General features: G+C 40.1%; 1 protein-coding gene across 6 annotated transcripts; it reads left to right on the top strand.

Moving 5' to 3' along the window:
* The first annotated feature begins 45040 nt into the window (after positions 1-45040).
* Positions 45041-285745, top strand: lingo2 (leucine rich repeat and Ig domain containing 2). 6 transcript variants are annotated; one of them, XM_034207319.1, is made up of 5 exons: positions 45041-45548; positions 78789-78861; positions 115444-115545; positions 186438-186524; positions 282818-285745. In XM_034207319.1, the coding sequence occupies exon 5, from the start codon at positions 282830-282832 to the stop codon at positions 284669-284671; it is 1842 nt and encodes a 613-aa protein (XP_034063210.1). In that variant the 5' UTR covers positions 45041-45548; positions 78789-78861; positions 115444-115545; positions 186438-186524; positions 282818-282829; the 3' UTR covers positions 284672-285745. The 6 variants fall into 6 exon arrangements, with proteins under 6 accessions (XP_034063210.1, XP_034063209.1, XP_034063212.1 ...); XM_034207318.1 differs by having other exon boundaries at positions 45041-45694; XM_034207320.1 differs by lacking the exon at positions 45041-45548 and adding an exon at positions 46064-46153.
* The last annotated feature ends 2613 nt before the right edge of the window (positions 285746-288358 follow it).

Below are 288358 nucleotides of genomic sequence, written 5' to 3'. Positions count from 1 at the left end.
CCTTTCAGCTATGTTCCAAAATGCATTAGCAAGTTGTTAACTAGATGATAGTGTCAAAGATCATGATTGGTTATTTCCTGATTAATTTGCAATTGATGTAGCAAAAACCCATGTTCCATTATAGATTGGGATATTGATTGCTTTCATCTGGCATCATTTTTAAGCATATACAAGAGGAGGAACTGATCGCAATTCTTCAGACAGATTCATTACATTCATTAGACACAAGTATTATAAATCACTGGGGAGGAAAATTAGGCATTTGTCAGCACCATAAGAAGCTTTGTATAACACAATAAAGGAACAAGCAGTGACAAAATGAAAAATAAACTGCAATATTTATATTATAGAGTACCGACAAATAATGATGTCATTTAGGAATGTGTATGTAATAGCTTGCCTCAAAAGCCTTTGAGTGTAAAAAAGAGTGAAACAATACTTTAAAGTGACTAAAATATCTGATATGGTAACAGGTGATCTTTAGATGATCTATTGTTTTATACTGTTTTAAATTTGCCTAAAGGGACTTCAGGTTAGCATTTTCATTAATACTATATTTGACAGCAGCTGGCTTTTCATGCTTCACCTCCTCTGCGGTAAATCAGTCTGCCATTAGGGACGGGGCGACCGCTGACAAGGCATCAAATCACTCGGGCCACAGCAACCAGCAGGTGACCGCGCCACCCAGCGGGTGCAAATGGCTTTAAATAATCTTTGCAAAATGTCAGTTTCCACACGTCACTGAGCAATCTCAACACCCCTAACCCTGACTAACACGCCCCCACCCTGAGAGGTCTGGCACAGGAGGAACTACACGGGTCAAGCTCAAAGAGACTTCCAGATGCACTGGACTAGCTGCTGACAGTCAATTATGCCCATGAGGTCCATCTGAAGAATCATCAAGAAGGTGACATTAAACTGGGAAGGGAAAATAAAGTGTGTTTGTGTCATACAAAAACATTACATTACATTGCATTTAGCTGACGCTTTTATCCAAAGCGACTTACAATAAGTACATTCGACCAGGAAGACACAACCTTGAAGAAAACAGAATCATATAAGTACATCAGGTTTCATAGAGCCAAACATTTCAAGTGCTACTCAACTGGTTTTAGGTAAGCCAGTCTTTTATTAGTATAAAAGTGCTTCGTACAAACAAAACAAAATGCTTTACATTGAATTTCAGCCTTGAACTACTTTTACTACTAAGTTTTTAAAGGCAAATTATAGTAAGATTTGTTTCAAATCAAGTTTTATTTATATAGCACATTTATAAACGATTTTTGGTCGAGCTAAAGTGCTGTACATACAGTTGCAAGAAAACCCTTTGGATTCTCCACACATAGCGTTGTGTGTTCCTTCCAAACAACTCAACTTTGGTTTCATCTGTCCACAGAATATTTTGCCAGTAGCTAGTGCTGTGGAACATCCAGGTGCTCTTTTGCAAACTTCAAACGTGCAGCAATGTTTTTTCTGGACAGCAGTGGCTTCCTCCGTGGTGTCCTCCCATGAACTCTATTCTTGTTCAGTGTTTTACGTATCGTAGATTCGTCAACAGAGATGTTAGCATGTGCCAGAGATTTCGTTAAGTCTCTAGCTGACACTCTAGGATTCTTCTTCACCTCATTGAGCATTCTGCGCTGTGCTCTTGCAGTCATCTTTACAGGACGGCCACTCCTAGGGAGAGTAGCAACCATGGGCGCGGGAAGGGGGGTGCTGAGGACGCTGCAGCACCCCCTAGCGGCGGGCAGGGGGTGCGGCGCTCCCCTGTCTGAATTATTATTTGACGGTTATTGCTGCTCCCGCTGTGCATAATCTGTGTAATATGTAGCCAATAAATTCCACATTGTTGGCTACAATTCTGTAGTCCCGGACAATTCTACCTCAATAATATAATACATTAACCGTGCTCTACGTGAACCTCATCGAGAGAGAGAGAGAGAGAGAGAGAGAGAGAGAGAGAGACAGAGAGAGAGAGAGAGAGACGAGAAGAGAGAGAGAGAGGAGGAGAAGAGAGAGAGAGAGAGAGAGAGAGAGAGAGAGAGAGAGAGGATAGAGAGAGAGAGAGAGAGAGGCGAGAGAGCTGTAGAGATAGGAGGAGATGAGATGAGAGAGGAAGACGAGAGAGAGAGAGAGAGAGAGAGAGAGAGAGAGAGAGAGAGAGAGACGAGCTAAGGACTCTCTGAGTGTTTAGATAGTTAACTTTAGTCTAAGTTATCTCAGTGAGTCTCAAACGGTTTGGTCACAAATTATTCAAAAGATTATTTCCGCGGCACACCTTCATATGATCATTATAGTTATAAAAAAAATAAGAGAATAAAGGAAAAACAGGTATGAAATACTATATGGCAGTAAAACAAGAATACAGTTTGAAAGAGGAGTGATTTGTAAAATATCCATAAAGAAAAAGTAAATCTGTTTACAGTTCTGTTTCATGTGTGTGTGTGTGTGTGTGTGTGTGTGTTAATTGTTCTAAAAGGTAGGGGTAGGTCATTTTGGAGAAACCAGCTCGAGTGAGCTAGAATTTGAAAAATACACAACCGGGGGAAAATCTGCCACTTCCTCACAGAGCCCCTCCTCCAACACACATGAACGCGCACATGTCCAAAAGAGGGCACGAGATAAGTTTGTGCACAGATCTTTGGCTGTATGCGTCTGAATCCCGCACTGCCTCTGCATTCGTTTCTTGACTGGCTCTCCGGACAGATGGCGGTAAGTTGGCACAGGCTGATTAAAAACCCCATTCGAGGCATCTCTTGCCATTTTTCTTTTTTAAAAAGGTGACTTGGTAAGTGGAAATGACTGTCTTTTTATTTAGTTTGAGCATATTTCTATCTTCACCTAATTCCACCCCCCACTATCTGCTGGCGTCATAGCCACAGGAAGGGGTGGAGAAAAGGGGGGAGAGGCCTGGGCTGGGAGGGGGCGGGTAGACAGTCTCACGCATAACTTCAAAGAGACACCTAGATTAACATCAAAGGCTTATAACACACCAGTGTGAAGTCACACCTGCCTGTTATAACACCTCACATCAAACGGCAAACACCAAAGGCTAATTAGATTAGACAACAAAGGGCTCTGATGGGCAGGGGACAGACATCATAACTTCAAAGAGTCTGCCTTAATCAACACCTAGATTAACATCAAAGGCTTATATCACACCTACCTGATATAACACCTCACATCAAAGGACTAGACTACAAAGGGGTGTGAGGGGACAGGGGCAAGACAGCACAACTTCAAAGAGACTACCTTAATCAACACATCAAATAATTAGACAACAAAGGCGCTACCCAGGGGGCTTTTCACACCTACCTGTTATAACACACATCAAAGGATCTCGAACAAAAGGAGGCGGGACTTAGCTCATTAACATAATTGTACCCCCCTCACATCAAAGGATCTCGAACAATGGGAGGCGGGACTTAGCTCATTTGCATAATTCGGGGCGTGTCCACATGTCACTTTTCATGCATACTAATGTGATTGAAAGGGGATTGGTACTACTACTGAGAAGCCTAAAAGGCCAGAGAGAAAAAGTGAGTTTTAAGTGTTGATTTAAAAAACCCCAGGGTCTGGGCTGACCTCACATGGAGGGGCAAAATGTTCCAGAGCCTGGGGCCCGCTGCTGAGAATGCTCGGTACCCTCTGGTTTTGAGCCTGGTCTTAGGCACTATAAGCAGCAGCTGATCAGCCTTTAAGGGTCCTTTAAGGCTCTGCCTGGGGTGTAGCGATGGAGGAGTTCGGCTACATAGGCCGGAGCCAGCCCATTTAGGGCTTTGAAAACAAATAAAAGGACTTTAAAATCTATTCTGAACCGAACTGGAAGCCAGTGCAATAAGGCCAGAATTGGGGTGATGTGGTCACGCTTTTTATGGCCAGTTAGAAGACATGCAGCTGCGTTCTGCACTAGCTCCAGGCGTCTAATTGAGGCCTGGTCCATACCCACATACAGAGCATTGCAGTAATCCAGTATCGAGGTAACAAAGGCGTTAATAACCCTTTCTAGGTCTTTAAAAGATAAAAACGACTTGGTCTTAGCCAATAGTCGTATTTAAAAAAAGCAGGTCTTGACTACGGTGCTGACCTGCTTATCAAATTTAAAAGCGCTATTGAAGGTCACTCCAAGGTTCATGACAGAGGGGAGGATGTTTTTACTAAGGGAGCCCAGAATATCAACCGGAGAGGCTAGAGGTCGGGGTCCAGAAAAGATGACCTCGGTCTTGCTCTCGTTGAGGGTGAGAAAGTTTTGGCTCAACCATGATTTAATCTCTGTTAAGCAGTCCATCAACTGCTGTAGTGAGTTGGCATTTTGATTGAGAGGCAGATAGATCAATCAATCAATCAATCAATGTTTATTTATATAGCCCAATATCACAAATGTTACATTTGTCTCAGTGGACTTCACAGTTTGTACAGAATATCAGTAGGACAATATGACACCCTCTGTCCTTAGACCCTCACATCGTACAAGGAAAAACTTCCGGAGAAAACCCACAGTTTAAAGGGAAAAATGGGAGAAACCTCAGGGAGAGCAACAGAGGAGGGATCCCTCTCCCAGGACGGACAGACGTGCAATAGATGCTGTGTGTAAATTGAAAAGATAATACATTTGCAACATAGGTAGTCCAAATGTTTGGAAATGCATGTGTGTATAATAGGAAGATGAATCCACGAGGATATCCATCCAGGACATATGATCCAGGACCACAGCCACGACTCAAGATCCAGGGCTCGCGATGCAGGACACAGGACCGCAGGATCATCCATGACTCCGGATCCCGGCGTATATAGACACCAAAAAGAAAGACATTTTGGGAAGCTGGGTTAATCGGAACATGAGAGTACACAGGTATAGACAGAGAGAAGGAAGAAGTAAGATGTCCCCCGACAAACTAAGCCTATATCAGCAAAACTAGGGGCTGAATCTCACAGCCCTAACTATAAGCTTTATCAAAAAGGAAGGTCTTAAGCGCACTCTTAAAAATGGATAGGGTGTCTGCCGCCCGAACACAAACTGGAAGCTGATTCCACAAATGTGGAGCTTGATAAGAAAAGGCTCTGGCTCCCATTGTACTTTTAGAGACTCTAGGAACAACCAACAACCCTGCATTCTTGGAACGCAATGCCCTAGTAGGACAGTAGGGTATAATGAGTTATTTAAGGTAAGATGGCGCCTGCCCATTAAGGGCTTTGTAGGCGAGAAGAAGAATTTTAAATTATATCATGTGTTCTATAGGGAGCCAGTGTAAGGCAGCCAGAACAGGAGTAATGTGGTCCCTTTTCCTAACTCTGGTTAGTACACGAGCTGCAGCATTTTGAATCAGCTGAAGCGACTTGACTGACTTCTTGGTACACCCTGATAATAAGGAGTTACAATAATCCAGCCTTGAAGTAACAAATGCATCGACTAGTTTCTCTGCATCGTTTTGAGGCAAGATATGCCTGATTTTTGCAATGTTACGTAGATGGAAGTAGGCGGTCCTTGAAATTGATTTGATGTGGGCGTTAAAGGATAAATCCTGATCAAATATAACACCAAGATTCCTTACAGTCTCACTGGAGGCCAAATTAATGCCATCCATAGTTAGTATATCTTTAGATAATTTGTTTCATAGATTCTTCGGGCCAAGTACAATAACTTCAGTTTTGGTCATGTTTAACATCAAAAAGTTTAAGGTCATCCACGTTTTTAAGTCCTTGAGGCAGTCTTGAATTTTATTTAGATGATTAATTTCATCAGGCTTGATTGATAAATATAGTTGAGTATCATCCGCATAACAATGGGAATTTACAGAATGATTCCTTATAATATTGCCTAACGGAAGCATATATAATGTGAACAAAATAGGTCCGAGCACTGAGCCCTGTGGCACTCCATGGCTAACTTTGGTTTGCGTGGAAGATTCATCATTGACACGTACAAACTGAGAGCGTTCAGATAGATAGGACCTAAACCAGCCTAAAGCAGTTCCCTGTATGCCAACTAAGTGCTCTAGTCTTTGCAATAATATATCATGATCGAATAGTATCAAATGCAGCACTGAGATCGAGTAAAACAAGAATAGAGACAAGTCCCTTGTCAGAGGCTATTAGAATGTAATTTGTGACTTTAACCAGAGCTGTCTCTGTGCTATGATGTGTTCTAAAGCCAGACTGAAAATCTTCAAATAAATCATTGTTTATTAAGTAATCACACAACTGTTTTGCGACTGCTTTCTCAAGAATTTTTGAGAGGAACGGAAGATTAGAAATAGGTCTATAGTTGGCTAAAACCTCTGGATCGAGGTTGTGCTTTTTAAGAAGCGGTTTTATCACTGCTACTTTGAATGATTGTGGAACATAGCCTGATAATAAAGACATATTCATAATATTTAATAAAGAAGTGCTAATTAATGGAAAAACTTCCTTCAACAGCTTAGTTGGAATTGGGTCTAACATACACGTTGATGGTTTAGAAGAGAGAATCATTGAATTTAATTGTTCAAGGTTTATGGCTGAAAAGCATTCTAGTTTACTATCTAGTGTAATATTAGAACTTAAGTTTTCTGTTGATAACACTATACTGGTCAAAGGCAAGAGGTCATTAATTTTGTTTCTAAGAGTAACAGTTTTATCGTTAAAAAAGCACATCAAATAATTACTACTGAGTGCTATGGGAATAGAAGGCTCAATCGAGCTGTGGCTCTCTGTCAGCCTTGCTACAGTGCTGAAAAGAAATCTTGCATTATTCTTATTCTCATCTATTAAGGAAGAGTAGTAGGCTGCTCTCGCTTTACGCAGTGCTTTCTTATATTCATTGAGAGTAATATGCCAAATTAAACGAGATTCTTCAAGTTTAGTGGGACGCCATATCCTTTCAAGTTGTCTCGACTTTTGCTTTATTTTGCGTGTTTCGGCATTATGCCATGGAGCGAAACAACTATGTTGTTTTATTTTTCTTCATTTTCAAAGGAGCAACAGAGTATAATTTTATTCCCAGCACATCTGTAGCACTATCAACAACATGATCAATTTGGCGTGGTGTACATTTTGTATAAGTTTCCTCCCCTACATGCAGACATGCTATTGAGTTAAGTATTGGTGGAATCTCTTCCTTAAATGTGGCTATAGCACTAACAGATAGGTTTCTGCTGCAGGAGCTTTTGATTAATGCTTTGTAGTCTCGTAACAGTACTTCAAAAGTTACTAAGAAATGGTCAGATAAAGCAGGATTATGCGGTTCGACTAATAGTTGCTCAATTTCAATACCATAAGTCAGAACAAGGTCGAGAGTGTGATTATAGCAGTGGGTTGGTTTATTTATTACACTGACAGAAACCAACAGAATCTAATATAGAGTTAAATGCAACAGTAAGGCTATTTTTATCATCGTCAACATGAATATTAAAGTCACCTACGATAATTACTTTACCAAAGTTTTCCAGGTCGGATGCGTAAGACTAAAAACAGACTTAGATCTGTACATCGTCAGCATAACAATGGTCTGTCAGGTAGGACCTGAACCATGCAAGGGCAGAGCCTGTGATGCCTGCGGACTGTTCAAGTTTACGTAAGTTTACCCTAAGTGTAGTCTTTTTCAGGTTTGGAATGCAGCATTACATTAAATAAACTATACATATATATATTAGTGAGGTCCTTCGGGCCATGTACATTTTCAAATTCATTTGTTTTAAGCTCCAACCACCGGAATTTGTTATGATAGTCAAGAAAACTCTCCTGGTGAATTGTATTCAAATTCCAACAACATTTACCCCTCTCTCATCAACCTTGAAGTTTAGCCTCAGTAGGGTGGTCCTTCAAATTGAAAGTCGGAAAGTCTAAGCTCCAACCCCCAGAATTCATTATATTAGTCAAGAAAACTTTCCTGGTGAATTTTTTCCTCAATCTGACAACATTTACCCCTCCCTCATCGACCTGGGCTGCCACCAGTAGCCACGGTGCTGCAACTGAGGCTACACTTCAAGGTTGATGAGGGAGGGGTAAATGTTGTCAGATTGAGAAACAAATTCACCAGGAGAGTTTTCTTGACTAATATAATGAATTCTGGGGGTTGGAGCTTAGACTTTCCGACTTTCAATTTGAAGGACCACCCTAATATATATATATTTAATATTTTGAATTTACTAGACAGTTTAAGCTCTCTGTTTATTGTTTGCCTTTACCCTCTTTGTCATTAAATCCATGTTACTGATGATTGATTATTCAAAATATCTTTGTGTAAATATATTGTGAAAGCATTAATACTTAAGCCTATACTATCCTCACAATGTCAATATTGAGGTATTTGGTCAACAGTATGAGCATATAGAGTGCGCATATAGAGTGCAGGATTTTGACAGCAGAGATCTGACTTTATGATCCCCATTCTACAAGTTGTTCAGCTTAGCTTACTATAACACAAATGTAAAGGAAGGAACCATGATGGTTTTGGTCATTACATCTTTCTTAAGTTTCAGTCAGTACAATATTTATCCAAGACTGTGGCCCCAAGCAAGAGTTGTCTAAACAAACTATCAAATCATTAATGGTGCTGTAATTGCAAGAATATGTGTGAATATAATATACATATTTGCTAATGTTAATGAGTGTTTATGAATGTCATTTTCAAGAGGCAAGGATAATTCAGTGGGCATACAAATAAGTTGAAATAAATTCACATAAACTCAGCAGACATTTTTCACACGTTTCAAATTTCACACCAGACCCAAAGATAATTCTTAGCTCTGCTGGCTGCTTGCTTGATAGACTATCAGCTGTTATTTTTAGAAAGATGTTCAAGAATAGCAGAAAGTACATCAGAAAAAATGAAGTATACTCCCTTCAGAGTTTCTTTCTGGGCAAAAATGCAGCATGTTTCAAGTTGTGCCAATTTCCTTTTAAAGTGATGCTCTCACTTTAGCAAAACATGAGGATGCTTTACACAATTGGTTTATAAAGAGGAAGCAGTGTGTTTAAATTATTGATATTTACCAAGATATTTGTGCAGCTACTGTATACTCAAATGTTTGCCTTCCTCAGAATTCCAACAACAACAATAGTAATACTAACACTCTTGCTTGAATCATTGTGTCATCATAAGGATGCAATTACACCTGCAAAGCAAAGCAACAGCGAGTGCAGTGGTGTTGGCGCTAATTTGCAATGCTCCTGGTGAAATATCACATAGGGAATGTCTTTTATTTAGCAGCTTCTCTTTGCTGTGGGGTTGCTGTGTCTCACAGCTGGGTTTCATTGATTTGTAAAGTGAGAGATAGAGAATGAAGCGTCCTAATTCTCCTGTTATCAGCATTTCTCGGTCACTCAATCAAGGCTTATCGTAGTGCGCTGCTGGTCGTGTAATGACAGTAATACATTTAAAAACAAACACCTGCCTCAAAGTTAATTCAAGTTCCAATGGTTTCAAGAGGGAATGCTTGAACACAATGAACAAGAATATACCTGTGAGTGAAATTCAATGTAGACGCATGTCTGACGGGCTGGGGGGGTATATACGAAGGTCGAGCTGTGAGGGGTCTCTGGAGCAGAGACCTCCAACGGTCACACATCAATTATCTGGAGCTTTTAGCAGTGTTCCTCACCCTGAAACGCTTTCTGCCTTTTCTCAGAGGACATCATGTCCTCGTGAGGATAGACAACACGACCACAATATCGTATATAAACCGCCAAGGGGTTTTGCGTTCTCTCCAGTTACACATGCTGGCACGCAAACTGATCTTATGGAGCTGCGGACGTCTCCTCTCTCTGAGCAACCCAGTCTCATGGCATTTCGTGTTCACCAACACGACTTTTAATCTATTGATTCGTGTTCACCAACACGATTTTCCCCTTTTTCTCGTGTTGCACAGCACGATTTTAAAAGCAATGTATTTCTACTGGTAATGACGCTCATGGAAGCACGGCATTCGTTTGTGTCAGCTGCCCTTAAAGGCAATGTGAGCGTCCATTCTCATTGGATAACGGAGAATTGTACACCCGGAAGTAAGTATTCCCCTTACTGTCGATTGATTTTACAGTGATATCTGCACTACTCATCGACTAAAAAACACCAGATTATCCTTGTTAATTACACAACATTGATTGGTTGTGCAATGTTTTTGTATTTTTCCCCTTCGATTCGGAGAAACAAATATTTTTTCGGAGTAAAGGATGGCACTACACTACACTACCCAGAATCCCCAGCTATCATTTGGACTACACCATGTGCTCTGTTTGACGTCACGTGATCTTCAAATTTCTCCCTGCAGAAAAAAAAAACATGGCCGAACTTTGTTTTATTCTCGGTGGAAAATGCCTATTTTAAAGTTAGTTTGGCCATTAAAATGCGTTTTGATGTCATTTGATGCGAGAAATATGAGTTGTTATTTCAGATTATGTGTGCAGTGGATATACATGATCTTTAGTTTGCTAGTTATTACCAGTGTTGTGCTAGTTACTGAAAACCAGTAACTAGTTACCATTACTAGTTACTTCATGTCAAAAGTAACTCAGTTACTTAACTAGTTACTTACACCCAAAAGTAATGCGTTACTGTGAAAATAAACGTTTTTGTTACTTGCAAAAAGGGGTCCCATTAATGCCCTTATAGCCTTCATTTCAGTACTGTTATTGCATTGGAGAATAATACAATCTGTTGATCAACTTGACATGCATTATATGCAATCTGGATTGCATCGATATTAGCTGACTTTCCATTTTTGTATATTCTTTCTCCAGGTAGTTGGAAAACGTTTTCCGTCCCATATGCCGTGTGCCGCCCGGACATGGTATCATGCTAACTAGCTCCCTGAAAGCGGGTGACTCCACTGTAGCAATAGCCTGCATGTGTTCTACAACATACCGTGCAATGGCTTTATCGACTTTTCCCTGGCTAGCAGTCCCTCGGTTAAAATCCAGCCGCTGTTGCTTAGGTGGAGGTGGAGTGGCGTCGGCTGAGTCTCTGTGGTCTTAGCTACTAGCTTCGTCCCAGCATGTTGTTTTTGCAGATGTTTTAAGAGATTTGAATTACTGGTTTGGGCAGTAGATAGGATCTTTGACCCGCCAGGACACAACTTACATTTAACAGAAACTCTCTTTTCTTTGTGCTCGACAAAAGTGAAATAGTGAGAATATCTCCAGGTGGAGAAACTAGACTTGAGCTCCGCCGCCGCCATGATAGTCTTGTTAGTAAACAACACAAACACGCCCACAGCGCGTCTCCGCATGTGACACAGGAAGTATCTAAGTACATTTACTCAAGTACTGTACTTAAGTACAGTTCTCATCTCTGTTCGCCTGGCTGTTGACTATATAAAAAAACTAACGCAGTAACGGAGTAACGCACCATGTAGTAACGGTAACTGAGTTACTGAATTTAAAAAGTAATGCGTTAGAGTACTAGTTACTGCCAAAAATAACGGCGTTACTCCCAACACTGGTTAATACGAAGATTACTTCAGGAACTTTTCATTGTTACCAAAGTGGTTGCTAGGGACACTGTTATCGATATTATTTCTGTTATGTTGTGTAACTGTTTAATGGTGTTATCTTTATTGCTACCCCCTTCCCCGTCAATGTATAGTGTTGGCCCACAGCGCAAACGTATTAGTTTAACAAAATCCGCATCTAAAGATAGCCTACGTCTCACATCTCACAGCACATCGTCATTAACAAATACCGGAAACAGACCGAAAACATTTAAAATGTTAAAAATAAAATAATACTTTATTCCGAGTGTGCTTGCTTTTCTCTTTGAAAGTCATCACATAACGGCATTGTAATACACGGTTCGGCTGCATTAAATATTACATATCTGCCGTAGTTCCGTATTTCTAGAGCCCTGATGAGAAGACTTCTAGACAAACATGAGGAACTGAAAACGTGACGTGGATCATAAATATATCAGCCATTAAACAACATCTTACATTTATTTTCACACAATACGTCTCCTTGCAGTATCAACACTAATTCGGCTGACTTTTATATTTGATCCAATTGATAGATAGGCTGTATTTACACCATAAAGGTGCACAGCTGATATAAAGGGACACCTAGTGGTTAAAGCATGTTATTGAATTTCATTATTTGTATTATTAGATATGAATAGGATCCCTATAAAGTATAATCATTACTCGTTATGCTCTACTAATAGTTAATTAAAGACTGTGTATAATGACTATTTTGCACATCCCTTTCAAGATTTCAAGATTTTCTAAGGTTTATTGACATATCATATAGGCCTACACAACTATGGTGTAGTTCTGCATTGAATTAAAAACTTGGGTCGCAGGTTCCTCAATAGTGCATTACAAGACATCTATCAATATTTGTGCATACCTCCAGCAATGTTAACTATGTTGAAGCACTTATTTTAACTGATATTATACTTAATGTATTATACTCTTATAAGATGTATGTAGATATTTCATCTCCGGCCTTGTCAAGTATTGAACAATCAATAAATAAAGAACACAGAATTGTTAAATATAAAACACAGAAATTGTGTGATTATACTAAATGATTTACAAATAAACACCACTGCATATTTACAACTGTTACACATGCTGATGTAACGCAAATGTTCCAACTTGGGATCAATAAAGTATATCTTATCTTAAGCTGATCGATGGCTACTGCCATATTTGCTAAATGTGCCTCTGAACCTTGACAAGTGCATGTTTCAGGCTTATCAAGTAATAATGTAATGTAATGTAATGTTATCAATTAACAACAGGGGTCACAAACATAAGACCAGCTGTTAAATAAAGCTCTTCTGACCTTAGCTGGCATGTGTGTATATATATATTAATGCTGGGGCACAAGCAATTTTCACCCATTTATTAATTATATATTTTAAATTTGAGTGTTTCCTACCCCCTAAACCTCCAGGGATGTACACAGTTTAATACTGGCAACTTCTTATTATGGGAAATACGAAAATGTCTTTTAAAAACTACAACTCCCAGTAGAGACGTGCCATAGATAGAGAACATGTTGCGAAACAGAATAGCCAGCATGTGTAGTTCTGGGGACGGGGTGGGGGTGGGGGAGGGGGGGATGCGGTGGACCCGTTCAAATCCAGTTTTGGACAGTCTGCCGTGGTTCCATCCCATTTCAAGTGATGTTCGAGGCTCGGCGTAACCCTCGGAGCACACTCTCCAATCACAGATCTTGAGGACTATCACGGGGTTTGTCAAACAGAGCACATGGTGTAGTCCTAAACGATAGCTGGGGATTCTGGGTAGTGTAGTGTCTTCTGCTATCCTTTACTCCGAAAAAATATTTGTTTCTCCGAATCGAAGGGGAAAAATACAAAAGCATTGCACACAATTTAAACCAATCAATGTTGTGTAATTAACAAGGATAATCTGGTGTTTTTTAGTCAGATATCACTGTAAAATCAATCGACAGTAAGGGGAATACTTACTTCCGGGTGTACAATTCTCCATTATCCAATGAGAATGGACCAGGCAACGGCTCTCCCACTGGATTGTGGAAGCGATTGCTCTGGCTTATACGAGTCAGGGTTTGCAGGCACCAACGGGCCTGCATGCTCATTCTACTCGTAGACTGGCTACATCCTGAGCTTTGGGTGTTTCCATCCAAGACATTTGTGCAGCAGCGAGCTGGTCCTCGCCGCTCACTTTTGTCCTGCTTTTACAGGCTAGATGTCTCTGCTCCAAGTGTGGCCCGTGCAGTGCTGGGCCCCGTGTTGAGACAGGGTTCTACCTGTTAAATTCTGGTTGTTTTGGTGATTTTCGAGATAAGCATATCTAGCAATACGGGAGTTTCAATATCCCATAGTGAGACATCGAACGGAGTGTTATGAATGAGAACTATAGGTTACTTATGTAACCCCAGTTCTCAGAGTAACATGAAGTGAGATGTCTCACCAGACGGCCCTTCTTGCTAAGGTGAAGCAAGAAGAGGTGCTTATTTTTGAATGACGCTGCGTCGTAGCGCAAGCTACTTAAAGGGTGGGTGGATTCCAATCAGGATTGGCGTAATGAGATTGATGCTTCTGTTTGCATACGCGTTGAGGCGCATCCCATAGTGAGACATCTCACTTCATGTTACTCTGAGAACTGGGGTTACATAAGTAACCTATAGTTTTGCTCTTATGTTATTCTGTTTTCCTCAGTCCTGCTGCTATCATTAGCATTGTGTGAGCCATTTCCCCAAAAATAACATAACCTTCCCTATTGATACTCAACCAGAATATATAACTAGCTGTGGAACTTTTTGCAGTATTTAGCAGCTAAAGAAGCAGATACAGTATTTTGCCCATGAGCTGGTGCAGACCAAAACAAAGCTTGTAGAGTGAATAAAGGATAACATACAGAATCATAGGAAGCTATATAGGAAGATATTTTGTTAATTTCATGGACGTTAATGTTAACATTTGAAACGTTAGTTTAGTGAAATACACCTCAAAGGTGTACTTGTTTGGGTTCTCAATCAGACCCCCATGTCATCACATGACTTATAATCACTCAGAAATATAAACATAATGAGGTTTCTGTGGATGTAGTATTTTACTTGTGGTTGAATAAAAGAAAATAAACATTTATGAGCTTTGAAGGAAACATTACCAGGAAACGTTTTTTTTAATGGTTGCAGACACAGCCATATTTATTCTGCTCAAAATAAATCATAGGATAGGTCTACACTTTCATCTTTGGGGGAAAAAAATTATCACAAACATGTGCAGTGGTGGAGGTTAAACATCATTAATCTATAACTGCATACATTTAGTTCTATCAAAACTTTAGAGACGAAGCTTGAAGATGGATCGAAAGGAGGAAAACTCCACTGAATATGAGGGGAAGCATGTGTAATGGCTCAGAGTTCAGTACGACTGATGGATGCAGATATGAGAATATTATCAAGGTTGATTTTTTTAGGATTTCAGTCCCGGTCGATTTGGTGACATATCATTTGTTATTGTTCAAAACAAATCAACAAGTCCTCCAACTCATACGACCAAATAGGCCGATTGTTCAGGCCCTTATTACGACCAAATATGTCGTTTGTTCAAGCGCTTAATACGTCCTATAATTACGTTTTAACGTTTTCGCCCTCTAGTGCTCCCGTTGAATGCAAACGTTACAGATGGTCGTTTATTCACAAATAACCCTCTCTGTAAAATCCTAAATTGTAGGATAGTTTGACCATTAAAACACTTGTTGATTAGATTTCTAGCGAGAAGTGTATATTGTACTTTTAGAATCCACGTCCAGTCGATATGTAGGATCTATAGTTTGATAGATATTACAAAGATGATTTGAGGTATGCGGCAGCCTCCATGTAAAGTTACGGGTTGAAAACAGTATTTCCGGTCTCGACGTTTTCATAATAAAACCAATGATCGAATGATTTAGTGATATCTGCAGTACTCATCAACTAAAAAACATCAGTTTATCCTTGTTAATTATACGACATTTATTGGTTTAAGGCGAGATACGGCAGGCAAAAACATTTTTTTTCATGCACTGGTCAATTTTGAGATTTTGTGCTATTTTGATTCCATAACATGTTTTCTTTCAGGCTTTTGGAAGGACAACGTACAAAATACACATTTAAGTGTTTATTTTACTATAGTTTGTCTATTTGCGTCTGTAGATATCTCCTAAATTCACCAAAAGTTAGCATTCTAACGTAACATAAAGTACCGCGACCGCTGTTTGCACCATGTCATAGATATCGTTGGAAAGCTCCGTCTCTCCTGCACAATCTCATCGGATCCAAATATGGTCATTTCCTTTGTATCAGCAACCAATCGTGAAAGTACAAAGGGATCTTAAAACAAGAAACGAAATCTCATTGGCTGGTGTCAATTTCTGACAACGTGATTCGTTCAGATGCATCACGTGGTGTGCTAAAACACTTCCTGGTTAGCTTTCCGTTGGAAATTTAAATCTCAAAATGGCAAAAGAACGGCGAAAAAAACGTTCACAGAGAAGACGACAACAATTGTCACTTGCACGAAGCAAGGTTATACAAAAAACAAATGACCCCGAACATGAAATACCTTCACGGAGTGCGTCGATGCGCAAGCTATCATCCAAATAACAGGAGGGTTTGAGCTAGCGCCTCACAGGAATCTTTAAAGGTCGTTTTCTCAAAATGAGTTTTTCTCCTACTCTGAGTTCGAAATGTCCACTTCAGTAGCACGTACATACACCAAACCTTCCAGTTATATTCCTATCAATATTATGAAGGCTTTTACAGAAGGGTGTGTTCATATCATTCATTTTATACCTAAAAACATGGCAAAAATGGTTGTTGTTGCTGTGATGGACACAACTGAAAGCTATTTTATTTTATGTATTATGTTTTTGTTCCCTCCTGGCCAGTTTTGATTTGTACTAATTTTACAGGTAATACATAGTTGAATTAGGAAGATGCATTTCTAAACACTTGAAGTGAATAATGCCTGCTGCCTTGGTTAGCCTTAGTTTACTTTTCTTAATTAAGAGATACGAAATTGTTACTACATTTTGACTTCACTTTCTGTCATTGTCTATTGGATGCTGTTGAATAAACCAAATGAAACAGAATTACGATAGAGATTTTTTTTCCCGGGGTGGGGGGGGGGGGGGGGGTGTTTGCTGTTGAGAGGGTGTCCCACATACTCCTTGTCCCACATTTGGTTTGTTGGGACCTGGTCACCCTACGTCCCCCTGTTGGATGGAAGGCTGATGCGGGAATGGCGAGCAACGTCCCCAGCTCTTCTGTGGGGCGCGCACCAAGCCTCAGACCTTCAGCCCAGGTCAGCCCCTGCATTAAGGTGGCCCTGCGCGTCACGTTGACTGAGGACAGGAATGTCCACTAGTGCTTTAGCCAGACAGTTAAACGTTTACTGCCATACAGTGGTGTAGTGGGAATTTTTTTTTACTGGGGGAACCCTATTTTAATTAGGTCATCCCAAACAAGGCCAAAAAAGTGCGCAGTGCACTCACAAAACGGGCAGACAGGTCCACAGAAACTACCGGTATGCTTAGTCCTACTTTAGTTACTGTACTGCAAAAAGCAGACGGCGCTGCACTCAACACACACAGACTCAAAATCATGCCGGTGGCAGCCACGGACGATTCCAAAAAATCCCCGGCATTTCGAGAAAGAAACTTGAGTTCCTTTTGCCGTGTTCGGGTCCGTCCCGGAAACTTCTCGAGACTTGTCAGGGTCACCAGTGTAGTGCAGAGAGATAGGGAGTCAGAGGCGGTGCAAGGAAGGTGCAAAAGGGTACTTTATTTAAGAAGCAGAACAAGACATGTTGTCCGGTTGCAGTCCGGGAAGAAGAGAGTGAAGTCAGGAGGGCACACAACATATATGGAAACCACATAACATGTCCGTGTGGGAACAATACCCCCAACTGTAGTTCCATGTATGAATGATGTACCCAGTGTATAATAGGTGATAACATAATATATTAATTAATTTTATATAAAACAATATATTTTTGAGTGGGCTGTATCTGTCGAAAACTGCTAGCTATAAAATAACTATAGTATTACTATAATATACTATAAGAGTTATAGTAGCTATAGTAAGTTTGTAGTGTTCTGTAGTATTTTTCCCCAGCTATTGTATTACTATAGTTTTTTCTCTAGTGCCATTTTATTAGCTATTGTAGCCCTATAATATTTCAATAGTAATACTATTTATCTAGATCTTTGTAGTATTCCTATATTATTTTAAATAGTATAACTATAGTATACTATATAGTGTTTCTGTTGTTGTTTTTTAAACACACAATAGAACAATCCTAATAGCATGATATTGTCATAGTGAATGCATATTATTACTATAGTGTTTGTAAAAGTATTACTATAGTTTTTTTGTTGGTGTTTCCGTATTAAGACTATATTATTTTTAATAGTACTACTATAGTATAATATATAGTGTTTCTGTAGTTGTTTTTTTTAACACACTATAGAACACTCCCATAGTAATAGTATGATATTGTCATAATGAATGCATATTATTACTATAGTGTTTGTAAAAGTATTGCACTCCTAGAATGAATGTAATTTTTTTTAATCAAATTAATTGATATATATATTAGCTGTACACTTTACGAATATAATAGTTTTTTATGGACAACTTTACCATTCAATCTCATCCAACTGATCTTGCAGCTGTCACTCCTCGGCTCTTGGTAGTTCAGGCATTTATCAAACCTGGCAACTCCGGGCTTCCTGGCAGCTGTCAATCAAAGTCCAGTGGCTCCGCCCCAAAGTGCCAAAAACTTTTCACGCGCGCGTAGACAGACTCCGCGAGCGAGTGAGGCTGACACTCCCGCGAGCGAGCAAGAGGGCTGTCTCTCTCGCAAGTGCATAGCCATTCGCGGGGGTTTAATCTGCGCGCAAGAGTCATTTTATGCTCGTGTAAAAACACATTTTCCGCTCGTGAGTAGCTTGTTTTACGCGCTAGAATATTGACCCAAATCTGACTCCATACAATGCTTTTGTGTTTTTCCCATAGGTTTTTCTCTTTCGATTCTGAGAGACACCTTTCTTTTTTCAGAGGTTTTGATAGGCTGAAACATCGCAGCAATGCATGTCGGGATATGGTGTTTATCCAATATGAAATCGGAAAAACATTTTTTTTAAGTAAAATAATACTTTATTCCGAGTGTTCTTGCTTTTCTCTTTGGAAGTCATCACATAACGGTTCGGTTGCATTAAATATTACATATCTGCCGTAGATATTTATTTATAGAGCCCTGATCAGAAGACCTTTTGACAAACCGTAAGAAATGCAGCCAAAACTGAATACGTGACGTGGATCATAAATATATTAGCAATTAAACAACATCTTCCATTTCTTTTCACACAATACGTCTCCTTGCGGTATCAACACTAATTCGGCTGACTTTTATATTTGATCCAATTGGTTTATAGGTTATATTTACACCGTAACGGTGCACAGCTGATAGAAAGGGATTTTTTTGTAGTTTTTAAAGATTTATTTACTACCTTTCCAACTCCTGCAGTTGACTGTTACAGGTCTATACAGGTTCATGGTACAATGCATAAGCTTCAAATCGAGAGACTGAAACTGTATTTTCCTTTACCGTTCTGTTTTAATTTCACAACAAAGTTAATAGTCATAGTATGTTTGATATTATTATGTTTTATTAACTACACCACTGGTTTTTTAACCTAGTGGTTAAAGCACGTTATTGAATTTTGTTGATGAATACGTTTTATTTGATGAAAACATTTAAATATTAAGAGTAGCCTACATACAAAATTGAAAATATCAAGAAGATACTGTAGTGATCTCTACAATAAAACAGTTTAGTGCAGGACGTCCAAAGATATTAACAGGAGGATATGGAAAACAGACAAACTGTTATTAGCACCACTAGAGGTGCTACACTTTAAAACGTGGCTATGGGTCGTAATCTAAGCTGCTTAAACAATCGATCTATTTGGTCGTTTTTTGTAGGAGGACAGGCTGAAACAAATGCAGTTTAATACTACAGATCCCAAAATACTGAAGGCAGCAAAAATAACTATTGAGGTTTTAATAAAGAATGAAATATTTTGGATTTTTTCAAATCATTCTGTGAACAAGCGTGATCGGATGAGTCTGCGGACAGAGAAAGTGAAAGTATTTGGTTTCCCTGCTGAGATGTTGGAGGTGTGCAGCCTGCAGCTCTTCATCTAACACCTCAGTGTGGCTGCTGCTTCATGTTGCATTTCTCCTGGAATATTTCAAACCCATCCGCTGTCAAAAAATACGGAAAATTACCAAAGCCTTGTTCTGTAAATGAATGTTTTGACGTACAATAGCTGTTACTGTCAATCCAAGAACACATTGTATTTCCTGTTACTGTTGTGATTCCATAGACTACAAGGTTATACTACTTCAAATATATAAATAGTGCAATACTTTTATCAGAGCTCCAAAGGACTAATCTCCATTGTATTACCTTATTCAGTGACTCAAGAGACATTTAATTAATTTAAACGGAAATTCAAAAAATTATTACTCTAATATAATGACCACATTACTTATATGTGTTTAAATGTAAAATCCTCAAGGTACCCATATTCACTGTTTACTAGAATATAAGATTTTGTTTTGTAGATATATCTTTAGATAAACCCATGTCATGTTTGTATGTAAATGTAAGATTAGTTATTACTTTTTTACCAAGATGTTGTAGTTATCAATGTTGTTGTCACGGCTGCTGCTGCTGTCTGCTCGTTAACCTGGCTGGGATTGTTTTCAGCTGTGTATGTTATATGTATATGAGGAACAGGGTTCTTTAAAAAAAAAAAAAGAAGATAGGACTGTGTCATTTTGTGTAAAAGGGTAATACTGGATTAGGAGGAAGTATATTACCTTTTCAAAGTGCAAAATTGGTCTTGTCTGATTACTGGAGATCCGGGAGGTCATTTACATTCTTGATCAAGGGAATGGTTATGATCTCCCCATTATATATACACTGTTTGACCACCTGTTTTAATTTGACTGAAGGTGAACCCTTATGTAATGACACCTGAGCCACTTCCATTCACTGAAAAATACTTTAATTATAGGTGGTTAGAATTATTTTTGCCATAAACTTAAGGTGTTTTATATAGTATATTACTGTACCCTGTATATTATAAAAAATATGTTAGTCTTTTTGTTTGTATACATGCTGATAGAAAATACATTTAAAGTCTTTGTACAGTATGTGCTTTTGTACTTGACCAATGAGTGGCATTCTTATTGTGTGCGCCATAACCTCTGAATTATCCCAACAGGTATACAAGTGTCCTTGGGCAAGACACTTCACTGGAACTTGCTCCTGTGGGTATTGTCCACAGTACATTACATTACATTACATTGCATTTAGCTGACGCTTTTATCCAAAGCGACTTACAATAAGTGCGTTCGTCCAACAAAATACAACTTGAAGAAAACAGAATTATATAAGTACATCAGGTTTCATAGAGCAAAAACATTTCAAGTGCTACTCAACTGGCTTTAGAAAAGCCAGTCCTTTATTAGTATAAAAGTGCTTCGTTAATAGTTCTATCGCTCGAAGTGGAGTCGAAAGAGATGAGTTTTCAGTTTGCGCCGGAAGATGTGCAAGCTATCTGCCGTCCTGATGTCAATGGGGAGCTCATTCCACCATCCTGGAGCCAGGACAGCAAACCCACGTGTTTTCGCCGATGGGAACTTGGGTCCCCCTCGCAGCGAGGGCGCAGCGAGTCGTTTGGCTGATGCAGAGCGTAGTGCACGCGCTGGGGTGTACGGTTTAACCATGTCCTGGATGTACGAAGGGCCAGATCCATTCGCAGCATGGTAAGCAAGTACCAGTGTCTTGAAGTGGATTCTAGCAGTTACCGGAAGTCAGTGAAGGGAACGGAGGAGCGGCGTGGTGTGGGAAAATTTAGGAAGGTTGAAGACCAGACGAGCCGCTGCATTCTGGATGAGCTGCAGAGGTCGGATGGCACATGCAGGTAGACCAGCCAGGAGGGAGTTGCAGTAGTCTAGGCGTGAGATGACGAGAGCCTGGACCAGAACCTGAGTCGCTTTCTGTGTCAGCTGGGGACGTATCTTCCTGATGTTGTAAAGCGTGTATCTGCAGCAACGGGTTGTAGCAGCGATGTTTGCAGTGAAGGACAGGTTGTTATCTAGGGTCACACCCAGATTCCTTGCAGTCTGAGTCGGGGAAACAACTGAGGTGCCGATGTTGATTGTTAGGTCAATAGTGGGACAATCTTTTCCCGGAAGGAAGAGCAGCTCAGTCTTGTCAAGGTTGAGCTTGAGGTGATGAGCAGACATCCACTGAGAGATGTCAGCTAGACAAGCAGAGATGCGTGCGACGACCTGGGTCTCTGAGCGGGGAAAGGACAGAATTAATTGGGTGTCATCAGCATAGCAGTGGTAAGAAAAACCATGCGGGCTAATGACTGATCCGAGCGAGTTTGTGTACAGGGAGAAGAGGAGGGGACCAAGAACAGAGCCCTGAGGGACCCCCGTAGTTAATTGACAAGGGTCGGACTCAGACCCTCTCCAAGTCACCTTGTAGGTACGGTCTTTCAGGTATGAGGTGAGGAGGGAAAGTGCAGAGCCTGAAACTCCAAGTTTTTGGAGAGTGCGAAGGAGGATCTGATGATTCACCGTGTCGAATGCAGCAGACAGGTCCAACAGGATGATGACAGAGGAGAGGGATGCAGTTTTGGCAGTGTGCAGTTCCTCCGTGACAGCAATGAGAGCAGTTTCTGTGGAGTGACCTGCCTTGAAACCAGACTGGTGCGGATCCAGAAGGTTGTTCTGATTGAGATAACAGGGGAGTTGTTTAAAGACAGCGCGTTCAAGTGATTTAGACAGGAACGGGAGGAGAGAGACAGGCCTGTAGTTTATAACATCAGACGGGTTGAGAGTGGGTTTCTTTAGGAGAGGGTTTACTCTTTCCTCCTTGAGACTGTTTGGAAAGTGACCAGAGGTTAGAGAAGTGTTGATGAAATGGGTGATTAACGGTAGAATATCAGGAGCGATAGTCTGAAGGAGGTTTGAAGGGATAGGGTCCAGAGGACAGGTGGTAGGGCGGGCAGAGGTAATGAGGGTAAGAACCTCACTTAGAGAGAGAGGGGAAAAGGAGGTAAGTGTGTTGGTGGAAGGAGGGTCTGGTGACCCAGCGGTGAGTAAAGGTGAGTCAGAAAAAGAAGAGCGAATATCATCAACCTTTTTTTCAAAGTGGGTAACAAAGTTGCTTGACAGAAGTGAAGAGGGGGAGGAGCTTTTGGAGGGTCCAAGAGGGTGGAGAAGATGGGAAATAGTTTTTTAGGATTGGAATAGGAAGATTGGATCTTATCTTGAAAGAAAGTGCTTTTTGCCTGAGAGATCGAAGCAGAGAAAGAGGAGAGGAGAGCTTGATAGGTTAGGAGGTCGTTACGGTGTTTGGATTTCCACCATTTCCGCTCTGCTGCCCTAAGGACGGTTCTATTAGCACACAGTGCATCATTTAGCCAGGGAGCAGGAGGGGACTGACGAGCCTGCCGAGATGTGAGAGGACAGAGCAAGTCCAGAGTGGATGAGAGAGTAGAGAGGAGAGTTTCTGCAGCAGAGTTTGGAGGCAGGAGTTGGAACGAATCAGAGGAAGGGAGGGCTGAGAGCACCGACGAGGCAAAGGTAGAGGGGGAGAGGGAGCGAAGGTTACGGCGGACAAGTGCAGGATGAGAAGAGATTAGTTTGTTATGTTTGGAAAGGGGTAGAGAGAATGAAATGAAGAAGTGATCGGATGTGTGGAGCGGGTTTACAGAGAGGTTAGAAGTAGCGCAGTTCCTTGAGAATATGAGATCAAGGACATTGCCAGCTTTATGAGTCGGTGGGGACGGAGACAGTGAGAAAGCAAAGGCGGTTAACAGAGATGTTAGTTCGTCTATCTTCCCCGTCTGGAGGTTGAAGTCTCCGAGAAGTATAGCGGGAGGGCCAGTTTCAGGGATGTGTGAGAGGAGATTATCTAATTCTTCCAAGAAGTCCCCCAAGGCGCCTGGTGGACGGTAGAGAACAACAATGGTTAGCTGTATAGGATGGGTTACTGTGACGGCATGGAATTCAAAGGTGGAAGGAGTGAAGTTAGGTAGCTTGAAGAGGGAAAAGCTCCATTTGGGAGAGAGCAGGAGACCAGTGCCACCTCCTCTGCCAGTTGGTCTGGGTGTATGGGAGAAGGAATGACCATTACATGTACGTATGTATGATCTGTATATGTAATGTGTATTTGTAAAGCGCTTTGAGAGTCATTGAAAAAGTGCTATAATAAATATAAGGATTATTATTACTATTATACGAATACTCTGTTTAATCCTGTTTTTGTATAGAACATGATTTATTCCCAGCAGCGTTAAACATTGCTCTCTCAGAGCAGTTTGAGAGCTCGGGCTGTGAAGGACTCAACATGTTTTTCTACCACTTCAGCAAATATGTAGGCTATTAAAAATGAGAGCAGAATAGATGCTTTTATCATGTAATATTTAATATAATGAAACTTTATGTTTACCTCTCCAGAGTCACGACTGAACTTGTGTTGACTGAACTTCTATCAGCCTTGCAGGTCTTCACTCTCACGATGGCAGCTCTGATGCAAACAAAAGCAGTCTTTGACTAATCACTACACCCCGGCACTAATATAGATCAAGGAAGGGCTGACGGTGAACCTGATTCAAATGCAATTTTTCTTCCCTTCACATCATGGTGAGGCACACTCTGTATTCAACAAACACTGACACATTTAATATGAGGCGCTTTCACTGCCACTTCTTCTTATTGACCGCTTTTCTGACTTGGCAGGCGTGCAGTTATTAAGCCATAATAAATAACTGCAGGCGTCTCCCTTAGGCCGCTATCCTGAGTGCAGTGGAAACAAGAATGCATGTGGGAAATAATGTAGCATTAAGCATAAAGGAAACCCAGCACGTTGTTGTCTTTATGCTTATGCAAAGGTTCCTGTGCCAAACAGAAGATACACAGAATACACTTAAATGTGCAGGTACATTGGCACACAGGTCAAATGTTTCATCATATTTTCTCACTTTGACAAATGAGCCTCAATGATAGGTGGGAATTTCTGCATAGCATTTGATCCACATTGAGCTGAACCTGCATGAAAACCTTGATCCATTGGCTTAACTGGTAGAGCAGTTAATGTTCAGAGGCACTAATTGATGATGTAAATCTTCATTATTCAGTGGTTCAGCAGACAACAGTTTATGGCACCACTTGATCCTGTTTGTGCAACCAGTGGCGTGGACACCGTTAGCAAGATGGCTGCTCATTCATTTAGCCACAGAATAAAAGAAATGAGTAATAGAGACACCTTTGTGCACCGCACCACTTTAGCTCCTGTAATTGTGGTCATAACTTATTTCAGGCATTTCATCCCACACAGCAACCCACCTGATGGCACATTACGTCAGCGTTGTGCTTTACACACACTCACCCTTGTATACAAATGAATTCATATTTTATTTTAGTGCCCATAGCGGTGGTAGGTGCTTAATGGATGTCCTTATTTAATATTCATCCTGTCACATTGTGCTGTACTCCATGCGTGGATGTTCGGTCCCTGTTCTATGTGTGTGTTCTGTGTTGCATGGTAACATGTTGACCTGTCTCTGCATGCCGAACACATATCAAACAGATTATTCCTGCTGTGGTGACTCTGCTTCAGATCACAATAATGCATTGAATTCACATGATGGCTAAAGCATTTTAATGTGGGAACAGTCTCACCACTGCACTGTACATTTTCCAGGTTTAAATAAATAAAGATGGAAATTCGAATGAATATTCTGCACTGTTATTGTGTAGTTGGAAGTTTAATAACTTGTGTGTTACGTGTGGATCAGGAAGTAGGTTCCTATAAAAATGTTGTTGGAGTCGTGAATAGAAATAGCTGACATACAGAATGCACTCATAGATTACACAGTACAGTTCCTGTCAAAGACATGGATGAAGCCTGCATTATTTATAAGTTAGGGTTAACCATACATATTTAAGCTTGTGTAATTGAAAACCCTTTTCTTATATGTATTTGTCAATACTTGTTCTGGGGTAATACCATAGACTGTATATATAAATAATAATAATAATAATACGTTCAAGTGAAACATTTTCACATTACGCCCCTCTTAAATCTCTCTTTCACAAAGAGCAATTTTGAGTGCCACTTTGATTATTCGGTACACTAGTGCAGATTTAAATTAACTACGTGTCAAATCTGCAGTGACATCTGCAGTCAGGTATGCTCCATAAAGATTCTGCTCACAGTGTTTTGTTGTTATTCCAATGCAAGCCTGTAGGAACATGGGTTAGCACAGTGAGCCTTGGAATGCTGTTATTCTAGTCAATGGTGTTGATGTTTGTTATGATGATTTATATCCATGTCAGCTAGAGCACGATGTAAATAAATCAGGTAAGCATTGGGGGTGAGCACTCATACAAAAAACATACAGTAGGCTATGCTAACCTTTTCTTTCTTCATAAAGAAATGGTATTTGTAAAGCTGCTGGGCGTCTCTACATCACTGCGGGGGGCACCGACCTGCTGCGCGAGCACCGTATTCCCATTGATATTCTTAAAGAAGATATCTGACTGCTTTGAGTTTTAAGGTTAGAATATGACATTTCACCGCCACCAAAGAAAATATATAAGATAATGGGCCAAGCAAATGCACATGCCAAGAAACGAAAGCTAAAAAAAAACCATCTCTTTTAAGTTGTTTTCTCCTTTTACTCTGCTTTTCATTTTAATTGACAACTTTCAGCGGCTATATATTACCATGTTCTTGACCTGCATTACAATCTAAAGAAGGTCCCCAGGGTATCCATTATATAAAGATACGTTAACATATATTTATTTGTAGGTTACTTTTAGGTAAATGATTAAAATATCAGATATACAGTAAAGGCTGACAGGAGTTAAGTGTATTCCATCTTGACTCATACAACTGCATTTTATATTTATGTCACGTGTTGTTTTGTGATTAGTGTCAAGTATACAAATATCACTTATAATATATCGTTATGTCAACTGACTGTCACGATCTGTCTGTGTTGTGTTTTTGCCATGTCTAGGGGCCCTTCTCACTTCTCTTATTTTTAATTTCCTCGCTCCTCGGTCTCGGTATCACCGGAAGTTGATTTGTCTGCGCCATCTTGAGTAGCGTCCCAATGGCCTTATTTCTGCCAGAGCAGCAAGGAACGAGGAGCGAGGAGCTATAATGGAGGAGCTATAATCGAGGAACCACCAGACCATCCTTCGATTAAATCCTCAGACACTCGCCCCGCCCCCTTACTGTGTATCGCTCACTGATTGGACGATGCAGCGCATGCACTGATCTGATGCTTCTTGACATGAGAGCAGTGAGGGACGCAAGGAATCCATTTAACCGAAGTGAGAAGGACCCCAGTTCTGTCTTTGGTTTCCTGTCTCTGTGTTCACCCCCCGTCTTGCCTGTTGCTTCCTGTCTCTGGCTGCGTTTCACTTCGGTTAAATGGATTCCTTGCGTCCCTCACTTGCGTTGTTTCCCTGCGACTAGTCCCTCCCACCAGGGAAGCATGGAGAGACGCAAGGAAACCACGAGAAGCAGGGAAATGAGTTTTAAGAGCAATGGGACGTCCTTTCCTCCGAGCGTCACGTGAAGCGACGTCCGTTTGTGATGACGCCGCACAGCTGATCGGCTGACAGCAGCTCTGTCCCCGTTATTTTCACAAACACCCCCGCCTCACATTTACTGACACAAACATTTGTATCATCTGTTGTAGACCCAAATAAATAAAATCAAATAAGAACTCATTCTCAAAAAAGATAAACGCCATTCTTAAAATGTATAAACGAACATTAGTTGGATTAATTCTTTCACACACAGTGACGTCACGAGCTACCCACAATGCAACGCGCGCCATATATATATATATATATATATATAAATACGCCATTTTCCTGGAGGTGCAAATATCCTGGAGGTGCAAATATAAACAGCTAGCTAACGTAGCCAGGCAGAGCGCACTAGGTTTTTTTTCTGAATTAACGACCGAAGAAATCGCTGCATGTCTTCGGATTACATCTCTGGACTTGAGGGGTGTGCTCTAGGTCGTTACCAGCGTAAACTAGAGCTGTGTGGGTTGTCGGATTGCCCTTACAGACTGCCTGCAGATGTATGGAAAAACGACCCTCAAAAGTGGCCTTCGTCGATTTTGGCTGCATCTACGTCTAATTTCTGGAAACACCAGATGAATACCCCACTTGTCACAATAATATTATCATGCCAATGCATATATGTGGTATTTTAGAGTTGACTATATTGATTAAGGCAATAGACTATGATATTCTGCTTGCACCTCGTGTGAAATGGCGGATACCGGAAGTACGGTGTCGCCCTCGGCCCAATACCCGTATGTGTGTGTGAAAGAATATTGATTAGAGTGCACAATAGAAATAAAATAATTGAGAGAAGAAAAATAGATATGTTTTCTATCAAAACCCAGATAGATTAACATTCATTGGATTGCACACTTTGTTTGTTTGTATATGTAGCAAATTAACATTTTAAATAGCACTTAATGACTGACTGAATGGAAATGACAATAAATGAAAATGTAAAACGAAAAAAGCGATCATGAAAATGTTTCCAAAAAATTAATTAAATGATTTTTGACCACTTTGTTGTTCAGATATATCACATATTTGTAACTAAATGAAACATGAATTGAAACAAAACACGGTATAAACTGAGGAGTGACTCCCGTGAGGTTCATGTATTTTCTTCACTCTGCTGGTAAACTGCTCTCATGTCAAGAAGCATCAGATCAGTGCATGCACTGCATCGTCCAATCAGTGAGCGATACACAGTAAGGGGGCGGGGCGAGTGTCTGAGGATTTCATCGAAGGATGGTCTGGTGGTTCCTCGATTATAGCTCCTCCATTATCACTCCTCGCTCCTCCGGCAAAAATAAGGCCATTGGGACGCTACTCAAGATGGCGCAGACAAATCAACTTTCGGTGAGACCGAGGAGCGAGGAAATGAAAAATAAGAGAAGTGAAATGCAGCCTCTGTGTTCAGCTCCTACCTGATTACCTGATTGTGTTCACCTTGTGCCCCTGTGTTTTCTCCTCCCTCCTCACCTGTGTCTTGTTTGTGTGATTAGTCTTGTGTGCATTTAAGTTCTGGTTTTTCTGTCTGTCTTTGTGAGATTATTGATGTTGTTGGAAGGTTTTTGTTCAGAGGGATTTTTGTGTTTTGCCTTGCCTGATTTTACTTTGTTGCTAGTTCCGCAATAAAGGTATTTTAGATTTGGATATTCTGCATTTGGGTCCTGTGTACCTTGCCCTCCAGCTGTGACACTGACTTTGCGATTCATATAGCACACAGCACAAAACACATACAGATAAGTACTTAAGTGCGTGCAAAAATCAACCTTTTTCAGTTTTCACAGATTTTGTATGATGAGCTGAACAGAATTTCAACTGGATTGTACGTCCCTGTGAGCCTAAAAGTTTTTGTTTCCTTGCTGCAAGAAGAAGCGGATCATAACACTGGAAGCAAGGTCTTCTTGCAATGTTGACAGCTCAGAAAATGCATCTGGCGATAGAAAGTGAGGAGTAGAAAGCACAAATGAGCCTCACCATGTTGGCCACATAGTTACAATAAAGAGAGAGGAACAGTAGGGACGAGAGCATTGTAGAAACCAATTACTGCATTTCAAGTGGCAGTACGTCCAGAAGGGTTTTACAAAAAGGCTATTCCCTGGTTTAGCTTAATTTCTTATGGAAAACGAATCTAATTACTTTTTTAGTTCTTAGGTGCCAGGCCAATACCAATCTCCACTTCCTCCAATTCAACCATTCACTCAAACTGCGGTAGATTTACAATTCAACCACTAAGCCTTTATTAATCCTGTACAAGGAATACCGTAAAATCTCACATTTGAAATGCTGAATGCTAAATCATTTCAATTAAAGGAAAAAGCAAAAGTAGATTAACTACGCAGTCAGATTTATAACGGTACAAGGATGATTCTGAGCAGGGTTTTATATCAATATACAACACATCAAAATTGAATCAACCAATTGTTCAAATAAATGAAATGGAATCGACAATATCATAACAAGAATTATATTAGATTCAGATTACTTCACACTGGAAAATTATCATTATATACAGTCCTCACTGCATTAAAAACCTGTGAATGTTTTTGTTTTTTTCATCTCTTGAGAATAGTGTAGCCTTTGAGATTTTTATGTTTATAATAATTCCTGACTAAAGTTATGAGAGAAAGGGAGTCATTGTCCTTCGTCGCCATTAAACTATGCCTGTATGGTGCCTCCCATGTCTTATTAAAATGTACCTTACAGTTATTTGATGCTAGGGAAGGAAGGCTCCATATAAACCACCTGTCTAATAACTATATTATATAACATATATAGTCAGCAAATATGTAATGTGAAGGTTGAAATGTCCTGACCCTCCTCATATGCTGTTGGTCATGCTTTCTAGACTCTGTCTAGGAAAACAGAAACACAATCATTCAGTGTTAGTATGTTCCATGGCAGTCCACAGTGTCACTGTAGTAAGTAGTGTGCCTTTCATACAGTCTGTACGTGTGTAATGCTTTTTTAACCCGATCGGCTTATCCCTTTTGTAATAATACCTTAGTTTCCACACCTAGATATATAAAAAAATGCCTGTTCGCAAAATATATTGCAAAAGTTCTATGGCACACACACATATACTGTAACACACACACACACATACTGTAACACACACACACACACACACACACACACACACACACACACACACACACACACACACACACACACACACACACACACACACACACACACTGGTTAATATGAAATGTATGCATGAAATGTTATTTGTTATGTTTTTAATGTGTTCCTGTTATATGTTGTAGCCAGTTGTGGTTATTTAAAACAAATAAAACCTTATGAATTCATACAGAGTTGTTTTTTCTATTTCTTCTGAATTGTAGAAATCCTTGGTGTTTCAATACCCTTGTTGCGCAGTGTTGCCCTGAGGCAACAAACCCACCCCTGGTTGGGGGGTTCGGGGGGGTCACATTTTATAATTGATATAATATCAGGGACCCCTAAGCTCCTAAAATACATGGTGAAACATTTTTTTCCTCCCAAAATAAAAAGTCATGCCATAGAGGGTTAAGTTTCGCAAATATGTTTAAATTATATATTCTGGCTAGAGCTAACACAAAAGTAATAAAATAAGTTTGGAAGCATGATATGTCTTTGATAATGTATTTACAAAATTGCAGAATGATGCTTGGCTGGAAGGCTTTCCTTACGGGAACAAAACAAGCTTTAATGTTGGATTTAAAAAAAATTATAAGGGCAAGAATATTTACACTTCTGCCTATACAGCACATGTGAGAAATTAGATGGAAATGTAGTCATTGTGATGAGTATCCCCAGTTTCAGCTTAGCTAGAGTTCAGTATCTATGGGGAACAATTACAAATTAATTAACCCTGCATTCATTTTTTATCTCTCTCCTCAGCATTTCTTACATCCAATCAGGAACATTCATCCTCATTAGCTGTTCCTACTTGAGAGGTTAAGTATGTTATCTCAAATCCCAACTCACAAAACAACGTCAAATGGGTTTGCTGATATTCACTGAAAAACAACCAATGCCACCCAACAGTTCCAGTTTTAGTGTAAAAAATACACGAAAACATCTGAATGATGGATTATAAGCATTTAAGATTATAAAGTATCACTTTCCAACAAAAATGTTCACTGAGTCATGCATTTGCTAAAAAACCCAATACAGAATTGAAAGTAGTGTTAAGTATATCCATAAAGAGACTTTGCTTTCACAATTTTGAGGTGAATTTATGCATACTCCTAATACACTGTGCGTCTTAAATGGCAACAAGTCAAAGAGGATTATTGCTGTATTAATGTGCAGGGAATTGTGAAGGGCAGGACAGTCTTCAGGGCTTTCTTGTCCATTCACTTGCAATTTTAAATGTTTAATCCTTAATGACCACCACATTATATTCCTTTTATTATCTACGAAGCTATTATCTCCTTGGATAAGTCTTGATTAAAGAAATATACTTACGACATCAAAGCACCCTGAGCACCAGCATTCACTTATTCAGCAATTGTTGACAGCGCAACACTGAGCTTCAGGCGGATTCACTTCCACAAGAGAGTAGGACAACCTCTTTCAAGGTTTGAGAGATAATTATAGATTATCATACAGTAAGGCGGGGAGTTGGGCGGGTTCCAGCCAGTTCCAGGTGGTTAATGCGGAGGTCGCAGTGGGGTCATGTTGACTGAGGGCCAAAGCAATACAAGCGGGATGACTTTTAAATACCACACTCTTTGAATATTCAGTGCCAAGTGTTACTGACGGCTGAGGGCTTTGAACTCTATTCAGCTACAGTATATGTTACATCAGAATGACTGTTTTCTTGTACTTCAGCGTCATAATGCTAATTTAATTAATTAAGGCAACATAGTAAATTGTATGGAAATATATGCCCTGCTATACCATGGATCGTGATTGTTATTTATGGATCTATGTATTGTTGATCAAAGTCATATTAGGTAAACTGCTTCTTTGAAAAAGAAGAAACAAACAATATTAAAATACAGAAACAAGGATAACATACTTTAGATATGCCTTGTCGGTCCAGAACGGTATTAAGACATCATATTTTTTTCCTTTCACTTATCTACAGTATGCTAACACATCTATGTTCGCCTCACTTAAAGCTATATACTTATTGTCCATATACGTTTAAGGTCATTATCCCAAAAATCAATATATTATGTCTCAAACCCTGTGGTAAATGCAATACATAGATCATCCTGCCTAGTCAGCGAAGTGAAAACAAAATGTTGTTTGCATAAAACAAGCATCAAAAGAAGACAGAAAATAGGAATATGTTTATCAAAGAGAAAAGTTCTTCATGGCAAGTCATTTCCCTGTGTACTCAGGATGTCTACCTTTCACTCTCTTCTTTTGATAAATGTAATCACACACACAAACACACAAAGACGAAGGTCATTCATCACTCCAAGTTTCTCACTGTTTTGCATTTATTCCACTTCACGTCATTGTTGCAGTCATCAAACCATTCAAAGAAGATAACTGGCACCATATGTTATAGGTTTATACTATATGAATACTATTTGTATGCTCAAACTAAATTTGCTTATATTTCCATGCCCAAGATGAACACATTCAACATGTAATGTTTGATATTATATTAGAGATCATAGAATGTATTGGTTTAGTTACTATGTGCTTAATACAGTTGAAATAGTTGAATACATTGTTTACTTGCTCAAAGGCTGCCAGCAAGCATGAATTAAATCATTCTATTCTGCACAAGAACAGACTGTAAAACGAGATATTTGAATGCGGTTGTTGTTTGGCCAAACATGACTGGCGCCAGGCTGTATTTACACCAAAGCACCATCTCTAAAAGCATTTTCCCATTTAAATTACAAACAATAACCCTCAATTTATTCTGGTAATGCCATCCTAAATGAGTCTAGGGTACATTAAGCAGGATCTCATGGACATCTAATTTGTGTCTAGGTGATAGAGGTTAAACCCACACTGACCTTCAGACCCCTCGAAAACTATCAAATGGTCTAATTATTATCCACACATGCTCTGCCACCGAGTGTACCGCAGGTGTGCTGAAATGCTGTTAAAAACGCTGGGACTCTTCTGGCATAAAGCTCGACTCGATGATTACATAACCTTAGGTCACTTAGGCCACTCTGATGGAGTTGCTACTTGAATTACATCAGTGTCCAAATCCGTGGAGGACGGTACAGCACAGATTCTCTAACTTAATCTTTCATATTATTAAAGATAGAAAGCCACAATATTTGGCTTTATTAACATCACGTCTTTCTTGTTTGAAGTGCTTGTTTGAAATCACACGTTCTGTATACGCCCAATTACACTTAATGGGCATTTTCTTTATTTGAAGCATTGATAAAAGTTTTGATTGTGTTATATTGTCATATTTGTTTTACATTCTAAGATTGTTGTATTATATTGTTATTTTACTTCTTTTTAAATCAATCAAGTCTTTCATTGAGCATTATACAGTTTAACAGTTATAGGTCCTATAAATAAATATCCGAGAGGTTTATGAAACTCCTCTGCCTTTACCAGAGGAGAATATCCTTCCTTGGAGCTATAGTAAACTCAAGTCAAAATAGAGACATCTACCTCATAATCAATTACACAGGGGATTTATTATCATAAATATGGGGCAGACCAAACTTCTGGATGAGAGGAATGTGCTGGGTGTCTTCCCGATCTTCACTTTAATGAGGCTTAATGGGAATGCCCCCCCTAATTAGTCCGCCCTTAACATATCAGAGTTTCAATTCCGCTGTTGATCAATGTGGTGGAGACTAGCCATTTCATTTACCTCAAGGCTAAAGTGTCAGACAACAGTTTGTGGGAATTCAAAGCTTTAATGATTCCAAATACTAGGCTTACTATGCAACTAGCCACATGACCTACAAAAGAAGAAATGGTTGACAAATACCTAGGAAATCAGGAACAGATAAACTCTTGAGCTAATTACTGCCACTGTTAAATATAAAATATTGTATCAAAACAAAAGCCTTTTTACTAATGGTTTTTAATATAAGACTGAAGGTGTTTGGAGGTATAGATGAGAGGTAATGCCACCTACACCCAGATGACCTGCTTACAAAGAGATGTCTGGCCTGGTATTCTTTTAGAAAAAGAGTACTAAACAGAAGAAACATTCCCAGGGGCATCACGGACCAACACGCTGAGATTGGAAAGAATGCGGCTCCCCGGCTCAGCACATGGGTAACGCTGGTTCATCTTTGGACTGCAAAAAAAGTGTGATAATGGCTGGATATTTTCTGAACACTGCTCCACTGAAGGCAGGCAATATTTTGGGAAAGGCACATTCAGTGTTGGAAGGTGAAATACATTTACTCAGTAGCCTACAGCACTGATAATTAATTTACACTTTTTGTAAAGCTCTTTTAGTTTTAAACCTGATTTTTATAAGCTTCTTAGTTTTTGCAACAGTCTGTAAGTATACACAACTTTATAATAAAATGCACACATTTACCTTTTTCTAGACTAAACGGTATGATCCTAAGTTAAAAAAATATGAGGTTATCATGAGGTTGTTAACATCGCAATTCATCAGTGGATGTTTGCTGGAACTACCTGGAACGGACACACACAGCGTTGAGTCAGCATTTTCTCCTCTCCTTTCGTCAAGGGAGGTCCAGTGGTTCCTAAGCTAAAGGAGGTTATAAAGGAAGTTTGAAACCTCCTTTCCTATCATCTAGAATTCGAGCGGCACTTATCATGGCTGCCACTGAGGGACTTCCGGGTAATTTCACTCCGTTAGGAAGGTTCCTAAGCTAAATGGACTATTCTACTTCAGCCTGGGCCTCGCTGTTTGAGGGCTTGATTACCCATTGTAGTCATTTTACAGTATTTAATGTCTTTTGATAAAAAATAAGCAGCCTCAGTTTGGGCCTTAAGATTTACAATGGAAAAGATTGCCTTACACATTGAGGCACATTGGTTTTGAAAGAAAAACAAGTGCTTCAATTTTCCCTTTTCATACTGCCATACATATTTTTAAACATTTCTTTGACATGCCAAGACAATGACAGGTATTATCGGAACTCTAATGAAAGCTTTTGAGTTACATTTTGCGAACTTCAGAAGACAAAATCCATTTAACTTGTCCCATGTGTTCTGGACCCCATGTTAGATATGGATTAGGTAATCACCAAGAAAACAATCCACTCATCCTGTTGAAAGACCAACTAATTATGCCTCTTGCTGCTAGCACATTGAATATACAAGGCTTGATAACCCACTCGGAACAGCACTTAATGTGTGGCGGACCCTCCGCGCGAACGCGCAAACGGCGGGGTAGTGTGTAGGTGTAGGGGGTGGTTTGGGATTGGGTCTATAAAACGCACAGAACGTCCGGAGGAGTTACCTTAAACTGGTTGTCGCAGGATGGACTGGACAGATGATAACTAAAGCACTTGTTTACTTACTAACTTTACTTTTAAAATTTGATTCTGAGCTGTGAAGGAGGCTACGGTAATGGAGCAGTCATCAAAAGTAAGTTACTTAGTTGCTAATTAAGTCTTGTCCAAATTAAATTAAGTGCATCTGTCAGTGATGCTGGCTTTTATTGACATAATTACTGTTGGCGTTACAGCGGAATTGCTGGTTAAACTGGCCTAAACACGGTCAATAATATGTCATGTTATGAGGTTTATTGCGGTTGGTTGTGGCCAGAGATGGGGTCGTTACTAAAAAAAAGTAATATATTACACTACTTCGTTACTCTCTACATAAAGTAACTCGTTACTTTACTCGCAGGGCCGGCCCGCCCCTCCCTACAGGCAGATCACGCAGACTGCTAAAGTTTCAAATGTTCTCTTTAGTTCAGTTTCCATTGTCGCATAAGACTGATCCAGATCCTGAATGTTTTCCTATCTGACCATGGCTGTCCTCTGTCTCCTGCTATCTGTATTTTGCGCAGTATATCTCTGCTCACGCTGTTGCGTCAGCGTGTTCTCCTGCGTCTTGCCATGTGGACGTAGTGTCCGTGACGTCACCCATAGGATTCTGCAGAGTTGCCTTTGAAGCCCTTAGTAGGCGGAGTCGGCCACTAACGGCTCGACTGTGCCGTCAGAGTCTAATCCCTCCTGCTCCAAATAAGGGCAAAGAGGCGGAGCCGAGGCGGGACCTGCTGCCTCCGAACTGGAAGTAAACAGAGCTAGCTCAGGCTAAGAAGCTAAGCTAACATGAAATACATGCATACCAAGTTACTGCTAACAGTGTAGTTCCCCTATATAAACGTTACATTCATAATCAAATGAGACAACCTGCAAGAGAATTAGCTATATTTTGTTATTCTTAATGCTTGTCATTCACACGTTGAGAAAAGACGGACTCCACCGCCCGGACCTAACGGAGCCGCAGTGGGCTAGCTCCGGGACGCCGGCTGGAGCTAGCCCCCTGCGGCTCCGTTAGCTCCGGCGGCCACCACTGGGATAATTGGGTCCCCATTTAACATTTGCTCCCATTTAGCATTATGGGCGTCATAGCCATAGACTATAAAAGTCTTACCCAAGGCTGAATCATAAACTAAAATGTATATGTATGCATAAAGGGAATCTAACTATATCGATAATAATATGTATTGCATCCATGGGTAGAAACATGTTTTTTTCTGCTGTAAAGTTGGGCATTTTAACATGGAGGTCTATGGAAATTGCTCCTTTCTGCAGCCAGTCCCTAGCGGCCCATGTATGAACTGCAGTGTTTGGCACTTCCGTATTGGCGTCCCGGCTGTTACCCAGAGTTTGCCGCTTGACTGGAACACACCGCAAAGACTTCAGCCGAGTACGTACGAACTGCGCATGCGTGAGTGGCAATAACTCTCCTTACCAGCAGGCGGCGGTAGTGTGTATTCGTCATTCAAAACAGGCAACAACCGGAAAACAGAGAAGAAGAACAGACTGCGTGATATAAACAAACAACAAATAGCGTGTGCATTAGTTTCACCTTAGCATGTGTTCTTTGCAGGTGCTTGTTGAGGTTTGACATGGTGTTTACAGCAGAGGATAACAGCTTCTGGCCTGGACACAGTTTGCACCTCACCGTCACATTCCTGTCTATATTCTTCGGACGAACTCAAAATAATGGGCATCCAGTACTCAAGTTGTAAAAAAAAATCAGGGGGGATGGTGGATTTTATCATATGGGGACATCATTTGTGCTGATAACCCGCCGAGGGTGGGAGACCAACCAGCATAAAGATAATTATTATACTCCTAAAACAACATGCATGTTATGGATGTTCAGATACTCCTTTCATTGTTCTTGACCAAGGCACCTCAGAATTAGAGTCGGTCCCCGGGCTGCCATGGCACCACTAACATTTAGGGTCAAATGCAGAGGACAATTAGTGCAAAATCTTTTTTTCACTTTAATTTAAAGGGGGGGAGGGGATACAAAAATGTGGTTATAATGGAAGTCTATGGTACAAATCTTGTAGGTTAACAGTCCCTCATTTATTATTCAGATGGACCAACTGATTATACTAATAATAAAGTCAAAATAGTTTTTAGAATATTGAATTATAGTGTATTTTTTCAAAAAAGCAGTTACTGGTATACGATCAAAACTGGTATCTAAAGGGTTACATTTGTATCGTAATTAATTAAATAATTATGTAAATTAAACACTTCATGAAAAAATGGAGGAAAAAAATTAGAAAAATATTGATCCTTCATCATTTTATTGCAGTTCAAATACAAATATGTTATGTTAACATTCCCAATGTTACTTTTTTTAACAGGGCATTAAGTGCAAATTGAAATTGTTTACAAAATATGAAAATATATTAAAAGATTATACAGATAATACAAAATAGGACCAATTGTGTCAATGGCTGCCTACTCCACTCTCCCCCATCTCATAGAAGTTTCCAAAGATTTTCATATTTGGGTCAATATTCTCGCGCGTAAAACAAGCTACTCACGAGCGGAAAATGTGCTTTTACACGCGCATAAAATGACCCTCGCGCGCAGATTAAACCCCCACGAGCGGCTCTGCGCTCGCTCGCGAGAGAGACACCCCTCTTGCTTGCTCGCGGGAGTGTCAGCCTCGCGGAGTCTGTCTACGCGCGCGTGAAAAGTTTCTGGCACTTTGGGGCGGAGCCACTGGACTTTGATTGACAGCTGCCAGGAAACCCGGGGTTGCCAGGTTTGATAAATGCCTGAACTGCCAAGAGCCGAGCAGTGACGGCAGCAAAATCAGTTGGACGAGATTGAATGGTAAAGTTGTCCATAAAAAACTATTATATTCGTAAAGTGTACAGCTAATATATATATATATATATATATATGATTCTGTTTTCTTCAAGGTTGTGTCTTCCTGGTCGAATGTACTTATTGTAAGTCGCTTTGGATACAAGCGTCAGCTAAATGCAATGTAATGTAATATACATTAATTTGATATAAAACAATATATTTTTCAGTGAGCTGTGTCCGTCGAAAACTGCTAGCTACTGTCTGCTGTACGCACCTAGATTTTGCTGCCGTCACTGCTCGGCTCTTGGTAGTTCAGGCATTTATCAAACCTGGCAACCCCGGGTTTCCTGGCAGCTGTCAATCAAAGTCCAGTGGCTCCGCCCCAAAGTGCCAGAAACTTTTCACGCGCGCGTAGACAGACTCCGCGAGGCTGACACTCCCGCGAGCAAGCAAGAGGGCTGTCTCTCTCGCAGAGCCGCTCGCGGGCGCAGAGCCGCTCGCGGGGGTTTAATCTGCGCGTGAGGGTCATTTTATGTGCGTGTAAAAGCACATTTTCCGCTCGTGAGTAGCTTGTTTTACGCGCGAGAATATTGACCCAAATCTGACTCCATACAAACACTTGATGAAAAGCAAGGCTGACATGCTTTTTACCTCTAGGGAGCTTATAGTTGAAGTTAAAATGTTCATCTGACTAAACCCACGTTCACACTCAGCTGTGGAGATGACCAGAGTGTTCACTGCTTGAAGGAGGGGTTTCAGCTCTTCTGGTGCTGGTGGTATCATTTCATCAACAGTTTTGAGTCTTACCAGCTAGCTAACACGAGAGAAAAACGTAGCTAAACTCCAAACTAAGTTATTATTGCTGCTTATGTCCATAGATTCCACCTTTGGTGACTAAAGTAGTGAGTAATGACTAAGATTACTGACTCTTGACTTACCTGAAATGTTATTTTTAGTATTTTTAAATATGAAGTCCCTCAGATCGCGTTGTCCTCCTGGTTGCTTGGCCATTGTGATGACCGTTACCTGCGCTCTGGCATCAATCAAACAGGCGCATCACGGCGCTCTGGCGCCCTCTAGGGCACTCGCATAGTATAGCGTCAGTGACTTGGTAAAAATGTCATTGCGTGTGTGCGTGCTCCCTCGCCCACAGTATTTTACTCAAAATGCGCTAAATGAATGTTGAAATAGCAGTAATACCAGTGCCATTGATAAAATTACATAAGGGATGGAAAGGGGGAATGGCAGTTTTAGAAGGGGGATGATTTTGACCGTTTTTATTTCAGGGGGGGGATGCCATCTATGGAGGACGGAACATGACTTAAGTATAAATAAATAAATGTATGAAGAAATACAGGAATAAATAAATAAATACGTAAATAAATAAATAAATACAGGAATAAATAAATACAGGAATAAATAAATGACGAAATAAATACAGAAATAAATAAATGTTGAAATGAATACACAAATAAATAAATAAAAGAATAAATGCATAAATAAATGCATAAATAAATATGGAAATAAATACATCAATGTACAAATAAATAAATAAAAGTCGAAAATAAAACAGAACACACGTTATTATATATCTTTCATTTATTTCTACATTTACGCGACATACATTTATTTATTTATGTATTTATGTGTCCGTATGCTAATGAGGTGGGCGGTCCTAACCTCAGTCTGAAGCAGGATTCGCCAATTGTTGGAGCCAGGCAGAAGCAATAGATTTGTGGCAAGTCACATCATGTCGAGCTGAGCCAAGTCCTCTATACATCGTTCCACACGAAACTGGACATAGTCTTTTGGTTCTCCGTTCTCTAAATGGTCCGCTAATGATCGTAAATGATCTCCAATGGCTCTTAAATCAATATCTATAAATAAACCTTACAACTGTGGATAAACCATGGATGTATAAAGATAAGGGCTAAACAGTAAAGCTCCTGCATTCGAATCAGCGCGGTTATCCAGGCGTTAGTAGTAGAGCCCTCTGCCAGAAATGATCACACACTCCTGTAACCAATCCTGCTTCAGACTGAGGTTAGGACTGCCCACCTCATTAGCATACGGACACATAAATACATAAATAAATAAATGTATGTCGCGTAAATGTAGAAATAAATGAAAGATATATAATAACGTGTGTTCTGTTTTATTTTCGACTTTTATTTATTTATTTATACATTGATGTATTTATTTCCATATTTATTTATGCGTTTATTCTTTTATTTATTTATTTGTGTATTCATTTCAACATTTATTTATTTCTGTATTTATTTCGTCATTTATTTATTCCTGTATTTATTTATTCCTGTATTTATTTATTTATTTACGTATTTATTTATTTATTCCTGTATTTCTTCATACAATTATTTATTTATACTTAAGTCATGTTCCGTCCTCCATAGCCATCATCCCCCCTCAACTCGAGTACTGGCCGCATACCTCCAGCCCTCGAGAGTTATCGCTGACTCAGCCATGTTTATGCAGCACTGCACGTGGAGATGTGGACGCGCGCGCAGATTACGTACATATAAACCTGCGGCGGAAACCCCTCTTGTCTGTCAGTGTGATTATGACTGATTTTAGTAAGTAACGAAGTAACGCGTGTCGGGGCAATGTTAGTAACTGTAGTGTGATTACTGAATTATAAAAGTAGCGCGTTACACTACTCCGTTACCGACAACATTAATATTATTACAGTAACGCGTTACACCCAACTCTGGTTGTGGCTGTAAAGTTCACAACACACTATGTTGGATAATGGCGTGGTTCGTATGGATTTTTCACCCAGTTTACTTTGCTGTTTAAGGGTCGGCTTTATAACCATCTAACGTTGATGCAAACAGTTAACGTCAATTTACTGTAGGTTGATTAACGGTGATTCGGTGGCTACCTCAATGAGATGTATCAACATGCCCAATGTGTGGAGAAGGAATTCGGCTTTGTTTATTTTATAATTGAAGGAAGGAGACGATATAAACTGGACGTGATAATTTCTAAAGGCTACGTCAAAATGTCTTAAATTACAACTCAATTTCTGACAACGTTGCAGACAACAGTTTCTGCTGAGATTAGCAATGGTGAGCAAAATAGTTAACATCATTTAAATACTAATTTTAATTAACAATATATTCCAAAAGTACAAATTAAATTCGAGTTAGAGATACAAAGTAGTGGTGTTATCTTGTTATATATGGAGAATGATGTTCAACATATAATTAAACACGTAAATTATTTTCTCTTTTTTGTTTTTAAAAAAAGATGAAGAAACCATGACCTCAACACTCAGGAAACTCAGGACCTTGCTGGCTGCCATCAGGAAACTGCATTCACTGCAAGGTAAAGGGTGTCTCAAAACGTTTACATCATTGTTCCTCCAAAAATGTTTTAATGGGCTGTCATTTAAAATATTGTTGGTTACTTTTTGTTCTGCATTACTCCCAATCCATTGTCCAAAAAACCCAACACACTAAAACTGTTTAGGCTTAACTGAATGTGAGCATTTAGTATTTTCAAGTAGCTGTTATGGCTTTATTTTCTGATGACATTTAGTTTCTCTTATATTTAAGGGTTTTAGTTCCAAAATATGCAAACAATTAGAAAATATGTAAGGTTGTGCTCTTCATCGTCCGTCTTTTATTTTTCTAACATCGGGTGGGAAACGCTAAGCCACACAGAATGGTTCTGCCAAACCCTTAGATTGCATTCAGTGATGATAATATGAATGGTCAAAACAATAAAATTGCATCGCAGCTTTAATATATAGTTCAGGTACTTTTGAGTTTAGGTAACTAAAACCCATTGTTTATGTCAGGTTAAAGAGATATTGTGGTTTTGGATCAAATACCTATCATTTCAATATATAAGTTACAATTGATGTTAAAGGAAACAAACAGAAACAAGTTGATACATCAAACATTTTTTATGATCAACTTAGAAGTTTGCAAACCAGGTTGAAGTGGCAGTGGAACAAGCCAAGTTGTAGTTGCTGGCTGTTGTTGAACATGGGCTTGGACTTTGGACAGTTGGTTGGAAACTGCTCCATCAATAATGAGATTCAAGAAGGTCCGTGTTGGCGCCTCAGCCAGAGGGCTTACCCAGGCTTATCTGCAAGCTGTACCACATAGGGCGAGAAAGTGAGAGTAAGAGATACAGAGAGGGATATTTTAGTATATACACTTGCTTTTCATAGTAAACTGATACACATTGGAGGCAGGTGACATACAAAGAGCAGTAAAAAGATTAGCCGTATTTATTTTGTTCATTGATTTTAGTTTTTTGCATCCATCTGAAAATGCTATCCTATATTTTTCCAATGTGGGAGGACGTGGTTGAGATGTTTTCTGTTGTGTCTTCATGTAACGGAGATAATGCAGACCCATTTTGCTGTTCTTCTGTCTTTACTTTACTTCTTCTGTCACTTCCAGACTTTTTTTGGCAAACTTTTCCATGTCAGTTAAGGATGGAATATTAATTTGGACTTGTCACAAGCAGCTGAATAATCTGTTCCACAGCTCTGATGACTTTTAATGTTGAAGGAAAACAATCAACACAGAAAAGTATTTTATTTTCACATTTATAGGCGTGTGTGGACCTGGCATAAGACAATGGTACTTCACTTCGTCAAAGTTGTCGCTCACCATATCACTCTTCAGTTAGGAAATGTCAGCCAATAACCTATGCCATTTGATTTCGGCCATCCGCTGTCAGTCATGACAGTAAATCAAATGTCTTGTTATGTCATTGGACTCTCATAATAGAAACATGTATGCTTGGAAAGGAAATTAATAGTGACATGAAAGTCCCCTGTGGGTAAGACTTCAATATGTATTTCTAAATCACCTCTGTGCCCTCCTCTCAACAGGCAACATACTTCGGTGTTGACATACAAATTATAGTTTGATATTTTGTTTATCAAATATTTTTGTGCTCTACAAAAGCTGCACATTATTTATGATTTTGTATTGAAATAAATTGCATAATTTAAACTGAATCACTTGAGTTTTTACTTTACTGTAAACACTGCAGTCAAACCAAGATCAAGCGTAATATTTGTTCATGCTTAACTCTCACAAATAAATCCTTTTTACTTAAAGGTTTTTATATTTTTCAATTCTCAATGACTTCAAGAATAACCAGTTCAAGTTATAGACACAAATAAATATGCTGCCTGTTTCATTCAATAGAAGTGATATTTAGGTGAGCTACCTTTTTCAAACTGGCCAATTTCACAAAATAACTGTCAAACTGTCAAATCCCACAATAATTCTTGAAACAAGTTTTTATCGGTCAACCCCTAGTGGCAACCAGTGATGATGCAGGTTGTATGCCATTTCTCTACGTTGTCCTTTAGATGGTTTTCTCAGAGGAAAGGCAAATGGTAAAAGAGACATAATGGACTTCCTGGACAACATCCTAGTGTTGTATGGATAATTCCAAAACTCATCATCTTATTTCTTTCGAATAAACTTGATGACAATGTTGACATGACTCCCTAGAGGAGACGTAAATGATGGATGGAAAACGGGCTGCAAGTGACCCTGCCAAAGGCACTTCGGCATTTGGCTCAGAGCTTTGGTGACAAGGTGTTGATAAGATGAGAGCTTACCTCGATATTATCAAGGTCAGCATCCTTTTATCAAGACCAAGTGAAAATGGAACCTATGTTGTTAACATACTCTGCAAGTCCTCTTATAGTTGTCCATTTTGCATAAATGACTGACAGGTTCAGTTGTCCTTACATATTCTGTATATGTAAGGAGTTACAGATACAAGTAATCAAGCAACCTTTGTTGGACCGTGAAGTCCAGGCTTAGCAATATAATTGGCTTTAGTAATATTAGGTATTCATAGCAGTGTGCAAATGGCGTGTATTGTTGTCATTCAGCGCTGAGGACATGACAAATTGAATATGCCATAAACAGTCCCTCAGTAAATACATGTGAGATACTGAATGTGTGGGAGGCTTTCTCAGAAACATTTCAGGATTTTATTTTGTTCTAATTGTTCTTCACGTTGTTTGTTTTTGTGCTATACCTCTGGGCTAATCACTGTGTATGTACACACAATGATAACAGAAATTCTGGCAATTTGTTTAGGTGGCTACTGGCTAATTGTATAATTATGCGGCTGCTACTGCACATGTAGCGTCCTGGTTTCTGTGCAGTGAACTCCTCTCTTGTTTGCTATTTTCGTCTTCCTCTTCACTCACTCTTGACAGTTGGCAACCATTAACTACTGAACCAACTCCACTTGACACAAAAGTTACGGCAAAACAGAGATGCAAAACAATGTTCACTCCAAATAAATTGTAATGAGGGAACGAGGATAAAGAAAGGAGATTAGATTGCCTCTTGGCCCCATGCTCCTTTCCATGCTGCTGCTCTTTTTCTTCATAACTATTTAGTTTTACATATTTATAATACGATTGTTTGTTTCTCTGAAGAGTATGGGCACTGAACCTTTCTGTCTGAGATGGCTAGCAAAGGCAAGGCAGCAATTGTCAATAGCATGAGCTAGAGATGTTCATATCTGTATGTGTGTGTGTGTGTGTGTGTATCAGAGGGGAGGAGAGGCAAAACGAAAGGGAGGGGAGGTGCAGTGAGAAGCAGGGAGGGGGCATGTACGAGGGAGGGTGAGAGAGGGAGAGAGAGAGGCAGAGCGAGAGAACAAGCGGCTCGCCTCATTCCGCTGCTTTCTCAGCATCCATTCTGTGAGTCCGTATTCTGGAGAGGAGAGATCTACCTAACTGGCAAATTGGAGAAGAAAAAAAGGGGGGAAATCCACTGAAGGGGGATATCGAGGAAAATAACCCATAATCAGGTCTCTGTGGCATCGAGTTTCAACTATCAGAGCTTTGGGAGAGGTGTCTGAAAGTTTCCGTCCGGGGGGGACACCCTCCCCTTGTTGTGGGGATGAACAGCGGATGCTGAATTTCATTCCCGAAGGCAGCAGGAGATCTGTGAATACCGGCTGGATTCACTTGCAGTGGAGCTGGTAGTGCGCACCAGAAGAGATCCTACAGTGCCTCTTTCTCTCTCGCACACGCATTTTCCAGAAGAATACATATCATTATTTCACCGTGACCAGGTGGAATATCAGGGGCAATCAACCCATAAGAATATCTTCTGAACCTGGGAGGTAAAGTGGAACGGATTATTTGCAGAATCAATGAAGGACATCCTGTTCAAAAAAGTAAGTTCTAATAAAGAAAGGCTTTGAATTGGGTTCTGATTCTGAGAGACTTGGAGGATTTTTGCCCTTTTATCTTTGTTGTGGAGCAGCACCGAGCTTCAGACAGCTTATCTTGTGGACTATAAGGTTCTGGATGGTATTTCAAGGTAAGGGCACATCCACGAGCTCTTGTATAATTATAGCACCGTTTTAAGAAACGGGCAGATAGGAGATCTGAAAGACACAGTTGAGTGGGAAAGAGAGAAAGGTACAAAATTGGGATAGATATCTTAATTATACAATAACAAGTTTCAGGGCTTATGGGGAACATGAACATTAATAAGAATTGGTATATATATTTTTTTTAAATGCTACTTTCATATGCAGAAAATAATGTTTCTATGTGTATCTGCATACTCATGCATGTGTGTTTGCTGAGAGGGGAGATGCCTGTCTGCAAAGCAATCCATCTATTTGCTTCCTTGCTACATAGCGGTTATCACCAGGGGAGGCAGCTAGTGGAAGGGGCATAATTGCGGTGGATGTTTGTCCTCGTCTTTGCAACAGCCAGTATCTCTGAGCTCAGGGAATTACTTCCATACAGGAGCCACATTTGATTCATAATGGTGAGTGTCTTTCTGCATTTTAAAGACTGCTCCTTTATCTCTACTCACAGAGAGCCGATTGTGTCCGGCATTACACTATCTCAAACACCCTACATTATACCTTCACCCTCAGTTTCTATGTTCCAGTAAGTGTGTCTGTGTGATTGTGGTACAGCAATGCATCTCTTTCTCTTTATCTCTGTTTTTCTTGCTTATGTTTATTGATCATTTTTTAAGGCTGTTGTTTGCCAAGTTCCCTTTCTGATGGAATGTAAGACAGGAGAAAGTGTTCAGATGACGACAGAATGATCAAGGTATCATTTTTGTGTTCTTTTTTTGTTGTTGGGAAGAGTGAATCTGCTGCCCTCTTGATCAATACCACACGACTGCAAGGCTAGCTCCTTTTGTAAAGCAACGGTTGAAATATTTATGATTGCATGAGCATCCTGTTGGTTCCCTGAAATATTTAAAAGAGCTGAACCGTCAATTGCCTGTCTAAGCTGTCAATGCTCAACTTTGGTCTGGCCTCATGCTTATAATGCCACCTCCTCATGTAACATGCAGTGACCATTGAAAGCCTTTGCTCCTAGATATAACATTTTCAAAAGAAGTGTCTCTACTCTTGCAAAACATCCACTGGGGGGAAGTGGAGCCTGATGGAAAGTTGATGACAGCTCTTGTGTGTCTGCTGTTGACTGTTGGCTCAAATGGCCATTTGTTCTTCTGAATATATAGCTTGATTGCAAGAAGCTTCTCGCACAAACAGTCTATTGATGTCACATTTAGCATGCAAGAGGGCTAGTGTAATTGCTTCCTATTGAAAGAGATGCAAACATGTTACCTGCTGTGCCTGCTGTATTCATTTAGTCTTATGAGCTATATCTACACTACGTACACGTCAAACATGCGTGTGTACGTGTGTAAGAGAGCGTGTTGGAGTTTTTGTGTGTATCTGGTATCTGCGTGGGTGTGTATTTGTCCAGAGCTCTGTGCTTCATCCCTTTTGATGTTTTATTGAGTGTTAACCATGGCAGGGCTGACGCATTGCCTCTGATATGGACTAGTATGGTTAAAGGAGAGCACTAAGACCGACTTGGCTCTTCCTTGTATTTCCTTTAACTCTGAATTAGCAATGCTGTGTCTGGACCTGCCTCTTTCAGCCCTTTGGATTTGGTAAATGATTTGGTCCAGGCACTGTGTATGTGCGTCAGTGTGGCTGTGCCTGTATACGTCTGTGTATGTCTGTGTATAAGCAGATAGGATATGCAATGTGTGCATACATACAGTGTATGCTCAGGTGAGTGTCTCTCTGTGTGCGTAAAATCCCCTTCTCTCTCTGGGTGTAAACGGGTATACAGTATGCGGTCTCTTTTTCAGCCATTTCTGATGTTAGTGAAGGAGTGAAACAAAAGGCCCTCCATTTTCAGTGATACAATGCATCCACTGAATCACAGAATGGACTTCTCTTTACTACCTAATCATTATTCAATGCATTAACACCATGTTCACATGGGGCGAACATCATAGGAAACACCTTCGATGGCAAAGAGGCTGGGCTTTTGATGTATTACTGCATAATCTGGCACATAACTTTTCCAAGTATAAGAATATTTGCAATCATGTGCCTTCTTGATAAGTATCAGCAACATGTCATTAAAATAAAGAACAGGCAAATCTGGCCTTATATTTTAGTAATTGTATTATTACCATAAGACTACACATTGTCAAGTCTTGAATATGAATATTCTATGCACATCAATAATTTATAGAGCTTATTTAAAGATGCCATACATTATCACGAATGAACTACTTTTACAAAATGACAACGTATAGAATAAAACAACGTGTTGGAAAGGTATTGCATTGTCTGTAATTGTAAATGAAAACTGAATTTGCAAATGTTGAATTCCATGACATGTTACCTTTGGCTATCTATTGATAGAAAATAATTGACATATGCACGAAAAATGGCAGATGTTAAAGATATTTTAAGTTTAATATATATTTGAAGCTGTTAATTTCAAACTGAGCTGGACATTAGATTGAATTTGTTCCAGAGTGTCACGGATCGTCTGCATGCAGTGGCTTCTTTGCACAGCCTTACACAAATCGTTTCTGTTCAATCTGTAAAACGCTACGGATTTTTTTTTACTTAGTTTCTTCTCAGAGGATAGATTCATAAAGAGACCTGTCAAAAACAAGAACTGTACCCAGAAGCTGAACAACGTATTTTTAGCCTGTCCATTAAGGACAGAAAAAATCGATGATCCTAGGCTGAAACACTGGGTTTCAAATTTACCATTTTTTTCCTCAATGACCTTTTGGATACAGTTGTGAATATGTACTTTGAAAATATCAGATTCTAACTTGGTCAATAAAAGTGTCTCATAGATGTTATGAAAGAATGTGTTTATCTTGTTTGTTAATATAATACTTTCATTGTTTCATTTAAAATTAATTTATAAGGTAATTATCCCATTAAAACGTTATTTTTCAATAGTATGGATAATATTATTACTAGGAATACATTTCTTACATTTAAATTCACACGTACATTCAGTTTAAGGGATAAGAAATGTTTGATAGTTGCTGTCACAACACTATAACATAGTCATGCTAGCTATCAAGGGACACACATCTAGCCTATACACCAGCTGGCTGAGACAAACGGAAGAACCCGGCTTTAAAAGTGAGTTTTGTCAACTGGAGACCAAGCTGTGAACGGAAGTGGCTGATCAGCCCTTTGAATCCCTGATGAGGAGAAACACAATATGCCTCAACAGCTGGGTCATTTATGAAATATGCTTACTCAACAGCTAAGGAGGGGGAAATAATTATATTTTAGTAAAGTATGCTTCACACTAATTTATTATTTCACAAAAATATCAGACTTTTTAAAAGAAACATTTGGAGCGACACCTATGGAAAACCATGACGACTTCTATGCTCACTATATTCCTATTATTCAGAATCAGAAACAGGTTTATTGCCAGGTACAGTAGGTTCACACATACGAGGAATTTGACTTGATGTCATGGTGCAGAAATAAAATATAAAACAAGAAATATAATACAAAACAAAAAATCTTTAAGACACCGTAATAAAACATAGTTAAATAGCAATAAAATAAAGCAGTAATTTACATGGAAATAGAATGCTATGAATGAATTATAGGATATCAAATATGAAATATGAAACAAGAAATATTTGCAGTAAGCAGTATGAACATTGTATGCATTAATGTAATGCATATAGAGACTACGTTGTGGCTGAGGTAAGTGTCAGTGGGGGGGCCGGGCCTTGTTTAAGAGGCCGGTAGCGGAGGGGAAGAAACTGTTCAGGTGACGTTTTTAGTACAATTTATTGGCCAAGTGTATTAAGAAAACTGTCTTCATTGAATGTTTGATAATAAGGCCATATCTGTGTTTCATTGTGCACATGTGCATTACATAATTTGAGGCAGCAAAAACAATATCACTGAATGTAACCTAAACTGACATTTAAAAAAGTAGCCACAGTTTCCTCTTCACACAAAAGACAAATGTTGGCAAAAGAGATAAGTAAAAGCAACACAAAGGATCTGTGTCTGTTGAAGATGTGATGTGCCAAGTGACTGCTGGTGGCAGTGTAGCCCTTTCGGGATATAGTAACCATGCAGGAAGAGGCTGTCTGGGGCATGAGGACTGATCTACAAACGGCTCCCGTTGACAGTGACCTTGCTGTCTGCGTCACTTTGTAGCTCGACCTTCCTGGGCAAGCTGCCGAGGGCACGTCGTATCACCTTTTGGAAAAGTCCCTTTCTGTTTGTGTCGACAACTTGCATTAGGAAGGGCCAGGGGTGACGTAGCTGGCAAAGAAAATGGGGCAGAGGATGTCTCACTGTATGTCAGTTGTGATAGAAGAGAGGAAAAGGTGAACGTAACTAATTGGGCTTTTGCCCCAGGAAAAAACAAAACAAAGATCAAATGACCTCCAGCAGATTAATTTTAAGAGGCCTTATGTTATCACCTTGATCTTCATCCCTAAGTACATTTCTCCCTATACAGTTGCATTTCTCAGAGTACAAGCATACAACCTGCACACAGAGCACTACTTTGGGAGGGCATCTGTCCTTTACAAATAAAATAAATTACTTGATAACAAAAAGTGGTTTTGAGAATAGCTACAGTATCATAAAACATTGTTTTACATTCTGTATACAAAATAGATCTTCTTTATGAAGTAACATCCTGTATTGTAATAGGAGATCTTGTTGTACCAGTGCTACATTTTGCTGCCATGTGTTACAAGGCCTCTTAGCACTATGAAAAGGGACATCATTTTCTCCCTTTTTGTCTTTGTGATAAGCACGTTTTTTCATACTTTGTAATCCTGCCTGTATCTACCCAATGAGTCTAGCCACAAACAGGCTAACACAGCCAACCCACTTTTGTGCCATTTACTGACCTTTCCAATTCTTTAAAACTAATTATAGATCATTAAATATTCACACAGTAGAATAACCTGCCTACATCCTAATGGCAAGGAAAGATTGATACTGGTTCTTTTTTCAGCAAAGCCAATTTTGGAGCCATCCATTTTGTATTTTGCCTCCATCAGCCACTTTAGGATGTCCTTACAGCGACTTTGCCACCTTCATCCTTTCTCTGCCACCTTCATCCTTTCTCTGCAGCCTCAGTTTCAGCCGTGAAGGAGGGTGTGGAGTATTGACCGGTTTGCTCTTTATGATAACAGAAATGCTGTGTCTTTTTTTATCAAGGTGAGGGGCTGCTTACATATTCACATCTTTGTTGTGTACATGTTTCTTTTAAACTTCATATACATTAGGATGGGTATTAGTAGAGGGTAAGAGCAATGATCAATTAATTGTGTTCTTAAGTGTAACATTCAAGTTTTCCAAGATTGATTATAAAGAATACATGTGTGCATGGATTTGACTAGTACGGAGCCCTGGAGGGTTCATTGAGAGAAAAATAAATAAAACGAGGCCACGTTGTATTCATTTGAGAGATTGTACAAGATGTAATTTGTGGCCTCAATTTAAATAACACGAGGCCATGCTTTATTAATTTGTGCACACGATATACTTTCTCGTGCGCACGAGATACGTTCTTATGGTTAGACACATCGAACTGCCCGATTATTAAGCCATATTATTAGTCTTATGGAGAAGATGTCCGGTTGCCAGGGCGTGTGTGTGTGTGTGTGTGTGTGTGTGTGTGTGTGTGTGTGTGTGTGTGTGTGTGTGTGTGTGTGTGTGTGTGTGTGTGTGTGTGTGTGTGTGTGTGTGTGTGTGTGTGGGCATTTGTTTTCAGAAGATATTATGATAGTAGCGTTCGTTCCGGTGCACTCCGACAGCATTTAGCAAGTATCTAAATTAAACAGGAAGTTAACCTAAATTACATTTAAGACATATACAACTGCAACGTAAATAACAAACAATGTCATATCCTTTTCAGTTTCACAGAACACAAATTGGGTTATTTACACATCATGCGCCCTGGTGACCGGACATCTCCTTCATAAAACGAGTAATAAGGGGAATAATCGGGCAGTTTGATGTGTGTAGAGGTGTGTGTGTGTGGCTCAAATGTAGCAGCCTCGATCTCAGCTGTTCTAATGAAGGTAAACAAAGTGAAAGACACAGCTCTCTGCGTGCAGATAGCAGATACTGTGAGAGTCACAGACTCATAGATCAAGGCACGCTGGTTCACAGACTCTCCTGTTTTGCGAATCCGGTGCTTAAACAAATAGCTCTACACCTCTGGCCGAAATGTCCCTAAAATGAAGTCCGAGTTTGAAATATATCTCAAATAATGTATGCACTGCCATTTCCCCATATAAACATAACAGTCTGCCATGAAACGGTTGTCTCCTGTGCGCTCCACTTCCTACTTGGCGCACCGGTAACTTTCTCGTGCAAACTAAAAAGTATCTTGTGCGCACGAAAAAGTATCTTGTGCGCACGAACAAGTATATCGTGCGCACAAATTAATAAAGCGTGGCCTCGTTTTATTTAAATTGAGGCCACAAATTACATCTTGTGCGCACTAATTAATAAAACGTGGCCTCGTTTTATTATGTGTTCTCTATATGAACCCTCCAGGGATCCGTAGACTAGTGCAAACTTTATGTTCAAGGTTTCTTGATATATATTCTTTAAATATCACAAAGAAGCAGTTTAAAATGATTCATTGCGCTGTGAGCTGGTGGGCTGGTGACCAGAAAGGTTAGGTCATCACATACAACACAGTATCCCCTCTAATGCTTCACAGGTAAATCCGGATATGTCAGTGTCGTCTTTTTGTTGCAACAATAGTGAAAATGTCAGTACACGGATAAGTACTCTGCCTCTGAGGGGACTATAGCCTCTCCAAAAGCACTTGTGTCTCTTACATTGGACAATCTACCATAACCCTATCTGCTACACTATGAAAGGCTCTCTACAGGATACTGGGCCTGCACTGGGCTTGCAGCTGGTGTGGACCAAAGTACAGCTTGGATGTTTGCTAGTTATATCTTTTAAGGAATCTGTGGGGAAGGCTAAAACCTGATCAAAAGACTGTTGTTTTGGGACTTTAGAAATGTCTCAGCTCCCCAGGTGTTAGGTTCACACAGTGTTAAGTCTTTCAGATTAGTTTTCAGCTCCTGGTGAGAGAAAAGTCAATTATATGTTTCAATCTATAAACTCTGTTAAAGTAAAACATTGTAAAATGGAGTGAATCCAGAAACTAAATATTGGGTTTATTAGCATAATTCTTATAATTGGCAGGCTAATATTGAGTTTCAAGCATACATGTCAATTTTAACAATTGTATTGGTATAAAAGAAAGGCAAGATGCCACATGATTAATTCCCGTACAGGCACAAAAAACTCATACCTGCAGCATTCTATTAATATAGTGACACTTGGCTGCTCTCCAGTGAGTAAACAGCATTGCTCCACAACTCGCATATACTGCAGTCACTTCCTTCTCTATAGCAGTCTGTTGCAGGAACTACTATTCAATATGGAGGAGGGCCTTTGATTCAGTATTGCCCATTTAATTTATTGCATGCTTCTTCCTTATATTCATATAATCTCAGATAGCTGTCTGTCGGGCGAGAGTCTCATTAGAGCCGTTGTCATGCCGTTGCTCCTGGGCTGGGGTACGTACTGAATAGATAAGGACTCATTCTCCTCTCCCAGCTTCTTCAACCACTCTCTTTATCTCTGCAGCTCTCTCTCTCTCTTCTTAGTCTTCTCAGTGTGTTACCAGAGGTTTGACTCAAGTGGAAGTCTTTTGGATTCTGTTAGGTAGGCGATGGCGGTTCTGAAAGCAGCGCATAATCTTCTGCCTGCTGCGCTCAAACTCTTGTTATTTTGGTTACGGAGGGATGTTGTCTGATGATTCAGTTGTTTGTCTGGAGCTAGTGTGTGTGTGTGTGTGTGTACAAGACTGTGTGTTTGCTGGTTTATAGATGGCTATTGGGTAGATGGAGAGAAAATACTTTCAGAGCATAACAACTGATACACTATAAAGATAAAGTATGCGTGGATAAACGACAAATGTACATTACTTTTTCAGTTCATTAGTGATTGCATAGCTGGTTTGAGCCGATTAAATATTAATAGTCGCTAGTCCAATAATGTGATTAGTGATTTGCCATACTATCTCATCACTTATAATGTGTCAACCCTTACATTTGAATAATCGCTGGTTCAATATTTGATTATATTTAATAGCTTGTTTTTACAAGGTATTACGCTTTGTGAAAAAATCTGATTGGGACATTAATCAGGTATTAATAATAATTTCATTATGTGGCTGTTAATACAACCTTTGTTCCAGTTAGCCCTACAGTATAGTCGTATAGTGCAGAATGTCATATTGGCATAATGAGTAGACCCTATCCTAAAAATAATATACATACATATTCACTCAAAGCACTGCAAGCAGTCCTGTATAAATGACATCACAGGCCTTGGCGAACACAATTGTGGGTGACACCACCACAGCAACTAGCTCTTTCCTGCCACCCTTTAAAATACGGAAAATGCCTGAGAGAGAGTAAATATACATGTCCTCAGAAATTCTCAGAACACATAGTGCAAATCCAGTGCACTTGCCACATTAGATATTACAGGGGCTGCATAGCCCACTCTTCTTTGATAAGCCGGGAATTAAAACTCCATATTTTAAATTGACCTTTACTTCCAAGTATACAAGCACCACTGCTATTGTCAACATGTGTAAATCCTAGCCTTGGAAGCCGACATGGTCACTGTGAATTATAAATCAATGAACATGTATTAGTGTAAAATCCTCCAGCACTTGGGGCTTTGCTTGCGATGGAAGAATGAATAGGGGGGAAACAGGGGAACCTCAGGGGACGTTAGGCTGTCCAACTCTGGGTCTGCTGGTCACAGCCTGGAGCTCATCCATACAGATACACAGACAGGGGCTTATATATTATTTGCTCAGAAAAAAATCATGTGTTTCTGTGATTGTGTTAGTCTGCTTTGATTAGCTATTCAACAAAGGAAAAGGCACTGAGTGATTCTTCTAGCTAAAAATATTGAAATGGTAAAATTATTGCTTTTCCGCAAGGTCATATGGCTCTTTGTCAGGTCATCACAGGAGGGACTTGCCTGGTTGAACCGACAAGGGAAAGATCTCAAGCTCCTGAAAAACGGACCACAAAAAACGATAAAAGAGACAAAGACATCACAGTACTGGACAGTGGCCTATTACTCAAAGAGCCGATCCGTTTGATTTGCAATGCAAATACTATTCTGAAATGAGTGCTTAGTAACACAGATACCACCTCTGCCAAGAAAAGGGAAAAAGGATGTTTTAACGTTGAGCTTTGCATTTGATGGACTATTTAATCAATGAGCAGGGGAATTGTTTGTGGAAAAGCTCTTTGGTGAGGATGTGACCCACATTTTTGTATCTTAGCAGTTCATGGTCCTTGAACAACCATAATGCGTCTGAACCTGCCAGTCTATAAAACAGAGGAGATAGTGTAGGACAGTGGTTCCCAACCTGGGGGGCACGCCCCCCTTGGTCGGGTGCCAAATATCGCAGGGGGGGGGCGCCAGGCCTCAGATGATTTGAGGCCAAATATCATATTTAGACTTTTTTTTTTTTTTTTAGAAAGGCCTTGTCTCTACATTACAATAAAATATAAAAAATAATTTATTGATTCATTTAAATAAAAATTCAAGTTAGTAGCTATTAAAGGCATACAAAGACAGAAATGTATAATTGTTTCTTTAATAGAAATGTTTCTTCCGCCCGTAAAGTGTCCAAACCAGGCTTTTCTGGATAAGCGCATTTTTAAAACATAGTCATTGTCCATGCCGGTTTCAGTTGGATTATTTGTCACAGTTGCTTCGATCAGATCGGTCTCCTCCATTTTGTATATTATTTACGACTTTTGAATCCACATATCCAACACATTTTTGAATCCACATATCCAACACATTGGCAAAATCCGGCTTACTTTGAGCATGTGTTTTAAACAGTTTAATCCCTTTGTGAATTGTTTCCACTTCCGCGCCTTCCTTTAATTTCTTCATTCAGCGGGAATCCAAATGAATTAATCCTGAGTCCAATAACCATCAAAGTCACTCCAATAGTGCTCCTTAATTATGCTTTCATCCTCTTTAACAAAATACTTCACATTCACCCAGTTTGTGAGAGTAGTTGTAGCATTTTTGAGACTTTTACATTTTAATTACCGCTGTTGCACGCGCCCGCCACCCCCCCCCCCCCCCCCTAGTGTGTGTGGGGGGCAACTTCCAACAGGAGTCATTTGGGGGGGCCCTTGGGAAAAAAGGTTGGGAACCCCTGGTGTAGGAGACAGTAAGTAAGATGCACTGAATGATGGGTAACTCGGTTACCTGTGACCACATAAAGTAATTCAGCTCAAATCTCTCCTGCAAACCTGCTTTGAAATAGAGCACATGTTTGTTTACAGTTAAATAGCGTTAATATGTTATATCATTTAATTTAATCATTTTTCTTTATGCAATATTTTGTTTTATGTTCATTAATAAACATTGTATAAGTATATGCTACCCTCTGTCTTGAAGTGGTAAGGCTTCGGCAATGTTCAACTTATTTAAGATGTATGTGTCGCCTGAAGGTTTCCCACAAACGCACCCACCAACCCAACACACACACACACACACACACACACACACACACACACGCATAAACACTTCATAGAAATATGAATAATGTAGATGCTTTGAACATGTTAAGTTGCATTCTTTCTAAATGCACTCAACATAAAGTAATGGGTTTATTGTACATGACTGCATCAGGAAGCCTGTTCACATGTTTGTATTACTTAAGAAAGGGAAACAGCTTAGCTTCTTTCAGCTAATTAGCAACTTAATGAACTGAGACACGAGACACGCCAAAACAAAATCACCACATTTATTGTTTTATCTTATGTAATTTATGTGGATATGCGGAACAAAAGCACTCGCACATAAACGTTCCACATGAGGTAAACTGAGAGGCAGATTGCAGTTGATGATCACATAGTTACTTATTTGCCCTGCAGGAAGAACACAATTTAATCTAAAAGTGTACTGCAGAGGTAGATTGGCTCATTGAGGAATTATAAGGTTGTTAACATAACTTTATGTGCCCCAAATAATGATGACAGGGCAGCTTGTATACAGTGGGGTTGAGCAGTGCATTATCTTGACAATTACGGTTCTATTAGGAGATGAAAGCCTTTACCACAATGTTTTGTGGCCACTGCCTTTGGTCCTCGGGGCTGCCCATATACTCAGAGACCCTGGTTTCCTCTCTTCCGGTGCAACACCCATCTAATCCCATTACTGTTTGTGACTCACTACCTTCAACTGTCGGGAGAAAAAAGAAAAAGTGCATAAATAATGTATTCCTTGGGTGTATCCACCCCCAGATCAATGGCAATACAAAGACCATCTACAAAGAGGGTTGGCTCAAGGCTATATTTGATAACTTCCACTGCGCACGATCACTGCTCCCTTTTTTGTCAGCCCGCTGAGACTCAATTATTTCCAAGTGTTTGTAAGCTATTGTTGAAAGAACACGATGTGAATATTTAAATTTAATTTATTTAAAGAAAGATCTTTGATGAGACATGAAAACAGCAGATGGGTGGTAATAGTGAACTGTTGTACAGAAATATAGGAGAAGAAAATTATGAGATGCAGCTTCCTATTCCTCTTAAGGATACTGGAGGAAGAGCTGTATGCATGACAGCAGACTAGCTTGTGCTGTGTTCATACAATGTGACGGATACAAAGTATAACATTACAGAGCTCGTGATCATTTGAAAGCAACATATGTCAGTTCAAAGTATTAACTAGAGTACGACTCAGATGGACTCTCCTACCTTCGGAGAGCATAAACAGTATTGGGCAAATGAATCTACTAGGTGAAACGGAGCGTTTAAAAACACTGCTTTAAAGGAATATAAATCTCTAAATGATGCAAAGGGTCATACATGAATCAACCTCAGATCCAATGAGTCTATAGGGGTAACTGGCACTGTTTATAAGTTTCCTTTTTAGCCAGCAGATATTTCGACCAAGACTTCCTCTTCCCTGTGCTGGTGATATCTTGATACTACTTGATATTGATACTACTTGATATAGGACAAGGGAGTTGGAGTTGAAAGACAGAACAGAACAGATTGTTTCACAAGTAGCAAGTTAACATTCTAATTTTAAGCTTAATCGCGGCAGACCACAGCTGATGAATTCTGAGATTGCAGAATAATGCATTTTGCCTCTTTGGATCTCCAAACAGCCTGATGACCTGCATCGATGAATCTTGATTAGAAACTACATGCTTCCAATTGTTTATAGAACTTATGAATGAAGACACTAAAGACGTTGATGTGCATCTTTGTGGTCCAACAACAAGTGACAGAACATTTTAAACCACCAAGGCACATATATTTTTCAGTTCATATTCTTCACTGGTTGTTTCTGCCTTTCCCAGATGTATGGGCTCGATCCCACTATTTTCATTTTTTTTTAAATCTATTTTTTTCATTTCCTACAGTGTAAAATGGTCACTCCTTCAGGAAGAATTGATTGTACATCCGATTGGCACTGTACCACCACTCTGGCTGTGCATGGTGTAATGAGTATTTGTGTGAAGGGCAAGGCACACACTAAAATAGATCAAAGGTCTGCCCTCGATAGGCATCAAACGGTGGACTGAAGTCATACTCCAGCGCGTGTTGTGCCATGCCTATTCAGCTACTCGGATGTCATACCACTGGTAATGACTGGATCTGGTCTTTTTTATGTGCCTTTCCCAAATGAGCATATCTTGGTTTCATCTGTCCAATTTGCATTCCAGACAATATTTGAAGGATTGCAACGGTGTTCCTAATCACCAAACTGTTGCAGTGTGACTCTGCAATCATCGATCAGTGTTCTTTGTATGCTGGAAAGGACAAATATTCCACCTGGTACAAGAGTCCTTAGTCACACTTGAGTTTTTTTTAGCCTCCAGCTGCAGTATGTCACAGCAAGATTGTGCTGGCACTGGGCAGTGCTAGCCTTATATTTTTATATTTAACCTTAAAGGTGCAGTGATCTTTGCACACAGAAGACGAAGGGAACTAAAGCACCTCAACCATGAATATGCTAAGCACTTTCAGAGTTCTGTTTGGTATGTGATGTCCTCACAAAATGTACACCCGTTCAGAGGATGACATTTTACTATCCAAGGCCTTTGTTCACCTTTTGTTTGAGTTCCATACATATTATGCTAATGGTACTATGTCCATGAAGAGAAAGAACAATCACCGTGGACCTTCCACACTTTAATCAGCTCCCAAATTAGTATTTAAAATTCAAAATAGTGCTTTCTGACTAATAAAGCAAATTTCTTCCATTTAGTTTTCTATTGCCCTTCTTACTGGGAGAACATACAACATATTTTATCTCAGTGAGATAAAAACAAGTTTGTAAAGCCTTTTTTTGGAGATAGCCTTACAACAATAAAACATACACTTTTCACAGGTGTTAGTTGATGAAGATGACCAATAAGAAAAACAGTCAAAATGATATATGAAATGCCTGCTCCGTATTTGATAAATATTACAAAAAATAAGTCTAACATTCAATGCCAAACTCCACTCTGTTTAGAATATGATTATTATGAATTCAGTTGATCATCTACTTGATTTACACCTTTCTTTCCCTGACAAAGCAATCTGTATAATCATTGAAAATGTGGCACTGATTGTCAGTTAAAGATCGAGCAGGCGCCTTCTATCATCCAAAATGTTATTAGAAAAGTCTGTTTCATTTGCAGAAAGCGTCTCCTCTTGTCTGATTGAGAGGAGTTAACACCTTAGAAATGGGGTCACCGTTTCTGCATGTTGTATTGCCTGTGTGTCATGTGATCCACACTCACCACCCACATGAGTGGATCACCCTTTTTTACTCCTCCTGTGAACAAAATGTGAATGTTATGTTAATAGGAGGTGTTGAATTACATTGAGTGAAGCAGGTTGAGAAAATGAGCAAATGCCATTCATGAGCAAAAGTGAGCCCTGCTGATAAATGGGGATAAGGCTTTAGTTGTTTTACTCCTGCTTTGTTTTTTGTTTTTAATATCAAGCATGGAGAAAAAAACCACTAATCTTGAGAGTAACAGTAAACTCCTAAATTAAGTTAAATTGTAATGCTTCACAAGTTTTTGGGAAATGTTCAAAAGGTATTCTTGTTGACACTGAGCTCAACCTTGTGTGTACTTCTTCGATGAGAGAGGGGATTGAACTTTCATTAGATTTTAAGTAGGTCAGTGTCTGTGCAGGAGCAGGGTAAAGTAGATTACATGCCTGCTTGTGAGAAGCACACCTGGGAGACAGGGCTTGGCCTTGGATGAAGAACACAAGCTTTGTGAGTTTTCATATTTAACACATTAATGTAGGCCACTGTTATCACCTGAGTTTCATCATTTTTCAGAAAATGCTATGAGATAAACTGATGAGGGAAACACTTGATAGTCTGTATGAGACTGTAACTTGATTTTGAGAAACCGTTTTTAATGGAAGGAGTCCTACCCCAATATGTTCTTATGAGTTTGTTTTGTAATTCCCACGTTCGTGAAGATGGTTGGTAAAATATTTTTGTGACAGTATGCAACGAGCATAGTCACAGCTTTAGGAGCTTATGTTTACTCTCCCACTGTCATTTGTGCTATATACTGCATTTGAATTCCACTTGACTGCATGACTTAAAGTCAAGTCTCTAATATGTTCTCCCTGCGATACAATCTTCCCTTTTTAAGATTTCTGTAACACAGGCATAAGGCAGTGTTGAAGCTTCCGCATAACAAAGACATGCAAAACATTTCCTTACTATGGATTTGCATTTCTGCTCCTATATATATCCTATACACAGCTGCTCATTTACACTTTTACTGTTTCCACTGAGCTCCCCTTTACATAATATGGAATACATTAAACAATGATCTGCTGCAAGTTATTGCTGGGCTTTTAAAATATGTCACGAGTAATTTAGCTTTTTGTAGAGTTGAAACTCTTTTAGGAGGCTAGAAGAGCGTAATTACCAACGTTTTTGAGTGTATTGTCTGGTATAGTCTACGGGCAGAGACTGGTATATTTACACAGACACAGAGATTCATGTATTTATTGACTATTAAAGCACGTGAACATGTTCTACAACAAACACAAAATGCAACATGAAAGTTAGGCAAATGGGTTCCCTTCAAATGACTTATTTTCACACCCTCCATCTCCTTGCATTGACATTGTAAGATAAATGCAGTTTTTCTCCTTTTTAATTTATACAGAAAACGTTAGTTCCATGTTCGGTCATCTATTGTTTCATCAGCATGTGAGATGTTTTTCGGTTTTTGCAGTGAATGATTTCCGTATCGATATTAATATATTTATCACAATCAGAAATCCGTTATTTGTCCCGCAATGGGTAGATTTCCATCATTACAACAGCATATAGTGCAGATAAAGTGAGGGAAATAAATACATGTCTTAGTATGTACACACAAAAATATATGTACAAAAAGTAATACACGATAGGCCGGGATCATATCATGAGTCAGAGTTTTAGTTTTTTGACAAAATAACTTTAAGTAGTCACTTCACGTGTGTCTGTATTTACTCATCATTCCTATAAGATTACAAGAAGCTTGAGCTTTTGATCATCAGTCTGTTGCAGTACAAATACATGATGTGTTCACCTTATTTGAACTGCATATCATTAGACTGTTGGAGGGAAACATCCTATCATAACACGCCTTATAACTCTGAGCACAGGATGTTCTTGCTGTCAGGTTACAGTTGGAGTACGCAGGCTCTGAGGTGGAGCACTGAGTGATTGCCCTTGGGTTTCAGGGGCTTACTCCCAAGATCCTTTGTGGCTTGTATTAGACTGTCTGTCTGACCGTCCAGAGCACAAACTCTGATCTCTCCGCCGCTCTGGGAGGTGCACACATTGGTCCCGCTTTGACATTTTGAAGCAGTTTTCGGTTACGGAAAATAGATTTTGAAAGAAAACACGCTTGTTGATAACTGACTTCACTGTAATGGTATTGTGTAACAAAAAATATTGTTTTATAATTATAATGAAGCATTAAAATAACTTTATTTATTTATAACACTTGTTTGATTATAATCCTACTGGACAGGACTAAATCTAATGTAGAATGTAAGTACATTTTATAATACGTTGATTGATTTTGATTTAGGTTACCTTGCCTTTTCTGCCAAAATATCCTTTCCTTTTTAAGGATGTTACAGCAAACATGTATAATATTTAAAATATCTTAGAATACCATTGAATTTCCTCTACTGAAATGAGTAGGACTGTGTGTTCCTGTGTACATGTATTGTTGCTATATGCGTGACGATTCTTGTGCACAGTATCTATTTTTTAAGCCTTTTTAGAGATAATGTTTTGCTCCACCATACTGGTCTACTAGAGTTGAGAACATAATATACTCTACTTATAATTAGATAAACAACAATTAGTTCACTTCAAAGTAATTTCACCTCATAAAATCAGGATAAGACTTTGTGCTAGCAGTCTGAAGTATTTGCTGCATCCAATTAGGCGTAGAGTATTTCCTTCATTGATTACATAATTGAACAGGAAGATGGTAATTTGATTTGTTGATGAAAGGATAATATTTAAAATGGAATTGGTAGAGTGCATTCTTTTCCTCTGTGTGGTCATCTGAGCTGAGTTCTGAGCTGTGGTTATTTACCAGAAATGAATCAGCTAATGTAACCATTTCCTTTTCTTTGGATGACATTAGGAGGCTGCTGAGTGCCTTTGGAGTTTATCATGATAGGAGAGATAACATAAATACTTAGAACTCTGCAACTCTACTCATATGTTACATAATATTGTATCAGAGGCTGTGAAGGCGAGCCAATTTTGATAGAATGTAATCAATAAAAAACAAGTAAAGCCTTACACAGACATCTGTCAACAGAAAATACTTCCCTGGTTACATTTGATGCATTTAAACAAGTCTGTTTTGTGATCTCATCCAAATGGAGGGAAGCATGAGCATACAAAGTGCTGTGACCAAGCAAACCAAGCAGTGGTGGAGCGGTTCCCGTGAATATATTCACGGTGACAGTTGGATTAAATAAGCGAGGTGAACAGAGCCACTTTCAGTGAAAAACAATGGTTTTGCCTCCATTTCAGCAGGGTTTTCTTTTGCAGGTGTGTGTGTCATGGAGCCAAGGTGCTGCTGAGGTTTGAAAGCAGCATTTCAAACTCAGTTTTTTGTTCATGCATTGCTAGGGATAAAATAAATGTTTTGTCAAAAACAGCTACTCCATGAGATTTGGATTTTAAACAAAACACATTAAAAAAGTAATATAATAAATGATTAGGCTTAATGAGAAATAGGACAAAGCAACTAAAAACCTTTCCATCCATTTAACTGCCTAACCTTTATAGTTGGAAGCCGATCAAGCTGGAATTACCAACATTAACCTTTCCTGCTCTTTTGACTGAGGGGTGAAACCTGACAACCTAAAAACCAACACCAACATTGGAGAATATGCAAACTCTCTACAGAATGACCCAAGCCAGCCTGTGGGAAACCAACTAAACATGTTTCATTACCTTAATAAAGAAGATAATCATCCTATAACTTTTATAATGCTTTCAGGACAATAATGAATGATTTATTAGGCAGGAGCTTCTGAAAGTTCAGTGCTCTAAATACGTTGTACGTTCTGGACTTGATATGATCGCCCACTCAAGATCAAAGCTGTTCAAACCAAGCCTAGCAATCAGCTAACACAGACATGGAGAGCTGGATTATATCTTAATTTATGTTTTAAGAAGTGTTTCCTTACTTTGTATTTTCCTGTTCTTAGTTCTTCAGATTTAGGTCTATAACCCAGACCACAATCCTCATCTCTGTTATTCTTCTGTGGTGAGCACAGCCTGAAGGACTTCAAATGCTGCTTAATCCCTTTGTGTGTTGATTGGATTTCCAGAGATTTCCATTCAATGCCTCATGACTGGAGGCACACTTTCAACTGAGTGTGAAGCTTTCTCATTTCATTTTTCAAACAAAAATGGGTGTTCATTCAGGGCACCCAGATAGCTTATTGTCTTATAACTTAGCGGCCAACGTTGGAGTACGTCCTTTGCTTTACTGTTATCTAATCACTATCCCACACCTTACACCTTTCCTACATCCGTAATAAATGCAAAAATACCCCACCAAGGGAATCAGAAACCTAAATGAAACCAGAAACCTAAATGTTCCATTCTTTACTTTTGATATGCTTTCAAATCATGTTTCCATTATTCATTTGAATTGATTGATGAAGGATGCATGGGAGGTGTGTTAATGTTTAAACAATTAGTTGTTCACATAATGTAGGAACAAAGAGTTTAGAAAAAAGCACAAATGCGAACACTGCAGTAAATACCAAATTGTATCATGTAAAGTACACAGACAATATAAGATCAATAGAATGAAGGGCTTTGTAATATAAGCAAACAATATTAAAAACATGACTGCACCTATCTCTACTGTACATGTTTACAAAAATACAGCACCAAATTTCAGAAAATCCAAAAAAGGCATTCCCATAAATGCTTGTTTGTGAAAAAAACATATATTTAAAGTAGCTGATGGATATCAAACTGATCATATGTTAATCACTGTAATATGACAACAATACACACGTACATGTCTGTGTGCTTACCACAAAACAGACATCTTCATCAGTGTAGCACACCACTTGGACATGAGATAAGCTATTATAGATCCTTTGCGTGGGCACGTGTTTGCTAGCCAAGCCACATTGCTCGAGCCACGTTTATAATTACATGCAGAGCATGTTTCTTTCTGCCACCCCATATTTTATGATTTATTGCTCTACCAAGGCTGTCAGACCTTGGGCTTCACTGATTGGCTCTTAAATGGGAATGTTATTAAAATGCAAGTTCAACGCCACTGAGCACCTCAAACGGTTGAATTGAGGCCCCCGATGGTAAACTGTAACCAGTGGTGAGCCAGACAGCTGTTTCTGCATGGCCAAACACAATGTTAATGACTGGAATAGATTGCAGATGAGGTTCACAACACTGTGACGTGTTGTTTCTTCACCTGAGACTGCCATGCATCATAAGAAATGATTGCTCAATTTACATCCTCTGTTATGGATTGAGCTATAAGGGCATGTCCTCTCCTCTTGGATCAACATCATGGCCGGATATTGCTCACAGCTGCACGGTCGTAGCTTTAAACAGAAGAGTACCTCTTGTTTTACCTTGGTAAATCAGGTGGCTTATCTCAAGCTGAGAACAGATTCAGGTTGCACACGACAAGGTACAGAGAGAATACAGATTACTCTAAATACTTTTTACTTTTCTTTCCTGTTTGTTTTATGTTGAAACGACAATTCCTCATTGGCCATATGCAGAAAGTGCATAGTATATCACTATTTTCGAACAAAACCCTCCGACAAATGTATTGTACAGTATCAGCACGTTAATCCAAAATCAGATGAGAGCACAGTATACAGTTAGCCTGCAATTTTTTAAAAATAAATCTGATTCATCCAATGACATTTTCTCTAATCTCAAAGCTAATATACATTGACGGAACAACCTTTTTTCCTTGTTTGCTTTTCTCACTTCTCTACACACACGGTACATGGCCTCAAACAGATGATGATTATCAAATTATATTATATATTATATTCCGTTATCAGCTACAAGCTATCATCGTGATTTAGTGAACAAACTCTGCGCCTGCTGGATAGATCTGCAGACACTTAAGAACCTCACAGGTTTGTGAGTACTCCTTTTGGTGCATTCAACTCCATATATTATTTGATAACAAATCTAAAAGACAAAACCGGTGGCATCCCTCCTGTTGCGTTTGTTAAACAGGTGGGAGGACTGAATGAACAATTTTCCAAGAATGTCGAGCACCTTTGTCCTTTGGTTGAATTGCAGACCTCTGTATTGAGAGCATTATCCAGTACCTATATCCAATATACGATGCACGGTATCCATATATTTAATACAACAAACTGATTTTCTTATTTTCTATAATGGTCTTACATAGGCAGTGTCTCTATATCTGCTGTCATCTTAATTCTGCTCTAGTTACAGTTATACTATATATAATATATATGCATGTCAAATGTTTGCTTGAATTGCCAATGACTGGAATTAAGCCGCATTTCTACTTTTCGTAGCCAAAGGGGAGGTTTAGCTTGCTGATTAGCATCGTTGTGATCCTGTCTATAGTCTAAGGTTATACATGAGTGGGTGATTGTACTGACCATGTAAAAAGGTGCCTGGCGTGCACTCAGTCATACAAACAAGCTAATACATGTAGTACAAAAACAACAGAGCCTATCTAATTGGCTGTGTAACAGAGCAGCAGCTCAATAAACGCCTTCTGTTAAACTGGACAGCAGATCCAGCCAGAAACCTAATGGTTCATTGAGAATGAGTGATTATTGGACCTTGAGTCTTTGGCAGTTGGGACTCATTGAACCTTTATTTTAGAGGCATCTTAGAAACACAATGCAAAGAGCAGAACACGAGTTAACCTACCATTACTGACCACTTTAAAGATCCCTTCCGGCCTCTACAGATAACAGATATAGTTTCCAGTTGTTACGTCTGACTGTGCATGGCGTGGCTAAAAAGGAAAAAAAGTACTCTAAGTAGAAGCTGCGTTAACAGTAATTTGATAATGTTATGGCTTCCATCTTTGCTTATCTAGACATTTCAAAAGCTTCAGAGTGAACAGGGCATTAGAGTCGCTTGAGATGTTGAATAAAATCGCATATTTCGTTTTCTTTGTGTTGCTTTCTCAGCTTTCATTCTAGAAGACCTCACTTGCATCCAAGATAATTTTCCCTCCGTTCATCTTCTGCTCAGATCTTCATCTTAGGGCTAACGTGCACTGAAGACACATGAGGGACCAGGGTCAGTGATTTACAATGGCTCCTTAGTCATCGAGCTCCAGCCTTTAGTGCTTTTGTATGCAGCAGCGTGTGCTTACCATCCTCTATGTAAAACCCATGATGTGTTTTTTATGGTAATTGGGTTTATGGTTAACAGGGCTTTGCACGAGAGCTTTCCGGGTCGTATGGTTGAAACCAGACATGACATCCTGGTTTAGCTCTTCTCCTGACCTTGACAGAAGGGCATTTTTCTCTTCCAAATCAACACAATGCAGTAAAACAACATTTCAAAGTCAACTTCAATTACCTTTCCTACAAAGTAAATACCTTTTCTTATGAACATAACGTATAAACAATAAATAAGATGACGAGCTAGGGCATTGCTACATTTTAAAAGTGATGACAAATAAAAGTCACATTTGTTTATATGTCATTTGATCACTGTGAGGGTTAAGTTAACATCATCAACATATTACATTTCAACAGCTCAATCAGTCATTCTACAAATATAGACATAGAGATAAAGATGCATCTCACTCACACATCATCAGACTTCCTACGCATGTGAGGAAGAACTGATTGGCTTCCTCGAGGGAAGTAAGAACACACATGGGCTATATGAGCCACACTAAGCCATCACTTCATCCTCAAATAAAAGTGTTAATCAGGCTGGAAGAATAGGCAGGATACTGTGCAGGGGAGATGGCGTGGCAGAGGTGACAGAAGGCTTCCTGTCTTCGACAAGGCCTTTCCATAATCTCTTGGCAGTCATTGGGCAGCTTGGCTATGGGCATATTATAGCTCCAGGCTACTTGTCTGTACTCCTGCAGTTCTGCATCCCATAAATAACAAGGGGCAGACGGAGGCAAAGACAATGAGCAAGTGAGACAATGTGGCAAGGAGGCAGAGAGTCTGAATAAGAAACAGACAGTTGGTTGTCCTGAAGACAAAAAGAGCCAAATGGTTATTTGTTGTTCTGAACAGAGACAGATTGTGGATGAATAGTAGCATGACATCGAGAGAACAAAAAAGGAAAACACTGCAGTAGAGAGGATAAGGCTCCCTGTATAAGGTATGGGACATTTCGACAAAATGCTCTTGCTTCACCCTGAAAAAGGGTTTAAGCAAATGTACCGCATCACTCTCGCCTATTTGGGTGTGGGTACTATGCAGGGGGTGACTACAATACTGAAAAGTAACATTATTTGTAAGCATTAACAATACACCTTAATCAATTATTTAAAAAAATTGATAAGAAAATACAACATTGAACGAATTTAGAGTCAAAATGTGTTTATGAATACTGTGAACACAGCTTGTATCTAATATTCCATGCAGTGTGGACTACTCTGTTTTTTATGTATGTAAATGGTTACTGTCCCACCAGGGTAAAGTGTGTTTAACTAAGTTGCACTCAGTGCTGTAGGACATTCTGTGCTAATGTGTTTTTATATATTCTGTTGACATTTGAATTATAAATGAGAATGTTAGCAAAGTAAAACTGAAAACAAACAGTAATGTAGCAGTTAGATGAGAAAAACGTATTTGTTCTGTATAAATTAGCAATAAGACAACCACTTCTGGTGTACTGTATACCCAAATACATAACAAGTGTCTTATCCCTCATTTCTATCTAAGAGCATGTTATTTTCATATCTTTGCAGTTTGTGTTGAGAGGTTTAAGCTTTAATATAGTATTTAATTTGTACAATACTACAAAATAGTACGGGGTCCTCATCTTTTGAGCTCTTATACTTTACATACTAGTTTCTCTACGTTCGGAAACAAATCTCTTAACCATCCATCTTAATTATTTGTTCATTTTCTAGATAATGGTCACTCGTATTTACAATAGTACCATAGGGAACCATGGGAGGAGGTCAAGCTGCAGAGTTTGCATGTTGCAATGGAACCTTTTGGATGCCATGTTTTATTCATTCAAATATGTACACAGAGAGCATTAAGAGCTTGCTTGCATAGCAGTGCTACCTCTACTCAGCCAACATAAGGACATTGCCAGTTTTCTTTGGGTCAGTGAACAAACTGGGACTGAGTATGATAGCTAAAGTTGGTGCACGTGTAACACTGTTCGCTGTGGAAAATGACATTCAACCATGGTGCTAGATAGCACTTTTCCTTCATAGATTAGGTTTTGTACCATGTCATATACAGATGATTACACTTTATAAATAAGGGGTAATATGAAATATAATTGTGCTCTCGTTGTTGCAGGAGATTCGATTTAGATGGCTGTTTTGTCATTTCAAGAACCTTGCATGTTAGTAATTGGATGAAGTGTTCAGACTTCAGTGTTATGCAGTGACATTTAAAATGTCTCCGTTTAGGTTTGAAAGGAATATCACTGCACATACAAGGTGTGTGATAATACTAAACAAAGCAAGTCTTGCACACTAGCACCAGTAATTAGATGAAAGCAGACAATACAGTTATCAGAGTTTAAGTTATAAACTGTTATAGTCCTGCATAACAAACGACTTGCATCTACATTGACAGGTGACAATACAAAATAAACAATTAATCACTGAGTGGTATTTCTTATGAATTCTCAATTAAGTCATTATGCAGTGTGGGACAGTCAGTGTGGTAAAAACGTTTACTTCGGTAGCGGACACAGTCTCTGCTGTATCCGGCATCCAACAATTTATGGCATCAAACTATATATTTCGAACATTTGTGAGGGTCCATAGTCTTTTCATTGGAATGAGTTTCTGTGACATTTCTTTGCTTAGTAAAAGCAATAAACAGAAGTCGTCCATATGGAGTAAACAAGTTAACTCACTTCGAGATTTGTCTTGGCAGATGAGAAGCGCTATATAAATTAAATGTATTTATTTATTTATTTTATTTTACTCACACAATCTAGTAGCAAAATGAATGTTGGAACAGCTTAACCGTTATTTTGAGATTGTATTAAGGTTTTTGGAAGTTGAGATGATAAAAATGACTTTTTCTACTTTTTTCTCTAGTAAGGATAGGAAACATTGACTTGAACTTGATGGTATCTAAAACAGTTTGGGGTGGCTGTGGTTCAGGAGGTAGAGTTGTTGTCCACTACAGTCTACATGTAGAAATGTTCTTGGGCAAGATGCTTAAGATCAAAATAGCTCCAGATGAAATATGTCATTGTGATGTGAGTACCGGGACTGCAGTCACAGACTTTTCATTTTGCTGATGAGTGATCTTTGCTTTTCAATTTCTTGTTTCTGCTAGCTGCAGTACTTTGAACAAGGTCTTTAGTGCACTGTAGCATTATCCATTTGAGCCCCTCTGATCAAATGGGCATCTACTGGCTTATTCAAATGTCTTGTCCTTGAGAAATTATTTCCATCAGATGTGATATCATTTGGTGATCTTCAATCCGTGTCACTTTACACTGACTGATGATTCCCTCATGGAGTGGAGGGTGAAGTCCACTTTATATATCTCTGGATTTCTTCTAGAAGTCTTTTCTGAGTTCACACTTTTGTTATCCTGCAGGATGGAAGGAGGTTGAGCGACTGAGGTCTAATTGTGCCTGCTCAGTTCCCTAGCCCTGTACATTCAGCGCACTCAGGATTTAAAGGCAAACTGATTCAGTTGTTTAAAATCCTGTCATTTGACAGGACCTTGTCAAACAAGGCTATCCATTTCATGGGCTTTATAAGAACCTTTCTCACTGACATCTTGTGTCTTGGACTTGAATCACAGTCCCCCTTCTTAAATTAGTTAGTGCTGGTGTTGACATGTGCCTTCTGAGTCAATGGTGTATTTCTTTAACATTTCATTGTCTCCTGCAACTGTCACCTGTGCTCAGTGTTAACAATATTTCATACACTTTTCCAATTATGGTTGGCTTGTAATGCACCAAGAACTGCAGCAATATGCTAACAAGGCATGGAGAGAAAAGACCGCTTCCTAGTTAACAGTAAAGACATGACAGGCTTTTAAAATGTATGAGGAACGAAAATACCTTACACACGTTTGTTAGACCCTGGGAATACATGTCTTTTTGCCTCAGCGTCTTGGGACCCATCCCTTTTTCATTGTTCATTTGCAGGTAGTTGATTGACACTGACCATTCCACGATTACATTTGATCATTCATTGTATAACAGAACATAAAATAACCCTCTGCATTTCTTTACTGTGGCATTCAGAACATTCATTATCCAATCAGCAGCATACAACCTTCTCCAAGGCAGTGAAAAACATCCTTTGCAGTTGCGAGGGATACAAAATAAAATGAGGCTAATGTTATGAATCCTGGCACTTTGCAGCTGATATTCTGTCAGAAATGCAGAATAGTCGCTGATGATTTAGAAGAAACATTTGCAAAGGGCAAACCAGCCGTCCACTTACTGCCACACACAGAGAATCTTCACCATGTTTTCGGGGAAATAAATAGTTGCACAGAAGTGCTCACGAACAGTACTTCAACTACATTACCAGTAACAACAGCTATAGTGACAGCTTTTGCATCATTCTCTGTTTGCAACTTCAAAATAAGTGCAGGAAAATTCAATGTATGATATCTTATTTACATTTTTTAACTGCTGTGTAGCACGCAACCCAGTCATATAAGTACTCACAATAATGCCACTCATGTCAAGAATATATGAGAACTGCTGAAAGTGCAATTGCCTTCTGTAATTATGTCCAATTTATCTAACTAAATCTAATGAACAGGTGGGGAGCCGAAAACATTTATGTTTGTTATTTGCGTGAGCCTTCACTATGAAAAGAAAACAAAGGTATAATTTTCCATCATAATTTATTTTTTTATGGGAAATACAGTTCAGTTCATTGTTCAGAGAAATGTAATGCCCAATCTAAAACCCATCTAATGCTAATCAAGGCAAAACACCTCCTTGGGAAATAGTGTTCAGAACCGAGGCAAATCACTGTTCAAACTAGATGGTGAACTACAGGTACTAAAGAAAAGTAAATATGACTTTAATGTTAATGCGATGAATGTCTGCTTCATCTTGTGGTTTTGTACATGTGTAGTGAAGATATTTGATACATTGGAATGAGCTACGACGCGTTACGGCTGCGCCGCGGTTTTGGTCCGGCCTCCTCCGGCGTCATACCCTATGGGCGCGTTTCACAAGCGTTTCAGAAGCATTATGGAAGCGGAGCGTCGTGCCTGCCGGCTCGTAGTTCTTGTTGATTTGGGCATATTTCCTGGACATTTGTACTTCTACAAGAAAGTAAGTAGGCTACGTAGTTAAATGGTTTATTTTTGTGTCTGTTTAAATCGTGTTTATTGTTGTTATTTCCTATTTTGTTGTGTTGTAGACTGCAGACATAATTAATAATAATTGTAATAGTCCAGTTAAAAACAACATGAATCAAAGATGGGTTGCTGTATTTTAGTGGTAAAAAAAATGCATTCATCATAATCATTCTATATAATTGACACACAGTGCCTGTAAAAACTGAAGGAGAACACTGGCCTTTATTCTCCTACTGGAAAGACTACAGAGGAGGGATTGGGGGAGGAGAAGGAACCGGTTTTGGGGGGTGGGCCGGATGCTGTCACCGTTCCGACATTACCTTACGGCTGCGTCGCGTCGAAAAATAGACTTCAATCCTATTTCGAGCGGAGCCCAGCGGCGAGACGCTTCTGGGACGCTTCTGAGCCGTAACGCGGCGCGTCTGGTGGAATAGCACCCATTGACTAGAGTGGCCGCGATCCTTGCGGACGCCGCGGTGCAGCCGCAACGTGCCCGTAACGCGCCCGCAGACGGACCCAGTGGAGACTAGGGGTTAGTCTCATAAGGCACAGACAATAATTGGAGTATACAGTAAGGGTGGTTACTAGAAAATACAGTCTTCAATCTCCAGAAAGTATTGCAATAAGCTGTCTATCAACATATTTTACCCAAAAAGATTCTCCCACAATATGTATAGTATGTTTATCAATATAGCGGTTATTGTAGTTACAGAGAAATGTATACATGGATGGATAAACAGTTCATATTCGCAGTGCATGTAGTCAGAATGAATTCAAATGAGTATAATCAAAACACTTTTAGTTAATTAATAAGATCTGTTTTGAAGTGTCAACTGTCGCACACACATCAAAGATGATGAATATGATGCATTATTTGGGATATTATAGTGTCTATTTCATTTATATAAGTCTAACAAATCCCATTAACATGATAGATCTTCACAAAAGCAAATAGGAAATATTATCATTTACAGTGTTTTTCATAGTGTATGATGATTCTGATTAGCCTTACGCTCTGATGGCTACGCAGATTTATTGTGTATTAAAATTCCAATGGCAGTATTGCCTCTCCTCAGACATTAACTTTGATAATACAGAAACAGAATGATCATCTTCTCAAGGACTATAAGATATTGTTTTGAAATGGACACATTACGATTTTCCCATTTTCTTGCTTCAGTTGTTTTAACATTACTATGTACAAAGTATCTTTCTGTGGACATAAAAGGACGTTGAAGGCTGCCAGCTGTCTTCATAGCCTTCTCCAGACTTCACTTTTATGTGAGAACAGCCAAAGGGGGGTCTTCATTTACATTTTCACTTTTTCTTGTAACGTTTATAATTTAGGAATGATTTTGTGTGTGCCTTGGTACATGTATGTCATTAAAAAAAGAAAAGAAACAGAATAGACGTGGGTGGGTCTTTATAGATGGCTAATAGTTGAACAATATATATTTTCAGAGTGCATTTAGTAAAAATTATCAGTTTAAATGTGCAGCACATGATCTGAACGCACTTTATTGTCAGTAATACACAGTTATCAAACGAATGCAAGATGGACAGCTTGTTTTGGAGACACAACATATCTTTGCAATCTTCTTGCAGAGCAACAGAAGACTAACGCATAGTCCATATCAGCAGGTAAGGTCTAACCAATTTGCTGCTGTAGTCCCCACTTCTTTGTTTATCTCTGGCTGCACTATAATATAGGCAAAAAAGCCAGGAAAAAGTCATCTTTAAAAGACGTGTGTATATAATTAAATCGGCAGGTAAACATGACTCATTGAAAACATTGAGAGTGCTTATCAGAGGAAAGCGAGATCTCCGCTGTGAAATCAACTAAATGTGTTAGCTTTGCATAGAGTGAAGCCGCTCCTCCACCATCACCCAGACCTTCTCAGACAACATTTCACAGACAAACGAAGGGCTCAAGCTGTGAAGGCACGTCTATTTTTCTCTGCCAGTTTCCAAGGCACACTTTCAGTTTCCACACAAATAAAGTTTCAGATTTCCATGACTTTTGCATCAGATAGCAAAAGGAAACCTGTAGTTAGCAGCCATCTCAAATGTGCTGCTGAAAATCTGCCGCGACCATGTCAAAGGTGCTCCATCCTCGCTGTAGGGTGGGACACTTCAAAATGCTAACACTGTACGAGATAGGCTTTTCTAGATACAGCCATTTTTGTTCCGCAGGGTGCACTTCTGTCAAACACTATCTGTCTCTACGGTGGCATTTTGAAAAACCTTGACTGAATCCCATGTTCTTTGTGTTCTAAGGCCTTTGTACTGTGGCCTACATACTGATTCTTGAGATTTAAAGCCTCCCAAAAGTATGCTGCATAGGTCCCAGTGGGAAATGTGACACTGTTTACAAGAATGCTCCATATATTTTATTGAACAACTAATATCTCAATCAGGGTTGTCATCCTATTTAAACGCATTGAAGATAACTCTTTTTTTTCAGTTCAAGAGGCAAATTATGAGGCCAACCATTATTGCATACTGTTTAATGTGAACGTCAGCCATAAACAATTCAGTTATTCGTCTGATCTGGGGCAGTTGGGCCTAGATTTGGGTGTTTGTTTGAAAATAAGTAGATGCATCTCAAGGGGTTTCATCATGAGATTCCATATTTCTGACATGATAAAGTTGTTGCCAAAGTTTGCAACATATGAGCCACAACATAAAAACAACCGGCTTGCAGTAACATGATTGATAATTAATGAAAGACCAACTTGTACCCAGTTGTTTTTTTAGAAAAGTTCCTGACTCGGGACAGATTGTCTTGTACCTGAATACATTTGGAAGTTAAGGACTTTGGATCTAAAACATAAATGGTGTCATCAGTCATTATACACTATTGATGAACTTGCTCCAGCAGGTCTTTGTAGCTTTAAAAGATGCAAGAAGAGGGTTACAAAACATGGGTTCCATTTTAGGTTTGACATCCACAGAGTTTTCTACCTCGAGGTGCATTCTGTAGTATTTCATTATTTCAGCTTCTCGCATGTTTATAATGAATTTCTCAGTAGTTCTCTTAACTATATCTCCATCTCTTTATTGTCTTGGTAAACTGAAGCAGAGACTAACCCAGCCTTTGATGTCTCCGCCTGCGAGGCTCTGGCATTGTAATGAAACTGTATTGCATTGTCTCAGCGCTAAATGTTTGGCATGAAGGAACACAACACAAATTCTAACCGAGACTTTGCTGCTTCCGCTGGTTTCAAAGAAGCTGGTGCTTTTTGTTTCCCAAGAGAGTTGCTGGCACTCCCTAACAGAGCCAAACAGCTTTCAGGCCCATCAATAATTTAGCGCCGGTTGCCTTCAGGGAACTCCTGAGAAAAATGATGATGAATGCAATCCGGGCACAGCAAATATGTATTAAGATATCTGGATGTTTAAATATTTTTAATATCTCTTTATAAGGAGTTGGAAGGTAAAGACTGGTCGAAATGATTAGTTTCCCAAAACTCCCTCCATATCGCTACCCTAAAATGTAGAAACACAAAAAGCACTCTGGTAGATAAGGGAGGTCTTTGAGAGGATTACAAAAGGCACTCTGTTTATGGGTAAATACCTGTGTGATGTTTAAATGTTTCCCCATATTCTCCCCATCTGCACTGGGTCCTTTATTCTGAATAAGCATTAATGTTTTACGAAAGATAACTAGTTCAATATGCAGCCAAACTACAACAATCTCTTTGTCTCCCATTGAAATGTCATAAGGGGACTAAAGGATGAGTCTTTATTGGACAATATGGATTATATTGAAATACAAAATAACATTTAAGAGTACATTTAAGGATTCTCCTTCTCGGGTAAGACTGCAGTGTTTTGGTAAATTAGATTTTTCCTTGTGTTTACTACACATTTAAAAAGAGGCTCTGAAATGGCACTAGTGGAGACGATTTCCTAGTCAACAGTCACATTTACAATAGTTACAGCAAAGAGCCAAAGACAGCTTAATACCTCTCAAGAAGCATGCATAACAAACAAATATTCATATTAAAGATAACAACTAGAAACTACAATATATATATACAAAAATACACATACCAATAACAGTTTAGCAATATAGCAGCAAGGTGAGTATACAAAGTGGTAGAATAAATTGCACAGCTATTTTCGGTGTCTATATTTATAATTGCAGTTTTTGTTGTGCGTTGGGGTCTACCAGGGGCCGTGGTGGTTGTACAGTCTGACCGCTGCAGGTATCTCTCCGTGAGACACCCGGGTGCAGAAGCCAGGCTGTCACTGAAGGAGCTGCACATTGCAGACAGGGTGTCCTGGAGGGGGTGGGACACGTTGTTCAGCAGGGAGGACAGCTTGGCTGCCATTCTCCTGTCTCCCACCACCTCCACAGTGAGGACTCCTGTCTCCCACCACCTCCACAGTGTCCAGAAGACTCCCCAGGACAGAGCTAGCCTTCCTTACCAGTCCGTTCAGTTTCTTCCTGTCAGTAGCCGAGATGCTTCTGCCCCAGCAGGCCAGACCATAAAAGATGGCTGAAGCCCCCACAGTCATAGAAGGTCTGAAGAAGTTCCCCCTGCACCCTTAAACACCTCAGTCTCCTCAGCACATAGCAGGTCATATCAACCAGCTTTTAGTATGTAAGGCCCTGTTGGACATCCTATACATACATTTAATGTTTGATCAATGCAAAATAAAAGTGATATTCATAAAAATATATGGCAGTTACAAGAGGGAGGGATTGTAATGCCCTCTGATGTGTATTGCAAGTGATGATTTAGCAAATGAATATGGCAGCGTAAATGGCAAATAAATGAAAATATATAAATATATCAGTACTTTAGGTTAATCAATAACAGCTTCTGTGTATATACAAGCGCTTGATGATTGAGTACAGGAGGCACAATTGTAATAACTGTATTTTCTTGAGACTTGATCTTTCATGTGTGAAATATGTTTTATCTAGAGCCAATATGTTGTTCATCTCATTTGTTCCCATCTGTCAAAGTGAAAGCATTTAAAGTCAATAATTTAGTACTTGCTTGTGTTCGGGAATAAACTAACACTACAATAATTCCACATCCAAGACCAGTTCATTTATGCCTCCACAGATACACCTGCGGTAACTCAAAGAAAGGCATTCAAGTATTAACTATCAGAATGGCATTTGAAAGACAACTTCCATTCAAACGAAAGCCTTTCATATTCACAAAGAGAGGTTGGACCACGCCAGAATGCAGTAAGGGTGAAGGTGAAGTTCTAAAAAATTACCAATGCCAACGTAAGGAGATACGAGAATAAGAACATGTGTTTGTGTTTGGAGGTTTTTCAGGCCCCTATAGCCAAGTGTGAGCCCAGTGGTAATTTAGCAGTTCTCAGCAGGTTTTCCTCAGGGAGGAGCTTATGTGGGGAGTGTGTTGCTACGTGTAAGTGTGTCTGTGTTTGTGTGTTTGTGTTTGGCTGCATTTCATTTCGTTGTGAGTGTTCTGCTGACCTTGGCATACTCAAGATTCCATCCCAACGGGGTCTCATCCCCCTCTTCTCCTTCCCTTTCTCCTCATCATCCCACCCTTACTCCACCCAAACACCCTCCTAGGACAGTGCTACAGTATTCTCCTCTCTGTGTGTAGAGAAGCCAAAATGATCCTGCAGATTTGGGAAAAAAGTACACCAGGATCTTGGTCTGCCACCTTAATAATGTGTCATATGGGCTGTGATTGAAACGGACAGGATGGTGGTTAGTGTGGGAAGACTACAGCCAATAGCTAGCTTGGATGCAATCATTAAGACGGCTCTGTGTTAAAAACCTGCATGGCTGTTTGACTTTTCCTGTCATCCTCTTTTCTGCTGGCTCATACCGTTCAGGGTAAACCATGCTAGAGATCTCATTATTTCAAAAAACATTGCTGTCAGAGAGCCGGAGATGCAGTGAATGGCAGATTGGGTTTTCTTTCTCCGTTTTCCTTTTCACTTCAAACATAAGCTCATTAAATATAATAGACATACTGAAATAAAACAAAGTTGAAAATTCCAATGTTAAGTATTCAGGAATGAGCAACACCAACCAAAAGCTTCCTCATTGTTAGCATTCGAAACATTTCACACAAAATGTAAACACAACGAATTACGCATGAATTGTGTTGCATTCCAAAATGACAAATATATGGGTTTTAATAGTTGAATTTTGCTACACGTAGACATATTTCTAGTATTTAAAGTGGTTCAGGTTGACAGCAGTAGAAGCCACCTTAAGCCGCTGCTGCTAGACTTCCTATGGGACAAAAAAAACAAAGACTGAAAAAGCAATTCAATCGAAATAAACAGGTACGTATTGTGATGTCTAGGAAATCCAACTGCAATGACAGTCCTGATACACGTTTACACTGAATGTGAACAATATATCCACAAATGCTTTTTTCATAGAGTGGATTGATGAAGAATTGTATGGGTGGCCACTCACTATACGGATAACATTATTACGTTTATTCTTCTTTCCTATACCAACACAAATGACAAAAGTATGGGGGTTAACAGTTCACAAAGGATTTGATAGAACTAGGGTGTGGTTATCACTACTCAAAATGTTAAATAAATCATTATGTGAATATTCAACTAGGTTCATCTCTGAGTGTGTTCAGGGTGGTTCAAGCATAATTGTATGTTTTGTCAATGCCTTTATGAAGCCTTGCAGGATATTATCTGTTAAAATAGCAATACCATACTATACTGTGTAAATGTTCTCTGTCCCTTAATATACAGGGTTACATTTATGGGAGTTATATAAAGCCTAGGATTTACATATCTGTTTTAAGCATTCATCTGCTCAGCATGCTCTTATCCAATGTGACATACAGTACAATTAGTGGATGACACACACAAGCTTCATATATGCTGACATTCCAAAATGTTCTTTTGTCTGCCTTGTGTAAAATCACAAGTCATTGATGTTGCTTGTCCTTACGGAACTCTTCTCCTTTCTGTGTTTCAGACTGAATCTGCGTAGGCCCCTATCCTCTCCCCTGACAGAAAGCAGATATGTTCTTTGCCTCTGTTCCAGTATGGTAAGTTGATCTTTCATGTCTCTTTAGGTATCAATAAATGTGTTCCTCAGGGAAAGCAGCAGGGCTTCATGCATGACTCGTTATATATTTTGGTAACCACGTGTTGACTATGAATATTCTTAGTAATTGAACAGATGCAGGTCAAGGAGTGCCAGACGCTATCTGGTTAGAAAGGAAAGTTATTCTGACAAAGATATGGTGGTAAATGCATGTATAAACCAAGATGATAACCTTACCCTTTGTGCCTTCCTGTTCTTGTGTATTTTTTGACCCTTTTTTCGAGGGAAGAAACACACTTCTTACACTGTGGGAACTGTGACATGATTGTAAGAGCTTCTGGCACCCGCACACTATGTCAGATTCCCTCTTGAACATGGTAGTTATAAACTCACCCGTGGATGTATTGATGGCTGGTAAATCCGTGGGTGGCTTTTTTTTATTTTAAACATGCCAGCAGAACACACTGTTCTTTTCACATAAAGCTATTTTTGAATCTGTCAACAAATTTGAAAATAACATTGCTTTTGACATCACTTTGTCAACTCAGTATTATAAATGGATCTGATGAATGTTAGCGTTGATGTGCTACAGTGCGAACCTCTTGAAGGTTTCCAATCTAGGGCACTATAGTTTACCCTCATGCTGTTGCATTAAAAACAGTTGTTGTGATTTCTATATGGTACATCACAGTGTTGTGGACAGCTATTTAAAAAGTCTGTATTTGTTGTTCAAGAACATTCTCAAAATAGAAGCTGAAACACTTGCAGCCCCGGGGCTAAACATGGGTTGGTCAGGGTGATTGCAGCCCTGGGGCGCACATCCAGAATCATTAAAGCTGTTCCCTTGTACCAACCCTCTGTCATTGTGCTTAACATGATAAGAGCAGCTCACAGCTCCATGCCAACCACTGTGCCCATTCAGCAGTCCCAAAGTGTACTGGTGAGGTTAGAGGGGAGGACATGGCACAGTGGAAAGAAGAGCGATGAAGCATGATGTAGCCAATTATTACAGAATGTCTTGTTAATCCTTTTTTTTTTAAACAGTTTAAGTGGTAACTACATGGATACTGTTTTACATTAACAACATGAGCAGGTTGTTTTATTTTAATTGCTAATTCAGCTAATCAAAAAAGAGGTTGAAATGTTGCCTAAGGTTTATGTGGATCCAGCTAAATCCCGATAGCTGTGTCGAAGTAGACGTTGCCGTAAAAATGATCTATAGCAACTGTAGATTATCAGACGGCTCTGAAGACATTATGAAATGCTAAGTATGGAACACCAAATGGCGATGCAAATAGTTATTTATATTTCTCCTTTTTAAATAACATTTGAAATATGTTGTCGCTACTATATTGGACATGACACGGTAGATTGGTGAAAGGCTCAAGGTGGATTGGATCTTGTTAAATCAAAGATGTTTCATGATATACACATGAAACATTCCTAGAGTGAAATGTCAAACTTTTGGAAATTGCAAAAAAAATATGAATTTCTCCTTCTCCATCAAGAGAAACTTGTATATGTTATTTTATTATAAATGGAAAATATGATCAGTTTAAATAATTATTCGTCATATTGGGTTTACTGGGGATGTGAGGTAGCATTTTATTAAGTCTGATACCTAATCAATTTCAAATAAAGACGATGCTCATATTATTAGTTTGTCATTTGCCACTTTTTTTACAACTAACCGCTTTAAATTGCAACAAGGTTTTTTTAATTGAATAATGAACTCTTTAAATCTAATCCTTACTATTGAAGAAGCAATTAGAATGGTATTGCATACATGTTCAAGAAGTTACCTCATCTGACTATAGGCTTAATTGCCCTAAACATAGATCATAATGAGTCTTATCTCTGGCTTGTCACAGGAACTGAAATACTGGTAGTACAGTAGAGAGCAAGGGGTTTATCTACATAACAATTCACACAAAGCCTCAAAGCAGTTAATTAATGAAATACAAACAATTAATAATAATATCATATCTATTGCAGCCCCAGAGAAAATGTTACTCTGGTCCAAAACCTTTTTTAATCACTGCCCACATCTCAGATTTGTCCAGGGATCACAGTGGTCTGGTGTTGTGCTCATTGACGTCCATTTCTGCCGTTGGAAATGTCCAGTTCAAAAATGAGAGGTTTGAAGGTGGGATTGAAGGGGGTTTCAGACAGCGAGTGGGAACCGCTGTGGCTGCCACCAGGCAACATTGATGTTCTCTATTTTGAATTGGCAGCAGCAGGGCACAAAGCTGCTGCCGGATACCTTGGATCCTGCCAGTCTGTACGCCACAGGTAGCTGCCACCCCCCACTGTGATCTCATCTCACCTTAATAGAGCATGTTGTAGCTTAAAATGAAGGAAATGGTTAGCAATACGACACACTATTGCAATATTACATGTAGTGTAAATACAAATAGGTTACAATGATTTGCAAATCTTTTTCGACCTATATTCAATTGAACACACTACAAAGACAAGATATTTCATATTCAAACTGATAAACTTTATATTTTTTTGCAAATATTCACTCATTTTGAAAAAATAGTTATTTATCATTCCTCCTTATGTGAAATGTGGCGGAGTATATTTGTTTTTGTTGTTTTAATGGTTATTAATTAGGTAAACCTTGAATTTATACAAACTTGACTTCAAAGCTAAGAGACAGAAGCCCTGAAGTTAAGAGTAACATTTCTTAATTGTTAATCCTGTTTCATGGATTTGTCTTGCTGAAACCCCCCATTGTACTGTTTGGGGGGAAAAAAATCGAATATATTATATATTTTTTTTTACAAATGAGTATATAGGCCTACTGTTGGTATTTCTGCACATGGTTAAAGGCAATACAACATCATGATGCAGAACTTACTGCAGGATTGATGTTAAATTCCCACTGCTACAGAAATTAAGAAAAAATACTCACAACTATGATTTTTATACCCTTGTTTGTCATTACTCGCTTAACTGTTTTCCTTATTTTCCTAAAGTTGAGTCTAACTTAACAATGATAAATAATAGAATATATTTTGCTCACGCCTGACATTTTACTTTGAAGGGGATTGTTGTGCTTCAGAACTACAACTGCTACACTTTGGTTAGGGGTTAGTATATTAGATTGGAATCACTCCTTGTTTGCTGACAGCTTTACTGCAGTCATTAACATTTATTAAAAGATTGCAAATCACACACGCATACTTGTTCCAAGATAACGTTGAGTTAGTCGGTGTCTGGATTATTTCTATTATTTTTCACAATATATCACAATATCTTACGTAAAGGCAAAAATAAATAGTGACATTTATATTCACCGTTATCCCCTCAAAGCTAATACGGACTTGCTGAAGTGATACATTTTGGATGCATTATACAAGTTGTCAACCTTATCTCATCAAGATCAGATAAATACATATGTGAGCATGGCTGATTAGGTCCAGTTGAAGTACCTTTTTCAGGGCGAAGTGAGCTAATCAATACTGACATTACTTTCTAAATGGGGGGCTGTGTGATTCACGTTGTAAAATAATCGAAGAGCCTGATGGCCTGTCTCTGTCTGAGAAACACTTGTTTTACATTTCCTACAGCATTCACTGAGATGCCCCCGTTGTGCCATGATGCATGATGCAACTTGTTATTCTGTCTCGGCATTGGCACACATGCCTTTGTGCACTCAATGAAAACCAAGATCTTAACATTTTTCTTTGAGATGGGTTTAATGAAGCCCTGGGCACAAGCAAAAAGGCAACAGCCAAATACAGACAAATACAGACCTGGTGCTGTAATCCCATCTGAGAAAACAAGTTTTGTTATCAAAGTAGATTTATTATATCTGCACTGCGGTGAAGACTATACAAGACACAACTTCATAGACATTTTCAAAGTTTGGTTTTCTTCCAAAGATCAAAGTCAGTATTAGGTATTTCTACATGTGCAAGATGCATAGTTTCATGGGAACGTAATAAAATAAGTATAAAACACCTTTGATTTGACTTCTTTATTTTTAAAATATTTCCTACATCTGAAACCTCGGAGCCCATCTCTCTATCGCACTACATTGATGATAAATCTGTTTGATGCCACCTGCTGCATACCTGCTCATGCAAACTAATGTGTTGCATTAGTGTCTCTCAACACACATTTCACTTTCTCACCAAGAGCCCCGCTGCAGCTGTAGAGCAGAAGTTGTCACATCAGAAGCTTTTCTGGGGAGCCGGCAGTCATCAGCATCATGCCATTGGGTGAGGATGTGGCAGAGCATGAAAGGATGCATTAGATAGGCTGCAGGTCAACGGGAGCTTGAACAGGGTAAGACTTAAGCACCTAGATGTGAGCAGAAGATAAAGGTATCACAAGCTATGGGGTCAAAGTGGGATAGTGAGAGGGGCAAATGTCTTGATAACTTACTTTTTAAGTTTGACTAAGGTAGTTTTGAGGCCTTTTCTTATAGCAGAATAAGGGAATATTCACCTTTCTGAATTTATTCATGGTTGGTTTATTCATCTGTTGTTCATCCATCTTATCTATCAGCCACCTGATACAGTGTTTGCCAAATGATTTTATACATGAAAGTGGAGTTTGTTGAAAGCAAGTTACAGCCATTCACAGTTCTCAGTAGTAACTTAGGAGTGAATGTGCAAGAGAAGTGACTATCGATATCATCGATTTTACACAGTGAAATGTACGGCTCCCACTTGCTGTTGTTTTCTCTCCGACGTTAGAGCTCGGGTGCTGCAGTGTCTCTCGGTACGGCTGACAGAGTGCAGCACAACTCTCTTGCCTATTGGGTTAGACGCCTATGTGTAGATAGCTGCTAACATATACATTTTTTGCCTAAGTGATAAGGAAGTGGAGCCACATTGTGGCAACATAGGGGCGTTGTGACAACATCATCAATCATGGCAGACAGTCACTGCTGAGACGGAGATGATGCATTCTTTGTTGGAACTTCTGAAATCACCCACTGAGACACATTGCAACTGTATGTCTGTTATCACGGTATCACTCATCTGAGAAAATATATCATCAATTCACCAGATTGAGGCAGACTAGCGCAACCTTTGGATCCTACACTCTTCATACTGCATCAATTTTGTTTAGAATTGGAAATTAATAGACTGCAGGCCATTTGTCATGAGTGATCTGTGATATTTCATCACAGATTGTTCAGCTATCTCCAAGTCCCCCCTCTGTCTTTTTAATGCCAGTCATTTGTATTCCCCATACATTTGTCGTTTTTGTTGCTATGGCAAAAAGGGAGGTTTGTAACCCTCAGTACTGAATGGATGACATTTGATTGACAGTGTAATGTTCCAGCAGAAAGGCAGGGAAAATATAAATATTTAATATGGATTAATCCTTCTCGTAATGTACTCCTGGTTATCTCCAGCTGTGGACAGCAGAGGAGAAAGGTGTTTGAACATGATATTTGAAGTTTGAGTTAATTGAAGCACATTGTTGAAGATGTATTAACAATGCTTGCATTAGGCACATTTAATTGAGTTTTTCACACACAACTGAATCAACCAGCGAATAACTCATAGGTCATATATAAGGGACAAAGCTTCCTGAAGCACTGTACTGGAAGGGTCCTGTTAAACCATTTGGTACCATCTTTTTCTTTAAAGGGGACCTATCACGCAAAATGCACTTTTGTACGTCTTGTATACATGAATATGTGTCCCCGGTGTGTCAGGGAACTTACCAAGTGTCAGAAAACACAACCCTCTCTCTTTTCCTCCATACCCAAATCTCTCAAAACGGGGGTTCAAACGGATCTGATACAGATTTGAAAATAGTCTGATGTCAGTGACGAGGAGCTCCGCCTATATGGCCAACTCTCCACCAATCAGGGGAATGAGAGGTTGCCGTGGCATGGTAACAACATGGTAACATGACGCTCGTAACTCAGCCCCCTCCTTTGCAGGGGGGCGTGGTCAGCTGCAGCTCATGCAAAGACAGGGTGGAGGAGAGGAAAATAGAGCAAAATGAGGCATGGCTAAAATGCATGATCTGTTTGGTATTTTGAAAAATAAAATATATAAATATACCTTATATAGGTATGGCCCTACAATATATTATTCAAATACAGCATGATAGGTCTCCTTTAAAATACAACAAACTGCTTTCATGAAATCCCATTATTTATATTGATTAGGAAACTCTGAAAGATGTCTTGTTACTGGTAGAAGTAGTTGCAACAAAAAGGAGAATTCACTTCATTTAGTTCACCTGTCTTGCTAATTACTATCGCTGCCTTTGGCTCGACTTCCCGTTTGATGTTTTAACGACTGAAACAGTTCCCTCAATGAACTGTACTGCATTGACTAGAAGTACCTTAAATAAGATGTAAGGGCATCTTACTCAGCCGTCTAACTTCTCAGTCTCTGGAGCCATTGTTCTGTGTCTCATTTCCCACAGTATTGATGTCTTTAAGTGAGCATCCAAAGTGCCTGGAAGGACTGGATCCTATATAGATCCCTTTGAAGGGTGTTGAGACACAGCTAACTGGTGTAGCTTAAATATAGACACAAATTTTTTGGAGGGGACAGAAATCAGAATAAAAGCAGAATAACCCTAATCCTTATATTTACTAAAGCTTTATACAAGAAATACAATGTAATGATTTACATGTTTTATACCTCAACTTCAGCTACATATTCTAACAAAACAAAACCTGACAATCTAAGATATATTTTTGTTGAACTTTTCTGTGCATTCACAATCCAAACAGGAAGTTCAACCATCTGCAGTTAATTGGATTTGGTTCCATCGGTAGTCTATTTCATACATGAGTTTTATTTAACTGCGGGGGAATCATTTCTACACTAGAAAGTCACTAATGATGTTTGTGTTTACATGAGTGTGTCACTGTACATTTGACACCTCGAGACAACATTACTACTAACCTCTTCTCTGCAATGATCAAACAGCCGATCCGCTCTGAGCGAATCCATCCGCCATCCATCTCTTTCACTGCCGCTCATCCACACACTTGTCACGGACACACATTAAGCCGCCCTTGTCCCAACAACGTAGTATTTGTTTCAACGACTCATCTAAGAAATTGCTTTTTACTACTTTTTACTACTTTCTTCTTGAAGTTTCATTTTTGTGATACAAGTTATTATCTGATTTAATTCATCTTTATCAGGCCTATACCATGTTTAATTTGTATGGTGTTTGTCAGTAAAGTGTTCTGAATAGAGTTTGTACTTGATTCATTGAAAGATTATGTTCAATATATATGTATAAACCAAGAGTAAGAACTAAGGGTAACCATTGATTTATATAACATCAAACAAGGGGTTTGCGGGGAGCCAGTCAATTTATCTTGAAGCCACTGAAACTGTGGATCCCTGATTGGCCCCCATGATGTAGCAATGCTCAATATCTCTGGTAGTCTTGAAGAAGATGTGTAGGGACAGACTTTAGCTTTTTTTCCTAATGGATGAAAGTGCATTTTCTTATAGAAGGACAAAGAGAAAGAAACAGGAATATTGGTCACCAGCAGAGAGACGGTTCACTATAATGGAAAGTAAAAAAATAGAAACAAAGGAAAAATCAATAATGTTGCTCTGCAGCATGGTCATGCAGGGAAGTGAATTGAAATACCGTGTGGATGGATAGGTGTAAAGAGTCACTGCAACAAAGAAAACAATGTGTGATGCTGGCCCCTCTTAAAAGCTGCACAGTACGTCTGCCAGGTTGGTACTTTCTCTTCTCTATATCCACAGGATTGTTAATAATATTTCTATTGAATAATACGCTGCACATCATACAAAACTGAGTAAAATTACTATTATTTTCTTTCAAAGGCTGTACGCATCGGTTACATCCATTTAAATAACGGTTCTGAGGCAAAACAGCTCATTTGAATTGGGCACCACATGTTGTATCCCTTTTATTTACTGTATGTCATGTGTACCCTCTACACTGATACACTTACGGCCCGTCTACACTACAGGCATCGAAAAATGCTTTCAACGCTTCGCCCATTCATTTGAATGGGGTGACGTAGAAGATTTTTAAACTTCGCCGAACTGCATTGTGGGGAGCATGGCATGGCTTTGCAAGCATCACGAGCATCTATCGGCATCAAAAGTTGAACAATGTTCAACTTTTGAGGCTCGATGCTTGGCATCAGCCAATCAAATCCCGCGTATGCAAATCTGCCAGTACAAGCGCTAGCCAATCAAACCGCGTGTATGCTGGGAGAGACTACGCAGGTCATTTCCTCATATTCAAAAAAATGGAGGGAAAATTCATTATAGCGGTAGTGAATCACCCGGTGCTCTATGATCAGTCTCTGTTCATCTACCGGGATACAAACCGGAGGAGCGAGGCATGGAGGGAGGTGGCAGAGACAGTGGATGAAACTGGTAGGTTTTCGCCTGTTTGGGGATTTTATATCCAGTTTACTCTGTTTTAACATTGCTATTGCTTTGTATGCCGGGGGCGGGCGGGAGATTCCCGATTTGGTTGTTGGTCGCGAGAAATCGCCAAGCCTCAGACACGCCCAGCTTCAAGATTTTGTTATGCCTGTAGTGTAGACGGGCCGTTAGGCTTACCAACTTGCCTCTCCTTCTTTGGTGTGTAATACTGTTCATATGTAACCCATATTAAATTGATTAGATGTTCTCTTTTTAGTGAATTAATCATTTTAGAATAGTTAATACCACAGGCGCAGATGTTGGGTTAGCTCAAATGAGGATGGAGTGAATATGCTACCACCTGCTTAGTCACTCCAACTGGATTGAATTCAGAACAACTACATTCATAAGCATGCAGCGACAATCTGGCACATGCTCGATCTCAAGAAAACAGAATGGTCTTACCCAACTGGATAAGGACTTGCAGTGATTACAGAAGAGAAGAGAAGGGCTGAGATAGAGAAGCTGCAGAGTGTAGGCAGCTGGACTGCAGTAATTAGTCAGTGGAGCTCTCTGCGCTTAAGGGGCAGCTGACCGAGCTCTGCTTGCTTAAAAGAATGGCATAGGTTCTTCGCTGTCTGAAATATGACTGATTAACTACGATCAGCAATTACCTGAAGAAATAGCCCCCTCCTCTTTAGTTTTTTCTTTTTGACAAAGATAGATAGAGTGCCTGTAAAGTGTAGATAGCTCAGTTGTTCTCATACCACTGTCTGAAAGCCCATACATTACATGTTACTTGTTAGACGCTTTTATCCAAAGCGACTTACATACTCAATACTGTGGACAATCCCCACAGGAGCAATTTGGGGTGAAGTGTCTTGTCCAGGGACACAACGACATGCTGACTGCAGTGGGGTTTGAACCTGTGCTCCCCTGATCCGAACACCAACGCACTAGTCCACTGCGCCACACGCCTCCGTACATACAATAAATGAGAATATGCATACAATACATAGCATAGCAAATGCATTTCAAATAATAGACACAACTGCTGCGTCATTCAATTAGCTTTGATAAAGCAGTGGGTAACAAAGTGAGGCAGATGTAAACGGAGGTAAATTAATCTGCTGTTGAGACACAATGTATGTTTTCCATAAACATGACCCAAGAGAACAACGACACAGTGTCAGGCGTTGCTAAGTCATTAACATAACTTTATCTATTTGAATAATATTATGCCATATTTTTATCTTTACTTTCTCTACATTAAACATTTTATCCGTGCACCTATCTAACCTAACATTTGTGAATTAACTCTTTGATCTCTACATTCACGTAGGCTGTCATTTACGGTTGAGCTAATGAGCTAACCCCTCAACACCTTGTGAATTTGTTGATGTTTACTTCCTCAGAATTAGGAAATCTGGGGAAGAGAGAGTAATATGCGCATTAATGAGCACGTCACGCGAACAGCAACTAATTATAATGACGCATCTGGGGCCTCATTTGCTGTTGGTGTCAGCAGCAGCAGCCTCAAGGCCATATGATTGTAGTCTGAATTACCATAGAAGTCCCACTGAAAGTTGCTCTCATCTGAAAACGTGTGTGTCTGTCAGAGAAGGGAAGCAGAAAAGCTTTACATTTGTTTTTCTTTAACTTACCTCAGAGAGTTAGGAAGAGCATGTTCCTTTCAGGTGAGACAGAAAGGCTTTTATCGGCTCTTGTGTGGGTTAACCTGAGATTTCTGAGATCAAGCCAGTGTGCTGGTTCTACTAGTAATGGGGATTTTACTTTAGTGATCTACCAGAGAAGATCCTGGCTGAACAAATACTTTGAAACTATTACAGGTACAAAGTCACCTATTCACAATAGATCATATAGACTACATGTAGCAGAGCAATGTTGCTCTACAACAGTGTTTCTCAAACTTTTTCATACCAAGGACCACTTGACTTAACCAATAAAAAAACACTCGCGGACCACCTAACTCCATAAATATAAAAAAAATTCGTTTTCTAGAACAGATTACAAATTGCCTGAAAATGGTACAAACAAGTGGCAACCTGTGTGATGAAGGTGTTGCGCTGGGCTATATCATGCAATCGAAAGTGAAACTTAACCTCGCTCCATTGCGGAGATATTCCCACGAGAGTGCGGAAAACTGAAATGTATTTATTTATTTCAAATGTGATATTTTACCAATATACTCACGGACCACCAGTGGTCCGCGGACCACACTTTGAGAAGCACTGCTCTACAAGATACATTGTGCACAGCTAAGTAACAATTACAAATTAATTAAGTCGGCACATCGGCCCAAATTGAAAAAAGAACGACGGACGATACCCAGGCATTCCATGGTTGAAAACTATAGGTTACTTACGTAACCCCAGTTCTCAGAGTAACATGAAGTGAGATGTCTCACTATGGGATGCGCCTCATCGCGGAGCAAACATAAGCATCAATCTCATTACGCCAATCCAGATTGGCTGGTGAGCTTGACGTCAGCGTCAGGGAATTCACCCCCTATAAGTAGCTTGCGCCACGACGCATGCATCATTCAAAATAAGCACCTCTTCTCGCTTCACCATAGCAAGGAGGGCTGTCTGGTGAGACATCTCACTTCATGTTACTCTGAGAACTGGGGTTACGTAAGTAACCTATAGTTCTCATTCATAACACTCTGTTCGATGTCTCACTATGGGAAATTGTAGCTCCCGTATTGTCAGACGAGCTTATCTCGAAAATCACCAAACCAACCAGAACTTAACAGGTAGAGCTCTGACTCAACCAGGTGCCCAGCACTGCTTGAGTCACACTGGGAGCAGAACGTCCAGCCTGTTAAGAGGCGGACAAAAGTGAGCGGCGAGGACAAGCTCACCGCTGCACCAATGTCTTGGATGGGAGACATCCTGGACAGAGCCCAGGATGCAGCCAGACCCTGAGTCGAAAGAGCTCGCGGACCCGAGGGTGCCTGCGAACTCTGACTCGTATGGGCCCCAAATCAATTGCTTCCACAAACCAGTGGGAGAGCCGTTGCTTGGTAACAGGCTTGCCCTTATAAGGATTAGCCCAGGACACAAGGGGTTGGTCATTATGACGAAGCACCCTTGATCTGTCCCTGTACGTGCGTAAAGCACGGGCTGGACACGGCAAATCCGGCCGCTGTTCCCCGGAGGAATACAGTGGCGGGGAGGATGCCTCAATGTCAAATGTGGTACCTGAACCAACTGTCTTAAGATAAAGGCAGGGTTGGGCTTCAACCACACTATGTTTGCCCTGGGGCGAACTGAGTGCATGAAGACTGTACAGATAGCGCATGAGTGCCACTGGCTCGCTTGGCAGCTGCCAGGGTCAGCTTTATGTCACACTGTATTCAGATTGTACCACTCACGGGCCAGGCCCATAGAGCCAAGCGCTCTGGGTGTGGGTGAAAGATCGCCCCCCCCCGCTTGGGACAGTATGTCCCTGCGTAGTGGGAGCTGCCATGGCTGCCCGCACAGCAGCTGATATATCTCCGCTAGCCAGTACATAGCTGGCCAGTGCGGAGCTATCAGGATAAGTGTGTAGCGTTGCTCTCTCACTCTGGCCAGAGTTGGGGGTATCAGAGCCAGGGGTGGGAACGCGTACAGAAGGCCCGGGGGCCAATCGTGTGCGAGTGCATCCACGCCTAACGGTGCATTTAGATGCGTTGTCTTTCGATGCGAACAGATCCATCGCGGCTCTGCCGTAACGCACCCACAGCTGGCTCACAATCCTTGGATGTAGAGTCCAGTCTGCATAAAGTGGTATACCTCTGGACAGTAGATCTGCCCCGAGCTTCATCACTCCCGGTACGTGCGTCGCTCTCAGAGAGAGGAGACGTCTACCGCTCCATAGGATCAGTTTGCGCGCCAGTGTAACTGGAGAGAACGCAAACCCCCTTGGCGGTTAATATACGATATTGTGGTCGTATTGTCTGTCCTCACGAGGACGTGATGTCCCCTGAGGAAAGGCAGAAAGCGTTTTAGGGTGAGAAACACCGCTAAAAGCTCCAGGTAATTTATGTGCGCCCGCTGGAGGTCTCTGCTCCAGAGACCCCTCACCGGGCGACCTTCATAAATACCTCCCCAACCTGTGAGACATGCGTCTGTGGTGACCACTTTCCGTGAAAGGACAGCACCCATAGGCACACTTCGTACTAGAAAAGTCGGGTGCAGCCAGTGGCGCAGTGCCATTACGCATTTGACAGTAATCATCACTCTCCGCGCGCCATGGCGTGCGGGGTTTAGTTTTAGGGCGGCCACCCAGCGCTGAAACTCCCTCATGTGTAAGCATCCCAGTCGTACGACCAGGATGGCTGACGCCATGAGCCCCAGCAATCGCAGGCATGATCTGAAGAGAACATGTTTGCGCAGCTGGAAAAGAGCGAGACAAGCTCTGAAAGCTTTCACTCTTGCCAGCTGAAAAGGGCACCGAGTTCAGGCGTAAACCCAGGAAGAGTATAGTCTGCACGGGGCACAACATGCTCTTCTCCACCCTTGGACTGAGAGACAGACCGAAGGGGAGTACTCTGTATTCATAACAGATCCCCTGAAATGCGAATCTCAGATATTTCCTGTGTGGGTAATATACTGGGATGTGAAAATACGCATCTTTCAGGTCGACTGATGTAAACCAGTCGTCTTGTCGCACGAGCCGCAGCAGAGATGTGTGAGTGAGCATTCTGAACTTATATCTTTTTAGATATTTGTTCAGAGCCCTCAAATCAAGTATTGGCCGAATTCCGTTCCCTCCCCGTTTGGGAACGAGGAAGTACTTGGAATTGAAGCCACCCTGACTCTGCTCGGCGGGTACAATAGATATAGCCATCTTTTCTAGGAGAGAGAGAATCTCTCTCTCCAGAATATGGGCTGACTCTCCTCGGGCCTGCGAATGCAGAATGCCCGAGAAGCGAGGGGGGGTGACGGTGACTTGGAGTCTGTAGCTCCGTGTAACTGTCTTGAAAACCCAAGCAGATGATGTGAGCATCTTCCACTGCATGCTCCTTAGAGCCAGTGGAGATGTCACGTCTCTTCCCCTCTGAGTCTCTATTTGTTGTGTTATGGGGCCCTCTAGTGTCTGAACACAGTGGTGCCCCTTTTCGACAATCCCCACCGACACTGCGCATGCGCATGACGGTGGTGCCTTCACAACCCCAGCCGGCACTGCGCATGCACGTGACGGTGGTGCCTTTAAAGCCCCAGCCGGCACTGCGCATGCGCGTGGCGGTGGTGCCTTCACAGACCCGCCTGTAATCCGGCTTTTGAGAGATGCCGTAGCTGCTCTCAGAAGGGGAACAGTCGACGGGCTGTTTATTGGTTTTATTGTTTTTATTTTCATTTTTTTGAGCTGCGCCCTCGGCCTGAAGCCTGGATGCGTCAGCGGCAAATGTTTTATGACAGAAAAATCAACAAATGTGTGACATGTGTTTGTGCGGACTTAAGGATGGTGTTGAGGCATCTCTCGAGGCGGCGGGAACACATTTAGAGCTGGGGAACCGTGGACTTCCAGCTCTGTCACAGAGGGGAGAAGGAGGGGCTGTCACGCCGCTCGCTTCTTCTTCCTCGACTGCTGGCCGAAATTCTGGGTTGGCTGCGCCTGAGCTGCAGCCGGAACCGGAGATTTTCTAGGCCAGCTCGCCCTCGTCTCCAGCCTGGGCTGGGGACTCGGGGCGGGCTGCGACGTCTGCGTCTTCGGTGTTTTAAACCGAGCAGGGTTCGAGGCAGCTTGGGCGAAGGACTGCTGCTGCGAAGGACTGCTGCTGCGAAGGACTGCTGCTGCGAAGGCAGCGGCTGGACCCTTCGAGGGAGGCAGAGGTGGAGTGCCTCGTCCTCCTTCTTTTTCGACTCACACCTCCTTTACATGGAGGCGAGAGCGGAGCCGAAAATTCCCTCGGGAACGATGGGCATATCCAGCACATCCTCCTATTCCCGGTCTGGGAGGTTGGTGAGGTTGAGCCATCTCGCTCTTTCCTGCACCACCATGATCCCCATTGCCTTGCCCGTGGCCTGGACGGCGCAGCGTTGGACACGGAGACAAATGTCCGTGACCGCTGCCCCCGGGTTACCCGACAGGTCCTCGCAGAGCTCCGCTTGGTAAGCGGTTAGCAGCGAGGACACATTCAGGGCCCTGGCGGACAACGCTGCGGCTTTGTAGGACCGTTCAGTCATTGTCGACTGAAATCGGTCCGACTTAGCTGGCAGCGTGGGGTTCCTGCTTGGTGACGGGCCCATCCTCGGTAGGAGGTGGGCCACTACCAGCGGTTCCATGGGCGGTATGCAGAGCAGGCCGAGCTTCTCCATTCCGTCACAGTCTAGGGAGGAGGCACCCTGGATTGGGACCTTGTTGCTGAATGGCCGGTCTCTCCACGAGACCGACACCTCATCCAACATCTCCGGGAAGACCGGAAGGAGTTGCCTCTTCGTCCGCGCTGCTTGGGGAAAATGTTTCCCTTCGTAGCGGGACCTGGAGGTCTCCTTGGCCATTTCAGGCCACGGGATGTCGAGTCTGGCCGCGGCGCGTTTACACACGGCCTGCAGGTCCATGCTCAGACAGGGCGAAGCTGGTGTGCTATCGCCCCCTTTGCAGCCTGAGCCGATGACATGAAGATGTCCTCTTCATGTTCATCCGACTTGGACAGGAGGAACACCGAGGCGTCCTCTTCGTCCTCATCGTAGTCCAGCTCGAGGACATCCTCCGCGGGTGAGACCATGGTGAGGTCTAACCGGGAGCCCCAGCTCGGTAAAGCGTGGGGTCCCGTTCCCGCGTGTCTTGCCGTCACCGGGTCCCGGCCTGCCAGGGCGCGGGATTCCGGTTCTGCAGCCATCGCAGATAATGAGCCCCAGACCGACACGGAGAGGGGTTCACTCTCTGCGGCGGACGCAGGTCAGTGGACATGGGGGGGGTCCTGCTCCGACAGGCTAGCTTGGCGTGCTAGCCGTCGGCGGAGGCTCTTCACGGTGAAGCGGACATTGGTTTGAGGGAGAGAGGCGTCCATCTTGTTCGCCGCGTGGAGAGGACCCGCTCTCAACAGGTAAGTTGGGAGAAAAAAGGTGTTACCACCCTGTCCTTAATCCGGAGAAAAGGACGGTGTGGGTCTTTTATTCCCGGAGAATACTGACTGGTGTTACAGTATGCTCCTTTAATTCTTTCCTCCTCCGTGGGGAAGAGAAAATAAAAAACGTCCTCGCTACCGTGGTGTCGATAGTGAGGGAGCGAGCTAGCAACAGGTGTGTTGCTAGCTTGAAAAAATCAGACCTACCTCACTTTCCGGGGAAAGAGAACGGCGAGGTCGATTTCAATACTAACTGGCGTTAGTATTACCGTCTTCCTGCAAAGCAGAAGGAGTAGCCGGCGAGCGCCCGTCGACCGAAATGGTTATATATTTGGATTCAGTCTGTGGACCGTTAAGCTTGTCCGGCTACTATAGAGATGTGCTCTGAAGCGAGAAGAGGTGTTTGAATGACGCATGCGTCGTGGCGCAAGCTACTTATAGGGGGTGAATTCCCTGATGCTGACGTCAAGATCACCAGCCAATCAGGATTGTCGTAATGAGATTGATGCTTCTGTTTGCTCCGCGATGAGGCGCATCCCATAGTGAGACATCGGACGGAGTGTTATGAATGAGAACTCCGCCCTCGCTACTGCAAGCTTAGAAGGGTTCAACCGCCGGGTGTTGACCAATCACGAAGCGTCATTTCTTGACTGGCAGCAAAAACAACCAATCACAGCAGTGCTTCTCTGGCTGGCTATGTCCAATCACAAACAAGAAGTGTTCTCCCTAAAGGAATACCCTTTCCGTCCAATGTGGAATGCTGTGGTGTTTTCTGAAATGCTGTTGTGTTTTGTGAAATGCTGTGGCGTTTTGTGAAATGCTGTGGCGTTTTCTGAAATGATGTAGCGTTTTCTGAAATGCTGTTGTGTTTTGTGAAATGCTTTGGCGTTTTCTGAAATACTGCGGCGTTTTCTGAAATGCTGTAGTGTTTTCTGAAATGCTGTGGTGTCTTGCACTTCAGGGCCACCGTATTTAGGTCCTTTGAAAAGCAGGCAGTCATATAATTAACTAGAACTAGCTAGATCTGATAGATTTGGACATGAACGCGAGTGAAGTCTAACCGGACGCGAGAGAGATATCAGAGATCAGATCAGCTGCTGCTGACGGAGAACACGCAGCTCTGCATGATCACAGCTGTGACGGATCGTTGAGTGGAGCAAAATTAAATACACTAAGAGTTAGACCTAACACACTTAGCTAGTTTATCTACTCTGGAACTAGCTAAACTAGTTATAAATATATGTATTATTTACTGTCGGGTCACTCATTACAGGTTCAGCGAGCTGCACGAGACTGATGGGCTGTCAGGAGAGGGAGAGGAAAAGAGAGCACCCCGTTTATTTTTCCCATATTATTATCCAGAGTTACTGTAAACCTTTGAATAAAGTAGTTAATCTACTATTAGTAGTTTGTTTAAATGCATTACTTATGTTTTTTTTCTTTCATTAACATAAAATAAATCTCACGTACCCCCTGCAGTACTCCAACGTACCCCTAGGGGTCCGCGTACCCCCATTTGAGAACCAGTCTAGGCCTTGAATTTCAAGAATCTGGCGGGCCCTCTCCTTAGCAGATAAGCCAAATGTCTTAAGGAGAAGGGCCTTAATCGCCTCATATTTGCCATGGTGTGGGGGGTCAGCGATAAATCCCACCAACCTGGATGACGTGGAGCTTCCCAGCGCTGCTACTACATGGTAGTATTTCAAATCCCCATCACGGACTTGTCGGCAGGCGAAGTGCGCCTCCACGTGTGCAAACCACGCCGCAGCGGCATGCTCCCAAAACTCCGGCAGCTTTACAAAAACATCGCTACTAGCCATGTTCATTGAGTCTTCGGAAACTTTCTCGAAAATGTCAGGGTCACCAGTGTAGAGCCGATGAATGGGAGTCGGAGGCGGTGTGTTCAGTATGGAACTCCACACTTTATTAACACGAAACATTCAGACAGGTAAGACATTAGCTTGTTGCTGTATGTAAAGCTAGCATGAATGAACAACAACCCCGGTGCCCTCACTAACGGGTCCGGGTTGCAACAGACACAAAACACACAGTGAATTATGTCCTATCACGTGGCACCACAACAGGCAGATTCGAAGGATTTATTTCTTTGGAAATGTTATTTTAAATACAATTAAATCAAGTTATTTTGGTAAAACTAATGAAAAATGTAACAAAAAATATATATACAAAATTATATATATTTTTTATGTTTTCAAATATTATTTTTTAAAATATCTTAGGCCCTCAAAGAGGCTCGCCACTGGGTTTGAATTATGTTTGAGTAAAACAAAACGAAAATCAGTCAATTAAAAATAGTCCTTTGAACAGTAGATTTGTAGTTTGCACATTCATTGACCCAGTTCTAAATGACATGTACAAGTTTATGTGGCAGTTTATAAAACCATTATAAACTGAGTGTCCCCAGAAAATTACCAGAGTTTCAATGTTTGCCATAGTAACATGTTACAGTACCTAAGCCAGTATCCACTGATAACGTCAGGATAGAATATTTAGTGTTATAAATAATGAAATAATTAACTTTGCATTTCACAGGTCCAGGGTAGAACATACCATGCTGTTTTTAAAATGTGTGAAAACATTAGTGAATAACTTGCAATTGAAATGCAGAGAGCATGCGTTTCTATGAGCAAATGTTGGCCACATTGAGTTTGTGTGCCTTCGGTGATGCTGGCAGTTAGAGCCTGCGAGACGAGTGTATTCTAATGAGGGTGGTGAGTCTTAAGAAGGTTTAAAAACAGAATGAGTAAATATATGCGGTATATGTCATAACGTGTCTCTGGGTTGAAAGAGGTGAGCCTGCAACTTTGATCTATGATTTGTCATTAACTTTGGCCTTATTAAAGCTGTTTGGGTCAATGTAGCTGGAACTTAACTATTAGAGTTGGTTTGGTTTGGTGAATCATCAAACTACTAAAACAAGTTGCCTTAGGCAATTCAGAAGATCATGTTTTACAGGTCATACAAACTTTGACAATGTAATTATTAATTTATGGAAAGTTCAGTTGTTAGAGCTTGTTAAAGAATCAAATCTTCATAGCAGTCATAAGTATTATGGGCAATTTAGCTGACAAACACCTTTTCACAAAAGAGCACTGTCAGTAATAATCATGCTCTTTGTCTGGATAATGAGTTAATGACCAACCAAGGTGCCCAGGCAAGGTGCTTTATAAATCTCTAGCAAGTAAAATATACCAACTGACAGCATCAATTCTTAAAGCTGTAGGGCACCATTCTTGCCAAAAATGGTAAATGTCTTAATTTCTGTATTACTTATATAAGAGACTTATATGGCCATTAATTTATTAGGTTTAATGATTTATATATATATATATTTAGTACTTGTGTATCATCTGATTTTACTTAATGTTCTGGTACTGGATTTTGTTAGTTCTACAACTGGGTTGATTGTATTTCATCCATATTAATGCTGTGAAAGCCTCTCCATCTGCATGGACTGTCCTGTTAATATGTTCCTATGTAGTCCTGATGGTACCACACAGAATGATTTTGGTAAGTACCGTGTTCAGCAAAGTCAATAACTGAAATCAAACATCATATAACAGGGTAAGAATCAATGTGTTTCCTTCCTATAATTATGAGAACTGGAGCAAAGCCCATTGGCTTTCAGTCATGCTGACTATTGATTGTGAGGACCATAATTTACTTGTGTCCCAAAGCAAGCTTTTCACCCCATTATGCTTTGCTCATGGCTCTTTGGCCAGGGCCAGTCTTGGTCTCCATCATCATTAATACCTGCCCGCTCATTAAATTGAGCAGCCAGACAAAGGGACAGACATTATAGATTCCATCATTGCTCTTCACATCACCCTGGATAATGATGTGTGTAAAGGTCTAATGATAACTGAGGTAAATGGCCAAACGGTGCCACATTTTCAGGGTATAGGGCAGAGGAACAAGTGTCAATATGTCCGATTCTTTTGTATTTCACTGTTGTCATCATTTACAAAGCACCAACCCTTAGTAGTTAAAGGTGGGGTAGGTAATTTTGGAGAAACCAGCTCGAGTGCGCTAGAATTTCAAAGTACACAACCGGAAAAAATCTGCCACTTCCTTACAGAGCCCCTCCTCTAACACACACGCATGCGCACATGACCAATGAGGGCACGAGATAAGTTTGTGCACAGATGGAAGGCTGACAGGCAGGTAGGCCATCCAGTTATTTTAGCCGGCCCGGCTCAAATGATTGGTCGTGCTTTTTACAGCGCTGCAGCTTCCACAGATTAATTTTTGTATGTATTTATTGTCAAAGCATTTAATATATTCATTGCTATCGGGATGTTAAGAGCATTCCATGGAATATAACAAAAAGTGTTTCTGAAATAAATTACATACCCCACCTTTAAGTAGAACTGAAGTTGAGGACTGGTGGTTGAACTCATTTTGATGTTTATTAATGTCTCTCAGTACATTGTGTTTTCTGTCCTCAGGCCCTTTGAGATACAAGGTGCTTTTATCACTTTTTCAGCCTTTATTTATATTTGTCTATGATATAATCCAGTTTTTGCAGTGACATCATTTGGCAGAATTCTCGCCAAAATCCGCCTCCTTTGCACATTTGTCTCTATGGAACCATTTTATATGGTGGACAAAACAACATTTTCAATAATGTGGGTGCTGTCTTTTCACAGTGAATGAATTAAATGTGTCATAAGTAGACTAAAGCATTGTACAGTATAATACAAATAATCCTCTGTGGTGTTGATCAATACATTATTGTCTGTAAAAGATCCCTTCCAAAATGGAAACCAATAGCCTGAAGAGGAGAGCACGGGAAATAAATGAGGGTCCTCATCTAGATGGACTTGTTGTATCATTCAGCAGTTGGATAACAAACAGACTATCTAGAGAAAATCAGTAGAGAAAGGTCAAGTTAAAGAGATTACCATTTCTCACTGCCAAATCCTCAAGTCAATAAGTGCTACCTCTTGTTAACATGAACCAAGTGCAATGGAACGTTTTGTGTTTTAAAGTAGATGTAGATGAGACATTGTTGTTTTACAATATATTTGAAAGGTTTTATACATCTAAGATAACTGTATAATGGGTTTAGATATCTACAGTTGCAGAAGTGTTGATTGCATACATTAATTCAACATCAATTTTATTAAACCTTTAATATTTTTGGTCTCAAAGATGTGCAGGTTTGAGCATTCTCATTTTCTTGAGTGTGTGGACACAGTATATATCAACTTCTAAAATGGTCTGATTTAATTTCTTTAACATTTAAAAAAAAAAAACACTTATATTATATAATTTTTTTTTTTTTTTTAACGGCTGCAAATGAGTAGTCTTAGTCAATACTACGCCTTGACTTGACAAACAAACACTATAAATATGGACATTACAGATTAAAGGTTCTTGTAAATCACATGTTCAGTTTGGTAAATAGGTTATTTCTTCTTTGCATTGGCATGTAATAGCAAAGTAAGGAGCAGAATAACAGAAGCTGATTCCACTTAGCAGGTCAATGATTTAAAAGGTATCTTGACTTTTGGTGGTCATGACCGAAAGAACGAGATCGCGGATACAAGCGGCCGAGATGGGTTTTCTCCGCAGGGTGGCTGGTGTCTTCCTTAGGGATAAGGTGAGAAGTTCGGTCATCCGGAAGGGACTCGGAGTTGAACCGCTCCTCCTTCGTGTCAAAAGGAGCCAGTTGAGGTGGTTCGGGCACCTAGTTAGGATGCCACCTGGGCGCCTCCCTAGGGAGGTGTTCCAGGCACGTCCAGCTGGGAAGAGACCAAGGGGTAGACCTAGGACCAGGTGGAGGGATTATATCTCTTCGCTGGCCTGGGAGCGCCTTGGGATCCCCCAGTCAGAGCTGGTTGATGTCGCCAGGGAAAATAAAGTTTGGGGCTCTCTGCTGGAACTGCTACCCCCGCGACCCGACCACGGATAAGCGGGAGAAGATGGATGGATGGATGGATTGACTTTTGGTGCAGTGAAGATCCATCCCCGATTGATCCTCTAAGTATCAAGTTCTTGTCAAGGAGACCTACAGCACTTCCTGATGCAATGCTTCTGCAATGACTAGTGTGAGACAAACAGGTGGAGGAGAAAGGAAAAGACAGGGAAACCAAAGTGAATATGTGTATATGCTTGGGGAATGGAAGAGGAAGGGGAATACATCAATAGAATACCATGCAAACAAAAGTAAATCAACAGCAGTGTTTGTTGGTTTGGTTGTGGAAGAACAATCACAATGTTGTACCACTGCAAAAATGACATGCAGTATATGGAGTTAAAATAAATTCCCTCTTGACAGACGCTTGCAGTAGTTGAGGAGAGGAGAACAATTCCAGCACAGATAAAAGACAACAATGGCATCAGTCGTGCAATCCCAGCTGTCATTATTGTATTAAAGCCTGTCAAGGTAAACAATAAAGACCAGAAAAACAAAGCTAGTCCATACTCAGGAAACAAACTATGGAACAGGAAATTAACAACCTCTTTGAGTGTGGTACGACGACTATGGCGCAAAAAAGTCTGGTTTCACGGGATTCCCAAAACCCCCTAATGTTTATATCTGTATGTGCTTGTGCTTTAGGCAGGAGATTGGGTTGAGCTGTCTTCTCCTCAATTTTAAGGGTTAGGGTTAGGTTAGGGTTAGTTTTAAAAATAAAACTGGCCAGGAGCATCATAGAGTAAGATGAGCAGTGTGGACACACAAAGAGTGAAACTCCCTGACAGCTGAATCTTTTCCACATCCTAACCCATCATCTGATACAGTCCATGTTTTGACTCGCTTCTTTTATAATGCACCAATTGACCTTAAGTTCTCCACACTCATTTGAACCCCATCTCAGCACACAGAGCCATTCGGGCCCCTACTCCACCTCTACCTTCTTCATGCCAGCGGAGTTGATTAGCTGACTGGTGGCAGCTGCAAGCTTCCTCTCCAAGGTCACGACCAAATCTGCACAAACATGAAAAAAAGATACGGATGCATTGGATTTGACCTCATATTCACCCACCAAACAGGTACACATAGAAAAGCTGTCGCACCAGTAAAAAATACTTTAACATTGGATTTGCAGTATTTTTGCTGAAAAACCTCAACCCTTTGCTCACATGTGGAAAATGAAAGTAGTTTTCCTGCCCTGTATGTTCTACCTTGGTGCGGCTCTACAGCAAGTATTACTTAATTAATTAACAGTTAGTTTTACATTATTGAGACAGAAAAACCTATTACATTTATTTCAAAAATGATAACTCTCACAATGCAGTGGGACCTGCCTGCCTCCAATGTCCATTTATCCTTTGCCTGACACCCGCATGTACGCCAGCATGTGCTATTGGCAAATAGCCTGCTGGATGCTGTGTTATCTGAAGCTCCGTATATGAACTGCCAGCTAAAATAACTGTTCATGTCAACCTACTAGTGGTAACTGCAAGAAGCATATGTTGGAGTTGCTGGTATCTTCCAACTGGCATCACACATCTTTTAAGTGTCAGCACAAGCAAGGAAACAGGAGCAGTGTCAGCACCAAGAGTTATGAAAAATCACCATTAACAGTTCACACCCATACAATTCACTACACTGACAAACACGAGAAGTGTCAGATCACTCTGTAAAAGGGTTTCTTTTAAAACCATAACATGACTGCGGATGAAGAACATTTCAAACTTCAGCAGCAACATTTCTGAATAAAACAAAATTGAAAGAGAAATCCAGCAAATGATGATGACTCTTGTATTATGATTAACTGGGAAATAACAACTATGTTGGTACATTAGTAACTGTAGTGTCAGTGGGAGATCGGCTGAAAGGCTGACTAATTTAAAGTGAAGCATTTCTTCCCTAAATCTTGCGTCTTAGCTTAGCATTTCTCTGGTGCGAGATTATTCTATAGACCTTTACATCACATGTGGGCAGGACTCTGTTAGTTTGACCCGCCATGATTTGCTTTTAGCATTTTTTTTTAAATTGGAAATTTCAGATAATCAAATCTGAATTAAAGCCCAAAACCACAGAAACAAGTGTGTTTTATAGAAAGAGAGACGTGAATAGTATTGCCATTGATATATTTGTGTATGTTTTATTTTCTATTCTTTGTCATTGCTTCGTATTGTCTGTCTGTGTAAATAGTTATTCTTGCCTGAGTTTCCTTTCGTGAAAATGCCTTTGAACACAATGTTGTTGATGGCAAAAATATTGGAGGAATGTTTTACAAATATAGTTGTGAAAGTGAAGGTTCTAGAAAACAAAAGAAAAAATATCATATCTCTTTGCCCTTGTCTTAAACATAGACAATACTAGATTATAATCTCCTTTCCATCAAACAGGACCTTTTTTTAGTTCTTGTCACTATCAAACAATGCCTGAGAAAGTAGAAAATAAGGAATACGCAAAAACCCACAATACATATTATCACTTGCTGAGAGATTGCAATAGTGTAGGGCTTTTTCTGACTGCAAACACTTTCAGGTGTCAAATCAACCACAGCACTTATTCACAGCTTGCTTTATTCCAGCTGAGCTGTCACATTTATGCAAGGAACACCATGTGCTATTCTTATAATAATGTATGCAGTCAGGAACAAGGGAGAACAAAACAGTTCACTCAAATGGTCCATAGCATGTTAGATAATCAGGACAGAATATGTACTGTTGTTCTGTCAAGACTATCAGAGCTCCTCTGGAGATGATTGCACACTTGTCTGTTAGAAACGTATTGATTTATTGTGTTCTTATAGCATCAAATGTTGAACTGCCACAGTAGAGCTATCTAGTATGGAAAGTGTAAAAGTCAAACACTGGTGTTGCTGTGACAGAAATGCCTTAGTGTGATGGCATATCCTTAATATACGGTCCGTTATCGTAGGAAAATAAATATGATAAGTACAATATAGAAACAAAGTATTGATTGCATTTTGTTTTATACAATTTATTTTCTGTTTCAGATGTTGTCCTTTGGATAGTATTAAAAAAATGCACATTCATATTGGTTATTTATTTTAGTTGTTTTGATCCCCTTGAACTACTGTAAAGAAAACAGTAGGTTATCTCCCTTCACATAATTAATGCTTCATACAAAAAGAAAACATGTGACACACAGCATTGCACATCCATGCTGTGTGTCCAAAATACTGAAGACAAATACATTCATAATACCTTAAGATATCTTATGCATGTAATACTGTGGTTGCATCTCTTTACTAAGGAACATGTGCTTGTTCTTCTCTGGTTATTCAGCAGCAGCTGTGTGTTTAATGACAAGTTTTGAGTTCTAGCACGATGTTCATTCCAAGGACTCCAGCTGCTCTGCATTGGACACGCCAAACTGTATCACATTTGTCTCACCCCATTTTTCTTTGACAATAAAAGGCCACTTAGTTGTGTGATATTTAATCACAATAACCAAAAGCGAGAATTGTGACTCACACATTTAAAGTCGAGAATTTATATCATTACAGCTGCTCCAGCAGATAAAAGCAATCCACATTGCTTGTGGTTATACACCAGTTATTAGGATAAAGGAAATGGAAAAAAATCAAGCTGTCCAACTACAACATTCAATCCATGAAATGTAACTAACTGACCTCAATCAACAGAAATATGTTGTATCATGTTGGCTAAAAGAAGCACAACTTTGAGTCACACTGGCAGCTGCCATCAGTGGTTACACATAGATTGACCTGAGAGCGAAGAAGCAGCTGTGTAGATGGAAGACAGAGAGGAATCAATTAAAAAGGAAGCAGATAACATCTGACATTTCTGCTGACACCTAAGAGATTGCTATCTATGAGATGAATGCTTGAGCATCAACCTTTTGATTGGAGCGTCCTCTTTGACAGCTGGGTCTAAGGAAGGTTAGAACTCATGTTACAAAATAAATGTATTCTGTTTGATTATTCAATGGTGTTTTTTTTTTTGGTAAAGCTTCTGGGTTTTGTTTATCTCCGGATACCATACAAACCCCACACAACGAATGCCTGACCAAATCATCTTTTCATCTATGTTGTAGGTTGTTTGTCATATATATATATATATATACTAGAGGAAAACATTTTTGTTTTAATAAGGGTATGGATTTCTATAAAACAAATTAATGTTTTTTGTTATTTGTTCACATGCAATGGTGATGTATTGTCTTTGCACATGTGAATGCTGGTTGTCTTTCAGAAGCTGTTATTCATTTTTTCCAGATCTAGGCCACATTTTGATGATGCACTGTTTAACTCTAAACATCTCTCCTTAGTCCCCCGGGCAACGCATACTGTACTAACCTGAAACTCTTTTTATGTAGTGCTTTTACTAGGTCCTTTTTCTTTCAGTTTGGTAACTTTTCCAGGACTCCCAGTAAAAACCTCCAAAACAATGAACAATCCTATTCATGATAAACTGCCTACAATGACAAATGCTCACGAACCTCTATGTTGCCAAATCAGTATGTTGTTATTGTTTTGATTAAGAGCATGCATGTGGCAGACAATTATATATTGTACCTCTAACATGCACTGTAATGAAAAGCGATGGACTAAGTATTGTTTATATACAAAACACAACACATTTATCTTGTATATTTTTGCATTGGTGCCCGTCAACTCCGTACAAGACATTTTCTAGCTTATTTTAAGACAATACATATATATGTATAAAGTTACATTTTTTGAAATAACATCAATGACTGTGTTACGTGATACAGTTGTATTTCTTTGCATGACTCAAACTCTTCTCTCTCATTGCTGTGGAGGCCGACAAACTAATACTTAATTCATAGGCCTGAGTCAGACCAAGTCAAATTTAAGAAACATTCAGAAACTTGAATACAAAGCAAACAATAGTAGTGAATTCCTGAGGGCACAGTGCTGCACAAAGGCTGGGGATATGCATGAAACATATGAAATAAAAGTAGATATGTATAATTACTCATGGGTCACACCAATGGGAGCGGCAGAGTCAGACATTTAGATGAAGAATAACTCACGGCAGCGCAGAGCTCACAGTGACAGGCTCACATGCATATTATTCACTTAGAAGCAGTTGTTTGCAGTCAAATTCTGTCAAAAACCTTCTATGACGCACACCGAGGTGTTACTTAAAGGCTGATTTATTTGAATAATAACATCATTCTAATTGTCCAGAAACCAGTTTCCCATCTGCATCCCCTTCACCCATGAAATTAAATGTTCACAAGAATAGCTCCTAGTTGATAGAAAATGCTTCAGGTATCAAGAAAGATAAAATGCTCCGATTTTATTTCCTTTCACAGTGCTAAATCATACATTGTTTTGAATTTAATTTCAATTTAATGTGTATATAAGTATGCTGTTTGTCAACCTTCAGCTGCGGGCTCCAAAAAGGTAGATGAGTCGATGTGGACCTCATTGTGATGCTTAAAAATGAAGATAGAGGCACTTGAGTGCTGGATAACACTAATGGACTCTACACTGTGTGTTTTCCTGTTCAAATGTAGAGGTAACAACATTTCGCCGTTTAGATATTCTGCCTTTCATTTCCAGCAGAAAATCTATACTGATTACTTTACATCAACTGCTTAGCAGCAACCCATTACTATTTCCACACTTTTATGTTATTCCATAGTCTTTATGACATTTAAATAGCCAATACTGTAAATATTGACTCACTGATAATCTGATAAAGTCACTGAGTAATTAAACATTTACTTGTCGACACTGTTCAAAGCTCATTGTGCAACAAATACAGATTTAAGCCACACAAAACAAGGCAGATTCACGCTGCACCGGAGAGTAAGATGCTTTGCAACTTAATCATTCAAAACCCTTTTGGGGAGGATTTGTTCCCCCAACAGAAACTTTAGCTACCAAACAAGTACAACTTCCTAACCATTTATGTCTTAGGAGAAATAGCCTGTTCCTCATCCAAATGATTCAAGTGTCATGTTTCAGTTTCATTAGTTTTTTGTTATCCGTTTGCTGGTTTAATGCTTAGACTGAGTTCTCAAAGTGTAAGTGATAGGCAGCAGGAGAAAAAGGCACCATGATGAATGCTTTTGTTAAAGTCCCCTTCGTGTATTGGGGTTGAAGTCCCCTACGTATGCCGTTTTGGTTTCAAGACCCTGGTTCACAGAGGATAGCAAAAAAGTCCTAGAAAGACAAGGTAAAGTTAACTATGTGCATTTAAAAAAGAGGAATAGTTTCGGCGAAAACTAAAAGGTACCATGGGGTCAGATTATAATTTTCGTTTAGCATGAAACACTTGAAATAACTAAAGGACAAGTTCAACAAGAAAGAGGAAAGAAAGGGAGGTCATAGAAAACTATTTCTGCCAACAAGTTAGCAATGATTGAGAGTCAGAGCTAAACATTTCAGATGTGTGTATCTCACACAGCACTATAACTTGTATTCATGTATCTTTGCTTTTAAATTTGTGTTTTTAAATATCATTTCATAATATGTTTCTTAGGCTCTTAATGTGTTTCATTTTTGTAAAGCACTTTGAATTGCCTTGTGTTGAAATGTGCTATATAAATAAACTTGCCTTGCCTTATAGATTCGTACATGGTCTGCAAACCCAACCTACCAGTTTCAATAGAGATATATTTTGACTGATATTTACAGCTTGTTACTATTTTGGAATTCAGAATTATTTGCAAAGTGCTCACTGCAGTGCTGAGATGCAACATCCCTTTGTAGTCAAATATTCACTTGCCTTTCAGCCCAGCAGATTCAGAGAAAACTGTTTGTGTCTCTTTGTTTTTCTTGGTGTTTGACATTCTTCACCAGTGACTCGATTACATTAGCTGGAACTAACTCTCTGCGGTGAGACGGAAAGCTCTCTAAACCTTAACATCTTCCAACAGTTTAAAAAAAACATGTGGACTACCTCTCGAAAGCTGAGACATGCAGCACAATGCAGTGCTACATTTCCATAAGACTCCTTTCTCTCAATCTGCTTCCATGAAATCCTTTTTGATCATGTGCAATCCCTACTCAATACCTGGCTGCTGACCATTTTTCACACACAAATGTCCGTTTGGCACAGGGAATGCAGCAGACATGATTCTGCTTAACATTTTCAAGCCGGACAAAATGGGCTAAGATACCAGCTGTTAGGCATGGGCAGGCTAATCAGTTTAGCAGAATGCTGAGGATTATGCAGTCAGAAAAGAGTTGTTGTTCTAAACACAATATACTGCAGAGGACAACACATCTGCGGCTGTTTTCGTTATCTGAGCTATTTTCTCTTGTTCATTGTGGAAGCTCGTCTTAGCATCTTAGCATTGTTATTTGCTTGCTGCTGTGTACCACAGGCCTGTTGTGAAGGAAGTGTCCAATTAACTGTGGATTTGGTGGCATGGGCTATCACACCAGGGTTCCCAGAGTCTCACGTCAACTGTGCACTTGTGTGGCAGGGTGTGAGGGCTTTAGGCCAGCAGTTCAAATCACTTCCCTCAGCTAAATGTACTGCATAAAGCATTGCATGTCTGCATGTGGTAAAAAGAAAGAGACAGAGAGAGTTTCAGGGAGAATAACGATACAATGGTCTGTAAGACAGTTTCCTTTGCAAATAATATGATAATATACATTAATGAATATAATCACAATAAAAAAAACCTGCACAAAAATATATAATTCCTTACATTTCAGACTGTATGTAATGTCAAATGATTACCTAACAGTAGAAGTATGGCATGCCTTTTTATGTTCTATCTATATTTTAACTCAACTAATGTCTATAATGTGTTGCTTTATTAAAATAAATCAGACATGATACAAGTGTTTTAGCTGATACTTTAACACAAAGCAACATAAACAAGGCAAGGCACGTTTATTTATATAGCACCTTTCAACACAAGGCAATTCAAAGTGCTTTACAAAAATGAAAGACATTAAGAAAATGGCATTTAAAAACAGTCAATACAAAGCAAAGATAATAAAATAAACATTAAAAGAAAAAAATACATGAATAAAAGTTACAGTGCAGTTTAAGATGTGAATAGTTCAATTAAAAGCAGCAACAAAAAGAAAAGTCTTCAGCCTGGATTTAAAAGTAGTCAGAGTTGCAGCGGACCTGCAGGTTTCTGGGAGTTTGTTCCAGATATTTGGAGCATAATAACTGAACGCTGCTTTACCATGTTTAGTTCTGACTCTGGGGACAGAAAGCTGACCAGTCCCTGAAGACCTGAGAGATCTGGATGGTTCATAATTTAGCAGGAGGTCAGAAATGTATTTTGGGCCTAAACCATTCAGTGCTTTATAAACCAGCAGCAGTATTTTGAAATCTATTCTTTGACACACAGGAAGCCAGTGTAAAGACTTCAGAACAGGAGTGATGTGATCCACTTTCTTAGTGTTAGTGAGGACTCGAGCAGCGGCGTTCTGAATCAGCTGCAGCTTTCTAATAGATTTTTTAGTGAGACCTGTGAAGACACCATTACAGTATAGTCTACTGAAGATAAAAGCATGGACAAGTTTTTCCAAATCCTGCTGTGACATTAGTCTTTTAATCCTAGATATATTCTTTAGGTGATAGTAGGCTGATTTAGTAACAGTTTTAATGTGACTGTTGAAACTCAGGTCAGAGTCCATGACTACACCTAGATTTCTGGCTTTATCTGTTGTTTTGAACATTGCAGACTGAAGCTCAGCGCTAACTTTTATACGTTCTAAATGTAAACAAACATACGAGGTTGTTGTTTTGTCCGGGAACTTCATCTGTGCTAATGACATCTAATTGCTCATCTGCTGTCACTTCCAATCAAGCAGATAATTAATGTAGGATAGACTTGTTTATACACCTGTCTGAGCCCCGTCATTAAAAGTCCCAGTAGACACTGTTTTAAAGACGCATATTCTTGTGTCCAGGTACTACTCTATGTATTTTGGGCCTAAACCATTCATGTAGACATGCCTACTGGAGTATTTTTGGACTTGATATTCAAAGACACTACGACATGTGACATAACTGCAGGGGCTAGGATTGAACCACTTACCCTATGATTGGTAAGTCAGTGCATCGCCCCCCTGAGCCATAACCTCCCTTTTATATCTTGAATCCATTGTTGTTTTGTCTCGTTATTGGTAATGTGATATTTTTATTTATGTTTGTTATATTCAGAAAAGTCTTAAACAAGTCTTCCAATCAATACTCTTTTAATGCACCACATTGTTGCTTTTCATTGAAGGGAATACCTGCTTGTCCATGATGTTCACAACTATTCTTAATGAAAGAAATGGCAAATATGAGCGTGGACAACAACGCTGGTATTATTTTCAGCTTGTTAGTGTGTATGCGTATGCGTCATCATTACAAAATGTGATCCTATATTGTGGTAAACACTGCTACAGAGACAATATTGAGGTCTTTGCCAGGTGTTTATGTCACCCCCCAACACACACACACACACACACACACACACACACACGCGCACGCACACACACAATTAGTATGCTCTTGGTCTGATTTGATTTACCAGTGGGTGTGATCCCAGGTCTCTAGTTTATCAATGTTTTTGTCATTGCTAATGGTTTGTAAAAAAGATCAAATGCCCATTCCTAATACATGACGATAATTCATCCAAAATGGCCTTCTTCAATGTATTCTTAGGCAGACTGGGATGCTTTTGTGGGACATCGTTTTTCAAAGCTCTGGCAGCTTTATTTAGCCATTAAATGATGTAGTTACAAGCACTAATATGTGTGTTCATTTTTTCTAGACAGCAGAGTGTGAAATTGAAGTTCAAAGAACAATTAGCTCTTCTTCGGATTTTAAGATCACAGAGAACGCAGCACTATTTGACATGTTCACATTCAGAACCGGGAGGAATGAAGAAATGCTCTGGTTTTACTAATAGTACAGCATCTCTTGTCTTCTCGGAACAAAAACCTTCTTTTAGCGTTAATCAAATTCTGAAAGACAAAAAGTACTTTAGTTGTTTAATTAGAAGAACTGCTTGAATGTAGCTTTTGACACTTTGTTCTATAACTCTTGTGTTAGGCATGATAGCCCGGGGGCGGACTCCAGCTTTTGACTTTTTTTCCTGCAAATTATTCACGATTTGCCTCTTAAAGACAAAGTCCCAAGGTTTAGACACTGTTGGAGAATGACTCAGACACTGTGTGCTGCAAGCGATGATGCAATAAAGCTTTGTTTAGGGAAGTACTCACGCATCATTACACTGTGGCGGTCACTGAGCTCTCAGCATGAGCCAAAGGCATAAGTCTTTTTATTCCAGTCTTTTCAATTATTTCGCAACGGCTGTTATTTGATGTTTCACTGCCTCTTGCAAAATCCCCTTTTACTTTTAAATGTTAATTTATTTATATTTATCTTTATTAATCTAGCCTGACAGGTGTATCTACCTTCATCTTTTCCTCTCCGTCTGTTTATGCGCTGATACTCTCCTGACACCCTTCCCTTGTTTGTTTCATCCAAGTTGTGCACGTATATCTCAAAGAGATACCTCTGACCCAGACGTTTTTGTGTTCTCTTTTGACATTTCAGTGACCTTTTGAACTCACCGCCTTTTTTTACTGTCTATTCTTTTCACTTTGTGTGTAGTAAAAGTAAAAGAGCTGAATTTGCTTTTCCTCCATTCTGTGTTATTCTCTTTGAAGAGAGACGGATGAGGTTGTTAACACTTTTCATAAAGCAACTCCAGGCAATATGGATAGGAGGCTGGCAGCGTTTCTACATGTACATGAACTGAGATATACTTTCCAATAAATAGCCAATATATGCAGAATGTTGACATTTACATCAACCGCACCAGGCAGTTTTTTATTTTCTCTTTTGGTAATGCAAATTCATTCCATTTTAATGTAATTTACCATGCTTTTTTTTTTTTAAAAACAATACATCTTTAAATCTTTCCATAGTTTAAGATTGAATTGTGAAAGTACCAATTTAAAATGCATTCAATTTACGATTCCCATCTTTGAAGTAGAACATTTTCACTAACAAAGGGACACAAACAAACAAAGGAAGACAAACACAAAATAAATTGTAACATTGTACTACTTTACTAACCATAATATTCAATTTAATAGCTCTACATTTCAGTCACTCTAAAGGAAGAGAGACATTATGAATTGATTCAATAATGTGTTTTATACTTTTAATTTACCAACATGTAAATCAATAAAACTGTCCGAAAGCAAACATTTTAAGGGGAAACTGCATTTATTCGAATACAGATTTGTATCAACTTAGTCATATCTACGTACAGTTTCCCCAACATCTGATAATTGTTCAATTAAATTGCACGAGTAACTCCTATTCTCACTAAGCATGCACCCACAATCAAATCTATTAAAAAATGCTGATGTTTAACTTGAAAAGTATTTTCAATCAATTCAAGAACATAGATGGACATAAATAAATAAATACATAATTGTCAGTAGTGCTAATGCTCATTGTGCATGTAACTTCATTGAGCTTCGGATCAATGCTTTGTGCCTAAAAGCCTGCTTCTGCATGTTTGTGTCATCAAGTGAGCTGAATGCACAGGCTTCGACTTGCCCTTCATTTTTAGCTACTTAATGAAATGGCTGCTGGGTGTGGGCTGAGTAACGCTGCTGCGGTGATGACTCCAGACCTTTCTTCAGTCGGGGTTCAGACATTGAAACCCACAGAATTGAAATGTGGAATAATTCATGACGGAGGATGTGAAGTATCGTCACACGTCCAACTGGGGAATGCGTTCTTCATAGGCTTACGTAAACAAGCCAGAGATTGAAAGGGTTTATTACACCAAACCTTTGTAGCCAGCAGGGCTGAAGTGAAAGGTGAAAAAAAATATCCAAACATAAAAGAACAAGTGAAAAATCCACATGATTTAAATAAACTGAAGTGCTTAAGAATTTGAGAATTATACCTGTTAAACTTTTAAAAAACAGGACTTTGAAAGCGTCGAGTATTTACGTAACAAGGACAAAAAGACAGTGAATACGCATTGAAGTGAGTTGAGCCTTGTTGACAGAGTGGCATTTTGTTCCTGGCGAGGACAGTTTCTAGATTGAATTGATCTGACTTTAGAGCCTAAGCATTCACTCATCTCTGATCTGTGGCTGACAAGTGGAGATGGGGTTTTCAGAGAAATAGACTGCTTGGAGAGCGAGTGAAAGGTTCACTTTACCTCTGGACCCTTTCCCTCACTACTTTAGTGCTTACTTCTTAGTAGAAATCAGCAAACTTCCCATAACAAAATATTAAAACTATTCAGTCTACAAAGGTCTCTATTGGATGAGTCGACTGTCAACAAAGTAATCAACATATATTATAATAATAAAGAGATGTTTGTTTTTTTCATTTCTCAAACAGTTCCAAATTGTGAAATGTCATCATGTCCTTCTTTATACGCAATATTGAACGGACATGTTTAATATGTTATACTTTCAGTCAAACAAAAATATGTTGATGATATAACCTGATAGAGAATTGTGAAATCACACTTTTTAACATTTCTGACATCTTATTGACATTAATTGAATCATCCAAAACAAAATCATTTATAAAATATATCATAAAAAGGTGCACTGATTTCATCATCATGTTCCCATGGGATTGTGCCTCCTATTATATTAAAGAAAGCTTTAAGACAAACAAACAAGCGTAAACACAGCAGAACATAACACATCTAGAGACAGAACTATCATCACTTTCATCCTGCTGCAACTGAAGGCTGTTTGGTCCTGCCTTCCATTTTAGTTCACCTCTCTTTAAGGACCCCCCTGAAAAAAAGTAAATATGTGTTGGCAAAATGCAACTCAGCACTGTCACTCCAATTTAGAAAGCTGTTAGCTGATCCTTTTGACCGTGTCTTCCGCTACCTGGGCCATTTCTAAGCCACAGATGATAATCCTCAAGGGATCCTCATTAAGTCTTTGCTTCAATTAAGCCTCGCTCATTTTGCCGCAGCACAATTGCTCTGTACCGCAGCGCACAAATCCTCCAACAGTGGATTAGGCTGATCGGTGGGTGGGATGAAAATAGCAGCGTGGTAAGTTGGGGGAAGAGGTGAGCATTTCTTAGGTGTCAGCAGCCACTGCTCGCACGTCCAGGGTGTGCATCAAACAATTTGAGTTGAAGGAAAACATATCACATGTGAAAGTATACTAAATTCGGAGCTACAGTAGATATGGCTTATTTAAGTGGCTCAAATGTGGCTTAGCGAGGGGAATCACTGTGCAAGCTGGTACTGCTGAACCTTGATATAGTGAATACATTTCTGCTGGCACTGGGGTTTCTGAGGCATACATATTCCAAAAGTTTCATAACCTCATATATATCCAGTTTAAGTTTGGATGGGAGTGGCTTGATGATGTGTTATGTTTTCATCTCATGGACTTCACTCTGTTTTTTTGTATGAAGACATGGACATCTTGAGTTCAGAATCAGAATCAGAAACAGGTTTATTGCCAGGTAGGTTCACACGTACGAGGAATTTGACTTGCTGTCATGGTGCAGACATCAGATATGAAACAAAAAAAGTAAAAAAAATACACAGATAGGGAACTATATTAAGAACACTGTAAACAAATATAAATGGATAACAATCAAATAAAGCAGTAATTTACAGCGAAATAGAATGCAGTGAATTATAGAATATAAAATATGCGCAGTAAGCAACATTTGAACAATATTTGAACATGGTGTGCATTAATGTAATGCGTGTAGAGTTTGCTTTGTGGCTGAGGTAACGTGTCAAGAGTTGTATGTGAAGGAAGGTCACATATTGTTTAGTGTTGACAAAAACACATCAACAGGAAAACAATACTTACATAACGAGAGATAAAAAAACACACGGACAGACAGACATGGTGAATCAGCAAAATAATATTTCTAAATTGTTCTAGTACAATCTTTAGCAGAACTAATCCCTGGTTTGAGCTGATGGGGCACTTATTATTTGAAAGGTTCAGTGACATCAAAGCTTTTGTCCCACTCAGCACTACACTGCATTATCAAATACTAGTTTTTGCTTCATCATGTGTTTTGAGTTGCCACGTAGTCCAGAACTCTTCCAGTCAATGTAATGTATCAATCGGTTAGCTTTCACAACCCAGTGAACACATCATTTTGAACATGAATGGTGCCAGCACGCAGTCGGTTCTGGCCGGCCATGTTGGCAATAACAGACCAACAAAATATTTTAGCCGACGGCTCACGTTGCGCTCGAAGAAAGAACATTCAGCCATGCGTTGAAATTCTACCTACCCATCAGTCGCATTGCTGTCCTTGTCTTCAGCATCTTAGTATTCAGTATATGATGCTTTTACCATCAACTGCCATGGATTGGGTTTCATCACTAAACATTTGCTTCCTTCAAGGTAGATTATATTTCCTTTCCAGCGCAGATATTAGACGCAAACATGCACAGCAATAGCACATTATCACTTCAAATGTATTGCTTTGAATTGTTTTTTCACATTATAGTGTCTATGTAGTTTTGATAGCTTGAGAGACGAGCTTAAATACTTTCACAGATCATTGGTTAGATATACGTATTAACAAGAACCAGTAAATCCTTGTTTCACGTATTCTGTAGATATTTTGCATTCAGTTACCAGTTTATGTGCTTCTGTCTTTTGCTCCATGAACAATATTTTCATCAGAGAACCATAGCAAGCACGGGCACATTTAAAATGCCATGACCTACTATTGTTTTATTTTTGTTTTTGTTTAAAGGAAAATAGTTAAAGGATTACTCCACACGTTGCTGTTTGTCGCCATTAATGCCCGTCTGTAGATAAGTGTCAGTTTATCTAACGTATTGCCTTTAAACTATTGCCAGTTACCATGCCATTTTAAGGATGTGTCAGTCAGCCAGGGACATCCACTGTCCAAGTCTGCACCCCTCCTCTGAATGGTATGAGCCCTGCATATGTTACTCGCTTGTCTTCCCCCGACCCAAATGCTGGTGTAATGAGCCGTTCTCTGGCAGCTGTTTAGGCAGAAAAATGATCAAGTTGACCAAGCAAGGAGACAGATTCTGTGCCTGTGTCATACAGGTCTGTTCCTGCCTGCTATCCCGGTGCGGCTTAGCTAATGTTCTTCCTTGGAGTGACATTTCTTTCAGGATGTTTATCGTGGATCGCTGGGCATTTGTAGTGGCTGAATCGTGAGCTCACTCTCCATGTCTACTCTGATTTGTGTTTCTTTGTTTTTCTCGCAGACCCCGGAATAAGTGAGCTGTGAATAAAGTCCCACTGGAGCTTTTCTAAAGGACTCCCTTGCCCTCCCTGACAGTGTATGGACATCTGACATTGGGTAGCAGGTATGTCACTATAAATGTTTCTTATAATTGTGTTACTGCTGTACCCTTTTTATTTCAGTTCTTAAAGTCTGGTTTGGATGAAAAGGTCAGTAATGAATAGTACAATATGTAATTAAATATGGCCAAAAGGGCCACACAAACCATGGCATTCTACATCAATCCCAGCATCCCGAGTACTTATAACTGCATAACTGTATATAACCATGTAAAACTCAATCTAAACATATCTGTTAGGTGGGTTGCCAGGACTTTAATAGGACAATGTGAATTAAATGGAATGTTAAAGGTGGGGTAGGTAAGTTTGAGAAACCGGCTCGAGATCACTTTTTGTTATATTGCATGTAATGCTCTTAACATCCCGATAGCAATGAATATCTTAAGTGCTTTGACAATAAATACATAAAAAAATGTCAGCCGTAGTACTGTAAAAAGCACGACCAATCATTTTAGCCGGTCCGGGTAAAATAACTGGATGGCCTACCTGCCTGTCAGCCTTCCATCTGTGCATAAACTCAGGGCCGCCCCTCCCTACAGGCCAATCACGCAGGCTGCATGGGGCCCCGCCTTGCGCAGGGGGCCCCGCCCAGAGGGCCTCAGCTGCTGTGCGCAGTTCTCCGCTCAGTTCTCCGCGCACCCCCCGCGAGAGTGAGAGTGAGAGATGACAAGGGGAGCATGTCTGTAACCCGACACCGTTGTAATGTATCGACATCTGACCAATCACGGCTTTGATACGGCCACTAGTGCAGGTGAAGAGATGTCGGTGAAAAGACAGTTTCAGTCCGGCGCAAAAAAACAAAACATGAAGAAACTAGAGCATCACTCGAAGGTGGGTTATTGTATGAGTCAAATGTACAACTTGCGAATGTTGTATAAGTCAAATTGCCAATTGCCATATTAAAACATCAGCTGCAATTCACGACATGAAGAAGGCAGTCTCCACATAGCATATAGGCTAATGGAGATGCAGTTATTGCCAGCATTCTTTATTTACCATTCATTCAAGTATGTGATGCCTCTTATCTGCTAATGTACAGGAGGAAGAGTGATAAACTGTCTGTCTAGTTGGCTTACATAACAGTTAAAGTGTACAGCCTAAAAAACATGGAGCATTTTTTCGCCTTTTATTCATTTTTATGTCAATTTGCACATTTCATGGTGATGCTCAGCCTCTCCCCTTAACTCCTAACAGTCATCATCATGTCAACCACAACTCAGATAAATACTGATAGAAATGTGTGTGTAGTTGTTGATACATTGCTGACAGAGGGAACTACATTTGAATACAGATTTAAGAAATATCAGTTTTTGAGCATGTCATAAGCATGTTTTGTCTTGACTATATTATAATAAAACAATATAGTATTTATATTATTGAATTGATTATGATTATCATTATTAGTAGAAGTAGTTTATTTGCATTAATTATATTTTAATCTTTATGAGGCTAGTATTTGGCAGGAAATGCAGACGTATTCACCTGTAAACACATACTGAACGACATACATGCACATTTACCATTTACCTCACTGTATAAAAAAGTAACTGTTGATAATAATAATAATAAACAGGAATTATATTTGCAAACATTTTTTCACTCCTGTCGGTTGGGGGGGGGGGCCTCATCTCACAATGTCGCTTGGGGCCCCAAGTTGGCAAGGGGCGGCCCTGCATAAACTTATCTCGTGCCCTCATTGGTCATGTGCGCGTTCGTGTGTGTTGGAGGAGGGGCTCTGTAAGGAAGTCTGAAGGAAGTGGCAGATTTTTTCCTGTTGTGTATTTTCAAATTCTAGCGCACTCGAGCTGGTTTCTCCAAAATTACCTACCCCACCTTTAAATGCAGGGCAAAGAACGATAAGTACTGTTTTTCTGTTAAACCGCTGAGCCATAGTTTTCAGTTTTTAAATTAAATCAATGACATGTACTAGAAGCTAACCAGCCATTAGAGTCATTTTGACTATGCTGGGAATACAGAGAGTCTCTTGGAGCTTTGGCAGTAGCTAGCAGGACATGAGAGAGCCTGTGTGGGTACCACCTGTGTTGCAGCTAGATGAGCATCTCTACTATGAGAGGCTCTCCAGTGTGGGTGTCTTTGTGGGTTTTAGTACATAGCTGCTACAAACTACAAGCAACAAGAAGCATTGTGAATATTTCGTATAATGCCAACACAAATCCATCTGATTATGTGTGCAGGGAATAAACAATAACGTGTGTCATTCCTCTTCAATTGATTTTCCTTTGTCTGGCCAGTTGTCAAGATACATTGTGAGTTTGGCCCTCTTTTCAGTACCGTCACCTCTTTCCCCCCCCTGGAGTTTTCAGGCCTGGAGAGAAAAGTAATATGTATTTAAAAATGGATTATCAGCTAGCAAGCCTGATGTCATTGAACCATCTGTTCCAGTGCTTAGGTCCCATGAGAGTGAAAGCCCAATTACCCCCTAATTTATAATACATCACAGAAAATTAACATGTTTATTATTCTCAACTATCATTCAAATTCGATTTTTTTAATATTGCACCGCCTGGAATTTCTCACAACACATGTGGTAAATGCTATATTTGTAACTATGTGATTAGTATGGTGAGCTGGGTAATGGATGATACATGTCAGATTACTCTTCTGGGTCAGACTACGCAGAATTGTTATGGAAAAGGCACTGCAGCAAGTGGAAGGAATAAAAAAAAGATAATCATAATAACTTAATACAATTGTGGCCATTATAAAATAATACAAAATATGTTTACTTACTTCAAAGAAGATGATGAAATGTACCTCTCTTATAAAAGTCTGAGAAATCTACTATAATGTTTAAGGGTTTTATTCAATCGAGATAGTTGTTTGCAGAAAATATCTACTTCTTCATAAACTGCTCAAAACAGAGATATGGGACACAAGATATTACACCATGAGCCGGCTGTCTTACCTCATTTATATATTTTGAAGGACAAAGGAAAATAAAAATAGTTTATTTAACTGAATCACCTCATCACCTGCTTAGAGGCATCAAAGTGACATTTCTTCCCAAAGGGCAGGGATGACACAGAGTGACTGTAGAGTGTCAGACACATCTAACCAACATGCTTAAATGCCCGGCCTCAAATGCCAGTGCTGCATGTTTCTAGTCAACCTTAATAGGTCACTTTTTTTTCAATCGACGCACCCAGTGAAAATGTGAAAAGAAACACCGCGCCCGGTTGGAAATGAATGTGATCACGTCGGTGAAGGGACTGTGCTGAACGACGTGTGCAAAGACAATGTATCTCTCTGAACTCCCTCGCTGCCGTGAGCCATAACACAATTAGACTTTAGATTGTGTTTCCCCTTCCCTCTGCCCATCTGATTTCTGCTCTTGCCAGGATATTCTCTTTCATCTGCTTTATTCTTCTGTATTGTCATAATGTGCTCTCACAGATCACTGGTACAGCTTATCAGTGAAGTGGTGCCGCTTCAAATTGGGTCCCTTAATTTAGTCTCTCCACATTCATTCTCAGTTTTACACTTTCAGGGGGAAAGGCTGTAGTGTGGTGGTGGAGAGGAAAGATAAACATACTCTAGGTATACCAATCTGGAGGGCTGCATGGAAATCTCTTGCAGAATTTAGGTAATGAGGGAAGACTGAGAGGCGTTAGTTGTCTTTAATCAAAGCAGATCTTGCTGAAACATCGTCCTCCATTTAGAAGCAAGCTTGCCCCCTCCAACCTTTTTCACTTGCTCATAATAGACATGAGTATGATGGTGGGTTGAAATACTATGAATCAAGAGACTATGGACACATTTTTCAAGTAAGGGATATTGATAATTGTCTGTTATTTGTATGCCTTCAAAAAGCAGCTCAGTTGAGCCTGCTTTTATTAGACATTTACAAATGGTGCGTGCTAATGGAACTTTCTCCTTTTCAATATGTGTCAGTTAATTTAATGATGATTCATCCACATGGAGGTTTTTATACAGCTATAAGGTAGGAATGATGAACATATATAATTGAGCATCCTTTAAAGACCACAGACTACCTGAGTATTGTTGCTTACTATGTCCATCCCTGTTACGCTCCCTATTAGGCTAGGGGAACTAAATGGAAGAAACACAACCAGATTGGTATTGGTATAATTATAAATGGTTTATTTTAAATAGCAGCGGTAAACAAAATGAAACAAACAAATTGCCACAAACATTGGTCTACATAATAAATAATAGAGGCCACAAGGGCGCAAGTTTAAATGGGCAACCAAACTAAGGGAGGACTCTGAAAAGTGAGCCTATTTACACACATGAAATCACTGAACACTAACGAAAGGAACTAAACAAAACCTCACTTTAAAAGTGGTACAACTAACACGAAGAATATATACAAAGACACTAAACTAAAGGCAACAGTCACACAATACTAACCACTATAAACTATCTAAACACAGACCATACAAGTTAACCACAGAACGAGAGTAAGTAGCGAGAGGCGTCTGTCCCACAATACAGAGCCTCCAGATTGGTGATAGTCTGCAGCCTTTGTACTGCCGGCTGTGCGCTGCGATTGGACGAAGTCAATCCAATCCCCATCTTCATAGGCGGACCAGGGGATGATGTTGGGGCAACCACACAGCTCATTTGCATAATCACACACACGCACACAGCTGCAAACAATCCCGGACAGGTTACTGAGCAAGCAGAAACAGCAGCCGTAACACTCCCCCCCTTAAGACACAAACCCACAGGTTTTGTGAACTAAACACACTAACAAACTCCTAATATCACCAGTAGCGTGGCGTGGGGGAAAATGTAGGGGAAGCCCATTTTTTGGGTCGGGGGGCGGTCAATAACGTAACCAGATGAGTGATTACAGCGCCCGGTATCATTTTACACACATTTGTATCACACAGATGCAGGACTTGCACACGCCTGTTATCTAACCGACAGGTCCGCACGCACTCTCCAGCTGAAACTCTCTTCTTATTAATTTAAGCATTTTACTTATTAATGTATGCAAACAATCACACAATCTGTGATTTTTGGATTTACCGTGCCTCTCAATTGCCCGTGACAGGTTGGCAAGGTCGATGAATCCTGAAGTTGCCCAAGTATTGTTCAGGGAGCACGAATCCTTGTCAAAAAGAAGACATGGCCAGCCAAATAGACGCTGAAGTTTAGCGCTTCCAGTTAGCCACTCCGTGCGGACATAATTGTCCTCATTGAACGTCCGATTATCTCCCTTTTCCCTCTGTGTACACACAGCTCGAGTGCGGGCATTGGCCTGTCATCTGATTTAATTTTTAGTTGCTGCTGTAGCGGAAGTTTAGTAAAGTTATGTTTGATTAAGTACGCCAAATCTCCACCCTCCATAATGCTTCATTTGCTTGATAATTTCTAACGGCGGTGATGACAGTTACAGTATTAAAACTGATGTTGATGTGATTTGATTGGATGGCAGTGTCCAATCAAATCGCCAGCCGCCAGCCGCCCCTGAAGGGAAGCTAGAGGCGGCTGGCTTCCCTTGGCATGGCCCTGACCAATCACAGGTTGGCAGGGGCATCACGTGGGCCTCATCTGATTGGTCAATCCCTCCATTTTTTTTCACCAAAGGAAGCCAGATTCGGCTGGCCTCCTCTCGCAACAGTGAGTGCAATCTACTGTTTCACCATAACATCTAGAGGGGCGCTGTTTGTTTCACTCTTTGTAAAATACTCAATGAGAATGGGGGAGAGACGGGCCGGCAGCAACACACAGTAAAGGAGAATTATCGAAACAAAACAAAGTGTTTTTATTTATTTATTTAAATTATAACTACAATCCGAAAAAACAGAGGAAGCCTGGCTTCCCTTGGCCTCCGGGAGAAAACGCCACTGAATATCACACATCCTAACATCACAAACTCAACCTGGACAAGCATCGGCCAACACATTCTCTGAACCCTTTAACGACGGGTGTCTACTGTGGTAGTCCCGCACAATCAGAGCCCATTGCAGGAGACGCTGATTGTGCTTGGACACGCTGGGGCAGAATATAAATGAATCGTAACATGTAAATATCACAATTGGCCAAAGACTGGGTCCAACATAAACCTTAACATGTTGTAGGGCTAACACCAACACTAGGATTCGATAACCTGACGCTCTCGGGTTACCGGGAGTGTCGAGAAGTCTAGAGGCTTGTCTGAGCCGGCATGTTGCGCCGGTCTCGCGACATCCTCACGAGAAGGAGGGGGAGCCACAATTTCTGGCTTCTCCCCGGACACAGCTTCATCTGAAAGCACAGGCACAATCACAGGCTCAGATAATGAGACGACAGGGTCACATTTACTTGCCTGTGCGCGTGCGTGGGTAACCAGGCCAATGCCTTTAGGCGGGGACATATTCTGCCGCTGTTCCTTGCGCTTCAGAGCTGCACAGTTGGTGATTACATGTCCAGGTTGATGACAATATAAACACTCTCTCTCTTCTCTGTTCACGTTACACACATTTGCTGGCTGAGTAAATGGTGCGGCTGGTACACGGCGCGATCTCTCAGTAGAGACCGGGAAAAACACAGATTTATGCATCAGCACATACTCATCGGCTAACACAGCAGCAGCAGAGAGGGAATTTACTTTTTGCTCATTCACGTACAGAACAATGTGCTCAGGCAAACATTTCTTAAACTCCTCCAACATGATCAATTCCCTCAGGGCAGAATAATCCTCCGCTTTACATGACGTAACCCATTTAGCAAAAAACATTCACTTTTCCCTGGCAAACTCGGCGTGAGTTTGATTATGACCCTTTCTATGGCGTCTAAACTTTTGCCGGTAAGCTTCAGGGACTAACTCATGCACTCTAAGTATGGCCCCCTTCACCAAGTCGTAATCTAGACTGTCCTCCAGCGCAAGAGCAGCAACCGCCTCCTGAGCTCTCCCATGTAATCCACACGTTACCATCAGAGCCCAGACCTCAGTCGGCCACCGCAACGCTGTAGCAATGCGCTCGAAGGCACCAAAATACGCATCCACTTCAGTCTCACGGAAGATTGGCACTAGCGAAATGTTTTCACTCACGTCAAAGGCAGGTGGAGGAGGTGGAAATAGCAAGTTTTTTCCGGCAGAGCCAAAAGCACCGGATGCGCGCAGCTCGGAGTCTAGCTCCAGCTGACGTATCCGGACTTCCTTGTCCATTTCCAACTTTCGTAGTTCCAACTGTAACTGCCTGTCTTTCTCCCTGTCTTTAGCTTCCCACTGAAGCTGCCTGTCCTTAGCTTCCAACTGGAGCCGGGCGAGATGGACTTTGAGTCTACTCCCTTCCCGGGAATCTAGACTACCAGGAGACGGTGGACTATAGCGAGGCGGCGCGGACGGTGCTTTACACTGCTCGCTCCCCTTGCTGTCACTACCCTCTCCTTTAACAAGAACCTTAGGCACAGTGAGCTCAGCTGGTGCAGGCAGCACCAGAAAACCCCTTTCCACCAACTCATCCACCACCAGAGCCTTTAATTCTTTTTTTAATGTTTGCCTAGTCACTAGCTCATGTAAATCATCTTTACCACACCGGTCTAACTGCTCATAAGAAGGACAGACCAAAAACGACTCAAAATCGAAAAGTCCCATACTCAACTAAAACTGCACACAAAGTCCACCAAATTGTTTTTAGCAATACAAAAACCACTTATAACCACAGGAATTAAGTTATTGATCCCGGACGAGACCCCACGTGTTACGTTAGGGGACCAAAGGGACACGACACGACCAGATTGGAATTGGTATATGTTACCGGTGGTTTATTTGTAACCAAACAATGAACACAATAATGTACACCAACAGTTTGACACAACCAAAGGGCCAAACTGTTACTATAAAACAAAAGGAGAACTCCAAAAGAGAGTTTGCACAGTATGATACAAAAGAAAGAAAGTACCTCACTTCTAAAGTGGAACAAAACAATAATCAAAACGAGGCTGTGTGGGAACACAGCTGTTGCTGGTCAACAGGTGCTAATCACCTGGGTCTAAGCAATACTTCCACAAATGCTGATCTACAGGCGCTAAGCTAACCTGGGTCTAAGCGGTTTCACAATGTCAATAATCCTAAATGCTGTTCTACAGGAGCTAAGCAACCTGGATCTAAGCAATACACACACACAAACCCTATACTAAACATAGAACACTACGACACACTGCTAATCAGTGTACTCACACTCAGAAGTTATACTCTAAACACTAACTAAGCTACTCTACACACTACACACGAGTTTTACCACAGTTAACATAATTCTCTAAGAGCAAGTAGCGAGAGGCGTCTGTTCCTCAACAGAGCCTCCAGAGCAGTGGCGGCGCCAGAGATTTTCTCTAGGGGGTGCTGTGGGGTAGCTTGACGTTTCATAGAGGGTGCTCAAACATTTAGGGTTTCCCATTAATGCACCAGCGCTACAGTTTAATTTTCTACTGCAACACTCCCCACGCACACACACACACACACAGTGCACCCGCGACTGTTACAATAAAGGCTCGATAATCAGCTCACGGCATATAGACAGGGGTAAAGTGCTATTTTTACAAGTGAGGAGCGGACCTCACCTCCTCTAGGAGGGTCCTCACCTCCTCTAGGGGGGTCCGGGGGCTAGGTCCCCCGGAAAGATTTGTTTTTAAATATTGAAGTTAAAAGCATCAATCTGGTGCACTTTGAGAGCAACATTAAGAGATCTATGGATACATCTCTCAACACCCATACGAAACAGAACTGTCAACAGATTTTCTATTTCTTTATAGATATTTTACAAATCACTCCCCTTTTAAAACAAACCGTTTGAGACCCACTGAGATAACTAGACTAAAGTTAACTATCTAAACACTGAGAGAGTCCTTTACTTCACCTGAGCTGAGGTTATCTAAGACTCTCTGTCTGACAGGAGAGAGTTCTCCCTCCACCTTGTTGTTGAAAAAGCTCCTTATATCCGTTAGCTTGGCTAGCTAGCACCAGATGCTAACCACAACGATCTCCGGTAGATACCCACTGGTGCGCGAGGCGAGCTCTCTCGCTCGCTCGCGCACGCACGCACACAAAATGGCTCGTGCCACACACACACATACACACACACGCACATACACAGCAGGGCTTGAATGAAACACAGAGACCCAGAAGTAAGCTACTTGTACTCACGAGGCCTATTATGTGCAGAATCCCTCTCGTTTTCTGTTGGTTTTGATTGAGTGTCCACACGTGGACGTTTAAGGACTAAAAAACGATACATTTTTCACTTTGCTGTTAGCAAATCATTTGGCGCTCTAGCTAACAGGAAGTCACTCAAGTGTCACAAAGTAATTTAGCCTATGGGTAGGTCAAAAATCGAATGGGTGCTGGCCATTGGCCTAATCATATCACCTGTGTTGGCTTTATGTTTTTGGTCAAAAATGTGTTTGTTTCACATATGCATTGATGTAATCAATAATATTTCTAATTTAATTTAATAATAATAATAATCTTCGTAAAAAAAAAAACACATATTTCTTGGGGATGCTTAGGGGGTGCTTTGGCAATCCTGGGGGGTGCTTCAGCACCCCCTAGCTCCCCCCTGGCGCCGCCCCTGCTCCAGAGTGGTGATAGTCCGCGGCCTTTGTACTCCTCCCCAGCAGGTGTGTGCCGGCTGTGCGCTGCGATTGGACGACGTCAATCCAATCACCATCTTCAGAGACGGACCAGGAGATGGGCAGCCAATGATGTTGGCGCAACCACACAGCTCATTTACATAAACACACACACAGCTGAAAACACTCACAGGCAGATTAATGAGCAGACAAACAGCAACCGTAACAATCCCTTTATGAAGGCTACTTCTAGCAGGGTAATGTCCCAAAGCTCAAATGATCACCAACTGGTTTCTTGAACATGACATGTGTTCACTTCACCAAATGTTCTCCACAGTCACCAGATCTAAATCCTATAGAGCACCTTTGGGATGTAGTGGATTGAGAGATTCGCTATATGGATGTGCAGCCGACATGATGATGCTGCTGTACTACCACACTGCGTATAGACAGGAGAGGCCAGTATGGCCCTCTGAGAGACTAAGAAAGGTAATCATGTACACACATCGCCTGAAGAAATTGAACCGTTTCCAACGGCGCAACCCAGATCGAAATTCTTACCCCTGCCAAGCATCTGTCTGTAGCTTAAACTTAAAATACTGAGTCCATGTCTTGCTTTTTTACTCAAGCAGTACACACAAAATAGTATTGTAATGGTTTCATGACTTAAGTCTCAAGCTCATAAGCTCTTTCAGAGAAACTGCACTTATTTCACTAAACATTTAAAAATAACTCTTCAATATGGATCTATCATACAAGTAATACTTAGTATTATACATCATGCTTTTTGTATTTGCCAAAGATGATTAGGACGTACACATTTGACCCTACAGGAAAATCAATGTCTAAGCAATACATAATACATGTATACTAATACACAACACTGAAAACAAAGTACTATAGGGTAGATATGTAAGTTGTGTATTTAATGTTATTGCATGTTTGCAAGGAATGAGCAGTTGGAGATAGACCACAGAGATAAACTAAATGTTGACTTTAAGCATTGAGAGCATGCAGTTCAGCTGTAGCTGTGAAGGGAGTCCAACAGAGTACTCAACTGGTGCGCCTGGTCATTTGTTGTCAGATGCTAATGCTTCATTGGCCAGTTACAATATACCCTGAGCAGCTGTCTCCAAATCTACATTTCAAATGGTTTTCTAGGCATTACTCATGGATGTGAGAGTTGAAATAATATTCATCTGTGGTCGCATTTTACTGGAGCAAACGTAAAGGCATGATTAAGCCATTAAGGCCACATCTGCCAGCCTAATTCCTTTTTAATTTGCAGGGAAGTCGACTGTATATTGCTACAGTGGATGTGACATTTCAATTAAGCTAGGGCTGTAAAAATGTTTACAGCGAGGTTGCAAAAGGCTACTGCTCGTATCACTGTGGATAATAGGAACCAGTGGTCCACTTTGGCTACCACTGCCAGACCAGCACACCCCCGAAATAAAACGGACCTCCCTATGGTCATTACAGCAATCTGTGTCACACACACTAAACACAGAGAAGATACACTCTACCAATTTTTTTGTTACATCTGTTTGAGTTGAATATACCGCATTTATACATGTTAATAAAAAAAAACCTGTATTATTTTATACCTCACACATATTCCTTACAGCTGAGCTACATCAATATATTTAGATCTATTTTTAAATCTTTTTTGTGGCAAATCCCTCGTGAGATTTTCATTTTTTATTGCTGCCTTTGGCATAAACACTGGGATGGAAATAATAACCTGCACATTTATTTGACACAGAAATGCAAAGACAGAAACCAAGAATGATGGCAGTCAAAACGGGATCTACTTTATGTTTAACAAACATGATAGAAATGTCACGGATAATGGACAGACTTAAACAAGAATGGGTTAGCGCAACATCTATATTGCTTATTTGCCAGATATTATTGATTGTATTGGACTTTGAACGTTCTTTGAAATCAAAAGTCTCATACACACCAGTAATAATCAACTCTTTGTCAAAAACAAAAGGAGAAACGGAAGGCATTATTTCTTATCACGGCATTGCTTGTTTAAATCTATAACAGAAAATAACTTTGAGAATACAAGGAGGAAGGGTCTGACTGTTATGAGATTGTATACTGTGTGTCAGGGTTGATTTTGAAACACAGCACTACTGCAACACATACACTATAGAAATCCTTATACAATGTTTACAGTCAGTGGGACTAAGCGCCCCTCTGTAGCGTCATAACTCTAAGATCTTACCGTATCAAGCTGATTTAAAGCTTCGTATTTGCATGCTGAAGCTGAGTGAATGTGATTTGTCATGATGGTAGGATTCATGGATATGTATGTGCAGCTGAAGAACTGCTTCGGTTAACAGCGTACTCTCCCCACAGCTTTCACGCTCAGCTCCACCTTAGCACACAGCTTGGCATTATAATGATTATGTCATTGGAATGAAACACATTTTTCTGTGACATTTAACAGAATCTCATGAATTGTTTTGACAAAATATCTGTGCTCCAGAATGATGGAAATATCAGAGACAATTCAGTCAGCAGAAGCACTGAGCATTGGTAGCATGCAATTACAATCGACTGGGGGATTTTAGGATTCTGTAAAGCATTCTGCGCACATCCTTGTCAAAGCACAGTTTGACTGGTGTAGTGAGTGGGATGTGGCAGACAAACAAAGGAGGATGAGGTCTGTCTGAAAGCAGTGATGTCTGTGGAGATGTCTGTTCTGACTAATGTTGCAGAGCCAAAGAAAAGCAGAGAGCAGCAGTGGGCACTGCGGACAGCTCCCTCGCCGTGCTCTCTTCTCCTCAGGCTCCCTAGAGATCGCAGCACCGTCACACAGAGTTCATCTAAGTGTATACATGAGAGTAACATTATGCGTCACTTCCGGGCAAAAAGTATGGCTCCGCCCACTTTTGGGGGAAAACAACGCTGTCATTTGAATGGCGGTCAATACAAATTCTGAAGTTTTTGCCAATCCGATTAGAAATTTAAGAAAACCGTGGATTTCTGGTTATTCAAAGAGCCTGATTACAATGGCCTGTCAGGCAAACATTAATAGATCAGAGTAACATCTACGTCACTTTACGACCCCGCCCGCTTTTGGGGGAAACAATGCTGTCATTTGAATGGCGATCAAGCCTGAAGCCACAGAGCTCTTCTTTTAGGCCCAATCCCAAACCACGCCCTAAACCCTACCCCTACACACTCCCCCTCCGTGACAGAGTGAACTCCGTGGAGTGACACATGAGGCTCCCTCCTGTCAGATGGAGGGAGTAAATACAGCGGCAAGCTTTGGGACAAACTCCCCTCTCTCAGGCAGAAACAGGAAATGCCGTAACTGTATGTAACAACGGTTTCAAATCAGCATCTTTTTGACAAAAAATGTAAATTAATAACTCATATAAAACTCCAAACATCTTTAATTGTGTTACTGTAGTTTTAAACCTGATGTTTATAAGCTTCTTAGTTTTTGCAACAGTCTGTAAATATACACAACTTTATAATAAAATGCACACATTTACCTTTTTCTAGACTAAACACAGGTATACGATCCTAAGTAAAATAAATATGAGGTTATCAAGAGGGTGTAATCATCGCAATTTATCAGTGGATGTTTGCTGGAACTACTTGTAAACAGCTTGTTTCCTGACGGACACACACAGCATTGACTCCGGTCAGGTAGAGACCGGTCTCAAGTCAGCACCGATGCAGACTCGCTGTTTGAGGGCTTGATAACCCACTCCAACCAACTCCCCCTCCACACTTGTTGGTTTGGAACAGCACTTAATGTGGCGGACCCTCCGCGCGAACGGAGGGGTAGGGTGTAGGGGGCGGTTTGGGATTGGGCCTTACTGTCCTTTGTTCTTAGAGGAAGTACAGAAAAACGTAACTCTGGATTTGTTTTAATGTTTGAGGTGCAATAAACGACACAGCAGCTTTTTGGCATGATACAACTATTATTTTCTACAGCTGGCGAAATTACAGCCTTGCCTACTGATTTTAATTTAACCATATATCGAGAGAACGATTGTCGATTTCAAATGATTGAATGTAATTGTTTGCCTGACTGGCCATCGTAATCGGGCTCTTTGAAGATCCAAAAATCCATAGTTTTTCAAAAAATTCTGATCAGATTGGCAAAACTTCAGAATTTGTATTGACCGCCATTCAAATGACAGCGTTGTTTTCCCCCAAAAGGGGCGGGGCCATAATGTTCACCCGGAAGTGACGTAGGTGTTACTCTCATCGATTTACTCGGGGGGAAAAAAACCTGAATACTCTTTTTTTTGTACTTCTCTTCACTTCACATGTTTGCTTTTCTGATGATTAGAAACTGCCAGTTTTAGATAAAATATAATTCTGAGTATTCTGAAGCTTGTTTAATTAACATGAAAAATGCTGCTCCATTAGCTCCCTTTGTGTGTGTTGCTAGCCTATTCTTCAATTTCGTAGATGGTTTTCCTCCAACCAGCCTTCATGCACTCTCACTCTGAGTAAATTGGTGTTATTTGTATATGACCTCACCACCTTCAAAAAAACCACAAAAACTCACCTCTTCAATCTGGCTTTTAATGTGTGATTGTTTTTGTATTATTTGACTTTAACTATATATATGTATTTGTTGTTATTTTCTTTTTCTTTTCACTATATCTGTAAATCGTCTTTGAGCACCTGTAAAAGCGCTAACAAAATAAATCTATTATTATTATTATTATTTAGTTTGAAGACAGCCTCAATCCTATCCTTTCATGGTACCTCAAGTTCTTTAAGGAATATAGCTTTGTCCGTAGTGGACCACACCTCTTTGTCAGTACAGAGAGACATGGTGGTGATCTCCCTAGGGACTGGATCCTGCCACAGTCGACTCTCATGTTCAACTCGTGGTCAGAGGAGAAGAGCATTGGTATTCCTATCGGCATGATCTATATTTCTCTTCCGCCTGAATATTCCTTGCTTTCTTGTCTGTGCCCCTCTAGCACCTTGGCCAGCTTTCTCAGTAGTTTCTCTCTCAAGGTTTATTATCCATTTAACATTCAGGTTTAGAAATTAGATTGTTCCTTCTGATTAAAGTCAAATGTGACACCCACCACACAAAAATACTTAACTATTTTATATAAAGGTGACTTTGCCCCCAGCAACAAGCTGACACTGTAATGTCAACATAGCCTTTTCATGCCCTGGCTATAAACAAGGTTTCCAACAAAGAAGTCATACTTTTTCAAAAGATGAAGTTCACTTGCATGAATAATAAATAAAGGAGCAATACTGATGGTTCATTGTAAACTATTGCCTTAATATGTCATGCAGCTCTGATAAGCATCATGGCAACATCTTGATTATAAAATATGCATATAGCTCCAGTGTGACGGCTCATTTGTTATCCTGAACTGCTTCATCCTGAGCTGTCTACTATTCATTACAAATTACAGGCTTCAAGTGTGAATACAATAATGCCTTGATTGGAAAATTCATGAAATTTAAAGAGCACATAACAAGCTCTGGTTATTCAGGGTCACGTATGTTAAGTCTAATAGAGCTGCGTTAGGCTTTGTGGGGCAGGTTTCTGTATTATTTTGGTGTTTTTAATATTTTATTTTTTCTTCACACGTTTTCCTACACAAAGGAATATCAAATGACAATTGTTTTATTTCCTAATATAGTTATTGGAGCATAACATAATTCTCAGTCAGAGGAAATTAATGAAGTTGAACATTTTTTATATGCTTTTGCTTTGCTCATCTGAAAAACAACATGATTGTCCTTTTTCAAATATCCTCAACATTGCTTTACCGAGTCATGCTAGGTAGTGTGCAAGGAGTCTTTCTTTGTGATACATGAAAATCTACTCAGCAGAGTGCTGTGGGGCAAAAGTTCAGGAGGTAAAATGTGTAAGTCCAGGTTTTTCAAAACCTAGAAACACACTTCCATTACGTAGTGTTGGCTAGGGTTGGCTTGATTACGAAATTTAAAACATAAAAGCATTTTAAATACTTACCTTTTTAATGAGAATGTAGCTTGAATCTCCCCTTCTTCTGCTTCTAAAAATGCAATACTCTCTAAAACAAAGCAGAAGTATTTTGTATTTTCATTTTCTTTTGATGTTGTGGACTCATAAGTACTTTGAGAACAATTCAAAATAAAAACATTTGAAATGTAATCTTTTGTTCATTGTGACAAGTTCTCAACAAATAATATATTTCCTACGTTCAAATGCTTTTGTCTTTCAGAAAATAGACTTAATTTTCACCAACGAGACACATTATGTTGAGTCAGTCATTAGAAGTCCTAATCATGCACATAATTAAAAGCTCTCAGGAATGGAATTGCTTTTGTTATAATTATTAAAGCAATCCTTTTTTACAATAGCCATAAATACAATTGTAAATTACATTTGTCCAAGTGGCTACAGGCACATATACACATACTGTACACATACACATATACACATAGATATACACATACATGTGCACACACACACCCCAAGGAGAATCCCCCTAATAATTCTGAAACAAATATGGCTCACCAAGAACCAGAGCCTCTCGCTTAAAATGCTTCGGTAACTCAAACTGCAAATTGCTTAAGGACTCTTATATTTTTAATGCTTTAGAGTGGCGCTTTAACATTTAAGCTCTATATCCAATGCTGTGCACCTGTTTCTTAAGAAAGCATACACATTAAAAACACATTTAGTGAGTTACTGCTCTCTGAATAAAGAACTTCTAATCAAAAATAAATTGTGATTTCAATTCTGCACGGCACATTTCTGTTTATAGATGCTAAACATGTTGTTTAACGATGTGCTTTGACTGAAACTCTTTACGGCATCACCCCGTTCTTTCCTCCTTATCTTCACTACAGATGGCTGTTTTAACTCCTGCCAGGGTTGTTTGCTATTTTTGTTGTTTTAACCTGGTGCACACAGTTTATTCTATCTCTTTGCACTGCTCAATTTATCTGTGAATTTCAAATGCTGTTAACCTGCCATTGTTCTGTGACGTCAGAGCATGTGGGCTCTTCTTACCTTCTCCTGAGAATGACTGGAGAAACAAAGACACCTTTCATTGGCTTCTTCTTGGATGTAAAAACATTCACCTCTACTCTCATACAGAACTTACGTAAATCTATTACTTGATATGTTCTGTAATGATTTCTAAATTGAGGATTAAGTCAATGGTTGGGTTACAATCAGTGACTAGAGTTGCCAGGTAGTTTAATATTCATACTAGTGTTCGTTGACTAAAACTATGACGAAATATGTTCGTCAACGACCTTTTTTTCCATGACGAAAACGAGACGATAACGAGACGGCACCGACGGCAGTAAACAATAACTAACGAAATCATCATGCAATATCGTTGACGAAAAGTGACGAGACGAAAATGTAGTTCACTAAATACAAACTATGCCAAAATCTCTCTTTACTTCCGTTGACGAAAAATGAGGAGACGAAATATTATCAAAGATAACGTTACATCTCTGATCGTCAGTTTTTCTCCCAGCAGTTCCATTTCCGGAGCTGTGGCAGGGCAGCAGCTGTGTGTGTCTGCGGTGGGCGCGGCGGTAGATTTGAATTACACCGGGCAGCGGCACAATATGAACTGTCAGGAAGACTCGGGTCTAACTCATAGTCTAACTAACCTTATTTAACAGAAAATGGCAACAACAGGGCTTGGGAGCATTGGTCGCACTCGCGTTAACCGAATACCCCCCCGTCAGCGCGAGTGAGTGATAGCCTACATTGTGCACTCGACGGATAGGCTAATAATGGATTATGACGGAAATGTTACGATCCGTCAAAATGACTGACAATGAAAAAGTCTAAAGCCACCACTGCTTGGGAGAAAGACACGATGTAATATTTGGGCCCATTTTCGCTACAATGAGGCGGAGAAAAAAGCGAATGCATTGTTTTATCAGAAGGGAAGCAATGTGGCCATAACACAGGTAAAAACATAGACGGTAAAAACACCACAAACCTGACCAGATACTCTCTGCAAAGCTGCATTCTTAATCATTCAACCTGTGTTTTTCATCAAATAAGGACAAGATATAATCTTATTTATATATACTAAAATGACAAATTATTGGTTTTGGCTAGACTAGTTTGACTGAAATGTTCTATATAATCTGATGACTAAAAAAGACTCAACCGTTTTCATTGACAAAAAGTAGACTCAAATAATTAATAATTAGTACTAAAATGTTTACTGTTTTAGTCGACTAAAATAAGACTAAAATGCTCAGACTTTTAGTCGACTAAAACTTGACTAAATAAAAACAGGATGAAGGTGACTAAATATGACTAAAACTAAAAAGGAAATTTAACACAGGACTAAGACTAAAACTAATTTAAAAAATAGCTGACGAAATTAACACTAATTCATACAGGACTCTATGTAGATTTACAATTCAAACAAACGCTGTGACACTACAGTACGACTATGTATGCTAATTTACAATAATGATATCTACATTCGCCAGTTTGCATTTAGCAAGGACTCTTAAAATATAGTTCTGGTCCATACATTTACAAAATGCAGTTATCTCAGTATCTGATTGCTATACTTTACTGTCATATACTGTTTCAAATCAGAATGCAGTCAACCATTATGAACAAAAAATATATTTGTTTCTGTGACTTTGGTTGATATAGACACTGACAAGACTGTCACTGTTCATTGGAATGGTACAAGGTCAAGAGGACATCCAGTGCAGAAAGACGCTGCAGAAAATATATCTATGGGCTGTTGGTTTGACAAAACTAGCAGCTTGAAAATATTATCTTGAGCTCTGGGAAAGTGATGGACATGTTTCACTATTTGATCAACCAAGCGAGTCATATCGAAAAAAGAAACAATCTGATTGATATAGTTAAGGCGAGACACGGCAGGCAAAAACATCGTTTTTCAAGTAGGCCTACTGGTCAATTTTGAGATTTTGTGCTATTTTGATTCCATAACATGTTTTCTTTCAGGCTTTTGGAAGGAAAACGTACAAAATACACATTTAAGTGTTTATTTTACTATAGTTTGTCTATTTGCGTCTGTAGATTTCTCCTAAATTCACCAAAAGTTAGCATTCTAACGTAACATAAAGTACCGCGACCGCTGTGTGCACCATGTCAACAGAGGTATCGCTGGAAAGCTCCGTCTCTCCTGCACAATCTCATCGGATCCAAATATGGTCATTTCCTTTGTATCAGCAACCAATCGTGAAAGCACAAAGGGGTCTTAAACCAAGAAACGAAATCTCATTGGCTGGTGTCAATTTCTGACAACGTGATTCGTTCAGATGCGTCACGTGGTGTGCTAAAACACTTCCTGGTTAGCTTTCAGCTAGAAATTGAAATCTCAAAATGCCAAAAGAACGGCGAAAAAAACGACAACAATTGTCACTTGCACGAAGCAAGGTTATATAAAAAAAAATGACCCTGAACATGAAATACCTTCACGGAGTGCGTCGATGCGCAAGCTGTTATTCAAAGAACAGGAGGGTTTAGCTAGCGCCTCACTGCAATCTTTAAAGGTCGTTTTCTCAAAATGAGTTTTTTCTCCTACTCTGAGTTCGAAATTTCAACTTCAGTAGCACGTAGAGACACCAAACCTTCCAGTTATATTCCTATCAATATTATGAAGGCTTTTACAGAAGGGTTTGTTCATATATAATTCATAGCCTGAATTATACAACATTGTATACCTAAAAACATGGCGAAAATGGATATTTCGGGCTGTTGACAGTATTTTCTGATTTATGGAATGATAAAAAGAGATATCCAATATCCCTTCTGTAAAAGCCTTAGATACTAATATGACTACAAAATGAAACAATAATTTTGAATCTGGCTATATCCAAAGTTCAGATTTCGATTCCTGAAATGTGTTAAAATATGTGCATATTTAATGAGATAATGGATAATTTGCATATTTAAACATGCTATTTCAGAAAACTTGTAATACAAAAGACAATTGCCTTATTGTAAGTAATTAACTGGATACATTTCTAGCTGATACCTTTAAGTTAAAAAAATTACCCTATTCACCTGGGGTGTCTCGCCTTAATACAAAATAGGTGCAGCACTAAAGAAAACATGATCAAAACAATAACATTTAAGAATTATTATTTACAATTAAAACATGTATTTTTCATGATTAGTGAGATTTCTCACCTTCTGATTCAATAATGTATCCTACTGCTTTATTCACCTTTTCCAGCTGCAGTGTAGGCGCAGATAGTTCGACCTCTTTGAATGATCCTGATGTCGTTTCCATAATAGCCCGTAGCATTGCGCTGATTTCCAACCCTTCTTTATAAGCACTGTTAATTGGCATTTAACCAAACAAAACCCGCCTCAGAAGCAGCGCTAGCAATTACCATTAAGGTAGTTTAACACCATATTCCAGGTGTTTAGATTATTTATATGCCCCCTGCTTCAATTAACGGGAGTGCACCAGGTGCCAGGCAAATACAAATACAAAATAAAGCTTTGGATTCATTGTATATTGAAAATAAACTCTTTAAATAACCTTCACTTTTATGCTATTTCAGTCACTGTTGGTGGTAGCATAGACAAATGCTCCTATAACCTTTTGGGGCCTTTTTTCTGGGGTTAATCAGATCATAGCAGTAGACACATTTTGAAAATGGGACAGGCCCTCATTCAATCTCTTCTTATTGTGACTCCTTTGAGCGGCCCTTTAGCGAGAGCTTATATCTTAAACTGTCTGCTCAATAACTCAATTCTACTCTTATCTTGGGCACAATAAAGAGATTTAGAGTGAGGTGGGAGAGCTTTCTCTCATGCGCTGTTGAATGTATCCCGCAGGCCAGACTGTAAAGAAATACGGACGACCCACATCAATGATGTCTTTGAGAGATTACCATGAAGATGGGCGTTAATAACACGGCACAGTATGTGACTACGGATGGTTTATTGATAGGTACTATAGAGGCATTTGCAACACAAGGTGGTGGTGACAAACTGTTCCATGGGACTAGATAGAGACCTTATAAATGGAAGAGATTGGTCTATTTGATTTATTGATTTTCTTTCTGCTGTTGCTATAAATACAGGCCTGGTCTAGTTTCAACAATTACTGGAATAAAAGAGGGTGGGAACATCATAATACCTCACTTCAATGTCAACACTAGATCCTGGTTTAGCTCTTTTCTATGGATAGCATCTGCAAGCTACCGTAGGTTATATATATGGAATAACAATAATTATCTTTTAATTTAAATATGTGTTAGCCAAGGTCATGTGATAATACACCAAGATCCTGTGTATGTGCCAATAATATCCTTATATAATATGTTCCTGTTATTGTTTGTATCTTATTCTCTGAAGAGCATTTATTGTAGGTAACATTTATGGAGTAGCATTAATTCAGAAATAATTAAAAGATGTTGAAATATTGGGTGGCCAAGGACATGTAGGGTCATATGTTAGGATCATGGAGTACATATTGCTTATATATTATTTATATATTATTATAAAATCTTACTGTTCCTGGTTTTAGGTTATCCATTGGATAGCATCTTAAAGTTACATTATGAAATGGTTACTTCTGTAATATGTCCAAATGTTTGCCGCCCAAAGTCATGTGATATAACATGTGAGAATCCTGGAAATAGTGACAGCATGTTTCGCTTCTCCTTCCATTTAGTGATGATAACGTGTGGACACCCATCGGTGCAGTGGCGCTGCTGAGACGGATAGAAGGTGTGATGCCACGTCAAACACTGCCAGGGGGTGCAGGGAGGAGGAGTGGGAAGTGTTGTTCAATGTAAAAATGTTTTCAGGCCATCTCTGACTTTGAAGCAGTCTTAGGTGAGCTCATGGCCTGGCTTATGTAATACTACTGGATATACAGAACACTGTTTTCCCCTATACAAAGACATGTAGGCTCTGCAGTCTAAACCATCCCACTATAAATCCCTCAGCAGGGTCTTTCACAAGCACGGTGGATGTTTGCAAGCACCATCGATTGTGACACATTGTGTTGAGGTTTGGTCTCTTTTTACATTACATGTTACTTGTTAGACGCTTTTATCCAAAGCAACTTACATACTCAATACTGTGGGCAATCCCCACAGGAGCAATTTGGGGTGAAGTGTCTTGCCCAGGGACACAACGACATGCTGACAGCAGTTGGGTTTTAACCTGTGACCTCCTGATCCGAACATCAACGCACGATCCACTGCACCACACGCCTCTTCATCAACTGAGCTGGCTATTCCCAACGCTTTAGAATTACAATAAAGATTGTATAATAATATCTATTCAGCACTTCATAAGAAAAAAGGAACACGCTCAGTGTAGCGTAGGAATGTCAACTAAAGAAATTCTAAGTTGACCAATATTTTGCAGGCTATTAGTAGATGTATTTGACAGATCTGCAAAACTTGTGTTTAACAGATATGTTGGAAATAAATCTTCATAAACTATGATAGAAAAAGGACAGCTTAGTCAACAATTGACTAAGAGGGGACAGCTCTAGTGCAGCAAACTCAATTTGTAGTCGGCCCACCCCTTCCAGGATGCTAAGCACTGCAATGGGCTATTATGACAATGGGCTATTATAACACCCATCAACTACCTTTTATATCTTAAGTTATTTATCGTAAGTACCATCATTTAATGAGAAAAAACTACAATTCTACTCATCTTGTGCTTGTGCGCAGTATCTTGAATGCTAGATCCACAAGATATCAACCAAACAAACAATTAAACAACAATAATAAGATAAGAATACATTGTAATAACACATTATTCACTGCTCATGTTCATCGTATTACACAGAGACACACCATCATGAGGAAACAAAGCACCACTTCTGTTACAGGACACAACAATGAGATTAGGTTCGTTTTATTGCGGCGAAAAAAGATCATGTTTACACTAATCCATCCTGACTCCAGATATTTGTGCTCGGATTTATTCTCAGTTCTTCCTTCATTTTACGTTTTTCTGTGCCTCGCCCTTTTCTCAATTTATTCCTCCATTTATTTATTTATTTCCTCAATTTCCCTGCATTTATATGTCTGGAATTTTTACGAGACACATTATTTGCATTAGTGGCTGTGCAGAATAAAACATTGAACTCCATTTCCTGGCTTGTCTGGTTCACCATTGTTTATCCCCTGCCATTTATTTATGTTGCTCCCTATTTGACATTATTTGGCCAACTTGTTTGTTGTCATACCCAGTTTGTTCAACTCTGTGTTCGTCCGCCTGTGTATTTGTCTCAATGTTTACAGAGAGCAAAGATATATGTGTACTCTGCTGTTTGGTGAGGAATGTTTGCTACTGCTCTTGTCGGGACACAACCACGGAGAGTATCTTTGCATTCCCAAACATATTCAGCTGCTTATTTAATAAGGAGCTCCCCTGAGATGCTCATATTAACTCATAGCTCTGTTGCAGACAATAACAGCAAAACATGTGCCGGGAAGCTTAAATCAACACAATATTTTCGTTAAAAAGCAACATTAATAAGCCTGTATATTTCATTGTTGATGAATATTGTTTGAATTGTTTAATTTGCTTTTGTTATAGATTGAAATGTTTAATTTCAACATAATTATGGCATGTCTAAGTTAAACCAGTTTATAGGGGAATGGGTAAAACATTTTAGACATATCCCTTTAGCTATTATTTTTTAATAAATAAAGTTGTACGGTTCTCAAGGCCAAATAAACATTTCATATTTATTTAACTATGATAAAACAGTGTTAAGCAGAACATCCAGACATACAAAATTGCCCTTATGACATTTTTTTGGATAAACAATATACTATTATAAGAATTGAGTTAATTTTCTTTTGTCCAACTAATTCATTAATAACCGCTTTTTGAGACACTTCCAACTAATATATTTCAACTCTAAATCAATACAATGATTGTATTCGTAGATCTAATTGTGCCCAAAATATGTGTTTTCTATCCCCACCAGGAATATGTCCCTGCAATGTAATTATGCAGTTGTCAAATTACAGATGGAACCACAATGATTTGTATTTAGTTGTTGTTGCTGTCCCGGCCCCCTGTGAAGCCGAAAAGATTGAGGAATACTAAGCAAAATATTCATATGCAAGCAATAAAACATGACAGGGCTTGTCCTCCTTGTGAACCAACAGAGAGGTCATGTGTATATAAAAATCCTCCACGCGGGTGGGGGGTGTGGACTCATTGCTATCACATGAACACAGAAATGCCAGGCTTCTCTGGTAGTAATAGAAAGATCTGAGGTGTCAATGACCAGTCAGACATCCACCATACTTCTGCAACCTCTGACTTTATGCAATCTTTCTACGTCCAAGCAAACATTATCTGGGTCGTGGAAATACAAATGTCAAGTGTTTCCGCATGAGAATAGTTGTGCTTTGAACCCTTGGGGCAAACAGCGCCCTTCGGTTATTTTTCCTCCCCATTCTCCCTCCTTCCTCCTTCGTCTTTATCATGACCTCTCCTATTTTCTATCTCTCTCCGTTCATGCCTCTGCGCTGTGGCACACAGGACCTGTCCACTTGTTTGTGGAGAGTGCTGTGGTAATGTTGTGTGGCAGTTGTTGAGGACAATGGCCACCGGGTGTTTTGTGATGTAATGATCCCTGCCATCACCTCTCACCCCCCTCCGGTCAGTCGAGGGGAGAAGGCAATGGAAGGTAACGGGCCAAGTACACACACGCATACGGAGGATCAGTACTCGCGAAGCAGAATAACAGCGGAGCCGAGCTTGTGACTGGACAGTTGCTGGCTCGAATACGGTACAGGAGAATTAGCTAGTGATGTACACAGACTCTCCCTTACTGTAGATCCACAACTACTGCGGAGGTGCACTTTGATGAAGCACCCAGCCTCAACATGCTCCGGAGCGGTAAAACACAGTGGCGGTGCTGTGAAGTTCTCATTGCATGCTCTCATTGCATGTTAACATTTCTTCAAACATTTGATTGAGAAGCAAGTCTATGCTGGTTAAGGGCCATCACCTACTATGTTCGTGTTAATTAGATGTCACATTGGTTGGTAATCGTCAAATTGCATTGGAGATAATGAGTTGCAGCACAAACTCAGCATTGCTTTTGCTTACAGAATGCAAAAAAACGTCCTGAATGTAGTTTCTTTAATGTGGTTTTCTGGATTTCAGTCCTGTTTGAAAATTACTTATATCTTCTTTTGATTCTTCAACAAAACTATAGATTTTCAGGGAATAGTGATTTGAGTTGACCAGCTATTTTTTTTAGGTGCATACTACCACCTCTATGATACTGTATTAAGAGAGATTTGGTCTCGAAGACAAAAACAATAGTGAGTTTAAAGGACCCTAAATGCTAGATATGTAAGACAACATGTGTAAGACATAGGATATCAACTTCAAAAATCTAAAGAATGTAATGCAAGTCATTTATTTATACTATCTATCAACTTATATTTCAAATTGACAGTGAAATGAATCATCATTCATTAGCTGTATCCCTACATTCTTGTGTAAAAGAAAGTGTGTGAGATGCACGGCTTCATGAATATGTGTGAGAGAAAAATCCTGATGCCAGATGATATTGCCACGAGGGTTTTTCTAGAGGGATGCTCAGGTTTTTATCACTTTTAGTCCACAGAAGTCTCTGCAACGCTCTAATTCCTACAGATGTCATAGTTTCCTTCAAGCAGTGGTAAACACCTCCATTATGATGACTAAAGCATTACGCAAGCATACCATGAGCCGAAACAGAACTTAAACAAGTTTGAAAGCAGACCACTGAGGTTGGAGGGGGACAATTGACCTCAGGTTCAGACCAAAACAAACAAACCCAGTGTGAAGCAGCGGGAGGCACTGTAGGGTTGTTCCTGGTCTAGGAGTCTGCTGCGTCTCACTAACTCACAACTGCTTACTAGCTCAAAGCTATTGATTCAAGTTTCATTGGGCTTTATTGTGTCTCTAATCCAGCATGTCTGCTATCATCTGCTCAAGGGTTGCAGATAGGCAGTGAATGTATATTTTTACCGGCTGTGCTGAGGTTCATTTCAACTGCCAAGAAAATAAAACCTTTGAACAAGCAGAACTGGAATGAAAATCCATACAAACTAATATATTTCAAATATATTTGTAACGTGTAGATTCTTCAATCATGCATATTCCTCACCTGTCCAACTAACAGCTGACTTCAAAGATACACAAACAACTGATATATAATAGATGGAAAAAGCTCTGCAACATGAATGAACTGTCAGTTATGGTGCCTTGTTGAGATTTGAGACAAAGAAGACTAGGTTTTAAAGGCAGAAAACAGTGGTAATGACTAGAGAAGTTTGGGATCCGTTTCTGTGGGGAAGATACAAATATATATTCTTTTTTTCTAGTGGTCGCTGCATGTTGAAGCTGGCATATTCCATATAAATATATATGTTGTTTCCTCTTCAAAAGTTGAAAGTAGAAAGCCACAATAGACCAAAACGTAGACTGGAATGGGATGCTCTGAAATGAACATGTTTTAGCTGAAGATTACAAAGTCATCGTCGTGCGGTAATATGAGGGGCTTTGTGAATTGGGCCAAGACCACAGTCGTCTCGGGAGGACACGGCAGACCTACATATTCCAATCAAAATCTGTTCAAACCGAAACACAACTAATAGGAGGGAAATTGTCAGTAATTAAAATGTACATCATAAGTTCTTGTTGAAAATACACCACAGGCTGCTCTTGCATCTGTTAATTACTCTATGAGTGGCTTGTTAAGTGAGTGCTTCAGAAATATGCTAATTAAAAATACATTCAGTATAGGATTTCAATGATCAAGTTTAAATATGTGTTTGTTAGCCACAGTTTTTACGTTACTTAAAATACTACCGGTCTTGTTTTTTTTTGAATGCTTAACATACATGAAAACACGTTTTTATTCATATATATTTTTCAATCCCGTCCACTGCAAAAATGTCCCATATGGAAAAAATAAAATTATATTATTCGCTGCACACTCTCATCTTCTTGGATTGATGATACTCTTTTTTTCATTGTAATTATCTAATCTAAACAGCTATAATCTTCATGCTCCATCTTCATGCTCACTAAAGCAGACTTTTAAGAATCCTCATCCATCATGTTCAGCTTCTTGCTCAGTCTCAGCTCTCAGTTCAACTCGTCATCATCCCTGTTCCTCTTTCATTACTGTGTCATATCTCTGGATGATGCTATTCGAAATAATCCAAATGACTCAAGTTAGTATTCAATTCAAATCTTAGTAAACCAGTTAAAATCACTGGTATTTCATTGGACTTTTACCCTAGCAAACTTTAGGATGAAAAAACATTCCACTATTGACAAAAGAGAATCAGCTCATAAGGCAAGGCACGTTTATTTATATAGCACCTTTCAACACTAAGGTTATTTTGAAGTAAGGCAATTCAAAGTGCTTTACACAAATGAAAGATATTAAGAAAATGGCATTTAAAAACAGTCATTTAAAAGCAAAGATATTAAAAGAAAAAACACATGAATAAAAGTTACAGTGCAGTTTAAGATATGAATAGTTCAATTAAAAGCAGCGGCAAAAAGAAAAGTCTTAAGCCTGGATATAAAAGTAGTCAGAGTTCCAGATATTTGGAGCATAATAACTGAACGCTGCTTCTCCATGTTTAGTTCTGACTATGGGGACAGAAAGCTGACCAGTCCCTGAAGACCTGAGAGATCTGGATGGTTCATAATTTAGCAGGAGGTCAGAAATGTATTTTGGGCCTAAACCATTCAAAGCTTTATGAACCAGCAGCTATATTTTGAAATCTATTCTTTGACACACAGGAAGCCAGTGTAAAGACTTCAGAACTGGAGTGATGTGATCCACTTTCTTAGTGTTAGTGAGGACTCGAGCAGCAGCGTTCTGAATCAGCTGCAGCTTCCTAATAGATTTGTTAGTGAGACCTGTGAAGACACCATTGCAGTAGTCGAGTCTACTGAAGATAAAAGCATGGACACGTTTTTCCAAATCCTGCTGTGACATTATTATTTTAGTCCTCGATATATTCTTAAGGTGATAGTAGGCTGATTTAGTAACTGTTTTAATGTGACTGTTGAAACTCAGGTCAGAGTCCATGACTACACCTAGATTTCTGGCTTTATCTGTTGTTTGCAGACTGAAGCTCAGCGCTAACTGTTATACGTTCTAAATGTAAACAAACATATGAGGTTGTTGTTTTGTCCGGGAACTTCATCTGTGCTAATGACATCTAATTGCTCATCTGCTGTCACTTCCAATCAAGCAGATAATTAATGTAGGATAGACTTGTTTATACACCTGTCTGAGCCCCGTCATTAAAAGTCCCAGTAGACACTGTTTTAAAGACGCATATTCTTGTGTCCAGGTACTACTCTATGAAGTTGTTATCCTAATTGATCATAACTCCAACGAAAAGTCATGAATAAATAGTGAATAATAAAGTATGTCTATATATGAAAAGGGTTTCTTAATAGCCTATTAAATAGAATATTAAAAAACGTATCCTATTTCATAATTTATTTAGATAGTTGACTTTCAGACTGTTAATGTTTATATCATTTTTTAATATTATCATTTATTGGACAGATGTTTTATGTTTATGTATCTTGTTTTATATCATTTGTATGCACACTCTTACTTATGTCTATATGAATATTATATATATGTATCTTTTAATTTGATCCTTAAATGGAACAATGTCACAACACCCAATTACCCCAGGGATAATTAAAGTATTTCTGATTTGATGGATTGTCCTTTAGATGATAATTATAGGTATGGGATCCTAATTTTATTTGTATAAAGTTTCAGATTTGTTTGACTAATATCATTGCCATTTAAACAGAGTTATGCAGTGTTACAGTAATTCATGTCCATAAGCTGCTTCAGTCACACACCAGAAGGTCTGATCTATGCCAACTCTGAGAGCTTTCTAAAGCTTCTTTGGATGGACTTCTGAGGTGATGTGAGCCAAGCCCCAGTAGAGCAGCAGTGATCGAAATAGCTCCCTGATATCTGTATTAATGGTGTTGAAAGTTAAGGCTAAACACAACTTGCAGGAATCTAATTTAGCTACAAATACGTAAATATATGTTCACTAAACCCTGTGTTGTTCTTGAGATACCTATATGTGTCACTCACTTTAAGGGAATCAAACCTTGAGGAGGTACTTTGAATTGCAAAGTGTGAGGTAGTGGATGTTAGGGTCAGAACCCAGCAAGTGCTTTGCCTTTAAGCCACTGCATCTGCAAATAAGCTCAAATGACTGCGCTCAGGTTACACAACCGCTCGTTATAATGTTGAAGCTGAAGCCAATGGTCTGTTTTCCCACGAAGAGCGCCGTCACAAAGCATTCTGATTTCAATGATTCACCCTTAAAAGTAGTTGTGCTTCTCCTCATGCAAGGGACGTGCTTCCAGCAACAAAAGCATGTTTGCGCGCTTTAATCTGGCTATCCCTCGCTAGAGCAGGATCGCCCACACATTCCCCTCCACACCGAAAGAGGATTTGATCACTGTTGCCATGCGGCGTTAATACACAAGTGAGGAAATGTATCGGAGTGGGAGAGATCTGTGTGCATGCTGCCTGTGATGTCTTTGTCAAACCATGCAAGTACAGGCAGTGCCACATTCCATCAATGAGAGGAATACGCTGATGCTGTTATGATTAAATATAAGGATCCTGACATCCTGCTCTGTTTCATTGACAAACTGTAAAACTGCGCGAAGGCTTCGTTTTTTAAAATCTTATTCATCCATTTGGTCTATAAATGCTTGGTTCTTACCCAGCGCCAGTCGGTGGCAAACATCCTGTTTCCTTTTCATCAGTCCGCTTCATGCTGTTTTCTTAATCAGCCTTTAGAAACGTATTTAATTATAATAAGCATTGGTTTTCCAGGCATTTAGAAGGGAATACATCAAAGAAGTGAAATAGTATTGAGATATGAAGGATTCAGAATATATTACACTATGTTTAAGTGAGTTTTTCCAACTTCACTATTTGTATCTTGTGACTTCCTAAAGACTCAAAGCAGTTGAATAGCACCCCTTTTGACAAGGGCTAGTCTTGATGTGGGTCATTGTTTAATAATTAAATGAGGTAAACTAAAATATCATCATGAAAATTTAACAATGCCTTTACACCTTAGCTGTGGCTTTTCACCCAACTCCTCCAATCCTCTTAGCAATGGAATATAAATATTATGTTCATCTCGACAAAAGCACTTTCGCACTTGTTTGAGTTCTTTTTTTTGTCATTGGTCCTTTCTTAGTCTTGACTGTCTCTTCCACTGTCAGCGACCCCAAGAGGCGTCGCTTCATAAAAGCTCACCTTCACGGTTTCAATCTTTATTCGTGTTTGCATGACTTCCCCATGAGATGCATGCTATCGACAGTAGGTGTGAGGAGAGAGACCCCTATTAACTCTCTCGCACATGGCATGCACATTCATGACAATCTAATACTTGTTGAGATAAATTGCTTGCTGTTGCACAGTGAACAACATCAGTCACTAGAGGCCATTGTCACATAGTTTCATGCACATATATCATGTAGAACCTTGTTTTCCTATGTAATTTGGGTGCAATCGTGCACATTAGTATGCATGTTCACAATAATACAGACAAACATGTCCTTTGCCTCTCACGTTGCCTTTCTATTGAGAGCTGGTATCTCAGTCTAAACTATATATATTCTTTTTATAGATCTGTCCTCTACTAATAACTGGGATTTATTTTTCTAATTTAATGTCGGTATTGGGTTGTATGGATTTCTAGTGTTGGCAAACATATAACAAGCTCTGACACAAGTATCACACATGTCTCACTCTTTACTATGTAGAAATTGATAGATTATTTAATACAAATAGTATTCCCATAGTTTGCACAGATCTACACATAAACAAGTAAAGTCACATGGACAAGGTTGTTTAAGTGTTCTGAAAACTGTTTACTGACATTCCCCGCATTGTCTCCGGGCACTGACTTTGACATTTCTAAAATCCTTGCCTTTAAGTGCTATTTGGAGCTGCCAATCTCAGATTCTTAGCACAACTTGAAAGTACTGAAGGGACGACTGACACTACTGAAGGACTTTTTTACTTTGTGACATGTACCATAAAACACAGGCACTGAAGAGAGCCATGGGGTCTACTGTCATGAGTGATGTGTCTGTTAGACGTGAAATATGTACTCTGTCATATGAAGTCTCTTAGGGAAATGGATGAAAGCGACCTCTGCACAGACCTACCTAACCCATGCAGCAGCCTATATATTTTATCTATCTATTTATGGTATGTAGTTATAGGTTCAAGCCATTGTATATCATTGCTGCCCATCAGGGAAATATCTATTTGCGTCATGTTTTCAAGGCAATGGCATACAGAACATGGCCCTATTTGTCTTCTACTTGTATTTCCTTATCTCTTTTTTTCTCAGTCTCTTCCCATCTTAAGGCCCGGACACACCGGGCCGATTTTCTGCATCGATAGATGTTGATAGATGTCTGGCCGTCGATGAGCGTCCTGTCGCCCTACTCAGATTGGTGTGTCCTGCGCCGTTGTGTCTTTTCGGCCGTGCCGACACCTTCCGCCGCCGATTCGCAGTCGGCTAAAAGCCGTCGGCAAAATAAATCACTCTGATTGGCTGTTCAGCTTAGCAAATCAGTGCACGAGGAGCGAAACGGAAGTGAGGGACCCAAACAAACAAATTAAATCTGAGATTTCATTTAACTCGAGCTCTCGACACAGGTTCGGGAAAGCCCCATGAGCTTCTCGCTGTAGAGTGAAAAACGAACGCACACGCTATTTGTTAGTTGTTTATATATCGCAGTCTGTTCTTCTTCTCTCGGTTATCACGCAGTCTGTCTTCCGGTTGTTGCCTCTTTTGAATGACGAATACACACTACCGCCGCCTGCTGGTAAGGAGAGTTATTGCCCCTCACGCATGTGCAGTGCGTACGTGCTACTTGGCCGTCGGCTGAAGTCTTTGCGGTGTGTTCCAGTGCGACACATGGCCAAGACGCAGGAGACGTGAGGCGACACAACAATCGGGTCCGTCGGGACGTGTTCTTTAGTGTCAGATTGGTGTGTCTGGGCCTTTAGACTTAATCTTTCACATACAGACACGTGCACTTAACATCAAACTGCAGTGTGATCATATAATGAGTCAGAGCTCCTTGGAGCATCAGGGGCAACGTGTACAGCAGTTGTAAGCAGACTGATTTAATCTGATGCCTTCTGGAGATTAATGGCAACCAGTGCAGTTAACCAGATCTAATTGTCATTTAGTTAATTATTATGGGCAAGAAAGGCCTGTAACTGTACTGTAACCACACTCCATCAGCTGTAAGACAACAGTTAGCTGGCTTGAACTATCAATTAGTGCAGTCACAATTAAGGGTTTGACTTTAAGCATTGAGGCATATACACATCAAGTGTGTTAATACATCTAGCCAACACATGAAAAGCATTTCTCTGATGTCAGGCAAAATTGTGCTTCTCGGTACCTTTCTGCATTTTGTGGTGCGTTATATTTTGAGGATTAAACATTTTAAAATGGTCTAATGTTATATACCCACTTTCTAGTATCTTTAACAGTAGTTTTATAACATGACTCATAACGTTGATGTATTTGAGGTGTATACAATAAAGTATGAATGAATGTTATTCAATCACTCATGCAACAATTCATACAGTGCCACTCATTTATAACATCTTTAAGCGAATAAAATATTTGAAATTGATCCGCCCAACCATTTGTTCGACTATTGCAGTTGTACACAGTATATTGTATTACTTCATTAAAAAAAGAAAATACTAGAGCATTGAAGGTTTCTGATGCTCTGGGATCAATTAGCAAAGAAAAGCTGCCACACTATTGATGAAATGGATTTTATTTGTATTAGTCACTCATAATGCTTTGGCTTTGTTATTTAGGGATTATCTTTCTTTTCTGTTGCTCTCTAATATGCTGCTTATACCGCGCTTCATAAACTAAATCAATACAAGGAGACCCATGGGGAGACTATTAAGTATTCTCTTGACATGGTTGCACTGCAATGACAAGTGTTCACCTCCCAGTGTCAAATTGCAATGTTCATTTAACAAGTAAGACTAATAGTGATAAATCAGTGTTTGTCTCCCCAATGGTGAGTGATTAGGCTGATTAAGGATTGTAGGTTTTATAACCTCTAACAATGACCTACAATTAGAGTCATAACAGAACTCATAAAGACGTAGTTGAGAAAGAAAAAAAGCTTGCGAGGGTTTTTTAAGTCTGGGGCCGTGAGGTCGTATGCTGCTCGTCTGATGTGCTTTCTTAATTACCCTTATTGAATTCATTATTTATTTGCTCGGTTGAACCTGCTCAACCTTGCTGCCCTTCAGCAAGAACTGATTTAGGAGGCGAAAGGGAGTTAGCGGTGATCTACCTGTGGGAGGACGTCCAAGTTCACTCCACCTCTCTTCAAGTGGAATGAATCAGAATTTGAACTCGAAAAATATAAATTATGTTATATTATTAATTGAATTAAGATGGTTTTTTTATGTCGTCAACAGACAGATATTTGCTGAATGGGATATTTAAACACAAAAATCCAATTTATTTTCTATTAACTTTACTGATTTGATTTAAGTATTCAATTATTTGCTGATACTGATATGCAAAATACTAAATCACAGTCCCTGATAGTCATGTCAACTTGTTCCCGTTGAGGTGCTGCCTTGACGCTTCTGTCATGCAGCATGGTGGTACGTGTCAAAACAGCTCATCACACAATTCATACATGGAAGACAAGCTACATGGGTTTGGCAAAATCTCATTAAAATCTGATGGATTGAAAATGCTGTCTTCCATATGGCTTTGGAATATATGATGCAGTCATTAGTTCAAGGTCTCTATTAACTGGTTACTATACACAGTAAATCAAACGGGGTCATATGAAGGTTAACTGTACCTGTATTATTATACAATATTCATATTAAGAGGATTCCCTCTGCTGTGAGGTTAAAACATGCTTCTTTACAAAGGATGCATCAATATATTCTAAAACATTAGCATTACTTTAATTGAAGTAAATTACAATGTGATGACTATATTTTCAAAAGCATGCTTAACAAATAACACATGTACAGTTTGGGGCATGCTTTGTTAATATTAACTGCGACATAGTTTTCCTATTTGTATAGTTTTTGTATGATTTACAAATCCCAACAGCTATCTTACAAAAGATTTCCATTATTTAAGTGTTACATTTGACTGGGCAATTCGCAGTGTTCTGTTCTTTAGTGTTCTCTGTGGGAATCAACACAAGGGCTATTTTTGTAGGTTATCTGTATAACATTAGACTTTATTTTTGCCTTTTTTTGCACAGCATGGCGCCATTTTGCATATTCGTACCTCTGATCCTAGTTTCTCCTTGTTCGCTTGTATCCATGTAAAATAACTGATATCCCACCGCTTCCTGTCTTGCATGTGTGTAAGCACCCTAATGTCACCAGAATACATTTCTAGATTTGCTGTAAGATTATCTTTTTAATTGAGCAATTTAACAGAGAGATACTGGGCTGATGTCATTGATCATGTTCGCCCTGAAAGCTTTTGTGTTTCCAAAACCATTGTCAGACAGTTCAATTCAGTCAATTCACCTTCATGGGTCACAGTCTGATGATGTACTCTCTTAACATTGGATAAAAGTAACCTTCATCAGTCCTATATTTTCTAAATTTCAGAGAAAGTCCTTCCCCCATTTTGTCAGATTGTCATTTTAGCTTGGATAATAGCGACTGTTGGATGGTATTGAGTTGCCTGGAAATGGAAATGAGCTTCATTGAAAAGAGTTACACTCCCTGAACATGGAACAGCTATCAGCTCCACTCTATTGGACGTGTGTGTGTGTGTGTGTGTGTGTGTGTGTGTGTGTGTGTGTGTGTGTGTGTGTGTGTGTGTGTGTGTGTGTGTGTGTGTGTGTGTGTGTGTGTGTGTGTGTGTGTGTGTGCTCCAAGTCCTTGAAGTCCTGTGCTTTTGAGTTTGCCAGCTACTGGAACACATCTCACTGTCACATTTGCCTTCAGTTGCCATGGTATTTGAGGCAGAACTTTCTAGTTAGTAATGATCATTTCAGCACACCTTTAGCATCCAACTCACTCTTGGCAAGGTGTGTCGAGTCAGAGCTAGAAAAACATCATGCACTAATTTGTGTATCTGTCTGTCATAAGGAGTTCAGTTGTTTTCCTATTTTGTGAAAAAGAGGACAAAAAAAAAGCAAATTTCACAAACAGCAAGACCCGCCATTACCCAAAGGCATGGCGGGATTATTTATGTATGTGTTGGTCCTGCGCCTTCATAGATGCTTTGTGAATGATTCATGAGTTAATTCATACAGTAAATAACAGAAGGTGAAACAGTCCGTCCATACATAGCGAGCTTAGGCAAATACTGCACAACCCCTGTTGCTAAACTCTGCATGGCTTATTTGCTTATAAAAGATTCATGGAGTATTTGAACAAACTTATTTCTAATTGTCTGTGTTCATCGTACATTTAAAGGCACATAAGCTAGCATAAATAGCCTGCAAAAATAATTTATATTGTGTGGAAAGTCTGAATGGCTTTCAGTCTTCCACTTCTCATTAATACTGACTGTGATTCTGTGCAAATCAGTGGGGCTTACCGCGAAAGGCAAGAAAAATGTATTCAGATCAAACTGAATTATGAAGTAGCCCTCGACAATTGGGGTCAGTCATGGATCCCTTTGATTTTATTTTGCTTTCTAGATGCTGTGTGTCCATATAACTGAGATTTAAAATCCACATTTGGAGGAAGCCAAAGCACAAAACCTCATTGTCGTTTGAACAAAGCCATTGAAAGCAGGATGCAGTAAAGATTAAAGGACTTTGTCTACTCATGTTAACTGTATGGATTTCAAAGGGAGGAGATCAAAAGCGTTTAATTTGAAGATATATATAAGAGTTGTCTTTCTACCTTTTTCAAATCCATAGTTGCATACAACAAATATACCAAATAGGTTTTCTTTATTTTCAAAATGTTCACCCACCGGAATTCTTCAATGGCATACATGGCTCTGTCAATCATGCAAGATGAAAGGGGAAATGTTCATTTCACTGATCAATTGTACCACTCCGCACCTACAAATATGATTTGAGTATGCATGTAGGTCACTTCCTGTTGAAGTGGGCTTAAAAGCAATACAGAAGATATATCTGAATTACTTTGTAATGCTTTGAAGCTCGATGAGGCACGAAGCAAAAGGCCTGATTTCAGTGGTTGATGTTAAAATTCTTACTTCTAACATTATTTGTTTTCAGCCTTTACTTTGTGAAGCTTCAATTCAACATATAACATTAACATGTTACCTTTTCTTTATACATGTATAAAACACACTTTCATCAGCACCAATGAATAATAGATCTTAGTCATAATAGAGTATTAGACATGTTGCCTTTGTTAGAAAGGAAAATACGTGTGTTTATTTGCCATTTCAGATAATTATGGACCTTTATCTGTAATTGAGCTAAAAGCAGTTTGAAGTATAGTTTTTGAGGGAGGACAGTTTCAGCAAAGATATATTTTGTGTTTGGTTTTTCTTCTAGCACTCTGAAAGTGAGACCCCATGTGGTGCCACACAGGAGGTCTGGAACAATCAGGGCTTGTGACCTCACCGCAAAGAAAAACAAGCAGTGAGCATCCATAACAACTCTTGTTGGCATCCTGGTGTGTGAAAGAAAAAACAACAACCAGTCTTCTGCTTGGTTTTCCAACAGTCAATACATCATGGATATTGACATAACTACCTATAACTGTGCATGCCATCTTCACCGTGAACCCTCTTTAAAAAAAGCAGCAAGAAAAAAGTGGTCATAATGGTTCCTACATCTACATCCAATTAACTGGGAGGCATGGTGTCACTATTCATTTGTAATCATTATGTATATTTACATGATTAATGAGAGAGAAATACAACAGGTGAGTACTCCCTCACGGTTGCGGATGATACACTCGCAGCCCGACGTCTCTGATTACAAACCATTTAATGGCAATGGAGGCAGTTCCCAATCAATTGCATCCATCATTACAAGAGGGTCTACAGGCACTGGAGAACTACAGAGATGTCCGTTCCTTCATCAAAATGGTTCTGCTGATACAGAGAGTAGTCAGCATATATCATCTGTAGTAATGTAAATACAAACATGCAGTTAATCAACTACTTTAAATATATGAATCTGTTGATACTGCCTGAAACTTTGCTTTACTCTTAGATTACTTAAGTATTATTGAGTTGTGTTGCATTGTGGTAGGGCCATTTCTTAAAAGGGGGGTACTGTAATATGTTATTTGTGCATGTTAAAGGCACAGCATCACAACTCTCCCCCTGCCTTAAATTGGACTTCTTTATTTCCTTCCGTTACATAGTGACATCGCAATGTAACACCCGTCCTTCTATTGGCCTGCGCTACAACACATTGTACGTGATACGCTAAGGGGCGGGACATCTCTAAGCGATTAAACCAATCACAACATAACAGGCCAGCTAACCAATCAGAGCAGGCTGTGCTCTGGTTTCAGACATAGGGTGAAAAGAGGTGCTGCAGCACAGGCAGTATGATACAAATAAAGAGCTTTTTGAACATTAAAGCATGGAGGCATGTCACGGCAGAGGCACAAAATACAAATATGAAAATGGAAAATAGGAAGAACTAAAGACAAATATGAGAATGATCTGTCTTGTTTTGACCGACACACAAATCAGGGTCAACATTTTGATACAATATGAATATTTTTCATGCCAACATGTTATACTTAACTTCAAGAAACTGGTTATTATAACGTTTGACAACTTACTTACTAATGTATTTATTCTTTTATTTTACTATTTTTTTAGTCAGACTCACTGTATAATAATGAGATGATAATAACAAATGTTAGCCAAGCAACGGTTGTAATGCAACACAAAATAAGTGGTCAATCTGCTGCCAGATTACTCCTCGCTCATTCAGATGGCTGTAAACAAACACATTTCAATTTTCCAAATAAATTAATGATCGAGATGAAATAATACTTCAGCAATTAGGATTAATGGCTTGCATTGAAAAGTGTACAAACAAATCTATAACTGTGTTGAATGTACACCCATCGAGATACATAGAGCAAGATAATTGGCATTAATGTAGCAGCACATCCATTAGAAAACAGGCTTCGTTGTAAAGAAACCAAAATAGCTCTCACTCTCTCTGTAGAGGTTCTGTGAATCACTGATGCTTTAAATTGGGGTACAAATTGTGGAATTAGGATTTAGTGGAGAGGTCAACCATTTTACACAAATGTGTAGTATTAGATATCGGTCCTTTAGCGTCCATCAAAGACAATATGCTACTTTTCTTTGAGTCAGAGCTTCGTTTCCAGCCAACATGCATGCCACCTTATGCATTACGGCAACTAAATGCATCGCTTTATGTTAATTCACATACAACCATTTAACGTTTGTTGCCCAATTTCAACTGAATGTTGTGTCAGATGTTAGAGCCCAGATGTGCTGGCATATGCTTTCGGAGCAGACGTCATGCGAGGCGTTTACCAGCTCTACCAAGATTTGTGCTAATGTGTACACTTCTTTGTTTGCCTCACACAATAGTTATTGTGATGGCAAAACCATGCCATACTGCCAAAGTACAGTATGTGTGTTATCCCAGATATCAAATATTCATTCAAATCTCTGCTGGGAAAAGCCAGCTGTTGCTCTGCCTTATTTAGCTGAACTTCTGGTTGCTTTTGAATCTGCAAAGCACAAAGAACAACTTCTCTGCCCTTAGGGGTCTTGGTAACTTCCCCACTTTGCTTGCATGAGATAATTGAATAACCTGTATACGTCCGATGTTTTTAATTAATCACACAGGGGCAGTGGCTATGTATGGCAGGGAGATTATCCCGTGATTGTAGTGTCACAGGTTTAATCCAAAATATATCCATCTCTTGTGAAATGTCCTTGAACACAAATCGGGACTGGCTCCATGTGTGCTGCGTTTGTGAGATGTGCGCTCTAGCTCGTCTGGTGAAATGCGTACATTTGTGTCTTGGAGGGAAGGAAGACATTGTAATGACCTTGTTTTGTCATTATGAATTTGAATTGTTCAGAAATGCGTCGGAAAGAAAACAATCAGCGTTTCTATTCATGAAGTGAACTGCGCCAAAGTAAACGAGAGAGAGAGAAATCAATGTATTCATTAAGGGCAAATTATATGAATATGCAGTCCTTTTACAGTATATTTGCTAAACATTAAATACATATTATTGCCGTTTACATACAAATATATGCATGCTGCGGTAATCATGTGAAATGTCAAAGTCATAGAAGAAAAGGAGAATTGAGTTTAGAGTGAGCTAATGGAACAGTGATTGTTTCAAGGTCACGCACTTTTATCAATGTATGAATAGTCAATGCGTTTTATTCATTTAAAGCAGTATACGCATGTGTCATGAATGTGGAAATGACATTATGCAATATGTCCCCCCATCTCCTTTTCATGCATTTCTTGTTGAGGTCTGAGGCCAAACCAAGGCATCTTTGTCAAATGCCTCTCCTCGTTGACACCTTAAAATGACATTTAATAACATTGTAATACTGCACCTGTGTTCTGTGATTACTTTGTCTATGTGCGCACATTGGACATTAGCCATGTGTTTGGAAGTAAAAATATTATTGATATATATATATATATATAATATAATGTGAGTAAAGTTTGTCAGGACCTGTAGGACGCATTTAACCCTTCTCTTGCGTTTCGGGTCAAAGGTGACCGAATGACTTGTTTTAATCATAAATATTTTGTTTTTCATCCAATTGCCTCAATACCTTATGTTATCCTCCACACTAGGCCTCTGAACATATACACTTGATGATCACCACTTGCATTGAATTTTGAGTGATTTATTCAACAGTGAAACACCCTTGATGTTTTCAGTCAGAATTGACCGACATAGAAAATGAATGGGTATGAGTGTATTATGTTCATCCTGCAGATGGAAAACATATATACACACACACACATATATACACACACACACACACACACACACACACACACACACACACACACACACACACACACACACAACACACACATGTTACGGGAACCTCTCCCTTTCTCGAGCTGTATGATACAATGTATCATACCTTCTCACAGGTGCGAGCTCTGCCCCTCGAGAAACACAAACCTCTCACTTTCTTGCGCTAAATGCGCCTCCCTTACAGGCTATCAAGCAGTTATATTTGTGCCTTGCTCAAATTTGACTCATTGACACAATGAGCAGGCGACCGATTAGGCGATTTTCTGTACAAGGGGCTCTGGACAAATTATTTGAACCAGATGAAGAGGAGATTGAACCAGATGAAGAGGAGATAGAGGAAAATGTCTCGGAAATGGAAGACAACAGCGATCCAGACTATGAGCCTACAACAGACCAGGAAGAGGCCCCTGAGAGAGAGGAGGGAGAGGCCCCTAAGATAGCGGCCCCTGAGGGAGAGGAGGGAGAGGCCCCTGAGATAGAGGCCCCTGAGGGAGAGGAGCCTGAGGTGACATTCCACAATTTTGCATTGCCAACTATGTGCGTGAACACACGTGAACACACACACACACACACACACGCACACACACACGTTCTGTTATGGTATATTTCTCTTTCAATAAATGTTCATTGACAAAAACAGTATCAGTGTCTTATTTTATATTCATCACAGTGAATGCTGAACTTGATGGGCCCACCGGTGGGTCCGGACCATGACATGAAACACTGGCTTGCTTGTATCAAATCAATACATCCCAACCCTAAGAATCTCAGCTACAACACTAACTAAAGCATTTCCATCTCCAGTAAACACAGCCTACATGGCAAGCATTTTTATAATATACAGTAATGTAAAATAAGCACTATCTTTGAACTTACTACCAAAAATAATATGGAATTCACCCCTGGTGTCATTATGTCTGTCATCCCTTGATTCTACTTGCTTTGACTGTTCAAATGAGATGTCAACCATCAACATTGGATAATGGGTTCCAGAGATATCACTGTGCAAATCACACCGGTCAATTTTGACCGAAAATAGCATGGGAAGGGGGGTATGACCTAACGCAAGAGAAGGGTTAAGCCTCACATAAGAAGTTAAAGCTCAGGAAACTTGTTAATCAAACACTTTGCTTTTGACTAATCTCTCCATTTAGACCTCCAAATCAGAATGACATTGAAGGTTTTATAAAAAAAACATTTGATACTTTCAAGATGCATTATTGTGTGACCTAAACTGATGTCTCTCAGTTGATGTAATGAGAGCCCAATGTCAGGGTTTTTAAGTACGTCCTCATCAGGGACAAATTAAGCGACACTTTTCCCATTAACATTGAAATGAGCCTGATGGATTGGTGAGCATTTCCTCCTGTGCGCCGTGCAGTGTCTGATCCAACCTGCCATCTGCCGGGAAACTGAATTAAGAACTAAAAGCCATGTGACTGTTTAGTTTGTGACGAGAAACAAAGAGGAACACATATATTTTATGAAAGAGTCTTTCAAGCTGCATCTCTGGGGAGGTTATTTTTTTCCATTTGCAGGATTCATTCAACTATTTCAAAAAGGGAATCTAAGTAAGCTTTATATCAGCGTCGACCGAGACATCTTTTTAGAAGTGAGGAATCAATGTAAGAGGAGTGGAGAAGCAATCTGCTCAGATACCCTTGTCTCCCTTCATGCCTTTATTCTAGTCAATGTCAGAGGCGAGAGTATCTGTGACCCCCTGCAGCTACACCCAGGGGGTCAGATACAAGAAGCCTGGGGCGGGGGGGGGGGCTCTAATCTTAGCAATGCAGACTGATTTCTCAGGGAGGAAGATTGAGGGCCATTTCCAAACCATAAAGAGACAGACCGCATGAGATGGAGGACATCAGATTATATTATTTTCATTATCTCCACGGCTTGTCACTAAGGTGAATAAGATCTACAAACGTGAAAGTTACAGCAAATGATCTACGTCTAGGATTCCCGGATGATCCAAATGAATGCCAAGAGCGCAAGCCAACAGTTATTGTCACAAATGAAGCAGTGTTATCGTGTAGTGTTCGTTATTTTTGAACATTATCACTGCTGCTTTTATCATGCTGCATCATGCAGTACTCGACCACCATGATTCATACTGCATCGCAATTGGTATTACCTTGTGAGTGTTTCGACTGTAACGTGACACACTCTGTTTTGCACAAAAAAATTATGATTTCCTTTTCATATGCAGAAAGAAATGTGTTTACAGCGCATTCTGAATCTTAAGTCTATGATTCAACGCTCTGTAATATAATATGTATTGGCAGCGCGTGCACTACGCTCTGCATCAGCCAAACGACTCGCTGCGCCCTCGCTGCGAGGGGGACCCAAGTTCCCAACGGCGGAAACACGTGGGTTTGCTGTCCTGGCTCCAAGATGGTGGAATGAGCTCCCCATTGACATCAGGACGGCAGATAGCTTGCACATCTTCCGACGCAAACTGAAAACTCATCTCTTTCGACTCCACTTCGAGCGATAGAACTATTAACGAAGCACTTTTATACTAATAAAGGACTGGCTTTTATAAAGCCAGTTGAGTAGCACTTGAAATGTTTTTGTTCTATGAAACCTGATGTACTTTTATGATTCTGTTTTCTTCAAGTTGTATTTTGTTGGACGAACGCACTTATTGTAAGTCGCTTTGGATAAAAGCGTCAGCTAAATGCAATGTAATGTAATGTAATGTAATGTATTGGACCTTCATGCATACTCTGCAAATGATGGAGAATATAGTGCTTCTGTGGTCAAGGCAGAGTAAACAAATGTAAACAGTTGCAACAGTCTTTGAATATTATGCAGGAAATGTATCCAAATGGAGATGCGGAGAATATCGTATGCAGTAGCAATATGAATTATTTAAATATTCAAGAAATGTAACCAAATAGAGATTAAGATAACAATGTATACTGGATGCGTACATTTCAGCTTAATTTTAATTGAACAGTAAATTAAGTGTTTATTTTAGCAGGCAATATGGATTCCTCATGTCACCTGCATAACAGTGTTATCACAAGCAGGACTCAATTATATAATTCAGAAAAACCTATTACAAGTACCACCTTAGACAGACAATGTTTTTGCATTTCGCCACCTATTTAGCCCCGAGCCTGTTTTCCAGGTCTCAGGCTCGAAAATGACATTCCCAGAACACATGACCATAACTACACTTCTAAAAGGGGAACATTAATAATCTTTGTTCTCAAAGCAATGATAAACCTGTGAGTTGGATGTAGAAAAGTCAGAATCAATATAGATTTTTTTTTATTTTAAGTAAATTCAGATTGAACATGTAAATGATTGTGTCCGTCCAAAAAAAAACACATTACTTATAGTGAAAAGAAAACCACCCTTGAATGATGGGATAGTAGACAAAAAGCTTTAGGAATCCAAACTATAATATATAATATATATATATAATAAGTACCCTGTATCAAGATTGATCCAAAACAAGTGACATTTGACCTTTTTAGAGAGATTTAGCAAACAAAAAACACTTCTGGGGTCATTTGGGTGGATTTGACCTATCTCTGGCCCCCCATGGTCGATTTTGATGATTGACATCTATTTTTAACCGCTAGAGCCATAACATATTTTCTTCAAAGTAACAGACACATTGGATTAACCAATAAGTATATTGATCGGTATAGCTAGAGTTCTGTGCTAAGTGTGTTAGCATGTTTTCGCTCAGGGCTCATTTAGACCCTTCTTGTGAGACTTGTGTTTTGTTTCGGTAAAAATGGTTCGTATCATCAGTTAGCTGAGTTTCTTCCCGTTAGGAGGGTATGACACATTGATAGTTTTTTTAATATTAAGAAGCCCTGAGACACAGTGTCGTGAAAAAAAGACCCGCCGAAGGGGTCTTTGGGACTTAACAGGGTCCTTTTGTTCTACAACATTACAAATCCCTTGATTACCAATACCACAAACATGCTGTTCTACGTAGTGTAAAGATAAAACCCTGACATCTTGTCTGTCAGTAGATGTAAAGACACATTCATGTATCACAAGTCAAATTATCAAAAGCTGCTTAATAGATCATGAGGATATGATGTTTTTGTATTCCAAAAAAAGAAGAAAGGAAGGATTTTCAACGTGATCAGTTGCAGAGGTGGACATAAGAGATGGAAGTGTGAATTTTGAGGAAATGGGAGGGTGAGAACATGAAGTGTACCGCACTCTTAAAAAGGTTTCTGCATATCAGCTGACTTTGGCAAGCTGATTGAACTCAAACTGAACTTTTGGTGCCAAATGACTTCCAATCTTATGTGCAGCAATATTCCCTTAACCCATTAATATTCTTTCTTACCCATTATGCCATGGTAAAACACTGTACAAACTTCAAAAAAGTATTTTATTTGACTGTTATCATGGCAGGCAAAACCAAATCATAGAATTATGGTAAATATTCTACATTTAAGCAACATTGTAAATAATATTGATTACAATGTGTGATGATTCATGGCACCCAGAACAAGATTAGAGAATCTAATATTTGCAATAATTAGAAACATGACTCAAGAGGGTTCTTATTGGGATGTGTGAGACTCAAACTATATGTATTTTAATGTAGAATAAAAACACAAATGAGTCACTGTCAAATTGCCAGATTCAGAGCTGCCTTTCATCTTCTTCACTTAGTTTTTTTTTCCAGGGTCAAGTTTGGTCTTTTATGCACTTGAACTCATCTAATTGTATCTACCACTATACAGTTTCACCGAGGGACTGTCTGCAGAATGCGGAGGATGTTCTGTGCTGTGTTCCTGTTACTCAAGTGTTAGTGCATTATGATTCACCAGAACACATGCATGAACGCCTGTTCGTTGGGTGTTAGTGCGAGCGCTAGTGGATATATGAGTGATGGCTAATAGCTCTATGTTAATGAGGGCGAGAGGCGATAGGGACGTGGTATTCTTGTGAGCGAATTTCAGCCATTAAGAGATGCATCTCTGCCCAAGCAGAAGTGCACCGCTTAATTGGTTCATTTCATCATGGCCCAAAAGCTTTAATTGGGTGACATACTGAAAGATGGATGGATCAGTTGTCCTGGAATAAATGTAGGTAGTGTTAGAGGTGGACGCTTTGGTGTGATTTGTGTCCGTCTCTGTGTGTGTTTGAAAAACGTGGTAGAGATTATGTTAATAGGGCCTATCAGATCAACAAAGATTTTTTTTTTGCGTGACTATGGCTTAAAGAAAATAGTCTTCTTTTGTAAATGCACTAGAGACTTTAAATACAAGACTGTGCTTGGCAGAGATAGTGGATGTGGGTGATTAGCATTCAAAGAGACGAAGCAGACAGGCAGCCCACACATATTGTGGTGATGTTAGATGAAGAGAAAACTTGCAAATGGGAACTTTTTTATTATAACCCTAAATGTATCAATATATCCCAATCCAATACATTTCTCAGTATCTGCACCTATGGTAGACATCACTCAATGTCGCCATATAAATCATTGTAAGTACAGGTGTTCCTACCTGACAGGAAACTAAGATATGTTGTATTTGTTTTGTGTTATTTCTTTCTTTTACGCTCATTTAGATTGACAACAATTACAAATACTTTGACGATAGATGTTCTAAAGTGCTTCTATATTTAAATTGTTTTGGAGATAAAGAGGGAATAATTATTTTGTTTTTTTCCATTTTGATAAGGGAAGCCATTATCATGGCAGATGTTGAGGAGACGTGTTAAACCTCCTATTTACGGGCAGCCTATTATCTTAACGACAATACTTCATCCCCAGTGACACTGGTTGATCTATTTGTATCTGTGCACACTAAAACCTGCAGTCAAATGCTCAATTTATGTGTCAACTGGCATAATTACACTTTCTATGATTCTATTTGAAAGCTCCATTACATCAATTATAAGTGAATTTAATAAATGATTTTATTTAAAAGAAAGAACAAAATAAGTGCAGCTATGACTATGTTTTATCCCGTCTACTTTCAAGCATTAGTTGAGAGGTTTTTTCACATTTCAATGTCAATTGCTCAGCAGAATGTTTAGAAAATGCACCAAATTAAGTGGAAACATGGGTGTCAGCTATAGAAAATCTGGTTGGCTACCATTTATAGGCCTTAAAATAAATCTGTAGTTTCTTCCATTTATGATGGCTTTCTGAAGCCAGAGAAATCAGCTTTGTATGTCATTTTTTTCTAGTACAAATTTGAGTTCAAGTGTAAAGAAATAACAAACTCTTGCCTTTTGCAGATCTTAATCAGGGTTAAAAGTCTTAAAAAGTCTTACATTTGATAATCAGAATTGAAGGCCTTAAAAAGTCTTAAATATGATACAAAAAAAATAAGAAAGGTCTTAAATATGATTTTAGAAGCTTTTAAAAATGATCGGATTTGAAAGGTAGCCTACTTCTGTGTTTCGATCCCATCTAAATGTGTTTTGGGGGAAATGTCCGGGCTGCAAAGTAACCAGTATGGTAATAGCCTTTCAGTTCCCCCCAACAATTTGTATTGAAATAAATAAACATAGAACCAGTAATCACTAACTTTGTTTTCCCCGGACCCTTATCGGAGAACACCCAGCTACCAACCAAGCTTCAGCTAGCGGCAGTCAGAAACTATAGGTTACCTACGTAACCCCAGTTCTCAGAGTAACATGAAGTGAGATGTCTCACTATGGGATGCGCCTCATCGCGGAGCAAACAGAAGCATCAATCGCATTACGCCAATCCTGATTGGCTGGTGATCTTGACGTCAGCGTCAGGGAATTCACCCCCTATAAGTAGCTGTCATTCAAAATAAGCACCTCTTCTCGCTTCACCATAGCAAGGAGGGCTGTCTGGTGAGACATCTCACTTCATGTTACTCTGAGAACTGGGGTTACGTAAGTAACCTATAGTTCTCATTCATAACACTCCGTTCGATGTCTCACTATGGGAAATTGTAGCTCCCGTATTGTCAGACGAGCTTATCTCCAATATCACCAAACCAACCAGAACTTAACAGGTAGAGCTATGACTCAACCAGGTGCCCAGCACTGCTTGAGTCAAACTGGGAGCAGAACGTCCAGCCTGTTAAGAGGCGGACAAAAGTGAGCGGCGAGGACCAGCTCGCCGCTGCACCAATGTCTTGGATGGGAGACAGAGCCCAGGATGCAGCCAGACCCTGAGTCGAAAGAGCTCACAGACCCGAGGGTGCCTGCGAACTCTGACTCGTATGGGCCCCAAATCAATTGCTTCCACAAACCAGTGGGAGAGCCGTTGCTTAGTAACAGGCTTGCCCTTATAAGGGTTAGCCCAGGACACAAGGGGTTGGTCATTATGACGAAGCACCCTTGATCTGTCCCTGGCTGGACACGGCAAATCCAGCCGCTGTTCCCCGGAGGAATACAGTGGCGGGGAGGATGCCTCAATGTCAAATGTGGTACCTGAACCAACCGCCTTAAGATAAAGGCAGGGTTGGGCTTCAACCACACTCTGTTTGCCCTGGGGCGAACTGAGTGCATGAAGACTGTACAGATAGCGCATGAGTGCCACTGGCTCGCTTGGCAGCTGCCAGGGTCAGCTTCATGTCACACTGTATTCAGATTGTACCACTCACGGGCCAGGCCCATAGAGCCAAGCGCTCTGGGTGTGGGTGAAAGATCGCCCCCCCCCGCTTGGGACAGTATGTCCCTACGTAGTGGAAGCTGCCATGGCTGCCCGCACAGCAGCTGATATATCTCCGCTAGCCAGTACATAGCTGGCCAGTGCGGAGCTATCAGGATAAGTGTGTGGCGTTGCTCTCTCACTCTGGCCAGAGTTGGGGGTATCAGAGTGCATCCACGCCTAACGGTGCATTTAGATCGCGCATCGAAAAGAACAGCTGACACTGAGCGTTGTCTTTCGATGCGAACAGATCCACCGCGGCTCTGCCGTAACGCACCCACAGCTGGCTCACAATCCTTGGATGTAAAGTCCAGTCTGCATAAAGTGGTATACCTCTGGACAGTAGATCTGCCCCGAGGTTCGTCACTCCCGTACGTGCGTCGCTCTCAGAGAGAGGAGACGTCTACCGCTCCATAGGATCAGTTTGCGCGCCAGTGTGTGTAACTGGAGAGAACGCAAACCCCCTTGGCGGTTAATATACGATATTGTGGTCGTATTGTCTGTCCTCACGAGGACGTGATGTCCCCTGAGGAAAGGCAGAAAGCGTTTTAGGGTGAGAAACACCGCTAAAAGCTCCAGGTAATTTATGTGCGCCCGCTAGAGGTCTCTGCTCCAGAGACCCCTCATCGGGCGACCTTCATAAATACCTCCCCAACCTGTCAGACATGCGTCCGTGGTGACCACTTTCCGTGAAAGGACAGCACCCATAGGCAACACATCGTACTAGAAAAGTCGGGTGCAGCCAGTGGCGCAGTGCCATTACGCATTTCACAGTAACCATCACGCCATGTCGCGCGGGGTTTAGTTTTAGGGCGGCTACCCAGCGCTGAAACTCCCTCATGTGTAAGCATCCCAGTCGTACGACCAGGATGGCTGACGCCATGAGCCCCAGCAATCGCAGGCATGATCTGAAGAGAACATGTTTGCGCAGCTGGAAAAGAGCTAGACAAGCTCTGAAAGCTTTCACTCTTTCCGCTGACAAGCGAGCTGAAAAGGGCACCGAGTTCAGGCGTAAACCCAGGAAGAGTATAGTCTGCGCGGGGCACAACATGCTCTTCTCTGTGTTTATTATGAAACCCAGGTTGAGCAGGTGCTTTACGAGGACATTTGTCTGTGTAACAGCCTCCTGCTCCGACTGTGCGAGAAGCAGCCAGTCGTCCAGGTAGGTCGCCAGGCGAATACCCTGTTGTCTTAACGGGGCTATCGCGGCTTCCGTACATCGTACAAACACCCTTGGACTGAGAGACAGACCGAAGGGGAGTACTCTGTATTCATAACAGATCCCCTGAAATGCGAATCTCAGATATTTCCTGTGTGGGTAATATACTGGGATGTGAAAATACGCATATTTCAGGTCGACTGATGTAAACCAGTCGTCTTGTCGCACGAGCCGCAGCAGAGATGTGTGAGTGAGCATTCTGAACTTATATCTTTTTAGATATTTGTTCAGAGCCCTCAAATCAAATATTGGCCGAATTCCGTTCCCTTCCCCGTTTGGGAACGAGGAAGTACTTGGAATAGAAGCCACCCTGACTCTGCTTGGCGGGTACAATAGATATAGCCCTCTTTTCTAGGAGTGAGAGAATCTCTCTCTCCAGAATATGGGCTGACTCTCCTCGGGCCTGCGAATGCAGAATGCCCGAGAAGCGAGGGGGGGTGACGGTGACTTGGAGTCTGTAGCTCCATGTAACTGTCTTGAGAAACCCAAGCAGATGTCGTGAGCATCTCCCGCTGTATGCTCCTTAGAGCCAGCTGAGATGTCACGTCTCTTCCCCTCTGAGTCTCTATTTGTTGTGTTATGGGGCCCTCCAGTGTCTGAACACTGTGGTGCCCCATTTCGACAATCCCCACCGACACAGCGCATGCGTGTGGCGGTGGTGCCCTTACGGCTCCAGCCGGCACTGCGCATGCGCGTGACGGTGGTGCCTTTACAGCTCCAGCCGGCACTGCGCATGCACGTGACGGTGTTGCCTTCACGACCCCAGCCGGCACTGCGCATGCGCGTGACGGTGGTGCCTTTACAGACCCGTCAATTGTCCGCCCTTTGAGAGAGGCCGTAGCTGCTCTCTGAAGGGGAAAAGTTGACGGACTGTTTATTGTTTTTATTTTTTTATTTTCATTTTTTCGAGCTGCGCCCTTGGCTCGAAGCCTGGATGCGTCAGCGGAAAATGTTTTATGACAGAAAAATCAATAAGTGTGTGACATGTGTTTATGCGGACTTGAGGATGGTGTTGAGGCATCTCTCGAGGCGGCGGGAACACATTTAGAGCTGGGGAACCGTAGACTTCCAGCTCTGTCACAGAGGGGAGAAAGAGGGGCTGTCACGTCGCTCGCTTCTTCTTCCTCGACTGCTGGCCGAAATTCTGGGTTGGCTGCGCCTGGGCTGCAGCCGGAACCGGAGATTTTCTAGGCCAGCTCGCCCTCTGCGTTTTCGGTATTTTGAACCGAGCAGGGTTCAGGGCAGCTTGGACGAAGGGCTGCCGCTGCGAAGGCAGCGGCTGGGCCCTTCGAGGGAGGCATAGGTGGAGGGCCTCGTCCTCCTTCTTTTTCGACTCGCATCTCCTCTGCATGGAGGCAAGAGCGGAGCCGAAACTCCTCTCGGGAACGATGGGCATGTCAAGCACATCCTCCTTTTCCCGGTCTGGGAGGTTGGTGAGGTTGAGCCATCTAGCTCTTTCCTGCACCACCATGATCCCCATTGTTTTGCCAGTGGCCTGGACGGCGCAGCGTTGGACACGGAGACAAATGTCTGTGACCGCGGCCAACTCGTCCAGAACGGCCGGTCCAGGATTACTCGACATATACTCACAGAGCTCCGCTTGGTATGCGGTTAGCAGTGAGGAAACGTTCAGAGCCCTGGCGGACAACGCTGCGGCTCTCTAGGACCGTTCAGTCATGGTCGACTGGAAACGGTCCACCTTCGCTGGCAGCGTGGGGTTCCTGCTTGGTGACGGGCCCATCCTCGGTAGGAGGTGGGCTGCCACCAGCAGTCCATCGGCGGTATGCGGAGCAGGCCGAGCCTCTCCATACCGTCGCAGTCTAGGGAGGAGGCACCCTGGATTGGGGCCTTGTTGGTAAAGGGTCGGTCCCTCCACGAGACCGACACCTCATCCAACATCTCCGGGAAGACCGGGAGGAGTTGCCTCCTTGTCCTCGTTGCTTGGGGAGAATGGCGGTCATTTCGGGCCAAGGGATGTCTAGCCTGGACGCAGTGCGCTGACACGCGGCCTGCAGGTCCATGCTCAGACAGGGCGAAGCTGGTGTGCTATCGCCCGGGAGAGCAGCCATCGCTCCCGGCTTTGCCGTTTGAGCCGGTGACATGAAGATATCTTCTTCTTGCTCATCCGAATCAGACAGGAGGGACTCAGAGGTGTCCTCCATGTAGTCTAATTCCAGGACATCCTCCGCGGGCGAGACCATGGTGAGGTCTCGCCGGGAGCTCCCGCCTCGTGAGGCGTGGGGCTCCGTTCCCACGTCTCTTGCCGCCACCGGGTCCCGGCCTGACACGGCGTGGGATCCCGGTTCCGCAGCTGCCGCTGTTAGTGAGCCCCAGACCGACACAGTGATGGGCTCAGTCTCTGCGGCGGACGCCCCCGTGTCTTGATTGCCAAACGGCGAATCAGTGGACATGAGGGAGTCCTGTTCCAACAAGCTAGCTTGGTGTGCTAGCCGTCGGTGGAGGCTCTTTCGGGTGAAACGGGCGCAATGCCCGCACGAGCCGGGGTTGTCGATAGCCTCCTGGGCGTGTTCCAGCCCGAGGCAGGACGAGCAGACCTGGTGTGAGTCTGTGCCTGCTATCTTCAACCCGCAGCCGCATGACCGAGCCTCCGAGTCCCTGACTCCTCTGGTGTGAGGGGGAGAGGCGTCCATCTTGTTCGCCTCGTGGCGTGGAGAGGACCCGCTCGTAACAGGTACGTCGTTGAAAGAAAAAGTGTTACCAACCCGTCCTTAATCCAGAGAAAAAGGGACGGTGCGGGTCCTTTGTTCTCAAAGAATATTGACTGGTGTGTCAATATACTTCTAATCCTTTTCTCCTCCGTGAGAGAGAAAAAGAAAAGCGTCCTCGCTACCGTGGTGTCGGTAGTAAGGGGAAGCTAGCTAGCAACAGGTGCGTAGCTAGCTTGAGAAAAATCAAAACCTTACCTTACTTTCCGGGGAAAGAAACGGCGAGGTCGATTTTAATACTAACTGTCGTTAGTATTACCGTCTTCTTGCGAAGCAGAAGGAGTAGCCGGCGAGCGCCCGTCGACCGAAATGGTTATATTTGGGTTCAGTCTGTGGACCGTTAAGCTTGTCCGGCTACTATAGAGATGTGCTCTGAAGCGAGAAGAGGTGTTTGAATGACGCATGCGTCGTGGCGCAAGCTACTTATAGGGGGTGAATTCCCTGACGCTGACGTCAAGATCACCAGTCAATCAGGATTGGCGTAATGAGATTGATGCTTCTGTTTGCTCCGCGATGAGGCGCATCCCATAGTGAGACATCGAACGGAGTGTTATGAATGAGAACAACTTCTTACTTATACATATATGTTGTGTCGGCAGGTGACTCTCTTCCTGTGGCTGCTTGCTGTTTTGTTAATTTTATAACCTTTTAAAAAGTAAACAAATGTAATGATGGAGTTTAGCTTTAAGATCATTTAATAGAAGTTTTAATAAAAAGAGGAAGATTTCCTTGAAATGACACTTTGACTGATTTTGAAGACTCTTTGTGGAGCTGAAAGAAACTATCATTTTATCAGAATAATATAAAGTGATGGATTTGTTATATAGTGTAGCAGCTTTATATATCTGAAAACAGTTTTGACCTTAGAGCTACTTTAGACGGTGGCAAATATAACACATTTTGTGGGCGGACCCAGGAGAAGTAAAATGATTAAATAATTTGAAACATGATGTAACATTTTTCTAGCATATCATTTACGTGCACGCAATGCATGTGAAAATAGCATGTTGCAGTGTGTAATTACAGAAGAAAGACTCGAATGGACACCTGCTCTGCTCAGCTTGACAGAAAAAAACGCCCAGGTGCTCGTTGTGTCTCTCATCGCTCCGTCTCTCACCTCCTTTTCTATTTTTGTTTGTGTGAGAATGTATGCGTAGGAAACAGCATGTGTGTGTTCTAGCTATCCCAGTGGTGCCTTCCACCGGTTTTGCCTACGAGCTAACGACCTATTTTTCTCTGTGTTGAATGAAATAGACATTTGAACAAAGAGAAAGGCAGACGGGGAAGGAGTGGTTGCAGATCAGTTCCTCCACTTTTATTCAGGCCTGTGGATTAATTACCCTGCACCTAAACCTGATCCCGTGCTGTGAGCGAGACACTTTGGCATCACCCTGATCAATAATGCATTTTTCTGTCTCCATTTAATTTGCACGTAGGCCCCACACGCTGGCATTACCGTCTCCTTGAAAAAGTGCAGTTGACACCTGATACCCAAAGTGCAAAACTCCACCTCCATCCCATGCTCCATGACACCCCCCCTCTTTCCATTGCTCGCTGACAAATTGATTCTCTGTTAATGTGCTCAATGGGGGAAAAAATCTCCTCAATCCTCAGGAGCAGCGTAATAAGATACATAGTGCGCTGGATTAGTTCATGGGTTTGTACAAATGTGTTCCTGTTTTAGTCTAAATTGTTAAACACACTATTTCCAAGGACTGGTATTCAGCAATTTACGGAGAGCTTAAGTTTAAGGAGCAAGGCGATGCAAGGTTGAAACTACAACTCCCGAGAGTGGAAGCATTGTTAGCATGCCGCTAAATTCTCAGCCGTTGAACAACAGTAGCTGTTATTAGCAAGGTCAACGGGGGAACAGGTAGGTAATCTGATCTCGTGTGATTTATCTGGTGTGTGTCTGTGTGCGTTGTGTCCAGCATTGAACTGGAAGCCGCATGTCAAGACCTTGACCTCCCGCTTTGTAAAGCTTGTGGTTTTCTTGAGTATTGGGTAGCCACTCTCCAATGTTGACCAAGCGTCTCCAGACTTACTGACCCGGAGGCTTAATCTGCACTTTCTGTTTTATGGCTTTACATCTAGCTATGAGCCCAGTACTTATTTTAACTTTATAAATTATTATTATTAATAAAGTACAAGTAAGTGCGTTTAAAAAGACAGTTTGCAATCAAAATATTACATTATGTCTATGAGTAATTGGTCAAAGTACAATAGTGAGAAGTTTCCTGCTCTCTATACAAGGTGGGAATTTTAGATAAATCTTTCTTTCTTTTGTACAGATTTATTAATCTTTATTCATCACTGAATTCTCAAATTAAGATCCAGAGTCTGTAGGTTGGGACAAACCGGATAGTATGTGTGTTAATGGAAAGGTTTTTATTATAATCTATATAAAATAAACCTGGGTTCATTCAATCAAATAACTCTAGTGTGAATATAGTTCGTATCGTCAGTTAGCTGAGTTTCTTCCCGTTAAGTGGGTATGACACATTAATAGGTTATTAAATGTTAAGAAGCCCTGAGACACAGTTTCGTGAAAAACAGGTTAATACACTGGTGGACTGAAAAACATGCTTGTTAAAAATGTTTTTCTGAATAGGATAGTAAACCTCTTCGAGCAAAAACATTTTTGTATTGACCTGTGTTGGATGATTTGCTGCAATAAATTGAGTAATTCCTTCCAGTTTATCACTATATTGTTTAATTGTAGGAAATGGCAAACGACAAGAAGATAAAGGATTGCCTGCCACTCACATCAGCTGGAAAAAAATATATAAGGCTTTCCATGATAAGTTATTAAATGAAAACTTATGTCACATGGTTATATACAAATACAGGTACTGCCAAGTAGCAAACTCTATACGTGTTAATAATAATAAGCAGACTATTACAGTAAGTGACAGATGTTTAGTTGGAACAAAATTAACTTCTAAGTCAATCAAAATAGTTAACTCATAGATATGCTTCTCGTCATGTCTTTACACCCACCTCCTCTCTTTACAAGACCACACGGAGATGGCGTGGGGGCGAAATAAAAACATAAAAAATCTCCCTCTTCAGCCACAGTGGTATTAATCTGCAGCAAATGGTGTTATAAGGTTAATGTTGATTTAATAAGCAATTAATTGTAAGCTTCTATCTCACAATACAACGGAAACATAATAACATATTAAAATCATACTCCATTGCATTTAACTGAGATGAGATGCCATGTAGACAGAGGCAAGGTAGTGGGAAGGAGAGTTTATTTGTTCACTACATTACCAGAAGTCAGGCAGCTGGTTAATTGGCTCAGCATTCTCTGAAGCACTTAGTGCACTAATGATGTCAGTCTGGATCCCTACAAAGGTACATGTGAGCACCGACAAAACAGAATCATTTCAAAGCTGCAATAAATGTATGGTTCATTAGGGTGTCTTTGGTGGCAGAAGTGCAGCCATATTACCACTTTCAGAACAATCACTGAACCAACAAAGACAGCAGAGCTACATGTGGCGCCATGCAACAACACACAGGATGATATATAGACAGTGTACGAGTCAAGTCAAATATGGTACAACTGTGACTATGAGCACATGTTTTTGTTATCTATTTAAGACACAGTTTCACACAGAGTTCATTCTCTGCTGGTTTATACATTGTTTTTCTGTTTGTTAACACTGCCAGCCCACCAATTACAGGATTGTGCCCTGACAGCAGTAGAGTCTCATTTATTATCGATAGACATTTCTAACAAGGCATGTCAGAGGCAGCTCGCCCACTCACCACCGATTCCCCATGACAGTCTACATGTATGATAGAAACTATCTCACTGGGCTCACTGCATTACTATTTTAAGACCTGGCAATAGTCAGAAGGGGTCACATTGAGTCCATTTCCACAGTGCTGCATTAATTCCACTGTGACTCATTGACAAATTACTCAGGCTTTTTCTGACCAGGTGAAACCTATTCTACGAATGCTTCAGATCCCAAAGTAAATTGTGCTTCCTAAATGCCTATAAATGCAGATAGTTCCAGATGCTGCCTGTATTATCATTTCTAACTCTAAATATTTCTTAAAAAGGAAGAGTTTATATAAAAATAGTATCAGACTAGAGAGATTGGATTACAATGTGAACAAAATATGTGCACAACAATGCTGAACTAAAGCCATAGCAATTTCAATCAGGAGACAGTTTTGATGTAAGAATACATATTTATTGCAGAGATACACATATTAATGTAATGGTGATTTTGGCGATTAGGTCCCGTTGTGCAGGAAGTATCATTCGGGAGGGTAGAACCGATCCGATGAAACCCCCCTGGGGTCTAGACACTGGTGGTGGTGAATGGATAGTTGTGTCGGTCTGAAGAGGAGTGGATTAGCTTGACCTTGGATTCAAAGGGACAGGAGGGTTGCGTCGAATCACCTGAAATGACAACTGTCAGAGGGGGAGAGCAGATTTAAAAGGTTTAGCATGATAGGCTCTTGGGAATAGAGCGAAGTGATTGGTTAAGGTGGCGAGTGATGCCACCGATCAGTTATTGAGAGGTGAGAGAGTAGTTACGTGGGAATAGTAAATGAAGAGTAAAGACAGTCTTCCTGGTTGAACTTACGCTGGTGCAACTTCATTAGTTGCACCAAAATAATTGTGAATATTTTATAATTAAAAAGAATAAACCACAAGTAGCGCGGTGAAGCAATGTTTTAACTAGTGCCCCAACGACATTTCTTGCACCACACTCACACATCAGAATTCCAGAGGAAACACATGTTGCTATACGATTAGCATCCTGCTTTAAATTTCAAGCTATTCTGGGGATTACCCGTGTGCGGCGGTAATTCAAAAGCAGACATGGGAATGCGTAAAAAATGGCAAATACGGAAAAGCTGCTAGTGATCAAACATGGCTGTTCACAATGCATTATTTAAAATAACAAATATATGGTGTTACTGTAATAAGTAAATGTTTAACCAGAAGTTAAAGCAAACAGAATATTTATTTGAACTCAGGGATACAACCATGCTGAATGTAAACACAATTTAAGTTGTACACAAAAAATAAAACAAAAAATACATGGCAGCTTTAATAGATGCCATGACTAGTTCAAGTAGGTTTACAATGAAATGACCCACGTTAACCAATACATCCAGATATGACAAATATTAAAGTATAACAACTTCCAACTTTTCAAAAAATACATTATAAAATATTTACCAAAGCATTATCAAATAAATCAAACAATGCCACATACATTATTACAACGGATTACACTGACAACACTTGACTACGTTTATCTAACTGTGCATACACTTCTTATCAGAGAAATGAGATATTCTGTTGATGTGAGTGGCCAAATGACTTTCTTATTACTTGAAAATCCTGACCTGTGGTTATCTAAAGTAAATCAATGTCCTTAAAGGTGTCTGCACAGGAAAAGGTGCACATGGACTGTACCTTTTTAGGAAAAGTCAGTGTATTCTGACATCTTCCCCATTATGTCTTTCCCTAATGAGCTTGTGAGTCTTAACCTTAAAATATTACCTTGACATAATCCGACGTTGTTTTTGTAAATACAAGCCATCCAGTACAATAGTGTTGTTAACATTTGCACATAGCAAAGTTACTTAGTCTGTTGACAGCAACAAAGACTAAGTGGTGTATTTAATGCAGGCTAATGAAAGCATAGCATCTTATTGAAATCTACAGCCTTGACTGTGCACTGCAGGAGTATAAGAGTTTCTTGCCAGCACCTGCCTCTCTGTATACGTCTCCATTATAGGCAGAACCATAGCCATACATTCTAGACAGTTGTATAAAAACATAGCACATTCCTGGTAAATCATATTTATGTGCGAGACTGTAGTTGCTTTCTTGGAGACAGGGCTGGTATTTCCTTGCTGTTTTATAACAAAAAAAGCCATTTTCTGTTAGAGGTGGGTACATAAAGCCAGCGACCGGGTAGCTCTGGGACGCAGTAATGTACCCTTGTAACTCAATCTCTAAGCAAAGTGCTGAATGGAGAGATGTAGCGTGTTTGGCTCTCACCATTCTCTCATTCCCCAGTCGTGACCTTTTTCAGCTCCCTTCCGCTTAGGGACAGCACTGATCCCGGAGCAGTCATCTGAGCAAAAGGAAAACTGTAAAAAGATAGCAGCATAATGTTTTTTTTTCATTTACTGACATAACATAGCAGGGAAAGTGGTTGGAGGCAGTAGCTTTCAATAGATTATACCGCACCTACCATTTTTTTCTTCGGGTAAGATAAAAGCCCTTAAACGACTGGAAGACAAGACAGAACAAATCAGCTTTATTAAAGGTCACTTCTCGGAATCAAGTAGTTAGTATTGCCATCTGAAAGAATGACAAATTGCATGTTATCTCAGGTGCCACAGTATTTCCTCTCTGAACAGAAACCTATTTATATCTCCGGCCTAGATTAACATACCTGTTCATACAGATTTAGTGAGCGATGCCTCGAGCACTGTAGCAAATAATTTGAAAGATCAACACATAATGTACCATAGTGACTTGTAAATATTGTTGCCCCACAAAGTCACTTAGGAAATAAATAAGTTATGACAAAAATACCTCCAACTTTACTTGATGCATTGCATGCATACAGAATGAGGGAGTGCAGTTCTTAGGCCGGCAGATTGCAGAGGCACCACTCAAAGAGCAGCGAGTGGTACAATATCCTCCCTTCCCCCAGGAATTATTGCTTCAGAGATATTCTCTGACCTATGCCATGCCTTAACAAGCATAACAGTTAAGAGATTGATCTCTTCAAAGATCATAAATTGTAGTTTTATTATCTTTCACACATTGATGCTGAAATAATCTCGATATAAACAGCCACACAGTGATTTCTAAAATTACCATGGGTCCAACCTTGAACAACAAGGGGATTATGGCTTTAGAATTGTACATGTGAAACACACAATCACAGAGACAGACACGTACTAGAAATACAATCTTCATTATGAACAGTTAGACATGTCTGTACATTTTTTATTGAATTCATCAGGGACTGTCTATGTAAATGAGTTATCATGGAACGCTAACATTATCAGACATATTTAATCATCTTTCTTTATATTTATTTTACATTTTCTTTCATTACGTTTTTCACATTATGTCTCCCCAATAATTTGTGCTCCCCATTCCCTTACCCTTCTACATTTGGCCGAGAACATTGTGTTTCTGTTTCTCCATGGTTACATATTTCCACAATGTACTGTAGGCTCTTTGATGGAGAGATGAGTGACAGAATGTGCAAGGTGTTTTTTGAGATTGGATTTGGCATGGCATTGCCTGACACTGATAAGAACCCCACTTTGCACTTGTGTCATTTGTTAAAATAAGCTGATGGCATAAAAATAAACACCAGTGTAACATCTGTCATTGCATTGCTTGTCTTCAACACACTACAATTAAAATCTCCTTCAAGACCTGCAGGCTTGCGTACTGAAACATGACACATGTGAACATGCTTGTAATTTGAGTTTGGTCCTGGGTAATAATATTTTAATTGTTTGAAGAATGGAATGTGAACATTGTTGCATACATAATTTAACATATGCAAATTAATACCTATATGTTTTTCGCTAATAGCTCGGGCTTAAATGACAAGCCGGTGGAGAAAATGAGTAGCTCTTTGGAGGGTGGAAATGTGCAACACAACGGGTAGCATAAACAATATATTTCTGCCATAGTGTTTTCAGCTGTACACATAAACCAAATTAAGCATTTATATTAATTTGTATTTCCTTGGATTCCACTGTTTAGGAGTAAGAAGGGGCGTCTTCCTCTATCAGCCGACACGGCTCAATAGGCGCGTTCACACCGCAATACTTTTCCCACTTTAGTTCCGATATAGTTCCGAAATGTCGCGTTCACACCAAAAAGAGCCGGAACTAAAATTAGTTAACAGCCGCGTTCACACCGAGTACTTTGCTGCACTTAGTGCCCCAGGGCAGGGAAGATTACGCAAATGAGCCGCTGACGTCACTTCTTCTTCTTCTGCTTTGGGTTTACTGGCAGGCCGCAAACCACTTCACGGCGTATACTGCCACCCGAAGTCCCCGGAGTTGGGGACTGGCTTCAGTAGAAGCTGCTGGGACTTCCGAGTAAATCGCCAGAACGCCGACACCTCCTTATCTCCACCGCTCCCATGTTTTCTTGTGTGTTGCCATAAGTCAGTCTCTCTGCGTTTGCGCTGGGCGAATGCTAATGCTAATAATGCTAATGCGAGGATAATAAAATGGCGGCTCTAAAAAACATTTCAGAGTTTTACGGGGCGTGGTTTGCAATCGCCCAGCCAATCAGAACTGTGGTACTTTTTTCCCCCAGGAAAGTACCTCTCAGCAGGCACTAAAAATGGGGTGAAAAGTTCCCTGCACTTAGTTATTTTTTTGGTGTGAACGCAACATCAGGGGTACTAACGGAACTAAACGCGAAAAGTACAGGTGAAAAGTACTCGGTGTGAACACGGCTAATGAGAACCTTTTTACCCCCTTTTCCGTCCCCGCTAGAGAGCAGGTAATCTACTTTCGTGGGAGAAAAAGGTTCCTATGTCTGATTGGCTGGGCGGATTGTAAACCACGCCCTGTAAAACTCCCAAAAAGTTTTGTGAAGCCGCCATTTTATTATCCTCGCATTGCATTATTAGCATTAGCATTAGCCCAGCGCAGAAACGCAGAGAGACTAACTTATTTTTTTTACTCGGAAGGCTTCAGTAGAAGCCAGTCCCCATCTTCGGGGTCTTCCGGCCGGGGATTTTGGGCGGCAGTAGCCTATACACCGTGAAGTTGTTTGCGGCCTGCCAGTAAACCCAAAGCAGAAGAAGAAGAAGAAGAAGAAGAAGAAGTGACGTCAGCGGCTTCATTTGCCTAATCCTCCCCCAGGGATTTATTCCGGTGTGAACACGATCTGTACTTAGTTCATGAGAACTAAAGAGTTCTCATGAACTAAATTGGGAAAAGTACTGCGGTGTGAACGCGCCTATTGTTCACCATGGACTAATAAAGAGCTTTACTGGTGCCATTATGCATTCTCTGTGGCTAGTGACAGACTGACGACAAGCCTTAAAGATGGAAGCCATTTCACATTTAAACAATAACAGATGGAGGGCCTCCCTCACTGAATTGCCTCAGTACACATACACCTGCATGTTATATCCCTTGAAATAGCTCGGCTGCCATTTTGTATGCTTATTTTCATTTATATTGGCAACAGGCTTAGCACCAATATGTAGGCCTATGTATCTATTGTTGCACAGCATACATATTGAAACTAAAGAGCATTGTGGTAGTGTGTAACATCATCATTCTTTCTTTGTTATAGTTTGACCTTATTGATCAGCGGAGGAAAAATTGATTACATTTATCACCGATTTACGATATACTGATATATATCTGTATGTTGCAGAGAGTCTACAGTGTACATATGTATTAGTACTGTATACCCACTGTAAACTTTCTTAAAAACTGTATTTTCTCTGTAACCCCTTTATAATCTACAACCAACATAAGGGTCAGAACATAGCAAACGGCAATTTCAAAGGCGATGCAAGCCAAGTTTTTTTTTTATTGAATTGAGCACGGGTCAACGGATAAGCGCAATAGATTCCACCGCCTTCCTATTTACCGAATCATCAAAACAAAGAATTTGTGGAATCAAGGGAGCCAGCCGGTGAGAGTGCAGGTCCTTAGCCGAAAAGCCCCGGGTTCAATCTCATGTCAGGTCCTTGAGCACGTCACTAAGCTCTTAACTGCACTCCTACGGACAGAATCTCAGCATATGTTTAATGGTCTGTAAGGAGAAATCTTAGCTCACTTTGACCCACTCTACAGAGAGAGACAATGAACCCTGCAGATACAACCTTGACCTTTCTGCTTCTCTTCTCAGCAGATAATTAACCAATCATTTCCTTTTAATCATAAAGTCTTATTAGCATGAGAAAAAAGGAAATTGAGTCCAAGCGTTGCCATAGAATTAAGAATGTCATGCTTCCTTCTTCTCCGTCACCATGTCCATGCATTCTCACTGTCACGTGTAACAGTAAAAAAGACCTTGGACAAATGCAATTTGAAGCTTAGCAACATCCATGCTGTTTTGTAGAACATTCATTCACAAGTATCCTTTGATCAGCAGGACTATACTTACTTGGACTTGAGCTTACTATGTAACCGCAGATTGTAAGTAGTTTTTTTTTGTAGCTAGCTGTGTCATTATCAGAGGTTTAGAAATGCTATCATAATTCTTCCAGTGGTAGCATAATAGCTTAAAACTGATGAAAACACATAAGAATGTACTGATGATTGTACTGAAAAATGAAGCGTATCAGCTTATTTGGTATGAGATGGGCATTTGTAGATGGAAAGTCATTTGTGATAAGAATCTTTATAATTTAGCGACTTGAATGAAGAGAAGGAGTGCTGTGCAGAAACATATCATTTGTATATGAATTACAATGCAAATACAGAGAAATAAAGAGAGGCAGAATGGTAGGGAGATAGACAGAGAGATTTCTTCCACTACGTACAATTTCAGAACACTTAAGTGATTCTCAATCCCAGCATGCCTTAGCCTGCCACTGCCATGACAGATGCTCCAAAATTGAATATAGATTTCAGTGAGCAAGGCAGGCGTGCCTGATGAATCTCAATTTGCTGCTGTCCATATTTCATAGTCACCACAATGGGTAGCTCAAGGGGAGGCAGTGAAGCACTTTGGCTGCACCTGCCAACCTGTCAGTTGGCTAGCATCGAATGATGATCGGTACTTCACAAGAGCCCATATTTATCCCACACTAATAAATGCCCAACATAATTTTATCACCAAAATGTACATCCGTGAGTAGAGAGAATAATAGATATCGAAAAAGCATGCTTCATTTAATAACTGCAGTGATCTTAAGTGAGAAAAGGATCCTATATGATGACAATTGCTCAGCAGAAAAAGATTTTTGAAATGGTGTACAGTAGCTTGGGGGGGAACAGATGTAGAGAGCTCCCTGGAGGGGGGTGAAGGTGCCGCCTGGGCTGCTGTGTACCCGTCAGTCTATTTATAGCTTGGTTTGAAGTTCTTATGACATGACACTGGATACTATTGTTGTGCAATGGAACGTGCCTGTGGAGAATGTTTGCCTTTTGAGAAGATTTGATAACTTTTTTTGCTAGACCTGTCAAAGATTTGCCTTGACTTTATTTTTGTTCATGTTCAATCTTTTTTTCTTCTGGTTGAGTTCTATGTTTTTTGTTTTGTTACTTAATGTTCTTTTCTGAATTAAGAACACATTTTACAAATGGTTAAGTGCACTCTTACTTTTGTTCTCGTGGTACACTTATTGTTTGAAATTCGAGGAACATAAAAAGTATTCAGCAGCTAAGTCAACTTTACCTTTAACTCAAGTGATTTCCATGTCATGACTCTATAGTGCTTACCATTAGCTCCTTGTAGAGGTTAATAGCCACCTTCCTGGATGTTACACAGTCAGTTAGCTATACAAGCAACAGATAATACAATATATTGTATAATACAAGACATGTCAAACTATATTTAACTCTGTTAAATCACGTTTTGTTAATGGGATAAAAAAGATAATGCATATGCAGTAAATCAATAGTGTAAACTACTTTAAAAAAGAGCAGTTTACAAATGTAATAATTACTCCTTGAAAAATACAGAATAATGAGGTGAAATAATAAATTGCAGGTCTAATTAACAATCCACAACTAGTTGTATTAACAGTTTAATTTTGTCATTAAGTGTACATTTGTTCAGATGCCAGATTAATTATTTTCATGCATCTATAATTTAATCAACAGTAATTAAACACAGAACCAATATACCGTAATTAAGCTGGCAAAGGAGCTCCATACATCACAAGTTTACCTAAAGTACCCGCTACCCTCTGAAGCCCCACGGACCCGGTTCCGAAATCGCGTCATTTGCAGGAAACAACGTCTAAGGAACCTTAATATTTAATAAACTATGAATATTTTATATCCATATAACGGGAAAAAACTCATTTAACTGATCTTTTTCATTTATTTTTTCAAAAAAAACACACAATGCTAACAGTGACCCTCTGAATTAGCCCCGAGCGAAAAATGCTAACCTATTACTGCACCGAAAATAACTCCTAGCTCCCTTATTACCAGTGACGTGCGGTGAGGTTCATGGCTGGTGAGGCACTGACTTTTCCAGAGTCAGATTTACAAATATTATATTTTTACCTTCATCGAAATATTCGGTTATTTTCAAAAGCTTTTTTAGTCTGATGCTTCGATTAATTTCAAACAGACCGTTCAACAAAAGGATACCCAACATCTAACTATTGGATTGTTCTTTCTTAGTAAGATCCCATGTTCATTACAATTGGGGTCTTACCTTGACTTGAAGATGAAGTCCATGCTATCCTTCTGGACAACAATCTCTATTACAAATTTGCTGATTTTGACTATAAAAAGCGATTGGAATCATACATAAATCATATTTACAACACAGATCAGTGGAGACATTTTATTATTATTACTATTTAGTTTTTCTTAAGTTGTTTTTCCGTTACATTGGAGTATGACAGGTGAGACTCTGCCTCCCCTGCCTCCCCTGACTGCACGTCGCTGCTTATTACTTATCCTAGCTGCACATCCAACACATCGTTTATGATCGTAAAGACACAGAATCTAACGGTGCCCACCTCAACACTGAAAGATACAAACTTGCGACGTTATCAACAAAAACGTACATCAAAACATGTGGCGCTAGGTAGCCTAAAACGCTAACATGGCTTACCTAGGTCTTTGTCTGGTCAAAACTGGTCTTCAATGGCATTACAACGATAAAAACGATGCTGTAGTTAATCCATAGGTTAATATCCAATGTGTCTGTGTCCCATTTGAAATGTTCTGATAATCTATAAGCAATAAAACTGCAATTCCGTTTTAAAATATCAGAGCAGGGATATTCCTACGCTCTGAAGCAAGATTGCATGCGCAGAGACGCGACCTTTTTTTTTCAGAGACATGGAAAATCCACCCAAATGGCCCCAGAAGAGGGTTTTTTTGCTAAATCAGTCTAAAAAGGTCAAATATCAATTGTTTTGCATCAATCTTGATACAGGGTACTTATTATATGTTGTACTTTGGATTCCTAAAGCTTTTAGTCTACTAACCCATCATCCAAGGTTAGTTTTAAATATAAGTACAAAATATTGTTTGGACGGACACTATCATTTACAGTTTTTTACCATGTTCAATCTGAATTTTCTTTAAAATAAAAAAAACATCTATATAGATTCTGACTTTTCTACATAGGTTTATCATTACTTTGAGAAAAAAGATTATTAATGTAACCCTTTTAGAAGGGAAGATATGGTCATTTGTTCTGGGAATGTCATTTTTGAGCCTGAAACCTGAAAAACAGGCTTGGGGCTTAACAGGACACCCAATACATGGTAACAAACTAACAAGTTAAAGTGAAGTGAAAAGAAAGACAAATCACAAAAGAAGAACCTAGAGGCCTAAATATGTCTATCCTACTCACTTGTCTATTGTTACAGAAAATATGTTAACATAGACAAACAATGGCCAGCAATTTAACTACTATTCAAGAGGCTACATTTACTTAGTAATGTATTCTGGCTGCACGATTATAATCATCTAAGCAGTATTCAACTCCTGAGGGGGATGGACACAAGGATATTTTTTATATCTGATGTCTGAGCAATAAAGTGTAGCTTTAAAACATTTCTCGTTACAACTCCTCTCTCCCTTGTTAAGTTTATCATGCTGGAATGTAATCCAGTCTCCCCCGGCGAAAGTATCACACAGATGCTAAATAAGATAATGAAAGATGCAGATAGAGAACAACAAGAGAGCAACACATTGTATCTGTCTATCAAAGAATGTTGTTTTAAGTATATGGAAATACCCATAACCTATAGCACAGCACACTTCCCTTTCACCACTGTTTCTGCTGTTTGCTCTGGTTTTGTTTGCTTCTTTTCTGTTTTAATTGCCATTGTACATGACAGACTTTGTTTGTTATTTTACCCTTTGGAAAAACAAAAAGCCTTTGGAGTGAATATCTGTGCCACCAGGGGGTGCAGGAGGAGACGGCAGAGCTTTCCAATATAATTAGAACAGACGTGCTACATGTGTCTGTGTGTGTTGCCGCATCTTATTAAGGCGGGGTATGAGCCAGTGAGCCGGCTAAGAGAAGCGGATCGGGAGCATGTGGTGGTGTAGTTTTCTTCCCCACTAACGCAGCCGCTGTGCTCTTTCTCTTCCTCTCTGGAGTCATGCTGCGACCCCGGAGCCAAGACAAGTCAAAATGGTTCCACTTGATTCAAAGGCCCTCAAGGAACATACTGTCAAAATGGAAGCGCACAGACACAAAATACAATCTACGTGTGTGCAAATGTACATAGCACACACAAACAGAATATGTAATAATGCAGACACATTTTGTTGGAAATTTAAATAGGAATGCAGTGAAATAAAATGAAAGAATGTGTATGGATGTAGGTGCAAAAACACATGCACGCATACACACAGATAACCTTGGCATGTGTTGGTGTGAAATATCCAGAAAGCTATTAATAACCTAGGAATAATATGACCAGTTTTTGCTATCAAAAATATATTGATTATACTTTGCTTCTACTAAGGGCCAAACCTAGCGTTTCATTTACAAAGTGGTAACATATAGTCCTTTCAGAACATTAATATACACCATTAAGTGCACATTTATATAATTGAGCATTTACCTTGACATTTAAGTTATGTAAGTCCATTTGTTACTGTTGCTAATACCACCTCTATGTATTATTGCCTTTTTTCATGGCTGCCTTTCTTCAGATATTGCTTCAGCCTAAAGCTGTCCTCCATCAATAGAGATTATTGTATTCAACATTTAAATCATATCATTTAATTTAATCGTTTATTTGGCAGGGACAGTGCACAGTGATGAACACTTAAAACATTACAAATGTGTCAAGCGTAATCTATATTCATGGGGTGGCAGGAGATTTTGAGGGATGGCATCCCCTGGCAGAAGTACAGTATGCTGATTTAATCCCAGTCATATCAATCAATGTTAACTTGGAAAGCCACAATATTGATATTTTACATCAATAACATTAGGTGACATTATTGTGGCACATCAGTAAAGCCTTAAATATAAATATATACGTAAGGTGGCAGACATAATTTAATGAATTTTAACTGAATGAGTTTGTTTCACTCTTAGACCAGCAGGGGTACCAAATGTATGCAGACTGCTGCAATAAGTATTTGATACTTTCTTAATATGTTTCTTAAAAGTCAAGTTTGAGTCCATTATGACTCCAAGATACTTGAACTGGGAGACTAGTTATATTTCTGCTCCGTTTAAAAACACGTTAGATCCTTTGATTCTGACTGGTCGTTTACTGAACATCATGCATACTGTTCTATATATCATAGATTTGTGATACCTTGAATTGCTGTTTTTGTTGACAGATCACTACAATTGATGACTCCAGGTGGGAGATAACAGAACTGTTAAAATCACACAAATCCCTGAAACTACCTATGAAAGATTGATGTGAAGAGGTTTACCTAGAGGGCTGTTTGTTTTTGCAAAACTCCCAATAGGACAGAAAAGTAAAGCAGCGTTATTGAGCGGTACAGTAAAACAATTGTTTTAAGTGCTTAAATGCACTAGCCAAATCCTTATTGGAAAATTGAATGTGATCTGAGTCTGGTGTAACTGGTTTGCAGTTTGGTGTATAAACAGTAAATGTTACTTTTGGGTTATAATATTTTATAATGGAGCGTACCATTTTCAGCATGGAGGGGATGCAAAGCCCTTTTAAACACAATGAATGAATACAGAATGAAGACTATAAATAACAAGCATTAATTGCAGAGATTAGATTGACCATAAGTTCATATGGAAGGTCAAGCAAAGCTTCAATATAGTGGGTAGTATTGACAGTGTAGTAGTTCAAGTTCCTTAAAAGTCAATTATAAAGTTTGTTTTTGTTTTGAAAAGCATTTAAAGTGTCTAATATCAGTGGTAGTGGTTTTAAATTGATTACAGTATAATATATACTGTCCACTGTTGTTAGCCAGAAGAGGGAAGGAGAGAAGGGCAGAGGGAAGGACTGGTACAGCAACCTATGTGAATGGTTGAAGAAACAGCTGTAACGCCAGGCTACCTCCATCAATAGGAGCTGGCTAGTAGTAGTAGACATTTCTGATTAGTTATTGATTTTACAAGACAACATTAAGGCTTCCATATATGGATGCAAAGACACCCTGATCACATTGACTGTGTGGAGGGTTCATCGATTTCATGCTACATGTACTGTAGCAAAGGTACTTAGCTCCTAGTTAGCTTACAGCAAGTCAAAAAAATCCATCGTCTTACTCAATGGTTTGAAATGTGGATGCAGAAAGTTACTATTTATTTCCATTAGTAAACAGCACCTCTAATTAACAACACATTGTAACGCTACCAAAACACTACTAGACAAAATACAAACCACTACACATCTCATCACAGTTCTCTTCTTCCAAGCGTTATAATATCATAACACCCCCTCACTCTGGAACTCCCTCCCCAGCCACGTCAGATCCGCCAACACTCTCACATCATTCAAACAATCCCTTAAAACTCACCTTTTCACTCTTGCCTTCAACTCCTAATCAACTATCCCCTTGCCCTTATTCCTCCTAGCTTAGCACTTTCTACTTTTGTTGTTATTATGTTTTTACTTGCTTGTAAGCGCTTTGAGCACCAGGAAAAGCGCTTTATAAATGTAATGTATTATTATTATTATTTATAACGTTTTTCACATTTCAGGCTTAAAAAAAAACATATGTAGTTTTAAGTGAAAGCTGAAGTCCAAGTTGAAAGGGACTCTGTCATGTGAACTTTGAAGTATATAGATTTAAGAGTTAGTATGCATGTAATGATTTCCCAGAGTAGTCCCTGCTGATGTTATTGAAGATTTCATGGCATAATGCAGTGTGAAATAATATATGCTCAGTCGCATATATCATGTCTCTTGGTTTTTATCTATATTCTAAGCTGATCATTGGAGATTTTGTCATTTATCGTATGATCTTAACAACAGCAAACAAGGTCTTGTAAAGTGTGTTTGACTATCATAAATATCCTTTTCCTTTAAAATAAATGCATATTATGAACAAATAAAAATGGTTACGTAACAGGAGACCAATTGGTTCAACATTTCCATAAAAAAAACATACACATACATGTAACACCGTGTCTCTATGTAAACGAGGGGGAGTGATGGATGTATTGTAATGGCTTACATTCACTTCCTGGAGGGCTTCACTCTCACATCTTCAATCCCCTCGCTTTTTTCTACCTTCACTGGAGCAGACCAACTTCTTCATTGGCATAACAATGTTATTAATTGCTTTCTTGTCATTGGGCCCACTGCGTTTTACACAGTAAAGAAGTATAAATCAGGCGTGTATTTACAAGCAATCAAAAGCTTGCGATTGAAAGGAACATATAAAACATGCCCAGCTGTGCAAGGTAATTGGTTCTGCTTTATTAGCAGTGTATCTCTAGTTGGTAGGAAATACATTTTGGCATAAAGTGTATCTTTGGCAAAGCACTCAAATAAAAACATTGCACTAAATGTATAAACATCACACTGTGTAGAATGTTGGTTTAGTTTAACAAACATTATTATTTTCAAAATGTTCTTACCAAAAACTTTTCTCAGACAAGTTTTAGAGTCATATTCCTGACAGAAATATAGTCAAACTAAATCTTATATATTTTTTTGTATATAATGATGATTATAAAAATATTATCTTATAACCTTGTCCTCCTCCAAGGATACTTCTGAACTATGAGATTCTCACCTCACATCTCATATTTTCTTCCAATTAATTCTGCTGCCGGTGAAAACCTTTTTTATTTTCTCTTGTTCAGCTCATCAGTGAGAACGGAAGAGAGAAAAAAAAACATACCATTTCCCAATCTGCCCCTCTCAATACTACAGAATAAAGTACCAATTACCTGGATTTGGGCTGTGGTAGTTAAGAACAAATGCTGATGAAGCTCTGATGTCTATAACAGCATCCAGCTGCTCGTGCATATTAAGAAGCTTTATGTTCACATAATTAAGGAGAGACACTATTGTCTTGATTGGTGTGAATCTTGATTCCAGGTGGCAAATGGCATTCTAATGCATCCTTACGATTCAGGGCCAAGCAGTCTGGCAGAGCAGTTTGTAACGTTTATGCTGAGGCGAGAGATGACAGATTGACAATTAAAGGGTATTCATTTACACCAATGCAACGATTTACTGTATTTCAATCTGAACTATTTTTCCTCACCACGTAAATATAGAGGCATAGCTTGTTACAAAACTAGAGAGATAATGTGAAAATAGTGCCTTAATGTATATTTTGTTTTGCACAAACGGGCCTTACACACTGCAACAGTGAATGTCTCAATACGTTTATAATTTAACAAAGAATAGGACTACAGCCATCTTGGTCTGATGGCAGTGCTAGATGAAAAAGTCAGGTGTTCATCACATGTATTCCAATTCATCCCATGTGGGGGATTAATGTTATATTTGATGGCAATGAATCCAATTTGTGTGGCAGTATTTGTTTCAGTGACCAAAAAAGTCGACCTTGTGCTAGGTCAACAAATTGCTAAAGATGGGAGGATACATGGTTTAGGCATCTACTGTATCAGTTGTTGAGATCATTACATGTGTGCTATTGGTGGCACTGTGTCAACAAATGATGTACTACTACATGTATACTAAATACTCTGGGTGCCATAAATGCGTAAACATAATTCAATGACATTGCTTTCTGCTTTTTGACAATGCCAACTTGGCTAAAATGCTGTCTTATGATAGACTCTAGCATGTATAATGTGTTTCTAATATTATCATATTAAGGTTTTTGTGATAAAAGGGGATTATTATAAATTCAGGAAAACCACACCCTCACAGCGCATCAATATTCTGTGGACATTGTGAGGATCTGGGTTCAGGCTTAACAAGGGGATCCAATGGATAAATGATGAAAAAACAGGACAGCCATTGTCCTTGAACTCTTAATGGCGTACTAATAGCACAGGGTGTCAAGAATGATTTTAACAAGAGTGTCCTGAGTCAAACTTTTTTTTGTGTTATCTCTCTGCCTTTGGACTTGAAGGAGATAACTGTCTCCTTTCTCTCTTTCTTATTCATCGTCGCATTACCAACTCAGGCACGCCTTTTGCATAATCACCATCCTCTGTGTTTCCTCCTGCAGTCTGGATAAGGGGACTCATTATAGTAGACAGGGGCCAGTGTGCATTGCGTAGGTCACACTGTTTGCTAGGGACTCTAAAAAGATCAGGAACTTCTGTTAAAAAAAACCGAACCAGGACTCAGCTCACTGTAAGCCTTGCTTAGTTTAAAATAAATTAGAATAGATGTATATCCTGTGATTTTTAATGTGATTTGAAAACTCACCATACCGCGAAGCTATTTGCTGATGTGCTGTCAGTGTTTCGACTATCGATTTATTGTCTCTTTTACTGTGTGTTCTTCTAATTTCCTAGCATTATGTTTTCAAGATGTTTGAAATTGGGAACTTTATGTATTGATTCTCTCTGTGGATTTTATACTCGCACATCGTTTTTCCTTTTCATTTCTACCTGTTCCCTCTCCTCTCCTTCCAGACAAAAGACCGAAAATAGGGACAACCACAGCTGAAGAAGAGAGAGAAGAATAGGCCATGGCTGAGGGGATGATTGCTTCTCAAAGTGGTAAGCAGCAAACATTTACTGTCTCTTAGTGGTTTTATTCCAAAGACTTATGTGTTCACTTTGGACTATTTCATTAAATTTGTGTCTGTCTTGGTGCTATTGTGGAACAGAGAAATTGACAAAGCGTATACAAAATCCCTCCCTGTGGTGTCTGTTTGGTCAGGGTCACATAATGTAATAATGTTACTCACAACCTGCAAACACCAGAAACCTAATTGTTTAGATCTTACCCAACCGCGTTTGTATTTTTATTTCTACAACACACATTACTTTCTCTCATTTGCACAGATTAAGAAATACTACTAACTGATAACAGTTTCAAAATAGTTTGAAACTATTGAGTATTAAAATCCAGACATATCTTTTTGGGGCATTTCACCACTTTTTGGTTCCCTTGTCTCAAAGTCAATGTTTTTTTAATATGTTTGTGTTCAGAAGCCTGACATGAGGTCTATGGTTAACACAAGCTTAAAGGGGACCTATCATGCAAAATGCACCTTTGTACGTCTTGTATACATGAATATGTGTCCCCGGTGTTTCAGAAAACACAACCCTCTCTCTTTTCCTCCATACCCGAATCTCTAAAAACGGGGCTGGAACGGATCTGATACAGACTGATACTGATTTGAAAATAGTCTGACGTCAGTGACGAGGAGCTCCGCCTATATGGCCAACTCTACACCTATCAGGGGAATGAGAGGTTGCCGTGGCATGGTAACAGCATGGTAACAGCATGGTAACAGCATGGTAACATGACGCTCGTAACTCGGCCCCCTCCTTTGCAGGGGGGCGTGGTCAGCTGCAGCGCATGCAAAGACAGGGTGGAGGAGAGCAAAATAGAGCAAAATGAGGCATGGCTAAAATGCATGATCTGTTTGGTATTTTGAAAAAAGAAATGTATAAATATACCTTATATAGGTATGGCCATACAATATATTATTCAAATATAGCATGATAGGTCTCCTTTAAGAGATGTTTTACGTACCGTGCTACAACATAAAACAAGTCAGTAATTATCTCACATCTCCACTGCTGCTGTGTGTCATTCAACCTAAATAAAGCATTAAACGTACGCTGAAAGAAGTCCGCCTTTAGCTTACTGGTTGTGGCGCCCAACCCTTATTGCGACCCTTTATAGCATTGTGTTCGATTTGTATTCCTGCCGGTTGCATAACCCTCCAAAAATGTTGTTATTACGTGGAGATGATCCTGCTGAACTAACGTGTCAGCATCATACACATGTGTTGGCCACAAAGCTTTTTTTTCAAAAAGATATCGAATTCCAATGGGGAATTTCCATTGCTTGTTGCCGAGGGACCCCTTGCAAACCTCAAGATTAAAAGTGTTCCTGTCATATCATATACACAACTACAGTGTAGTGGTGTAACGAATGAAAAACGTGGGTCACAGGTTCCTCAAAAATATAATTACATGACAGTAAAAAAAAAAGCAATAACAACTATAAATATTGTGCAAGCTCAGGCATTAAATTGTCTTATGGCCTATGGGATAAAACTGCCCCTGAGTGTAGTGGGTTTAATCCTGATGCTAAGGTACCACTTGCCAGACGGCAGCAAAAAGACAAGTTTGTTGCTGGGGTGATGGGGGTCTTTGATAATCCTGAGGGCTTTCTTCCTGAGCCGCTGGGAGTAGAGGTCCTCCATGGATGGCAGCTCCGTCCTGGTGATGTGCTGTGCAGTTTTCACCACCCTCTATAAAGCCTTACGATTGAGGGCGGTGCATCTACCGTACCTGGCTGTGATGCAGCCAGTCAGGATACTCTCTATGGTGCACAGTAGAAGTAGCAGAGTATCCTGGAGTCCATGTTGAACCTCCTCAGCCTGCGGAGGAAGAAGAGCCGCTGTCAAGCTTTTTTGGTGATGGTGTTAGTGTAAAGAGTCCATGTCAGGTCCTCAGTGATGTGGACACTGAGGAACCTCAAGCTGCTGACTCTCTCCACCGTAGTCCCATTGATGGCAATGGGGGTGTTGCCCTCTCTCTGCTGCTTCCTGTAATCCACAATCAGCTCCTTGGTTCTAACATTAAGCTGGAGGTTTGTGATCCTCGTCGCCGTCTGTGATCAGGCCAATGCCGCTTGTGTCGTCAACAAACTTCACGATGGTGTTGGAGCTGAGGGGCTCCGGTGTTGAGGATCAGGGGGGAGGATGTGATGTTTCCCTCCCCCGCACTGCCTGAGGTCTGCCCATCAAGAAGTTCAGGATCCAAGAGGGCGCTGCTGATGACCTAACTTCTGGGTCAGCATATACAAATATGTCATCACTGCACCACTATATACTCCAAACAACCATTTTTAAACACATAAGAATGCCATTACCTAAAAAGCAAAGGATATGTGTTTGGGCACTGGGTGATTAGAACACCTGGTGTAATTGTATATATTGGAGACAGGTGGTGGTGGGAGCCAGAGCACTAGTAGGCATGTGGTTTTTTACCAGGGTTTTCCAGCCACAAGAAAGGAAAGCCATAGGAAAGGCTTGAGGAACAAACCATAGGAAACCTGTTGAATGATATTGGATCATAATAAAATGCACAAACGGATACTCTTGTCTGGACCTGGATCATTGCCCTGCGTAAGTTCCGCTAACTGGTGCCTCAGCGGCAGTGTTATTTTAAGTTAATTATCAGTTTTATTTCTATATGATTTTGGCCGCTACAGATATGTATGGCAAAGGGCTTTGTAGGATAATTGTATCAGGATACACACATTAACCCTGTGACACTGACCCTGTTCAAGTCTTCCAGCTTCATTGGCTTTATGTGCTCTGCCAGTGTCGAGTCATTCTCCCCCGGTGCAGCCTCTCGACCGCTGACACACAAATCATCACTGAATAATACCTTGACTCCTCACCAATGCCGCCAGGACAGGCAGGTCAAAACAGCAGTACGTGAGCCTTCTAAGGAAAAGGCCTCACATAGTCACCTTGACTTTTATGTCGCACCAGGAGCATACTCTAGATTTACAATGAGTCCATGAACTCCTCACAGCTTCTAAAGAAATTACCTCTGATACTGTACATACATCTATGAATTGCAAAATATAGCAAGCATAATTAATCTAGCTACTTGTGTTGCCTCAGACTATAATAGGAAGTCATGCTGAGGACATCTGTGATTATTATATTAAATGTAACGTTTAATTGAGTTTGCCATTTTTTCTAGAAGTTAAACATTTGGTCACATTAACCAAATGGTTTCACTCTATATTGTACACTTTTACATTATGCATGCATGCCACGGCAGAGATACATTGAGATATTTCAAATAGAATACCAGTACTTGTAACTTATATTATACCTGAGTCAATGCAGTACGATAAGGTGTATAAAACATGAGATCACCTGCTCTTTTAATGAAATAACCTGATCCTGTGAATGCAAGTGAAAGCTGATTTTATATTATTAATTTCCATTATAATGCCTCTTCAAATATCACGGGATAAAGAATAGTGCTTGGAGGGAGGAAGTGTTTCTCCTGCAGATCTACAGAAAAATACTTGTTAATCAGGCAAACATTAAATATAAAAACAGCCTGACAGAGACGTACAAGAATTGTTGTTGCAATGCAGTAATTTAGTTTGAGTATATACTGACTGAGGATATAGATATTGTTATGTGCATGCGTCGTATATGTCACATAAAATCAAATTAAAACTGACTTGATGACATCCGCACTGTGTATTACACTGTGAAACAGCACTAAACAGTGCACTCCTATCAGCCGTGTTTGTTTTGTTAGGCATGTTGAGTGCAGATCCATCATTTTTAAAGCCAATTCCAGTATTCATGCATCAAAAAAGATCATCTTGACAAGAGTTTTAATTTACAAGTCAAACTCCAGTTGACTTCATCTGCCAGTCGCCAAGCTTTTGTCAGATTTCAGATAACGTGTGAGTTTCGAAATGTGTAATTGTGTGTGTGTGAAAGCATCTGTTGGGAGCACACACATACTTGTGTGTGTGTTTGTGTGCCCAAAGTTGAGTGTAGCAACGACTGTGTCGGAAAGTGCGTCTGCATCTGTGTTTGTGGGAGAGAAAGAGATAGGAAAGTAACAGAGGTGATGTTGTGTGAAGAGACGGGAGGCTGCAGACAGATAGTGTCGTTCCCTCAGTATCACCATTACATCTTAATCTCGTGGCCCCTCATGGGAGGAGCCAGCCGAGCATGGGATTGTGTTTTGCATCTAAATCAAGATGTCGTGTTTCTTCAGAGGGCTTTATTGAGACAAAGTTTGATGTCTCTGTTTTTAACTTTATGTCTGAAAGCACAGCTGCTGTCATGTATACTAAAGCCTTTTTTAATTCAGATGCCTTGTACAGTGTAATTATAATCATATAACAGAAATGGAGAGAGTAGTTAAGTTATTATGCACTGTGTAGATATTTCAGAAGGTTACATCATGGGGGATGAGTTTTGGTGGTAGTCATTACCACCAGCTAAAATCAAAGGTTGTAATTAAAAACTGTTTTCCCTCCTAATTCGTACTGATATACAATATCACTGTATTTACTCATAGTGCCTATTAGTCTATATATAAATGAAATTCTAGGCTAATATACATTTTTTAAATAATACTTCTGTAAATTAGGAAACAAACGTTATCTTGTGATATAGAGTTGTCTGCGAGGAACTAGTAGTTTGAAGGAAATGGTTTCACATCTACAAAAACAATATAGTACCCTATGTACTCGAGTTAATTTTCTTAAGTTAATGTACATTCCACTAATAATAATTGTATTTCATATCATCCAATATTATACTGTATACAAATGTTAAGCATGTTAAGCAGAATTGTAATTAGAATCGTTAATACCCAAACAAATCCTAAACCTACTACTACTAAACCTATAATCCAGGCTGGAGGCATTGTTTTAAGAAAGTCTTTCACTCTTTTTTGCATGTAACAATGACAATGCTCCGAGTAATTAAAGAATCGCCAGAAAAACGTATTTAAGGAGTAGTGTTCATTCTCTTTAAGGGGTACAAATATGTCATGTTATAAGAATGGTTATAATTTAGATGGTGACAATTTTAACCTTAAGTGTTTCTGTTACTGTAATGTTTCAGTGGAGAATGTGAATAACTCAATACAGTACATTAGTTAAGGCATGTTGCATCCCATTAGCCTTCAGTCAAATTGACCTAAACATTTGTCATGTTCCGAGTCAAGATCAAAAGTAAACACACCACCATGACATGTGCTGCTTTCACTTCTTCTCTCAGTGTGAAACCACAGAGAGGTGAGCAGTCCATGAAGCATGTTGGGTTTGGAGATCCCTGGAGGGTTGTCCCACACAATTCTGTCCTGCTGCATATTATTCCCTGTGCAACGATACAATATACTTTGACAGAGCTTTTAATTATGATTAATGTAGAAACACAAAATTCTCATGCTGACAGTTGTAGAAAGAGGACATAATATGTATTTTTTACATTTTCCGTTGTTTTTTTACAAATGAAATGCTACGTCTTCCCCGAACATCAATTGGATACAGTATTATTAGATCTGGCTGCACATTTTGAGAAATGAAAGGGAAAAATAATCTGCTTTACATTGAGATGTATTAGAAAGCCTGGCTCCTGTTTCAAAGGGAGAACACACTAAAAAGACTGGTTTGTGAGAAATCCTCCTTACTGCAGATAGAAGACGGGGATAAACAGCGAGGATGCTCTGTACCTACTTCTGATTTATTATGGATATGATTGTTTTTCCACGCTCCTTTCTTGTAGTGTGAAAGCAAAGGAACCCTCTTGATTCTAGGACACATTTAATTTAGTGAATAATGCAGGGGAGATGATTTATAGAAAAATAAAATGTTTTTGCATTTTTAGATCCTGCATCCTTTCATACTGATTAGTGTGAAATGCCAAACATTTAAATTCTAGCTGAGTAGATATTGAACTTGTTTTTCTCTTTGTATTGAGTTGGTCCGCTAGACATGGATCAAATTTGTAAAAAAAACATTAATTTGAATGGAAAACACAGCATTCATCGTGTCTATTATAATTGCTCTGCTGCCCACATGCCTCATTATTCTTGGTAATAGAGTCACCATCTCCACCAAGTTTATTGATTGATCATTATTTTCTCAACCCTTCCTTCCAAACTAATCATTTAAAGTCTAGCAAATGTCAAATATTGCTGTATTTGTGTTTTGAGGAACTGTATGAATTTTGCATAATATTTTGTGTGGGAAAACCCCCAAAAGTATAACAGGGCCTCTTCAATGCTGCTGGGAAAAAAACTGCAATATTAAGTATGCAAGTAAAGTTTTGGTGTTCAGCACTTTTAAAGACAAAAGTTGCAAAACCCCACACAATAAAAACAACTAAGTGAAAAAGTAACAATCATAACAGCAATAAAGAAGCAGCGATGTTCATTGCTACACCACGTGTATTCAGTATATGATAAAGAGACTGTGAATGATCGTGTTAATTTGATCTCCCATTATAAAGTAGCTCTGCATCACACTTGGCTACTTTACAGTTTGCTCTCAGTTCTCATCAAAATCAGGTGGGTAAGATTTCTCCCGGGGCCTTACTGCCAATTAATTTCAAGCCACTAGTCTTTTTTAAAACAGGTGTCGCTTCTTTCAGAGGGGTGGATCAGCCATTTTAAAAAGAAGCTCGTCATCTCTTATTGTTTAGTAAGGCTAACCCTCCATTATCCACTGACACTGTCCTCAAAATGCTATTATGGGCTGATTAGGGAAATGCCAGCAGTGATCAGAATTGTTGGCCTTGATTAGGGAATATTCACCCCTTTTGTTACTGTCAAGAACAATCAAGAGGAGACATGGTTTGCTAAGTGAGTGAACGTGACTGGGAGTGCCATCATCATCATCATCATCATCATCATCATCTCTGTAGCACAGCAGCTCTCATCTCTGAGAGAACATATTAACATGCTGGCGCGCTGTCATCCCCGGTGCCCTACTTACACCAGATGGGACTCATTCAGGTCTTTCACAAAAACACAAGTCTGAAGGGATCTTAAATGTCAGTCTCAATATCACTACAGCCATAATTAAGAATGAGCTGGCAGAAGGACATGAACTTGTGTGTCCCAGTTAGATGGATTGTCTCACATCAGGAATATTGCAGCTTCAATTACCTGCATCAGCATCAAGAGGCTACGCACACAGTCCGATTTGTATTTTCAGTGTCTCATCACAGTAACAGAAGCCATTACTATTTTATTAGCATAGTGTTTAAATGCAGAGAGCATGTATTATTCAAAGGAAGTATAACACAAGTAGCCTACAGTCAAGACTGTTAGATAACCTTTACGTGACAACATATGGACATAGCATACAGAACATTACCCTTTGGTTGTTGATGCAAACAATATGTAATCTGTGTTTCATAAAGTTTTTGCATTTATTTTTCCTATGGAGTTTGAGCACAGCTACATCTGCTCAACTTGAGTAGCGGAAAGCTTTCCGTACACTTAGCTACTCATCATCATGTGGTGTATTGCTGTTGAAGCAAGGAAGCTTGGCATGAAGGGTTTATTTAAAACTACGTAGAGATGTTATGCGTTGCTCACTTCACCATAACAACATGTGTCACCTTAGTGGATGAAAAGCAAAGTATACAGTATATTGACAGGAGGGAATAACTTTGTGAACCTTGCCTATAGAAAGCCAGGTGGTTCATTTATTGGATTAAAAATGCAGAAAACTACATTTTGAAACAGTTTATCAACTATTTTTCCCATATCACATCATACAATAATAAACCATGATAAAGATTTGTATTCATATAGGTGACACCCACTCCACTCAAACAATGTAAAGGTTGACTTTAATGAAATGTATTTTGTCTACAGATTACAAATAATTGTATTTCTTTAGTTGAAAGCAGTAATATTAAGTTTAAACAAAAATGATTAAACTATATTACATTTGATTAAAGTCAACATTTCATTTTTGGAGTGTACCTAGACCTTTTACTTTAACTTTGGGTGCCATTTGTCTGTAGCCTGGATGGATATGTTATTTTACTTTAAATTGTATTTGTTTTTCTTTTCAGATTATATATACACTGTATATATGTATTAGATGTGATTAATCCATATACAAACATACGTATTGCCCGCGTTATCACTGATAGATCCAGCATAACCATAATGGCAGCCCATGTTATCTCACAAACAGACCCACACAAACATCACAGTTATGTGGACTTTGTTTGTACACTACAGTAACTCTCTATGGGCCTCTGTGTTGGCACTGACTGAGGTTATCAGGCAATTTGTGCTGCTTCTGCACAGCCTCTATAAATGCAGACCGATATGCATGAAGGAGCGGGAGGCTTGTAAGGAGATGGTAGGGCGAGCTAACCTTTGAAGATACCAGAGGTGAAAAGACGAGGGCAGAAACCAGGTGTTTATTAGATGTTCCTGTCCAAGGCTGTGTCCTCTCACATAGCTCACAATTATAGCAAACTATAATAACATAGTGCATTCTGGGAAATCAAAGGCTGCACTCCCTCTCCCACTTTCCTCTTGTGTTTGTTTGTTTTTTTTCCTATTGTTTTCCATACAGGAAATGCAAGGCTTCTAATTAAGTCTTGGAGGGGAGGATGAGGCGTCTTAGTTGGTCAACTGTGAGCAGCTATCGCAAACTCAACTTCGATGTTTAATTTATTTGTGCTCAATTATTTATGGGAGCCGTGATCTGTGTGTACATGGGCTGTATGCAAACATAGAGTCTGTGCAGTGTGTGTGAGGTTTGGACAAAGAAAGGAATAAGAAATAGGAAAAATGAAGTATTGGGTGCATAAATATGGATAGGTCAATATAAATGTGGTCTGTCTGACAGTTCTGTATTCTCTGTCTCCTTTTCCATCCTCACTTACTAAATTATACATTCACTGCACATTACATATTTCCCACAGAAATCACCACATTTACATTCATAGTATACAAACACATGTATACACTTAACCTATAGAACGTATTTTATGTATGCTCATTCTAGGATAGCCTTAATTTAAACATAACAAACCTAACCCAATTTAAAACAGAAAACATGCAATTTTGTTTTGAAAGCAAGTCGTGAATTTAAAACGAGGCAAGCCTACCCCAATCAGCTTTATGTATTCACAAATGTTTCATCAAAAGTGGCATGTACACAAATATACCCTCTCGCTCGACATTTCTTGCCACATACATCCTCTAAGACCTCAGCTATATAAACGATATCAGCAGCAGCAGATGATGATCAGGGCTTAGAAGGTGGATGAGGTACCAACACCCATGACACAGCTGCCTACAATGGCCAAGAGGACCATTTTTATGTTCCCTCCACCTCAACCATTAATGTGCAGCAATGCGCTTCTAACATACCGGATATTATACACTAGGCCAGGGGTGGGGAACCTTTTTCCTCTCAAGGGCCATTTCAATTTTTACAATATCCTCAGAGGGCCGTACAAATTATTGACCTCTGCTTAAAATAACTAAAATCACAGCCCATTCATTTCATTCTGTGCAAAGAAAAAGCAACCTCTTAATCCAGATATCTCACCATGACTCGCGTATGCATGCACGTGCACGGTGTGGCGTGACCACCAAAACAGAAAGATATGGACACAAGATGTGTGCAAATGTATTTAGTTTCCTATTCATGTGAACATGATTTAAGTGGGGGGGGGGGCCTAACCTCCTCTAGGGGGGTCCGGGGGGCATGCTCCCCCGGGAAGATTTGTTTTTACTGTTGAAGTTAAAAGCATCAATCTGGTGCACTTTGAGAGCAACATGAAGAGATCTATGGAAACATCTCTCAACACCCAGATGAAACAGAACTGGAAGCAGATTTATTTTTCTTTATGAATATTTTACAAATCACTCTCCTTTTAAACTGTATTCTTCTTTATTAATAACAACTTTTTTTTACTGTCATATAGGCTAGTATTTTGTACCTGTTTACTTTATTCTCTTATTTTTGTATAACTATAATGATCATATAAAGATGTGCCTTTACCTCACTGGTTGTAGAAAAAGCTTCTTATATTCGTTAGCATAGCTAGCTAACCAGATGCTAATAACAACAAGGTTATTGACTGTATGATCAGTATGACGGATGAACAGATCGCCACTGGGCTTACAACTAAAGACACAGCCACGCAAAAACTGCGGCATGTGTACGGCTCCTTATGGCTACTGCAATTTCTGAAGTGCTGGAGCGGCGTTCTGGTGCTCTCCGTCAGAACTGCATCCCTGTCAGTCGAGACATATACCACGTGATGACACGTTAAACTCGTGTTGTGTTTAAGGACCCTGACCTTGGCCAGGAAAAACAGGCACTCGCTTGTTTAATTTTCTTTCGGTCTAGATTTCTTACATTTTTTTATTTTTTGCGTGTGTTTATAAATTACCTCGAGGGCCGTACCAAATTGTCTCGCGGGCCGTATACGGCCCGGAGGCCGGAGGTTCCCCACCCCTGCACTAGGCAGAGCCAATTTAGGGCTAAATCCACGCCTGAAAAATGGCTTGGATCAGCAGGTGTGACTGGGAAAGATAGGCCAGGTTTGAAGAAGGGGAAATGTAGGGGAAATAAATATTTCATGCAACTCTTTCTCACAACACAGTTAAAAAGGAGTGGGGATACAGATCGATAGAAATAAGGGATCTGGCTATATAAAGATAAAGTTACTGAGGGAGGGCAATAACATTTCAAATAGCAAAAGAACTGGAGATATACTTCAGGTTATTTAAAAAAAACATAGGCCTATGTGCTACTGGCTTCTGGTGTTGGGAGAATCTAGAATGTTTTGATTTTCAGACCATCATTTATATTTATACCAATCCTACTATTACCACTTGCTTTTAACACATAGTCAAATGTAATAAGGTACTTACTTTATACTTTATGGTGTTAAATATAACATGACATATTCACATAGTGTTGAAGGTAACCCAAAACCAAACCTAACCCTTTTTCATGATTCACTTGACTAGTCCATGTGGCAAAATGTAGAGGATCAAAGCATATCACAACAATCAGTCCATGTCCGCACAGAGGCTGACCCCGGGACGCCTCCAGTCAAACACAAGCATCAGAGCAGAGCATGTGTTAAATGGATGGAGGAAGCAATAATGCATGCAGTGGTCATGCTTGGTCAGCATATATAATGCTGACAATTTACATGTATGGCAGTACCTCCAGAAAACATGGGAATCTTATTTTTGAATATGAGTTTATTGCAATAGACACGTTAGGATTTCAACAGCTATATATATTTCCACTGTGACTGTTATGTAAAGAACCCCAATGCTGGTGAATGCACTGTGACTGGCTGGGAATACCGATAGGGTAATGGCCAATTGAGCAACCGCATTGAAACAAACAAGCTGGTGTCATGCAGGAAATTAGACTAGAGAGGAGCAATGTTGCCCCTAACAAGCTTACAGCACTTTGAATAAGGTGATTGAGAGGGAGGCAGTTTCCTGGGCAGGAGTCGGACAAACAACCTTCAGTCTCACATATCCTATGGCCCCTGTCCAAGAACTACACCCACACACACACACACACACACACACACACACACACACACACACACACACACACACACACACACACACACACACACACACACACACACACACACACACACACACACACACACACACACACACACACACACACACACACACACACACTAAGGCAAGATAAGGCACTTAAGGGCATCTGCTTCACTGGATGGGTTCAGTATCCAAGAGAACGTCTCTGGATACAATACTGGATACATCATAGATGAGAATGAACGATAATTCATCTAGCTCAATCAAACAATACCTTTAGAAGCCATACATTACTGTGAAGTTTAAGATGAATAAATAATCTTCACCATTAATTGATAGGTGCCTCAGCCTGTTACACAAGGCCCTGCTAGTTTCAAGCTCTTCCCACCTCTGCCTTCCTTCTTATTATTTAAAAAAATGTGGGCTCAAATATATAAATTGGTATGCTGAAATCCAATGGAAGGTCATGTATATAATAAAGGAAGTGAAGGTCAGTAATACTTAACCCAGAGATTAACTAAATAATTGATTGAATAATACTTTCAGTCATTCTATCATTTCAGTCTAATCGAGACTTTACCATAACATATATTATTACACATATTATATTATTATGTATTAAGTAAAGTCAATGGACGGCACTACAGTCTAAAGCTCTTTTTAGCATACATTTAGATTACAGTAGACCTACTAATAGGGCTGTCCCGAATACCATTTTTCGGGCTCTGGATATTCGGTAGTAATCGGCAGCGAATATTCGGCCCGCGCGGCGAACCGCTTCAACACGTGTATTTCGGTTTATTCCCGGCATTCATTTAGTTATTCTACAGTATTGCTGTTTTATAGTTATTTGTTACTGTATCCAACCCAATTTGTGTTCTTTGAAATTGAAAAAGGATATTGCATTGTGTTTGTTACTTTCGTTGCAGTTGTATATGTCTTAAGTGTAATTTGGCTTGGCTTCCTATTTTGTATGGACATGCTTTTATTTTGAAGGAGAGTTAGCGCTGTTGACAGGAAGTGGTTGTTGCTATGGAAACAACGTGACGGAGATTAACGTAAAAAAAGTAATATCTACATGACGGAGAAAGTAAACAATAACGTTTATGGTTAAGTGTTAGCACCCCCCGAAGAGGCACAAGCTCTTACGTTGATATTGGAGTTTTCAATAAATAAAAAATAAATAAAAACCTAATATCCGAATAACGAAATTGAAACCCGAAAAGTACTCCAACGAACGAATATTCTGATATTCGGGTACAGCCCTACCTACTAATGGGCTACTACTTGCAGGAATGCCCACAATAAGACAGGTCTACCAGACACCAAAGGGTAGCTGGTTTCATCTCTGTCAGTGACAGAAGGATGCTTTTGTTAGTTTGCTGCTGGAGGACATTGCATCTATTCACTAAGTGCCCTTGAGCAAGTGTCTGCAACCCCCACAACTGCTCCAGCAGCTCTGCACCCCGGCTGACCCTGTGCTCTGATCCCTCTGATGAAATGCATATCAATTTGTATAAAAAACCTAGGAAGGCTATGCAAAGACATTGATCCTTGAACTACAACAAAGACAGAATTGATTAATACATTGTGGAGAAATTAGCCTACGCACACTTAATGCAGGCCCTGCAATAAAGACAACATTGAATCATTGTAATATAGCATTTTTTAAACAGGAGGAGGAACATGTGTCTTCTACCTCCCCAACAAACATCAGGAGTCCTCTTCCTTGTGAGAGTCCCTTGATGTGAAGTCCTCAGCCATTTACAGGGAAATATATGATACTGGTAGCTCATAAGCCTACATTTTATCTGTTCAATTGGGTGGGAACTTGAGTGATGGTGCTCGATGAGGGAGTGGAGTTCTTTTTTACGCTTGATTGAAAGTGAACCTGACCTCTGGTGTGGGCCGGAAGGACAGTTAAAACCCAAGCAGTGTAACATAGGCGTACACCCCAATTTGTATTGGCTCTGAGGGGTCATTACCTCAAGGAGATTGGACAGGAACACTGCCAAGCCGGGCCCATTATCAGTTTGTTGGTACAGGTGATTACGGTTTACTCTACCATAAAAATATAATAGTTTACATAAACTATATTAGTTTTTCCTTCTGAATTTACAGAATATTAGTCTATTTCCTTTTAAATTCAAAGAGGATGGTTTGTATTGTCTAATACTCTTGTTTTAATACTGAAGTCATTTTTGATGGACAGTTTTGGCAGTAAAGGGTGAAGAAATATATTTACAACAATATTCCAGTAGCCCTAATGAAAAAAGAAATTGAAACAAAAGAAGCCACTTTAGCAATAAACAGGAACAAATGTGGCATTTCAAATATATGCAGTAAATAAAAGAAGGCAAAGCATGCTGGGATGCAGAGGGGTGTGAAGAAATTGGCCATTTGTCAGCGGGGATAAGGTCACTATGTAACTTGCAAGCAGCACGCCAATTTACTGCAGTTGGGATGTTATAGCTATTGGGGCTTTAATGAAAAGTTATAAGAGTTAATCACTGTGTATGGACATAAAACAAATATTTGAGGGTATTACAATAAGAGTATGTGATAAGCGCTGTGTTTCTGGTCTGAGACCCTGATAAAAGGTGAAATGTGTGGCATCTCGCTGGCATGTGGCATAGAGACACATCTATAGGTAGCCATCATAATTAAGTCTGCAATGCTTGGATGAATACATTTGAGATACACCCTAATTGCTTTTATACACTTGTAAAAGTCATATTGAAGAATACTTGGTGAGTGCTGCTGGAATGTAATACAAAAAACAAGCTTTGTATTAAAATAGGAATGCACATCACATTATGATTAAAGACCTTTCAGCGAGTGACCGCAGGGCTTATTTATATTCATCCATACTGTGTTTGTATGCCGCATTAAATGAGCTGTTGTCACCATTGTTTTCACAAACATGTATGAGCAGCATAATGAGATGTGTCAGAAAGCAGTAGGTTTGTTTTGATGGGACGGCAAACATCCCCACAGCTGCACAATGTAGATTACTAATTATTACCACATACTGTAAAGGAATTACTACCTGCTGTTCATGACCCTTCTGGCAAGCAGTACATGAAAGCCACTTTCACAGCGTGGAACTATGTCAGAGTCCCGAGAAATAAAACGAATGCTGAGTCTTTGTCTGCCGAATTAGTATTGTCACATGAACACATGTCTCTGAGCCATAGTGTTTCAACCCTCAAGAAAGTCTCAACATTATCTTTGTGTTGACAGCATGCCATTTTATTATTATGTAAAAGACAAACAAAGGAATTTGAAAGGCCATGCAGCAGATTGTGCACTTTGATGTTTATCTTCAAAAGTACAGCATAACTTGAGGAAAATGAACTGATCATCAACAACAACTTTGTTAAAACCATTCGTTTTAATTATTGTAGTCTATTTTTAATGCATTCATCCAAGCATTGCTGACTTAATTAAGCTAGTTACACACAGTCATGCGCCATGTGTCAGCAAGTTGCAACCTTTTAGCTGTGGTGCAGACCTGAAACACATTGCTTGACAGCCCATAACTAATTAGAGCCCATCACCTTCTTTATAAGTTGAAGTCTGTGTACGGTGATTAACTCTTGTATGTATTTACCAAAGCTGAGCAAGATGCAACATATACATGATATATTGCTTTGTACAGTACTTGCGTTTTAAGTCATGCAGGCACTGCTAGGGTTAAAACCACACGGTTTGTAACAAGGCCGCATCTACACATTCATCTTTCCTCTAACGAAAACACATTTGTTTATATCCTACATGTACAAATAATGCATGGTAAAGTTCTTAGACTTACTTTGGACCTGGTCGGCTCTTCAGGCATAAATAACTCAAATAAAGACATATTCCAGGTCACAAGAAAAAATAAAATGATGACACCAGTGTTTCTTTGTTTTTTACTAGTATGAGATCAGGAGGGAAAGAAAAATCAGTCTAACTTCCGATCTACCCCGACCCTATGTGGTACAATACAACATAAGCACATCATTTCTATTTACTACTTAAAACTATAACATTTGAAAAAAAAGGGCTGGTTACACGGGAGATTTTTTTTTTCACCCAATAGTTGTTATCCTGCCCCAGAAATATATTAAGAGGACAGGTGCCTTCTGTTTTCTCTTTGCCATTTTGGTTGTTTATGTTTTTGTTGTACTCCACTCCATCACGAAAAAGTAAAACCCAGAGAGATGGATTGCCCCCTCCTGCTTTTGTCATTCCTGCTGTTGAGATTGTGTTGTCAGTCTTGGCAAAACTGCAGCTGTCAAACCAAGCCTCTACTTAATGCTGTCACTTGGTAAACCATAGCTGGTTGCACCCTTGTCACCCTCAAGGTCTTAATAACTAACTTTAGTTGATACTGCGAAAGATGAATAGCAGTGGTGCCAGGCAACCGACTCATGTGACACCCTTATCTTTCAACTTGTCTTTCCCATTCTTATTTTAATTAGATGAAAAGTTATGTTCACCTCTAGGGAGGAAACTGCAGGCCTGAGCCATTGTGTGCACAGCTCTTTTTTTAATGCGCAAATGCTGCCAAGACATTTCTCTGCTGGGGTGCTTAGTGTCTCAATTTGTGCTTGGGTCAAACATCATGCAAACTTGTAGACATTGACAATGTTCTAAGATGACGCGGTGGCTAAAATGTGTTTATTAAGCAGCAGGTTTGCCCTTGTCTGACTCTAGCAAAGAGTGCCTTTTTGTCTAGGGTTAGGGTTAACTATTCCATATTTTATTCCATTCTATTGTTATGTAAATACTGTTATATTTCACTATATTTTTTATAATTTTTTATATTTTTTAATGTTATTATATCTTTCTTAAAATAGTTCTATCTGTATTTTAAAAATGTTGTTTTACTTGTATGTATGCACCATGACATCAAGTCAAATTCCTCGTACGTGTCAACCTACCTGGTAATAAACCTGTTTCTGATCCTAACCCTAATCCCCGCTTCTGATTAACTATCACTTACTTGTTAGCTATGTCCCTACAACCTTCAAACTAATATTCCCTCTTCAACAATTACGTTTGTTTCCTTTTCTCACTCACATACTTTGATGCAAGTGATGTATGATATGATTAAGCATGACGAGTACATGTAACTAACCAACTGGACTAAGTTCAAACTCCAAGTAGCATTCATGACACATCACTGTGAGCAAATTAGTGCATGACATTAAACATCTTGTCCAGATCAGTGAATGTTGTTGTTTGGCTGCTTGTCAGCTGGCAGATGAAGGCTAAGCTTACTACTAAAGCAGTAGCATAAAGAAACTATAAATACAAGGAACTCAATGTAATCCAAGGCTTTTGCCCATGGGACTTGTTTCAAAATTATATCTGTATGCCGTTTCGTCCTATTTTGATCACAAGGACATTTGGTAAGCAATTAGACAGCTTCATTTCAAAGAGTTATGTAATCCTGCATTACAGCTTAAATGTATCCTTGATAGTGTTTCCATGTGTTGTTTCTAAAGGAGAAACAGATCTCCAAGCTCAATAATCAAAACAAATTGAACAAAAAATCCACTTTGAAACGAAAACCATCAGACTCAAGCTGCTTAATTTAGTGGTTCCCTATCATATTAAGTCTTAATTGGTTGATTTATTTTCTTGACAAATTGCTCGGCATAGACAAATACTATTGCCAGGTAATTGTATAGTATTTATATCTGATGGTGAGCAATAATAGCTATTAGTTTTATTTTTTCATGGGAAGAAACAAGCATAATGAATGAATGCAGGTCAATAGTATTGTAATCTTAGAATATTACATGAGTAGATTTTTCAACCACCCATACTAGCCAACACAGGTAGAACATGCAATAACTCAACTAAAGAGCTTTATATTGTGTCCAACAATTGTGCTCAAAACAGACACACAATGCTACATGATGATCTTGTCAGTTGTGTTAGAGGGATGCTCGATCTGAGGCAATCCAAACTCATTTCTCCTGGTTGGATACCACATTGTATTTTCATACAAATTGATGAGAAGGGATTCATTATAATGCAGATTAACACAATGTTCATTCAAAGAACAACACACCCCTGAGCAGCTCTCTAAGTATAAAACGCAAAAAAAGTCACGCTGTGTTAGCCGGAAAACTGCATTGACTGCGAGAGCATAGCTCTATTACCTTCAGTCTATGATTCACAATTACAAGAGGGAGGCTTACTTAGCAAACACACCAGCAATTTAGGGTTATTGGATAGACTCCTTGAGGTCTTGTTGAATTACCAAAGTTAAACATTGATCAAGATTTGTCAACCCAAATGGCTCTCATCACACTCCACTGACCAAACCTGCTTCCTAGCAACATTGCATTTTTCTGAAAGTGAATTTGTGAATTGTTAACATAATTACAATATATTCATGACTGATTGCAGAATTGTAACTGATTTCTTTTGACCAGATAAAGGTTTGTTGTACTTATAAAGCTTGTTAAGAAAGGCAATGATGCAACATGAAATCTGAGACGCCTCCATTTCACATGTGTGCACCCCATGAAACATCGTAGCTGATGAAGCGTGTTTCTGTGGAACATTGTAAAGATAATGCTGTTTATACGGCAATGTGCTTTTGCTCGAATTGCATTTAATTGAATGCAGGGGGGGGTTTCAAAGCAATTACACTGAGATAAATGTAATAATTAAACAAATAGAAATTGTATTTCAAGATGAGCTTTGAGGTGTCCGAGGAATTCACGCAGAGAGAGGGCTCCAACTTGCTTTAACGTCCAACCTGATGATTAATATCTTGATCATGCGGCCTACCTGCTCACTCGCTCAGATATTGTGCTGACAGCAAAAAGACGTGTGTGCCAGTTAAAGTAGTTTGTGCAAAGCCAGTGCCAAAGCAATAATTTATTTTATTTATCTTACTTCTCTTGCTATTCATTGCTGCTGTTCATTACCTCCGTGTCAGCCCGAGCTATGGTGTACATTGATATGTGGGGAAACGGGTTGTAAAGTGCAGGGGAATGTTCCAAGCTAGACATTTCCATTCATTGTAAAGAGAAATCCCATCACATTGTAGGTAAGGAAAAGGGAAGGATAAAAACAAACATGTTTCATGTCCTGCTGTATTGATTAAGGAATAATTATTGTCTAAGTAAACCACTGGCCTGACATGTATACATTTCAATGATTCAGTAAAGTCTTGAGTGATTCCCGTCAAAGTGGATGGATTTGGTTTCATTGGTAAAAGACATTGCATGTAAGTGAGTAACAGAAGTAAGTGAGCATCACTTGAAATGCTCTTATCTGATTTCATGCACATCTTCAGGAATGCCCACGGTTAAAATGCATTATCTGGATTTTAGGTTTGTACTCATGAGAGGTGTTCTCACTGAACCTGAAAATGTAGTAACAAGATATTCAAGTCTGTATTCCAATGTCTACACTTGCTGTTGATGAATTGAGTACGTATTTTAAAAGCAGACATTGAAAGGCTTGAGAAAAATTAACCTGCTCAGTTGTTTTGAAGGAAACATCAATTTATCTTGACTGCTGTTGGTTTATAATGCAGTGCAGCTGATTACATTCTGACCCTCATCACTCTGTCATTACACAGTGATTTATTGGTAAATAATCAATGTTCGCCAGTTGCTCGACAATCTCATTCTGTCAGCTGCACAGGGAACCATTACAAACGTGTATGGCGGATAATTACTCTATCTCATTTGCATACTGTAGAGCGACTCGTTCCCTCTTGTATGTTTGACCTGTTAGTCAAATCTGACCTCTGGTCAGAGATTAAACAATGCTTGCAAATATGGCTTTTGCTCCTTGTGACAAATAGGACAAAAATAATGAGGCTTTTTGGCACTGTCGAGTGAAATCCCTTTCCCCTGAAAATGAAGGCTTTTGGCAATAGTGTCTCAAACTGTATTTAAAAGGGGAGAAAATGGAAAAATTAGAAAAGAAGCACGACTTGACCTCATGTTGTGTCATTGCGACCGCTTGTTGTTTATCTTTGTGTATTCGGCAGGATTAAGTGCATTGTTTACAGGATTATCAGACGTCCACTTTGTCCTATGAATGCAAACTATGGTAAATTGTCTGTCCAGTCAAAATGGAAGTGTAAAAACCGATTACCAGTTACTGTGGCTGACTAGGGGTGATGTCCATCCCCCAGTGGGATGCCAAGTAACACCAAGCTAGAAACCAAGCAAATGGAGCTCCCCCACCATTACAAGAGCCATTGTATACTCAGTATTCATATTGCAATTGCATCAAGTAGTACGCTGCAAAAAGTGTGATTTCCAGTCAATTGAGACATACTGTATATTACCGTTAGCATTCACTCACAAAAGATAGTTCTCTAAATAGATGGTGTGGATAATAAACAGTCATAGGCTTTAGTGTAGACAGCAAGAGAACAAGAAGTAGGCTGAAAAATGACACATACATAAAAAGAGAGAGAGACAGGAAGCATTACTAATCTCAAGTGATGCATTTCACATGTATCTCTGTTCTTTATGCACATATGTCGTTGTAACATGTGAGTAGGCATGGATGAGGGACACAAAGAGAAGAGGGAAGATAAAGACAGTGAATGCTGTCTGGCTTTGAACAAAGACGTGTCCCTCTGCAAACGGCTTGTTAGAGCTGCAGAGGATGAGTCAGAGAGCAGTCCCCTAACAGGAGCCCTTGTTGTTCGGAGTCCAGTCTGGTTTCATCCTGTCAGCCTTGCTCAGGGCAAGCTAAAGAAAAAAAAATGCTGCAGAAGAGGTCTTCTCCATGTTCTCATCTTGACATTTTCCTCTCCATTAAATCACCTAGAGGCATCGCATTCATTTCCTGTCCGGAGATAAAGTGAAACCATCAGTGTTAACTGAACTATCACCCAAATGATGTATGACCCTGCCTCTTTTTAAGATTTATTTTGATTAGGGCTGAACCCGAATAATCGACTATTCAGTTATTCGTTGGTTGGGTAGGTACCAGGTTTTCAATTTAGCAATTTAAATGATCCTGATGTTTTATAAAAACCTTGCGATAACATTGTGAATAAAACATGCCAAACCTTTAAAAAAAAATGTTATACATACGACAATATTGTTGAATAAGATCATCATTAAAAATGAACAGCTTTTAATTAAACCAAAAGACACCTAATTCATCACTTAGAGATTTCTGGCTGACTCATTCCCGAGTCCTATCATGGAGCCAACAGCCAGAGCCACGGTTGCTTGTGTAGGAAAGTTTAAAATAAATTGGCATATACAAGGATGTTTTTGATTGCTTTTAAACACACAAATACATATACATTTCAAGTGAACATATCTATACTAGCCATATAAGTAAAAGGCCTGACGTTTGCCGTAAAATCAGCCCTGATTTTAAGTGGCGAAACTTTGATGCGCGAGGGGGGGGGGAGCCTCGCTGATGCAGCACCCCCCCTTCCCGTGTCCATGGGCTGTGATCAGATGAAAACAGCAACAACTTCATCATCTGTTCAGCCCAAAGCCATAGCTGTTACTGGAGCATGAAGTGGGTTAGGGAGACAGAGAGGCACTGCTTCAGCAACCCAGAATTAATACAGTAATAACTTTAGTTTAGAAATACTTGTTCCACAGTATATTGCATTTTAAATATACAGACAGTTTCTGCTTAACATGTATTTATCTCAGTAAAGTTGTTTTAAAGAAATCACAATACACGACTAACACTCTCAATATATTATATGTCATAGTTAGACCTGTGACAAGTAGCATGATATTAGAAGGTTGAGAATACATTAGTGAGGAGACTCCAGAGAGACGATGATCACTATTAGCTGTTCATTGTTTTGGCTGATGTGTGGCCTTTCTGTATTGTATTACAGTGCAGCACACAATGGTTTTTAATGCTCTGAAAAATTCAGAATGAAGTTTAAAAGAATAATTATAAATGTTTGTAGGTTTTTAGGAAAAAGTGAGAGGAGCTTTACAATGAAAGGAGGGTTCCATCTTGTCCTCTTTAAAGAACATCCTTAGCACCATAGCTCATAAATCCTCCTCAGAAAAGTGCGTCTCAAAGCTGACAGAATGTCTCTTTAAACTGCTCCCTAACAGGTAGAACATTACAGGTGTTAAATCATTTTACTACCAGTAATCGAGTGCCACAAGGTTCTAAAACTGGTCTACTTTTATCGAGAATATATGTTAATATTATTCCATACAGTATTTTATCATCCATTTAATGTTCCTTTTATATCCATATTTTCTCCATTTGCCATCCTAATCTGAACATAATACCCCAACCCTTTTGTTAAATGATTCTAATACTTTGAAATAACTGTTGAGTATAATAAAGGATCCAGATGCAGACATTCTTCGAAAAAATTAAAGATAAAAATGTGTATCCCGAGGATTGTAAAACTGCTATCAACAATCCGTAGTTGGCACAGATTAACTTGATGTCATATAATATGTACACACAAGTTATTCTGCAGTATTTAAATTATGCAAAATGTCTTATTGATTATTTATTGCAAACAACACAATCGGTAATCTGTGTGTATAAAGCACATTATGCTTAAGTTAAATACACACAGTACTGCATGTAGTGCTTATGGTACACAGTAGCAAAGGACCGTATGCCATGTGTGTTTTATGCATTTGAAAAGAACAATAGTTTATAAACTAAATATACGAATAGCATGGAAAGCCCACGTCTGGATGTCTACATTTCCATCACATGTGGATCAATTGTGAGGCCCCACTAAGGCTTTTCAGTGGCCATGTGTGTCACAGATTGCAGGCAGTTAATATTTCAGTGCAGTGGAGCTGCATTTGGCGACAGCCGAGGAGTTGGGTCAGGTTAACAGGGCTGTTGCGTGCCAGTGCCCAGGAGAGTCTTCAATATTTGATTGCCTTTTTCTTCGTGGGCTTCCACTTCTTTGAATGCACTTTAGAATGGATCCCCATGTTTGCTCTTCAGAATGAAGCCTTAACCGAACATGTCTTAAACATTATTTTCAATTTGTTTTAGATATATTTTGCCTACAATTATTTATGTTATGCTGTGTTATCAAAGGGGGATCTCTGAAAGCTGTTATAACTGCCGTGATTAATTTAATTACAAGACGAAACTTGCTACAAAATGCATGAGCTAGTGTATATTCTATTACTTTTATCACCATTAATATTACATTACATTATTACTTGTATTATTCCAGTGTAATTTATGAATCTTTTTTAAGCTACACAAGGCGCTTTACACATTGCCTGCTCCCATGACAGGTACAGAGGATTTTGGAGCTGGATAATGTAATCACAATAAACTTCAAATTACCCATCTTGTCTGTCTGATGCTGTCAACCAAATGCTACCAAAGGGCAGACCACTTTGTCTTGGACTTAATTTCACCTTAAAAACGACTTATTTACTGCTATTTCCTAGTAGTCTCTCTACGCTATAATATAAGCCACATATCATCCGTTGGAAAAAACCCAAAGTGACAGCTCGCATCATTGATGGTGACCTTTGAGACATAGCAGCTCTGAATGTGGAGACAAATAATTTTCTTTTTTAAAAGGGTAGAAGCTTTCAATTTGATTTAAACAAGCCAGTCCACACGACCCACCATTTTTTGCAGGCTTCGGAAAAAAGGATGATCTTAGATTTGAGATCCATTTCATGATGATTGTCAAATTACATAAATATTTAACAAAATAACAATAAGAGAGCAGAATACAAATAGTTGTAATGGGACACCCATCTGAAAACCTTATAGATGAATCTATGCATGTCTACTGGTTTATTAAACACCTCTTTAATGAAAATGTATGTGCTAATGGTAATCATATGTTCTGCCAAGAATTGTTAGATGATAAGCCATCACAAAGGGCATTAGTATCAGGGGTAATATGTCAAACAGCTATGGTAGGCTTTTTCATTCTTTAACCTCTGCTGCTGTTGTTAAGATTTAATTCAATCATATGTGATGTGCATACTCTGGGTTTCTATTTGATCCGGCACCTGCAGCAAACATTTTTTCAGTCATTGAGCTATGATGTATTTAAGCTGTTATCATTTCATCGATCAATCAATAGTGACAGAAGTATCAGGCTTGTATTAAGCACTATCCAATCTTTATTCCAGACTCAAGGTCCATATCACATACAAAAAGACAAAACACACATCAAAAACTACACTACAGCACTACAAATTAGAAACAAATACTTGAGGAGGAAAACCATATTTATTATAAATCTATAATTTAGAAAAAGCTGTTGTGATACCTTAAAATATACCTTCTCTGTAAAATGGAGCCCATTAAATTGGTAGAGGAGTAAGCAGCACAGGATCCCTGGAGAGGAGATAGTGGTAATGGAGGGCTGACTGCAGGTGAATTATGGCACCTCATTCTCAGCTAATTCTCACAGGACACTCCGAGATAATGGTGGTGATGGATTAGGAGGTGGGCCGTGCAATTTATGCACTGTAAAACAGAATGGCAGGTTCAACAATGATATTTAGATATCAGCATTTGTCAGCAAGGAAGTTGGATCAGGTTGACATTGTGTTACAACATGGTAGAATTGTAATGAAATATGTATTTTTTTAAGCCCCGACAACATTGGGCAGATCAATAATTTTGTGGCAAATATGGCACATACTGTAGGGGAGAAAACAGGTAGTAGAAACTCTGAGTTTTGGCACACAAAATAACATCCAGGAAGGTCAGTTATATCCATAATTGTATTGTCTGATTGAAAAAGTCTACCAACCTTAGATTTAGCTGAGTCTGCCACCTTTGGTAAGCTTATGTCTGAAAGCCATTGAATTGCAAAATATTTCCTTTGGCTGCAGTTTCTCCTGTCTGATATAATGGTTTATACATTACCTAAATTCAACTTTATTTTTGATGCATTAGGGCATTGCTTCCAATGGAATGGCTGTATGAATCAAATACATCTTTCATGCTAGGAATAAGGAAAGAGGGTATTTCACCTGTTCAATTCAAATTGTAACATTTACTATTAGATGTGCTTCTTTGCTGTGCCTGTGCATGCCATTTTCCAAAGCTTTGGCTAGTCGATCAAATACATGGGTAAGGAAGTAATCATTAATCATCATTACTGTTATTATTGGGGACATATCTCCACAGGTTAGATTACAAAGAACTGTATATGCTTCACTGCCCCCTTTAAAGCAATGCCTGTGAGTACAGAGGCCGGGCATCCTCTAAGACTTAGTGCTATGGAACATGTTTATCAGCGACATGTCTGATCAGAGTCCCATCAATTCTCACCAAAGAGCCATTTGTCCTGGGCATTCTTTGTTGTCCTATCAGAGCAATGTCGCACAGCAAATTGTCTCCCAGGATGCAGTCCGGGTGGTGGGAGATGAAGAAGGAGGAGGAAGTGACAAGAGTGTTGCGCTAAATTGCTATCGATTCAGTTGTTTGAACCTTTTTCTCCGGGAGGATAAGAGTCTAAGGGGAGCTGTGGCGGAGGTTTAAAGGAAAGAAGTGCCACCCTGTCTTAATGCAAAGACGGGATGTCTGTCGCATCCTGTCATTCCTCCTCAATTGTCCAGTAAGTGGGAAATCGAAAAGTGAAACATCTGGCGAATTCCTGCTAAATGTTGAGGCAGCTATCAACTCATCATATCAAGCACTGTTTTCAGGGGTTGATGGAGAAATTCAGTTTATGTTCTACTCTTTTTTACTATCATACTTAAGCCCATTTTTTATGAAGAAATCATTTTCCATAATACATTCCGCTATCCACTATCCACTCAGTTACCGCCAACAATCTGCACTGTCTGTGAATCTGGTTGGGGATAAAAGTTTAAAGCTATTGATCTCTAAATAATGCACCCCATAATGTTTTTCCACAAATATTGATACAAATACAACTTGAAGCTCACTTCCTGTTATAAAAGTTATTGACAGAGAGCCTTTGCACTGCCTGCAGAAATTGGAAAAAAATCCTATAATGGATAATGTCCTCTGATCGATACAGATGCCTTATAGTTTCTAACAAAAGAAGATCAGTGGAACTACACTGCAGAAAGCAATGGTACATTTATGTATATATGAGACAACAAACTCCAAACAGCTGGTATATTAGTTTGAGTAGAAATATATACATTTAAGCAACAAGTAAAAGTAGTTTTAGGTGACCAAACATGCATAGGAGGTTTAAAAGGCTTTGTTTTGTTTCAATCACTTCCTCCCAGAGCTAAAACAAAAAAAGCATTCGAATCCACACTCACAGTTTGTGGACTTGAAAACACCTAGAGCTCAGATAGATCACCTATTTGTTTTGTAGACTGGGTGTTTGTTACCATAAAAATGGATGCTTCTGAAAGACATCAGACCGGTACCCTGCGTGAATGGGATACTACGCTGCAAAATGGCTTCTTTGAGCTCATTACAAAGATACACATGGCGGTACACAACATCCTTCATCCCTTATTTAATAATAGCGGGAATGAAAGTCGGTAGCAGCTGGTGTGCTATTCTACAAGGCGAACGTCATACTCATTTCACTCTTTCATGCCTTTGTTCTTGCTTTTCACTCCCCTGTATCCGTCACTCTCTGTCTTTCGCTGCATCAATAACATTTGAGGAATCACAAAGATTTCTTAGCATGTCTGAGGAAGGTTTCCATCAACTTGAGGCCATTTGCATTTCTTAAACTAGACAAGCTCAATGCATTATGCAACACTGGCAATGAATTCTGCATAAATCCACTAGTTGAGCACATATTTGAGAATCTAATATTTCATGCATTTATTTTTCTCGGTATTAGCTTCCAAGCAGAAGAAACAGGCGGTTCTTGTGTGGAAAGCTGACAATTACCGCAGTAAATATTTTTCAGACAACCTTTAATCTTTGTATGGAGAACATTTGAATAATTTCTTGCAAAACCATGAGGAATGTTGTGTTTGAGAATATCAGACTTTACTTTAATGTGCAGTGAACTCTACTGCAGCTATGTGTTCAGTGGCCACCTGGTGTTTCTCCTCAGCCTATTTATGAAGAAGACAGCATGCTGTGTGCTGTAAAGGAGCCTCAATGGAGAATACTGATCAAGTTGTACTCTCATGTCGGTGTGAGTGAGCCAGGCGAGTAGTTCCAACCTCCCTCATCACAAGTGAAAGTGCTCGGAGGAGGGTTTATTTAGCAGTAACCCGAAGCACCAATACTGATAAATGTGGCTGCTACAGTCTTAGTATCAGCACTGTTGTAGCCTGTGAACATGAAGTAGGTTGATTGAGCTGTAATAACTGGTGAGTGGTGGAATAGGAATGGACATAATGCTTGGAGATTCAGCATTAGTTTCAAAAAGGGTGTGATTTTGTATTTTAATGAGACTGATGTTCTGAAAAAATTACAAATTACTAATTCAAATGCAAGTAGGATCCAGCAGATACACCTCTTTAGCTTTGACTCTATCGGAGCACCCATAAAACATGTTATCATTCATAACACTCCGTTCGATGTCTCACTATGGGATGCGCCTCAACGCGTATGCAAACATAAGCATCAATCTCATTACGCCAATCCTGATTGGCTGGTGATCTTGACGTCAACGTCAGGGAATCCACCCACCCTTTAAGTAGCTTGCGCCACGACGCAGCGTCATTCAAACACCTCTTCTCGCTTCAGAGCACATCTCGATTTATCAGTAACCGGGCTAGCTTAACGGTCCACAGACTGAACACAGTCGGTTACTTTTTTGCTTTGCAAGAAGACTGAGCAACATTAACACACCAGTTAATATTGTAATCTGCCTCGCCGTTTCTTTCTGTCGAAATAACGGTAAGGTTTGATTTTTTCTTCAAGCTAGTAACATACCTGTTGCTAGTTTGTTCTTCCCTCCACACCGACACCACGGTAAAGAGGACGTTCTCTTTTCTCTCTCACACCAGAGCAGACAGAGATAAAAAAAAAGAAGGTATTAACACACCAGTTAATATTCTTTAAAGAATAAAATCTACACCGTCGCCTTTTTTCCTTTCGGACTAACGGCAAGGTTGGATTTTACAGGCTAGATGTCTCTGCTCCAAGTGTGGCCCGCGCAGTGCTGGGCCCCGTGTTGAGACAGGGTTCTACCTGTTAAGTTCTGGTTGTTGTTGGTGATTTTCGAGATAAGCATGTCTAGCAATACGGGAGTTTCAATATCCCATAGTGAGACATCGAACGGAGTGTTATGAATGAGAACTATAGGTTACTTACGTAACCCTAGTTCTCAGAGTAACATGAAGTGAGATGTCTCACCAGACGGCCCTTCTTGCTAAGGCGAAGCAAGAAGAGGTGCTTATTTTGAATGACGCATGCGTCGTGGCGCAAGCTACTTAAAGGGTGGGTGGATTCCCTGACGTTGACGTCAAGATCACCAGCCAATCAGGATTGGCGTAATGAGATTGATGCTTCTGTTTGCATATGCGTTGAGGCGCATCCCATAGTGAGACATCTCACTTCATGTTACTCTGAGAACTGGGGTTACGTAAGTAACCTATAGTTTTACATGTAGGTATACAAACTACAAACACATTGACATGAATCTTTGGAGTGTCTCTCTCTTCGGGCCAGAGTCCAGGGTATTGATGCTTGATTTGATCACTAATTATTGCAACCCATTATGGGCCAGGGGTTGTCTTCTTCCTCTACCCTGATAGAGGTGACACACTGCATCACTGATAGGGCAACTTTCGAACTGTTTTCGACTGATTGTCCACTCTCTTTCATTCACTTCCTATCAAACCCTTTTCTGTTACTCTTTCTCTTCCAGCCTCTCCCCACAACAAAAGCTCAGTCAATCTCTATTGCTCGCATCCAGACAATCATGTACTCCTAGAAGAGGGCATATAGTCATATTGTATTTATTTATTGACATATACTTGTTGGAACAGCTTTGTACAGAAAATCACCTGCTCATTTCACTATATAACCGTTTTATTTCCCCAATTGGTGGCGCAGGATGCTGAGCATATTGCCGTCTCCACCGTATCAGGAACATAGATAATGTGTTTGAAGGCGCCGCCAGGAAGTAAGTCTCTCACAAACAGAATGTTCTTTATCCAAAAAGCATTGTTGTCTTGGGGACAATAATACACGCAACCCCAGAAAAGTTGTCTTCATTTAATCTCCATCAGCCCACAATGAAACTAGTGAAGTTAAAAGTTGCATATCTACTACTAAATAGGTAACATCTTCTGGTGATGTCAAAATCTATCAGAGATTTCCTTTGAACTTTATAACACATTTCTGCTGAATATGAATCTGTGGTGTCAGATAAGAAAAAAAAGCCTTCTCATACTGTAGCACTCAGTGTGTCGAGTTGTTTTAAAGAAAAAAACATTTGTTTTTTTGGCTAGGATCTACACATGAAACATTCGTGGACATGAGCTAAATATGTTTTTGGAACATAGAAAAGACCTTGAGCAGTGGTAGCCTGCAGCACAGGATATTGTTGTATTATCGTGTGCCCTTTCACTTCAAGCCCTACCGCATATTTGACATGTATTTTGTTGTACGATACAATACTATGTACGATATATTCCCAGTAAAGACATGTGTTCTGGAATCTTTCATGCAGTACCACAGAAGATCAAAACCATACATAAAGTAAACAAACTAAAAGATAAAATACTATAGCACAAATTGCAATTTCTCCCGCAAACTTCCCCCTGCCTGAAATGCCTAGACTCATTTTATTAGATATCACTTGTTAGACGCTTTTATCCAAAGCGACTTACATACCCAGTACTGTGGGAAATCCCCACAGGAGCCATTTGGGGTGAAGTGTCTTGCCCAGGGACACAACGACATGCTGTGAGGTTTGAACCCGAACACCAACGCACAACCCACTGCACCACACGCCTCCCTCATTTTACTTCAATAAAATAGAGACATCACTACGTAACACTCACGTTTCTTTTGGCTAGCACTCGAACACATTGTACGTGATAGGGGCAGGACATCTCTAAGCAGTAGACCAATCACAATAGAACCGGCCAACTAACCAATCAGAGCAGACTGGGCTCTGGGTTCAGACAGAGGGTGAAAAGAGGTGCTGCAGCACAGGCAGGATGAGAAGAATAAAGCATGAGGCACAGAATACAATTATGAACCTGAACAGTTGCATAACAAGGCCCCTTTAAAGTTGAATATAGACATACAATATATAATGCTGTTAATATATGTACACTTTAACACCTCACCTCAGACACTTCTATTTAAGTGTACCCGTACCCTCACACCCACTTTGTACCTTGATGTATTTTCTAACACATTCAGTGGTAGACTGTGAAAAAAAAGTTCAACCAATCAGCCCAAATATTAAAGACAGCACATGATGCGTAGGAGCAGTGTGACAACCTCTCTGATTTATAATTCAGATAATGTGAGATTAAAAGAAAGGGAGAGAGAGAGAGAGAAAAAAAGTTGGATAACTTGTTTAATTATTCATACAGCTGAAATAATTATTCCCATAATATTGTCACTCTCTGGAGAAGCGTCATTCAAATGTAATAGAGGAGCAAGAGATAACCATGTGGTTTAATTCTGTCTGTGAGTATTTAGGATGTGTATCTATTTAATGTTTTATACTACCTGGTTAGGTAGAAATGTATAATAATAATAAAAAACATTAATGTAAGTATATGTAGTGTTACCTGCTGTTGTCATTTTCTTTTGATTAAATAATTGAGAATATACAGTTTGTGCTCAAAATATGGAATGTAATGAATTATTGATGCTATTTTGGTATCATTATCCCTCTGGAAACTGTTAGGCAAGACTTTAGCATCATATAAAATGCTTAAAGCATGTCTGCCTTAACAAGGAGCAAACTTGAAAGGTAATTATCTTCCCCGGCAGACACTTTTTCTTTCCAATTTCTCTATGAATTGTTGGCATTGTTAAAATATTCACGGTTTCACATTAAACGTGTGTTGTTGGTTTCGTAAATGTCTGGTATCTAACTGTTCATGTGTTACAGTATACACACTAAGCATTCATTTCTGTTTATCCAAACCTTTCTCCTAAAAATAACATTTGCATACTGCTAATTTGTAAGAGCTTAAATTGTTCTTTTATTTATCATAATTTGGAAACATTTTAATGAACATCTGCTAAATCAAATAAAAGAATTGAAATGGAAAAACGTTTTGTACGCCTATCAAGCACCCAACCACCTTCCCAAAAGTTCTAAGTGCTTGCACATATTTTGACTTAAATATGTTGCCAACAAAAACATAATCCAGGCAGCAATCAAGAGGTTCTTGGCATAATACATTCGTGTTTGTACAAACATAAATTCTGGAAGCCATGTTGGGGTTTTTCTATGACTAACTTGCAAAATAAGCCTTGGCATTTTGCTGTAAATAATTCACTACATTTAAAAGACACATTAAAGATGAAGAAAAAAGGCTGCAGTTAAGTTAGAGGGCAAATCTGTTAGTTTATGTAAATGTTTTCCAATTCTGAATACTTTGACAAGTAATGCAGTCTTGCTCTTCCTTTAGCCTTTTTGGTTCTTTTGAGTTCTGGCTCCAACAGATGGCCCTCTACGGTCTGGTTCAGTCTAAAGGGAGACAGCCTTTTCCCCCTATCTTTCTTTCGGGACAAAAGGGACTTTTTTCGCTTCCCAAGGGCTACAGCACACAGCCTCCCAATCAAGAATCAGTGATTGAATTAGTGCCAGGTCCGCTAGCTGGTGCTTCCGCTGAACGACAGACCGATCCAGATAGAGATAAGGCGAGTGTGAAGTTCACCCTCCTTCAGAACTCCTCACATGCATCTCTTTCTCCCGAGCTCTCAAAGGCACCTCAGATGAAGAGAGCTTTTGCCTGACAGGCCCTGAATCGTCCAGCATGTGCAGAATGCAAAGTAGGCGGATGCCCATCTCTGCCTTCCCATCTCTCTAGGAAAGGGGATACAAAAAACTGAGATGCTACATCTAGGATGCAGTAGCGGTTCTCGTGCAATTTCTTAAGAGCTCTCAGAGTTTGCAAGATAAGACTTCACAGAAGATGTAGCCTATAGCACAACTATGGTGAGGAATTGCATAGCACAGCTGCTGTAAGATAACAACATGTACCTTTTTCCTTGATCTCTGCAATTTCCACAAATCCAAACCGACAGTGGTATTAACCTTTTGGTTTACTTTAATTAAATAGGGTTCAACAGATAATCCATATTGCTCTTGTTCTCGGTCAAATAACCTTGTGTTTATTACTGTTCACATGCACATCCCGAACCGTTTTTCCACTCCCGTCTGAAGGAGATCTTACAGATATTTAAATCCAGCGGGTCCAATGTCACACAGCCAAGTGTTGGGTAGATATCATGCTGGGGAAGCACAAGAGAAACACCTTAGAGAGCAAAGCAACAAAACACCCTCTGGCTTGACAAACAATTTAGGGAGCATCACTTCAATAATCCACAATGCTTTCCCTGTTCATTGCCATTCCTCAAAATAAAAACAGGCTTCTCATAAATGTCCAATGGTTCAGCAATGATTTAGAAGACAAAGCGAGCCCGATAAAGATGCCGTGTCACTGAACTAAAAGACCTTGTGTAAGCTGTTCGGGAAAGGGAGGTGCTTTATTTGACTTTGTCTGGGGAGTTTTACAATCCCCATTTTGGCCAGAATCCTACAGTGCACTGGGGGAAAACATTTCCATTACAGAAGATGATTAACACATCACAAGCATCATTTCAGAATTCAAGCATTTTCTCCAAACAATTTGTTTTCAGTTCATCTTGCTTAAAATGGGAATAGAAACCGGCGTCTGAATTACATTCTCACATTATCCCAACAAATAAACGGAAAGAGCAGCTATCCTGATACTTTTAAAATATGACACATCTACTGGATCTAGGATATGTCTGTCTTTGTAAATATGTGTGGTTAAGTTCTAGACATTTCCTACTCATTAAAGACCAATTCTATTCACAGGCGGAGATACAGTAAACTAGCTCAAGGATTTAACGGAACAGTAGAAATTATCCACTATAATCTTTTTTAATTCCTAAAGCTACAATTTGTGGGACACACCTTTTTTAGGAATGTTTAAGGAAGCCTTTTTACTTTATTTCTTCCTAGATGCAACTCAATTTGAAAAAAGATGTTGGAATTGTATAACTGCAATGTAGAAAAAACTAAGCACAGGTATCAAAACTCATCTTTTAATGTGTAATTCCTAAATGATCGATGTCTATTATATTTCCTATTAAAAACGTGTATGTTCTTGGGATGAATATTTATGGTTGGTCTCATTAAGCAGAGAAGACCCTCAGCTTTCTTCCGAAATACTAACATGATTCTGGCATATATGTAACTGCACCAGACTTTGTTGTAACGTTATAAAATACAAAAGGATGATAGAGCCATCCAACACAATGCTTAATGCTTTATATACTAATGATAACACAGACAGCTGGACTGGAACTGCCATCATTTGCCATTAAAAAAATGGCGAAGGATAATCACATTTTATGCCATCAGCTGTGGGTAATGTGATACTGGCCAGAGTCCCATTATCATCATAGTTATCATCGACCACTGCTGTGCAATACAAACACAGTCCTCGCGTCTGCCAGAGAGTTATACTGTGAGCCAGGGACGGGTGGCGCAGTGGTCTGTGCATCCGATCATCAGATCAAGGGGGAGTGTTGGGGAACTCCAGTTCGAAACCCGCTCCTGCCGTCACTGCGTCAGGCCGTTGTGTCCTTGGGCAAGACACTTCACCCAAATTTGCTCCTGTGGGTAATGTCCACAGTACATGTGTGATACCAATGTGTACTTGTAAAAGCGCCTCGATGACCTCGAGGCGTGAAGATGGACGGTGTGCCGCTGTGCAATGATCATCAGATCAAGGGGTGAAACCCGCCGCTGCTGCGTCTGTAAAGCCGGTGTGTCCTTGGGCAAGACACTTCACCTGAACTTGCTCCTGTGGGTATTGTCCACAGTATCTGACCATTGCATGTATGATATGTGTGTAATATGTAATTGAAAAAGCGCTATAATAAATGTAAGGAATTATTATTATTAGCCACAGGATAGAAAGAGAAAAACATATGATACGTTTCCAGGGTTTTTATTGAAAGCTTTTTAGGTCTTCTGAATAATCAGATGTCTCAACACAGCATTACATCCCAAGACAAAAAGTATGATGAAAACATTTCACATTTGCAAAATGAAGAAAGATGTTATTAGACTTTTAAAGGTAGACACAATGAAACACCTGTGTACCACTTGGGATGCGATCGTTCGGAGACATGAAGCTTTTTTGTATAATATGGGTAGAAGAAACAAAAGCAATGTTAACATACAGCACAGACTGTCAGACATATTGCACTGAAGAAAGGGCTTTCTATCTACGACTTACTGCAGTAACAACTTCTTTCAGAGTAATACACATTGCTACAAAGTCTTAATTTATTCTCTTGTTTTTAATAGAAAATATGTTCAGTTTTCTTATATTGTGACATCCTGATATTCAGCAATTGTTACCACATCTGGTTTCGGGGTTTGCGTCTGAATTCAAAAGCCATTTTTCGTGTAATGCTTTGGGGGAATACATTTTTTGAAGCAATTTTACGATAGAACTACTTTAATAATTTAAATATGTTCATTAACACCAAACCTCTACTGACCTGCAATCCTTTCTATAGAGAGGGATGCTTTAATGTTTCATGTTCGATGAGGAAAACATACAGTACAGTCGTGCCTGCAATGATTATAGGGGACTTGCTCAGGGGAGGCAAATCATCTGCTGAACTAATCCGTTTCTATACCTGGTATGATGGAGTTATACTCACCAGAGATTCTCAGAGCTCAGCTGCCGTGTAATGTGAGCAGATACTATGACAGCTGTTACGGCTCTGCCCCTCTGAAAGTAAACACGTACAAATCAATATCTTAATCTGTCTAAAGAAAAAAGATTTATGCTTTCAGTTTTGATGAAAAATGTATCAATATCAATCTAAAAAAACATGCACACAGACTAAAATGTAATAATGGGTTGTTGACTATTTGACATTCCTCACCAAATGTATCTTAAAAGCTTTCAGCCTGTAATTTAAACTGTTCTGTCAAGAAATGTCACCCTCCACAACATTTTGTTGTCAATACCAATTCCGGTAAAATTCTTAATACCCAGTTCGATACATGGGAAATAACCACAAAAATAAGTACTATATACTTTAATATTCACTCTTTGCCTACTTCTGCCGTGTGGTATTTCATAATTAGTTAATCATACTAAACTCTCTAATATCTATTTGATTTTGCTGTAAGAACACTGTATTTAAACAACTGTATTTATTTTTAGCCAAAAACCTTGATGTTTACACGATTACTTGAACACTTCATGATAACATTATTATTTACCCTAGCCCAATACAAAGTGTTACTGTAAAGACCTTGAACTCTCATAATGTAACTCATTGCAACCTCTGTTAACATTACCTGGTGTCTCGTTTTTTTTTAGCTTGGCAGGACCGTAGTGAACTGAGCAGCTTTGTTCAACAAGGCTCTGTTCTTCAAACACAATTCCTCACCAATCACCTGGACGATGGGGCAGCATTTCATCTCGAGATCCCATCGATGCAGTACTTTCGATAAAACCTAGTACCTTCACGTCTTGTAGCTTCGTCTTGGTGCAGTATTGGACATGCTTTCTTTCACCGTTTGTGTTGTTTTGTGTTTTAAATATGAAAAGGTAATTAATTCCAAATATTTCAAGGGATAATATAGACTAGCTTTATTTTCAGTGTTGAGCTAATACAACAACCATCAACGAGAAATCCATTTTCCAGACAAGAGTTTCATAGACTGCTTTGTGCGCGGAGAATAACGGCTTTATTTCGGGCTTGGTGTGTACTTTTGTATGTGTGCACTGTTCCAACCCTATCCTCCTACAATCAATTTCTTGGAGTGCTGGATGCACTTGAGTGATGGGAGCGCAAAAGTAGTGACACTCAGCCATCACGGAATGAGAGCATCAAATGATTGCCTCAGAGACATTGCTATATCTTCAAATGTCTTTGAGAATATCTCCCATCCCTGTCTGCTTTCCTTCTACTTGGTTCTTGCCAACACTTGAAGAGTTTCCTTTTGACTTATGTTATCAGTTTGGGGTTCAGTGCAGTGTGCAGTCTTGTGAAATGACGGTATGGTCCTGCAGGATGCCCATAGTGGAAATTCCATTACATTTCTTGAAGATCCTAACCTTAGATTTACAGTTACCTGACAACTCTGACTACTTAAGAACACTGACTTAACTTCAGTATTGGTTTTACTTGTAAGGAAAATGTGGGTACAACATTTTCCAACTGAATACTGCTGCTGTCCAAAGTAATGTAATAAGACCGTTACTAAGACTACCATAAACATTATCCCTCTTGAAAACCCAAACTAGGTTGTACTCCAACTGGTAAATGCAGAATGGAGGAGTCAAAATGGCTGGCAGACAATGAAGTCATTCTCTGTTTAGGAGTGTTAAGGGCTTTAACGTTTTTGTCCCTCAATTCTGACATCCTGTAAACCGGACTGGGTGTCCTCCATCAAAGGACAACACACAAAGGATTTCTAAACTCCCTTCTGTCATGTGAGCCATGGTAATTGGAAATAACAGACAGTAGCTATGAAAGGAACTGGAGTCCTTGAGATCACTTTAGAGGATGGCAAAGCCAAAGGACTCAAATTGGAAACGTATTAGTATTTCAGTAACACGCCTTTTACCCTTGTTCTCCAGTGTTGGCCTGGTAATTAACGCTCTGTCGTGTTCCCTCTCAGACCACAGGAGGATTTTTGTCGAATGCAATTTCTCAGTCTTGCTATTGCTGTATAGCTGGAAGTAACTGCAGCTCTCTCCTACTCTCAGATCACAGGCTGGATCCAAGCAAAATCATTTTTCTTTGACTTCCAATAACTTCACACGTATTACATTTTTTGGTTTTGTGGAAGCTGGTTTCCAAGTGATAAAGAGGGTAAATCATTTGCTGTCATTTAATAGTGTTTGTATTGTATTGCCTCTGAGTAGCATGTAGTGTTGTACTGCCTTTCTAATGGAAAATGGGCAAATGTGCTCCTGAAATAGAAGCATTAAGTCATTTAGAGGGAACATTTATTTCAGGAATAAATCTATGTTATCTATGTTATCTAATCTATCTACCAAAATCTATGATCATTTTTCACTGCTAAAATGTGAAAATATCCCAGGGCGTTATGAGGTGAATGGAGTAGATAAAAGCGATGATGAGCAGAAGCACCACAGGAATGTTAAAAAAAAATTAAACTATGTGTATTATTTGTTTGTTTTGTAGATGTTTAATTAAATTAGCCCCAGCACTGTTCATCCTCATTGAGATGCAGGGACTGCACACAAGTAATGATTGCTCCCACATCATACGTATACAAAATAACTTTCCTGATTCAGTCTGCTTATTGTTATATACTTTGTCTATAGTTGGCTTGATTGAATTTGCTTCTTGAGCCCCATGCAATGCGCTAAACACCCGTAAACCAACAAAATAATAACTCAGGCGTATCTTCATGACCTTTGAAGGTAATGTTCTGTGTCGTGCCGCTTGGTTTGATACAGTATTCAATAATGAATAGTAATCTTCCCAATAGGAAATATATCAGTGCAGTGGCTTGTGCAAGTTCCCAGCTCTTCACTGGAGGCACAGTGCAGAACCTCACCAACCCACATACACCTTTACACCACCCTATCCCAATGTCTCCATTCCCACTTTTCACACTCCATCGGAAAACTGCCCTCTGAATGATGTATGGCCGAGATGCGGATGTCATTTTTCACCCTGTCCCCCTCTCTGCGTTGGCTGCTTGATGCCTGCAGGGCTTGCTGAATCGGGGATCCTTACTAACTGTGAAATGTGATCCCCATCCAGCATCTATATTTTTGATGGTTGAGAGTAAATCCACATGATGTATACGCTCCCTGCTGGCCAGAGTTTTTTTAGGAGAGCCCTGTGATCCTCCACAGTCATACAGTAGGAACATTTATAATCATTAGCTCATTTATCTAAGGGCTTTGACCTAATAAAATAAGGTTTTGTTGCAGTGTTTACCTTAAAGTTGTGTTTAAGATTCAATCCTTTTGAGATTGCTATATCTGTTTTTTCAGCAGTCCATCAACAACAGTCCTATTAGTAAGTAACTCCCACAGGAATTAATAATTAACGTTTATCCAGAACTTCAACTGTGAAATGTGCTCAAAGTGGCACCACCATTAAGACTCTCATTTCACTTCTTTTAACCTGTTTGATGAGGCGTACTGTAGCACACAAAGCAATTTGTGGTACCTGCTGGCATCTGTTGTCATTCTGCATACATTTTGTGATGCCAAAACAATGTATTTTCCCTGTGGTGTTAGTGCATAAATGCACAAGAAAGAATAGTGTAGACTTTGTTCTCTTAATGTGACACTTATATATTTTTTTTGTGTTTTTAATATTTTCCCGGAGGCCTTGATATTATTATTCATGTTTTCCCTTTTCTGCTGCTCTAAATGTAGGTAAGTGTTTTCTTGTTATTTATTCTGCTGCCTGTACCTTTGTATCCATTCACTCCATTTCATCCAAATTCCCCTCGGCAAAGAGGAAGCAGTTCAGTACACCATACAAAATTGACAGGAAAACTTTGTGACACCTCTACTGCTTTTAAATAACTTTCCATCGAAAACTTTTCTCATTTCCAGAGAAATTACTCTTGGTTGAGGTCCTATGTCAGTCAAAGAACAACAAATAAGTGCAATACTTGCCAACTGTTTTCCGTATGTTTTGTTTTGATAGAAATAGCTATCTCTAACATCACATTCATGTATGTATTTCTTATACTGTGTGTTAAAGAGTGACAGCCATTAAGCAATTTCCCCTCCACAACAGCAGTGCGTGATGACCAGCATGGGCTGTGTGTTAAATGTGAAATGCATGTTAGTTAAACCTTAATGAAAGAACGTCATGCTTCGTGCTTCTTCTCTGGCTCACCGCTGTTTGGCAGGATAGCAAGAACAACTTGGTCTGTTGTTGCCATGGAGACTGTTTTATTTTCCAATTGCAGTCAGTGTTTAGATCCCAACTGTGGTGCACTGTTATGTTTTTTGTATGAGAAAGTTAATTAATAACTACTTACAAACAGTGGTGTGTGATAAAATAGGGATGTTATAGGTTTTTTAATAGTGATTTTAAGTTGGTATCTTAAACCCACAGATTCAAGAAAAGAGATCCATTACACACATGTGTGCCCTCAGTTTAATGTAAGATAAGTCTGTTGGATGATGTGAAGAGAAACTTGATTCCTAGTGAGGAAAGGAATGACTCACTGGTAAGTTATACGAGCGCTGTAGTGTAGTGTCGGTGGGATTCAGAGTACAGCTGGGAGAGGTCATTAGGATTATATCCGGTTTTGATCCAAGAAGCTGCAGCTTGTTCTGGTGTGTTTTATAGAAAAAAGGTGGATGTTGGAGTTGTGCTCATGTTGTTCTGTAAGCCAGGGTTGAGACCAGGCTTTTCAGGCATAGATGACATAACCATTCTGCCTTTTCTTTCTTATCCTGCCTCTCAAATACAGAGCTGTTTGAAACCTTTTTCTACAATCACGGATGGCTTTTAATTAAATCATCTTAAGAAATGGTCTGTTCATACTGTACTACTACTGTAATCCAGTTATTTTCCAACTGTGGAAATAAGCTTAAGACAGATCAGAGGGAAAGAGTTCAAGTTTACAATTCCAGCATTGGTGCTTACACCCACTGTGCGCGTAATACTAGCTGAAAGCATCTGTTAGCCGCTAATTAATTCAGACCCTTGCCCCATAGCTGTCTACTCTATGTAGGCCAAGAAACTGCTTGAATGACTTATTTGCTTTACCTGCATTTCTGTGGGTTTATCTGAAGCAATGTCTCCCAAAGCAGGCCTAATCTGGGAGGCTAGATCAAACTCCGGGCTGAAGCCACAGCTCTCCCACAGCCCCTGCTATGCCTCCCTTTGATAGTCGGAGGCCCAAAACCTTTAAATGTTGAGCTGACTTTGAGAGACGCTACAGCTCAAGAAAAGAAGCAGGCACTTGCTGGGAGCTTACATTCTCTGGGGGAAAGCAATGTCCCCACTTTCAGAAAAGGGGGGAGACTACCTTTACATCCCTTCAGGCTACGCTTGGAGGTTGGAGCAGCAGGTATGAGGACACTCATGGTCCCCGATGGTTTCGTGAATGCGAAGAAGTGGCCTCCATCTTACTTCCTGCTGTCTCATGCATCCACTTATGAAGTGATGGAGGCTCGGGGTTGCATCCAAAGGGAGTTCAGTCCACAATGCAAGGTGCTGGCTGACACCATATGTTTATAGCAATAGTGCACAACAGAGTGCTCAACCATGAAAACTATGCAGGCTAGAGTGATTGGCTATCGCTAACCCTTTAAATCTAACTTGTGGGGCGGGGTTTGTCTCTCTGTAATGCATAGAGTTGTGGATTTGACAGCTCAGATGCTCACCTATTGTTCTCATATAAAGGTCAGGTTTTATTTATTACTGCAGTCAGCCGGCTGCAACTGAATGACTTTCAGTTTTTGAAGTTGTTCTTAACACGATGATTCACCGATGTCTTTGCAGCGTAAATGAAGACATATCACCATTCTAAATGTTTTAGAACTCTTAGTAGTCTGCCTGCAAGTTAACAGAGAGGTAACCCAGTTATACAGACATTGTTAGCATTTTTATTCAATTTAGGCCTGCACATCTTAAGCAGCTAGTATTACACACTGATTATATTTGGATTGTTTCTTTGTTTTCACATTTGCCTCCATTCTAAAGTTACTTGTTGTCATTTAGGGGACACACAAGGCTGAACCAGGAGCCTTTGAAGGACAATTTCAGGGGGACCTCGGGGGGTAGGCGATTCTGAAGTGGATAAATGCTTCATTGCCATCGGGCAACAGGGAAAAAGAGATTTCCTGGGTGTTGAAGTGGAGAGGAAGTATCAGGCTTGTGAAAGAGATGAGGTGAAAGAGGATATGATGCATTGCAAACAGTCAGAGAGAAATGGAAAGAGAATCAGGCAAAGATAGTGCGGGTGCAGAAATGAAAAGTATGAAAGATGAAACTCAGAAAGGTTGGAAGGCTCAGATTATATTGAAGGTGACAAGAAAAATGCGGACAGGGATGAATAAATGTAAATGATTCATGTGCATACTAACACTTAGGGGTACAGAAAGAAAACGTTTCCTCATACTCTGAGCCTTCAGCAGGGATAGTTCCTCTGTGACTAGTGGGATGACACCTCAGTGTTGCAGATGACAGCAAATGTAGATGGCATATGTCAACAAGCTTAATTAGATTGAGAGCAGATTGGTTTTAATTGATTTGATTTAGTGCAAATGGGGTTTGGGGTCCCTTATCTTTCAGGCCAATTAAATTGAAGTATAGTCCAGGATTGAATGATTCATGACAATTCAGATTGTACAGGGTACCATTGCAGGAGCATTGTATTAAACAGGTAATGCAAAATGCCTGACTGTCTAGTGGGAATATAGCGGTTATTTTGACTCAACATAACGTTGTCCATCTACTCACCTTAACATGTTTTGATGTTGATAATAGTGCCTTAATATAGAGGAAACTCATGACAGGAAGTTCTCTCATTTAAGCAGTATTTTGCCAACATGGGGATATGTAGTTCATGAGCAGGGATCATAACCACAACATGGTCTTCGGGCATATTTTTCTCTTTGAATCTGCATTCACACGCCTTGGGGAAACCGGAAGCAGGACTGAACTGAGAGCCCAGCAGCTCTTCGTCTCTGCTTCTCCCTCGTCTGAGAGAAAGCCTGAAGTAGGTTAGCACTGAGCCCTTTCACAAGGGAGGAAATTGAAATGCTGGAATAAGGAGTAGCTGGGGAGAAGATGGAGGAGCTATAACCGGGACAAAATTGCCCCGCCATGATGAGAAGAAGAGACATATCTGCTCGGACACAGGGGAGTTCCTCCACGGGGCAATCACTGAGGCGTGTTGCCATCCTTTATTCTTCATTCTTCATTCCAATCTTGGTTTAGTGTCAACACCAGCCTTATGAATACTTTTTGTCCCTTCTTTTTTGTTCTAAGCTTGTTGTATCCACATCCTCTCCAAAATTACATTCCCACGCTGAGTTATACTGTTTTGTTGGTGTCTGGATTTAATACACTCCAGAATGAAATGGGCATCCTCCTGCCTGTCCGTGCTCTGTTCTTATGAGAGATTACTCCAGGGACTTTGATCGAGCAACAAGAATTCAAGCTGCATCTAGGTCGGTTCAGGCCCAGTAAACAGCACACAACACACAAACACGCTCCTGCTCACACACACTCTAACACAAGTACCTTACTGTATGTAGTGCTCAAGCCTACCCATATCCCCCCCCTCTTCTCAGCAGTTACTTTATTATAGTGCTCCCTTGTGGCATATCTTCTGTATTAGTTTGTTCACACTGCATCACTTTCAGCCTAATCTCCTTCAAAAGCTTTGTCTATCGCACTTTATGAGATTTCCGTCTTTTTTCCCAGCTACATTGATAATTCCAATTTCATGCTGACGTGTATTACACCCGCTGCTCAAATTGGATAACAAAAAGCGATGTACACTTCCGAGGGAATTCACATCTCAAAAGCCATTTGATCGGTGTTTGAAAGGCACATGCTGCGATGTGTTGACAATGATGTTTACACTCTGGCTGTGTAGCAAATAGCTTGTTGTTTTATGAGAAAGTGGAAGAGACATGGGAGAGTGACACAAACGGTCCCAATTCAATAACCCACGACGTGTGGCAGGTTATCAGTCTGGTTTTAAAGGGATGTCACTGTAGTGAATATGTTATACAAAGCCTGTCCCCTCTACTGTAAAATATTCGCCCTTACTGGGTTGCAAACGTTCTCCTTTCTTCTTGCCCTTGCTGTGTGGAAAACCTCCATATTTGTATAGTGTTCTATAAAATATAAATATGAACATGATAAACTCCACACATAGTTTAGCAGGATTATTTTTACCATAAGTCTGTTTATTCAAAATAGTATTGTAAGGCTATTTATACAGCACCTTTCAACACAAGGCAATTCAAAGTGCTTTACAAAAATGAAAGACATTAAGAAAATGGTATTTAAAATCAGTCATTAAAAAGAAAAGATAATAAAATAAACATTAAAATAAAAAAACCATGAATAAAAGTTACAGTGCAGTTTAAGATATGAATAGTTCAATTAAAAGCAGCGACAAAACTAAAAGTCTTTAGTCTGGATTTAAAAGTAGTCAGAGTTGCAGCGGACCTGCAGGTTTCTGGGAGTTTGTTCCAGATATTTGGAGCATAATAACTGAACGCTGCTTCTCCATGTTTAGTTCTGACTCTGGGGACAGAAAGCTGACCAGTCCCTGAAGACCTGAGAGTTCTGGATGGTTCATCATTTAGCAGGAGGTCAGAAATGTATTTTGGGCCTAAACCATTCAGTGCTTTATAAACCAGCAGCAGTATTTTGAAATGTATTCTTTGACACACAGGAAGCCAGTGTAAAGACTTCAGAACAGGAGTGATGTGATACACTTTCTTAGTGTTGTAGTATATAAATTATTATTAATTTCATTGCACTGACATAAATACAGTATCTTAAATAAATGCAATATCTTATGAATCTCATTGCACTTATCAGCGATCTATAAAAACATTTTGAATGGAATTGGGAATCTTTTTAAGAATATATTGTAATAGAAATGTAAATAGAAATAACTTTTTTTGCTGTTTTTGTACGTTAAATTATTCTTATATTTGTAAAATCCCAAATTATGAATTCAGCTAATACATTAAAAAAAAAAAATTATTTGAGTGAGGTAAGACAAAAGTGTAAAGAAAGTGGCACCAAATAAATTACAATGAAGGGACATTGGTTCTACCATTTTGAATCTTAACAATACAGTAAACTTCAATATAAGATGCTTCTTAACCCCTTTAAGCTTAGAGGAAAATCAACAGGCCGTTTTCTAATGCCGCATGGCTACACCCAAGACTTTAGCAATTCTATACAAGTTTCAACTTTATCTGAGCACTTCATCCAAACAGACAACTATAACAGCTACCAGTGCCTTTGTCCCAGGACTCTGTCAGATTCTGCCCCGCTCTGATCACCACTGGGCCATGTCAGGGCAGAGTATTTCAAAGAGTTTCCCCTATGAGTCGTTCTTGAAAGAGGACAGCAAAGGTCAGTGGCGCTGGCTGGTCCAAACTGTTCTCCTTTGTCCCTGTGTCTGAACAACCGCTGGTCTGACTAGCTGCTGGACGATTAGACTTTGTCATCTGTCTTCTGCCTCCATGATTCCATCACAGTTATTACCGAGGTAGGACTCGTCAGTGTTGGTCGAATTGGCAGGGCATTTTAGTTTACCGTCCTCCACCAATACTAATAATAATAAAGCTTTATTTATATAGCACTTCTCATACAACACATGCAGCTCAAAGTGCTTTACAAAATGACAAGTTAAAATAAACAACAAGAAATTCCCCTCAGATTATTTGTTGTGCAAAATGTAAAATGTTAACAGGTTAATAGACACAAGGAGGTAAAAGGTATGATGCTAGAAATGAAATAAAATAAATAACGATTTATCTCCGACAGATAAGACACAAGACAACTGAATCGATGCAACAATGTACACAAATAAAAATAAAAAGATAATGGTAATAGAAATGCCATAATTCTAATAAAGTTAATCGATTACAATATAAGAAAAAACAACAACGAAAGAGAAATATTGCTATTGAAACATGTTAGATTAATTAAATAAGATTAAATCCTTTAAGACCTATAAAATAAATAAAACAATATAAAGGTAGATAAATAATAAAGACTAAAAGAACATTTAAAGTGGGGGGGGGGAACCTGTGCCATTATTCATTTTCATAGGACTAGAGTTATAATTTGTAACCTGTTTCTTTATTGTTTGAGATTAGAAGCCACCAAAGACATGTGGGAAGGTAGAACATGAAGAAAAAGGAGGTAACAGTAAATGAGAATGTGAGGGTGTTTATTTGATCATCTTGATTACCGCTGCTCTGCTGAGATGCCAAACATGCTCAGAAACAATACAGTGACGTTACAGAGCAACACAGCTCTTGTTCCCTACTTATCTCTATAACAATAGACACTTGTTCTTTTTATGCATAGACTTGCTTTGTTTTTGTGTGTGCTTTTTCTTGCCCTGAAACACTGACATATCCCACCTATGGTTAAAGTGGTTAAGGTTTAAGAAATGGCCTTTTTGAAATGGGAGAGATCGCTTTTAATGGACTCCACAGCCCGCCTGTAATAAGATTAAGCCCTTACTGACTAAGAGAAGGCTCAGTGTCCTTCCCTGCAGGATCAACACATAAAATAACACATTTCCCCTGAGGCCGTTTCCCTGCTGAACAATATGTAAAGGCCACTGACCAGTCCTAACACTGTAGACCTTCAGTGGTATTGTCTGTTTACCACAGAGGTCCTAACATACTTATATCAATTTGTGCTGGATGTTGAATACATCTATACAATAGTCCACCTTGTTTTCCATCAAGTTGTGTATTTATACGTGTATGAACAGTACATGGTTGGCTGTTAAGCACTGATATAAAAAAGGCCCATGGGGCATGATGTTACCCACATTTATATAGGCATGTTTACAGTTAGTCAGACCACACATGCAGAATGTCACGGAAAGGACTGAGCGAAGTGAAAGCAGATACAAAAACTGTTTTATATACATGTGTATTATCAAATCAAATGTTATTCAGGAACTGTTACCCATTTTTCTCAGCATCACAACAGCAATAGCTTGACTATGTCAGTGTTCATTGAATCAGTTTGGCCTCAGTACTATTGTCCATGAAGAAATGTTTTGCAAATGTTTACGGCCCAATTCACAACGTATGACTTTATCATGTAAGTCTGAATGATGTAGCCTGCAAACATGACTTGGAGTAGAGTTACATACTGAAATGTGGTCTTTATGAGGTCAATGTATAGCACAGATGCATTACTTATAATCGAGGCACAATAGCTCCAACGGATGGAAAGGCAAGAGAGGACAGAGTATGCATCAGAAAAGCGTCATATGCAGAGTGTTAGAGTACGGTTGTATAACCAAATAAGCATCAAACATCATTGTGAAACTCTGTCAAGGTTAGTTAGTGGGTGTATTTGTATAGCACTCAGGCAATTCAAAATGCTTCACATAGGCATTTAACACATTATGATTCAAAAACAAAATAAACACACAAACATTCATAAAAGCTATAAAATAATGGTTGCTGTCAGTAACCTTTAGAGTGTTTAAGTAACACTGAAGTGAGAGAGAAGTGTTGGCTCTGAGATTAAGGCTATAGCTGGTGGGATTGTGTCTCCACTGTGGGAATTGTTGCAGTGTTGTGACTGACCATGGGTATGGTTTTGCTGACACAACAAGATTGTCTAGATTGCGCCGAAAATGCTGTTCACCTTTCCCCAGAGTCCAGTGTGAGGGGGATTCAGAACATAGCTCGGCTCATTGGATTTAAGATCCTCTAGCAGCTGACACTGTCATTTAATGTATCTGATCAGATGTTAGGGTTCACATGTATAAGAAAGTGTAACAACAGCTGCAGTGATGATACATACTGTAGCAAAACACACACATGCACAAGCAATCAAAGTCTACCGCAATATACTTGCACATACAAGCTTACAAGCAAGAGGCAAAAGGCGGCAGACATAAATGTATGCGCCATCAGCACCACCATTATAGCTCAGCCACACACACAAGCCACAGTCATGCATGCAAATATACTTCTCAACACTTACACACACATGATTATGACCCATGCTTACACAGTGACCTTTTATTACATGTAAGACAGACTGAGTGATGCCGGGCTTCCCGTATTCACCCTGCTCTCTCTGGCAATCTATTCTTACCTAATTATTTGGGAGGGTGAGCTTGACACCTGCCTTCATTTGCCACTATGCAGTGTGCAATTAATCAAGGCCGTTGCTAACTGACAGCCCTAATGGATGCACTCAGCTCCTCTGTGATTGTCTGCTGGCTGCCTGTTCTTTCAGTGCGTAGCCTCAGAACTCAGACAAGCGTACCCTTCAAGAGCGGCTACACATATGAGGACACTTCCACTGAATTGAATGGTGGGGTGGAGTGCTGAATGAGTACATTTATCTTTGCTTACCCACACCCACCTCTCAGTAGAACGGTGGCAATAACTGTGTTTGAAAAATCAGCCTTTGATTCTGTATGATACTGAAGGGCTTATACCCAACTGAAACGTTTGTAACGCCATTTTGGATCGAGTTAAAACAATCCCCCTTTTCCTTTTGATTCGTTTTTTTCCTTTTTGGTATGAAGGCATGACGTTTCTATGATTATATAAAAGGGGGAGAGCAAGTGCCAAGGAGACAAAGGCAAGAATGGGTGCTTTTAAGGATTCCAAATAGTCCTCTGGCACTTAAGGTTCCCACTGCTCTCAGAGGGAGAGAGTGAGGATGTTGCCTGAGGTGTAATGCAATGACAGAGATGTAGCTGCATTTACATCTGAAATAAACTTTTCACACATTTTGTCTGCATTCTCCAGAGGTCTGACCTCTGCAAGGATGTGATGGAGTGTTATATAAAGCTTTATTTCTAAACTTGAGGGCACCATTCAAGTGCATTACACCTCCAGAGAGACCTTTTCAGGATCTCAGGGTCAGATGTTGGGAATCTAGTGCTCATCATGGCACTTAAGTACAACAACCACTTCAACTGTACATTCACTTTAAGCACTATAAATGTGTTGTTTTTTACATGGACAATTGTGTGTGATTTCATTTTATTTTATATAACACCACAGATGGTCTGTTGAATAAAGGACCTTTTAACTCTCCCGAAGTGTCTTCCACTTAAAAATAAGTTTCTACTTTATAGTTCATTATAGACCTCTTTTTACGATGTGTTCTTTTCAAAAGTGGATTATTGCGCGGTATCAATCAGCCAACCACTTGGTAATGTATGTAGAAAAAGCACCTGTGGCTCATTCTGGCCTTCTACTGGTTTTATTTTATATTTAACTGGAATATAAAAACACTGGTTTTATGATAAGTTAAGTAAATTGCAGTTAGGACCACCATGTCACAGGTAAACCATGCTCTGTTTCATTTTCTTCTTGAATCACTCTAGCTTAAGCTAAAATTCATAAAGAAAACATTCAGCAAATTGCTATGTAATTATGTGCAATCAACAGGAATGGATTTAAACCCATCCCAATAAGATTCATTTACTCATTTGGAAGCACATTTTCAGTCCGAATTGCTAGGAGGAAGAAACATATCCTTTTATGTGCCTCAGTGCACAATGCTGCGGACCAAGATAGAGTCCCAGCCATAGTTATCATTGTCTATTTCCATCATTGCTTCTGCTTTATGGCCCCATAGGCAACCACAAATGGCAAATTACTGAGTACATAAAGATGAGTTGTTATAATGAAAGCACAAACAGTGCCAAAGATGAGAGATGGATGGAGGCAGGACTGATAATGTGATGTAATAAAACACTGCAGAGTTGGGGAAATAAATAGTTGAAAGCAGCACAACTGATGTTTGCGTTTGAAGGGAATGCTGAGAAGTGCATTTTAACTTCCAATGAGAGTTTTACTTGAGAAACCACAAAAATGGCAAAGTGCTCCTCAAAGCATTGTGCCGATTTATCTCCCAATCAGTTACACCGTCAGGACCCATAAGGAGTTTTAAAGAGGTAAAACTTTGGATCAGTTGCAGCAGTTGGCACAACATTATCTATCAGCTAAGTTGGCATAAGTAACTATAAATGACTCAACGAACAACCCGTCACTAACTTTACAAACTTTACAAACTACATGCAATTTATTATGGATTAATTTGACCCCTCGTTATATAAAAAGTATCTATGCCATTTTCTCAACATTTGAATTCCCCTTCATGTTCTGCCAAGAGCGGTTATTTATTTCTGTGTTGAATAGACATCCATGATGGTAATTATGTGAAATCATGTGAATTGTTCTTCCGGCTATTTAAATATTCCACTACCGTGTGCATGCTGTTATTGTTTCCCTGGTTATGAAGAGGCAGGATTCTGGCAATGAGAGTTTAGCCTTAGGGATATTGTGTACTACAGTACTCGACCCATAGAAGACATACAATTGCATGCCTATGGAACCTTTGCCATTGCTGAAGGCTATTGATGTTTACTGTACTGACTCACGCACATGCTGTTTGAGCCATTTTCCATTACAGTATAGTATACTATTGTTTACCTCCTTAAGTTATTTTGTTGTTTATTTGTATCCATACTGTTACTTTAAGTATGCTGTATATACACACTATTTGTTAACGCTTCTTAACCACATCTTGCAAAATTGAATTTAGTTAAAAGTTAAATTGCTTAAAAGACCAACAACGCCATTATGTGAACTCATCTTTCCTTGGGCAACGTTGGATGAAAATATGCACCAGATGGCATATGCTAATCCACGTGTGACAGCATTGCTTGAGATACCAGTGACCAGAACATTGCAGAGAGTACCACTCCCAACAATGTGTGCCTCGACCTTTGTGGTGTCTCACCCAGATGGAGAGTGTACATTGATGGAAAAGCCCCAGGGTCATTGTGATATGAATGGCCAAATACTGACCTTTGGCTCCTCTGCGCTTTACCCCCAACTGTGAATAAATGATTCTAAAAGGGCCCATCCCAGAGGATTAATGTGCTCAGCAAGGCTTCACACTGCTCCCGGAGAGAGGGGGCAATGTGCTGTGGCTGAGTGCAGTACACGGATACACTGACAGTAAATGTTGGAACAGCTCTGTTAGAAATCCTGTCACTTTTGAATTCAGGTTTCCACTCTGTGTGAAGGGGAGTTGGTACCATAGTTGGTGCCAAACTGAGATTAAACATGATGTCCGTGTGAAGTAATGACACATATTAATCAAGGCAGGTCATTGCCACCTGCGCACTTAACTGAAGTCAGGGGGAATAGTTTAATAATTTAATTAAGTTAAATTGATCGAGTATATTAGTAGGTCACTAAAGGGTGTAATTATTATAATTTGTTTGTGTGTTCACGTGTATTGGCAACCAAGGCAATTACAACAGTAAGCCTACATGTTTGAACAGATGATGAGGTTGTATAAAGAAAATATTGAAATCTCAAAACCTGGTGAATTATTTGTATATTTTTGAAAAAATTGTTTAAAACTTGGGATTTAACGTTATTTGTTCCATTGGATGAGAAGATTGTGGAGTAAATATGAAGCAGCAGCCAGACACAAAGACTAGAAATGGGGAAACAGCCAGCCTAGTTCTCTCCAAACGTCACAAAATCTGCCTTCAAACACCAATAAAAGACTGTTATCAATGTCATTTTACACTATGTGAACTGGCATATGGCTCCAGCTTTATTTCCACAGTACAGAAATGTTTTGTATGTTATGATACAGAGTAGAGAAGAACCCATTTATTTTAAAACACACAATTTGGTGCTATTTGTATTAAACGCAAAATCACAATATCTACTTGAATGTCAGATTGCCCTTTATTCACTATTTGTATTTATTATATTGTTTTCCATGCTCGCTTAGCCCTTTTCGGGGTCGTAACCCCATGCATGTTCCATTAAAGAGTTTTTAGCAGAGCAACAGGTCAGGACAGCTAGTAAGACATAATTAAATTCATTTATCGGAAACATTTTAAAACACCAAGAGAAATCACAGACTGTAAGCTGTGTGTGTGTTAACCCAAGATCAATCAATCAATCAATCAATCAATCAATGTTTATTTATATAGCCCAATATCACACATGTTACATTTGTCTCAGTGGACTTCACAGTTTGTACAGAATATCAGTATGACAATACGACACCCTCTGTCCTTAGACCAGTGGTTCTCAAAGTGTGGGGCGCGCCCCCCCTGGGGGGCGCAGAGGCATGCCAGGGGGGGCGCGAGAGACCAGGAGGAAAAATGGTTATATTAAAAAAAAAATCATAATTTGAAAAATTATTGATTCGAAAATAATATGATACAGTACAGTACTATTACGTTTGGGTCTCTATGTGTGTGTGGAACGAGCCATTGTGTGTGCGCGAGAGAGAGAGAGAGCGCACCGGTTCCGGAGATCGTTGTTCTTAGCTTCTGGAGCTAGCGAGCTACACTAACGGTTATAAGGAGTTTTTTCAACAACAAAGTGGAGGAGAGTCCTCTCCTGTCAGACTGAGAGACTCAGTGAGCTAAAGGACTCTCTCATTGTTATCTCAGTGGGTCTCAAACGTTTTGGTCACCATTAATGTAAACAATTATTTCCGAGGCACACGTTTATATGATCATTATAGTTATAAAAAAATAAGAGAATAAATGAAAAACAGGTATGAAATACTATATGACATTAAAAAAAGAATAAAGTTTAAAAGTGTGATTTGTAAAATATCCATAAAGAAAAAGTAAATCTGTTTACAGTTCCGTTTCATCTGGGTGTTGAGAGAGGTATCCATAGATCTCTTCATTTTGCTCTCAATGTGTCCACACACCACCTATAAAAATAGCACGTTACCCCTGCTTACACCTATATGCCGTGAGCTGATTATCGAGCCTTCGTTGTAACAGTTGCGGGAACACTGTGTATGCGCGTGTGGAGAGTGTTGCAGTAGAAAATTCCACTGTAGCGACCGGTACATTAATGGGAAACCCTAAATGTTTGAGCACCCTCTATGAAACGTCAAGCTACCCCACAGCACCCCCAAAAAAAGTCTCTGGCGCCGCCACTGAGCCTGACTATGTGTGTTGGGGGGGCCCGACTTTTTTTTTTTCTCCAAAGGGGGGGCCTGACAGAAAAAGTTTGAGAACCACTGCCTTAGACCCACATCATACAAGGAAAAACTTCCAGAGAAAACCCCCACAGTTAGATGTTCTTAAAGGTCCCATGTCATGCTTTTCTGGTTATTACCCGCCCCCTTGTGTGTTATGAAGGTTTGTATGCATGTAAACGGTCTGCAGAGTCACAAACCCTCAAAGTACACCCTGTAGCGAGTAAAACTCTAACACAGAAAATACCTGTCTATGCTGCCCCAGACCGCCTCGTTGGAGATTTTTCTTTTTCCATTGTTTACTTCTTGGGTATAGTGACGTATTTCGGGTATAGTGACGTTACGTCCGCGGAGCCGTTACGTTTGGACCAATACGCGGACTTCCTCACACTCACGCGAGGCGGGATGTTGCGAGGCTCGCTGCTGCGAGGAGCGGGACACTGTGAGCTGGCTCACTGCTGTTGGGTCGGCGAGACACAGCGGAACTCAGCCTGGGCACACACACAAACTCCCAGCCAGGGTGCGGGTGTGTGTGTTTCGGGATAGATTTAGCTGTGTCTCGCTGTCTCGCAGACGGCCACTGGGCTCAGGGGGGGGGGGGGGGGCAAGAGCTCCAACAAGCCGTTTAGGACAGAGAGTGAATATACATACTATACAGAGATGCTGTATGAGAAACCAATGTGAGTTTGGAATATTGCACAATATATATTTATTCTAGTATACCTCAACAATGGAATTATGATCAGTAGAAATGGCCGTGACATGGGACCTTTAAATGAAAGAAGAACAATAGGAAGTTTTGAAGGATTTATATCGTGGTCTAACTAAAGGTGATCCACTGCAGGGCAAAATATAAAATTGTATTTACTGAATTTGAGTCAGTGATGTATCTCTGACCACAGTTATATCAAGGAACATCAAACTTCACAATTGTTTTCTTCACAACTGAAATGTGAATAGCTGGAAGGAAACCAACTGGATATTAAACATGAAATAATGTTAGTGTGAAATTGCTATTTTCTGTTTCCTACGCATTTTGCCATCTATCTTCTGTCCAATGCGTGCCTGTTATTGTCAGATTTGATTCCAAACAAAATGGATGCGGTGGATATTCCTTCATATTCTGATACAATTTCTAGCAGGAAGATATATAGTCCAGATATGTTTGTGCTTGTACAAGCATTTTGCTGTGCTAGCCCATTTGTCAGGCGCTGCTGACACTGTTGTGGAGTCCTCATGGATCACTTGGTATTCAGGAAGAACGTATAGGCGAGAACAGACGGACGGAGTCGTTTTAAATGGAGATGGCACTCTCACATGCCCTAACAGACAACGGAGCGTCGGACCACCTTGTCGAACTACATAGAACACAGCATATGTATTCTCAACCCCAGTGTGCATGCTGTACTGTATGTCTTAGCTAGTGTCTACCCACAAGTGGAGCCATAGAGGCAGGCAAGGGGTGAATTATGGTGTGTCAGCATCGTTTTTTCCCTATAGTTTTTGTGAGTTGAATATGAATCTCCACCTCCCTCCTCTCCCTCTTTCTCTCTTCATGCTGGTACAGTAAGACCCCTCGGAAGCTCGGAGTATTATTTAACTGTAGGGCCTAATTAAGCACAGGAGTGAAAAATCAGAGCGGGAGCTATAGGGAAGGAGGTTAGGGCTAACAGTAGAATAAAGGGTTGGGTGTGGAGGGAAATGCTGGTCCCTTAGCACAAAGCACAAGCCTACAGTTGCTCTCTACGCATCTCACAAGCCATAGCATCACGATCACCAGCTCACATTTCTGTTTTCCTTCAGCCTACAGTCCTAGTTTGTATTCATGTCCACTTCTTCATCAGAAAACCCCAATGGGCAGTCCTCTGCTGCCATTACTCCGGGAGTAAGGCTGGTTGGAGTTAATTAAATCTGAGCTAAGTGATGCGGCAGAGTTGGGTGGGGGGTGAGGGTAATGGTCACCCACGGACAGCTAGGACTGTGCAGTTTCCTGTCCAATGAGAAAGCAGAAGTAATGCACTGCCTCGGAACGACACAGGAAAATAGTTAGGAGGACGGAGGCAACATGGCGTTAAATTGAATAGGAAAGATCTTTAAGGCAAGGCGCGGCTCTCAGGCAGTGGGCAGAGCTGATCATTTCAACGTCTACTAATCACATAAATGCCACGGAGTGCTAACAGCAACTGAACATGATGTTTTTATAATATTTTCTTATCTCAGTTGGTTTTATTTTGTTGTTCATTTCTGCTTCACAATCAGAGATAAAGCACTTAAACAGACTTACTGGTTTAATGGAAAAGAACAGTACCCGTTAATGTGGAATGAATGTCTGGTTGATGTATAATGTTCGCACTAAGGATTTCATCGTCTATCATGATAATGTCTCACAATAAGTTGTTCATAGTGAATTTAAATGATCAATGTAAGTGTCCATAACCTTTCTTGACTTGAAAAGGATTTCTAGCTTGTTTTCAAGGAAGAGAAGTTCACAGATTTAAAATAAATACAGTATTATCATGTAAGAAAGACCAGACTCACAAATGTTTATATTTATATGCGGGTGGACTTTAAGATTTAGGATTTTTTTATACAAGATTGTTTTTGTTTTTTTTTCATTCAAAAGTGATACAATAAATATATTTATTTTTGTAATAGTTTTGTAAGGTAAAGGGATTCCAGTAGTTTGCCTTTTTTTTATACATTTTATTGGTTATCTGGAAAATATGAATCGCAACTTATTTTGGCCGATATAATCGTGATATTAAATGTTTATTTCATCTCATTCTTAATTCAAGCAGGCATTTTATCGCTTCCTGATTATGTGCCCATAATATCCAAATGATTCACATTATTAAACATATACATATTCAAGAATTATACCAAATTGTCAGCCCTTGACATTAAACGGAAATGTTCTGTCAAATCTCTTATGAACCAATAAGCTTATGAAACGCAACCATTACAATCTTTATTTTATTTTTGCCATTTCCCCACCTAGACATACTGTAAACAGTCTGCAATAAATGGTTGTCTCCTCCTGTGTGCTCCACTTCCTCCTTGGCGCAGCGGTAACTTTCTCCATAAAGTCGGGATAACGGGTTAGTTTCTTGTGCGCGCGAGATACTTTAGCGTGCTCACGAGATACTAACCCGTTATCCCGACTTTTTCTTTTCTCTCTCTTTTTTTTTTTTTTCTACGTCCCTTTAGGGGCTCCATAGTAGTGTTACATTTCATACAGCAACATTTTTGATTTTGAGAATCGACCCAACAGTATCTATTTAAGGTATCAATCCCATCGTTGGTAAACTAGTAAATGTGTGTTGTAGTTTAGGTTGAAAACAATTATCCCTTTTATCAATTCTTCCAGAAGCTGAAAATGTTGTCGGCCCTACTGTTCTCTATATCAATGGGAACTATCACAAAGTATTTTCTGGCTAACTGGGCATTGATTCATTGACTGAGTCTTTATTCATTTCACCTCAATGAGGAAGAACACTCCACACCTTATTTTGAAATTCTCCCAGGACTATAAAGTAATAAGACAGCTCTCCGGGACGAGCTTTCACAGCAAAACTCTTTAACAATCCAACGTTTTGAGTCTCCCTCAGGTTCCCGTGACATATTGAGAAAAGTTGCGCGTGGATGAGTACATATTTCAGTGCCGACCTAATCTCATCTCTAGCAGTGAATATGGCGCAATGTTCTCTGCCACAGCTGATGGAATCACATTGAGAAGGGCCCCAAAGACAGGCAAATTGAGGCTCATTTTATCTGAGTTTACATTACAATATGTTATGATCCCAACGCTGTCAGGAAGAAAAGAGAACTAGTATCCACGGCTCAAAGTTGAAAGTGCTGAAAAGTGTTTAAAAGTGCACAGTGTGCTTCCACAATAAAAAAAGAGGTGTGTGTGCTTATGTTCGCCCATGCAGAATGTACTCCTCTCATTTTGGACCATAAGGTTTAAGATTTAAGCTCATTTATCAATCCAGTGCTTGAAGAACAAAATATTACAAACACAAATGATGAAGTGATGTGATCCAATGGATCTGTTATTGAAAAATGTCAAGACTTTGATGGTTGCTACCACTTTAAGGACAGTGTGTTGTTAAAGATCACACAAAGGCATTAGGAAAGGTGAACAGTAGTTTTAATGTATAAAGGATTGTTTTTAAAGGGGGGGAGCTTGAGCCTGAGCTTGTGGTAAATTGCATTTCAGTTTACTCTGAGTCAGAGCAACAGTATTTCAAAGTGAGAATAAGAGCAGAATAAAGACTGAGTCCAACTCTTGTCTGTCTGCATAACCTTGTACTGTTAGTCAAGGCAAAATTGGCATTTGATATTAGTTTGTCAATGCTGCTTATGACAAAGATGAAGATGTGATTTTCCTTCCAACAGTGTCAAGTGTTTAACATCTCCTGTGAACTATGCCTCGCTCTGCTTCTGGGAGCTGCTAAACCTAGCACAAATTACAATAGCTGGTACTTTAATTGAGGGCACTTGGTGTACCTTCAACTAGATTAAACTTTGGTTCACCTTTGTCCACCTCTGCTGGATATTTAGACTAGTTATTCAGGGGAATCATTCTGCTTTGTCACACGACATTTTATCACTTCCCTCTAGGTGCTAACAGGACTAATTACTGCTTACATTATTTTTTTTATTTTTTTGTGTGTCCTCATGCTACAATTATCCACAACTGAATAGGAATAACCTTTTTCTTTTTCAGTTGTTGTTTGATTGCCTTTAAGTAGAATATGACTAACCTGTTCTTTGAAATATTTAAAATTAGCAGATGAAGCTTCATGGGTGCAAGAAGAAAAGCGTTGCATTTTATAAGTAATGAAAATAGACAACCACGTCTTCTTGGGGTCAACATGTATTTTATGGTATTTGCTGAGAGTGTTTGAATTTTAATAATGTATTCTTAAGGTGTTTCTCATAATTGTAATCTATACTCAATTATTCACCTCTTTTTTTTTACGTTTTGTTTATATTTCATTGCTTCCTATTGTAATGCAATGCTTTAGTCAATTGGTCAGATAACATGGATGAAATACATGTTGGTGCCATGAAATGACATAATCACAAGTTATTAATATTCTGTAGTTGTGATGTTATTTATTTATCAACATAGAGGAGGAATTACAATTATTCAAATACAAGAGACAATACAAAACTGACCAACACATTAAAGCAACACAAAATTGCACAAACACTTCTGCTGCCCCATCACAAGTCTGTTGTGGCTGCATTACATTTAGAGGGCAGGTTTGTGTACTCGCAAGGAATCTAAACAACAACCCGAGCTTAGATAGTTATTTTGCTATCTTATGTGAGATAGGTGGGTCATTTCTGGGGCAGCACTTGAGAGATAAAAGACCTTCCCTCAAAATAAGAGATGACTTATCTCACATCTGATATGATTCACAATGAGAACTGGTCTGATAACGGTCTTCTGACACCTTGAGATAATGTCTTGTTTGTGTAATATACCTATTAATATTATACAGCAGTGCATAAATAGATACATAAATAGTCAGTACTGTGCCAGGAGGGACACTTGTTTTCAACCCTCTACATGTTCATGTCTCACAACTAATATATGCAAATACATATCAGAGGCACATTGTAAAGGTCTGACGCATTATGACTTGCCTGTGTACATGAAACAAATACACATGAGAAGATATTGAGAAAATCAAAATAGTAGAAGTAGTGCTTCTGGAGTCTAGAATCCACTGGGGCACTTTAAATTGGAATAAAGACCACAAAAGTATGATGTATGAGAATATAAAATCCAAAGCAAGACACTCAGGGGATACTTTTATCTCCATGCAATGTAAATACCCCTCAGTGGTTCAAACAAGTTTCCACTGGTATTGGATTTACTTTGCATTTCATATCTATCCCCATGATGTAGATATAAAGTGAGTTTTTCAAGACTGTCTTTCCAAGATATACTACAGCAGAGGTGTATCAGCAAATGCCCAGAAATGTATTCAAACGACAAGGCCATCTGTTCCAGTAGCGTGGCGTGGGGAAAAATGTAGGGGAAGCCCATTTTTTGGGTCGGGGGGTGGTCAATAACGTAACCAGATGAGTGATTACAGCGCCCGGTATCATTTTACACACATTTGTATCACACAGATGCAGGACTTGCACACGCCTGTTATCTAACCGACAGGTCCGCACGCACTCTCCAGCTGAAACTCTCTCCTTATTAATTTAAGCATTTTACTTATTAATGTATGCAGACAATCACACAATCTATGTGATTTTTTGGATTTACCGTGCCTCTCAATTGCCCGTGACAGGTTGGCAAGGTCGATGAATCCTGAAGTTGCCCAAGGATTGTTCAGGGAGCACGAATCCTTGTCAAAAAGAAGACATGGCCAGCAAATTAGACGCTGAAGTTTAGCGCTTCCAGTTAGCCACTCCGTGCGGACATAATTGTCCTCATTGAACGTCCGATTCTCTCCCTTTTTTCCTCTGCGTACACACAGCTCGAGTGCGGGCATTTGCCTGTCATCTGATTTAATTTTTAGTTGCTGCTGTAGCGGAAGTTTAGTAAAGTTATGTTTGATTAAGTACGCCAAATCTCCACCCTCCATAATGCTTCATTTGCTTGATAATTTCTAACGGCGGTGATGACAGTTACAGTATTAAAACTGATGTTGATGTGATTTGATTGGATGGCAGTGTCCAATCAAATCGCCAGCCGCCAGCCGCCTCTGAAGGGAAGCAAGAGGCGGCTAGCTTCCCTTGGCATGGCCCTGACCAATCACAGGTTGGCAGGGGCATCACGTGGGCCTCATCTGATTGGTCAATCCCCTCCATTTTTTTTCACCAAGGGAAGCTAGATTCGGCTGGCCTCCTCTCGCAACAGTGAGTGCAATCTACTGTTTCACCATAACATCTAGAGGGGCGCTGTTTGTTTCACTCTTTGTAAAATACTCAATGAGAATGGGGGAGAGCCGGGCCGGCAGCAACACACAGCAAAGGAGAATTATCGAAACAAAACAAAGTGTTTTTATTTATTTATTTAAATTATAACTACAATCCGAAAAAACAGGGGAAGCCTGGCTTCCCTTGGCCTCCGGGAGAAAACGCCACTGATCTGTTCTTAAAGACAACGTATATTTAACACCAACATGACGATCCCCAACACTATATATTTGCAAGAAATCTACAAGAGATTGTACAGTGCAATCAGAGAGATACAGTATGTCCACGTTTTTGAGCAAGTCCACGAATCCAGTCTTTGTCAAGTCGGTCACCACCTTCATGCAGCTGCTGGCGCCACTTCGTCCGGTCCTCCGCCAGCCTCTCCCAGTTGTCCGTCGCAATGTCCAGGGCCTTCATGTCACGTTTTACGACATCCTTGAAGCACAGCAGTGGTCGTCCTCTGCCTCTGGAACCAGCGCTCAGCTCACTGTATAAGATGTCCTTTGGCAGGCGGCCATCTGGCATTATGCAAAGGTGACCGAGCCACCGCAGCCTCCTGACCTTCAGTGTTTGGAAAATTGACTTGCTGCCCGTACGCGCCAGCACCGCCTCGTGCGTGACCTTGTCCCGCCATGTGATCCCGAGGATGTTGCGCAGGCACCGCATGTGAAAAGCATTTAGTTCTCTTTCGTGCCGCGCGTAAGTTGACCACGCCTCGGAACCATACAGCAGAACACTGACCACGTAACATTGGTAGATACGTGTCTTAGTGCGCTCAGTGAGATATTTGTTGCTCCAGGCTCTTGAGAGCAAACGACTGAAAGACGTTGCGGCTTTGCCGATACAAGTCTGGATCTCCTTAACTAATGACAGGTCACTGCTGATTGTTGAGCCAAGATACGTGAACTGGTCAACAGTCTCCAGCACATGCTCGTTCACCATTACCGGCGACGCTGCGCTTCCGCTTGGTGCATAACAACTGTCTTTTTGATGTTGATGATCAGTGCAAATTCAGAGCATGCTGCACTGAATCTGTCCATCAGGCGATGTAGACCAGCTGCGATGTGAGACACCAGAGCTGCGTCGTCCGCGTATAAGAGCTCACGAACTAGCACGATCCGTACCTTTCTTTGCGCGCGCAGTCGGGCCAGATTAAACAGCTTCCCATCTGACCGCGTTTGATTACGCATCAAACTTAAAGGGGCCCTATTATTATTTTCGGGGTTTCCCAGATACAAGCGGCTGAGATGGGTTTTCACCGCAGAGTGGCGGCGTCTCCCTTAGGGATAAGGTGAGAAGTTCAGTCATCCGGGAGGGACTCGGAGTTGAACCGCTCCTCCTTCGTGTCGAAAGGAGCCAGTTGAGGTGGTTCGGGCACCTAGTAAGGATGCCACCTGGGTGCCTCTCAAGGGAGGTGTTCCAGGCATGTCCAGCTGGGAAGGGACCAAAGGGACCAGGTGGAGGGATTATATATCTTCGCTGGCCTGGGAGCGCCTTGGGATCCCCCAGTCAGAGCTGGTTGATGTGGCAAGGGAAAGGAAAGTTTGGGGCTCTCTGCTGGAACAGCTACCTCTGCGACCCAACCACGGATAAGCGGGAGAAGATGGATGGGTTTCCCCTTTCCTGTAGTTTGTTGTATAGGTTTTAGAGCATTTAATTGCCTGCAAAGGCTAAAATCCCAAAGTTATCCCCGTTAGCCGTTAAAATGCAATAAATGATAAGTCATGAAAGAGAATATGATGAGAAAAGGCGTGTTTAGTTATGTATTGAATGTACAATGTCAAAAGCCTCTGTTATGTGCGATATCGGACATTAGTGAAAGGAGGGCAGAAGATTACGTCACAGCCGCCATTGAAGAGGAGGAGCCAAATGAGATATATATTCAGGTGACGGAGCTTTGTGGGTCTTTTCTCCACGGCCGATTGAGAGAGGAAGCTGCAGCTTTCCTCTACTGACTGCCTTCTGTCTGATTCATTACCGCGGCATATTTTTAAGTAAAGTAACCATTTGAAACTTATGCCAGAGACTCCATTGGTCTCATTTATCCTAAACTTCTCTCCTGGAGGCGAGAATAACAAATAAGCTAATACTATGTAACACTTGTATTGGCTAACGCTCCAACACATTGTATGTGATAGGCTAAGGAGACATCCCTCAGCGGTTGACCAGAGGTACATTGTAGGTGTCAGAAATATATTGTAACCATATTATCTCAAATGTAAAACTTTATTAAATCCCTGTTTTTTGGAGATATATTTTCCCCAGCAGTCGGCTTGTATTATACATGTGCCGACGTATTATACACACACTGCCGACTGATCCTTAAACTCCAGCCATCACATGTGAAAGGCTTGAGAACTCTGCTCTGTGCCCGCCATCCAAGCCTCATCTTTTATCATTCAGGGTTGTTATATCAGAAAATGGGCTTTAATTATTTATTTTCTGGCTTTGTCCTGGGTAATTTGGGGGCAAGACCTTGTGGGGATTTACAAGAAGGCCTCCGTAGATGATTAATGTTCTGCTTTTTGGTGATATGATTGAATATTTTTCCTTATTTCTCCGACTGTATGTTCTTTAAAGTTCTCATTCATAACACTCCGTTTGATGTGTCACTATGGGATGCGCCTCAACGCGTATGCAAACAGAAGCATCAATCTAATTACGCCAATCCTGATTGGCTGGTGATCTTGACGTCAACGTCAGGGAATCCACCCTAACGCAGCGTCATTCAAACACCTCTTCTCGCTTCAGAGCACATCTCGATTTATCAGTAACCGGGCTAGCTTAACGGTCCACAGACTGAACACAAAGCTAACATTCGGTCGACGGGCGCTTGCCGGTTACTTTTTTGCTTTGCAAGAAGACCGAGCAATATTAACACACCAGTTAATATTGTAATCTGCCTCGCCGTTTCTTTCTGTCGAAATAACGGTAAGGTTTGATTTTTTCTTCAAGCTAGTAACATACCTGTTGCTAGTTTTTTCTTCCCTCCACACCGACACCACGGTAAAGAGGACGTTCTCTTTTCTCTCTCACACCAGAGCAGACAGAGATAAAAAAAAAAAGTATTAACACACCAGTTAATATTCTTTAAAGAATCAAATCTACACCGTCGCCTTTTTTCCTTTCCGACTAACGGCAAGGTTGGATTTTTTCTCAGTAACGTACCTGTTACTAGCGTGTCCACTCCACGCCGACACCCCGGCGATCAAAGATGGACCCTTCTCTCCTTCACACCAGAGGAGTCAGGGACTCGGAGGCTCGGCTATGCGGCTGCGGGTTTAAGATTTCAGGCACAGACTCACACCAGGTCTGCTCGTCCTGCCTCGGGCTGGAACACGCCCGGGAGGCTATCGATAACCCCGGCTCGTGCGGGCATTGTACCCGCTTCACCATTAAGAGCCTCCGCCGACGGTTAGCACGCCAAGCTAGCTTGTCGGGACAGGACCCCCTCATGTCCGCTGATTCGCCGGCCGGCAATCAAGACATGGTGGCTTCCGCCGCAGAGATTGAGCCCCGCGCTGTGTCAGACTGGGGCTCAACAACAGCGACAGCCGCTGAACCGGAGCCCCACGCCGTTTCAGGCTGGGACCCGGTGGCGGCAAGAGCAGCGAGAGCGGAGCCCCGCGCTGTGTCAAGCTGGGGCTCCCAATTGGACCTCACCATGGTTCCACCCGCGGAGGATGTCCTGGAGTTGGACTATATGGAGGACGAAGAGGATACCTCTGAGTTCCTCCTGTCTGACTCGGATGAGGATGACTTATTCGTTTCATCGGCTCAGGCTGCAAAGCCGGGAGCGATGTCCGCTCCCCCGTCCTAAGCATGGACTTGCAGGCCGTGTGTCAACGCGCTGCGTCCAGGCTGGACATCCCATGGCCTGAAGTGACCAAGGAGACCTCAAGATCTCGCTACGAGGGGAAGAACTTGCCCCAAGCAGCGAGGACGAAGAGGCAGCTCCTTCCAGGCTTTCCGGAGATGCTGGACGAGGTGTCAGTCTCGTGGAGAGACCGTCCCTTTAGCAACAAGGCCCCAATCCAGGGTGCCTCCTCCCTGGACTGTGACAGTATGGAGAGGCTCGGCCTGCTCCGCATGCCGCCCATGGAACCGCTGGTGGCAGCCCACCTCCAACCGAGGCTGGCTTCGACACCGAGCAGGAACCCCATGCTACCGGCAAAGGCAGACCGGTTCCAGTCAGCGATGACCGAACGGGCCTATAAAGCCGCAGCTTTATCCGCCAGGGCACTCAACGTCTCCTCGCTGCTGACCGCCTACCAGGCGGAGCTCTGCGAAGACATGTCGAGCAAACCTGAGCTTGCCGTGTGGGACGAGATCGCAGCGATCACGGACATTTGCTTCCGTGTGCAGCGCTGTGCAGTCCAAGCCACGGGCAAAGCACTGGGAATGATGGTGGTACAGGAGAGAGCCAGGTGGCTCAACCTGACGAACCTTCCAGACCGGGAAAAAGAGGATGTTCTAGACATGCCTATTGTTCCCGAGGGCATATTTGGCTCCGCTCTAGCTTCAATGCAGCTGAGGTGCGAGTCAAAAAGGAAGGGAGACGAGGCTCTCCAGCTCTGTCTCCCCCGAAGGGTCCAGCCGCCACCTCCAATGGTCCCGTGGCAGGCCTTCACTCAAGCTGTCTCACGTCCTGCCCGGTTCAAAATACTGAAGCAGCAGAGACCGCAGTCCATCCCAGGTCCCCAGCCCAGGCACGAGGCAAGAGGGAGCTGGCCAAGAAAATCTCCGGTTCCGGCAGCTGCCGCTCAGGCGCAGCCGACCCAGGTTTTCAGCCACCAGGCGAGGAAGAAGGAGCGGGCGGCCTGACAGCCTCCTCTCCTCTCCTCGATGAAGGAGCTGGAAGTTCCCTGTTCCCCAGCTCCAGAGCATGTTCCAGTGTGGATGCTCATGTGTTTTCGGGGTGCCACCATGCCCCCATCTACCCGCCGCCTTGAGTGATGCCAGAATGTTTTACCTTCAGGGTGATCTTTCACCCACACCCAGAGCGCTTGGCACTATGGGCCTGGCCCGTGAGTGGTACAATCTGAATACAGTGGGGCTCCCTCAGAAGGTGATAAACACTATTCAGAGTGCAAGAGCTTCCTCCACCAGGTCTCTCTATGACTGTAAGTGGAGGGTGTTTGAGGAGTGGTGCCTTCAAAAAGGACACATCTCTTTTCAATGTCCTGTCGGGTGATGTTATCATTTCTACAGGACTTAATTGATAAACACAGAGCTTTCTTTACGATCAAAGTGTACCTGGCTGCTATTGCTGCATGCCATGTGGGCTTTGAGGGAAAGACGGCTAGCCAACATCCTTTGGTCTGCCGTTTTATGAAAGGGGCTCGCAGGCTCCTTCCTGTTTCCAGTTCACTGGTGCCCTTATGGGACTTGGCAGTGTTTTTAGATGGGCTCACTCGACCTCCATTTGAACCCCTGGAAGAAGCTGACATGAAACACCTGTCACTGAAGACAGTGCTGTTACTGGCTCTGGCATCTGCCAAGCGAGTTAGTGACATTAATGCGCTCTCTGTACATCCTTCATGCACTCTGTTTGCCCCGGGGCAAACGAGAGTGTTGCTGAAGCCCAACCCTGCCTTTATACCTAAGGTGGTTGGCTCATGTACCCCCATTGACATTGTGGCATTTCCTCCTCCACTGTGTTCCTCTGAGAAACAGCGTCCGAATTTGCTGTGTCCAGTTCGTGCTTTACGTATCTATATGGACAGGTCAAAAGAGTTTCGTTGTAATGACCAACTCTTTGTATCCTGGGCTAACCCTCAGAAGGGCAAGCCCGTTACCAGGCAACGGCTCTCCCACTGGATTGTGGAAGCGATTGCTCTGGCTTATACGAGTCAGGGTTTGCAGGCACCAACGGGCCTGCATGCTCATTCTACTCGTGGACTGGCTACATCCTGGGCTTTGTTCAAGGGTGTTTCCATCCAAGACATTTGTGCAGCAGCGAGCTGGTCCTCGCCGCTCACTTTTGTCCGCTTTGACAGGCTAGATGTCTCTGCTCCAAGTGTGGTCCGCGCAGTGCTGGGTCCCGTGTTGAGACAGAGTTCTACCTGTTAAGTTCTGGTTGTTTTGGTGATTTTCGAGATAAGCATGTCTAGCAATACGGGAGTTTCAATATCCCATAGTGAGACATCGAACGGAGTGTTATGAATGAGAACTATAGGTTACTTACGTAACCCCAATTCTCAGAGTAACATGAAGTGAGATGTCTCACCAGACGGCCGTTCTTGCTAAGGCGAAGCAAGAAGAGGTGCTTATTTTGAATGACGCTGCGTCGTAGCGCAAGCTACTTAAAGGGTGGGTGGATTCCCTGACGTTGACGTCAAGATCACCAGCCAATCAGGATTGGCGTAATGAGATTGATGCTTCTGTTTGCATATGCGTTGAGGCGCATCCCATAGTGAGACAATCTTTCATGGGACTGTATTTATTTTATTTTTTAACAGATGTTACTCTCCGTTTCCTGCCCATATACTACAGATGTATATAAGTTTGAGGCTAACTCTAGAGAGCTGTGCATTGTCCCTGTCAAATAAATAACAGAACATCTATTTTTAAGCAACAACAGTGACAACTGCGGTTATCACACAAGAAGAAAACAAATGTGTTTGTGCAGATTACCCTCATAATGTCAACAATTGAATGGTAGACGGGTTACAGCAGATTGCTAATGATCACATTCTGTGTTGAATGACGTCAATGTAATCTCTCATTGCATTATGTTAACTCACTTCTCCATGAGAGAAACAAAACCATACAAGGTGAAGCACATAATTAAAGACAAAGCATACTTCTCTACAACATATTGTTTTATTCACATCATTTGGCAAAACAGTCTCCATAGAGAGCAGCAGAGCTAAAATGTCACAGAGGAGTTCAGTTTAATGGTTAAGGGTTCACACACTTTTCTGTCTTTCCTCTCCATTCTTCTCCTCTTCTTTCTGTGTGAGGGCTCCGTCATGTGTGCATTGTGGGTTTATTAAGAGCTCCCCAGGGTTTGACAGAGGGACCAGAATGTGTTTACTACAACACGTTTATGCCATATACAACGCGCTGTTTGTGGTCTTGATTGAGCCCAGTAGGCCTTCTGAGATCGCAGCCTCTGCTCTCTCTAATTCTCCGGGGGTTAATTAAACAGACTAGGTAACTAGCTAGCGTCCTGCGATTGTATTATCAGACAAACAGACCTAATGAACCTTATTTGTCTGTGTGCTTCTCGTACATTATGTGTTCACAAAGTTAACCAAGAGATAACCTTGAAGATGAGAGAAAACTGAAAAATAACAAAAGCGAATGTTTTCGTCCGTGGAAGAATGTCCAGCCGGTCTTTTGTTCCGTAGTTTTCCTGCAGCTGTGATACTCTGGAGAGATTTATTTTTTTCTCAGATAGAAGCAAACACAGAGGACAAGGATGTGGATTTTGCTTTCTAAGGGACTGTTTCTTGGCTCGGTAGCTTTTCCTGCAGCATCCCCGTATCAGTAGCTACTGTCTGACTCACTGTGGTAAGATACTTCAGATCTGTATGTCTCTAATCCATCAGCATCATTAAGGGTAATCAACATGCACTGCTTTTTCATTGAATATAAATTGAAGCTGTCTTTATCTGCAAAATACCTTTAATGGATTGATTTGTGAAAATGAAATCTGGAACTGTGAAAATGTCATTTCTACTTTAATCTATTAGGATTTGTTATCTATTTGTAATTGTTATAGTGTACAGTCATGAATGTGCTACACAACTTTGGTAGCTTAATTTAGACTATTGAGGTTGCATAATTTATACTTTCCTTGTTTCATAAAACATGATTAATGTAGCATTCATAATCTATAATGCTTCAAGTGGTGCTTATATATATCTCCCCTTGCTGCCTGAAATAGCTTAAGTGTGCCACCCTGGTATTTTGTCTGCTTTCAGCTCAGGCAAAATAGTATTTTTGACTCTTTCACAGATGGGAGTAAATCCATGTCATCCCAATAAATCTGTGCCAGTACCACCAAACTTTACACAAACATCATGGTGCCAGATGCCCTTTTTGGAAAACCAGAACAGCCTGCATATTTCTGAGTTGCCTTACTGAGCTGCATCCATCTTACAACAGAACTTTTGTGTATACTACCCAGCTTATTATCCTATTACTCATCTGCCCATGTGGAGCAGATGAGTAATAGGATGCTGCAGGAGGGGAGAACGGTACAGTGAGTGATAAATGCATGTCTACATGAATTCCCAATTATAACATACCTTGTAACCTGCAAATCTTGTGTTACTATTACGTGTTAGAATCAAACCTATAAACCATTTATTTCCCACACAGAATTAGACAAAAGGGAACACATAAATGATGGAAGGGATTCAATAGAAACCACAGTATGTGCCTTTGTATGCCTTGTTTTGGCATCTTACTTTAGACTTAATGTTCCTCCTGCTGAAACGGTGTGGAAATCTGAGCCATTATTGTTTTCAGCAATGAGGTTTCTGTGTAATGAGCATACAATGCTTGTCTGAGAGGTTTCTCCAAAGTGCTGAGGCTTAAGGAAAAGAGGAGCATGATTCATCTTGTTTGTAAGGTGAGCCTTTATTAGGGGCAGAGTAAGAAAAAGGCCTTGACTATAGCTCTTCCGCCCAGAGGCTGTGTAATTGCTTTCGGCTGCACCTTGAGAATTTGATGAGTCAAGTCGAGACTTTTGTTTGAGTGACTGAGCAAAAAAAGGGACTCTCATAGAGAAAGTGAATTATCACAGCATCACTGTGGAAACACAAAAGTGAAGGCCATGGGGTGTGAGCAAGCTGTAATGCATTAGACATCAGGACTCCTTAATTTAGCTCACAAGTAATTGCTTTCTTGTGCATTAATGAAAGAAGAAAATGTCTGAACCTGCAGTTAATTTGTGGTTTAAAGGCCCTGACACACCAGGCCGAAATCGGCCGTTTTCGTTAGTCGGACGACATTACATTACATTACATTACATTACATTGCATTTAGCTGACGCTTTTGTCCAAAGCGACTTACAATAAGTACATTCGACCAGGAAGACACAACCTTGAAGAAAACAGAATCATATAAGTATATCAGGTTTCATAGAGCCAAACATTTCAAGTGCTACTCAACTGGCTTTAGGTAATCCTTTATTGGTATAAAAGTGCTTCGTTAATCGTTCTAACGCTCGAAGTGGAGTCGAAAGAGATGAGTTTTCAGTTTGCGCCGGAAGATGTGCAAGCTATCTGCCGTCCTGATGTCAATGGGGAGCTCATTCCACCATCTTGGAGCCAGGATAGCAAACCCACGTGTTTTCGCCGATGGGAACTTGGGTCCCCCTCGCAGCGAGGGCGCAACGAGTCGTTTGGCTGATGCAGAGCGTAGTGCACGCGCTGGGGTGTACGGTTTAACCATGTCCTGGATGTAGGAAGGGCCAGATCCATTCGCAGCACGGTAAGCAAGTACCAGTGTCTTGAAGTGGATTCTAGCAGACGAAGCGTGCCCTGTCGCCCAAACTCAATTTGGTGTGTCCCGCACCGCCGGCCGTGACACGCCTTATTTGGCCTTTCATGGCCGACGCACGGCCGATTCAACATGTTGAATCGGCCGTGCGTCGGCCACAGGCAGTCGGACAAAGAAATCACTCTGATTGGCTGTTCAGCTAGCGAATAAGTGCATGAGAAGCGAAACGGTTGCTTGAGAATGTCTTCCACAAGCAACACTCCAATGGCTGATAGCTCCAGTACCGCACGAAACATGTTTTTGATAGACGAGAGTGAAAATGGAACCACACGCTATTTGTTGTTTGTTTATATCACGTAGTCTGTTCTTCTTCTCTGTCTTCCGGTTGTTGCCTCTTTTGAATGACGAATACACACTACCGCCGCCTGCTGGTAAGGAGAGTTATTGCCGCTCACGCATGCGCAGTTCGTACGTGCTCAGCTGAAGTCTTTGCGATGTGTTCCAGTGCGACACATGGCCAAGACGCAGGAGAACACGCCGACGCAACAGTCGGCGTCTGCGTCAGCGAGTTCTCCGGTGACTGCTTGGTGTGTCAGGGCCTTTAAGGTCCTGACACACCGAGCCGATTTTCGGTGTCAATAGATGTCGGGCCGTCGATGAGCGTCGTGTCGCCCTACTCAGATTGGTGTGTATTGCACCATCGTGTCTTTTTGTCCGCGCCGACACCTTCCGCCACCTATTCGACATGTTGAATCGGTAGGCTGTCGGCCAAATAAACCTGGCATGAGAAGCGAAACGGAAGTGAGGGACCCAAACAAACGATTAAGAATCTGAGATTTCATTTAACTCCAGCTCTCGACACAGGTTCGGGAAAGACCCATGAGCTTCTCGTTGTAGAGTAAAAATGGAACGCACATGCTATTTGTTGTTTGTTTATATCACGCAGTCTGTTCTTCTTCTCTCGGTGTATCACGCAGTCTGTCTTCCGGTTGTTGCCTCTTTTGAATGACGAATACACACTACCGCCGCCTGCTGGTAAGGAGAGTTATTGCCACTCCAGCTTTTGACTAACACAGTCTTATAGTCAGGGCTGCACATAACTGGTGCGCAGGTGCGCATGCGCACCTCCGCCAAAAAAAGAGCACCGGGTCATTTGAAACAAAGCGCATTTGCGTACCAACATTGAGAGAGAGAGAAGGGACAAGAGAAAATAGAGGATATATGAGAGAGAGAGAAGAGAGAGAGAGAGAAAGATATTTGCGAGTTGCATATGAACCATGATATGAACTCAGGGCCGGCCCGTAGCACTGGCTAGATGTTTGCCTAGGGCGCCAGATCTGTGGAGGTGCTGCGCTGGCAGTTCTGGGAGGGAAAAAAACATTTTTGACCATTGGGGCTCATCCTAATTTTCGGCCTTGATGTAACAATATTCATAATTAAGTAAATGTAACACCCTTTTCACCCCGGTTACACGTTTCATTTGCCCTGTACGATGGGCGCTGTAAGTGATGAAAATGGGGGATGTTGGCTTATCTGGCGCCCGCAGCTCTGATCTCACTGCCAAAATGCGAGGGAGAGAGGGAGGGTGCACCGGTACCAGCGCTGTTGTTATTAGAATCTGGTGCCGTGCTAGCTGCTCTAACGGATAGAAGAAGAAGATGTTTCTACAATAATGTGGCGGGAGAGTCTTCTCCAGTCAGACTGAGAGGCTGATAAGTTAACTACAGCTCAGTGAGGTAAAGGACTCTGAGTGTTTAGATAGTTCACTTTAGTCTAAGTTCAAACGGTTTGGTCACAATTTATGTAAACACATATTTCCAAGGCACTCCTTTATAATTATTGGGATAAACAGGTTTGAAATCATTCCAATGTATATACTATAGGACAGTAACCAAAAATATCCTTTAAAACTGGAGAGATAAAAAAAAATGCATAAATAAATAAATGTTAAGGTATAATAAGATATGAATGAACAACAGAAATAAAATAAGTTACATTCATTTGTTATTGGCTATGGTAGGTTATTGGTTATGTTCACATACTTATTTGATTACATCCACTTGTCTAAGATGACAACAGAGACTTTCGACCCAAACCCAGCTGTTGACTTGTGGATGCAAGCAGCTAATCGCAGACTCAACCAGAGAGAAAGTAGTAGGCCTACATCATCAGCTACCATGTCTGACAGAGAGGAAGACAGTGAGGAGAACAGTCAGGAGGGTAGTGATGACAGCTTGTAGGATTACTGGTCGTGCTAATGTTGTCTTGTGTTCAGTGCCGTGTGTCTGGCAAATAAAGTCAAGACCCCCTCAAAAGTTACGGTTTATTTCATTTTAAGGATGAGCACCAAGCAACATCTCCAGGTGCTCCTTTGAGAACCAGGGCAAAAAAGTTATGTGCACCCCTGCTTATAGTCATTAAATAACTTACTCATTGTACTCTGCACCAGTGTTGTAGTCAAGTCACCAATTCACAAGTCCAAGTCACTCTCGAGTCCCCACTCTGCGAGTCCAAGTCCGAGTCACCTAGGGAGAGTCGTAGTCAAGTCCGAGTCCAAGTCCGAGTCACCCAAGGAGTGTCCGAGTCCGAGTCGAGTCCGAGTCACCATTACCTGTGTTCGAGTCCGAGTCCAAGTCCGAGTCACCCAAGAAGAGTCCAAGTCAAGTCCGAGTCACAAGTCTTCATGTATTAATCTTAGTGGATATATGTGTTGAAATGTAGCTGTAGCTCCTCTACATTGCTTTTAATAATATCACAATGTCCAACAACCAATAAGTGAACGTTTAAATGATATCAATAAAGATTAAGCCCCAGAAAGCACATTGCTACTTAGCATGCACAATGACGACATTCTGCATGTTAAGTAGCCATGTGCTTTCATGTTATCTGCTGAATCTTTACTTATTGATTTGATCACATTACTCTGATGATAGTGTTCAATACAGCCTACCTATATATATATATATGAACTCCATCCTTAGAGTAATGTGTTATGGAGCCTCCGTGACGGAGATCATTTTCAGTCTCTAATTTTCACGTTCATTGTAGGATAGGGCTAGGCTACTCATCATCTGCAGTATCACCAAGGACATGTATAGCTTTTTAACAGTATCTATCTAGACAATAAAACTGCACTTGGTCCCTAGGATGTGATATCAACCCCTACCTCCATCTAACCCGACATCTTAAAACCTTTGTGGAGTCAATTTAGTGGCTAACGTTAACGTGGGTTAGCAAGCTAACAATAGCATTTCTACTTACTTTTCTGGGTGCCGCCGTGAAAGGTGTCGATTGAAATTCGACGTTGTCCCAGTCTTCTCTTCTATCTTCTGTCCACATAATGTGCATTTTGCGCTGCTCTTTCCCAATATGGAAACGAAATCTTTAAAAGCATACAGCACGATGTGAGGTGTGTCTCTGGACATCTTTAGACTGGTATAGCAGCGGGGGCGCGCCCAGTACGTGAACTAGCCTCGCAGGTGCACACGCCAGGACACAGAGGACATCAGACTCCAGAGAAAACTTGCTCGAGTCCGAGTCCAAGTCCGAGTCATCCAAGTAGTGTCCGAGCCGAGTCCGAGTACGAGTCATCATTACCTGTGTTCGAGTCCGAGTCCAAGTCCAAGTCATCATGCGTGAGAATTCACAAGTCCGAGTCCGAGTCGCGTCAATCAGTGCGCGAGTCCGAGTCAAGTCACGAGTCCCAAAAATCGGCACTCGAGTACTCCATCTCTGCTCTGCACAACACAACCTTGTGACACACTTTCAGCGCTATGGCATTTCTCAGTGACCACAATATTGTAAACATTGAATGTGTCCAGGGGCGGATCTAGACAAATATTCATGGGGTGGCAAGAGGGTGGCAGGAGATTTTGAGGGGTGGCATCCCCTGACAGAAGTATATGCTGATTTAAATCGCAATCATATCAATCAATTAGGGGTGTAACGGTACACGTACCCGTACTGAAATTATTCGGTACGGGCCCTTCGGTTCGGTACACGTGTGTACCGAACTAATATAGCGTTAAACGTAAAAAATTGAGAACATGAACAACTTTCTGGAAGTAATCTATATCATAGAGCGACCAAGTCATTTCATTGGACGAGAGGCATACTATGAGAGCTGGTCACAGGGATGCGTTCAAATGTAGTCAGTAATTTGAGGAACTGTCGAAATGGCGAACGCAGATAAAGTTGAGCTCGAAAATCCTCCGGCATCATTGAAGTCTCCGGTTTGGGAACATTTTGGTTTCGCAGTTACGTACAAGGATGACGGACAAAGACAGATGGACCGAACCAAAGCTGTTTGTCGGCATTGTTCAACTAACATTGGTTACGCGGCTGGCAATACATCACACTCATTTGAAAAGGCATCACCCGAATGTGAATATTACCGGTACCAAAAGAAAAAAGACTGAAGTGCAAACCCAACTCCCACTAGCATGTAAGCCTCCACCACTCGCAAAGAGTTCAGACCGAGCCAAAGCTATTACAAACGCCAAATATCCTTATGTTGCCATGTTAGCAAAGCGCTACCTGGCTGTATCTGCTACCTCTGTCCCGAGCGAGAGGGTGTTCTCCACAGCAGGAGACATTGTTAGTGCCAGCAGATCTGCCCTTTCAGCAAGCAATATGGACAAGTTCATCTTTCTTTAAACAACATGAAAATACAATGACAAGCAAGTCCTAATGTCAAGCTGGCTGCTTAGGTACTAGTACAGTTCAAATACAGATTATTTCAGTTCATCGAAATGCTGCACCTTAATGTTTATTTTACTATATTTTGTATTTATTTGAATACATTAGTCACAGTTTAATAATAATTAAAAAAAAATATTTAATGTTTTGTGATAATTTTTTCTGCTGTACCGAAAACGTACCGAACCGAACCGTGACCTAAAAACCGAGGTACGTACCGAACCGAAATGTTTGTGAACCGTTACACCCCTACAATCAATGTTAACTTGGAAAGCCACAATATTAATATTGTAACTCAATCACATAGGTGATATTATTGTGGCACATCAGTAAAGCCTTACAAGGTGGCAGACGTAATTTAATGAATTTTAACTGAACAATAACTGAATTAGTTTGTTTCATTCTTAGACCAGCAGGGGTACCAATCTATGCAGACTGCTGCAATAAGTACATTAATTAACTGTCTCATCGATGTTTGTCTGAATGAATATGATACTATTAACAATCATATTATTCCTATCAGCTGTCAATCACTGTTAATAAATAATAATAATAATAATAATAGATTTAATTTGTTAGCGTTTTTACAGGTGCTCAAAGACGCTTTACAGATATAGTGAAGAACTGTTATGATTCACATATTCATTTATTATTGAATAAACTATATTTTTTGGAGGAGTTAATGATGAATGTTCATCAAGATGCTTGCTCACCCTCCTTCAAATTTGAAAAACAAGTAATTATATCATTATTGATATACAGTTACAACCTTGACTTTACATCAGAAAGAACAAACATTAAAGAAGTGACTAACTGCATCAGTTAGGGTTAAAAAACGTGTATTCAGCTAAAACATAAACATCGCTGCAGTTATTATCCAGTGGAAGGTCCTTACCTACTGGCCTAGTTAAATCAAAGTGGTTACTTTCTGTTGGCTGGGCAGTGTAGTTTTACACACCGTCTTATTTTACTTTCTCAGGACTTAAAACTGTTTTTTGGGGGCAGACCCCCTCAAAGAAAAATATATATACACGCATACAAGGTCATCATCTTAACAGTTTGTTATTCTCATCGAGTCATCCGTGAGCAGAGCATCAAGTTGGCATGTCTATTGTCTATTGTCTAATGCGGCGATTACTATTTTGTTCAGCAAAACGCCTCACAAACTTATTAAGATCAACAGCTGTAGTGCGTTTTGATTCAATGCTGAGTACAGCCAAACTTGACATTCTCTTCTCTGTCATTGTAGACCGCAACTACCTCATTCCTTCAGTGCTTGGGTCCGAAAGGCTTCTCGTTTTGCGCCGTTCCCACGTTCAAGTGAATTCGCCACCAATCATATTTCCACTCTCGCGCCAGGACCGGGGGAGGGGTTACATGACGTGCATCTTGTGCTGCATTCACTTGCACTCGGACATTAGAGACTTTCTCTCATAAATGTCCGATGAGCCACAACTTTTCTTTCAAAACAAAGATGCCAACTGGGGTGGCAGCTGGGGTGGCAAGGCTATTGTTTGGGGTGGCAGTTGCCACCCCATGCCACCCCGGTAGATCCGCCCCTGAATGTGTCCTCTTGAAAGCATTTTAGTTGAGGAAAACTGAACTAAGCTCTGCCGTACCATGTCCACTTCTCTTATTGGTCTATAAAAACATGCCACATAGCTTAACAGGTATTTTTACTTCTAATGACTCTTTTCCATAACATCACGCCCCCTGAACAAAAGGTACCACATCAGAGCAAGTTCTCATCACGGCACAGTACAACCCCTTTATGTTTCCCCTTTGTTATATCTACAAAGGGTTGTCCTATCTCACACTCCTGACTCTACGATCACACAAGCTCCGTAATTGTGCCCTGTTGTGCTGTTTCGACGCTCTCTTTAATAACAACTAATTTCCATAATGCCCCCTTTCGACTCCACACCCATCTAAAAAAAGTCCTCCTACAACTCAACTAGTAAAAATAGACTTCTGTATGGGAAGAGACAGGCAGGTATTTTCTCTTATTAAAGCAGAATGAGTGCACTGTATCTGTCGGAAGAAGATAGGTTTGAAGTGTCTTCACAGGACCCTTTGGCTATCCTGGATCCTATAATGGGGCCCATGGGCTTTGTCATACATGATATATATCAAATTAATTGTCACACGGGGAAAAATGGTGGCCAGTAGCCAAGAGAAACCCACACATCATATTCATATTGCTGGAAAAAGAAGTTTCCAACTCTGTCTGAAGTGAAAGATAAAACCTCTTGCTGTTTGACGAGTCAGACGTCTGTCGGGAGAAGCAGAGCTCTACTTTCTGTTCATCGTGAACTACTTTGTTTTTACAAATCCAATGCCAGAAAATCCCTATATCCACCAAGCTAAATCACAACCGTGTCCCTATATACCCTGAGGGCTCTTTGATGTTCCTGACTGAAACACTTCAGTATCCTAAACATTGGAGTAAAACCAATAAGGTGCGTGTACATTACCATTAATTTGGTTTGGTCACAATCACGTAAAGAGATTTTTTGAGGCTTTGTCATAACAGAAACATCTGTGACCACGTTGAGATAAAAGGTAAACAGGTTGCTATAAACAAGATCATAAAATGTCATGGCGTTTCCCTAGAGAGGATTTGTTTTGCCAACAAAATCAAGGCAGTAGAGCTGTGTATTAAGATGTAAACACCAAGGCATACCTGACATGTATAAACAATAATCTATTCAAGAATCATCACTTTATGGACACAAACTGTCAATCTCAATCATTCCACTCAATAGGAACAGAGGATATGTTTTTGCTGACCCATTTAAAGGGATACTGGCCGTGTGTAGAACACAGACATACAGTAATTAATTGTCTGCAGTCCTACCTATTCAGACCATCTGGACTATAATTAGGCCACAGTAGGGCCCTCTAGCTTAGATTCATCACGTTTCCTTTTCCATCCCGCCAGAGTGTAAGCAGTAACCTTTCCCCCTGAACTTATTTACCATCATGACACCGTGTCCTTAGAAGCATCCCTGAGGGGCACCTTGAAACGAGTAGTACATTGTGATTCTGTTTTTGGCCGTAATTTTTGTGTCCACTCTTGTTTGTGTTCCACTGGAATCTTAATGAGAAGGGTTGAAAAGGGGTCAGTACTGAACAAAATGTAATTCAAGGCCAATTTGACATCCCTTTAAATGTGCTAGGAGAGTATACAGTGCAAGTGAAATGACAAAAACAGTCTGATATAGACATAGCTTCATTTCCCAGTATGATAAATAACAAATAACAACATTTACATTTTAAACCATTATGTTGGGTTTAAAGGGGGAGGATTTCTGAAAACCAGCTACTGCCTGATTATTACCACACTGGCCCAATTCTGGCTTTTAGTTAATATAATATTAATCACATGAATGGTGGCCACTGATGGATTAGCGACATATTAACTCCTCTATGTCCTCTTAGCTCTGCATATTTAGGTCATTTTAGCTCTTCTCCGTTCTAGATGAAAAACTAAAAGTGACCATTCTTTCGCTGTTCTCATTTCTCATAGGAAACAGGATTTTTTCTTCAGTATTATATCTGCGGGCATGGTCTTTTAAACATTACCCCAAAAGCCTTTTTTACTGGATTTTGGCTTATTTCTTGCATAATAGGATTCACCTTGTTAGTAAGCTGCTGCCTTAATATTAATATTTTATTACAGTATTACAATTGTACTGTCTCGTTCTATTTTTGATGTTGTTGTTGCTGCTCAAAGATCAGCGCCAAGCTTACTTTTGGTTCAGATTAATACAAGTAACACTTACCTTTTCTTTTTTTTAATAAATTGTTCTAAATGTTTTTGTATTTGATAAATATGAATCTCAGCGTTGGAAATATAACCTTGCACGCTGCTAAAGAACATCTTACTCATAATAGACTTGCAATTTTTTTGGAGTGATGAGGACATTTGCCCTTGCTGTTTGGCTCTTAACTTGCAGAGCCAAGATCCACCAAGTTCATCGAGAGATATATTCCTGAGATGTATGGACACTTTCTGAATTTGTTCAAAGGTCAATGACTGAAGTTGCCAGCGAGAGAAACTTTGAGTTTTAGAAGTAAACAGATTATCTTAAGTGTAAATCAGTCTGAGTGTCTCACACACTTCAGAATCTGTTTGCACCTTTTAATGTTGTGTGAATAAAAAGTTTAAATAAAGAAGTGTGAGTTTGGGGAGTGAGGAGAGCACTGATATTGTCAGCAGACTGTGGCAGATGGACTGTGAGATGGAGGGTTGGCCAGACAGAGGCTTTAAGGTGTGGCTGCCTTTTAAAACAGCTGCTTTGGCAGATAAGCGCAAAACTCAGGAACCATGTCCTCCCTCAGCAGCAGTTTACCTCAAATACTGCGTCCTTCACTTTTAATGCATCTAAGTATTTTATAAAAATGCTTTGAAAACACTTTTCAATAACGAGCATAGTCAATCGCAGCCAAACATAAATCACTGTAGAAATGTGGTATAAATAAAAATAAATGGCCGTGGTTTGAGGAATGTGTGGACAGCAGTTTTATGCACACTGCAGTTGTTAGAAAACTATAATAAGATTATCGCAAGGCAGTCCATAGAGAAACTGATTAATCCAAAGATTAATTTAATCTGTTTTCATAATAAAACATTATTAGCCGTTCCCGCCTCTAAGCGTTACCTTTCAGTCCTCTTAAAAGATTATACACTTCCCAATCACTTACCTGGAAGCAGTCAGAGAAGTCATTAAGTTAAGTAGACACTCTCAGTGAGCAGGAGGCTGAGATTCAGGAGAGAATGGTGAGGTGCCATGATAAATGGTATTGTTTATGTTGCTCCTGATGCCAATTCAAAAATATTCACTAGGCCCACCGCTTTACTTTGTTGACTACCACTGCATTTCATTGTGCAGCCTTGTGTGTCATAGTGACAATATATTATCCTATATTGAGTTTTTATAGTGCTTAACAGTTACATCCTAACTTGAAAAATATACATTTTTACTTGGCTGTCAAAAAACTCACTCACACACACGGTTTCAAATATCGCTGTATGTCTTTTTAATCTTCCAGTCCCAATCTGTTATCAAATAAATCCCAGAATTTCACATAATATACTGATTCTTAACTGTCCTTTATGCCAGGTCGGTGTGCATCTGATTTGAAAATACTAAAATGTCAACTCTTATCCCTGACACTGAATAAAACAGTGTTTACAGTGATGCTGACATTTGATGCCGTTTGAAATTGATTGAATGAACTCTTGTTAATACTTGGGCTTACCTCCTATCAGATTCTGCTGGATTTACAAACATTGTAGCTACACTGGGCCAGCTACCAAAGCGCTCTGCTCATAACATTTTTGAGAAACATAAAATAAAGCTGGCAGCACCACCTTCAAAGCTGCCCTCATGATATTTAACTTGGCAGGAATATGGAATTCAACTTGAATAGCCAATCAAATCAATTTCCAACTTTCTAATGCTGTTAATTACGCTTAGCCTTTAATTTATACACTTAATTTATCATCTACTAGCACAAAGAGCGCCGGTGCATAGTGAATTATTTTAGAAACCGTGAAACAAGTGAGCTTTGTTGTTTTTGATATATAGGTAAAATACAGAGTGCTCTCGCTGAGCCATGTAAACACAACCTGCTTCAAAAGAAATGTTGAAAAATGCAAACCCAAAAGCCCCCCTGCTGTTACCGTGGTAATGAGGCCGCACGGGGCCATCCCTGTTTCTAGGGCACAGTGGCAAAAGCAAATGAAAGACAACTGTAGTAAACACTTCATAGACTTTCCATCATTGACAAACAGAAATGTTGTCTGATACTGTTTTGTACTTTTTAAAACTTTGGTTTGCTTCTGAAACTGAGCACGGGTTCGGATGACGTTGCATATTTAACATTAACAGATGTTGTCTTGATTTTAACACATTAATCCTTTTTCTTTGATCAATGTTGAACAATTGAGTATGTTAGGGGGATTTGATCTAGTTGACAATATGAGATAGGAGTACACCTCCAGTCCACTGTAGCCACCCTGAACACACTGCATTGGTAGACCTTCTGTTAAAATACTAGCTTCCCACACCACTCCATTCCTTGTGCTTAAACTAATCACCAGGGGCTATCGTTAGATAAACTGCCGCTGTGAGCTACAGGCTCCCCGGGTGGATCCAAAGGATTCTCACTGCTCCTCCTTCACTCAGCAAGCAACTTCATGGAGAGAGAGAGAGAGAGAGAGAGAGAGAGGATTGGCTGTGTGAGTGTAGAGTGTATGAGTTAGAGAGAGAGAGAGAGGAGAGTGAGAGAGATAGAGGAGAGAGAGAAGAGATAGAGAGAGAGAAGAGAGAGAGAGAGAGAGGAGAGAGAGAGTTAGAGGTAAAGAGAGAGTTAGAGAAAGAGAGAGATAGCCAGATATAGATATTAGAGCAAGAGAGAGAGAAGAAGTTAGAGCAAGAGAGAGAGTTAGAGCACCCAAGAGGAAGCCATTTTGGACAGTTTATTTGCTATTTTAAATAATTGAAAAAGTGATACTATCTGTAAGCTTAAAACTACTTTTTCAATGCTCTAAAGGGAGTTTGAGTTAAAACATGAGAAATAAAAAAAATATTTAAAATGTGTTTTTATTGCAAATAAGTTCTGAGTATTGGTTTTTCTAAAAATATGAAAATAATTCATATTCCTACTGGGATTGTTACTTTTTATTATAATCACCTTCATCATAATACAGTCATTTTACCTGCATTAAGGTTTTGATGCACAAACAGACATTTGCCACAGATTTCAACTTTTTTTTCAGGATATTCTGCCATTTTTGCTGCTAAAATTACAAAAACACCGGGAGATCCCAGAGGGAGCGCAGTGTGGTTCAGTGATTAGTACTGAGGGTGTTGCACCCAAGGGAGCCAGCGGAGCAGAAAACGTGTTTCAGTTTCCCATAACGATGGCAGCCACCTGAGGAAGCCATTTGCATCACACTTGAGCTTTGATACTTTGTAACAAAAATCATTTAATACAACATTTGTTTTTTTTTCAGTATTGCACTTTTACAAACTTCTTCAATTTAAATATTTCCAAAATTGCTTGAACTGTGTCTGGTAATCTTATTCCAGTGTTTGTACTGGAGGCAATCTGTCACAGAGAAAGCAATTTAATTAAACTTGAACATGTTTATTTTGATTACATTCCAGCTACAATGTTTTGTACTGTTCTCACAAGTCAACATCGTTGAAGCAGTGACATTACCTGAGCACCCAGCGGCGATGTGGACACAATCCTGCTCACGCACATTCACTGAAGGCCGCCTGTGGCTATTGCCTTTGACAAGCAGCTCTGACAGATCAGTATTCAAATTCAAAGATCCATATTAGTTTTTCTTTTCATTTCATTTTACTCCCACCACTTGCCTTTTCCCCATGAACCCAAATGATAGTTGTGTGAAAGTTACTTGGAGACAGCCCAAGACATTCCTATTCAAAGTGTATAATATGAATGTATCACAGTAGGTTGTGATCATTCAACTTTAAATTGACAGATGAAGGGCAAGTTTTGCTTTTGTCTTGAATGGAATACTTAACACAAGAGTTGCGGTAAAAGAAAATCACCCATTACAGTACTATGAAGAGCATTCGAATCATACCTAAATGATGAGATATACATACTACGTTGTTTTTTTCCACTTTTTAAATGCAGCTTGTTCAGATACATTTACACGTGAATCCAGAGAAAATCAAAGCATGCATCTTTTGAAGAATGATATAGATTAACTTTACCAGATTGTTTAGGGGTCACATTCCCAATGTAAGGCCATTCCTTCCTCTCCTATACATATAACTTCCTTAATATTGAAAGAAAAACATTGAAACACAATTATGTTTTAGGGTCCCAATATATCATGATACTGGATATTTCTGTCTGATACTAATACCGATATTTCTGTGATATATTTAAAATAATCATTTAATGGCTCATAATCTTTTAAATGTATTTCATTTGTTGACATAAAACACAGGATTTTGATTGATTGATTTTAGTTAAAAAATAAAAGTGTCAATGCTTTTAGGTTCAGAAACGGTGCTGCTGTTTAAACTATCTATCATGCTCTAGTCACAATGTGAAATTGGAGTACACTAATCGCAAATCGTAAAAATTAGCCATATGTTCCACCATTTACAGCTCGGTCTCCTATTTAGGCTTCTTTATCGCTGCTCAGGAGGAAACAGGATTGTATGAGGGGGGTAAATATGCTGGCAAACAATTTCACGGTTATTCTAAACAAGATGTGAGCTTTAGAAAACATATCCCACAGAGTTTGAAATGAAAGTGACAGCATGAAGCACCATAAACGCAATATTGACTGCGGCATTCAACACAAGAATCAGCAGGACGGTCCATTTGGACGTTATCTTTTACCGCCTGCTGTATCTTTTATTTTATTTTTTACTGCTTGTCTATGACGGCTGCATCACATGACCTGATCAATATCCAATAAGGCTTTGTGATCCTTGCATGGACCATAATCCCATGGGAGAGACATATTGGATGGCTGATAACAGCCAGCTATAAAAACAGTCAAATCACCTGCTTTGATCTGTCCCATGAGAGTTCAATAACCACTGCATTGTGGTGCAAGCTGCAGCAATAACACTAACATTACCTACATAAACACTGAGGTACCTCGTCATAAACCTTACGTTTGCATTTTGCCTTTTGATTCACCTGAAGTCATCAGGAACAGGGAGGTCGAGTGGAATCAACTGTGTGACCATTATTTCCCCAGATTGTCAATTTCTGTAACAGCAGTAGTAGCTGAGCTTTCTACATATGCAAATAAACACTGGTAAACATCTGCATTGTTTTATACAGTCTACCATGTCTTACTGTTGTATATTGTGCAACGGATGTTTTTTAAATGTTGCAAATGACACCAAATTGGATAAACCCACAAAATACTTTATTTGTATTTGTAAACGAAAATATATGAATACCAAATTACACCATAGATTATTATTGCAATATATTCAATGATCCTACTATGTATATGGTGGTCAACTAAATCAAGATTTAAAATGACTTCAAAGTCAAATATATTGTATTTATACAGCCCATAAACATGTTTGCCTCAATGTGCTTAAACTCTGTAATCACGTTACAATGACAATAAATACAAAAAATAACAAAATAAAAAACCCTTTTCCAAATTGACACTACATCCATTGATGTTGTTTATACAGAGAAGACAGAAACATGTTGTCTAATATAATAATAAAACAACCTTCTGCAGAAGGATGCTAGTACATTGAATACAAACATATTTGAAGAAACTGTAGTGAAATCCATTTGATGGTTAAAGATTGACATTCATAGATTGAGAATACCAACACTGTATAATCCTTGTACCTTCTGCTGATGCCGTTTTTGTTTATTTGATTAAGGATATGAAGGGTGAATACACAATAGATTCTCTGAAGTCAGTCAATAAAGCTTTCTCCTGACTGTGTTTGAAATGCCAGTACGCAGTGAAACAACTTGCATCTTAAAAGCCACAATATTATTTTTTCTCTCACCAAACACTTCACATCAGAAGATGATTGAGACTAGAAGAGGGAGGAAGAAAAGCCGGCAGAAATCAAGAGCTAATATAAAAAGCAACGTAAGCCTGCGTTGTTTTTTACCGAGCTAGTTCAAGCTGCAGAATTGAAAGGAGTTTAATGGCATTGAGCTGTGGGGTCAAAGGCCAGATCTCCTGATTGGGCGAGGAGAGAGCAAACCAAAGAGGAGGGAGAGAGAGGAGAGGACAAAGAGGGCGACAGAGGAACAAGCACAACACTCACAGAAAATAAAAGCACAAGAGAATGTGATTTTAAAGAAGTTGTGAGTGCATTTGATTTGAGGGGAAGAGATGGAGAGATGTCTCGCAGATATGTGTACAAGACTTCCTGCCTGTATACTGAAACACTCCTGGGACGTCACGGAGATGCATGGGTATGTTGGAGCTGCATGTCGTCCTTTTAGCTAACGCCATGAATAATTTCTGTAACTCAAAAAGAATATGTTTAAAATTCTATCTGCATTTGTTTTCTGTTATTTTGGGCACAAAATACTTCTGACCTAATGGTCTCATGTGAGTGTGCTGGGGACAAAGTGTGCAGAATGATGCTTGATATACAAATCCAACAAAGATTGATACATTGGTTTAGCTTGTAAATGTTACAGTACTATGGTTTGAAGTGAATATGGAGTCATTTTGTATCTGTGTGATTATATGTTTGCAGTGCCTTGTTTGGAGACTGAAAAACATCCTGCAGCAGTACTTGTTCTAAGCTGATGCACCTTTGGCAATAGGAAGTATGATGCATTCATTATGCCGCAGTATTACTGTTACAGGCATTGTGCAGTCAGCAGTACTTCTAGTTCTTCCTATATTATGGCTGATTGTCGATATAGATGCTTTGTTTGTTTTTTCACCATGCAGTTTTTTGTCCAAGGCAGTATCTGCAAATGGTATATTTAGTTTACAAAGAAATGTTTAGAGTTGAATATAGGCCAGCATGAGGTGTGTGGGAGGGTGGAGAGGTAGAGGAGTTTGCCAACCACCTTTCACTGTCCCTGTGGTTGAGTCATTGCACCACTCAGACCTGATGTAGGCTGTCCAGACGAGGGGGAGAGGGGGGGTAGGGGACAAGAAGCGAATCCACGAGGGCTCTCCGGAGCCCACACAGTGTGTTAACGGCTGCTGCACATGCATTTTAATCAGTCCACACAGTTTATCTCACGAGGATTTTCGATTCAAAGGCAGAGAAAGAAGAAAATCACTCGAGGATCTGCTTAACCTTTTAAAAATGCTCTTTAGACAAGAAGCTGAGTGAAAGTACAGTCTAGGTCAGTGGAACTATAAGAGATCAGTGACAAAAACTCGAGGCCGTCTTGCTGGTTATGCAAGTGTCTGATGAAGTCATTAAAGGAAAGAGAAGATTAAGGAGAGGAGATGAAGAGCATCGTTCTTCAAATCCTGCCTGACTCTTCTTTAACTGTCACTGGCAGCAGTCTTCCAGGATGTTGAGAGTACTTTAACACCTGCAGTGCTCGAGTTCAAGTCTCTTTGTTGGCATGCGTGTACACACACTGCTCGATGTGCCCATGAGCAAAACACAGCATCCCTCGCAGCGTCAGGGGTGCTGTTGTGGGCTAATCTCTCTGTGGAGGCAGCAGGTGGAAAAAAGAAAATCCCTCCAGGCATCACTGACTTATCGCTGTTGCATTGCCTGAAATGTGAAATACAAAATGTCAAACCTGAATCATACGATGTGTTAGTCGTACACTGTAACATCATGTGTCTTAAAGTAGTTAACTTGGTGGTTTTATTATTCATAACTAATAATACTATACTTGCATCATCCATATAAATATCCGCATAATGCTCGTATGACGGGGATTTTAGCCTCATATGCAGTTATTGATTTGTGAGGATCGAGTAGCCTATTGAGCTTCATTTGATATTTAGTGTTTGTTGTAACAGAATATATGTTACATTGAAGCCTACATGTGTGGCATATATTATCAGTAAGTGGTGTTTGTTTGCAGATGGTGAGAGATCTGTTTTCATCATCTCAGTCCTGCATGTATACCATGATTAATGGGTGTGTGGATGCTGCTGCTTGTACTGAGGTGGAATATTAATATGTTCTGGGTATTTAGAAACAACAGAGATGTTTGTCAGCCTCATGTACATTTCTGATTATAGAGGTGGCTTTGTGACTTACAGGTGAATGTGTATGATTAACAATCTTAAATTAGAATAAAAGACATCATTATACTTCAGCAGCACAGCTGACGGTAGAACGTCTGTTCAATGCTGGATTGTTGAGACCTATACTGATAGCAGTAGCGATTGTTAGTGAACGATCTAACAGTTGATATTCATTTCCTCACAATAAAGGATATGATAGAGTAATCATTTTAAGAACTATCATCTAAAATTGTTTTTTTAAATCACGTAATACAACATAATATTTGAGTAAAATAAAAACACCACGGGCTGTTATGGCTCGGCTAGCTATCAGCTAACAGCGTGTGTTTTTTGTATGATGGGCAGTGTTAGCTTGTTGCTAAAGATCATTGTATTGGTGTATAGTAAAGAGTTCAAGATGAGTCATAACCAATTCAATTCAATTCAATTCAATTCAAAACCTTTATTTATACAGATAAAACCCATTGAGATCATAGACCTCTTTTACAATGGTGACCTACTTCAATTAGTTCCAAACATTAATACAAACATGACAGAAAACAAAGGACATTATATGATACTACAGTTTGTATACTAGTAGCATTTACAGACACCAATATTTTCTGATTGTATAGCGTCTATCCTAGCTTTAAAAACATGAAATGAATGAATGAATGAATGAAATTCAAATGTGTTTGTGTGTTTCCTCTGGTTTTTTAAATGTAAGTGTTTTTTATAAGAAAAAAACGTATTGGGCTTGTGGTTAAAATAAGGTCACAGGATAATGGACCAAAGACTTCATAGAGATGTCTCTTTACTGCTTATTGGCCATGACATGCAGTATATCACCATGGTATGATATCTGCAGCCTGGCTGATTAATGAGTCATGTTAGATGTGTCTCCGGTATACATCTTTAACAAATCAGATACCTAATCATTTCAGACAGCTTTGAAAACATAAACAAAATGTGAAACAGCAGATCATATAATGTCTTTACAGATGAGTTGCTGACAGTCTCTCTTTTCACATCTTTTACAAAAACGCATTTAAAATATGTCCTCTTCGCCATTTGTAGACTCTTTGCCCTCGTTAATGTGAGATGAAGTGTCCGGCCTGAATGTCATAGTGAAGGAACAAAGGCTTCCCACTGGAGAGCCGTCTAGCATGCTTAACTGCTATTAAGCACATCACATCTCCTCAATATCAATATAAAGGTGCATTAATGTTCATAGAGTATGAGTCTAATGGGAGCGGATAGTGGGTGTCATTTTAACTTAGACAAATACACTACAGTAAAACTCAACACATTGCTCTCTAATGAACTGACAAATAGGTGGGTTTATTTTCTTTTCAGTTTGTAAATGTAATGAAATGAACACTCTGTTCCCCAGACTTTAAAAACAGTGTCACTGTTGTATTTTTATCCTCATATATTTAATCAACATGTTTTGTTACATTTTTCCAGTAGCTCTTTATTGTCTCCAAATGCAGGTGTTCTAATAGCTATAACACATAGGATTAACTCTCTTCTCCGAGAGGCTTTTCTCGTGGGATGAATCGAGATCCGACTGTTTGATGCGGCCGTTTCCGACTCGTTTCCTAAACCGAGGAGTTATCAGTCGCGGAAAAGAGCAACTGACTCAATCTAGCAAGTTTATCTCTAATTAACACGGATTAATTGAGCTTTGACTTCGCTCTGCAAGCCATGCAGAAGGGCAATTTGTGCACAGAAGCCTATTATTGCCCCGAGGCTGTTGATCCTCACTGTTATGGGCTTTAGGTCCCAAACCCCCCATATCATGTAACTATGATCATGTTGCTCTTGCAGCTCGCGTGTTAATGAATTAAACACACTGAATCCAATTTATGCAAACGGCTGTGAAAACTCAACAATTACAAACAAGATTTTGAAATGCCATCTGTGTGGATAAAGAGATACCAAGGGTTTGGCTGTTATGTTTAATATGGTATCATTAGGAGTGCTGCTGTCTCCTCCTTTGAATTATTTGTGTTTGGAAACTGGGTTGTGTAATCGTATCCGGGTCACAACCTGAGGAGGCATTATGTTGGAAACAAGTCAGATTGACAGTGGTTTATTAAAAAAGTACAGTATCATTTTGCATTTTGGCAAGCACACCTTAAAGCCTCGCTGCCCTTTACAAAGGTCCTTCAATAATAGATAAGGCGAAGAACACTGCCGTCTCTTCCCTCTCATTATGATCCCATTTGATTACTTCCCCATGCTCTTTTGAGAAGGTGGGTTAATTGCACACTCTGACTGTGAACTAACCTGCAAGTTAATAACATATTTCCTTCAGGGTAGCATCATTATAAGATATAAGCCTCATTAAAATAGAATGATGATTTAATAACTTTCCCCTACAGTGACCCGTATGAGGATGTACTGTTATTTTGTAGTTATCTAGGAAATTAAGACATCAAACACTACTTTTGCATGTCGCGTTAACTATCTCTGTGGCGGAAAAAATAATTGCCCAGAAGGATAACTATACTGTATAGTGATGACACTTACCATGCATAGGCTGAGCATTATGTTAAAGTGATAACGTTTTATATGAAATAACAGGATTACTGTCCATACTGTCGGGTTTTTTTCCTTCCGTTTTGGCACTTTCTTTTCTAAGAGTGTCCTCTCTTATTCATTCCTCATTACAGGCAATTACATTACGATGAGTTGGGCTCAATGATGGGGGGGGGGCAGCCATGTCAGATGCTAATGTACAAGAGAGCTGCTGTATAACTGCTGCACCCAGTATGTAGCACATTCTCTCCCTGCATGATGATGACACATAATGCTGTTTCATTATTGCTTTCTTCCTCACACAGCCGCCATTCCTCTGTGGCTTTGCTCAAGTTTTTGAGGGTTCATTTATCCTCCTTTTCTGTCTATAAGTGCCTCTTCCTCCAGAGCCGTCTTCCAAGTCAAAATATCAAAGTTGGACGCTTTGATTATGCTTTTTAAGGGGTGTTGATAATTGCCGGGTAAAGAAAGCAACTGTCTGCCACCATCCGCCATAAACACGGGGAGGCTTTTCTGTGTGAAGAGGAATCACATTATGTGCAATGATCAGTGCCTGGGGGCCACATCAAACACAGTCTGAAAACCTTTCCCGAGGAAATAGAGGAAGGCCAATTTCACAAGTGGCTTTTTATTGGTTGATTGCACAGGGGCCAAGTTGTTATCTAAATCCTCAAACTACTTGGGCAAAATAAGAAGTGCCTTGTGAGCATTCAGGGGTGTGCAAACTTAACCCTCAGATGAAAGCCAAAGCAAAATGTTTACAACCAATAGTTTGCCAGGATTACGGCTTAAAGAGAGTAAGCGTGAACAGAATGCAGTGGTTGAAAAGTCGGCCAGTGACGAATGGTGTCATTGCGAGTGCGTAAAATCTGTATTATGATTTTGATTTCCATGTTTTTACTTCAATGTATAGCCTATATAATCCTTTGAGGCATGAAAAGGTTTCATGCTTCTACAGCTCGAATTCAAAGAATTTAAAAGCATATGATTTCTTTTTAAATACTTGAATAATGGCAAAGTTATAATGTGGTTTGACTCGATATGTTTGCATCAGGTCATACCGAGTCAGACTTTAAACTCTCCGTTGTCAGGATCATGTTGCGGTCTAACAAGCTGACCTCCTGTACAGTCGGATCAATCATTGAGTGATTTCATTTATCATTTTGTGTAATTATATTCTTATTGGAGCTGTTGGGGTAATTAGTAAGTAAATAATTTGAAATCAAACATAGATAGTGGGTGTCCACTATGCCCGGCAGGGGAAGAGTCACTGATGAGCAAACTGACCCATGATTGCTTGATTTAATTTGCTCCAATTAAAATGTCCATGTTTCTGTGGAGATTCTGGCTAATGTAACTCAGAGCAGCTTACAGGGAAGAGTACGCTGAGGACCACGGCTGAATTATTGTATTATTATTGCTGTTATTCTTTAATGATAAATGCATGTATTCTGGAATTGTTTTGCCAAGCCAAGAATACAGCATTATATGAATTTAAAACTTAAATGTTTCCATAAAAGACAATTGATTAATACACTAAAGAATCAAGGTTAGGTTTAGGATCATAAGATTATTAAATTGTATGTCGACTGCATTGTCACGACATTGGAGTGTTTTCAAAAAACACTTTTGATTTGAAATACTCATTACTCTTGTTTCTGTCATTAATGAAACATGTAGTTAAGAAATCATTGTTGTTGTAGGTATTGTTTTTTTATCTGCATTATTGCACACTATACGGGTATTGTTTTGCTTTAACTTATCGTTATGCTGTCAACGTTGCACGCATTTAATAGCTAAAGCATGATGACATAATCAACGTTTGATTGGTTCTTGATAAGCCTCACTTTCACTTTGCATTTCCGTCTGCTGCCAGGTAAATGAGATTTGATTTGATTGCACAAACAAATGTGTTAACTATAGTGCAATCAAAACAGGAAGAGCATAACTTATGTGTTTTAAAATGTATTTGCAGATCCGATCCCCGGTAGTAGATGGCTGAATAATCAAAGTAACTGTGAAAAACAAAAAGCAGTGTTTTCTCTGTAATTAGTGGTTTTATGGGCTTTGACAGAAAAGGAAAGCATTACAGCTGTCTTTGTACCAAAAATATAAGGAAGCCAATCTTATCTAATCATGATGCATGTGCAGATAATACGAAGGTAAATAATTACACAAATATATCAAAGTGTAGTTAAAGAATCGACTAGTTACACTTTGATATATTTGTGTAATTATTTACCTTCGTATTATCTGCACATGCATGATTAGATAAGATTGGTTTGGATTAGATGAGATTGGATTAGATGTACATTATTGATCCCTTATTGGGACATTGTTCTGTATTAAGTGAGCAAAAAGAGTTACTGTATAGCAACAAAGTACAAAATAAAAATACCCTGATATAAATTCAATTATGACCCCGGGGGAGATGTAGGTCTCCTGCCGGGGAGCGATTGTAATCTCCTGTGAACAGAAGCTCCTCTCACCTCTCGATTTCTCTCTGATAAACCCCCTTGAAGCATTCACTCACCTGGACACCAAGTCAAGAGCAGCGAGGTCAAAACTAGATTAGCCTGATAAAATATAGAGAAATAATCCTGCAATTACTGTAGTATAAAATTAAGATTCAAGATGAGGTAATATAATCTTCTCTTTTTTTTTGTAAGAGGGATCATGAATAACCGCACAATCTGGCAAAGACAGACGTCACCCCGACTCATCCTCTTACTAGTTAGCCCCGGGCTGTGCTTGAAAGTAAAGTGCGGCATCATGGGATGGAGCATGTTTTTAGCATTTCAGATGGAAATGACTTAGGGAATAGAGAATTGCATGGGTATTAAAAATTAGCTAAGACAAATATGTTCTCATACATTCTCCATAGCGGAGGAGCAAATGGGTGTTTAATAGTTATGTAAGTGTGAGGCTCATATTAGGCCACTTGTGTACATATGCTCGGCATGATGGCGTTGCGCAGGCGACCTCAGCACCCCTGTTCACTGAGTTATGCTGAGTCAGACACCATTAGCTGTTATCCTCCTCCTCTCAGGATCCAACCCTGCAATAATGTGGGTCAGGGGCCACATTCTGGAAACACCTTCACTGCTCAGTCGTATCTCACTGTGCATTGGAATAGTTCTGCCATTACAGGAATGTTACTGAATGTCACCAGAAGTTTCCAGAATAAGGAGAAAAAAGTGAAATGTTGGGGAATGCTGAAAAATGTACCTGAAGGTCAATATTTTGGTATTCACTGTATTCCAGGAGCTGACAGAAGCTTGTGTTTGACTGTAAAGTTATACTTTTTTGAGAGATATATCCATTTTAATATGTGGCAGTAAATGATGGTCTCCTTTTGTAGATAATCTGGTTACCTTTTCTTCTTCTATCTGATTGTTGAACACGAAAGTACAGAATGTTGTTTTAGGCAGCAGAATATATTCATTCTGCTGCAACTTTCTTTCCTTGAGGTCACATTGTCTAAATTATGCCAATCATCCATATTAATCAGAGATGTTTACAGAAATGCTACACTGCTAAAAGCATGTTCTCCTTCAAGGCCAAAAGCCATGTTAACATCCCAAGTGGTTCTGCAATAGAAAATGAATAAAGCAGCACACTGTGAACCAGCAAAATAACATGAAATACATTCATTACATGTTGTTAACAGTCAAATCATAAAGGACATTATAAGAAAATTGAATGCACACACACTCAGAGACATCCACTGCACATGAGCAGATTGTTGGGATTTTATTTGCAGAAGTTTCCCCTGGGGCAGCTGCCTAATTCTGTGCAGCATTTGTTCCTGAAGCTGCTGCCCAGGTGAGGGCGGTCACAGCACAGGCTCACTCTCCCTCTGATTACACACTGTTACAAATACTCCCAATCATTACACTGATTAGACACCCACTTAGTTGTGTGTGGTGTGTGTGTGTGTGTGTGTGTGTGTGTGTGTGTGTGTGTGTGTGTGTGGGTGTGTGTGTGTGTGTGTGTGTGTGTGTGTGTGTGTGTGTGTGTGTGTGTGTGTGTGTGTGTGTGTGTGTGTGTGTGTGTGTGGTGTGTGTGTGTGTGTGTGTGTGTGTGTGGTGTGTGTGTGTGTGTGTGTGTGTGTGTGTGTGTGTGTGTGTGTGTGTGTGTTAGTCATGTATTTGATTGAACTAGTGTGTAAAACAAGGTGATTTGTTGACTCCTGCACCGAATACCATTGTGAATTGTTTTCATTTTCAATGCGTATACACTTCGTAAGCAGTTGTATACAGGAACTATACTACAAAAATAGGATACAGAATTATTAATAAAAGTGTGTGTTATGTTATCCTACTAAGAATCTATTGAGATTTTTTGTATACACAATATGGTTAGACGCTAAATGACAAGCATAAAGGCTGTACAAAATGAGAAAATTACCATCTAGACCAGGGGTGTCCAAACTACGGCCCGGGGGCCAAATGCGGCCTGTTCTTTAAAGTATAATGGTATATGGCCCCCTCCTGAAACTCGTGCTTGTCTTATGTACTTCTTAAATATATATGTGAGCCTATATTACACAGTAGTTGTCATGTGTTAATAAGCCCACTATTCAAAGACATTCAATCAATTAGAGCTGAGAACATGTTCTAACAAATCTTTTTTTTTATTTCCATAACAAGCTTTAAATAGGCCCTTCATATTTCCCCTTATTATAAGCAATCTGGGGCTTCTGTTTTAAGGGATGAGCTGCAACAGGATAACTGAAACCCATTGGAGACTTGTGATGTTTCTTAAATCATATTCAAGTAGAAAGCATAATTGATCTACATTTGATTGATTTTGCTGAATTAGAATTTAACCTATGAGGCAATAACCTCACCTCTAGTGAGGGGCCCACCCCTTTGTATGTTTTTTTGTATGTGGCCCTCAGTGAAAAAAGTTTAGACACCCATGATCTACCAGGGGTTGGCAACAGGCGGACCGCGGTCCGGACCCAGACGCCGACCTATACGGACCCGGAGCTATAATCAATACATTAATAGGGGATTTTGCGGCGCCTCCCGCTTTTTTAACGCTGATTTGGGTGACTTGTGTAATTCGTGGAGAACCGAAGAGTTTTCGTTTTGGGGGTGGGGGGTGGGGAGTCCGTCCGTCAGTCCGAGTGACGGACAACTTCTCACTTCAAAAAAGAAGAAGAAATCTAGACCGACAGAGTACAGCTACTTGCAATGGGCCTGGTCTACAAGATCCACTACACCTCTATGGTACCCATGTACATGTCAAAATTCTTCCCAAAGGTCAAGGAATACCATGATCATAACACCAGAGGGAGCTCCACAAATCATGTGAAACCCAGATTTGGCACAAAAAAGGGGGAATACACGTTTCGCAATTATGCCACATCAAGGTGGAACGCTCTTCCCACAACTGTAAAGGAAAGTAAAACTATACTTACCTTCAAACCCTCTCTTAAAGAGCACCTTCGGGGGAGAGCATTGCAAAACTGGCCCCGGTAATGGTACAAATCTCAACCTGTCGTTCAATGGACAGCTTCCCCCCCCCCCCCCCCATCTATGTATATACTCGCATTTTAGACTCTGTTACTAACTGTATATCTGTAGACTTGGTATGTCTTAAATGTCCGGTTAGGATGTATTAGAACAACATCTAAAATGAAAATTGTAAATAAGCAATCTGTATGTAAAAAACCACCTGTATGTAAATTGTAAATAAGCCATCTGTATGTAAAATATGTCTTATATGTCTTAAATGATATGATGAATTGGAAATGGGGGACCCTGATGTAAACAAGACGAAAGTCTTTCTCTGGTCTGCATCCCCTTAACAATTGTATGTTTTGAGCTGTACTGTACTGTACCCAATATACAAGCTGTTAATAAACTTTTCAATCAATTAATCAAAACCGCAAAAATAATTAAACAAGTGAGTACCTGTTTTTCCTGGCCAAGGACAGGTTCCCTGAACACAACACGAGCGTAACGTGTCTTCACGTGGTATGTCTCGTCTGAAAGGAGTGCTGACAGAGAGCACCGGAACGCCGCTCCAGCCCTTCAAATATTGCAGTGCCCATAAGGAGCCGTATATGCCACAGTGTTTACGTGGCTGTGTATTTAGTTGTAAGCACAGTGGCGATCTGTTGTTATTAGCATCTGGTTAGCTAGCTATGCTAACGAATTTAAAGAGCTTTTCTACAACCAGGTGGAAGAGAGCTCTCTCCTGAGAGGCTCAAATAACCTCAGCTCAGTGAGGTTAAGGCACACCTTGATATGATCATTATATAGTTATTAATGAGACTAAATTAAAAACAGGTATAAAATACTATATGACAGTAACAAAAAAGTTGTTAGAAATAACAAGAATAGAGTTTAAAAGGGGAGTGATTTGTAAAATATCCAAAAAGAAAAATTTGCTTACAGTTCTGTTTCATATGGGTGTTGAAAGATGTATCCATAGATCTCTTCATGTTGCTCTCAAAATGCACCAGATTGATGCTTTTAACTTCAATATGTAATATTCCCGGGGGAGCATGACCCCGGACCCCCATAGAGGAGGTTAGGTCCCCCCCCCCCCCCACTTAAATCATGTTCACATGGATAGGAAACTAAATACATTTGCACACATCTTGTGTCCATATCTTTCTGTTTGGGTGGTCATGCCACAACCGTGCATGCATGCGCGAGTCATGGTGATATCTGGATTAAGAGGTTGCTTTTTCTTTGCACAGCATGAAAGAAAGGCAAAATGAATGGGCTGTGATTTTAGTTTTTTTAAGCAGAGGTTGAGTTCAATCATTTGTACGACCCTCGGAGGATGTTGTAAAAATTGAAAGGAAAAAAGGTTCACCACCCCTGCTGTAAATAATAATAAAAACCCTTGATTTATATTTTAACATCTCTGTCTCCTATTGATCAGAGTATATTATAAAGAATAGCCAGTTAATTGAAGCATTATAGCACAGGTCTTTGTCAGATGGTATATTACGCTGTTTTTTTTCTGCTTCGAATAGTTCTCTCTTTTTTCACCATACCTGTGTTTGCATCACTGTAACCAATGAGCACCTGCATTTGTGTATGAGAATGGCCCTGACACCATTTCAGCCCAGATTTACAAACTCCTGGCAGGACAAGCTCAATTCTCACACTGAATTTAAACAAAGTGAGTGAGGGACTGCAATATAAGAGGGAAAGAAAGAGAAACTTTAAAACTGTTAAATTGTTATGATGTAAAGACTGATATTGTTCCATAATCGTCTGAAACTGTCAAGTCATGATCTGAAACGGTTAACAAAGAAAAAGGGAAACTCAAGCTGCTGCTACACTTTATTTTATTTATCTAAAATTAAGCACTTTTAAGATGCACATATTTTCAAAAACTATTTTATTTATTTTCTCTATTTTATTATTAAATGCAGCCCGAGAGGAACATTACACATATCCACAGTATTTACTGTATATCTGTAGAGTTCAATGTTAATTGACAATAAATATTGTTGTTTTTGAATTGTACTTTCTTTATTTGATTGGCAGTTGATTACATGCAGACGTTGATAAAGCTACAGGTCACTTCAATATATATCACACTAATTCATAAAGCAACTTAGACATTTTGATGTTCCGGACCTTTGCACGGGGAGATTTTCTCTAACTGGACCTCGTTGAATTTTAGTTGAATACGTCTGATCTAGACCTTGATAACATAGCATTTATGCTTTGACTCCATTTTGAAAGAAAACCACATTTCATTTATTCAATTGTTAATAAATGAAAACAGTCTATTTTTATTGTGCACATAGTTGCATTGTATCTTCTGAAACACAAGCCGTTCCTCTTTGACACTTATAGTTTCATATGTTCCTCAGTTTGACCATTTAAAGTGATTTCTTAGGTACATATATGTTTTTTCTTTAGATGGGTATGCCATCATATTATCTTTGTCGCATAATCTGTTCGCATGGAAAAAGCCTGAGGAGAAATTCAGATTATTCCTCTCATGGTTTAAATTTAGCACAGCCCATGACACACCAAATGAGGCAGGGATGCTTTGCAATGTTTCCAACCCCTCACGCAGTCTGTTTGTGGCAAACAGTGCATTATGTTCTTACATGTTCTTATCGTCATGTTCTTATGTGAAATATATGAGCAGGTGCTTATGTGATATGTATATGAGTAAGCTTATGGATGAAAAGACAGCATATAAAGTACATAGAATAAGAACCTGGTTGTGTTTTAACCCTCTAAAGCCTGACACGTTAGATATTGGTATTTTAAAATGAAGGTGTAATTGAACCATTTGCCCGAATGGCAGAAAAACTAAATGTATTTATTTAATTGCATGTAAAAAACATGTTAATCATAGGTTATATGAAAGCATATATCCATTTGAGCTATGTACAAAAGAGCCCGATATTACTCATCTTATTCAAACACATGCACATATAACAAGATGAAGTTGAATACAAATTCCCTTAGTTTTCATTTTTGCTATTAAATGGTGTTTTCTTTAGCAAGCTGAACCCTTGCCACCCTGACCAAAAAGAGATATGGTTTTACTACAGTGAGTGGATGTAAAACAAAACATCATAATGAAGCAAAATTATAGACTTGTATCTAATTTAAATTACTTGACATGGGTGACATACCTGTTGTTATAGTGACTATTTTATAATACATATATTTGAATAGATAAGGTTCAATTACCAGAATAATCAATTTTGTTAGTCAATTATTTGTTTGTAATTGTTTGAATCCGTTTGAGACCATTGTTTATATGCTTTTGCTTAAAATATTCCGCCCACGTTGAATAAAAAAATGTTTTCTAGGTTACTGAGTTTGTTCATACCTGTCCATGAACCGAACAACTGTTAAAACATTTTTTCCATGATTGATTTTTTTTCTTGGACACTTCGGCATGTTCGGATTTGTTTTCTTTTGGTGCGAAAGGGTGTGATACAAGTTTTAATATTATCAGAGACAGAAAATATTGTGTGAAAAAAAACATGTCTAGAAGAGATGCAACATGTTGGCTCTGAGTCACCCTGATATGTTTCCTGGCTTGGATTTTCTCTCCAAATATTATCTAAAGTGATACCATTTGCTACAAAGGCTGCACTTTTTGTTCCTTTAACAGTTCATCTGATTTTGGTGAAAATCAAAATAAGAACTAACGCTCACCAGGGAAGCATTTCAACAAGCCCTGTTGTTGTGCTTTAATTAATATCCCGAGGGTGAAAGAAAAAACTGATAGAAACCTGACAATTACAACTGATGGTAAAAAGCAAAAGAGAAAGAAGCACTTCATTTGTTTGAAGAAAGATACCAAGCAAACATTTGGAGCACAGCAGTTGCATAGACAAAATGGAGGAGAATAGCACGAATGTGACATGGACACTCCAATCTGTTGTTTTACTAATCCATACATAAAAGCACCTTTGATATGTTTTCCCTATATCCGTCCTGCCTTGTTACATCAACTCATTCACAGCCAACACAAAGTCAATGAGTGACTAACCCTCCTTTCTCTCTTTGTCTCTCTGTTTTTCTGGCAGAACCGTGACAGAATGGTCGACGGTATGAGCAGAGTCATGCTGCACACGGTCGTCTCATGCTGGCAGCCCTTCCTGGGACTGGCCCTCGTGGCTGTCTTCGCGGGTGCCACTCTGGGATGTCCCTCCCGCTGCGAGTGTTCGGCGCAGACCAAGGCAGTCGTCTGCCACCGCAAGCGCATGCCTATCATCCCAGACGGCATCCCCACGGAAACCAGGATCCTAGACCTGAGTAAGAACAAGATGACAATGATCAACCCTGATGACTTTTTTGCCTTTCCTGGGCTTGAGGAACTTGACCTCAGTGGAAATATTATCAGTTATGTTGAGCCTGGGGCTTTTAACGCTCTGTTTACCATGCACTCTCTCAGTCTCAAGAGCAATCGAATCAAGCTCATTCCTCTGGGCGTCTTCACAGGCTTGACAAATCTTACCCGACTGGATATAAGTGACAACAAAATCGTCATCCTTCTGGATTACATGTTTCAGGACTTGCACAATCTGAGGTTTTTGGAAGTGGGTGACAACGATCTGGTTTACATTTCTCACCGTGCATTCAGTGGACTTTTAGGCCTGGAGATGCTAACCTTAGAGAGGTGCAACCTTACTGTTGTACCCACTGAGGCCCTTTCCCACCTGCACAACCTGGTCAGTCTCCATCTACGATACCTCAGCATCAGCACTTTGCATCCCTACTCGTTCAAAAAGCTGTTCCGGCTGCGGCATTTAGAGATTGATAATTGGCCATCCCTAGACCATGTGCCAGCCAATACCTTGCATGGCCTCAACCTGACCACTCTGTCCATGACCAACACCAACATGTCCTCTTTCCCTTACCAGGCCCTGAAGCATCTGCCCTACCTGACCCACCTCAACCTGTCCTTCAACCGCATTAGGCACATTGAAGGTGCTATGCTGATGGAGCTGGTTCGGCTTAAAGAGCTCCATCTGGTTGGAGCTCAGCTAACCACCATTGAACCGTATGCCTTTCAGGGCCTGCGGGGGCTCCAAGTCCTCAATGTCTCTCACAACCGACTGGATACACTGGAGAAAGGTGTTTTTCAGTCTCCTGAGGCCCTGGAGGCTCTTTTGATTGACAACAACCCCTTGGTGTGTGACTGTCGTCTCATGTGGCTCCTACAGAAAAGGCCCTCCATCTTCTATGGGGAACTGCAGCCGGAGTGCAGCACGCCTGAAGGTAATCGTGGCAGACCTTTCCAGGAGTTTAAGGACACGCTCCTGTCTTATTACGTGACATGTACCAAGCCAAAAATCCGTGAGAATAAAACACAAACCATCACAGTGGATGAGGGCCAGCAGGCCATGTTGCGTTGCAGTGCTGAAGGGAAACCCAGGCCCGTTGTGTCCTGGATGTCCCCACGGCGACGAGTCCTGACAAGCAGGAGCCATGGAAGAGTCACCGTCCACAACAATGGTACTCTGGAGATCAAGTCAGCGGAGGTGCAAGATGGCGGAGTGTATCTTTGCCTCGCCTCCAATAGTGCTGGGAATGACACCCTGATGACATCCTTGGCGGTGAAAAGCCTGGGATCGCTGTACGCTAACAGGACCCAGCACTACACAGATCCCAGCAACAGCACTGCCAACGGGACGGCTGGTGTGACCCTCGGTTTGGACCTAAAGACTATTTTAGTGTCCACTGCAATGGGTTGTTTCACATTCCTGGGAGTGGTCTTGTTTTGTTTCCTGCTCCTTTTCGTTTGGAGCAGAGGGAAAGGAAAACATAAAAACAACATAGATGTTGAATATGTGCCTCGATCAAAGTCTAATGGCACTAACGTTGACTCGGCAGAGGGACAAGCTGGTGGTCGTCGTTTTAACATGAAAATGATGTGACTTTTATAAATTCAAGATTCTGGATTGTGGAAATGCCCAAAGTGCAATGTATTTTTTTGAAAATAAGACTACTGAACTTCCATTCTTGCGGGAAGAGTGGTAGTGAAAATATTTGGGGCATCTTATCAAGATGAGCAGTACCTTAAATCACTGGATATTGACCTTGTGCTTGGAAACTGTGTTTCAAAATCCTAAAGTCGTAGTAGGACATTCCGATACAAAATTGCCAGCGGGCAACTTCTTCAACGTGGATAAGGAGTGAAAACTGTTGTCGCTATGGGGACCTAAAGGGAACAGGTGTCATTTATCAGCTTTTTGAAATTTATATGCCCAAAAAAAAAGAACGTTTCAGTTTTGGGTTGGATCTACAGACTTGGCTGAACCATGTACAGTACAAATTTGTATTTAAGATATTAACCTACTTTGTTTAGTCTTGCGCCATGCTTATTCACTGAACAAATCAATGAAACAGTCCATCATTTCCTATGTTCAATACTTTGCATATGTGTAGCTAATGCTTCATTGTGTACATGTATGTACATATTCATTCAAAAGAACTATTCATAGCAATATTCATGGGATGCATTAGAACATTCTTCAGACTTTTGAAGTTTCCATGGATTCAGGAAGGGCTTCTATGGGTCATTATCCGTCCCTGCTCCCCCAATTGACTCCTATATTAATAAATATACATTATTTATCAATGGAAAATAAAGAAAAAGATTTTATTTATGAAAAATGTTGAGGATTTACAAAAATCAGTCCTCAAACACTGTTTAGAATCTAACATACCACTTGGATCCTCATGACTTGATTGGTCAAAGTACGTACATGAACCACCTTTTTGTCCTATTTTTGTCTTTTTTTATTACTTTAAGTGTACCTTCGCTGGTTAGCAAAATACATGTCAATTTTACTACAGTGACATTTGCATAATTTTTCCCAGTAGGAAATTTGGACTTTGTTGTGGTAGATCCTCATTTTGTTGTTGAATCATTTAGATTGTGAAAACTTCAACGTAAAAGTAAAAAAAAAATGTACGTGAAATAAAAGAAGATGTATTTGTATAAATGACTCTGACTAAATGGCTAATACTTAATGAAGTGTTCTTCTTTTCAGCCTCACTCATAGACATCAGTCTTCTTTGTAGTATTGATTAAAGCCTGCGTCACACTGTCCAGAAATTGTTTATATTAATTAAATAATTTAACCGTTAGAACTTTATACAGGGCTGTGGTCACTTTTAAACCAGTTTGGAAAATGACCAAATATAGGTGATAAAAAATAATCACTGTAGGTTTAGTGAACATTCTTCCTCTTTGTAATGATCAGCTTTGATTCCTTATCTAATTTTCAGTGTCTACTAACCAGAAAACATTCACATACCTCACGCACACGCAGGTCAACCAGCTCCAATCTCCTGGCTGTTCCGTGGACAAAACTGGTCACCATGGGAGACCGTGCTTTCTCCACCCTGGGTCCACGTCTGTGGAATCAGCTTCCAGCAAACATACGGACCTCTGCATCACTCTCAGTTTTTAGGAAATGCCTCAAGACCCACCTGTTCCGCACCGCATTTTACTGACTGTCCTTTACTTTATTTATTTATTTTTATTATAACCTTTTATGCTCTTAACCTTTTATTTTTATATTACCATATTTTATTCAATATGCTCCTTAGATATCTTTTTATTTTATTTGTTTTATTATTTTCTCCTTATAGCTTTGTGAAGCACCTTGAGATTACGTTATTTTTAAAGTGTGCTATATAAATCAAATGTATTATTATTATTACTAAAATATTTTTTTTTGTTAAATGGACAACAGTAGAGAACAGTATTAAGTGTTTGATCCCTTATCTTTAGCTTAAACGAAAAAAATACTTATTTCGTACAATTATAACTCCCTGAGATGTATGACACTTTTCAGTAAGCAATTACGACATAGTCAAATTCTAATTTGAGTAAATTGCCTGCATGTATAGGTATTATATTGCCCATGTTGACATTCATCTGCATCACGGTTTCTCATATTGTTGGTCACAATGAATATGCGCCCACTTAATCGAAATGCATTTTAAAGTGCATCATAAATGCTCTGCATCAAGTGCTGATTAGCAGATTATGCTCTAAAGAAATGGTATAAACACATACATTAAGAAATACTTACTGAACGACTGCAGTGATGATCCACAGTAATTGCTTTTCGGCTGTCATTAACAACTGAATCTATGACACATCAGAAATGATTGGCTTTTTTTTCCTTCACTTTTTTCCCCAAAGCATGTACCCACTGAGGCTGTCCCTCATTTGTGCACTCTCATTTAGAGCCGTTTTTGGTTTCTGAGCCTGCAGTCCTAGGCTGCTTCAAAATCAGAGCACCAACTGACACTACTCTTCACCAAATACTAAAGAAACAAGGTTAGCTTTGTAGGTCAGCGCTGCCCACGTTCATTTAGTGCATTTACAGGAAAAATGGTTTCCTCGCTGAACCTGTGAGAGCAACTGTGTTGTTCCTTGTACAAATGAGGCCCCTAAAGTAGTGCCTTTTTTCTTTCTCACATAATTGGGTCTTCGAGTCGCACTCAAATACATACGCTACATTATATGTCAAAAATTGCATGATATATTATGCACTGCTTACAGTATGTTCTGTCCCCTTTCTTCTTAAGAGGTCTGCTTTAAATTGCAGCCTTTCTAAGTAAGTGGCTCCTACTTTACAGGAAAACACAACATAACATACACACAGACCAATAAATCATTCACGGAAATTGTTACTTCGCTGACATGTTTCTATGGTTACCCATGTGTGTCCGGCATTAATACAGTTACTGAGGTGTGTACAAAAGGTGTTGGGTTTTTGAGTGTAAATGGCGTTTCCATGGCGATATTCAGACTAATCATGTTGTGTTATGCAGACCTCTTTATCCTAATTGAGTGCATTTTGATTGGACTGGTGCATTTGCATTTCATGTGAAAAGCTGTTAGCGCTGTGGCTGTTTGTCCCCCTCTTATCAGTTATTGACTGATCTGACCACTCTTTATTTTCAGACTAATTATTGAGGATCATTTTGCAAAACAGATCGGAGTCTTTTAGCCCAAAATGAATAATTAAGTTGTTCACTGAAATAGAACAATTCTTGGCTCCAGTTGCAAAGGAGAAGGAATTTCAAAGACGAACACGTCAACATCAATTAACAAAATAAATAATTAATCGCTTATTACTGCAAATACATTTTGTTGTTGTCCTCAAATGTTTCCTTGTACCTTCATAGGAGGCAGACATTATTTCTGAAGTGACCACAACATTTTCTACATGAAGCACTTTCTGAACAAAATGTTCCCTGTATGTTTCGAACTAATGTCTAGTATGATCAAATAAGAAAGTCATTACATTTTGTAACCTTAAAATTGGCCACAAAAATCTAGAACAAACATGACTATAAAAGTAGGAAATTCTATTAAGAAATCATGCATGCAGCCAAACTAGCAGTGATGTGAAGCTACTGTAGGCCTATGTCTGGACACAACAAGGCTTTGAGCTAAATGCTAATGTCGCCCTGCTAATATTCTAACAATATTGATGCTAACCTGCTGATTTTCATCAAGTTGCTTCACTATGTTAACTTTGATTATTAGAGATAATATTGAAGTGCTAGCTGTTCCATATTTCATGCTTATACATATA

The sequence above is a fragment of the Gymnodraco acuticeps genome, unplaced genomic scaffold (assembly GCF_902827175.1).
Source record: "Gymnodraco acuticeps unplaced genomic scaffold, fGymAcu1.1, whole genome shotgun sequence".
Classification (NCBI taxonomy): domain Eukaryota; kingdom Metazoa; phylum Chordata; class Actinopteri; order Perciformes; family Bathydraconidae; genus Gymnodraco; species Gymnodraco acuticeps.
The sequence above is the reverse complement of the archived record's forward strand: the minus strand, read 5'-3'. Positions and strand labels throughout refer to the sequence as shown.

Excerpts from the sequence above, each read along its gene's own strand:
- lingo2 (XM_034207317.1), top strand. The coding sequence starts at position 268,917 with ATGTCTCGCAGATATGTGTACAAGACTTCCTGCCTGTATACTGAAACA. Across the intron at positions 268,992-282,817 it reads GACGTCACGGAGATGCATGG|AACCGTGACAGAATGGTCGA; the intron begins GTATGTTGGAGC and ends TTTTTCTGGCAG.